Source organism: Mobula hypostoma, chromosome 10, assembly GCF_963921235.1.
Source record: "Mobula hypostoma chromosome 10, sMobHyp1.1, whole genome shotgun sequence".
Classification (NCBI taxonomy): Eukaryota; Metazoa; Chordata; class Chondrichthyes; order Myliobatiformes; family Myliobatidae; genus Mobula; species Mobula hypostoma.
This window is the reverse complement of record NC_086106.1, coordinates 116,760,244-116,971,350: the sequence shown is the minus strand read 5'-3', so window position 1 is coordinate 116,971,350 and position 211,107 is coordinate 116,760,244. Positions and strand designations below refer to the sequence as shown.

The window sequence follows — 211,107 nt, the reverse complement described above, 5'->3', positions numbered from 1 at the left end:
TTTAATTCAAGATTTGCACACATTTGCAGGTTAAAGAAGAAAGATGAAGGTTAGCTTTGTTTGCCACATGTACATCAAAACATACAGTGAAATGTGTCGTTTGCGTCAACAACCAACACATTCTGATTATGCTGGGACAGCCCGCAAGTGTTGCCACATTTGTGCACCAGCATTGTGTCCCCACAACTTACTAACCCAGATAAGTGAAGTTGTTCATTTTGGTAGGTCAAATATGATGGCAGAATTAATGTTAAGACTCTTGGCAGTGTGGAGGATCTTGGGGTCTGAGTCCATAAGACATTCAAAGCTGCTGCGCAGGTTGACTGGTTAAGAAGGCATATGGCGCATTGGCCTTCATCAATCATGAGATTGAGTTTAAGAGCCGAGAGGTAATGTTACAGTTATATAGGACCCTGGTCAGACCCCAGTTGGAGTACTGTGCTCAGTTCTGGTCGCCTCACCACAGGAAGGCTGTGGAAACTATAGAAAGGGTGCAGAGGAGATTTACAAGGATGTTGCCTGGATTGGAGAGCATGCCTTATGAGAATAGGTTGAGTGAACTTGGCCTTTTCTCCTTGAAACGATGGAACATGAGAGGCGACCTGATAGAGGTGTATAAGATGATGAGAGGCATTGATCGTGTGGATAGTCAGAGGCTTTTTCCCAGGGCTGAAATGGCGAGCACGAGAAGGGACAGTTTTAAGGTGCTTGGAAGTAGGCACAGAGGAAATGTCAGGGGTAAGTTTTTAACGAGAAAGTGGTGAGCGTGTGGAATGAGCTGCCAGCAACAGTGGTGGAGGTGGATACGATAGGGTCTTTTAAGAGGCTCCTGGATAGGTACATGGAGCTTAGAAAAATAATGGGCTATGTGTAACCCTAGGTAATTTCTAAGGTAAGGACATGTTCGGCATAGCTTTGTGGGCCAAAGGGCAGTGTATTGTGCTGTAGGTTTTCTATGTTTCTAACCCAAACCTGCACATCTTTGGAATGTGGAAGGAAACTCACACAATCATGGCAAGAACATACAAACTTCTTACAAATAGTGGAGTGCACTAACTGCCTCGCTGCCATGTTACCCACACTGAGTTCCAAGTCAATGCTGACTCGTTGATTGAAACATTTAACAGGATGGGCCTAGCAATCACATCTGCAGATCAGAGGTCTGCTACCAACTGACCCCTGCTGCACCCTCCAAAACAAGACTCTGAAGAATGTGGGCCACTTCCCATGTCTTGGGAGCCTCCTCTCAATGCAGATAGGCATTAATGAAGGCAATAGTGAATTTCTTAAAGATGTCACTTTTGGCCAACTGAGGAAAAAGGTGTTTGAAGGTCAGGTCCAGGGCAAAACGTGGTCTGTAGTGATCTTTGGTCTCCAGTATAACTGTGACTTAGATCATCTCATTGCACACATCTCAGGACACAGTCTGCAAAATCCTCCACATCCACTAGAGGGTTAAACGCACGAATGTTAACCCTCCAAGGCTAATATTCTCAACACAAAGACTCTGATAAGACTCAGTCAGCTCAATATAATCCTCATGCTTGACACTAGATTTCTTAAAAAGGCACCCTATTCCTTGCAGGTGGACAGAGGAAAAGGCCCAAGGAAATTGTTGAAGACTGTTGGAAAGAATGTAACATCTCCATTGACTTCAATGAATCCTTGGCCTGTGTTTACTCAATATGAAAATGATGAAAGGGATAGATAAGATAGAGGCGGGGAAGTTGTTTCCACTGGAAGGTGAGAGTACCTGAGACTAGAACTAGGGGACATAGCCTCAAGATTCAGAGAAGTAGATTTAGGATGGAGATGAGGAGGAACTGCTTTTCCCAGAGAGTGGTGAATCTGTGGAATTCTCTGCCCAATGAAGCCGTGGAGGCTACCTCAGTAAATATATTTAAGACAAGATTGGATAGATTTTTGCATAGTAGGGGAATTAAGGGTTATGGGGAAAAGGAGGTAGGTGGAGATGAGTCCATGGCCAGATCAGCCATGATCTTATTGAATGGTGGAGCAGGCTCGATGGGCCAGATGGCCAACTCCTGCTCCTATTTCTTATGTTCTTATGAATTTGCAGCTTTCAGGATGACACCTTCGTGGAACAGAAGCAGGCAGAAGCCCAGTTCAAATGGCAAGCGGGTCTTTCATCTTCTTCAACTGGGAAATGAAGATTTCATAGTGGCCTTATCAGTTGCCTCAGAACCCACAATACCAGAGCAGAAGCATCATCAATTCTAATGCTCAGCATAAAATAGCATGCCTTCTTATTCCTACTAGCAGGGAGGAGGTACAGGAGCCTGAAGACACATAACTTTTTAGGAACGGGATTTGGAAACAGCCCATAAACATTACCTTGCTATTTTGCTCCCTTTTAGCACTGTCCAGGCTGGTCCTGGACTTATTTCCTGGCATAATTTACATATTACTATTTAATTATTTATGGTTTTATTACTACTTAATTATTTATGGTGCAACTGTAACGAAAACCAATTTCCCCCGGGATCAATAAAGTATGACTATGACTATTTATTTATTTTAAGTTTCTTATTGTAACTTATGTAATGTTTTATGTATTACATTGTACTGTTGCTGAAAACAAATTTCATGACGCGCCAGTGACAATAAACCTGATTCGGATTCGGATTCTGGAGTTTAGGGAGAAGAGCTAGGAAGCGTTTGTGTATATATTGGCTCACCAGACCTTCCCCTTCTCAGTTTAATCTCCAAATGGATTTATAAAACTTGAAAAAAATAGGATATTTCTTCATTAAAAATGCATTTTTTTCTTTTCCTATACCTTCCAATGTCATCTTTAGCAGTAGTGTTCTTCCCTCCTGATTGCTTGAGAGTCACCACACGAGGTGTACTTCATTAGGAGTTGGAGGAGATTTGTATGCCGCCAAACAAAATTTGCAAATTTCTATCGATGTACCAGGGATACATCGATGACTGGTTACATCACCACCTAGTGTGGAGGCTCCAATGTGCAGGATCGAAAAAGGGTTTGTAAATAATTCCCCATGTAATACAGTTTTACAGGAGAACCTCTGACTGGGCGTTAATTGATATTTTCTTTCAGCTATTGATTGAGATACAATGTGGAACAGGCCCTTTGAGTCGTGCTGCCCAGCAAACCCTAGCCTCATCACGGGACAGTTTACAATGAACAATTAACCTACCAACCACTACATCTTTGGACCCAGAGGAGACTCACGTGGTCACGGGGAGAACATACAAACTCCTTACAGACAGTAGCGGGAATTGAACCTGGGTCATTGGTTCTGTAAAGCGTTGTGCAAACCACTATGCTAACATACCACCCTAACGCCTACAATGTGATCTCCTTGCCTTGATCATTGGTGCATTATAAGCTTGGATATGTCCCTTAATATAGTTTCAACTAAGTGTGATTTGCATAGCTAAAAAAAAACATTTTATATATTGAATGAAACATACAATGCCTAAACACAATATTATAAGGTTAGCTTGTCATATGTATATCAAAACACAGTGAAGTGCACTGTTCGCGTCACATCAAATCTGCGAGGGTTGTGCAAGTGTTGCAAGCCATACTTCCGGCAATATACATGCCCACAACTTACCAGCCCTTCCTCATACATCTTTGAGATGTGGGAGGAAACTGGAGCAACCGGAGAGAACGTACAAACTCATTAAAGACAGCAGTGGAAATCAAGCCCCGATTGACAATTACTGTAAGGTGACTGTGCTAACCGCTACTTTACCATGTCACCCCGATTCAAGCACATTTTCAATCATTTCTCTGGCTTGTTACAGTATGTTTCCAGTCTCAGTTTTGGTTCTGCTTTCATTTCCAACTTCCATCACCCCACATGACCCCCCCCCCCTCCCACCCCCTCCGGCCCTTTGCAACCAGACTGTAAATGAACCAGACAGCTGAGCAGATGGGAAGATGGAGAACTGGGCCGGGATTGTGCGCTGAAGGCTAGCAGGGCTGGAAGAGGGCGAGACCTTCAGGGATGGCTGGCGAGCAGATGGAGAGAACAAACAAAAAACAGAACAGCAGAAAATTGATTTCCTACACTGCCAGTTCTGCTCAGTTTTTGTGCAGTCTGTGCAAATAAGATTTCTCAGAGGTAGATTACTGCATCATTGGTATATTTTGGATTTTTTTTTATCTATAAAGGTCTCTCTGTAAGGTAATACAAGATGTTGTGGCAATCAATATTGCTGGACAATGCTTTTTCAAGTGTTCAGTTATTTCAGAATCTGAATCAGGTTTAATATCACTGATATATGTCATGACATTAATTGCTCTGCAGCAGCAGTACAGAGCAATACATAAAATACTATACATTACAATAAGAAATATATATAAATTCAATAAGTAATGCATAGTGAGGTTACTGTTCATGGGATGGATCATTGCCCATTCAGAAATCTGATGGCAGAGGGGAAGTCAGCTCAAGATGAACTGTCCCATGGACTACATTATTCTAGTGCAGAGTTGGCTGCCCAATTCCTGATAATGCCTAATCAATTCAGTTTTTTTAGAATTATGCATCATCAGTCTAACTAGTTATATCAGTTAAAGCTGTGATCTCAAAGTTCAAAGTAAATTTGTTATCGAAGTACATACACGTCACCAAATACTCCCCTGAGATTCATTTCCTTGCAGGCGTTCACAGTAGAGCAAAGAAATACAATCGAATCAATGAAAAACTACACTCAAAGACTTAAAAACAACTATTGTGCAAAAGAAGACGAACTGTACATAACTGAGAGTTCAACGTCCATTTATTGTCAAAATATGCATACATTATACAACCTTGAGGTTCGTCTCCTTACAGGCAGCCATGAAACAAAGAAACGCAAAAGAACCTATTAAAAAGAGACTGTCACACAACCAAGGTGCAGAGGGAAAATATAAATAAATAATACTGAGAATATGAGTTGTAGAGTCCTTGAAAATGAGTCCATCGGCTGTGGAATCAGTTTAGTGTAGAGGTGAGTGAAGCTATCCACTCTAGTTCAGAGGACACACAGTCCTCTTTTACTGTCATTTAATGCATGCATTAAGAAATGATACAATGTTTTTCCAGAATGATATCACAGAAACACATGACAAACTGACTTAAAAACTGACAAAAACCACATAATTATAACATATAGTTACAACAGTGCAAAGCAATGCCGTAATTTGATAAGAACAGACCATGGGCTCGGTAAAATGAGCCAGATGGTTGTAGGGTAATAACTGTTCCTGAACCTGGTGGTTCTTCCTTTGGCCTGATACAAAGTTAAGTGCTAATCCTCTGATCTGAGAAGAGATATGAGTATACAGTGTAATTATAGATAAAACGATGTGTTATTCTGAAAATAACAAAGTCAGTTTGCCGAGAGTTACTTGTGTGACCCTAAGCAATGTCAGTAAGTTTTTCAGCTGTGGGTTATGCCAGTCTGGGTCTGTTCTCATCTCATGCGCAGGTGTACATATTCTGCAGCAACGAACTGGGATGCAAACCCTGGACCATGTCCCTTCCCCCACTCCCGAAACTGCCTGGAGATAGTGAGGACGATTGTACTGCCAATCCCAAAACCCCAGGCCAGCTGCCTCCGTGCCAATCAGTGGAGCAGAGCACATGTTTCTGATTTCATCATTTCCTGATCAATCCTGCGATTATTTTCAGAAATTTTTAGCTGGACTTTCCCCAAAACTTGATGACCTTTCTTATTATTTGTTTTGCCCTGCGCGTTGGAAATTAAGGCATTTTCTATTCCCAAGCCTTCGCATATGATTTATCTTTGCAGCTGTTTGGACCAGCTGAAAAGATAAGGCATATGCTAAGACGTGGTGTTATGGAGTCAGGATTAGAGAAGACCTCTTGCTAAATATGATAGTTCCGAAGTTAGCTGATGTTGTTCCTCAGAATCAGTATGAAACATGTGGGTTCTAGTGTCCTCAATGGAGCCACTTTGATTCAGTACACATTGGGGTTTAGTTCTTGAAATGCTAGTAACACTGAGTCTTTTTTGTTCCCAATATATAGGATTGGTTTCTGCATTTCACATTGCCCCAGGATTGAGCGTTTTGCAACCTGTGCAGTCGAAGCCATCTTCACAATGAATGGTAGCTTTTTTGAGGAATTTTGGGTTACCTCGTACGCGGTTCCCCACTACGTCAGAGAGGCGTGGAGGGAAATCGTCCGCTAACCGGAAAAACTCTGGATGTGACGTACCTTTCCTTTTTTCTCTGCCTCAAAATTAAGTTGAGCTGAACAGAATTCCTACTGCTGAATTTTTTTCCCAGCTCCTTATATAGGAGAATAGCACCTCATCCATCGACCAGGCCTGTTAGAGTCTTCTACGTAAGTTCAACAGTTTCACAGAATCAACATTTTCTGTTTGTACCAATCCACAGGGTCCATGGTGAATTTCAGTTCCTGGGCCTACTTCTCTCATTTACGCCAGGTGCAGGCTGAAGTTTTGTTTCTCATCCCTATACTAAAGAGGATAGAATAATTCGCACAGAAACAGACCCTTCAGCCCTCAGTGTTGTGCCAGACCAATTAAATTAGTAATCAAATGGTCAACTAATCACTTTTAGAATATAGAACAAGTCCCCTTCCCTTTGAGCTTTTAAACTCTCCTGCAAACTCCTTAGTGCAGTTATCATGCACTCGAACAGAAAAGAGGGGCGTGGGGCAAATGTAAGCAAACAGAGCTAGCTTCGATGTGAATCTTGGTTGGTATGGGCCAGTGAACTGAAGGGCCTGTTTTGATGCTGTATGACTCATGACTTTCATCTGCCTTATGATATTTCACTCCTTTGTTCTCTCATACCCCTTCTCCACATATTAAAACTTGTCATCGCTAACTTTTGACAGCTCAAAGTTCAAAGTACATTTATTATCAAAGTGCCTACATGGCTCTATATACCACCTTGAGATCCTTCTCCTCACACGCGTTCACAGTCAAACTAGGAAACACAATAGAATCGAGCCTGTGCCCCTCAGCTATGTGGAGTACTTCGCCATGTATTCAACCTGAGCCTGAGGCTCCGGAGGGTTCCTGTATTGTGGAAGACGTTCTGCCTCGTCCCTGTGCCGAAGACGCCGCACCCCAGAGGCCTCAATGACTACAGACCGGTGGCATTGACCTCCCACATAATGAAGACCCTGGAGAGACTTGTTCTGGAGCTGCTCCAGCCTATGGTCAGGCCACACTTTGATCCCCTCCAGTTCACCTACCAGCCCCGACTAGGAGTTGAGGATGCCATCGTCTTCCTGCTGAACTGTGTCTACGCCCACCTGGACAAGCCAGCGAGCACTGTGAGGGTCATGTTTTTTGACTTCTCCAGTGCGTTCAACATCATTCGCCCTGCTCTGCTGGGGGAGAAGCTGACAGCGATGCAGGTGGATGCTCCCCTGGTGTCATGGATTCTTGATTACCTGACTGGCAGACCACAGTACGTGTGCTTGCAACATTGTGTGTCCGACAGAGTGATCAGCAGCACTGGGGCTCCACGGGGGACTGTCTTGTCTCCCTTTCTCTTCACCATTTACACCTCGGACTTCAACTACTGCAAAGAGTCTTGTCATCTTCAGAAATTTTCTGATGACTCTGCCATAGTTGGATGCATCAGCAAGGGAGATGAGGTTGAGTACAGGGCTATGGTAGGAAACTTTGTCACGTGGTGTGAGCAGAATTATCTGCAGCTTAATGTGAGAAAGACTAAGGAGCTGGTGGTAGACCTGAGGAGAACTAAGGTACCGGTGACCCCTGTTTCCATCCAGGGGGTCCATGTGGACATGGTGGAGGATTACAAATAGCTGAGGATACGAATTGACAATAAACTGGACTGGTCAAAGAACACTAAGGCTGTCTACAAGAAGGGTCAGAGCCGTCTCTATTTCCTGAGGAGACTGAGGTCCTTTAACATCTGCCGAATGATGCTGAGGATGTTCTACGAGTCTGTGGTGGCTAGTGCGATCATGTTAGCTGTTGTGTGCTGGGGCAGCAGGCTGAGGGTGACAGACACCAACAGAATCAACAATCTCATTCGTAAGGCCTGTGATGTTGTGGGGATGGAACTGGACTCTCTGACGGTGGTGTCTGAAAAGAGGATGCTGTCCAAGTTGCATGCCATCTTGGACAATGTCTCCCATCCACTACATAATGTACTGGGTGGGCACAGGAGTACATTCAGCCAGAGACTCATTCCACCGAGATGCAACACAGAGCGTCATAGGAACTCATTCCTGCCTGTGGCCATCAAACTTTACAACTCCTCCCTTGGAGGGTCAGACACCCTGAGCCAATAGGCTGGTCCTGGACTCATTTCATAATTTACTGGCATAATTTACATATTACTATTTAACTATTTATGGTTCTATTACTATTTATTATTTATGAAGCAACTGTAACGAAAACCAATTTCCCCCGGGATCAATAAAGTATGACTATGACTATGACTACTATTAGAAACTACACACAAAGATTGACAAACAATGTGGAAAAGAAGACAAACTGTAAAAATAAATAAATAGACAGATAAATAACGCCAAGAACGTGAGTTGTAGATTTCTTGAATGTTAGTCCATAGGTTGTGGAACCAGTTCAGAGTTGAGATGAGTGAAGTTATCCCTGCTGGTTCAAGAGCCTGATGGTTGAGGGCTAATAACTGTTCCTGAACCTCATGATGTGGGACCTAAGGCTCCTGTATTTCCATCTGATGGCAGCAGTGAGAAGAGAGCATGACCTGGAGGGTCCCTGAAGATGGATGAGAAGTTACTGACCTGAAAAGTTATCTTCCACAGATGCTACCTGACATGCTGAGTATTGTGAGCATTTTATTGTTAATTCAGGAATCCAGCCTGTAGTTTGCTGTTTAGCTTTGCATGTACTGTGACTGAGCTAAAGGAGGTGGTGTAGAACAAAAATGCCTTGCTATCATCACCATAAAACAGTGCATCTTGATGTAAGGTTATTAACCAAATCATTAATGCAGAATGAAAATCGTTTCTCATGATTCCAATTAATTTTATCTCTCCCTTCAGTTCTATCCGTTGAACTCTAGCTCTCCGTAATTAATCTTGCTACCAGCAAACAGTGCTCGTATTTGCATGTTACAGTTCCTCCACAGTAGAGTAGCAGTTAGTGCAATTGCTTCACAGCACCAGGTCACCACTGTCTGCAAGGACTTACATTCTCTGTGTGACCATGTCAGTTTCCTTCGGGTGCTCCGGTTCCCTCCCACGTTCCAAAGACGTACCGGGTAAGATTGGCACGTTGTGGGCGAGTTGATTTGACATAAATGAAGCATTTCACTGTATGTTTCACTGTTTTGATGTACAATCTGACAAATAGAGCTAATCTCACATCTCATAGTTGTGCTAGTTCTGCAAAAGCTATATATCATACCAGGTATTCTGGGTTTCTCCCTAATCCCAAAAGCCTGCGGGTTGGTAGGTTAATTGGGCACTGTAAGATGCCCCTTGCATGCAGACAAGTGGCAGAATTTGGAGGAGGGGTTGTTGATCGGAATGAAGGGAGAATAAAAATGGATTATGGGACGGACAGTGTGAACGGTTGCTGAGCGGACTTAGTGGGTCAAAGGGCCTCTTTATGTTCTTTGTCTCTCAATGATTCCGTTATTTCTACTGATCGCTGAAGGATTTATCACAACTGTTGTACGATTTGTCAAGAACTTCCTAATCCTGGATGTGTTTCATAGAACATAGAACACTACAGCACAGCAAAGGCTCTTTGGCCCATGGCGTTGTGCCAATCCTTTAAGCTACTCTGGGTTCAATCTAACCTGTATTTCTCACAAAGCCCTCCACTGTTCTTTCATCCATGTCCGTATCCAAGAGTCTCTGAAACGCCCCTAATGTATCTCTCTCTACCACCACCCCTAGCAGCATGTTCCACGTATCTACCACTCTGTGTTAAAAAAAACCTACCTGTGTAAACCCGCCCCCATACTTTCCCCCAATCACCTTAAAGTTATGCCCCCTCCTATTAAACATTTCTGCCCTGGGAAAGAGCCACTCGACCTATGCCTTTTACCATCTTGTACACTCTTTCAAGTCACCTCTCATCCTTTCACTCCAAAGAGAAAAGCCCTCGCTTGCTCAGCCTGTCCTCATAAGAAATGCTCTGTAATCCATGCAGCATCCTGGTAAGTCCCCTCTGCACCCTCTCTAAAGCTTCCGAATGGGGGAGTGGGGGCTACTGCACAGGACCGAAAGAAGCTGCAGAGGGTTGTAAATCTAGTCAGCTCCATCTTGGGTACTAGCCTACAGAGCACCTAGGACATCTTTAGGGAGCGGTGTCTCAGAAAGGCAGCGTCCATTATTAAGGACATCCAGTACCCAGGACATGCCCTTTTCTCACTGTTACCATCAGGTAGGAGGTACAGAAGCATGAAGGCACACACGCAGCGATTCAGGAACAGCTTCTTCCCCTCTGCCATCCAATTCCTAAATGGATATTGAACCCTTGGATACAACCTCACTTTTTTAATATACAGTATTTCTGTTTTTTGCAAGTTTTTAAAAATCTGTTCAATATATGTATACTGTAATCTATTGATTGATTTATTTATTTATTTATTTCCCCCCTATTCTATATTATGTGTTGCATTGAACTGCTGCTGCTAAGTTAACAAGTTTCACATCACATGCCGGTGATAATAAACCGGATTCTGATTCTGACATCCTCTCTATAATGAGGCAACCAGAGTTTGGTCTACCCAGAGTTTTATAGAGCTGCAAGATTACCTCAGTTTTTGAACTCATATCTTTCCTATAATGATGCAATATTTCAAGTGTGGTCTGAACAGGGGCTTATAGAGCTGCAACCTTGTTATTTTGGGCAACCTGGTTTCAGGTGGGAAAGTCAGCCGGTTGTCATGTCAATTTTGTTGTCAAAAGACAAAGACATTGTGCCACACTGTCATAGCCTCACAAGCCGTTTAACCACAGTCCATCTGCCGGAATCGGTCCAGTACCACAGGGATCTACTAGAGTCTATTCAGCTCATCTTCTGGAATCGGTCCAGTACCACAGGGATCTACCAGAGTCTATTCAGCTCATCTGCTGGAATTGATCCCAGTACCAGACAGTAGGGATCCACCACACTCATTTGCTACACTGCTATTTTGTTATGGTAAATCGTCAGTGAGCTTTTTAGATCACAAACTTACACCAGGTTGTATTCCTCTTGTTAACTTACCAATCAGAATGTTGATCACCATACACCTACAGAAATTTGCAGGAGTCTTTGGTGACATATAAAATCTCCTCACACATTCTTCCTCAGCAGGAATGGCTAAACAAGAGGGCATAATTTTAAGGTAATTGGAGGAAAGTATATCAAGGGATGTCAGAGGTAGGTTTTACATGGAGAGTGGTGAGGAGCATTTGATGGCTCGGAGCCTGTGCTTGCTAGAGTTTAGAAGAATGGGGTGGAGGGAATCTTACTGAAACCTATTAACTATTGGAAGGTCTATATAGAGTGGATGTAGAGGGGATGTTTTCTATAGCAGGGAAGTCCAGGACCTGAGGGCACAGTGTTAGAATACAAGGGTGCCTCTTTAGAACAAAGATGAGAAGGAATTTCTTTAGCCAAAGGGTATTGAATCCATGGAATTCTTTGCCACAACTGGCTGTAGAGGCCAAATTATTGGGTATATTTAAAGAGAGATTGGCAGGTTTTTGATTAGTAAGGGCCTTAAAGGTTACAGGGTGAAGGCAGGAGAATTAGATTGAGGGGGATAATAAATCAGGCATGATGGAATACTTAATGGGCTGAATGGCCTAATTCTGCTCCTACGTCTTATGGTCTTTCGGTGGACGCGCTGCTTGGGGTGGTTGTAGAGGCAGATACATTATAGATATCCCTTGGATGAAAGATAAATGCAGGGCTGTGTGGGAGGGAAGGGTCAGCACAGCATCATCAGCCAAAGGGCCTGCACTATGCTGGATGTTCCGTATTCTATCACAAGTTTTCAACGGGTTGCATTTCTCTTGTGAACCTACATATGCTGGTCACCAGTAAACAATGTTTGGATCTCGGGGAAGGAAGCAATGAGCTGGGGTATGATGTTTGTCACTATGCAATAGCGCAAAGCTCTCTCTGTGTCAGGTCAATGAGGAAAGGGGTGATGTTGACCAGAGTAAACTGCCATGGTTGCTGTGCCCGTCAATCTTTGGCCAGCAGAAAGGATAACGTAGAAGACAAAATTTAATGTACCTTTTAAGTTGTTAAGATTTCAAAATAAAATGCTAATTATAAATTTTTATTTCATAGCATTATGTCCAAGAGCCATCAGCTTGCTGTTGGGTCCTGGTCCAATAAAATCGTCCATCTGCATTGCAGATAAATTGTGCAATCAAACACAACGTCTCTCAGTGCCTGCTCTCCATGTTCGAAACATCTGTCACGTTTTCCAATGTAATGCAAATGGAGCTGCAAATACTTGAGTGTTGAAGTGCCAGGGGAACTCGGACTGCTCAAGCTGCATTTGTTGAAAGAGAAACCAGTTAAGTTCCAGGTTGAAGCAACTTCGTCAAGACCACCTTCAATGTGATTTTGGTAAGTCAGACATAGTGAGCGGCGCAGTGACATAGAGATAAGCATAACGTTACTACAGCACCAGAGACCCAGGTTCAATTCCCACTGCTGTCTGTAAGGAGCTTGTACGTTCTCCCTGTGACCGCATGGGTTTTCTCTGAGTGCTCTGGTTTCCCTCCACAGTCCAAGGGCGTTCAGGTTACTAGGTTAATTGGACGGACAAGTTACTAGGTTAATTGGACATACAGGTTACTAGGTTAATTGGACGGACAGGTTACTGGATTAATTGGACATACTGGTTACTGGGTTAATTGGACGTACAGGTTTCTAGGTTAATTGGATGGGACGGGCTTATTGGGCTGGACGGGCCTATTATTTTGCTGTACCTCTAAATAGATAAAAATGTGTCAATCTAAAGGGGAGGCCAAAATTACGGGTCATACATATGATATTTATAAATTCTAATAAGGAATTGTTAAAGAATCAACTTACCCAGTGTATGGTGAGTCTGAAATGCAGTATGAAAGACCCGTTGGGAGACTGGTACACCAGTTTGGATAAGTAGGCAGACTGAATGCACTCTGGGTGGTAGTCCACTGCCCTCTGCACAATCCATCCCATCTCCGCTCTGGGCATTCTTGCTGCATGTCCTTTCCACCAATGGCAGTTTATTCCAGCCAGCACGCTAACCATTGAAGATCGGCCATGCTGTGACCTGCTTCGCTATGCTGGTACCATTAGTACATCCTGTCATGTTACAGAGATCATCATTCACATTCCACTGAATAATCTCCATATTCTGTGGTTATTTCAGGTTTATTTGCTTGTGTTATATTCATTTATCTTTTACCATGAGGAAGTGATGTGTTCTGGCTAAGGTGTTTATTATACCTTATATACTTGCTGCTCACTGGACATTACAATCTGATCATAGCCCAACCATCACTGCTTTGCCTCTGATGTAACTGTCATTTGCCGGCAGTCCCTTTAGGTTCATAACTCTTTCCCATTTGCTCTTAACTTAATAACTTCATCAGCGTAAGTCAAATCCAGTGATCTTCAATTATAAAGTGCTCTCTACCGTTGGTAGTATCTACATGATGCACTACTTCAAAAAGGTATCGTCTATTCTCAAAGATGCACACCATCCTTTCATCTTTTCCTTTCTTATAGCTTTTTTAGTTGCCCTTTGTTGGATTTTAAAAGCTTCCCAATCATCTAACTTCCCATTCACTTTTGCTACCTTATATGCCCTTTCCTTGGCTTTAATGCAGTCCTTAACTTTCTTTGTTAGCCAAGGTTGCCTACCCCTGCCACTTGAAAGTTTCTTCCTTTGTGAGCCATATCTATCCTGCACCTTGTGAACTATTCCCAGAAATTTCAGCCATCTCTGCTCTGGCGTCATCCCCACCAATATCCTCCTCCACTCCACCTGGGCAAGCTCTTCTCTCATGCCTCTGTAATACCCTTTATTCCATTGTGATACTGATACATGTGAGTTCTGCTTCTTCCTCTCAAATTGCATTATGAATTAAACCATATTATGATCACTGCCTCCTAAGGGACCCTTTACATAAGCTCCCTAATAAGATCTGGGTTATTGCATAACACCCAATCTAGGATACCCTTTCCCCAAATAGGCACAAGCACAAGCTGCTCTAAAAAACCATCTCGTAGACATTCAACAAATTCCCTCTCTTGCGATCCAACACCAACCTGATTTTCCCAATCCCCTTGCATATTGAAGACAGACCCCCATTACAATTGTGTATTACACTTATTACGTGCCTGTTTCAGCTCCTTTTGAATCTTAACTTTATGAAACTTGTGTGATTGTGTAACTTGATGTTTGTCTTGTGAATACTGTGTATCTGGTGTTATAAATGCCTGTGATACTGGGGCAAGTAAATTTTTTCATTGCATTTGTGCATGTAATGGGCCTTATTTCGATATCAGAAGACTGCGGGCCTGGATCTGAGTATGATGTCCAGTACAGGGGGACAGCAATATCTCTTTGTGACCGATGAAGAAAAATGACCATGTGGGTGAGAACCATGAGAGTTGCTGCTTCCTATTGATAAAATCATGAATAACTATTAATAAAACCTGTTATTGAAAGGCTGAATAAGTTAGAACTTTATTCCTTGCAGTATAGGAGAATGAGGGAGATTCGATAGAGGTATACATAGGGTATGAATAGGGTAAATGCAAGCAGGTTTTTTCCACTGGGGTTGAGCGAGACTGCAGCTGGAGGTCATGGGTTAAAGGTGAAAGGTGAAATATTCAAGGGGGAACTTCTTCACTCAGAGGGTGGTGAGAGTGTGGAACGAGCTGTCAGTGGAGGTGGTGGATGTAGGTTCGTTGCACAATTAAGTTTGGATAAGAACAGGATGGGGGGTAATGGAGAGCTGTAGCCCAGGTGCGGGTCACTGGTACTAGGCAGAATAACAGTTTGGCAGGTCTAGATGGGCCAAAGGGCCTGTTTCAGTGCTCTAGGACCCCAGCCCTAATGACAACTTCAGTGAGAACTGGTTTATTAAGAACACTGCATTTATTAAGCATTTCCATCATATATGTTGCTTAAAATAAGATGACGCCACGTAAGTTATACTGTATGTTACCTCTGATTAATTCTGTTAGTTTCACATGGTAACCACCTCCTAGGCGATTGCTGCTATCTTTAGCATTTACTGCTTACTTGTTGTGAATTCAGATAGTTGCAGATAGTCATAGAACAGCTCAGAAACAGGCCCTTCAGCCCACACTAAACTATTAATCAGCCAGATCCCACTGAGCTGCCCCCAGACCTCCATACCCCTCCCATCCATACACCTATCCAAATTTCTCTCAAATGTTAAATCCAACCCGCATCCATCACTTCTGCTGGCAGCTCTTTCCACACTCTCATCACCTTACAAGTGAAGAAGGTCCCCTTCTTGTTCCCCTTAAATATTTCACCTTTCACCCTTAACCTATGACCTCTTGTTCTAGTCTCACCCAACCTCAGTGGAAAAAGCCTCCTTGCGTATACCCCTCATAATTTTATATACAGTAAATCTATCAAATCTGCCCTCATTCTGCTACGCTTTAGAGATTAAACCCCGAACCTCAAAGTTCAAAGAAAATTTATTGTCAAAGTACTTATATGACATCATATACAACCCTGAGTGTTTGCGCGTGGCCAAGTGGTTAAGGCGTTCGTCTAGTGATCTGAAGGTCGCCAGTTCGAGCCTTGGCTGAGGCAGCGTGCTGTGTCCTTGAGCAAGGCACTTAACCACACATTGCTCTGCGACGACACCGGTGCCAAGCTGTATGGGTCCTAGTGCCCTTCCCTTGGACAACATCGGTGGTGTGGAGAGGGGAGACTTGCAGCATGGGCAACTGCCGGTCTTCCATACAACCTTTCCCAGGCCTGCACCCTGGAAAACCTTCCAAGGCACAAATCCATGGTCTCACGAGACTAACGGATGCCTATAATACAACCCTGAGATTCATTTGTTTATTTAACCTTTCCCGTAACTCCAATGTATTTCTGGTATCAAATTTCCCTGGTGATGCGTGAAGTGCGTCCAGCGGCAGCTTCTAACAAACCACACTAAGGAGTTGGAGCTCCAGATGAACTTCAGATCTTTCGGAAGGCTGAGGGGGTGATAGATAGGACATACAGAGAGGTAGTTACACCCAAGGTGCAAGACACTGGAAACCGGTTGGCGGTCAGGAAGGGGAAAGGGGTGAAGGAGCCAGTGCAGAGTACAACTGTGTCCATCCCCCTCAACAACAGGTATATCACTGTGGATACCATCGGGAGGTTGACCTAACAGAGGAAAGACACTGTTGTCGGGTCTCTGGCACTGGGTCTGGCTTAGTGACTCAGAAAGGAAGGGGGAAGAGGAGACACGCTGTAGTGATAGGGGATTTGTTAGGGTAAGGGGCAGGAGGTATGTGGTCGACTATGAGATTTCTGGATGGTATATTGCCTCCTGGGTGCCAGGGTCCGGGATATCTCAGATCAAATCCCCACCATTCTTACGTGGAAGGGTGAACATGGGTAAGTACCATGTAGGTACCAATGACATGGGTAGGACAAGTGATGAACTTCTGCATAAGGCGTTCAGGGAGTTAGGTGCTAAATTAAAGGGCATGGCCTCCAGGGTTGTGATCTCAGGATTGCTGCCTATGCCATGTGCTAGTGAGGCTAGAACTAGGAAGATTATACAATTTAATACATGGCTAAGCAGTTGGTGTAGGAGGGAGGGCATAATATTTTTGGATCGTTGCGCTCTCTTCCAGGGAACATGGGACCTGTACAGAAGGGATGGTTTGTACCTGAACCAGAGGGGACTAACATCCTAGCGGGAAAGTTTGTTAATGCCGCACAGTGGGGTTTAAAGTAGAGTTGCGGGAGGATGGGAACCAGAATGCCAGAACAGATAGTGGAGAGGTTGTGGAGGCAGATGTTGGTAAGACCTCAGACAAAGTTATTAATCAAAAGGTTAAGCATAGTGCGACCAGTGTCCTGAGCTGTGTATATTTCAATGCAAGAAGTACTGTAGGAAAGGTGGGTAATAGCACTGAAGATGAGGGAGCTGGTTTACAAACAGAGGCAATGTATAGTGAGGAAGGGCTGTTGATAGGGCAAAATTGTAGTCGACAGGATGAATTGCAATATAAAAGGAGGACAAAATCGACAAGGGTAAATACAGGACTGAAGGTGTTGTATCTGAATGTGCAAAATATACGGAGTAAGACAGATAAACTTGCAACACAGATGCAGATTGGCAGGTACGATGTCGTGGGCATCACTGAGTCATGGCTGAAAGACGATTATAGCTGGGAGCTTAATGTCCAAGGATACAGATTGTATTCAAAGGACAGGCAGGAAGGCAGAGGAGGTGGCATTGCTCTGTTGTTAAAAAATAAAATCAATGATTGGAAAGAAGTGACAGGGGGTCGGAAGGTGTTGAATCATTGCAGATAGAGCTAAGGAAATGCAAGGGGGAAAAACCCTGAAAGGAGTTGTATACAGATCCCCAAACAGTAGTAAGTATACGATCTACAAGAACATAGAACTAAGAATAGTACAGCACAGTACAGGCCCTTCGGCCCACAATATTGTGCCGACCCTTAAACCCTGCCTCCCATATAATCCCCCACCTTAAATTCCTCCATATACCTGTCTAGTACTCTCTTAAATTTCACTAGTGTATCTGCCTCCACCACTGACTCAGATAGTGTATTCCACGCACCAACCACTCTCTGAGTAAAAAACCTTCCTCTAATATCCCCCTTGAACTTCCCACCCCTTACCTTAAAGCCAAGTCCTCTTGTATTGAGCAGTGGTGCCCTGGGGAAGAGGCGCTGGCTGTCCACTCTATCTATTCCTCTTAATATCTTGTACACCTCTATCATGTCTCCTCTCATCCTCCTTCTCTCCAAAGAGTAAAGCCCCAGCTCCCTTAATCTCTGATCATAATGCATACTCTCTAAACCAGGCAGCATCCTGGTAAATCTCCTCTGTACCCTTACCAATGCTGCCACATCCCTCCTATAGTGAGGTGACCAGAACTGGACACAGTACTCCAAGTGTGGCCTAACCAGAGTTTTATAGAGCTGCATCATTACCTCGCGACTCTTAAACACTATCCCTCGACTTATGAAGGTTAACACCCCATAAGCTTTCTTAACTATCCTATCTACCTGTGAGGCAACTTTCAGGAATCTGTGGACATGTACCCCGAGATCCCTCTGCTCCTCCACACTACCAAGTATCCTACCATTTACTTTGTACTCTGCCTTGGAGTTTGTCCTTCCAAAGTGTACCACTTCACACTTCTCCGGGTTGAACTCCATCTGCCACTTCTCAGCCCACTTCTGCATCCTATCAATGTCTCTCTGCAACCTTTGACAATCCTCTACACTATCCACACCACCACCAACCTTTGTGTCATCTGCAAACTTGCCAACCCACCCTTCTACCCCCACATCCAGGTTGTTAATAAAAATCACGAAAAGTAGAGGTCCCAGAACAGATCCTTGTGGGACACCATGAGTCACAACCCTCCAATCTGAATGTACTCCCTCCACCACGACCCTTTGCTTTCTGCAGGCAAGCCAATTCTGAATCCACCTGGCCAAACTTCCCTGGATCCCATGCCTTCTGACTTTCTGAATAAGCCTGCAGTGTGGAACCTTGTCAAATGCCTTACTAAAATCCATGTAGATCACATCCACTGCACTACCCTCACCTATATGCCTGGTCATCTCCTCAAAGAAATCTATCAGGCTTGTTAGACACGATCTGCCATTCACAAAGCCATGCTGACTGTCCCTGATCAGACCATGTTTCTCTAAGTGCCCATATATCCTATTTCTAAGAATCTTTTCCAACAGCTTTCCCACCACAGACATAAGGCTTACTGGTCTATAATTACCCAGACTATCCCTACTACCTTTTTTGAACAAGGGGACAACATTCCCCTCCCTCTAATCCTCCAGTACCATTCCCGTGGACAACGAGGACATAAAGATCCTAGCCAGAGGCTCAGCAATCTCTTCCCTCACCTTGTGGAGCAGCCTGGGGAATATTCCATCAGGGCCCGGGGACTTATCCATCCTAATGTATTTTAACAACTCCAACACCTCCTCTCCCTTAATATCAACATGCTCCAGAACATCAACCTCACTCACATTGTCCTCACCGTCATCAAGTTCCCTCTCATTGGTGAATACCGAAGAGAAGTATTCATTAAGGACCTCACTCACTTCCACAGCCTCCAGGCATATCTTCCCACCTTTATCTCTAATCGGTCCTACTTTCACTCCTGTCATCCTTTTGTTCTTCACATAATTGAAGAATGCCTTGGTGTTTTCCTTTACCCTACTCGCCAAGGCCTTCTCATGCCCCCTTCTTGCTCTCCTCAGCCCCTTCTTAAGGTCCTTTCTTGCTTCCCTATATTCCTCAATAGACCCATCTGATCCTTGCTTCCTGAACCTCATGTATGCTGCCTTCTTCCACCTGACTAGATTTTCCACCTCGCTAGTCACCCATGGTTCCTTCACCCTACCATTCTTTATCTTCCTCACCGGGACAAATTTATCCCTAACATCCTGCAAGAGATCCCTAAACATCGATCACATGTCCATAGTACATTTCCCCGCAAAAGCATCACCCAATTCACACCCGCAAGTTCTAGCATTATAGCCTCATAATTTGCCCTTCCCCAATTAAAAATTTTCCTGTCCTCTCTGACTCTGTCCTTTTCCACGATAATGCTAAAGGCCAGGGAGCGGTGGTCACTGTCCCCCAGATGCTCACCCACTGAGAGATCTGTGACCTGACCCGGTTTGTTACCTAATACTAGATCTAGTATAGCATTCCCTCTAGTTGGCCTGTCAACATACTGTGACAGGAATCCGTCCTGGACACACTTAACAAACTCTGCCCCGTCTAAACCGTTGGAACTAATCAGGTGTCAATCAATATTAGGGAAGTTAAAGTCACCCATGATAACAACCCTGTTATTTTTGCACCTTTCCAAAATCTGCCTCCCAATCTGCTCCTCGGTATCTCTGCTGCTACCAGGGGGCCTATAGAATACGCCCAATAGAGTAACAGCTCCCTTCCTGTTCCTGACTTCCACCCATACCGACTCAAAAGAGGATCCTGCTACATTACACACCCTTTCTGTAGCTGTAATAGTATCCCTGACCAGTAATGCCACCCCTCCTCCCCTTTTCCCCCCTCTCTATCCTTTTTAAAGCACTGAAATCCAGGAATATTGAGAATCCATTCCTGCCCTGGTGCCAGCCAAGTCTCTGTAATGGCCACTACATCATAATTCCATGTATGTATCCAAGCTCTCAGTTCATCACCTTTGTTCCTGATGCTTCTTGCATTGAAGTACACACATTTTAGCCCTTCTACCTTCCTACCTTTACACCCTTTATTCTGCTTCTCTTTCCTCAAAGCCTCTCTGTATGTTAGATCTGGCTTTACTCCATGCACTTCTTTCACTGCTCTATCACTCTGGGTCCCATCCCCCTTGCAAATTAGTTTAAACCCTCCCAAACCATCCTAGCATACCTACCTGCAAGGATATTGCTCTCCCTCGAGATCAGGTGCAACCCATCCAATCTGTACAGGTCCCACCTTCCCCAGAAGAGATCCTAATGATCCAAAAATCTAAAACCCTGCCTCCTGCACCAACTCCTCAGCCACGCATTCAACTGCCATCTCCTCTAATTCTTACCATCACTATCACGTAACACTGGCAGCAATCCTGAGAATGCCACCCTTGAGGTCCTGTTCTTCAGCCTTCTGCCTAGTTCCCGAAACTCACATTTCAGGACCTCATCTCTCTTCCTGCCTATGTCGTTGGTGCCAACATGTATCACGACTTCTGGTTGCTTTCCCTCTCGAACCAGGATGTTGTGCACCCGGTCAGAGACATCCCGGACCCTGGCACCCAGGAGGCGACAAGCCATGTGGGTGTCCTTCTCACATCCACAAAATCTCCTGTCTGCTCCTCTGACTTTAGAGTCCCCAGTGATGACAGCTCTCCTCTTCTCCATCCCACCTTTCTGTACCACAGGGTCAGACTCAGTGCTGGAGTCCCTGCCACCGTGGCTCACCCCTGGTCGGTCGTCCCCACCAACTGCATCCAGGACGGTAAATTTATTATTTGGGGGAATGGCTACAGGGGTGCTCTGCACTACCTGTCTGCTCACCTTCGCTTTCCCCCCTCTGACTGTCACCCAACGACCTGCTTCCGGCAGCCTAGGTGTGACTACCTCCCCGTAGCTCTCATCTATGACTGCCTCATTCTCCCTTATGAGTGGAAGGTCATCCAGCTGCTGCTCCAGATTCCTTATACGGTCTTCCAGATTGCCCAGCTGCATGCACTTCTGGCAGATGTGACTCTGCGGGAGAGGGGAGTTCCCCCAAGACTGCCACATCTCACATGAGAGGCACATCACCGTCTCAGGAGGCATTGTAAAGACTAACTGGGAACAAGCTCATCCTCTGCCTCTTCTCGTCGAAGCCTCTCGAGTCAAAGCCTCAAAGCTCCACTCCTTCACCGGCCCGCTCACTCACTGGCCGCTCCGCTTGAGCTATCCCTCTATTTATCTGTTTGAGCTTTTCAAAATGTTTGGTCACCTGAACTCGATTGCCCAATCAGCTGCTTTCTGCTGAGTCTGAGCTATTCAAATCTTGATTGACTTGATTGCACAGTCCAACTGCCAAAACTGCCAGAATCTCTCGAGTCAAAGCCTCAAAGCTCCACTCCTTCACTGGCCCAGTTACAACGAAAGATAGAAAAGGCAAGCCAGAAGGTCAATGTTACTATAGTCATGGGCAATTTCAATATGCAAATAGATTGGGAAATCAGGTTGGTGCGGGATTCCAGAAGGGGGACTTTCTAGGGTGCCTTCGAGATGGCTTTTTAGAGCAGTTCATGGTTGAGCCCACTAGAGGATCAGCTATTCGGGATTGGGTGTTTTGCAATGAATGAGAAATTATTTGAGACCTTAAGGCAAAGGAACAGTTAAGGGCAAGTGATAATAATATCATAAAAGTGACCACGCATGTTGGCACGTGGCCAAGTGGTTAAGGCATTGGTCTAGTGATCTGAAGGTCGCTAGTTCGAGCCTTGGCTGAGGCAGCGTGTTGTATCCTTCAGCAAGGCACTTAACCACACATTGCTCTGTGACGACACCGGTGCCAAGCTGTATGGGTCCTAGTGCCCTTCCCTTGGACAACATCGATGGTGTGGAGAGGGGAGACTTGCACCATGGGCAACTGCCAGTCTTCCATACAACCTTGTCCGGGCTTCAGTCAACATCGAAATTGATAGACAGCCGAAGAAAAAGATAATATGATTAAATTCAACCTGAAATTTGAGAAGGAGAAGCTAAAGTCAGATGTATCAGTATTACAGTGGAGTGAAGGGATTCCCTAATGGTTAATTTGCTGGTTGAGTCTGCGTTAGGAAGGACTAGAATATTAAACATATAAAATGTTGAAACCTTATAAAGCACTGGTGAGACCTCACTCGGGATATTGTGAGCAGCTTTGGGCCTCTTGGTAAAGATGTGCTGAAATTGGAGAGGGTTCAAAGGAGGTTCATGAAAATTGAATGGCTTGAATTATGAAGAGCATTTGATAGCTGTGGGCCTGTATTCACTAGAATTCAGAAGAATAAGGGGTGACCTCATTGAAGTCTATTGAATGGTGAAAGGCCTTGATAGAGTGGATGTAGAGAGGATGTTTCCTGTGGTGGGAGAGGCTAAGACCAGAGGACACAGTCTCGGAATAGAGAGGAGTAATTTTAGAATGGAAATGGGGAGGAATTTCTTTCACCAGAGTGGTGAATCTGTGGAATTCTGTGCCACAGGCAGCTGTGATGGCCAAGTCTTTACATATATTTAAGGCAGAGATGAATAGATTCTTGATTGATCAGGCATGAAGGGATATGGGAAGGAAGGCGGGAGAATGGTGCTGAGGAAAATTGGATCAGCCATAATGAAATGGCAGAGCAGACTTGACGGGCCAAATGGCTTAATTCTGCTCCTATATCTTATGGTCTTGTGCCTGTGGAAATTAACTTGATTCTTGATGATAAAACACACATTTTTAGATTTTTTTGAGGTTTCTTAAAAATGTGGTTTTATACATGAGGGAATGTGGAACATACTGAAATTTTAAAAATCAAGACCAAAGAAAAATGAGTTTGTTAGCAGTCTTTTCTCATAAAAATACCTACTTTGTGTTTTTTGATGTATTATCGTATCAACTTAAAGATTTGTCAAGAGATGAAAATAAATCATTATAGTGCTTTATTATTTCAGTATTTCTACCCCCAGTGCAGTTCACCAGAATGTATTCAACACATTTCATACATTTTGTCCTGTGGAAGTGCTGTTATACAATCCTGAGCCTTGGCTTGTGAAGCCCTGGGTTTAGTCATGGCATTACTGGAAACTGCCTCTTCAGGACCCTTGGTGTCCAGCTCTCGGAAGTTATCTCTTCAGTAACCTCAGTACCCAGCTCTGAGGCTTCTCGTTCCTCCTTTAAAAGTTCCTTAAAACTTTGCTCTCTGACCATGCCTTTGGTTATCAGTCCTAATGTCAGCTGTGTGCCAACTTCGTTTCATAATGCCATGGAGCCATTTTACAACATTAAAAGCACCATATACAGTAAATATACAGTGTTGGCACGTGGCCAAGTGGTTAAGGCATCAGTCTAGTGATCTGAAGGTCGCTAGTTTGAGCCTCACCTGAGGCAGCGTGTTGTGTCCTTGAGCAAGGCACTTAACCACACATTGCTCTGCGACGACATGGTGCCAAGCTGTATGGGTCCTAATGCCCTTCCCTTGGACATCGGTGGCGTGGAGAGGGGAGACTTGCAGCATGGGCAACTATGGGTCTTCCATACAACCTTGCCCAGGCCTGTGCCCTGGAAACCTTCCAAGGCGCAAATCCATGGTCTCACGAGACTAACAGATGCCTATTTATTTATACAGTAAATAACTTCCAACCTGATGGCATGAATATTGATTTCTCTGTCAGTATTTTCCTGCCCCCTTCACTCTTTTTCCATTCCCCATTCTCGATACCCTCTCACCCCTTCACTAACCATTACCTCTCTCTGGTTCTCTTCCTCCCTCCCTTCCTTCCATGGTCCACTGTTCTCTCCTAGTAGATTCTTCCTTCAGCCCTTTACCTCTTCCACCTATCCCCTCCCTGCTTCTCACTTCACCCCCTCTCCCCACCCACCCAGCTTCTCCCTCATCTGGTCTCATCTACCACCTGCCACCTGGTACCTCTTCCCCTCTGTCCCCACCTTCTTATTCTGGCTTCTACCCCCTTCCTTTCCATTCTTGATGAAGGGTCACAGACTGAAACATCAGCTGTTATTCCCCTCTATAAATGCTGTCTGACTTGCTGGATTACTCAAGCATTTTTTGTCTTGTTATTCATGATTTCTAGCATCTGCAGATCTCTTGAATATATAAATAGAACATAGAATAGTACAGCACAGTACAGGCCCTTCAGCCCACAATGTTGTGCCAACCTTCAAACCCTGCCTCCCATATAAGCCCCCAACTTAAATTCCTCCATATACCTGTCCAGTACTCTCTTAAACTTCACTAGTGTATCTGCCTCCACCACTGACTCAGGCAGTGTATTCCACACACCAACCACTCTCTGAGTGAAAAACCTTCCTCTAATATCCCCCTTGAACTTCCCACCCCTTACCTTAAAGCCATGTCCTCTTGTATTGAGCAGTGGTGCCCTGGGGAAGAGGCGCTGGCTATCCACTCTATCTATTCCTCTTATTATCTTGTACATCTCTATCATGTCTCCTCTCATCCTCCTTCTCTCCAAACAGTAAAGCCCCAACTCTCTTAAAGTTAAGTGGACATTGTTATTATTGATATCAGATCTTCCTAACTTTCGATCCATCCTACCTGTAACACCTACCTCTTAGTGTCGGTCTTGAATTCCTGATTGGGATGATTATTCCCCAAAATTTGATAAATCCATTGCTCTTTTTATTGGCCTCTGACCCCCTCAACCAAAACAGAACAGGCGGAGGTCTCACCTGTTCAAGTATATGTATGTTTCATGTCATCTGGCTCCTCCAGGATAAGGTGTTTTGACTTTCTACACTCCAGTAAGTTGCATTTAAGATTCCCTAATTAGTGCCAAATGTCTGCATGGACAACCTACTGAGCCATGTCCCTGTATAGACCCCCTAATACAGCCCTATTCCCTCTCCTCACCAAACGTGCCCAGCTCAGATTCAGATACATTTATCACATGTACATTGAAATATACAGTGAAATGCATTGTCCACGTTAACTACGAGCACACTATCACGACTGTTTCTGTGACCCTCTGACACACTGCTGTTCCTTATCGATTTATGAACGTACATAGGACATTACAGCACAGTACAGGCCCTTTGGCCCACTGTGCTGCGCCAGCTCTTTAGCCTGCTCCAAGATCAATCTAATGCCTCCCTCTCATATAGTCCATTATTTTTCCTTAATCCATTTGCCTGAATAAGTCTCTTAAATGTACCCAATGTACCAGCCTCTTCCACCACCCCAGCTAACGCCTTCCACAAACCTACCACTCTCTGTGTGCACAACCTTCCTCTGACATCCCCACTACATTTTCTTTGAAACATCTTAAAGTTTACACCCTCATGATAACCATTTCTGCTCTGGGGAAAAAGTCCCTGGTTGTCAGTTCTAACTCTCGTATAAAGGCAATGGAGGATTTCAGTATGCAGTTAGACTGGAAAAATCAGGTTGGTGCTGGATCCCAAGGGATGACATCTGTAGAATGCCTATGATGGCTTTTTAAAGCAGTTTGTGATCGAGTCCACTAGGGGAAAGGCAATTCTTGATTGGATATTGTGTAATGAACCAGATTTAATTAGGGAGCTTGAGGTAAAGGAACCCGTAGGAGACAGTGATCATAATATAACACAATTCACCCTGCAGTTTGAGAGGAAAGAGATAAAGTCAGATGTATCAGTATTACAGTGGAGTAAATGGAATTACAGAGGCGTGAGAGAGGAGCTGCCCAAAGTTGATGGAAGGGAACACTGGCAGGGATGATGGCAGAACAGCAACGGCTGGGGTTTCTGGGGGCAGTTTGGGAGGCACAGAATAGATACATCCTAAAGATGAAGAAGTATTCTAAAGGGAAGATGGGGCAACCATGGCTGGGAAGGAGGCCTTTGACAAGGTGCCACACATCAAGCTGCGTAACAAGAGCCCATGGTATTACAGGAGAGATACTAGCATGGAAAGAAGATTGGCCGACTGACAAGAGGCAAAGAGTGGGGGTGGGAATAAAGGGGACCTTTACTGGTTGGTTATGATTAATGATGTTCCACAGGGGTCAGTGTTGGGGCCATTCCTTTTCACTTTGTATGTCGATGATTTGGATGACAGAATTGATGACTTTATGGCCATGTTTGTGGATGATACGAAGATGGGCGGAGGAGCAGGTAGTGTTGAGGAAGCAGGGAGTCTGCAGAAGGCTTTAGACAATTTGGGAGAATGGGCAAAGAAATGGCTGATGGAATGAGTAGGGAAATGCATGGTGACTTTGGTAGAAGGAATAAAGGCATAGACTCTTTTCTAAATGAGGAAAAAAATTCAAAAATCAGAGGTGCAAAGGGATCTGGGAGTCCTTGTGCAGGATTCCCTAAAGGTTATCTTGCAGGTTGAGGCAGTGGTAAGGAAGGCAAATGCAATGTTAGCATTCATTTCGAGAGCACGAGAATATAGCAGCAAGGATGTGACACTGAGGCTTTATAAGGCATTGGTCAGACCACACTTGGGGTATTGTGAGCAGTTTTGGGCCCCTTATCTAAGAAAAGACGTGCTCGCACTGGCAAGGGTCCAGAGGAGGTCCACGAGAATGAGTCCAGGAATGAAAGGGTTAACATATGAGGAGTGTTTGATGGCTCTGGGCCTGTACTTGCTGAAGTTTAGAAGAATGATGAGGGATCTTATTAAAACCTATCAAATATTGAAAGGCCCAGATAAGTGGATGTTTCCCATAGTAGGCGAGCCTAGAACCAGAGACTACAGCCTCTGGATAGAGGGATGAATGCTTAGATCAGAGATGAGGAGGGTAGCGAATCTGTGGAATTCACTGTCTCAGATTGCTGTGGAGGCCAACTGATTGAGTATACTTAAAGTGGAGTTGACAGATGTTTGACTGGTCAGTACGTCGAAGGTATGGGGAGAAGGCAGGAGAATGGGGTTGAGAGGGATAATAAATCTGATATGATGGAATGATGGAGCAGGCTCAATGGGCTGAATAGCTGAATTTTGCTCCTGTGTCCTTTAGTCATATAATCTTACAGCCCTTTATCAAGTTGTTTTTCATTATCCTTCGCTTAAAAGAGAAAAGCCTTGGTTCACTCAACCTTTCTTCACAAGACATGCTCTTTAATCCTGGCAGCAACCTGGTAAATCTCCTCTGAACTCTCACTAACGCTTCCACAGAACTGAACACAGTACTCTAAGTGTGGTTTAACCAGTCTCGTCGAGCTGCAATATTACCTCACAGCTCTTGAACTCAAAACGTATCACAGTCCTGCAGAAACCCATATTGATGTCAGCGTTCCCCAATACTCTGTCGTGCGTCAGCCCCTGGAGTTGCCCACGTTGATCTCCCCACCAGCACATACTGAAGCACTCGCACCTTATGTCTTGACCCTTCCATATTCTGTGGCTAATGTGCTCACATAAGTGGCATTGGAAGGAGTGGGAGAGCGTGGTGATGGTGGTGCTGTTTGGATTCATGGAATAAGCAGAATGAAAATGTAGGGAATGGAGGGATGTGGATTGTGTATACGCCGAAGAAAATTGATTTAATTCTGCATTATGTTAGGCACTGATATACTGGGTCAAAGGGCCAGTATATGTGACAAATAAAGCTAATGTCCTGGGACCCCCACCACCCAGGCCATGGTCTCTTCTCGCTACTGCCTTCAGGAAGAAGGTACAGGAGCCTCAGGACTCACACCATCAGGTTCAGGAAGTTATGCCCCCCAAACCTCAGGCTCTTGAACCAAAGGGGTTAATTACACTTGACCCATAATTGGAATGTTGCCACAACCAATGGACTCACTTTCAAAGACTCTTCATCTCGTGTTCTTGATATTTATTGCGTATTTGTTTATTGTTAATATTTCTATAGTTTGTATTTGCAGAGTTTGTTGTCTTCTGCACACTGGCTGAACGCTCAAGTTGGGCACTCTCTCACTCATTCTGTTGTGGTTATTGTTCTATAGACTTATTGAGTATGCCTGCAAGAAAAAGAATCTCAGGGTTGTATATGGTGACATGGATGTAGTCTGATAATAAGTTTACTTTGAACTTTAATCTTTATCTTCTCTTCGAGAAACTACATTTCTTTATATGGTGAAATATTCTTGTGATGTCAATTATAATCCACACTAAATCTAATTTGTTTTAAAAGCAGACAGTCCATTTCACTGCAATTATGGTTGGTATCCAAATACTGACTTCCAGATCTTGGGCAACAAAGCCTCGCTGGTGGAGATGACTACTTAGATAGTAGTCATAGGTACATGGATGAGGAGGGTCCGAGTGCAGGTAGGTGGGACTAGGCAGATGACCGCAGCCTGCCTTTGGGCTGTGGTTCTTTACGACTGCATGGAGTCCAGACCTTACCAGAATGGCCCATTTGCCTCACTCTCTTCCAGTTTGGGGTTCTCTCGTCTCCTTCTCAGCCACTCCCCAGGCTTGGAGAGCATCTACCCAACCTCAGAGCCCAGACTTACCGATCTCTGTAGCAGACCCTGTGAACCAAACCAATCGCGTCCTTGGATTGAAGCAATAAACTGCAGTGCAACAGAGGATGTGTGGTGTAAAAAATGATGGTTACTGAAGTAAAACATTGCACAGACACATTTTAATGGCATGATTTGAATGCTTTTAAATAGTATAATCAGTGCTTATGTAGCTTTACCACTCCCATCAATGTCCACAGAGAAGGGAGTATGCCGAGTGATTTTTCAAAATTACCACAATTAATAGAGGTATTTGTCTTCTTCTACAGCACAAACACATTTTTTTTCAGTTGTCACCTCTTAAGCAGTCATCAAAGAAAATATTTTCTGTTCCCTGATTTGGCCACAAAAAGTGTGCACAGTATTGAGTCATCAGAAAACCATCGGATCTCTGTGGAGGTGGTGTTCAGTAAGCAGCCGGCCAAACTCCCACCAAGTCCCATTTGCTCCTCATCTCTGTTCTTGTAGATGTGCCTTCTCTCGGTTCAGGAACGTATCTATTAAATCACAAGAAGATGCAGACTCGGCACCTCATGTCTCAAGTCTATACTTCTCGCTGCCTCAGTAACACAGCCAGCGTAATCAAAGACCCCACCCAACCCAGACATATCTCTCCTCCCCTTTTCCACTGGGTAGAAGATACAAAAGCCTGAAAGCACATACCCCCAGGGTCAAGGATAGCTTCTATCCCGCCGTTAGAAAACTATGAAGTAGTTCCCTAGTAAGGTAAATTGGACTCTTGATCTCACAATCTACCTCGATATGATGATGTACCTTATTGTTTACCTGCACTGCACTTTCTCTGTAGCTGTTATGCTTTATTCTGTATTGTTATTGTTTCACCTTGTCCTACCTCAGTGCACCGTGTATGCACAAGACACTTTTCACTGTATCTCGGTACATGTGACAATACCAAACCAATTCCAATTCCAATTCTCCAGCCTCAGTTAATCTGATTTCCACTAATCTCGGCTGCTTGCTCAACTCTATCACTGTCTTCAGCTGCCAAGGATGTAAGCTAAGTCTGTCCCCTGCTCCATCTCTCTCTATTTCTTTAACAAACTCTTTCACCTCTTTCACCAAGTTTTTAGCAATCTACCCTACTGTGGCTTGGTATCAGATTTTGTCAGATAATATTCCTGTAGTTGCTTTAATAATGCCACAAAAGAGTTATTGCTAGAGAGTTCAGCTACTAATAACATAACTTTATTTTTTATGACTTTACCTCCTTGCTTCAAGGAAGATGCTTGATGTGTTTCAGTCGTGAAAAGGAAATTAAATTTCCTTAATTTCTCTCCTAAGCACAAGCATTTTGTTTCCTTTTAAGAACATTAGGACCATTCCTCCTGTGAATACTGACCCACGGAAAATCTGAGCCTTATCCTCTGTTTTCTAATGCTACCTTCGCACAAGGAATTAAGAGTTGGAAACCCGGATGATTTTCTCCGTTTAGTGCAAGCGTGCACGGCTTAAGTGCAATGCCCAGAGAGAGAGAGAGAGAGAGAGAGAGAGAAAGGGAGAGACCACATGGAAATCCGCTCAACAGAACAACCAAGCTCAGTCTGTGTGGCTCGTGCTGTGGTAAGGAGGAGAGATAATGGACTAATATTCTAGCACACCAACCTGGTGTACCACCAGTACGTAGTATGAAAATAAGCCTCTGTTAGTACACATCTACTTAATAACAGCAGCATTGTATCATTTACCTAGACACCAAGAATATACACAATATCTTTGTAAAGAGCAATGCAGATTAGTAAAAAGTAGGGATTTCAATGGGTTAAAAAAAGTCACAGGGAAAGTTAATACCATAAAGCTAAAAATATACTATCAATTATAAAGTACATACAGTATGTCTGCCTTTATCAGTAAATTAGCAACCTAGGAAAATAGGATGGAGCAGTTAACTCCTTAAGCTCGTTTCTTCATTGGATCAAGGGTTAAATGACACCGCCAATGGGCCTTGAATTTCCAAAATTGTTTCTTTGCTTTTTATTCACAGTAACCTTGAGTAATAAGTGAATTATTTTCCAACAAATAAAGATTAACATACCCTTAACAATAGGTAGCAGGATGATATGCTGATGGTTTTGTTTTTGTTTTGTACAGGTAAGTTCCTCTCGTAAAACTCACTGCAGCGAGAGCGGGTGGCGAGAGGAATCGCGCGGAGTCACATGGTGATCCGTGCGGCCGCTGCTCTTGTCATAGAGGTCTTCAGCGCGACCAAGTCTGTGCCGGTCACGGGAGGAAGGTCACAGATCTACGGCGTGTAAGGCGGCGGCTTTTCATCGGGTGGGAAGTATGCTGGGGAGTAGCGAGGAGGAGTGTTTGGTGGCCACATGTAACTTGAAGCAGACTGTGAAATGGACTGTGAATCATCAGACGGTGTCGAGGCTGAGAATATACTGGGATGCTGTTACAAAGAAAGCAATCAATCAACATTACTCAATGCAGCCCACTTACTGGATAATGATTTGTTGTTTTCACGATACTTAACATCAAATGTTCTCAAGTTATAAAAATCATGGGATTTTTCAGTTATTAGAATGTTGCCAAAACATGAACATTTATTATTACAGTACCTTTCGTTTATACAGGAATAGAGACATATTAATTAAAAAATACTTAAAGCCATATAACAACAGTCAGTCTAACAAAAATCCCAATAACAAACCTTATGAAAAGAAATTGAGAATGGAGCTATTTGTTGTTACCAAAAGCAATTTCTAACAGAACTGCTCCCAAGTTAGAAAGGCAACACCTCATATTCTGGCTGGTTAACTTCTAACCTGAAGGCATGAACATTGATTTCTCTAACTTCCAGTAATTTTCCCCCCCTCCCCTTTCTCTCTTTTCCCATTCCGGCTCTCCTCTCGCCTATCCTCTTCTCCTCACCTCCCTATGGTGTCCTGCTCCTTCCCTTTCTCTTACGGTCCACTCTCCTCTCCTATCAAATCCCTTCTTCACCCCTTTACCTTTTCCACCTATCACCTCTCAGCGTTTTTATTTCGCCTACCTTCTAGCTCCACCTATCACTAGCCAGCTTGTATTACTTCCCAACACCCCCACAACCTTATTCTGGCTTCTCCTCCCTTCCTTTCCAGCCCGGATGAAAGGTCTCAGTCCAAAACTTTGAGTGTTTATTCCTCTCCGTGGGTGCCTGACCTGCTGAATTCCTCCAGCATTTTGTGTGTCTCACTCTGAAATACCAGCATTTGCAGAATCTCTTCTTCCATGAATGCCTAACGGAAGTCTAGCTTATCAGCTCTAATAAAAATATTTAAAAACTCCTATAAATACATCCTAGTTGACACTAAACACCAAACTTTATCCATTTGATGCTCCCAGTGGCATGTGTCTCAAATAGCCTATGACAACCAAGTTGATAGGCCTTCACTTAGTGGAACTGCTTCTATAGACAGGAGAAGGGGCAAAGGCCTGGAAACCAGTTGCTTTGGGTATATGGGGCTCATCAACCATGGTTGGCAGCTCATCTCGGAGAAGGAAAACTCTGATCTCTAGCCTCCGCTGCTTTGCGGCTGTACCCACTCATGGGGAAGGCTTCGGGAGTAAACCCTGAGGAAAAATCTGGCTCTGGTGTCCCTAAGGCAATCCTATGTTAAGTTCAACACAGACTGACAACTTCTGCAATGCCGCTGGTACCAAACTGTATTGGTCTCTGCTGTTCCTTTGGGTTTATCAGCTACATGGAGAGGGGCAGCCTGCTGCATGGGCAATAACCTGCTCTCCATATGGTACTGCCCTGGTATGCGTATCATGTAATCAGCTAGGACGCCATATCCATGGCCAACTCCAGCTGACAGAGGGTCTCAGTTCATCAGATCCACTCACTATTCTCAATGATATCGTATTTGTTAAGTAGGGGCCGTGCACAATCCTAATTTGATGGAGACAGACGTGAGACGCACGGAGGAACATCTGGAGAAACTTCTGAAATGCCTGCTTCGCTGCCGCTGCTACTGTGCGATCGAGAATCTCCGGAGGGAAAGGCCCCAGATCCTCGGCTTTGCCTATTGCCTGTTGCCGGGGCCAGGGTCGAAGCACTCAGCGGAGATGGTGCTCGGTGTCGGAGGGCTGGTCAGAGGCTCGAAGTTTTCGGACGGACTCAAGAGTCGGCTGCGGTCGGGTGCTTCCAGGGTGCTGCATCAGCAAGTTTGCGGCGCTGGAGGTTCATGGCAGGAAGAGTTTTTCCCTTCTACCGTCTGCGTGAGATGATGGGACTTACGAGAGACTTTGAGACTTTTTTTTAACCGTGCCCATGGTCTGTTCTTATCAAATTACGGTATTGCTTTGCACTGTTGTAACTATATGTTACAATTATGTGGTTTTTGTCAGTTTTTTAGTCTTGGTTTGTCTTGTGTTTTTGTGATATCATACTGGAGGAACATTGTATCATTTCTTAATGCATGCACAACGAAATGACAATAAACGAGGACTGTGTGCCCTCATAATCTAATCTAATAATCTAACCACCCCATACACGATTATCTAGTGACCTCACAACTTCCCCTCGTGGTCTCCTATTGAATGTATGTTGCAGCCTTTGAAATTCATACCCACACGTAGCAAAACAGTTTCAGGAACAGCTTCAACCCCTCTGCCATCAGACTTCTGAACAGTCCATGAACCCAGATAAATGTGAGGTGTTGCACCTCGGTAGAGCAAATGCAAAAGGAGACAGTGCACTGTTAAGGACAGAGAGATCCCATGATCAAAATCATTAGCTCCTTGAAAGTAGCTACGCAGGTTGATAAGGTGGTTATGAAGTTTTATGGAATGCTTGCTTATATTAGTCAGGGCACTGAGTTCAAAAGTTAGGAGGTTATGTTGCAACTTTATAAAACTCAGGTTAGGCCACATCTAGAGTATTGGATACAGTTCTGGTCACCCCACTACAGGAAGGATGTTGAGGCTTTGGAGAGGGCGCAGAAGAGGTTTTCCGGGATGCTGTCTGGTTTAGAGGGCATGTGCTATCATGAGAGGCTGGACAAACTTGGGTTGTTTTCTCTGGAGCGTCGGAGACTGAGGGAAGATCTGATAGAGGTTTACGAGATTATGAGAGGCACAGATGGAGTGGACAGAGAGTATCTGTTTCCCAGGGTTGAAATGATTAATACCAGAGGGCATACATTGAAGGTGAGAGTGGGTAGGTTCAAGGGGGCTGTGAGGGTTAAGTTTTTTACTTAGAGAGTGGTGGATGCCTAGAATGTACTGCCTGATATGACGGTAGAGGCAAGTACATTAGAGGCTTTTAGGAGATGTCTGGAGAGGACATGGATATAAGGAAGGTGCTGCTAAGTTAACAAATTTCATGTTACATGCCAGTGATAATAAAACTGATTCTGATTCTGAGGGATATGGAATGGTACAGGCAGGAGGGATTAGTGTTTGGGTGTATTCAGTTTGCTTTGTAGCTGGGTCGGCACAACACTGTGGGCCGAATGGCCTGTTCCTGTACTGTACTCTTCTATGTTCTATGTTCTACTACCTCATGATTCCTCTTTTGCACTGTTAATTAATTTTTAATGTAACTTATAACAGTTCTTTTATGCTGGCAATGCACAGCTCCCACAAAACAACACATTTCACAACTAATATCAGTGATAATAAGCCTGACTTTGATTCTAAATCAACTGCACCCCTAGCTGTTCTTGTGGCTCAGACATCCCTCTATTCACTTTGCAAATTACCACATTTAAAATAGCAAGTACAGTGGATTCCAGTTAATTGGGTCATTGGTTAATCAGGGCAGTCGCTTATTTTGAACAACTCTTAAAAAACAAATACTAATTGAGAAAATAGCTGGGATTCCCTTCATTTATTTGGGACAGAAGACTGTTGCCGAGCAGCTTCTAAATAGGGTCTGTCGCTTGCACTTGAGTGACCTTTGGACACTACACCAAGCTCAGTGCGAACAGTTTTTAAATAGTGTCAGTTGTGTGTGTTTGTGTTCAAAATGCTGTGATTTTGGTCACTGATAGTTGACAAGGAATAAACAGTAAGACAATTCGGAACCGTTTTGCTCACTGGGGTTTCAAGCGTTCAGGCTGGAGATGCCGGAGACAGCCAGGAGTGAAAGTGAAACTATTTCACTACTTCAACAAGTTAGCACCGATGAAGAATTTGAAGGTATCGACAATCAGCTTGAATGTTACAATGAAAATGAAGATTTGGCAGATGCAATCGTTGAAAGCATTGTATGAATGCCTCAATGGCTATTGTACTATAGCACTTATATCCTCTGTGATGAAGTGTTTTGAGAAGCTGGTGATGAAACACATCAACTCCTGCCTGAGAAGTGACTTGGATCCACTCCAATTTGCCTACCAGTACAGCAGATACCACTTCATTGGCTCTTCACTCAACCCTGGAACATCCAGACAGCAAAGATGCATACATCAGGATGCTCTTTATCAACTACAGCTCTGCATTCAATACTATCATCCCCTCAAAACTTATCATAAGCTTCAAGTCTTAGGTCTCAATACTTCCTTGTGCACCCGGATCATCATTTTCACCATTTTGTTATGTGTCAACATTTTTTTTACTGCGAGCATCATTTTAAGCGCCTGGACAAGGCGGGTGGATTATGTCATTATTATGATTATGATTATGATTATGAGGACACGTGGTCCCCTTTTATTATCATTTAGCAATGCATGCATTAAGAAATGATACAATGTTTTTCCAGAATGATATCACAAAAATACATGACAAAATGACTTAAAAACTAACAAAAACCACATAATTATAACATATAGTTACAACAGTGCAAAGCAATACCGTAATTTGATAAGAACAGACCATGGGCACAGTAAAAGTCTCAAAGTCTCTCGAAAGTCCCATCATCTCACGCAGACGGTAAACCTCCAGCGCCGCCAACTTGCCGATGCAGCATCCTGGAAGCATCTGACCACAGTCCGACTCCGAGTCTGTCCGAAAACTTCGAGCCTCCGACCACCTCTCCGACATCGAGCACCGAGCACCATGTCTGCCGAGCGTTTCGACCCCAGCCCCGGCGACAGGCAATAGGCAAAGTCGAGGATTAGGGGCCTTCCCCTCCAGAGATTCTCGATCGCACAGTAGCAGCGGCAGTGAAGCAGGCATTTCAGAAGTTTCTCCAGATGTTCCTCCGTGCTTCTCACGGCTCCATCAAATCTGGATTGTGCACGGCCGCCTAGTTACACATAATCGATATTCATTTGGAACAGCCGCGCGCGTTGCGTCGCACCATCTTCTCCTCCCTATTATAAAAATGTGGACAAGTTTTCTGGGAAATTCGGCAGAGAAGGAACAGTGGACTGCGAGCTACCAGTGCTCGGTGCTCGGTGTCGAAGAGTTCGCTACAGCAGTGGGTGAGCCTAATACGTCACCATGTCCAGAAGATTGACAATCAGCGGCACACAGTGCCTATTGTATATGTGACTGTCACTTTGTAGGATCCATACTTGGATTTCTGGAGTATCCTGTGGCGACCACTTTTTGTTAATCTGTACCTGGATTCGAGTGTGTTACCACTTACGTTAAGAAATATTCCGTGACTGTCGCCTTGTGGTATCCCTACGGGAATTTTGGAACTTAGGCGTCACCTTGTTACCCCTGCATGGACTCTAGTATTTCAGTGACGACTACTCGACTTCTGGAATCTTCTGTGACTGTCACCTTGTATCATCCTAAGGTGGATTTATGAGCTCTCCCTCACAGACACCTGTACCTGTTCCCGTGGATTTCTGGAACCTTCTGGATTGCTATCCTCGGACTCTGTTTGAGTAAGACTTGGGAAGAACTGTTCCTAGGCCTCTGCAGATTGTAAGCTAATGCATAGCACTGTTAACTTTTGTTTAGGGGAGTAATTTGTTTAATTGTCTGTATTTAGGTAGATACTGAAAATATAGCTGTTTAACGTTAAAAACTGAGTCTGTGGTCTATTGCTGCTGGCACGTAACAATTTGCAGACCTCAGTCAGCTCAGATTGGCAACAGCTTCTCCACAATCTCCATCAACACAGGTGCACCATAAGACTGTGTTGCTTAGACCTCTGCTCTACTCACTTAAGACTGTGTGGCTAAGCACAGCTCCAAGGCCATATTTAATTTTGCTGACAACGACACCATTGTCGTTGGCCAAATCACATGTGGTGATGAATCAGCATATAGGAGGGAGATTGAAAATCTGGCTGGGTGGCGTCACAACAACAACCTCTCACTCAATGTCAGCAAGACCAAGGAGCTAATTATTGACTTCAGGAGGTGGAAACCTGAGGTCCATGAGCCTGTACTCATCAGGGGATCAAAAGTGGAGAGGAACAGCAACTTTAAATTCCTCAGTATTATAATTTCAGAAGATCTGTGCCTGGCCCAGCACACAAATGCAACTAGGGAGAAAGCACAGCAGCTCCTCTACTTTCTTAGGAGTTTGTGAAGGTTCAGCATGACTTCTAAAACTTTGACAAACTTTGATAGATGAGTGGTGGAGAGTATACTGACTGGTTGCATCACAGTCTGGTATGAAACCACCAAACCAATGCCCCTTAAATGGAAAATCCTACAGAAGTTAGTGGGTACGACTCAGTCTATTATGGGTTAAGCCCTTCCCAGCTTTGAGCATATCTAGACGGTTCGCTATCGCAGGGAAAGCAGCATCCATCATCAGCGACCCCCACCACCCAAGTCATGCTCTCTTTCTCGCTGCTGCCATCTGGAAGAAGGTACAGGAACCTCAGGACTCTCACCACCAGCTTCAAGAACAGTTATTACCCCCCAAACATCAGGCTCTTGACCAGTGGGGATAAAGTCACTCAAATTCCTTTTGAGTGGAATTATCCCCACTGACCCTTCATCTCATGTTTTTGATATTTATGGCTTTTTTTTTTGTTGTTATTATTTATTTTTTATTTTGTATTTGCACAGTTTGCTGTCTTTTGCACATTGGTTGTTTGTCCTGTTGGATGTGGTCTTTCATTAATTCCCTTATGATTCTTGGACTTACAGAGTATGCCCACAAGCAAACAAATCTCAGGGTTGATAATGCGCTGGTCTTACTCTGCTATCAGGTAGCAGAAATCAGCAGAGTAGCAAAGAATAAACACAGAGCTACCACCACAGTAACAAACACACTCACAACACGCTGCAGGAACTCAGCAGGTCGGGCAGCATCTGTGGAAACGATCAGTCAACGTTTCAGGCCGGAACCCTCCGTCAGGACTGAAGAGGGAGGGGGCAGAGGCCCTTGCTTGTTAATGCAAATATCTAATCAGCCAATCATGTGGCAATACTCAATGCATAAAAGCATGCAGACACGGTCAAGAGGTTCAGTTATTGTCTGGACTAAACATTGGAACGAGGAAGAAGTGTGATCTAATTGATTTTGACCGTGGAATGATTGTTGCTGCCAGATGGGGTGGTTTGAGTATCTCAGAAACTGTTGATCTGGGATTTTCATGCACAACTGTCTCTAGAGCTTATACAGAATGGTATGAGAAACAAAAAAAACACCCATTGAGTGGCAGTTCTGTGGGCGAAATTGCCTTGTTAACGAGAGAGGTCAGAAGAGAATGCCCAGTCTGGTTCAAGCTGACAGGAAGGTGACAGTAACTCAAATAACCATGTGTTACAACAGTGGTGTGCAGAAGAGCATCTCTGAACACACAACGCGTTGAACCTTGAAGTGGATGGGTGGCAGCAGTAGAGGACCACACTGGGTTCCACTCTTGTACCTAATAAAGTGGCTGCTGAATGCAGCGTTCACCAGTGACGTTGATAAGACAGTCTTACTATCTAAGTACCTCGATGGATAAGTACCTGTATATCGTACGGGCTGTAAGGTGGCAGATGCGGCGGCCCAGGGTAGAAGTTTGTGTAGGCCAACACCTGTTGTCCAGGATCGCACATTATTGGCGGAGGCGGTGGCTCAGGGGCGTAGGTAATACGAGAAGCAGTCGGTGTCTGCTGGAGTAACAGGAGAAGGAGAAGGGGCATAAACACTTGAGTCAAGCTCATCACTTTTGAACCCTCTCAATGACTGCAAATGACCTCGGATAAAACATCCCCAAACTGACGTTGATACGACAGGCTAGTGCATTTGAAAAAAAAATTAAAAGCATTAAAAAAAAATTAAAAGCATCGTGAATACTTCAGTTCTGAAACTTGGCTGACAGAAAGGCATTGCATCCGGAACCAGTAAATCCAAAAAAAACTGGAGGTGCTGGAGATCTCGAAGCAAAAGAAATGGAAAATGCTGGAGAGATGTAGTAGCTCAGGCAGCATCTGTGGAGAGAGAATTAACATTTTAAGTAAAAATTAAACCTTTGTTCAGTTCAGATCAGCTGTGCATTTTCTGTTGCTATATCTGTGAGCCTAATTAACTGTTAACCAGAGCTGGACAGAATGCTGGAAGCATCCACTAAATTTGGGGCACTGTCGTGAGAGAAATCACTTTACTTGGTAATAAAAGGTACAGATTTGCATGTGTGCTTGTAGCTTCAAACTATTTGTACAAAAGTAAATCCCCTTCTGGTTATCACGTAGCTTCTCTGAGGCAACGCCCGTTGAGCTCTTCTGCAAATGTTTCATCCACAGACCATGAAGATCAGTGAGATCTACATTTACTGATTAAAAGCTGGCATCTGGATCGTTTTTTCAGTGTTATTGAACTTATCTTCTGAATATCTTGACTCCTTATCCTTGATTCACCCAACACAGGATCTTTCTATCTTTCGAAACTCTCACTTAAACCAGCCTTTTAACTATTTGGCATTCCAGGAAATATGAGTTCAGCTGACTAGCTTCCCATAACTCTAATTCACTCAGCTGACCAATTCCTATTAGGAATACTAGCTCATACTTTGCTTGGTATGACAACTGCTCTTCCCATGACCACAAGAAACTGCAGAGAGTTGTGGACACAGCTCAGCACATCGCAGGAACCAGCCTCCCCTCTAAGGACTCCGTCTATACTCCTCACTGCCTCGATAAGGCAGCCAGCATATTCAAAAACCCCACCCACCCCAGACATTCTCTCTTCTCACCGTCCCATCAACCAGAAGATACAAAAACCTGAAAGCACATACCACCAGGCTCAAGGACAGCTGCAATCTCACTGTTACCCTGAATGAACCTCCTGTATGATAAGATGGACTCTTGGCCTCAAGATCTACCTCATTATGATCTTGCACTTTATCGTTTACCTTCTCTGCAACTTTTTGGTTTTTTTACTGTGACGAAAAATCAAGTTATCAGAAGATTCATCCAAATGAGAAAGATAAGTGAGACAATGGAGAAACAATTCAAAATGCTAATAAGACAGAAGAGAGAGATTAATGAGAAAGAAACACATTTCAGAATATTGACAGACCGGTTGCATTGAACCTGAACTGTTTGAAGTTTGATGGACAGGCGATACCCCAGCAGGGGGATAAAAAGAACAGGTTCGCTAAGGCACGACACACACCACGAGATCACAAGATAACGAGACCCTGGAAGAGCAAGTTGGTGGGAGTTGGAGGTCGGGTTCGAGGGAACCAAACATAGACTGACAGGGTGAAAAGGGACGATCGGTGGGAACCTGGTGTGTGTGTCCGCCCTTGCCTGGGTGCTGGGTTCACTGCGGAAGAACGATCGTATCCGGAACGGAGGGGTCACAGTCGGTGACCACAGAAGACATAAAAGGGTTCGCCTGAAAGCTAACTGCGAAGAACATTAAAGGTCTGTTTGAATCAAAATTTGCATTCTCTCTCTCTCTCCAACGGCACAACAGCGATTACTGCAAACTGTACTAAGCTGAACTGAACTCTGCGTCACTTGAGACTGATCATTTTACCCCTGGACTGCGATAGAGCTTGGTTGATTCCTATTACCCTAGTTCTGTGTACATGTGTGTTTCATCATTGCTAACCTGTTGCATTTATATCCTTACGATTAGAGTACTGTGTTACTTATTTCTTTAATAAAACTCTATTAGTTTCTGTTAAACCAGACTCCAACTAAGTGGTCCATTTCTGCTGGTTTGGCAACCCAGTTACGGGGTACGTAACATTACATTTTATTCTGCATTGTTATTGTTTTGCTTTATTCTACTCAATGCACTGTGTAATGATCTGATCCGTATGAACAGTATGCAAGACAAGCTTTTCACTGTGTCTTGGTACATGCTTATGTGAGAATGCTGTTCTTGGACTACAGTTCAGCAGTCAACATCATAATTCCATCCAGGCTCGACAGGAATATGAGAGACCTTGGCCTTGACCCTGCCTTGTGCAGCTGGAACCGGACTTCCAGTCAGATCACCGGCAGGTTGTAAGAGTGGACTCCCTCAACTCCTCCCCTCACACTCTCAACGCAGGAGCCCCTCAGGGCTGTGTACTAAGTCCCCTCCTTTACTTCCTGTATACCCATGACTGTGTCGCCACCGACAGCTCTAATCTGCTAATTAAATTTGCCCATGACACTAGATTGATTGGCTGAATCTCAAACAATAATGAGGTGGCCTACAGGGAAGAAATCATCTCCCCGACACAGTGGTGTCAAGAAAACAACCTCTCCCTCAATGTCACAAAAACAAAGGAGCTGGTTGTGGATTACAGGAGGAATGGAGACGGGCTAACCCCTATTGACATCAATAGATATGGGGTTGAGAGGGTAAACAGCTTTAAGTTCCTCGGCATCCACATCACCGAGGACCTCATGTGGTCTGTACACACCAGCTGTGTGGTGAAAAAGGGACAACAGTGCCTCTTTCACCTCAGACGGTTGAGGAAGTTTGTGAAGGGCCCCCAAATCCTAAGAACTTTCTACAGGAGCACAATTGAGAGCATCCTGACTGGCTGCATCACTGCCTGGTATGGGAAGTGTACCTCCCTTAATCACAGGACTCTGCAGAGAGTGGTGCGGACAGCCCAGTGCATCTGTAGTTGTGAACTTCCCATGATTCAGGACATTTACAAAGAATGGTGTGAAAAAAGGGCGCGTAGGATCATCGGGGACCCGAGTCACCCCAACTCGGCCTTTTCTCCTTGGAGCGACAGAGGATCAGAGGTGACCTGATAGAGGTGTATAAGATGATGAGAGACATTGATTGTGTGGATAGTCAGAGTCTTTCTTCCCAGGGCTGAAATGGCTAGCACGAGAGGGCATAGTTTTAAGGTGCTTGGAAGCAGGTACAGAGGAGATGTCAGGGTTAAGTTTTTTTTACGCAGAGAGTGGTGAGAACATGGAATGGGCTGCCGGCGACAGTGGTGGAGGTGGATACGATAGGGTCTTTTAAAAGATTCTTGGATAGGTACATGAAACTTAGAACAATAGAGGGCTACGCGTAACCCTAGGTAATTTCTAAAGTAAATACATGTTCGGCACAGCTTTGTGGGCTGAAGGGCCTAGTTCATGTTTCGATGTTCTATGTAAATAGAGCAGAAAATTAGTGGGAAGTTAGAGAACTGGGAAGCTTTTAAAAACCAACAGAAGGCAACTAAAAAGCCATAAGGAAAGAAAAGATAAAATACGAAAGTAAGTTAGCCAATAATATCAGAAGATACCATTTTTTCAGATATATGAAGAGTAAAAGAGAGGTGAGAGTGGATATTGGACCTCTGGAAAATGATGCTGGAGAGGTAGTAATGGAGAACAAATAAATGGTGGACAAACTTAATAAGAATTTTGCGTCATTCTTCACTGTGCAGTAAGTCAGAAATTCAAGGGTTGAGGGCAGAAGTAAGTCCAATTGCTAAAACTAGGGAGACAGTATTGGGAAGCTAAAACGTCTGAAGGTAGCTAAGGCACCTGGAACAGATGGAGTATATCCCAGCATTCTGAAAGAAGAAGCTGAAGAGATTGTGGGAGCTTTAGCAATGATGTTTCAAAAATCAAGAAATTGCAAGTGTCACTCCACTCTTCAAGGAGGGAAGGAGCTTAGGAGGAGACAATGGCATCTAACATAGAACATAGAATAGTACAGCACAGTACAGGCCCTTTGGCCCACAATGTTGTGCCGACCCTCAAACCCTGCCTCCCATATAAACCCCCACCTTAAATTCCTCCATATACCCTGTCTAGAAGTCGCTTAAACTTCACTAGTGTATCTGCCTCCACCACTGACTCAGGCAGTGCATTCCACGCACCAACCCTTTTTGAGTAAAAAACCTTCGTCTAATATCCCCTTTGAACTTCCCACCCCTTACCTTAAAGCCATGCCCTCTTGTATTGAGTAGTGGTGCCCTGGGGAAGAGGCGCTGACTGTCCACTCTATCTATTCCTCTTAATATCTTGTTTACCTCTATCATGTCTCCTCTCATCCTCCTTCTCTCCAAAGAGTAAAGCCCTAGCTCCCTTAATATCTGATCGTAATCCATACTCTCTAAACCAGACAGCATCCTGGTAAATCTCCTCTGTACCCTTTCCAATGCTTCCACATCCTTCCTATAGTGAGGCGACTAGAACTGGACACAATACTCCAAGTGTGGCCTAACCAGAGTTTTACAGAGCTGCATTATTACCCCGCGACTCTTAAACTCTATCCCTTGACTTATGAAAGCTAACACCCCATAAGCTTTCTTAACTACCCTCTCTACCTGTGAGGCAACTTTCAGGGATCTGTGGACATGTACCCCCAGATCCCTCTGCTCCTCCACACTACCAAGTATCCTGCCATTTACTTTGTACTCTGCCTTGGAGTTTGTCCTTCCAAAGTGTACCACCTCACACTTCTCTGGGTTGAACTCCATCTGCCACTTCTCAGCCTACTTCTGCATCCTATCAATGTCTCTCTGCAATCTTCAACAATCCTCTACACTGTCTACAACACCACCAACCTTTGTGTCGTCTGCAAACTTGCCAATCCACCCTTCTACCCCCACATCCAGGTCATTAATAAAAATCACGAAAAGTAGAGGTCCCAGAACCGATCCTTGTGGGACACCACTAGTCACAACCCTCCAATCCGAATGTACTCCCTCCACCACGACCGTCTACCTTCTGCAGGCAAGCCAATTCTGAATCCACCTGGCCAAACTTCCCTGGATCCCATGCCTTCTGACTTTCTGAATAAGCCTACCATGTGGAACCTTGTCAAATGCCTTACAAAAATCCATGTAGATCACATCCACTGCACTACCCTCATCTATATGCCTGGTCACCTCCTTAAAGAACTCTATCAGGCTTGTTAGACATGATCTGCCCTTCACAAAGCCATGCTGACTGTTCCTGATCAGACCATGATTCTCTAAATGCCCAGAGATCCTATCTCTAAGAATCTTTTCCAACAGCTTTCCCACCACAGACGTAAGGCTCACTGGTCTATAATTACCCGGACTATCCCTACTACCTTATTTGAACAAGGGGACAACATTTGCCTCCCTCCAATCCTCCAGTACCATTCCCATGGACAACGAGGGCATAAAGATCCTAGCCAGAGGCTCAGCAATCTCTTCCCTCGCCTCATGGAGCAGCCTGGGGAATATTCCTTCAGACCCCAGGGAATTATCCTTCCTAATGTATTTTAACAACTCCAACACCTCCTCTCCCTTAGTATCAACATGTTCCAGAACATCAACCTCACTCATATTGTCCTCACCATCATCAAGTTCCCTCTCATTGGTGAATACCGAAGAGAAGTATTTATTGAGGACCTCGCTCACTTCAACAGCCTCCAGGCATATCTTCCCACCGTTATCTCTAATCGGTCCTACCTTCACTCCTGTCATCCTTTTTTTCTTCACATAATTGAAGAATGCCTTGGGGTTTTCCTTTACCCTACTCGCCAAGGCCTTCTCATGCTCCCTTCTTGCTCTTCTCAGCCCCTTCTTAAGCTCCTTTCTTGCTTCCCTATATTCCTCAATAGACCCATCTGATCCTTGCTTCCTAAACCTCATGTATGCTGCCTTCTTCCTCCTGACTAGATTTTCCACCTCACTTGTCACCCATGGTTCCTTCACCCTACCATTCTTTATCTTCCTCACTGGGACAAATTTATCCCTAACATCCTGCAAGAGATCCCTAAACATCGACCACATAAATAAATTTGGAATGTACACAATACAAATTGAATGTGGGTTTTGTTTCCCCACAGAGTAAATGCTGGTTTAAGGGTCAGTAAGTCCACTCTCAGTCACCCATAGGAGTTTTCTCAAGAAGCTTACAGCTGGGGCTTCAAAGCTATAGCCACGCAGGCCCAATCCTCAGCTCCGACACAGTCTGTGAAGCTTGCACATTCTCCGAGTCACTGGGTGGATTTCCCTCAGGTGTGCTATTTCCCTCCCACATCCGAAAAATGTTTGGGTTGGTCAGCAAATAGAAACGTAGAAAACCTACAGCACAATGCAGGCCCTTCGGCCCCCAATGCTGTGCCGAACATGTCCTTACTTTAGAAATTACCTAGGGTTACCAATAGCCCTCTATTTTTCTAAGCTCCATGTACCAAATTGTCCAGTTTAAATTATCCAGATTGTTGTGAGTGATAGAGTGAACTGATGGGAATGTGGGTGAGGGTGATATTAATGGTTATTGTTTACTTAAAATTTTCAGAAGACCTTTGACAAGGTGTCACACATAAGGCTGCAAAACAAGATACAAGCCCATGGTCTTACAGGAAAGATACAAGCATGGATAGAAGATTGGCTGATTGGCAGGAGGTAAAGAATGGGAATAAAGGGATCCTTTTCTGGTGACTAGCAGTGTAATGAAGGAGTCTGTGTTGTGTACATTCACATTATATGTCAATGATCTGGGTGATGGAATTGATGGCTTTGCAGCCAAGTTTGTGGATTATACAAAGATAGGTGGAGGGGCAAGTGGTGTTGAGGAAGCTGGGAGTCTGCAGAAAGACTTGGGACAGATTTGCCAAATGGGCAAAGAAATGACAGATTACAATGTAGGGCAGTGTATGGTCATGCACTTTGTTAGAAGGAATAAATATGTAAACTGTTTTCTAAATGGGGAGCAAACTCAAAAATAGGAGGTGCAATGGTACTCAGGAGTCCTCGTGCAGGAATCCCTCCACAGGATTCTCTTCAATAGATGCTGCCTGACTTGCTGAGTTCCTCCAGCATTTTTGTGTGTGTTGCTCAAGATTTCCAGCATCGGCAGAATCTCTTGTGTTTAGTAGAACAATGCTGCATTCAAACAATGCCTTTCACAACTTAAGGACACACCAAAGCAACTAGCAACCAATGAGTTAAAAAGGAACTTGGCAACCAGTTTTGCAATAGCAAGCTCCCATAAAGTGGGACTTGATAGCACTCAGATATTCTCTTTAAATGATGTTGGTTGAAGAATACACATTTGTCAGAACACTTGGGAGAATTCCCTGGTCCTTTTTATTTTGAAATACTGTTATGGGATCTTTCCCTGCCCTCTGAGAGGGCATATGATTAGATTAGATTAGATTAGATTCAACTTTATTGTCATTGTGCTGAGTACAGATACAAAGCCAATGAAATGTATTTAGCATCTGACCAGAAATGCAAAGAATAGTGTTGTTTACAAAATAACTGCGAATAAAAAAAGTGTTACAGCACACAAATATAAAAGTACTGAGACAGTACAATACGGAAGCAATACTGCTTAGCGCTGTGATGAGAGGTTCAGCAGTGTCACAGCCTCAGGGAAGAAGCTCTTCCTGTGCCTGCTGGTGCGGGAGCGGAGGCTCCTGTAGCGCCTACCGGATGGGAGGAGAGTAAGAAGTCCATGGTTAGGGTGAGATGCATCCCTGATAATGCTTTTCGCCCTGCCAGGCAGCGTCTATGGTAGATATGAGGTATCGCTTTAACATATCATCTGAAAGGTAACTCCTCTGATAGTGTAGTGGTCTGTCAGCATTGTATAGGAACCTGGGCTCCACCGTTCCCTCAGGTGTCTCACATAGATTGAAGCTTGTATTTCTCCTACCTCTTCAGCAAAAAGGAAGAAGGCAAAGTTTCTCTTATCCCTACATCATGTGAAGAAGAGGCATGTCAGATTATTCAAATATAATTTGCTTCTGTGTCCAGGAAGGGACAACACCTCTGGCGAAGGGGCTTGTCGTGTCCATTCTGGGGCAGCTCACTCACCTTTGGTCCCCACCGGGCACTCAGCTCTCACCTGTGGCTCCAACTAGCTGTTTGCATGTGACAGCGGCCACAGCCCAGTACAAAGGCAGGCTAAGCCAGGTGAGTGTAGCTGGCAGGCCTCATACCCCAGTGAGATAGGGACATGCCCGCCTCAGCATGTGAAGTCAGCTCCAGTGGACTGGGAGGACGGGATCTACAGTGAGATCCAACAGCCTGCAAGACTCTCCAATGGAGAGTGAAGGCATGACAAGGCACCGCGTAGTCATCCACTGCAACCAAAGAAGACCCCAGATGTGACGACTACTCGTACCACTGGATGTGGACTTCTGAGGTCGAGAGAATGGAACTGCCCCAATGCAATGACTTTTCCACCTTAAAAACTCTCCCGCACACGTTTCCGTTCATCATCAGATACAATGGACAACCACCTCCAACTTGCTTTAGTAAAACAGAGAAAGTTTAGTACCATGTCTTTGAAGGAACCAAGGACCGCTGCGGTGATGATTCCAAGGAACAACCCCACGATATTGAGGATTGTCGACGACCATAGCAGGTGATACAGGTGAATAACTTCTTGGCAACTTCCCACATCATTGTATTCATAATAGCCACCCAGAGTGTCTCGACTGCAACGAAGGAATAGGAAAAAAAAATTAGAAAGTCTTTGGAGTTTTGCACATTAGGAGACTGGGCAAAGAGGCGGCAGATGGAATATGGTGTCAGGGTGTGTATGGTTAAGTATTTTGGTACGAGAAACAAAAGAGTAGGCTATTTTCTAAATGGAGTAAAACTCCAAAAAAATTGAGGTGCAAAACGACTTGGAAGTCCTTGTGCAGGATTCCCTGAAGGTTAGTTTGCAGGTTGAGCTGGTGGTGAGGAAGGCAAATGCAATGGTAGCATTCATTTTGAGAGGACTGGAATATAAAAGCAAGGATGTAATATTATAAGGCACTGGTGAGGCCTCACTTGGAATATTGTGAGCAGCTTTGGGCTCCATAATCTAAGAAAGGATGTGAAACTGATTCCGGGATTGAAAGGGTATCATACCAGGAGTGTTTATGGTTCTAGGTCTCTAGAGTTAGATATGGCCCTTGTGGCTACAGGGGTCAGGGGGTATGGAGGGAAGGCTGGGTTCTGAGTTGGATGATCAGCCATGATCATAATAAATGGCGGTGCAGGCTCGAAGGGCCGAATGGCCTACTCCTGCACCTATTTTCTATGTTTCTATGTTACTCACTGGAATTCAGAGGAATATGGGGGGAATCTAATTGAAGCCTATTGAATGCTGAAGGGCTTTGATAGAGTGGATGTGGAGAGGATGTTTCCTACGGTGGGAGAGTCCAAGACAAGAGGACACAGCCTCAGAATAGAGGGATGTCTGTTTAGAATGAAGATGAGGAGGAATTGCTTTAGTCAGGTAGTGGTAAATCTGTAGAATTCATTGCCACAGGCAGCCGTGGAGCCCAAGTCATTGGGTATACTTAAGGCAGAGGTTAATAGGTTTTTGATTAGTCAGGAAATGAAGGGTTACGGAGAGAAAGCAAGATATTGGGGCTGAGTGGGAAAATGGATCAGCCATGATGAAATGACAGAGTAGACTCAATGGGCCAAATGACCTAATTCTTCTCCTATATCTTATGGTCTTATGGATTTTTGCTTTCAGCCCTCCAGCCACAGATACACCTCTGTTCCAAACATGGGACAATCCCAGGGATAACGTCCCACCCTACAACTCAGCGTGATGTGCAACCACCCCATTAACTTCAGGCAGCTGGCTTGGCATGACAGAGGAAAATAAACAATTCCTGAATCACTGAGTGTGTGTCTTCAGGCTTCTGAACCTCCTTCCAGCAATGGGAAGAGGAATGTAATGGGTGATGGGGGTCCTTGATGATGGATGCTGCCTTTTTGAGGCACCGCTCCCAAAGATGTCCTGGATACTACAGAGGCCAGTACTCATGATGGAACTGACATTGGTTTTGATTATTTGCTCTGAATGAGCCATTGCACTGAAACATTGATTAGAATTGGAGTTTCTGAGAAAATGTATTCAGGAAAATAAGCAGATGAAGCAAATTTGATAGCGCAGTAGCTAAATGTTCAATAATCTACTTGTGTTAGAATAGAATGCATGAATTTCATTGATCAAATGGTTAACCAATATAAAATGTTAACAATCTTATATTTGCAGTTCTGACTGCTATTTCTTGTTAACATAATTAAACCACTTGGTATTCCTTGACATACATACTACTGCATTTATTTATAGTGTTTCTGGGGATTAGAGCAATTTCACATTAATTGAATTCCTACCTCTGTTTCCCACAGAGATTTATAAATCACAGAATCATTATCCCTCAAAGCCCGTCTGAACCAGGTGCAGGAACAGTCATTACCTTCGACCGTCAGGCTCCTGAACCAGCGTGGGTAATTTCACTCACCTCAACGCTGAACTGATTCCACAACCCATAGACTCACTTTCAAGGTCTCTACACCTCATGTTCTCAATATTATTTATTAATTATTATTGCTACTATTTGTTTTGTTTTGTATTTGCACAGTTTGTCTTTGCTGAGCACATCTAGCAAGAGCAGTATCCATCATCCAGGCCATGTTCCCTTCTCGCTGCTGCCATTGGGAAGGAGGTACAGGAGCCTTAGGTCCCACAGCACCAGGTTCAGGAATATTTATTACCATACAACCACCAGGCCCCTGAACCAGTGTGGATAACCTCACTTACCATGGCACTGAACTAATTCCACAATCTATGCACTAACTTTCAAGAACTCTAGAACTCGTTCTCAGTGTTATTATTATTAAAATTATGATCTTTCCTTTATTTTTTATTTGCAGTTTGTCTTCTTTGCACGTTGGCTGTTTGTCAGTCTTTGTGCGTAGTTTTTCATTGAGTCTATTGTACTTCTTTGTTCTACTGTGAATGTCTGCAAGAAAATGAATCTCAGGGTAGTATATGGTGACATACACGTACTTTGATAATAAATTTACTTTGAACTTTGAAGTGTGTTGGCCTTTTGTTTGAGCATTCCAGTCTTGCCTCCTTTTTGGCTCTTTCTCCAAGGAAATTGCGTGCATCAGTATTCTTTTGACAAACTATTCAAGGAAATGGAAAGTTCTCATTTTCTGTATTTCAAATCATAAAAAATCAGCACAATATGAAGTATAATCCAGTGAATTACAACAACCAAGCCACTTGACATAAACACACACACACACATATTCTACAAACGATTGATAGGAGATAAGGTGGCTGGAAAAAACTGTACTGCCTGGGAAGTGCAAAGTGGAGGGAGAAACTACAATGAGAAGGCTACAAAGTTCAAGTGGAATTAGCAAAAATCCAGGGGAACCCATGTGTCCGATGCTTCAACATAAAATATATTTTAAAATTCTCTGGTGGTAGGAATTGTTACTGTTTACTGCACCATAACTTGTAGCATAGATTTTAATTTCTTTTAAAACTATCTATTGCCCAGTTCAATCAACACAAGGTCCTTTGGAACTGCTATTTTTAAATTTTAACTCTATGTAAGAAGATAAGAGTTTCCCACATCACAATCAGTACAGGTGGGATAAGACCATAAGACATAGGAGCAGAATTGGGCCATTTGGCCGACCGCGTCTGCTTCACCATTCCATCGTGTCTGACTTATTTTCCCTCTCAACCCCATTCTTCAGCCTTCTCCCGGTAACCTTTGACACTCTGGCTAATCAAGAATCTATCAACCTATGCTTTAAATATATCCAATGACTTGGCCTTCAGAGCTGTCCTCGACAATGAATTCCACAGATTCACCAACCTCTGGCCAAAGAAATTCCTCCACATTTCTGTTCCAAAGGGATGTTCCTTCTGTTCTGAGGCTGTGCCCTCTGGTTGTAAACTCACCCACTATAGGAAACGTCCTCTCCATAGTCACTCTATCTAGGCCTTTCAATATTCAACAGGTTTTAATGAGCTCCCCCATCATTCTCATTAACTCCAGCGAGTACAAGCCCAGAGCACCTCATATGTTAACCCTTTCATTCCCAGAATCATTCTTGTGAACTTCCTATGGATCCTCTCCAATGCCAGCACATCTTTTCTTAGCTAAGGGGCTCAAAACTGCCCACCACACCCTAACTGCTGTCTGACCATTGCCTTATAAAACCTCAGCATTATATTCTTTATATTCATTATATTCTTATATTCTAATCCTCTCAAAATGAGTGCTAACATTACATTTGCCTTCCTTACCACTGATTCAACCTGCAAGTTTCCTTTGGGGATTCCAGCAGAAGGACTCCTAAATCCTTTGCACTTCCAATTTTTGAATTTTTTTCCCATTTAGAAAATACTCTATGCCTTTATACCAAAGTGCATGACCATCCACTCCCCTGCACTACATTTCATCTGCCATGTATTTGACCATTCTTCTGCAGACTCTCTGCTTCGTCAACACTATCAGCCCCTCCACCTTCCTTCATTTTGTCTGCAAACTTGGCAAAAAAAAAGCCATCAATTCTGTCATTCATATTGTTGACATATAGTGCAAAACGAAGTGGTCCCAATACTGACCCTGTGGACCACTAGTCACCGGCAATCAAACAGAATCAGCCCCTTCATTCCCACTCCTTACCTCCTGCCAGTCAGCCAATCTTCTACCAATGCCAGTATATTTCCTGTGATACAATGGGCTCTTATCTTGTTAAGCAGCTTCATGTGCAGCACCTTCTCAAAGACCTTCTCAAAAGTCCACGTAAACAACATCCACGGACTCTCCTTTGTCTATTTTGCCTGTATTTTCCTCAAAAAATTGCAACAGAATCGTCAGGCAAGATTTCCCCTTAAGGAAACAAGCTGACTTTGGCCTGCTTCATCATGTGCCTCCAAGTACCCAGAAATCTTATCCTTAATAACAGACTCTAACATCTTCCCAGCATCTGACCAGCCTATAATTTCCTTTCTTCTTTCTCCCTCCCTTTTTAAAGAGTGGAGTGACATTTGCCATTTTTCAGACATCTGGAAACATTCCATAATCTAATGATTCTTGAAAGATCATTAGAAATGCCTCCACTACCTTTTCAGTCACCTCTTTCAGAACACTGAGATGTATTCCATCTAGCCGAGGTGACTTATCTACCTTCAAAGTTCCAAAATTCAAAGTTCAAAGTAAATTTATTATCAAAGTACATACATGTCACCACATACAACCCTCAGATTCATTGTCTTGCAGGCACACTCAATAAATCTAATAACCATAATAGAATCAGTGAAAGACCATACCAGCAGGGTGGACAAAAAAGACAATAAACTGTGCGAATACAAAAAGAAAGAAAAAAGAAATAATATTAATAATAATAAATAACCAATAAATATTGACAACATGAGATGAAGAGTCCTTGAAAGTGGGTCCATAGATTGTGGAAACATTTCAGTTAACATAGAAACATAGAAAATAGGTGCAGGAGTAGGCCATTCGGCCCTTCGAGTCTGCACCGCCATTTATTATGATCATGGCTGATCATCCAACTCAGAACCCCGCCCCAGCCTTCCCTCCATACCCCCTGACCCCCATAGCCACAAGGGCCATATCTAACTCCCTCTTAAATACAGCCAATGAACTGGCCTCAACTGTTTCCTGTGGCAGAGAATTCCACAGATTCACCACTCTCTGTGTGAAGAAGTTTTTCCTAATCTCGGTCCTAAAAGGCTTCCCCTCTATCCTCAAACTGTGGCCCCTCGTTTTGGACTTCCCCAACATCGGGAACAATCTTCCTGCATCTAGCCTGTCCAATCCCTTTAGGATCTTATACATTTCAATCAGATCCCCCCTCAATCTTCTAAATTCCAACGAGTACAAGCCCAGTTCATCCAGTCTTTCTTCATATGAAAGTCCTGCCATCCCAGGAATCAATCTGGTGAACCTTCTTTGTACTCCCGCTATGGCAAAGATGTCTTTCCTCAGATTAGGGGACCAAAACTGCACACAATACTCCAGGTGTGGTCTCACCAAGGCCTTGTACAAAGCAGTCGTACCTCCCTGCTCCTGTACTCGAATCCTCTCGCTATAAATGCCAGCATACCATTCGCCTTTTTCACCGCCTGCTGTACCTGCATGCCCACTTTCAATGACTGGTGTATAATGACACCCAGGTCTCGTTGCACCTTCCCCTTTTTCTAATCGGCCACCATTCAGATAATAATCTGTTTTCCTATTTTTGCCACCAAAGTGGATAACTTCACATTTATCCACATTAAATTGCATCTGCCATGAATTTGCCCACTCACCCAACCTATCCAAGTCACCCTGCATCCTCTTAGCATCCTCCTCACAGCTAACACTGCCACCCAGCTTCGTGTCATCCGCAAACTTGGAGATGCTGCATTTAATTCCCTCATCCAAGTCATTAATATATATTGTAAACAACTGGGGTCCCAGCACTGAGCCTTGCGGTACCCCACTAGTCACCACCTGCCATTCTGAAAAGGTCCCGTTTATTCCCACTCTTTGCTTCCTGTCTGCTAACCAATTCTCTATCCACATCAATACATTACCCCCAATACCGTGTGCTTTAAGTTTGCACACTAATCTCCTGTGTGGGACCTTGTCAAAAGCCTTTTGAAAATCCAAATATACCACATCCACTGGTTCTCCCCTATCCACTCCACTAGTTACATCCTCAAAAAATTCTATGAGATTCGTCGGACATGATTTTCCTTTCACAAATCCATGCTGACTTTGTCTGATCATTTCACCGCTTTCCAAATGTGCTGTTATCACAGCTTTGATAACTGACTCCAGCAGTTTCCCCACCACCGACGTTAGGCTAACCGGTCTATAATTCCCCAGTTTCTCTCTCCCTCCTTTTTTAAAAAGTGGAGTTACATTAGCCACCCTCCAATCCTCAGGAACTAGTCCAGAATCTAACGAGTTTTGAAAAATTATCACTAATGCATCCACTATTTCTTGGGCTACTTCCTTAAGCACTCTAGGATGCAGACCATCTGGCCCTGGGGATTTATCTGCCTTCAATCCCTTCAATTTACCTAACACCACTTCCCTACTAACATGTATTTCGCTCAGTTCCTCCATCTCACTGGACCCTCTGTCCCCTACTATTTCTGGAAGATTATTTATGTCCTCCTTAGTGAAGACAGAACCAAAGTAATTATTCAATTGGTCTGCCATGTCCTTGCTCCCCATAATCAATTCACCTGTTTCTGTCTGCAGGGGACCTACATTTGTCTTTACCAGTCTTTTCCTTTTTACATATCTATAAAAGCTTTTACAGTCCGCTTTTATGTTCCCTGCCAGTTTTCTCTCATAATCTTTTTTCCCCTTCCTAATTAAGCCCTTTGTCCTCCTCTGCTGAACTCTGAATTTCTCCCAGTCCTCAGGTGAGCCACTTTCTCTGGCTAATTTGTATGCTTCTTCTTCGGAATTGATACTATCCCTAATTTCCCTTGTCAGCCACGGGTGCACTACCTTCCTTGATTTATTCTTTTGCCAAACTGGGATGAACAATTGTTGTAGTTCATCCATGCAACCTTTAAATGCTTGCCATTGCATATCCACCGTCAATCCTTTAAGTGTCATTTGCCAGTCTATCTTAGCTAATTCACGTCTCATACCTTCAAAGTTACCCCTCTTTAAGTTCAGAACCTTTGTTTCTGAATTAACTATGTCACTCTCCATCTTAATGAAGAATTCCACCATATTATGGTCACTCTTACCCAAGGGGCCTCTCACGACAAGATTGCTAATTAACCCTTCCTCATTGCTCAAAACCCAGTCCAGAATAGCCTGCTCTCTAGTTGGTTCCTCGACATGTTGGTTCAAAAAACCATCTCGCATACATTCCAAGAAATCCTCTTCCTCAGCACCTTTACCAATTTGGTTCACCCAATCTACATGTAGATTGAAGTCACCCATTATAACTGCTGTTCCTTTATTGCACACATTTCTAACTTGAGTTAGAAATTCAGTTGAGTGAAGTTATCCCCACTGATTCAAGAGTCTGATGGTTGAGGGGTAATAACTATTCCTGAACCTGGTGGTGTGGATCCTGAGGCTCCTGTACCTTCTTCCTGATGGCAGCAGTGAGAAGAGAGCATGACTTGAGAGGAAGGGGTCCCTGATGATGTATGCTGCTTTTCTTCAGTCCTTTCGGCTCCCCAAGACCTTCTACTTAGTAATAACAACTACACTCACTCTTGTCCTTGACCCTCTCTAGTTTCTGGCATACTGTTAATACCTTCCGCAGTGAAGTTTGATGCAAAATATTTATTAAGTTCATCTGCCATTTCTTTGTCCCCCATTCCTACCTATCCAGCTAAATTTTCCAGCAGTCCGATATCCACATCTAATCACACTTTTACTCTCTATATAGTTGACAAAAATTTTTGGTATCTTCTTTTATATTATTGCCCAGTTTACCTTCATTTTTCATCTTTTCTCTCCTTTCGGATTTTTTTGGTTGTCTTCTGTTGGTTTTTAAAAGCCTCCCAATCCACTAATTTCCCAGTAATTTTTGTTATATTACAAGCACACTCTTGATTTTATGCTGTCCTTGACTTCCCTTGTCAGTCACAGTTGCGTTATCCTCCTTCTATTTTAGAATGCTTCTTTTTTGGGATTTATCTGTCCTGCATTTTCCAAATTGGCCCCAGAAACTCCAGTCTCTGCTATTCTGCCATCATCGCTGATAGTGTCACCTTCCAATCAACTTTGGACAGCTCCTCTCTCATTTCTCTGTAATCTCCTTTACTCCAGTGTAATACTGATACATCTGACTTTATCTTCTCCCTCTCAAACTGCAGGGTGAATTCTATCATAATCACTGCCTCCTAAAGGTTCCTTTACCTTAAACTCCCCAATCAAATCTGGTTCATTACACAACACTCAATCCAGAATTGCCTTTCCCCTAGTGAGCCCGTTTGCTCCCAAGTTCCCAATCAGCCCCAGTCCAGCAGTTTAGCTGCTCAATCTCTTTGGGGCTTGTCCCTGTCTAAGGAACACCTCCCTGATTTCCTACTCCCTGCTGTTTGCACCAGACTGATAAACACAAGCGATTCTGCAGATGTTGGAACTCCAGAAACACACACACGAAATGCAGGAGGAATTCAGCAGGTTAGGCAGCATTTATTGGGGGCGGGGGAAGCCGATGTTTTGGGCTGAGACCCTTCATCGGGACTGGAAATGATGGGGGAGGGCTTTGGAGCGTATCAGCTAAAAGGAGAGATTAGGTAAACTTGGATTGTTTACTCTGTTGGAGGTTGAGAGACAGCCAGCAAGAGTTTCTGAGAGACAGGGTAGATGGTCAGAATCTTATCCCCCCACAGTGTACTGTACATCACTCTCCTTTACTATCAGATTGCTTCTTCTTCAGCCCTTTATGCAGTGGATGTGATCTATATGGATTTTAGTAAGGCATTTGAGAAGGTTCCACACGGTAGGCTTATTCAGAAAGTCAGAAGGCATGGGATCCAGGGAAGTTTGGCCAGGTGGATTCAGAATTGGTTTGCCTGCAGAAAGCAGAGGGTCGTGGTGGAGGGAGTACATTCAGATTGGAGGATTGTGACTAGCAGTGTCCCACAAGGATCAGTTCTGGGACCTCTACTTTTCGTGATTTTTAATAACGACCTGGATGTGGGGGTAGAAGGGTGGGTTGGCAAGTTTTCAGATGACACAAAGATTGGTGGTGTTGTAGATAGTGTAGAGGATTGTCAACGATTGCAGAGAGACATTGATAGGTTGCAGAAGTGGGCTGAGAAGTGGCAGATGGAGTTCAATCTGGAGAAGTGTGAGGTAGTACACTTTGGGAGGACAAACTCCAAACTCCAAATGTTCTTTACCTTTTCCATCTATCATCTCACAGCTTCTCACATCGTCTCCCTTCCCCCCACCCACTTACTTTCCCCCTCACCTGTCACCTCTCCCCTCCACTGGCTTCTTCCCTCTTCCTCACCAGTCCCGATGAGGGCTCTCGGCCCGAGGCATCGGCTGTTTATTCATTCCCACAGATGCTGCCTGAAAGCTGCTGAGCTCCTCCAGCATTCCGTGTGTGGTGCACTGGACTGGTAGCTTGGGCTTCTCTGAGAAAATCATGCAGTCTATCCAGGAATGCTCAATGTCAGCAGGTAAAGCGTTCAGTTCCCAGGACAAAACACCTCAGCTGATGGAGGAGTCGATTCATCCTGTGGGGGCAGGAGCCTCTCACTTGAACTCCCTAACACTGTGACTTTAGGGATAGGACAGGAGACTGGGTTTAGGGTCATTTTCAATATATAAAAAAGATGGTATCGTGGACAGTGCAGAAGGTTATCTAAGATTATGATGAAACTTTCATCAACTGGTAAGGAATGGCAGATGGAGATTAATTGACAAAAATGTGAGGCGTTGCATTCCGGTAAGACAAACCAGAGCAGGACTTACACAGAAGGGCCCTGGGGAAAGTTGTAGAACAGAGTGACACAGGTGCAGGACTCTGCAAACGTCTTAGGCACATATATATATATATATATATACCTAGGGTGCTGAAGACTTTTGCACAGTGCAGTATTTGTCAATGTGGAGCAGATATCGAGTTTGTAAATCTGGCAGGAGCAAAGGATGTTGGGAACGGTGAGGGTGGAGTGCCATGGGAAGGGTGTGGGACAGATGGCAGAGCAGTGCCAGGGGGCAGGATTTGCTCTTTTCTTCTTATTACTACCATCAGGGAGGAGTTACAGGAGCCCGAAGACATATACTCACCTTAGGAACAGCTTCTTCCCCTCTGCCATCAGATTTCTGAATGAACAATGAACCAACTCATGGACACTACCACACTATTTTGCTCTGTTTTTGCACTACTTAATTAATTTAAAAAATATATATATATACAGTGGATTCCAGTTAATTGGGGCAGTTGCTTATTTGGGACAACTCTTAAAAACAAAAGCTTATCGAGAAAATAGCTGGGATTCCTTTCATTTATTTGGGACAGGAAACTGTTGCTAAACCATTTCTAAAAAGCATCAGACACCTGCACTTGTGTGGCCATCAGACACTACAACGTGCTTAGAGCAAATAGTTTTTAAATAGCATCAATTACATGGGTTTGAGTTCAAAAAAGTCATTTCTGTCACAGACAGTTGGCAAGAAATAATCAGTATGACAACTCAGAATGGTTCTGCTCACTGTGGTTTCACGCATTCAGTCTTGGAGATGCCAGAAACAGCAGGGAGTGAAAATGAAACAACTGTACTATTCAGCAAATTCGGAACTACAATGAATTTGAAGGCATCGACAATCATCTTGAATGTTAAAATGAAAATGAAGATTTGGAGGATACAATCGTTCAAAGCATTGTATGAAAGCAGCAAACACGAGGAATTCTGCAGATGCTGGAAATTCAAGCAACACACATCAAAGTTGCTGGTGAACGCAGCAGGCCAGGCAGCATCTCTAGGAAGAGGTACAGTCGACATTTCAGGCTGAGACCCTTCGTCAGGACTAACTGAAGGAAGAGCTAGTACTCCCACTTTAAAATCTCTTACTAGCTCTTCCTTCAGTTAGTCCTGACGAAGGGTCTCGGCCTGAAATGTCGACTGTATCTCTTCCTAGAGATGCTGCCTAGCCTGCTGCGTTCACCAGCAATTTTGATGTGTGTTGTATGAAAGCAATCCATTATCTGCACGAGATGTCTGCGCTGATTTTGTTTATTTACCGTCAATCAAAAGAACACGGCAGTGTACACTGCATGAATTCCTCTGTCGATAACTATCACAAACTAATGCACAGTTTTATAGCACTGTAGTAATATTGGTGGTGTTCTAATTTGTTATTCAGTTAAATGCCAGTTCTTTTTTATACCTTTTTAATCATTTCCATGAAATGTCAGCAAATTGGGACATCTGCGTAACTGGGCCAAGATGTACTGGTTCCGATGTGTCCCAATTAACCGGAATCCACTGTATTTCTTATTGTACTTTAAGCATTTTTATGTATTTTGCAGTACTGTTGCCGCAAAGCATCAAATTTCATGACTTTGGTCAGTAAAAATAGACCTGATTCTGATTCTGAGGTCTCGGAGGATTTGAAGATAAGGATGATAGTGTTAAAATGGAGGCTGGGTGCCAATGAGCATAGGATTGACGGGCAAACAGGATTTGAGATAACCCTAATACAATTTACTGATAATAATTTTAGAATGGAAACAAAAATGAGCTCAACAGTGAACAGGCAACTTACGTTAAAGCAAACTTTATTTCAAGATGTAGACACGCAGAAATTCAAGGGAAACTCACCTGCCGCATTTATAAAGATCGCAACAGTAACAGGTATTGCTCTTTATTTTCAGTATGCAGGGAGCGCGTGACTGATTCGGGCATGTCACCTAATGGAAAAAATAAATCTAGTCACTAGGCAATAGCTCTTCCGTTCCGAAAGATTCTATTACTTACTCAGGTTTCTTTTTACATCAGGCATTAAATGACAAATGAGTATTATTTAGAATATAAAAGACAGAACAGAATTAGAATATAAAGTCAGAGTACTAAACCACAGAAACAGGCCCTTTGGCCCATTTAGTGCATGCCAATCTGGTCTTCTGCCTAGTCCCATCTACCTGCACCCAAACCATATCCCTCCAGACCCCCCACATCTATGTCCCTATCCAAACTTCCCTGAAATGTTACAAACGAAACCACATCCACCACTTCTGCTGGCAGCTCGGTTCACACTCACACCACCCTCTGAGTGAAGAAGTTTCCCCTCAGATTCCTCTTAAACCATAAGATAAACGAGCAGGATTACGGTATTTGGCACATCGCGTCTTCTCCGCCATTTTATCATGGCTGATCCGTTTCCCTCTCAACTCCATTCTCCTGCCTTCTCCCCATAACCTTTCATGCCCTGAATAATCAAGAAACTGTCGAATTCTAACTTAAGTACACCCAATGACCTGGCCCCCACAGTCACCTGCAACAACAAGAAATTTGTTCTAAATGGACCTCCCTCCATCCTGAGGTTGTGCCCTCCAATCCTAGGTTCCCCCACTACAGGAAACATCCTCTCCACATCCACTCTGTCTAGCTCTTTCAATATTCGATAGGTTTCAATGGGATCCCCTCTTATTCTTCTAAACTCCAGTGAGTACAGGCCCAGAGCCATCAAACGCTCTTCATACATTAACCATTTCATTCCTGGAATCATTATTCCAGTGAACCTCCTCTGGACCAACTCCAATACCAGCGCATCTTTTCTTAGACAAGGGCCAAAAACTGCTCACAATACTCCATGTGGTCTGGCCAATGCCTGATAAAGCCTTGTTGTTATATACTAGACCTTTCAAAATGAATGCTAACATTGCATCTGCCTTCCTCATCACCTGCTAGTTAACTTTTAGGTAATCCTGCATGAGGACTGCCAACTCTCTTTGCAACTCAGATTTCTGAATTTTCTGCCCATTTAGAATGTTTTTTATTCCTTCTACCAAAGTGCATAAGCATATGCTTACTGACATTGTATTCCATCTGTCACTTTTTTACCAATTCTTCTAATCAGTCTAAGTCCTTCTGCAGGCTCTCTGCTTCCTCAACACTACACGCCCCTCCAGCTTTCTTCATATCGTCCACAAACTCGGCAACAAAGCTGTCAATTCCATCACCCAAATCACTGATATACAACGTAAAAAGTAGCAGTTCCAACACAGACCCCGGCAGAACAGAACTAGTCACTGGCAGACAATCAGAAAAGCCTTCTTTTATTCCCACCCTTTGCCTCCTGCCAATCAGCCAATGCTCTAACCATGCTGGTAATGCCATGGGCTCTTGTTAAGCCTCATGTATGGTGCCTTGTTAAAGGCTTTCTGAAAATCCAAGTACACATCAACTTTGTCTATCCAGTTTTTATTTTGAATTGAATTGACTTTATTACTTACATCCTTTCAGGAGAAAAAATCTTTACGTTACGTCTCTGTCTAAATGTGCAATGTGCAACTTATTATAAATAGTATGTACAACAGGACAGTCAATATAACATAGAAATACTGTTGTATTTAATCAATCTGATAGCCTGGTGGAAGACGCTGTCCCGGAGCCTGTTGGCCCTGGCTTTTATGCTGTGGTACTGTTTCCCGGATGGTAGCAGCTGGAACAGTTTGTGGTTCGGGTAATTTGGGTCCCCAATGATCCTTCGGGCCCTTTCTACACACCTGTCTTTGTTAATGTCCTGGATCATGGGAAGTTCACAACTACAGATGTGCTGGGCTGCCCGCACCACTCTCTGCAGAGTGCTGCGGTTGAGGGAAGTACAGTTCCCATACCAGGCAGTGATGCAGCCAGTCAGGATGCTCTCAGTTGTGCCCCTATAGACAGTTTCCTCTAAGAGTTCCAAAAGATGTGGCAGGCAAGATTTTCCCTTGAGGAAACCATTCTGTCTTTGTCCTTTGTCATGTGCCTCCAAGTACCTTGAAACCTCATCCAACATCTTTTCAACCACTGAGGTCACGCTCACCAGCCTATCATTTCCTTTCTTTTGTGTCCCTCCCTTTGTGAAGAATGAGTGACATTTGCAATTTTCCAGTCCTCTAGAACCATGCCAGAATCTATTGATTCTCGAAAAATCATTCCTAATGCCTCCACAGTCTCTTCAACCACCTCTTTCAGAAGCCTAGGGTGCAGTCCATCTGGTCCAGGTGCCTTACCTACTTTCAGATCTTTCAGCTTCCCAAGCGCCTTCCACCTAATAACAGCAACTGCACTTACTTCTGCCCCCTGACACTCTCGAACCTCTGGCGTACTGCCAGTGTCTTCCACTGTGAAGACTGATGCAAAATATTTATTCAGTTCATCCGCCATTTCCTTGTCCCACATTAATACCTCCCCAGCATCATTTTCCAGCAATCCAATATCTACTCTCGCTTCCCTTTTACTCTTTATATATCTGATGAAACTTTTGGAATCCTCTTTAATACTATTGGCTAATTTACCTTCATATTTCATCTTATATCTCCTTATGGCTTTTTTAATTGCCTTCTGTTGGTTTTTAAAAGCTTCCCAATTCTCTAACTTCCCACTAATTTTTGCTCTCTTTTGCTTTTATGGTGGCTTTGGTTTCCTTTGTCAGCCACGGTTACGTCATCCTGTCTACAGAATTCTTCTTCTTTGGGATGTATCTATCCTGCACCTTCTAAATTGCTCCCAGAAACTCCAGCCACTGCTACTCTGCAGTCATCTCTGCTAGCGTCCCTTTTGAATCAATTTTGGCCAGCTCCTCTCTCATGCCTCTGTCATTCCATTCGCTCCACTGAAATACTGATACACTTGACTTTAGCTTCTCCCTCTCAAATTGCAGGATGAATTCTATCATATTAATACCACTGCCTCCTCCTAAGAGTTCCTTTACCTTAAGTTCCCAAATCAAATTGGTTCATTACACAACACTCAATCCAGAATAGCTGAAACATCAAGATCTTTTACATTTGCAATTCCTTAACTCTACCCACAATGATTCCACATCTTCCAATCCTATATCACCTCTTTCTAAGGATTTAATTTCATTTTTTACGAACAGAGCAACCCCACCCCACTTCTGCCTATCTACCAGTCCTTTCAATACAATGTGTATCCTTGGATGTTAAATTCCCAATGATAATCTTCTTTCAACAACGAATCGGTGATATCCACAATGCCATACCTGCCAATCTCTAACTGCGCTACAAGATCACCTACTTATTCCATATTCTGTATGTTTTCAATTATAACACATTCAGACCTTTTTGATTTTGTATTCATCACTCTTTTATACTGCAACTCATCCCACTGCCTGAAATTTTGCCTTATTATCTGCCTGTCCATAAGACCATAAGACATAGGAGCAGAATTAGGCCATTCAGCCCATCGAGTCTGCTCTGCCATTCCATCATGGCTGATCTCGGATCCCACTCGACCCCATTCACCTGCCTTCTCGGCATATCCTTTAATGCCCTGACCTTCCTTACAGTCTCATTACACACTGCCTCCGCTTGTATACCAATTGCCCCATCCTCAGCCCTATCACTCCAGCTCTTATTCCCCTGCCGTTAGTTTAAACAGTCCCTAACAGTTCTAGCAAACCTATACAAGGATATTAATCACCTTCGGGTTCAGGTGTATCCCGTCCCTTCTGCACAGGTCATGAAGAGATCCCAATTGTCCAGGAAACCGCAACTCTGCCCCCTGCACCAGTTCCTCAGCCACTCATTCATCCGCCAAATCATCCTATTCTTACCCTCACTGGCACAAGGCACAGGCAGCGACCTGCTGAGTTCATCCAGCGTACTGTAAGTTTTGCTTTGATCACAGCATCTGCAGATTATTTTGTGTTTACGATTCGTTACTCTGCTGCGAAGTCTCTTCGAGGTATGCCTACCCTGAAGAAGTTTAAATCCTCTCTTCGACAGGAGTTCAGTGAGACCTTCTCTCACTGCTCCCCCTCTGTGATCTCCGTCCTCCTTCATTCTTCAGTCCTGACGAAGGGTTCCGGCCCGAAACGTCGACTCATCGTTTCCACTGATGCTGCCCGACCTGCTGAGTTCATCCAGCGTACTGTAAGTTTTGCTTTGATCACAGCATCTGAAGATTATTTTGTGTTTACTAACCTGGAGGTCCTGCTTTTCAGCTTTCTACCTAGCTCCCTAAATTATCTCTTCAGGACCTCCTCCCTTTTCTTTCTTATGTCATTGGTGCCAATATGTATCAAGACTTCTGGCAGCTCACCCATCCCCTTTAGAATTCTGTGGACCCGCTCTGAGACGCCCCTGACCCTGGGACCTAGGATGCGACATACCATCTGGGTGTCTCTATCGCTTCCACACAATCTCATGTCTACTTCTCCTACCTTCCCTCCTGAGCCACATGACCAGACTCAGCGCCAGAGACCTGGTCGCTGTAGCTCCCCCCGCTAGGTCATACCCCCACCCCCCAACAGTATTCAAAACAGTGTACTTTACTGAGGGAATGGCTAAGGAGTACTCGGTACTGCCTACCCATTTCCTTTCCCTCTCCTGACGGTCACCCAGGTACCTCCCTCCTGCAACTTGGGGGTGCTACCTCCCCCTAACTCCTATCTATCACCTCCACAGTTTCCCATATGAGCCAAAGGTCACTGAGCGGCTGCTCCAGTTCTGTAACGCTGAGGAGATGCAGCTCGAAGCACCTGGTGTAGATGTGGTTATCCGGGAGGCTAGAGGTCTCCCAGAGTTCCCACATCTCACAAGGGACACAACACAGCCCCTGGGGCCATTCTCACTGCTCTACCTACGTAGCAACAGACAAAGAATGAAGAAGAAACTTACCAGGTACATGCCTCACCCAAGACTGTTGAGCCAAAGCCTCCCCACTCTAACAGTGGTCCACTCCAACAACGGATGCTCCACTTGTCCCTACCTTTTTTTATTTGCCCTTGTTAATGAATCACAATTCAATTGGACTGCCGGAAAATGCTGAAAGCCTGTAAACGTTCCTTATCTATTACTGTGCGCATGCGCCGGTCGTGCATGCAGCCTGGTACAGCCGTTCCGATCTATTCTTACTTTCTTCTTCTTACTTCTTAATTTACGTTATTTTTTGTATTTTTTTTCTCATGGTAACACGTCAAAGTTGCACCCTCTGTAACATGCTGGTAGAGAGAGTTTTGTTTGGGTTTTCTTTAGCACTGGAAATGGTTACATCCCGACACGCAGGACAGAAGCGAGGTCGCATTGTGTATTCCACAGACCAGCAAATGCCAGCCCGCTTAGTGAACAGAGTGGTGGACACCCCTGCTGAAATCCGGAGGAAAACACACAGAGGGGGATCACAAAGCCGAGGAAAGAGGACCGGGTCGAGACTACAGAGACTTTTGGAGAAGAGGAGTTCGGTGGGTAATACCGTTCCGGCTGACCAGAAGTGCACTGAGAGCGGTAAGCGTAAAGGAGTTCGGTGCTTACTGTTCTGGCTAACAACATAGTGCAATCCGGGGTATATTACGATTGAGGAACGTGTTTGCAGACTGGATATTGAACTTTTTACTGTTGGACTTCCACCACATTCCACCGAAATACAACACTGGGCGGCACGGGAGGTTGTTCCTGCCCGTGGCCATCGAACGTGCAGCTCCTCCCGTGGAGCGTCAGACACCCTGAGCCAATAGACTGGTCCTGGACTTATTTTCCATCTGGCATAGTTTGCATTTTGGTGCTTGATTGTTGGGGTTTTTTGTATTGCTATATTTACGCTCTATTCTTGGTTGATGTGGCTGTAACGAAACCAAATTTCCCTCGGGATTAATAAAGTATATATATCTATCTATCTATTTAAACGTCACTCATGAACCAGTGAGTCACCTCCTCTCTTGCTCCCGATTCGCCTTTCACCCTTTAGGTCTAGTCTCACCCAACTTCAGGGGAGAGGCCTGCATGCATTCACCCTATCTGTACCCCTCATAATTCTGTATACCTCTGTAAGATCTTCCCTCATTCTCTTATACTCCAGGGAATAAAGTCCAAACCGATTCAACCTTTCCCTGTAAATCAGCACAAGAGCAAGACATCGGGCTCACAGTGCCTGTGCCAAACACAATGCCAAATTAAATTCTTCCAGCAGTCCATGAACCTCATCATCCATTCCTGCATATTCATGTGTCTAACGGACTCTTATTGTATCTGCTCCCACCACTTCCCTTGGCAATCTATTTCAGACATCTACCACTCTCTATATAGTCCTGCACTCCTCTTTTAAACTTCCCCCACCCCTCTCACCTTAAATACATGTCCTCAAGTATTTGACATTTCTACCCTGGGAAAAAGATTCTGACTGTCTACCGTATCTATGTCCCTTATAATTTTGTTCTTCCCTTGGGTGAAACACATCCACTGCTGAGAGATGACCTCTTATCATGCCATGTGCACATTGAAGTGATATTAAAATCTCATAATACACTCTACAATATTTGAAGTGTAACATATTTCCTTTTCTGCCGCGGCTGAGTTAACATCTCAGGCCCTTGTGGGAAATCATTCCTTTCCAATGACTTGCAAGGCACACTGTTCCAAACTCTGTTTCTCTGGCGATAATCCAGATGAAAAGAGATTCGCCTGAGGCTGAAACAAATTGACAATCTCTTAAAAAAACAACTTTCTACATTTGGAAAAAGACATCTACTCAAACTTATTTCTGCAAGAAGAACCTTCTGAATCATAAACACAAGAAGTTCTGCAGATGGTGGAAATGCAACACACAAAATGGTGGAGGAACTCAGCAGGGCTGGCAGCATCTATGGAGATAAATAAACATTTCAGGCTGACACCTTTGTTCGGGACTGGAAAGGAAGGGGGTAGACACCAGAATAAAAAGGTGAGGAGAGAGGGAAAGAGGAAAGCTAGACGATGATTGGTGAGGCCAGGCAGGTGGGGAAGGTAAAGGGCTGGAGAGGATGGGATCTGATAGAGCATAAGAACATAAGAAATAGAAACAGGAGTTGGCCATCTGGCCCGTCGAGCCTGCTCCGCCATTCAATAAGATCATGGCTGATCTGGCCATGGACTCATCTCCACCTACCTGCCTTTTCCCCATAACCCTTAATTCCCCAATTATGCAAAAATCTATCTAACCTTGTCTTAAATATATCTACTAAGGTAGCCTCCACTGCTTCATTGGGCAGAGAATTCCAGATTCACCACCCTCTGGGAAAAGCAGTTCCTCCTTATCTCCGTCCTAAGTCTACTCTCCCGAATCTTGAGGCAATGTCCCCTTGTTCAAGTAGGAGAGGAAAGTGGGCCACAGAAGAAAGGGAAAGAGGAGATGCATCAGGGGAGGTGATAGGCCAGTGAGAAGAGGTAAGGGGCCAGGGTGGGGAATAGAAGAGGTGGGGAAGGGGAAGAGAATTTTTTTTACTGGAGGAGAAATCAATATTCATGCTATCAGGTCTGAGGCTACCAAGACAAAATATGAGGTGTTGCTTCTCCACCCTGAGGGTGGCCTCATCATAGCACAAGAGGAGGCCATGGACTGACATGTCAGAACGGGAATGGGAATCAGAATTAAAATATTTGGCCACCAGAAAGTTCTGCTTTTGGCGGATAGAGTGGAGGTGCTTGACGAAGCCGTCCCCCAATTTACGATGGGTCACACCGGCATAGAGGAGGCCGCATCGGGAGCACCGGACCCTAGCAGATTCGCAGGTGAAGTGTCGCCTCACCTGTTTGCGGCTCTGAGTGGAGGTGAATGGGCTGCTGTAACACTCTGGCCGCGAGCAGGGATACGTGCCAGGAGTGAGATTAGTGAGGAGGGGTGAATGAACAAGGGAATCATGGAGGGAGCAATCTAATGCTGAGTATGATCCATCCACCGACTCTGATATCCTTTCCTACAGCGATGTCTGGAACTTCATACAGCACTCAGGTATGGTGTTATCAAAGCAACGTGCAAAGTCTTGCTTCAGATCCAGGCCCCATACACACGGATGACCCAAAGATCTCTGTTTTAAGACAATGCGAATGTAACCGGATCTATTTATCAAAAGTGTAAATTTTTGTTGAGAATCCTGTTAACAGCTCCAAATGTGCTCTGTTTATCTGTAGTACCCCTCAACAGAGGGATTAAAAATTAAACATTAGCTTTATTTCTCACAAGTACAGTACATCGAAACATAGAGTGAAATGTGTCGTTTGCCTCAAATCAAATCAGTGAGGATGATGCTGGGCAGCCCACAACTATTGCTGTGCTTCCAGCGCTAACCTAGCATGCCCACAATTCGTTAACCTCACTGTGGGACGAATCCAGAACACTTGAAGGAAATCTATGCAGTCACGGGGAGAAGCTACAAACTTCACTGTTGTGAGTCGAACCCTGACCTTAAAGTGGACATTCGGGGTAAAGCTTTGGGCTAATCGCTACGCTACTGTCCTGCCTATGACGTACTGTGATGTGCTAAGGTTTTCCTATGATGTTCAGTGTGTGGCTGAAATCATCAATGCATTGAAACAATGCCTCTTCAAAATCAAAACCAAAAAAGCTTCAGCAGTGCATTCATTATGACTCTGAGTGCTAAACGTCAGGATTTGAAATACTATATTTCAAACCCTGCAACCACTTTCACTTTCATGTTGTACATTTGAGGGCATCGCATCCTTATGCAATACTTTATATGGACATTTACAAAAGTCAAAGTAAATTTATTACCAAAGTACATCAAAGTATGTTAGCACATAGTACCCTGTGACTCAATTTCTTGAGGCATTAATTGAAAAAACAGAAGTTATGAAAATCTATAAATCTATAAAGACTGACAAACAGCCAATGAGCAAGCAAACAAGACAAATTGTGCAAACAAAAAAAAGTACTGAGAACATGAAGCAACACACATAAAAGTTGCTGGTGAACGCAGCAGGCCAGGCAGCATCTCTAGGAAGAGGTATAGTCGACGTTTCGGGCTGAAACCCTTCGTCAGGACTAACTGAAAGAAGAGCGAGTAAGAGATTTGAAGGCTCTTCAAATCTTGAAAGCAAAGAGATTTGAAAGAGATTTACTAGCTCTCCTTTCAGTTGAGGTGAGTGAAGTTATCCACGCTGGATCAGGAACCAGGTGGTTGTAGGTTCCTGGACCTGGAGGTGTGGGTACTGAGGCTCCTGTACCTCCTGCCCGATAACAGCAGTAAGAACAGAGCATGGCCATGGACGGTGTGAGTCCTTGGTGATGGGTGCTGCTTTCTTGTAGTAGCTCTCCTTGTAGATGTGCTCTTCGGGTGGAGAGCTTTGCTTGTGATGGACTGGGCTGTATCTACCATGTTCTGTAGACTCTTCTGTTTCTGGGCGTTGGTGTTCCCATACCAGGCTGTGATGCAACCAGTCCCAATACTCTTCACTGTGCACCTACAGAATTTTGCCAAAGTTTTACATAGTGTGCTGAATCTATGCAAATTTTTAAGCTACTCTGCATCCAAATACATTATTGGTGGTTTGTTTTCTTTCTCTCGAATCTTCATGTTCAGTCTATCCTATCCCATCTTTTCCCATCAACAATCATGTCACTTCTTAATTCTTCCTTGCAGCTCCTTTGCTCCCCTTTTCAATTGTCCGGCCACAAGCCTGGCTTTGGATAGACCCGTTTTCCCCACTCCACTGAGTCCTGCCAAAGGGTCTCGGCCTGAAACGTCGACTGTACTTAGAGGCTACCTGGCCTGCTGAGATCCTCCAGCATTTTGTGTGTAATGCTTCCCACCCCGTTTCTGCATCTCTCAGCCTCTACGGAAGAGCTGTCCATGTTACCCTTCACTCCCTGCGAGCAGCAACGTAGCTGCCTCACTGGTCCCTGTCATCATTCTTCCCATTCAGAAACCACTGCCCACCTCCGCTGCGCCACACTGAACGTGGAGCCGCGAAAGGAGGGACTGAGCAGCCAAAGGACTCAAACACCAACCACAGTCACCACTTACTCTTGTGCACGCTGCAGTGGAATACGTAGATCCCAGATCAGCCTCTACAACCTCTTGAGAACCCACCAACAGACCACTCTTGAGGAGAACATCATACTCCCCTCACGTCGAGTATGATGAGGTAGTCGACGACTACCTTCCACTTCCGATTACCTCACTAGATTGACAGGACTATCACTGCCACTCTTCATACCTCTTTCTGCCACATGCTAACGGGATCACAAGGTGACCTAGCATCATAAGTTGTCAAATACGCGTGTGTGGATCAAAGAGTCAGATGAGAGGGCTTTGCCTTCGCAGGTAAAGCCCTCTCCACCATTGGACACATCTACAAGGAGCAGCAATCATCATCAAGGACCCCACCATCCAGGCCATGCTCTCTTCTCACTGCTGCCATCGAGAAGGAGGTACAGGAGCACTTGGGTCCCACACCACCAGGATCAGGAACAGCTATTACCCTCCAGCCATCAAGCTCCTGAACCAGCATGGATAACTTCACTCCCTTCAACTCTAAACTGATTGCACAACCTACAGGCTCAATTTCAAGGACACTGCAACTCATACTCTCAGAAATTAATTATTTACTTATTTATTTATCGTTATTATTGTTTTTGCACAGTTCATCATTTACACATTGGTTGTTTGTCAGACTTCTGTTTCTCTTTGATTGTTCTACTGTGAGTGTCTGAAAGAAAATGAATCTCAGGGCAGTACACGGTGACACATACATGTTGATAATAAATTTACTTTGACTTTGGATTGTGGTGAACAGAGGAGCTTCTAGGGAACTGGACGTGTCTTGAAATATTTTGGGGCTACGTGACAGCACAGCAGTTAATTAACGCTATTACGGTGCCAGTAACCTGGGTTCAATTCCGTCACAGTCCTGTGAGAAGTTTGTATGTTCTCCTTGTGACCATGTGTGTTTCTTCCAGGTCTGCCCATCTCCTTCCACATTCCATAACATACGTGTTAGTAGGTTTGTTGGTCACATGGGTGTAATTGTGTGGGGCAGGCCTGTTGGACCAAAAGGACTTCATATTGTGCTGTATTTCTAAATTATTAAAATAATAATTTCCTGGGAAGTATGGAGCAGGAGATGGGGTTGGAAGGTGGGTTCTGAAGTTGTGGATATCAAATCATGGAATTGTTTTTCTGTCAATCAGAGTAAAGGAGTAGAGGGGAGGTGACAGTATCAATGAAGCATCTACAAATAGAAAGTTGAATGTGGATAGGGAAAGGTCAGGGAGAGGGAGAGGTCAAAGATAAATTCAAGGACAGTACTTATTATCTACTGCAACACAAAAAAAACTTAGAGGAACTCAGTGGGTCAATCAGCAGCTATGGAGGGAAATGGACAGAAAATATTTCGGTTGATGCTCTTCATTCTAGACCAGGGGTTCCCAACCCGTGGTCCATGGATCCCTTGCTTAATGGTATTGGTCCGTGGCATAAAAAAGGTTGCCAACCCCTGATTTAGACTGTCCAGGTCGCGACCCAAAACATTGACTGTCCATTTCCCTCATTAGATGTTGCCTGACCAGATGTGTGCCTTCAGCTTTTTGTGTGTTGATCCAGATTGCATCTGCAGTCTCTTGTGCCTCTGTTCCTTTGTGCTCCTGAGATGAATTGTTTCTTAACTCAGCAGGTAGCTGGGAGTTGCCCACATTCAGTGGACTGTACTCACATCTGGACTGGGCTGGATAAGGATGACAGACTTCTATCCATGTCAGCGTTTTCGGTATCGGGGAGGTGACGGTTACTGCATCGGTTTGTGTCAGTAGCTGTGGAAGCAAAAGTGGTAGCAGGAGGACAAAGCTGCACACAGTTAAGAAATGACCAGAGCTGCATGCAATGATCAGCCTGGAGTCTCCCTTCCTCACTATCTGCCTTCACACCATTCTTTTCACTGATAGCAGGGTCCTCATGGAAGACAATCATCTCCACCGCTTTGTGTGCCAAAAAACATACCAGGAAATAAATAGAAATCAAAGCTGTCTGGATACATGATGGTGAATGCCCAGGTTTGCTGCGTGGGAACCGCAGGAAAGAACAAGCACAGCTGTACAAAATGATCGCAACCCTCAGTAATATTGCCAAGCCAGTACTGGAAAACATACCTCTGCATTATAATCGTCGGAAGGGTATGGAGTTCCACTGGAATAATACTGGCATCTCCCGGCATGGAAAGGTCTGATGTCCTGCAGTGGAAGACAGCATTACCGTGTCAAACTTTGAAGCACATCTCTGCACTTAAAACATACATAATAACTGACTCCATTTTTTTAAAAACAAATTAAATTTAAATATTCCACTGAACCTTGTGGTGTGTCACATCTATGCCAGGCCACAAGAGATTTTGCTCTCAAGCCAACCATATGCAGTTGGGAAAAGTGCCCAGAACTCTGGAGCACTTATGGTTTGTGCACGTACAGAAGATCAGTACAGAATTTCTTTATTCGGGGGGGGGGGGGGGGTGAATCGGTGGAACTCGTTGCCACAAAAGGCTGTGGAGGCCAAGTCACAGGGTATATTTAAAGCAGAGGTTGACAGGTGTGTGAATTGTAAGGGCGTCAATGGTTACGGAGAGAAGGCAGGAGAAAGGGGTTGCGAGGAACAATAAAGCAGCCAAGTTGCAATGGTATAGTAGACTTGATGGGCCAAATGGTCTAATTCTGCTCCTATATCTTATGGTCAGACTTGAGATTTCCTCTGTGCATTGATAGGCAGGGAGGAGAAATACATCAACATTGAGACTACTCTTATAGATGGATGTGTGTGATGCATCTGTTGGAAGCATAAAAGTTGTTTTACTTTCCCTTTTCATTGAGACTGCAATTACGCAGCATATAAACATTCTGGATGTCGGGGTGGAGATACGTCTCTGCCAAAGGAGGTGTAAGGTGCTCCTTCCCTCCGCTAATCTGCAAGTCACCCTTGGACAAGGTGTAGCACCTGCTTAGCCACCACCCCCACCAACGGATCAGGGTCACATGAAGCCATGGGTGCAGGTGGTGGATGGTCATACGAGCAGCTGGTGCATATCACAAGTCCTGGTTATGCGACCACTGATGCCAGGCAGATGATCTCTGAAGAGTATTGGTAATGGCTGGGGTCACCCAACTTGTAAAGACACTGCCCAGAGGAAGGCAATGGCAAACCACTTCTGTAGAAAAATTTGCCGAGAACAGTCATAGTCAGAAGACCATGATCGCCTACGTCATACGACACAGCACGTACTGGTGATAAACATTCAAAATGGCAAAGGTTTGGCAAGTGTGCGAGTACACCAAGTAACATTCTATAACTTTTACCTATGGTCACAACTGAACTGCAAGAACACTATTTAGCTATCGATCCAGTGTCAAGAGGCTACAAATCATCTGCTGTATTCACTGTTCCCTCTCAGCTGCGTGGGCGTGCGACTTGAAATGTTGCTACACACATACCCTTTGTTGCCACACAGCTGGAATTGGACACAGCTAGAAAAAGTTTATGAAACTCGAAAGATTTTCTTTGTTATACTCTTTCATTATACCCTTCAATTAATATATAATATCAAAAGTGTGTGATTCTTCAATTTTCATTCTAAGTATTCATAGTATGCATATTACAAAAAAGACTTTTAAAGAGCTGCGCAGTTTTCAAACCGTTAAAAATTTCCTGCTCAGGGCAATGGTTAGTTTACACAGCTCTAAAAAAAACTTAGAGGGAATGTTGGCTTTATTTCAAGGTACAATTATTAACAAAGTATGTATGCAGTATACAACTCTGAGATTCACCTTCTCCAGACAGCCACGAAACAAAGAAAACCAAGGAAGCCATTCCAAGAAAAACATCAACCTCCCACGTACAAAAAAAAATCAGATCAGCCAAATGGCAACAAGAACATCAAACCACCCCCCACGTGCAAAAATATTTGCGATCAAAAATTTTTTTATGGGTGACAGGAGTTTAAATAATTTAGTTACCAAAGGTAATTAATAAAATTGATCAATCGATCAATGATCCCCTTTTAGGGAAAGTGATACCTATATTAGTATAAATAATAAAGGCATCTGTTAGTCTTGCGAGACCATGGATCTGTGCCTGGAAAGTCTTCACTCTCCAGGGCACAGGCCTGGGTAAGGTTGTATGGAAGACCAGCAGTTGCCCATGCTGCAAGTCTCCCCTCTCCACGACACCGATGTTGTCTAAGGGAAGGGCATTAGGACCCATATGGCTTGGCACCAGTGTCATCGCAGAGCAATGTGTGGTTAAGTATCTTGCTCAAGGACACAACACGCTGCCTCAGCTGGGGCTCAAACTCACAACCCTCAGGTCACTAGTCAAATGCCTTAACCACTTGGCCACGTGCCCACATTAGTTGCCCATATTAGTATATATTAGCAAATACATGCAAGGTATTTGTGTATTTATTCATGCTTTATTCTTACTTTAATTTTATATAATTCTTTATAATTGTTGAATATTGTTTTTTGCTGCCGGTCGCATCAACACAGCCCAGGAAATTCATCACACATGTAAATATATACGTTGAATGATACTTAATTTTGATTCTTGAAACTAGGAATTCTACTCGAACAATAAGAAGCACAGCAGACTGCCTAAACAAAAAACTGAGAAGTTCAGAATGAAACATGCTTCAAAATCCCACAGAAAATAAACCAGCTGCTTGAAAGCTTGGATCTCCTTTGGGTTTTCAGAGTTATTTATCTTACAAGTTTACAGGCTGATAGAAAAACTACCATTTTCTCATGTTTGCACCAGTTTTTGAGCGATCTGGCATGTTGAATTTGCTGACACCATCTGCTTGCTATTTATAGCTGTTATCTAGTTAAGCCCATTACCCATACTGGGGCAAAGGCCGCAGACAGCAGCTCACCAGAGTCCCCTGACCTGGGTCAGTCTTTCAAGTTGAGCCCGGATATAACCCACCTTCAAAGTTCCTTCCTCTCCCAGGGATGATGTCTTTGGAGCTTCTGTTGCTGTGTCTATAGCTCTAGTTTTTAAGGGATGGGTTTGCTAGCCCCATGTCCAACTCTCCTCCTTTCACAGCCGGGTTTGTTAATTATAGGTTGGTATTTATAATTCCTATTTTTCCAACCTTGCAATCCCTTGTTAGCATGCCATGTGTATAGCTATCGTTGTATTACACGCCTGGTAGAAATATCTATGGTAGTGTAGAGAGGGAAGCATAGTAGTTAGCGTAATGTTCTTACACCACCAGTAACCCAGGTTCAATTTCCACCGCTGTCTGTAAGGAGTTTGTACGTTCTCCCTGTGACCATGTGGGTTTCCTCTGGGTGCTGCTGTTTCCTCCCACAGTCCAACGAGTTAGGAGGTTAATTGAACAGATGGCTGTATCTGGGTGATGTGGGCTTGTTGGGTTAGAAGGGCCTGCTACTTGCTGTACCTTTGAAAATAAAATTTTACAAATGAAGGAGCATGTAGACAGAAATGCGGACATATGACGAGAATGGAGGGGTATGGATCATGTGTAGGCAGATGGGTTAAACTTAGATTAGATCAGATTATGAGGACACGCAGTCCTCTTTTATTGTCATTTAGTAATGCATGCATTAAGAAATGATACAATGTTCCTCCAGTATGATATCACAGAAACACAGGACAGACCAAGACTGAAAAATGGACAAAAACCACATAATTATAACATATGCTTACAACAGTGCAAAGCAATACCGTAATTTGATGAAGAACAGACCATGGGCACGGTCAAAAAAAGTCTCAAAGTCTCTTGAAAGTCCCATCATCTCACGCAGATGGGAGAAGGAAGAAAAGCTCTCCCTGCCATGAGCTTCCAGTGCCACAAACTTGCCGATGCAGCACCCTGGAAGCACCCGACCACAATCCAACTCTGAGTCCGTCCGAAAACTTCAAGCCTCTGACCAGCCCTCTGACACCGAGCACCATCTCTGCCGAGCGCTTCGACCCCGGCCCCGGCTGCCAGCAACAGGCAAAGCCAAGGATTTGGGGCCTTCCCCTCCGGAGATTCTCCATCGCACAGCAGCAGCGGCAATGAACCGGGCATTTCAGATGTTGCTCCGTGCTTCTCATGTCTGTCTCCATCAAATCAGGATTGTGCACGGCACCCTACTCACAAATACGATATCATTCACCAGAGAGGCTGCGCACGCTGCGTCGTGCCACCATCTCCTCCCTCAATTTAATTTAATTTGGCATCGTGATCAGCACAGACATGACGGGCAGGAGGGCCTGGTCTGTGCTGTATGGTTCTACATTTAATGATCCACTTTCAGAGACAAACTCTCCAACAGCATCAGTACATCGATTCCAGACAGAATGCTAATTTAGTGTGATTTAGGACTGTAGAGTACTGTACAGAAGTCTTAGGCACATATACATAGCTCCGGTGCCTAACACTTTTACGCTGTACTGCATATTATGTCTTCTCAGTTACCAAATAATACTTAATACTACTGAGCTAATACAAAGCTAAGTGCACTTATTTGTTTCTCAACCATCTTCCTATCTTAACCACCATACAGTACTGTGCAAAAGTCTTCGGCATCCTAACTATGTAGCCTAAGACTTTTGCACAGTACTGTATTAAAATTGAGTAGTTTAACGTTGGTTCCTCAGTTCAATCCAATTTAGGGTCATGAACTTAAAATTGAAGGAAGGCTATTCAGTGGTGTCAGGAGGCATTTCTTCGCAAGTCTCACTCTCTCTCAAAATGAGATGCCGGAGTGTTAATTGAAAATTATTTGTGAGAAAGAGGTGTTAAGGATTATAGAACCTCGGCAGGTAAATTATACAAACATCAGCTACATTCTAATTGAATGACAGTTCTGATTCAAGGGTCTGGCAGGTAGACAGCTGTTCCTAAACCCACTGAACCAATCACTGATCACCCCACTACCTTTTCAGATAATATTGCAAGACTTTGGGCATTGTAACGGTTAGTGTAACGCTCGACAATGGCAATGATCACGGATTGGAGTTCAATTCCTGCCCATCTGTCAGGAGTTTGAACGCTCCCCCCGTGACCCCATGGGTTTCATCCGGGTCTTCTGGTTTCCTTCTACATTCCAAAGACATATGGGTTAGTGCTACACTGACAAAACGCTGGAGGAACTCAGCAGGCCAGGCAGCATCTATGGAAAACAGTTACAGTCAACTTTTCGGGCCGAGACCCTTCGGCAGGACTGGAGGAAAAAAGATGACGAGTAGTATTTCCATTCCAATATGTTGATCCATGGCCTCCTCTCTATTGTGAAGAGATCACACTCAGGTTGGAGGAACAACACCTTATATTCCGTTTGGGTAGCCTCCAACCTAATGGCATGAACGTTGATTTCTCGAATTTCTGGTATTGCCCCCCACCCTTCACCATTTCCCATCCCCTTTTCCCTCTCTCACCTTATTTCTTTCCACTGGTGCTCCTCCCCCTTTCCTTTCTTCCATAGCCTTCTGTCGTCTTCTATCAGACACTCCCTTCTCCAGCCCTGTATCTCTTTCACCCATCAACTTTCCAGCTCTCTAATTCACCCCTCCTCCTCCCAGTTTCACCTATCGCCTTGTGTTTCTCCCTCCCCTCCCACCACCTTTTAACTCTACTCCTCATCCTTCTTTTCTCCAGTCCTGCTGAAGGGTGTCGGCCCGAAACGTCAACCGTACTCATTTCCATAGGTGCTGTCTGACCTGCTGAGTTCCTCCATCTTTTTGTGCGTGTTGCTTGGGTTTCCAGCATCTGCAGATTTCCTCTTGTTTGTGATTGGGTTAGTGTCAGTAAGTTGTGGGGATGATATATTGGCGCCAGAAGCACGGCAGCACTTCCTCAGACTGTATTGGTCTTTGCACAAAGGGTGCATTTTACTGTACGTTATGTCTCATTGTACATGTGATGAATAAAGCTAATCTTTAATCTTAATCTTAAAATAGAACAACTGTCAATTGAGTCAGGGCTGAAAACATTCGAGGTACGGATGAGAAAGGTGCCAGTAAATCAACTAGCAATGTATTTTCAAACATGTGTCGCTCAGAATGAAATGCAGTTGCAGGAGAGCAGCATCCATCATCAGGGACTGCCACCACCCAGGTCATGCTCTCTTCTCACTGCTGCCATCAGGAGGAAGGTACACAGGAGCTTCAAGACTCACAGTTAACCATCAGGCTCTTGAACTAAAGAGGATAACTTTTCTGTCTCTCTTTTCCCTTTTCAACGTGGACGGGCTTCTGTCGAAGACCCTCACCTAGAGGCTACACTCAAACTTTGGTTCTCTGTGGCAGTGCGACCCATTCCCGGGGCTCATCGACTGGCCATTTTTCAATATCCCAAGGGCGCGGCCCAGAAGACAAGCACACGTTTGGGGTTCCGATGCTTTGCGGCCCCGGGGTCGGGTCGATTTTACGCCGGTGTCACCGAATGAAACGTCGTGAGAGAAAACGAAACATCGGGAACATCAGATCAGCAGTCGGGGGGCTCTGTACTCGGCGAATCGCACACTCTCTCTTTCCCTTGTTGGTGGAGGAGAGTTCATTGCTAATTCTTGAGTCGGAGAACTCAGAAAAAAAAACAACGTGGCAGAATTTTAACACCATAATCAATGAGTTATTTGTCTTTGTTTGTCTCCCCTCTTGCTGTAAAAGGGGATACCTCTCTGCCCCTCTATTAGGGAGAGAGAGAGCCTGTGGTACGTCAAATTGTTGTGTGTATGATTATTTTATGTTGTTCTGCAGATCATGTTCTTTCTTGGGGGTTTTGTTATTGTTTGGTGGGTGGAGGGTGCTGAAGTGGGGAAGGAGAGAGTCATTGCTGCTGCTTGTGTGTTGGAGAGGGAAGTAGGGGGTAGCTTTTGGTTTCTGATGGGTTTACTGTCACTCATTCTCTGGGGCACTGTTTTTGTGGATGTCTGCAAAGAACAAGAATTTCAGGTTGTATATTGCATATATTCCCTGATATTAAAGGAACTATTGAACTTCACTCTCTTTCAGTTTAAACCATTTCACAAAAAGGGTTGATAGCTATAATCTATAAACGGTTATTGAGTTTACGAATGATATCTAACGATAAAATTAAACACGCTTGGGAATTGGAACTTCAAGAATCATTTTCAGGTAATCAATGGAGTAAAATTTTTCATTTGGTTAATAACTCATCTATTTGTGCCCGTCATTTCTTGATACAGTTCAAGGTAGTGCATCGGGCCCATACGTCAAAGGATAAACTAGCGCGTATTTTCTCCAATATTAATCCTATTTGTGACAGATGTAATACTGAGCTGGCCACTTTAACTCATATGTATTGGTCTTGTATAAAGCTAGGTAACTTTTGTACAGATGTTTTTAAAACATTATCAAGAGTTTTGGATTTGGATCTACAACCTCACTTGCTTACGGCAATTTTTGGGATTATCCCATCGGAAGCAGGAAATATTCCTGTTTCCACTCAACGTATGATAGCCTTTTCGACCTTACTGGATAGGAGAGCCATTTTACTAAAGTGGAAGGATTCTAATCCACCTACGGTGTTTTATTGGCTCTCGGCGGAGATGGTGCTCAGTGCTTGGTGTCAGAGGGCTGGTCGGAGGCTCGAAGTTTTCAGACGGACTCAGAGTCGGCTGCGGTCGGGTGCTTCCAATGGTGCTGCATCGGCAAGTTTGCGGCGCTTGGAGGTTCATGGCAAGGAGACTTTCTCCCTTCTACCGTCTGCGTGAGATGATGAGCTATCGGAACTTTGAGACTTCTTTTTACCGTGCCCATGGTCTGCTCTTTATCAAATTACGGTATTGCTTTGCACTGTTGTAACTATATGTTATAATTATGTGGTTTTGTCAATTTTAGTCTTGGTTTGTCTTGTGTTTCTGTGATATCTTTCCGGAGGAACATTGTATCATTTTTTAATGCATGCATTTCTAAATGACAATAGATGAGGACTGAGTGTCCTCATAATCTAACTTAAATTCTCAAGTACAGTCTGTTGTTAGCAAGGATTGTTAGAAAAGATGGGGAGAGAAAAGGAAAGCAAAATGAGCAAAATATGAATAACTATTGTTTGAGGGTAATTGGATCATGCACTCATTGACTGGGATGTGAATAGAGGAAACAGAGAAATGAAAATCATAATCCTAATCCTAGGGAAGGCACAGTGGTGTAGTGGTTTAGAGTACCTTTAGAGTACCAGTGATCGGGTTCAATGTCTGTAAGGGGTTTGTACTTTTTCCCCGTGACCACAAGGGTTTCCTCCCACACATACCAGTTAGTAGGGGTTAATTGTAAATTGTCCTGTGATTAGGCTAGGGTTAAATTGGGGGTTGCTGGGGGCGGGGCTTGAAGGGCCTGAAGGACCTGCTCCACACTGTATCTCCATAAAATAAAATGAATCAGTTTGTAACTTGCTTTCTTCAAGCAATATATTCAAACATCTCTGGGAAAAAGTAGTGATTGACCTGGTTCTGGGTAACAAAACCTATTTGAGAATCCCTTTTCCAATATCAGCGTGCCTTAATGCATTTAACAGCCAATAACAAACTTCTGAAGTATTGATGGTTTTAATGTAGGGACATGAAAAGCCAATTTCCAGACAACTGTTACATACCTCATGGATATCTTGTGACTGTCTTGTGAGGATGATGTAATGGTCTTGCGGAGGTCACATGACGTAATTTTTCCGCCGATGTGAGGTCACATGATGACCTGTTCTCACCAGGTATATAAGCGTAGACCCCTGGTGATGCAGTTAGTTTTTTCCAGTTAGATGTCAGCCAGATACTCTGCTTCGCTGCTTATTAATCTCATGACGCAGTATAGTTTTAAAACGGAGTTTTATGTTCTATTGTAAGGTACAAAAGTGCTGGGCTGGCAATTTAACCAATAGCTGCCAGATTTGTTGATATATCTTTTCAGTAGTATTGGAGAGTGAAGACGGGAACCTGAAGGAGTCGTTCGACGGTTGAAAGGATCGACCATTATTGAATTCGTTCAAGAACGAGTGATCTGCATGAGATAGCCTCTGCTAAAAGTAGCAGAAAGGTTGTGCAGTATCTAGTATCCAGAGGGAAAGGTCAGTGCCTTTACACTGTTTTACTTCCATCGTCGTGAGTCCTGTGGACAAGACAGGTTCCGGCTTGGATTGGCAGTGACGTCATGTCTTCGAGGAGTTCTTTGCATCAGGAAAGTCTCTCCTAATTGACTGTATAAATCTCTTGGACTTTTGAATTTACCATTCTAAGAACTGTTTTTGAATTCACCACTTTAAGACTGTTTTCGCATTTACCGTTTTAAGAACTAGCACTGAGTGGCAGTTTGTAAAATGGCCGCATAGCAGTTTACTTCCGGTTAAGAATTTTGTTTGTTTTTTTTATATTGAGCAGAGTTTAATAAATGTTTGATTGTTTTTATAAAACCTGACTGAATTCTACATTCATTGTTGCTGATCACATGACACAACTAATGAAAAAATCATAACTAGATCACCTGCTATAGTGATCTTGTGGTGGAATATGAATTCAGGCTGGTGTATCTAAGTCCAGCTGAACTGCTGTTGGTTAATAAACTCATCTACCCCTCCAATCAACATTTTAATAATTGATCCTCCTGCAACTGTTGTTTTATCGTAAATATCTTGTATAACAGATATAAGCAGATCAACAATCATCGGGCGATGTGTATGAAAAGACATACCATATAGGAAGCCATAGAGGTAAACAAGTACAGATCAGATGATTCCTTTGACTGAGATTAGTTTAAGTAAAATAACAAAAATCATGAGTCTACATAATAGATGTATGAAAACAGTGTTTTGTTTGCCTTGAGAAAGAGCTCTATGCAGTATACAAGGACAAAATATAATGAGAGAAACAGAGAAAGAGAGAGAGGGGTCAGAGTGAGAAGGTAACAGGAAGAGAGGGAGGGAGGGAAGGAGAAAGAGTGAGAGAGAGAGAGCGACAGTGAGGGAGGGAGGGAGAGACAGAATGAGAGAGTGACAGCAGGAGAAGGAGGGTGAGGAAGAGAGGGAGAGGGAGAGAGGGAGGGGCCGGGTGGAGAGAGGGGAGAGAGGGGGAGGTGGGGAGAGAGGGACAGAGAGACACTAAAGTTACCAATGCACAAAACTGAGAACTTTTTCATCCAGTCACTTGGCAGGAACGTTGCCACATGGTTCTTGGAGTCAGGCTGCTTCATAAAACATGCAAATCCTAAAGTACATGAGAAACTGATTTATCCCAGTTGTTCTGTCTATGTGTTTGTATTCTTAAGAACCAAGTGTTTAAAAGGCACCATATTGTGAAATCACTTAATACATTGGGTTGTATGAGAACAGACAAAGCTAATTAACATCGAATCTCTTTGGCAAAAGAGCATCAATAGAAAAATTATACTCACAATATGTCTGGCAGCAAATACACCATCAACAATGGCACAACAGAAAGACGCCACTACACCAAAACTGATGAACACGATCGATGCCACCAGCTAAAGAAACAGAACACACATTCAATGCTAAAATACAGGTAGAGCAGAGAATACACTCACCAAAATTAACTTCCGATTTTTACCTTTATCTTGAGAGACGCATGATGAAATGGGTTGACGATATAATTCAAAAGATGCTTGAAAAGACCAATGTTAACCAGGTGTTAGTTAATCCAGAGGAGTACATAGTATGCCAGTACAAGGACATATTAAGCAAGGCAGTCCCAATGAAGGGTCTTAGCCCAAAATGTCGACTGTTCATTTTCCTCCAAAGGTGCTGCTTGACCTGCTGAATTCCTTCAACAGATCATGTGTGTTGCTAAGGGCAAAGATACGACTGGCAGACTGTTTGAGATGGAACATGCATTTCACTGTAAGCACGTTTATGGGCACAGGAGGACAAAACATAGGTGAGATTTTTATTTCATGTATGTTTTACATGTGGGGCCATCAAACTAGTGAAACCTCCCTAGTTTCCTTGGCTGTGTAAGTCTGGGGAAGACACACTCCCGTCCCGCCAAACCCGTGAGATTGAGACGGCTCTCCCACCCAAACCCCGGTTTGTGTGGACGCTGTGTAATTTGCTACCCTGTTACAGCTCAGTGCCAAGAAATAACAGCCAGCAGACTGCATACAACTAAAGGAATTATATTTATGAATCTTAACTAAAGGGTTAGTAAAGAAAGAAAAACATAAAGAGCCCAGTAAAATTAAAGTCAAATGTGCACAAGTTAGAGCTCAACTTTTCCAAAAGTAATATTCACCACTGCGGCACTTTCTGCATCGAATCACGGTCCCCCACCGGGTCGAATCCTACGACTGGTTATCTCCAGCATCTGTCCTCTTCGTCTCCCGCTGAACAAAGGACCCAGCTCACACTCCAAAGCACCTGTTATCTCTAACCATAACCCAAACACTGCTTCTACAGAAAGACCACTACATCAGCAGTGAAACCTTTCCCTGTGTGTAACACTAGAATTGTATAAACCAGGAAAATGGCCCGAGTGCCCCAAACAAACTCCCATCCATTCACTGGATGGGAACTTTTTAGTAACGTTACAGGCTGTGGTCATCACTGGCAAAGCTATCACTTGCTCCCCTACTTGTGAGCAGCTTCCTTGACCTGTTGCAATTTGTCTTTCGAAGGTACTTTCACTGTGGTGTAGGGTGGGGATTTCCAGGCAGTAAAGAGCAATGAAGAATCGATTATTTATGTTAATGTACCAGTTTACAGCACCAGCTTTAAGGTGGGGGTTCGATTCCTGCCACTGTCTATAAGGTGTTTGTACCTTCTCCCCATGACTGTGTGGGTTTCCACCCAGTGCTCTGGTTTCCTCCCACGTTCCAAAGACCTACGGATTAGGGATACTGAGTTTGTGGCCATGCCATATTGGTACCGGAAGTGAGCTGACACTTGCAAGCTGCCCAGCACAATCCTTGCTGACTTGATTTGACTCCAAGTTAAAGATGATGCCGGTGAACCACAGCAATGTGTTGCAGGCTGCTTACAAAACCTCTAAACATACATCTTCTAAGTTACTCTCACTGCAATCGGCAACCAGTAATTTCTGTTAAAGCAATGTACTTTCGACTTTTTGTATTTGTGGGTTTTTTTTGCATATTGGTTGTTGTCCATCCTGTTATGTGTGATCTCTCACTGATTCGTTTGAGTTTCTTGTCTATATTGTGATTGCCCGCAAGAAAATGAATCTTGGGGTTGTATATGGTGACATGTATGTTCTTTGATTTGGGTGGTAGGGTGGAAATATGTCTCTACCAAAGGTGGTGTAAGGTGCTCCTTCCCTCCGCTTGCCTGCAGGTCACCCTGGGGCAAGATGTAACACCTGCTTAGCCCCTCGATCAGGGTCACGTGAAGCCATGGGAGCAGGTGGCGGATGGTACGAGCAACTGGTGTGTATCAATGCGACCACGGACACCAGGCAGACAATCTGAAATGTAATGATAATGGCTGGTGGGGGGGGGGATGGGGGTCACCTGTCTTGTAAAGACACTGTCCAGAAGAAGGCAACGGCAAACCACTTCTGTAGGAAAATTTGCCAAGAACAATCACGGTCACGGAAAGACCATGATCGCCCACGTCATGCGAGACGGCACACAGTGATAATGACGATGTACCTTGATAATAAATTTACTTTCAACTTTGGAATGTTGCTGTATATGGCAATCAAAGGAGATCTTTATCTTTTTCTTTATAAAAGATCAGGATGGGGAGTGACTTGCAGGGATCCTGCGCAGGTTCCAGTTTGTCTGCTGACCTTGTCCTATTTGGTGTTGGTGGTAACAGATTTACGGGGTGCATTTGTAATAGCCGAGGTGAGTATCTTCAACGTTCAAAATACCCAGGATTTCCCAATGTTTCTATGCCCTACCTAATGTATTACAGCTTCTGTTTTTCTAAGATGGTAAAGCATCAATCATGCACACATAATTATAGGAATAAACATAATATAAATTATAGAGCAACACACACAACACGCTGGAGAGACTCAGCAAGTCAGGTGGCATTTATAGAAGGGAATAAACAGTAGATATTTTGGATGGAGACCCTTCATCGGGATGGAAGGGAAGGGGGAAGAGGCCAGAATAACAAGGTGGCAGGTGATAGGCGAAGGCAGGTGAGGGGAAAGTGGGTGGGTGAGGGAGTGTGGATGAAATGAGAAGCTGGAAGGTGACAGGTGGAAAAGGTAAAGGGCTGAAGAAGAAGCAATCTGATAGAGAGAGCTGCGGCTCGATGACCTACAGCTTATTAGAGGGAGTGAACAGGAGATAGAGAGAAGCTACAGGGAGTTAGTCACCCCGAGGCTGCAGGAGTCAGATAAGTGGGTGACTGTCAGGGAAGCGAGGGAAAGAGCTCAGATAGTACAGGACACCCCTGTGGCCATCCCGCCCTCCAGTAATCGTTATCTCGTTTTGGATGTGGTTGAGGGCGATGACCTGACCGAGGACGAACATGGCGATCGGGTCTCTGGCACTGAGCCTGGTTCCGTGGTGCAGAAGGGAAAGAGGAGGATGAGGAATGCGATAGTAATAGGGGATTCCATAGTGAGGGGAACAGACTGGAGGTTCCGTCAGCCTGATAGAGATACCCACATGGTGTGTTGCCTCCCAGGTGCTAGGGTATGGGATGTCTCGGATTGGGTGCAGAGTATTCTGAAGGGAGAGGGGGATTGAAGTCACCAGCCAGAAGTCTTGGTACACGTTGGTACCAATGATATAGGTAGAAAAAGGGAGAGGTCCTGAAGAGAGAATTCAGCAGATGGGTAGGATGCTGAAAGGCAGAACCTCTAGGGTAGTAATCTCAGGATTGTTGCCTGTGCCAAGTGCTAGCGAGTACAAGAATAGCATGATCAGGCATATTAATGTGTGGCTGAGAGTCTGGTGTAGGGGGCAGGGTTTCAGATTTCTGGATCACTGGGGCTCCTTCTGGGGGAGGTATGACCTGTACAAAAAGGATAGGTTACACCTGAACACAAAGGGGTCCAATATCCTAGCAGGCACATTTAATAGAGCTGTTAGGGAGGGTTTAAACTAATTTGGCAAGGGGATGGGAACCAGAGTGATAGGGCTGAGGAAGGGGAAAACAGAAATAAATCAAAGCCAGCGTGCAACAGAGATTATAGAAAGAACAGGCAGGAGATGAGGCTTAATCAAAGCCAGTGGCATGAGTTACAGGGCTATAGAGGCACGGTGCAGTTAAAACAGAAAGCATCAAAAACTGGACAGAGAGTGTTGTATTTGAATGCCCGCAGCATAAGGAATAAAATGGACGATCTTGAAATTCAGCTACAGATTGGCAAATATGATGTTGTGGCCATCTCGGAAACTTGGCTAATAGATGGCTGCCATTGGGAGCTGAACGTACAAGGTATACGATATATCGGAAAGATAGGTTAGTAGGCAGAGGGGGTGGTGTGGCTCTGTGTATAAGAAATAATATTAAATCATTGGAAAGGGATGACATAGGATCAGAAGGTGTGGAGTCTCTATGGGTGAGTTAAGAAATGGCAAGGGTAAAAGGACCCTAATGGCAGTTGTATACAGGCCTCCAAACAGCAGCTGGCATGTGGATTACAAATTACAGCAGGAGATGGAAAAGGCGTGTCAGAAATGCAATGTCATGATAATCGTTGGAGATTTTAACATGGAAGTGGATTGGGAAAACCAGGCCAGTACTGGAACTCAAGAGAGAATCTGCAGAATGTCTAAGGGATGACTTTTTAGAACAGCTCATTGTTGAGCCCACTAGGGGATCGGCTGTGCTGGATTGGGTGTGCAATGATCCGGAGGTGATAAGAGAGCTTAAGGTTAAGGAACCTTAGGGAACAGTGATCACAATATGATCAAGTTCATATTGAAATTTGAGAGGGAAAAAATAAAATCCAATGTGTCGGTATTTCAGTGGAATAAAGGAAATTACAATGGCATGAGAGGGGAACTGGCCGAAGTTGACTGGAAAGGGACATTTGCAGGAAGGACAGCAAAGCAGCAATGGCTGTAGTGTCTACGAAAAACGAGAGAAGTACAAAACAGATATATTCCAAATAAGAAGAAATTTTCAAAGGGAAGAAGGACACTACCATGGCTGACAAGTGAAGTCAGAGCCAGAGTAAAAGCGAAAGAGAGGGCATACAAGGAAGCCAGAGCTAGCGGGAAGATAGAGGATTGGGGAGCTTTTAAAAACTTGCAGAAGGAAACTAAGAAAGTCATTTGGAAGGAAAAGATGAATTATGAGAGGAAGTTGGCAACTAATATCAAAGATACTAAAAGCTTTAGAATGGCCTACTTCTGCTCCTATATCTTATGGTCTTATGGACCACAGGAGGAAGGGGAGGAGCAGGGGCATCACAGGAGCCGCTGGAAGGTGAGAAGAGAAGGGGACAGAAGGTAACCAGAATGGAGAATGGAAAAAGAGAGAAGAGAAAATTACCAGAAGTTAGAGAAATCGATGTTCATGTCATCAGGTTGGAGGCTACCCAGACTGAATACGAGGAGTTTCTCCTCCACCCTGAGATAGGCATGGACCCACATGTTGAAATGGGAAGTAGAACTAAAATTGCGATCAACGGGAAATCCCATCTGTTGTGGCGGGCAAAGGTGCTCAACAAAGCAGTCCCCTCAGTTGACATTGGGTCTCACCAACATAGAGGAGACAATATAAATTATAGAGCTGTGTAGTACAGAAGGTGGCTATTCTGCCAGTTCCATCCCTGCCAGCTGTTATGATGATACTCAAATCATTACATACCCTGTTATTTACTGTTCCGATACAAAGCACATGACCAATTGCACTTTCAAAGGTGAATTTGCTTGCAATGCCCTTTCAAGCTGCGCAATCTGGATCACCATCAACAACCTTCATCAGCTTTTTGGTTCTTTCCCAAATCACCTGGTTAAATGCTTCCATATTATGATAGGATTGGAAGTCATCCAGCTCTTGTGGACTCCCAGCTGAGCGATCCCATTGGTCCCATTCCCTCTCTCCTTATTTCCCTGGAGCCTGGAACTTAGTTGCTTTCCCACATGCCTGAATACTTAAACTTAATACTAAATTCTTAAGTAGTCTATTAACACACTGGCATGTTTGAGGTGTGGGAAGAAACCAGAGCACCCAGCAGTAACTCACATAGTCACAGGGGAAGCATGAAAACTCCACACAGGCAGTATCTAAGGTCAGGACTAAACCTGGATCCCTAGCAGTTGAGGTAACTGCTCTAAGGTGACATTTCCTTCTTTTTTTAATTAACAAAATAAACTTTATTCATAATAGTGTCAAAGAGACATAGAAAACTACAGCACCGAAACAGGCCCTTCAGCCCATCTAGTCCATGCTGATCTGTTATTCTGCTTAGTCCCATCGACCTGAACACAGACCATTGCCCTCCATACCCCTCCTATCCATATACTGTACCTATCCAGACTTTTCTTAAACGTTGAAATCAAAATCAGATCCATCACTTCTGCTGGCAGCTCATTTCACACTTTCACCTCTATCTGAGTGAAGATGTTCCCTCGCCTGTTCCCCTTCAACATTTCACCTTTCACCCTTAACCCATGACCTCTAGTTCTAGTCTCACTCAACCTCAGTGATAAAGGCCTGCTTGCATTTACCCTATCTATACCCCCCATAATTTTGCATACCTCTACCATCTTGCAGTTGTCTGTACTAAATTCAATCTGACATTTTTCAGCCCAGTTTTCCAGCTGGTCCAGATCCCACTGCAAGCCACGATAGCCTTCCTCTGTCCACTACATCCTCAATCTGGGTGTCTTCCGCAAACTTGCTGATCCAGTTAACCACATTATCGTCCAGAGCGTTGATACAGATGGCAAGCAACAATGCACCCAACACCGATCCTGTGGCACTGCACTAGTCACAGGCCTCCAGTTAGAGAGGCAACCATCTACTACCACTCTCTGGCTTCTCCCACAAAGCCAAAGTCTAATCCAATTTAACTACCTCATCTTGAAAGCCGAGTGACTGAACCTTCTTGACTAATCTCTCTTGCGGGACCTTGTCAAATGCCTTGCTAAAGTCCATGTAGACAACACCAACCTTCCTGGTGACTTCCTTAAAAAACTCTATAAGTTTGATTAAACACCAACCAATCGTACCACACACGAAGCCATGCTGACTATCCTTAATCAGTCCATGTCTACCCAAATGTTTCTACATCTGATCCCTCAGAGTAGCTTCCAATAACGTTCCCATTACTGATGTCATGCTCACCAGTCTCTTATACCCTGGTGTATTTTTAGAGCCTTTCTTGAACTGCGGAGTAACATTGGCCATCCTCCAATCCTTTGCTACCTCTCCTGTCACTAAGGATGATTTAAATATCTCTGCTAGGGCCCCAGCAAATTCTGCACATGCCTTCCGCAGGGTCCAAGAAACACCTTGTCACGCCTTAAAGATTTCTCCACCCTAATTTGCCTCAGGACAGCAAACACCACCTGCTCTGTCATCTGTATAAAATCCATGAAGTTGATGCACGCCACTTCTATCTGAGTAAATACAGATGCAAAAAATTCCATTTAAGGTCTCCCCCATGTCTTTTGGCTTCACGCATGGATTACCATTGTAATCTTCCAGAGGACCAATTTTGTCCCTTGCAATCCTTTTGCACTTAACATATCTGTAGAATCCCTTAGGATTCTCCTTCACCTTGTCTGCTAGGGCAGCATCATGCCTCCTTTTAGCCCTCCTGATTTCTTCCTTAAGTGTTTTCTTGCATTTCTTATACTCCATAAGCACCTCATTTGTTCCTACTGCCCATACCTGCAATGCACCTCCTTCTTTTGCTCAACCAGAACCTCAACATCTCTTGAAAACCAAGGCTCCCGACAGCTGTTATCTTTACCTTTTATTCTGACAGGCACGTACAAGCTTTGTACTCTCAGAATTTCATTTTTCAAAGCCTCCCACTTATCAAGTATACTTTTGCCAGAAACCAGCCTATCCCAATCCACACTTGCCAGACCATTTCTGATACCATCAACTTTTGTATTGCACACTGGTGGGAAGCCCAAGTTGGTGCGGTCTTTCATTGATACTATTATGGTTATTGTTCTATTATGGATGTATTGAATATGCCCTCAATAAAATGAATCTCAGCGTTGTATATGGTGACATAGATGTACTTTGCTAATAATTTTACTTTGAAATTTAACAGCCATGGTTATGAATTTGGGTGTTCTCCTAACAAAAACACCCAAACTTATATTATTATACTATAAATATAATATGATTTATATTACGTTTATCTGGGCCAGCATGGTAGTGTGGCATTTAGCATAATGCTATTAGCATGCCAGTGACCCAGGTTTAATTCTGCCATTGTCTGTAAGGGGTTTGTACGTTCTCTCCATGACTGTGTGGTTTTCCTCTGGGTGCTCCAGATCCCCCACACATTCCAAAGACGTATGGGTTAATAGGTTAATTGATTACGTGGGTATGATTGGGCGGCTGCGGGTCTTGTTGGGAAAGAAGGGTCTGTTTCCATGATGTATCTCTACGTAAAGTAACAAGAAATTAAAATTAAATGCAGGAGGAACTCAGGAGTTCAAGCAGAATCTGTGGAGCCATAAGACAGACAAGGTTTCAGGATAGGATCAGCTATCCATTTCCCTCCAGATGCCGTCTGACTCGCTGGGTTCCTCCAGCAGATTGTTTCTTTGGTTCAGACCTCAACCTCTGCAGTCCCTTGTTCTCCTGCGGGCACTTTCCCATCTGCCTTTAAAAGAGCAATGGCAATATGAATTTAACAATAATTTCTAATCAATCCTTCATGGCTTCCCACAGGGGAAACTGCTGGGTTCCTGACTAATCCAGGCAATTACTGGGGTCTGAGTCAAATCAGTTCCCTAACTACCACATTTGGGGATGTTATGATGTGCAACGAGAAACCAGTTGTGGAAACACAAACAGTTTTTCAGCAATTAATACGTACAATCAGTGGCCACTTTATTAGGTACAAGAAGTACCTAATAAAGTCTATGTTCGTGATCTTCTGCTGCTGTAGCCCATCCTCTTCAAGCTTCGACATGTTGTGTGTTCAGAGATGCTCTTCAGCACACCAGTGTTGTAACGTGTGGTTATTCGAGTTACAGTCGCCTTCCTGTCAGCTTGAACCATTCTAACCATTCCCTCCTGACCTCTCTCATTAACAAGGCGTTTTTTATCCACAGAACTGCCACTCATTGGATGTTTCTTTTTCGTTTTTCACACCACTGTCTGTAAATTCTAGAGACTGTTGTGCATGAAAATCCCAAGAGATCAGCAGTTTCTCAAACCACCCCATCTGGCACCCACAATCATTCACGGGCCAAAGTCACTTAGGTCACATTTCTGCCCCATTGATCATGGGGACATCTTGACCACGTCTGCATGCTTTTATGCATTGAGTTGCTGCCCCATGATTGACTGATTAGATATTTGCATTAAAGAGCAGGTGTACAGGTGTATCGAATAAAGTGGCCACTTTAAGTAATGCTAACCTGATCATTTAACTTCTAGATGCAAAGGGTCAAATGAGCCTGGTACAAAAACAAAGACTGAGATCATGTTACATAATCTATACTATTATTAATTGACCTCGAACTGAAGCTTAATGGTCTACCTACTGCCTCAGTTACTAGACACTGAGTCAAATCCATATCTTGCTCACTTCATTTTATCCATTAAGCTATAATGTACTCTTGGACATACTCCAGTCCTTGATTACATGACCTGCTCTGCTCAAATTAGCGTGTTAGTTCAGTAGAAACTTGTCACGTGTGTGTGGGGGGTGTTTTGCTGCGTTAACAGCACCAAATTATCAATGGTTTCTGCTGTTGAGTTTCACAGTGTGCTTGCAATGCACCTACGACTGGGAAGCATAACTTGGCAAGAGCTAAGCTAATCAAAGCGTAAATGGAACAATACCTTTGAACACAAATCCTGAGAATTTAGAGGTAAGCAGGGTGATTCAGGTCACTCTGTGAGCCAAATTTATAATGCTTCAACCACTAAGAATATCAAATAAATGCAAAAACAAATTAATCTCATTTGGCACCTTCTGTTAATCCTTTCCAAACACTATTAGTCTGTCATTACACAAGGATGTTGACAGGACTTGAGGACAGGACTTATAGGGAAACATGGAATAGATTTAGATTTTATTCCCTGGAGTGTGGGAGAATGAGGGGAGATCTGACAGAGGCATAAAAAGTTATGAGGGGTATAGATAGGGTAAATACAAGATAGCTTTTTCCACTGAGGTTGGGTGAGGCTAGAACTAGAGATCATAGGTTAAGGGTAAAAGGTGAAATGTTCAAGGGGAACATGAGGGGGAACTTCACTCAGAGGGGGGTAGAATGTGGAATGAGCTGCCAGGGGAAGAGGTAGAAGTGGGTTCAATTTCAACATTTACGAGAAGTTTGGATAAGTACATGGATGGGAGGGGTATGGAAAGCAATGGCTAAGGTGCAGGTTGATGGGACTATGCAGAATAATAGCTTGCATCGAATAGATGGGCCGAAGGGCCTGTTTCTGTACTGTAATTCTCTATGACTCTAGAACTCTAAGTGTGATGAGAGAAGTTCTACTAACTCAGTTTTAAACACAAGAGATTCTGCGCATGCTGGAGATCCAGAGGAACACACAGAAAATGCTGGATGAACCCAGTGGGTCAGGCTGCATCTAGGGAGAGGAATAACCAGTCGACGTTTCGGGCCGAGACGCATCTTCAGGAGTCCTGAGGAGAGAATTATCTGCTGACTTCCAGCAGAATGACTCCACTTCTCCCTTCCATGTCAGTTTATATACCCAGCAGTTAATTCTCTCACGTGCTCCTCAACGTTCCTCTAATTCCTTTGACACATGCCTACGTTTTTGGTTTGAGGGTATTAGCAATAAGCAGAGGTTGGACAAACTTGGATTGTTTTATCATGAGCGTCATCAGAGGCTGGGAGGTGGACTGCATGAAGAAGATCCTGACGAAGGGTCTTGGCCTGAAACGTTGATTGTTTTTTCCTCTCCACAGCTGCTGCCTGACATGCTAAGTTTCTCCAACATTTTGTGTGTGATAACATAGACAGTTTCTCTCCCAGGGTCAAATACTAGAAAGCATAGCTTTAAAGTGGGAGGGGGAAAGTTTAAAGATGTGCAAGTCAAGTTTATTTTTAAAAAGAGAACGTTAGGTGCTTGGGACGTGCTGCCTGGGTTGGTGCTGGAAGCAGAGACAATTGCACTGTTTAACAGGCTTTTAGATAGGCACATGAATATGCAGGGTTGGTGGGACCTGGATCATGAGCAGGCAGAAGGGGCCAGTTTAATTTGACCTCGAGGTCAGCAGAGACATTATGGGCCAAAGATAAAGTCAAGTACAAGTAGGCACTGTTGCAAAGAAAAACTTACTTGCAGCAGCTTCTCCGGCACAAAGCATCCTCTAAGCATCATGCACAGAAAAGCATAAATTATACACAAATTCTACAAAAAAAATCACAATTAGAACAAAATACTATCAGTTTTACTGGAAAATGTTCACAGTGTTGCTAAACTGTGGTGATTAGGGTTTTGCGAGTAGGTTCAAGAACCAAATGGTTGAAGGGAAGTGGCTGTTCTTGAGCCTGGTGGTGTGGGACTTCAGGTTTCTGTGCCTTCTATCAGATGGTAGCTGTGAGAAGATGGCATGGATCTTTGTTGATGGATGTTGGCTTCCTGAGGCAGTGCCTTTTACAGGTAATAACAATGGTGGGGAGAGTTGTACCTGTGATGCCTCTCTCCCGTGCAGTACTGTTCTACATTCTATGTGTGGTTGTAAAGCATTAGCTGTGAACAATCTTCTACACAAATGATGCTGCTCACCTCAAGGAAATCTTCAAAGGTGTCATCGTTATTGGAGTTCCCACCTCAATCTGGTCTGGAGCCTTTGAACGTTCCATTTAGAGAACTCGCGAAGGAAGTGAAAACACTAAACGCTGGAAATACTCTAAAGACCAGGCAGCGTCTGTGGAGAGAGAAACAGAGTTAATGTCTCAGGTCAATGACCTTTCCTCAAGATTTAGGCTTCCAGGTCATCAACCTGAAATGTTAACTCTGTTTTCCCGGCCGCCAATGCTGTTTCCATCATTTTCTGTTTTTATTTCATATTTCCAGCATCTGCATCTTCCTGTTTGATCATTAGATAGTTCAAGCTCAAGTTTAATTGTCATAGAGTCATAGTCATAGATGGCCTTTCAGCCTATCTAGTCCATGAGAAAAATATTTTAAATTCCTATTCCATCGGCCTGCACTGGGACCATTGCCCTCCATACCCTTACTGTCCTTGTACCTATCCAAACATTCTCATAAACATCGAAATCGAGCTTGCATTTCCCATCATGTCCTCCTTAAATTTTTCATCTTTCACCCTTAACCCATGAACTCCAGTCGTAGCCTCACCTAACCTCAGTGGAAAAAGCCTGCTTGCACTTACCCTATTTATACCCCTCCTAGTTTTGTATACCCTTATCAAATCTCCTCTCAATCTTCTATGTTCTAAGGGATAAAGTCCTAACCTATTCAATCTTTTCTTATAACTCAGGCCCTCCAGATCCAGCAATGACCTTGTAAAATTTCTCTGTACTCTTTCAACCTTATTTACATCTTTCCTGTAGATAGGTGACCAAAACTGCACACACTACTCCAAAGCAGGCCTCACCAACAGTCCTTATACAGCTTCAACATAACGTCCCTTCTCCTGTACTCCACACATTGACTTATGAAGGTCAATGTGCCAAAAACGTCCTTTACGACCCTATCTACCTGTGATTCAGCCACACGCGTGAAGACAGCCAAACGAAACAGTTCCTCCTGGGCCAGGAGGCAAAACACAGTACCACCACTCTGCAGGCGACATGGTACGCAGCAAGTCCAGTTCCACCGCTATCAGGCAACTCGCTGATGGGGTAGACCTACAGTACTTAATGTTCGTAATATCCAGCAGTGGCATCAGTATTGGAATGGAGCCAAGGTTCAGAAGTAAAGAGTACTTTATTGTGGGGAGTACTCAACAGCAATGACACAAAGATTCAAATGCACTCAGTGACCACTTTATTAGGTACACCTTTACACCTGGCTCACTAATGCAAATATCTAATCAGCCAATCATGTGGCAGCAACTCAATGCATAAGAGCATGCAGACATGGTCAAAAGGTTCAGTTGTTGTTCAGACCAAATATCAGAATGGGGAAAAAAATGTGATGTAAATGACTTTGACAATGGAATGATTGTTAGTGCCAGATGGGGCAGTTTGAGTCTATCAGAAACTGCTGATCTCCAGGGATTTTCATGCACACCAGGGTCTAGATTTCACTGAGAATGGTGCGGAAAAATAAAATAAAATCAAATGAATTCTATGGGCAAAAACACCTTGTTAATGGGAGAGGTCAGAGGAGAATGGCCAGACTGGTTCAAGCTGATGGGAAGGTGACAGTAACTCAAATGACCACAGGTTACAGCAGTGGTGTGCAGGAGAGCATCTTGGACACACAACATGTCGAACCTTGAAGTGGATGGGCTACAGCAGCAAAAGACAATGAACATACACACAGTGGCCACTTTATTAGGTACAGGAGGTATCTAATAAAGCAGCCACTGAGGGTACACCTAAGATGGCAATATCTGATCCAGTGGAAGGTGGACTATATTAGACCCTCGAACACTGGGCAGAAGGTACAAAAACCTGAAAGTGTGTACCATCGGGCTCAAGGACAGCTTCTTTCCCACTGTTATCAGACTCTTGTTGGACCTCTTCTATGATAAAATGGACTCTTGGCCTCACAATCTAACATATTATGATTTTGCACTTTATTGTTTATCTGCACTGCACTCTTTCTGTAGTGACTACACTTTGTTCGAAATTGTTACTGTTTTACCTTATTCAGGTCAATGTACTTAGTAATGCCTTGATCTGCATGAACAGAATGCAAGACGATTTTCACAGTATCTCGGTATGTGTGACCAATAAAAACCATAAGACCACAAGAAATAGGAGCAGAATTAGGCTATTTGGCCCATCGAGTCTGCTCCGCCATTTCATCATGGTTGATCCAATTTTCCTCAGCCCCAATCTCCTGCCTTCTCCCCGTATCCCTTCATGCCCTGGCCAATCAGGAGTCTATTAATTTCTACCTTAAATATGCACAAAGACTTGGCCTGTACAGCTACCTGTGGTAAAGAATTCCACAGATTCACCACTCTCTGGCTAAAGAAATTCCTCTTCTCCATTTTAAAAGGACGCCCCTCTATTCTGAGGCTATGTCCTCTGGTCTTAGACTCTCTCACCATAGGAAACATCCTCTCCACAAACACTCTATCAAGACCTTTCACCATTCAATAGGTTACAATGAGGTTACCCCTCATTCTTCTGAATTCCAGTGAACACAGGCCCGGAGCCTTCAAACACTCTTCATATGACAGGCCATTTTGCGAACCTGCTTTGAACCCTCTCCAGTTTCAGCACATCCTTTCTAAGATGAGCCCAAAACTGCTCATAATACTCCAAGTGAGGCCTCACCAGTGCACTATAAAGTCTCTACATTACATGCTTGTTTTTATATTCTAATCCTCTTGAAATGATTGCCTCACCACAGACAAAATGTGTAAATTAACCTGTCTCTCTCTCTCTTCGGTTGTCCATCGAGATCCGATGACGACGTCCACTCCTTTAACGGTGAGATCTTTGATGACTATACAGTCCTATCCTGGACCCACAAGCTCTATTGCAGGTGGGACATGTATATGTGGTAGTGGTGGCAACCATGGCTGCATTTCTCCTGGCTCTCTTCTGCTGTCTTCTGGTTGTTCTTTCCATCCCCAGAATACGAACCCCATCCCTACACAGCAGTCGCCAAGTGGTACGGTCAGCAGCAACCTCCTCCGGGTTCTCGGGTCTGATCTTGCACTTCCTTAAAGTATTCTTCATCTGATCCTTATGGCGCTTCTTCGGCCCTCCAGCTGAGCGTCGACCATGATGTAGCTGGCTGTATAACACTCTGCGGGGTAGCCGACATGAGGGCATCCTGATCATGTACCCCAGCCACTGCAGTTGGCGCGGGGTGATCATGGCCTCAATACTTCTGCAGTTGGTCTTTACAAGTATTTCAGTGTGAGGCATCCGCTCATGCCACGTAATTCCCAGGATGTGCTGGAGGCAGCTTATACAGAAGCGCTCCAAGGATTTGATGTGACAGCTGTAGGTTACCTTAGCTTCACAGCTAAAGGGTGGTGACACAAAGAATCCTACACAAGTGCTCCCAAGTCCCTTTGCACCTCTGATTTTTGTATTTTCTGTCCATTGAGAAAATAGTCAACCCTTTCATTTCTTTTACCAAAGTGCATGACCATATACTTCCCAACACTGTATTCCATCTGTCATTTCTTTGCCCATTCTCCTAATCTGTCTAAGGTCTTCTGTAACCTCTCTACTTCCTCAAAACTACCTGCCCCTCCGGCTATCTTCATATCATCTGCAAACTTTGCAACAAAGCCATCAATTCCATCATCCAAATCATTGATATATAATGTGAAAAGAATCGGTCCCAACACAGACACCTGTGGAACATCACTTGTCACTGGCAGCTAGCCAGAAAAGGCTCCCTTTATTCCCATTCCTTGCCTCCTGCCAATTAGCCACAGCTTTATCCATGCTAGAATCTTCATTGTAATACCATGGGCTCATAGCTTGTTAAGCAGCCTCATATGTGGCACCTTGTCAAAGGTCTTCTGAAAATCCAAATACACATCAACTGATTCTCCTGTGTTTGTTATTTCTTCAAAGAATTTTAACAGATTTTTCAGGCAAGATTCTCCCTTGAGGAAACAGCTTATTTTATCATGTGCTTCCAAGTACCCTGAGACCTCATCCATAATAATCGACTCCAACATCTTCCCAACCACTGAGGTCAGATTAACTGACCTCTAGTTTCCTTTCTTCTGCCTCTCTCCCTTCTTGAAGAGTGGATTGACATTTGAAAATTTCCAGTCTTCTAGAACCATTCTAGAATCTAGTGATTCTTGAAAGATCATTACCATCTCTTTCAGAACTCTGGGGTGTAAACCATCTGGTCCAGGTGACTTATCTACCATCAGACCTTTCAGTTTCCCAAGAACCTTCTCTCTAGTTATGGTAACTTCACACACCTCATGACCCGACACCTGGAACCACCTTACTGTTAGTGTCTTCCACCATAAAGACTGATGCAAAATATTTATTTAGTTCATCCGTCATTTTGTTGTCCGCCATTAATACTTCTCCAGCATTGTTTTCCAGCGGTCCAATATCCACTCTCGCCTCTCTTTTATGCTTTATGTGTCGAGAAAGCTCTTGGTACTGTGACAAGAATACACATAGATTAAGATGTAGCTGGCCTGGGCTGGTACCAGTGGAATCAGCAGTTGGTCTGCCACCTGTCTTCAGGAGAGAGAGAGATAAGGAAAACAATGGAGCAGCATTTGGAGATGTTAATGAAGGAAGGAGAGCTGTCTGGAGCGGCTTCCCCTTTGAACCCTGAACTGTTTGAAGTGATGGACAGGCGATACCCCAGCAGGGGGATAAAAAGGGACAGGTTCGCTAAGGCAGGACACACACACGACACCCGAGGTAACGAGACCCTGGAAGTGGTGCGTCTCTCACAAGTCGGTGGGAAGTTTTGAAAGGCACGATCGGCAGGAACCTGGTGTGTGTCCACCCTTGCCTGGGTGCCAGGTTCACCGCAGGGAAACAATTCGTATCTGGAAACAGAGGGGTCACGGTCGGTGACCTCAGATGACATCACAAAGGACTCGCCCGAAATCTGACTGCGAAGGTCTGTGTGGAAGTCATTTTGAATATTCATTCGTTTTGCTCTCTCTCTCCTTCCCCCCACACTGTCCATTGCCACGGCAGCAATTACTGTGAACTGAACTGAACTAAATTGAACTGAACTTTGCGTCACTTTGAAACTGGTCATTTACCCCTAGACAACGATAGAGCTTGATTGATCCTGTTATCTTAATTCTGTGTACATGTATGTTTATCATTGCTGAACTGTTGCATTCATTATCCTTTTGATTAGAGTACTGTGTTGCTTGTTTCTTTAATAAAACTTTCTTAGTTCTAGTAATCCAGACTCCAACTGAGTGATCCATTTCTGCTGGTTTGGCAACCCAGTTACGGGGTAAGTAACAGTACTTTCTTTAATATTATTGGCTAGATTAAAAAGAAGAGCTTTATTTGTCAAACGTACACCAGAACATTGAAACATACAGTGAAATGTATAATTTTACTTAAATCAATTCAGTGAAGACGCTGCTGGGCGCAGGGCACAAGTGACACCACTTTCCAGCACCAACAAAGTGTGCCCACAAGTCACTAATCCTAACTGTGTATCTTTGGACTCTGACAGGAAATCAGAATTTCTCATCCGGAGGAAATCCACACGGTTATGGGGAAAGCATACAAACTCGTTACAGTCAGCGGTGGGAATTGAACCCCAAACGGCAGTCACTGGCGTTGTAATAGCATGATGCTACCATGTCGCCCATGACATACCTGGGCAAATTTCCACATCGCTGGGTTGTAACTGTATTGGAGCAGTTGCCTAAAGCAGTAGCTAACACAGGAGTGCAAGGTTTCAGTACTACAACTGGAATAATGTCTGATCCAAGAGCTTTCATCCATTTCTTGACGTTGTGCTCATAATATCCTGCAGCACCAAACACATTGTATAACTGAAACATACACAGCATCTGCAGATTCTCTCTTGTTTGTGACATTGTATAACAGTATTTGTTGTAGTTACTAATTAGAGTTACAGTTTTGATGCAGGATCTCAACCCAAAAATGTCAACCGTCCCTTTGCCTCTAGAGATGCTACTGGATCTGCTAAGTTCTTCCAGCAGTTTACTTTTTGCTCCAGATTCCAGTAACTGTAGACTTTTATCTTTCCAGAGTTATAAGATGTTTGTATTCAGGTGTATGTGCTCTGTGTACTGCATAAAGAGCTTATTAAGAACTTGATGATCCAGAACAAGTAATATAATGGGACAACAAGGGAGATAATTGTGTTACTGCAACAATTATAGAACAGAGTACCCCTCAACACAAACGTCATAACAACATGAAGAAGTAATTTATTGAAATAATTATTGTCTGAAGTAGGCATTTCAGACGTGCTGAGTAGTAACATGTGGTGGATGAGAAAAAAAATTAATTTATAAACTAATCAACTTTAAACCTGTATAAAATGAACCAATGATTTATAGAATTATGTATAAGGCCATAAAACCATAAGACATAGCAGCAGAATCAGGCAATCTGGCCCATCATGTCTGCTCCACCATTGAATCATGGCTGATTTATTATCCCTCTCAACCCTATTCACTTATCTTCCACTCATAACCTTTGAAGCCCTTACTAATCAAGAATCTATCAACCTCCACTTTAAATATACTCAATGTCTTGGCCGCCACAGCTGTTTGTGCCAACAAATTCCACAGATTCACCACCCTGTGGCTAAAGAAATTCTTCCTCATCTCTGTTCCAAAGGGACATCCTTCTATTCTGAGGCCGTGCCCTCTGGTCCTAGACCGTTTCACTATAGGAAACGTCCTCTTCATATCCATTCTGGACCAGCGGTTCCCGAAATGAGCGCTATCACCCTCCTGGGGGCGGTGAGAGTTTCTAAGGGGTGATAAAGATAAAGAGGGTGGGAGAGGCTCAGTAGCAAAGGGTGCAACTGAGGGATTACAGGCTTAATTTCAGAAATGAGTTACGTATGAAATGCTTTTGATCCTCAGTGCCTCTTAATTGATCACAATGATCACATAATCACCTCATCTCTTGTTATCCCACCGTTCTCCTAGACTTTGCTTGAAGCGCGCTTTAGATGTTGAAAAGCAGTATGACACTTCTGTGTTTGGCATATCATGAGAAATCTGGACTGAGGAAATCATGTTCTTTCCAGGCCTGGCATTATTGCAGTTCACTGCTGTAGTACTGTGTTAGCTAGAACAATTCCCAGACTCTGATCACGCAGCAACGCAATTCCTGTGAATTGGAGCTTGGCGATTGATAGGGTACAGTTCAGAACCTGCCCTTTCGAACGGTGTTGACTGTCGGACGATGCCGAGGATGTTCTACAAGTCTGTGGTGGCCAGTGCGATCATGTTTGCTGTTGTGTGCTGGGGCAGCAGGCTGAGGGTAGCAGACAACAACAGAATCAACAAACTCATTCGTAAGGCCAGTGATGTTGTGGGGATGGAACTGGACTCTCTGACGGTGGTGTCTGAAAAGAGGATGCTGTCCAAGTTGCATGCCATCTTGGACAATGTCTCCCATCCACTACATAATGTACTGGGTGGGCACAGGAGTACATTCAGCCAGAGACTCATTCCACCGAGATGCAACACAGAGCGTCATAGGAAGTCATTCCTGCCTGTGGCCATCAAACTTTACAACTCCTCCCTTGGAGGGTCAGACACCCTGAGCCAATAGGCTGGTCCTGGACTTATTTCCTGGCATAATTAACATATTACTATTTAATTATTTATGGTGCAACTGTAACAAAAACCAATTTTCCCCGGGATCAATAAAGTATGACTATGACTATTCTCTAACCCATGGCCCATGAGATATCACTGTCCCGCTTTATGTACCTTCAGGCGGAGAGTCAGGTTTTGTCTGAACTATGATAATGTCATAACTTTCCCATTTATTAATCAGAGTGTTTGAGCATGGACTTAAACAAGAGACGATTGACTGTGATCGTTAATCCATAACGAGAATGGCAGAAGCAGACCAAACAGAAAGGAAGTGTAGACAGTATAGTGTGGAGTATCTGAAATATGGTTTTATATCAACAGCAAGCAACCACTGCAATCAACGTGCCTGCTGTATAATAGTGCTTTTTTTTCAAATGAGGCAATGAAACCATACAGGCACCTTGAACACTTGAAGGTTTACTAATGCTGCAAGGAGAGGTTTAAACTAGAGCTGGAGGGGATGGGAACCAGAGTGTCAGAACAGGTAGTGGAGAGGTTGTGGAGACAGATGTTGTTAGGAACACAAAAGGTTTATCATAGTGTGACTAATGATCTGAGCTGCGTATATTTCAATGCAAAAAGAATCGCAGGGCAGACGAGCTCAGGGCATGAGGATCAACACCTGGAATTATGGTATTGTAGCCATTAGTGCGACTTGGATGCAGGAGGGGCAGGACAGGCAGCTCAATATTCTGGGGTTCTGTTGTTTAAGATGCAACAGAGCAGGAGGGATTAAAGGTAACACACACACAATGCTGGAAGAACCCAGCAGGCCAGGCAGCATCTATGGAAAAGAGTACAGTCAATGTTTTTGGCCCACACCCTTCATCAGGACTGGAGGGAAAAAAGGGGTTGGTGGTAGAAATGGGAGATGTGGGGTGAGGGTTGGTAGCAGTGGATGGTAGATCCCCAGACTTAATGTCAGTAATGGTGTGGGAGACAATGGCCTGGCACTCCTTAGTGGGGTCCTGTTCGAGGCATGGGTAAGAGGAGATACCTGACAGTTGTCACCGTGGCTCAACAAGGTAGAGGTCAGTCCACCAGATTACTACAACACCCCCCTTATCTGCAGGTCTGATGGTGAGGTTAGGATTAGTGCGAAGACAGTGGAGAGCAGAGCATTCAGAAGGAGTGAAGTCAGAATTGGAGAGAGGAATGTTGAAGTTGGAGAGGGATGATGTCCCATCAGCAGTTAGCAAAGAAAAGATCCAGAGCAGGCAGAAGAGCAGAGCAGGGTGTTCAGGAAGAGGAGGAGGACTGGAGATGGGAGAAAGGGTCATCAGTGCGGGGTGGAGAGTCTTTGCCAAAGAAATAGGCATAGAGGCAGCGGAAGAAGAGCTCAGTGTCATGGCAAGCGCGAAACTCACTGAGATATGGACGCAGACGGACAAAGGTGAGGCCCCTACTAAGGACAGAACATTCTGCCTCAGAAAGGGGAATGTCGGAGGGGGTGGTGAAGACCCGGCACGGATGAGAGCTGGAATCAGATGGGGGAAGGGAGTTGGTAGTGTCAGAGGGAAAGGGAGGGTTGGGGTGTTCGGGGAAGGTGTGGTGAGAAGAAGATGGAGTTTCTGAGGACGCAAGAGCTGGCGGTGAGGCCTGAGAGACATGGGATTGCAAAGTGGTGGTGGAGGGGGGGGAGGAGGGGAGACGTGGGTTCCAGAGACAGTGTGTAAAGTCCCAGCCTGGAAATGCTGTTGGTCAAGGCTGGAGTTGGAGTTGGAGCTGGAGTTCGCGCAATCAACACTTTGGAGATGTCCGAGGTCACTGGAACCTGCATTGATGGCAATGGAGTCCGGGTTCTTAATCTGCTTGAGATCATCAGAACCGTTGAGGTTGGCAGCAGGGATCACGGTCTGGAGACGTCCGGGCCTGCCAGCATTGCAGATGGCAGGTTCTGTGGTCTGTGGACAGGCGATGTTCCGATCCTTGCAGGACGTGAGTAAGTCGAAGAACTGGCGATTGAAAGCGTGGATCTGGCAGAGGATAAAGTAGTGGATAGGTCCATTACAGGCAGTGGAGAGAGAATCCCCATGTTGTGGAAGTGACTGGGATAGGGACACCAGGCACCTTCTCATGGCAGGAAGCGTGGTGCATAGAACGCAGTGAGAGAAGCGATCAAATGTATGTGAGTAGCTGGGGACCTCAGGGGGTCTATATCAAGAGGGTTGAAAGCAGATCTGGAAGCTGCATGGTACAAGCTGGCAGCGAAGACAAGTTCCCAGGAAGGATACATGGCTGTGGTAGCGGGTCTGGGTGAGCACATAGTTGAAGAATCAGAGGGCAGCAGAGATCACAGAGGGGGAGCAGTCAGAGAGGGTTTCACTGAACTCCTGAAAATAAGATTTAAACTTCTTCAGTGTCGGAGAGATTTTGCAGTGTAGTAGTTCAATCATAAACAAAAGAAAACAGACTGATGAAAGGTCTCGGCCCAAAACGTCCACTGTTTACTCTTTTCCGGAGAAGCTGACTGGCCTGCTGAGTTCCTCCAGCATTTTGTGTGTGTTGCTTGGATTTTCAGCATCTGCAAATTTTCTCTTGTTAGGGATTAAAAGTGTGGGGACGGCATTTCTAGTCAGGGAAAATGTCACGGCAGTGCTCAGTCAGGACAGACTGGAGAACTCGTCCAGAGAGGCTTTATGGGTGGGACTGAGGAATAGGAAAGGTATGACCATGTTAGTGTGGCTATACATATAACGGACCACCCAAAAGTCTGTCAGATTTACAGGAACAAATTTGCAGAGAAACGGTAGACTGTTCCAAAAACATAAGGTTGTTATAGTATGTGATTTCCACCTATTGACTGGGACTCACATAGATGGGGTAGAGTTTGTCAAATATGTTCAGGAAAGTCTCCTTAATCACCACATAGAAGTCCCAACAAGAGAGAGTCCGATACTTGATCTGCTATTAGATGGGCAGGAGACAGAAGTTTGTGTAAGGGGGACACTTTGCGTCTGGTGATCATAATGCCATTAGTTTCAAAGCAAATATGCAAAAAGAAAGGTTTGGCCTACGGGTTGAGATTCTAGATTGGAGAAAGCCCAATTTTGATGGTATCAGAAAGGATATGGCAAGTGTGGACTGGAACAGGCTGCTTTCTGGCAAAGGAATTGGAAGCCCTTCAAAAGTGAAATTTTGAGAGCACAAAGCTTGTATGTGCCTGTCAGAATAAAAGGCAAAGATAACAGGTTTGGGGAACCTTGGTTTTCAAGAGATATTGAGACCCTGGTGAAGAAAAAAAAGAGGTGTATAGGAGGTATAGGCAAGTAGGAACAAATGAGGTGCTACTGGAGTATGAGAAATGCAGGAGAACACTTAAGAAGGAAATCAGGAGGGCTAAAGGAAGGCATTAGATTGCCTTAGCAGACGAAGACGGCACAGCAGTGTAGTGGTTAGCGAAACACCTTACGGCACAGGTGACGCAGGTTCAATTCCCACTGCCACCTGTAAGGAGTCCGTTCATTTTCCCCGTGACTACATGGGTTTCGCCCAACAGTCCAAAGAAATACCAGTGGGTAGGTTAATTGTTCATTGTAAATTGTCCTGTGATTAGGCTAGGGTTAAATCGGGGGATTGCTGGGCAGTGCAGCTTGGAAGGCTAGAAAGGTCTGTTTCAGCAATACATAAATAAAACAGAAAGGTAGCGGAGAATCCTAAGGGATTCTACAGATATGTGGAAGAGCAAAAGGATTGCAAGGGATAAAATTGGTCCTCCGGAAGATCAGAATGGTAATCTAAGCATGGAGCCAAAAGAGATGGGGGAGATCTTAAATGGATTTTTTTAAATCTGTATTTACTCAGGAGACAGACACCAAGTCTATAGATGTGAGGCAAGGCAGCATCGTGATCATGGACTCCACACAGATTACAGAGGAGGGCGTCTTTGCTGTCTTGAGGCAAATTAGGGTGGATAAATCCCCAGAGCCTGACGAGGTGTTCTCTTGGACCCTGTGGGAGGCAAGTGCAGAAATTGCAGGGGTCCAAGCAGAGAAATTTAAATCATCCTTAGTGACAGGTGAGGTACCGAAGGATTAGAGGATAGTTAATATTATTCCTCTGTTTAAGAGAGGCTCTAAAAATAAACCAGAAAATTATAGGCTGGTGAGCCTGACATCAATAGGAAAGTTACTGGAAAGTATTCTAAGGGAATGGATATACCATATGTGTACTCGGATAGACATGGACTAATCAGTCAGCATAGCTTTGTCTGTGGTATGTTGCGTCTAACCAATCTTAAAGAGTTTTTTAGTGAATATTATCTACATGGACTTTAGCAAGGCATTTGACAAGGTTCCACATGGGAGGCTGGTCAAGAAGGATCATAGAAACATAGAAAACCCATAGCACAATACAGGCCCTTCGGCCCACAAAGTTGTGCCGAACATGTCCCTACCTTAGAAATTACTAGACTTCCCCATAGCCCTCTATTTTTCTAAGCTCCAAGTACCTATCTAATAGTCTCTTAAAAGACCCTATCGTAACCGCCTCCACCACCATCGCCAGCAGCCCATTCCACTTGGTCACTCGGCATTCAGGATGAGGTAGTAAATCGGAATTGAGGGAGAGGCCAGAGAGTGGTATGAGATGGTTGCCTCTCTGACAGGAGGCTTGTGACTAGTAGAGTGCCACAGGGATTGGTGCTGGGTCCATTGTTGTTTGTCATCTATATCAATGATCTGGATGATAATGTGGTCAACTGGATCATCAGATTTAAAGATGACACCAAGATTGGGGGTGTAGTGGACAGCGAGGAAGTCTATCAGAGCTTGCAGTGGGATCTGGACCAGCTGGAAAAATGGGCTGAAATAGGAATTTAATGTAGAGAAATGCGAGGTGTTCCACTTAGGTAGGACCAACCAGGGTAGGACTTATACAGTGAATGGTGGGGCACTGAAATGTGTAATAGAACAAATGGATCTGGGAATACAGGTCCATAATTCCTTGGAAGTGGCAGCACAGGTAGACAGATAGGGTCGTAAAGAAAGCTTCTGGCATATTGGCCTTCATAAATCAATGCATTAAGTACAGAAGATGGGATGTTATGTTGAAGTTGTACAAGACATTGGTGAGGCTTAATTTGGAGTGTTGCGTGCAGTTTTGGTCACCTACCTACAGGAAAGGTGTAATTAACTTTGAAAGTGTACAGAGAAAATTTACAAGGATATTGTCGGGACTGGAGAACCCGAGTTAGAAGGAAAGATTGAATATGATAGGACTTAATTCCTTAGAATGTGGAAAATTGAGGGGAGATTTTACAGAGGTATACAAAATTATGAGGGGTACAGACAGGGTAACTGCAAGCTGGCTTTTTACCACTGTAGTTGGGTGGGACTATAACCAGAGGCCATGGTTTAAGGTTGAAAGGTGAAAAGTTTAAGGGAAACAGGAGGAGAAACTTCTTTACTCCAAAGGTTATGAGAGTATGGCATGGGCTGCCAGTGCAAATGGTGTATGTAAACTCAGTTTCAGTGTTTAGGAGAAGTTTGGATTGGTACATGGATGGAGGCCAATGATCCCAAGTGTAGCAGATTGGAATAGGCTGTTTAAATGGTTTGGCATGGGCTAGATGGCCCAAGGGGGTTGATTCTGTGCTGTACTTTTCAAAGACTCTATGACTACCAAAGGATGTACTGAGGGCAGCCTACAAGTGTTGTCACATATTCTGGCTCCAACACAGCATGCCACACACTCACATACAGAGAGAAACAGACCTCAGACCACACACTCACATACACACAGAGACAGACCTCAGACCACACACTCACATACAGAGAGAAACAGACCTCAGACCACACACTCACATACAGAGACAGACCTCAGACCACACACTCACATACACACAGAGACAGACCTCAGACCACACACTCACATACACACAGAGACAGACCTCAGACCACACACTCACATACAGAGAGAAACAGACCTCAGACCACACACTCACATACACACAGAGACAGACCTCAGACCACACACTCACATACAGAGAGAGACAGACCTCAGACCACACACTCACATACACAGAGAGACAGACCTCAGACCACACACTCACATACAGAGAGAAACAGACCTCAGACCACACACTCACATACACACAGAGACAGACCTCAGACCACACACTCACATACACAGAGAGAAACAGACCTCAGACCACACACTCACATACACACAGAGACAGACCTCAGACCACACACTCACATACAGAGAGAGACAGACCTCAGACCACACACTCACATACAGAGAGAAACAGACCTCAGACCACACACTCACATACACACAGAGACAGACCTCAGACCACACACTCACATACACAGAGAGAAACAGACCTCAGACCACACACTCACATACATACAGAGACAGACCTCAGACCACACACTCACATACACACAGAGACAGACCTCAGACCACACACTCACATACAGAGAGAAACAGACCTCAGACCACACACTCACATACACACAGAGACAGACCTCAGACCACACACTCACATACACACAGAGACAGACCTCAGACCACACACTCACATACACACAGAGACAGACCTCAGACCACACACTCACATACACACAGAGACAGACCTCAGACCACACACTCACATACACACAGAGACAGACCTCAGACCACACACTCACATACAGAGACAGACAGACCCTCCGTCCCCTCCTACAACCATTGATGAGAATCTGATCAAGCGATATTAATGATGGTACGTGGAAGGCAAAGATGTTTTCCACTGGCAATGTAGACATTGTCAAGGAATACCAGATGAACAGCAAACTACAGTGTTCCCCTCGCACTGCTACCGGGTACCAGATCCAAAGGGTTCCTGAACTGAGAAAGGGAAAATGACAAGAATGATTCTTCTCTGTGTATCAAACTCCCTGATTAGGAACTTCAGTCCAAGTTGTGATTGTTCTTCTACTGTAATTGAGGCACATGCATCAGTATTCTTCAACCATACAACACAGTGGCACTTTACTCTGGGCTGAATAGCCTAATTAAGCTCCTGCGTCTTTTATGGCCTTTCTGACAGCCAAACATTCAGAAAGCACAGCAGCTTTGCAGAACAAAAGGGGTAGAACAAGCCACTGTTCGTCCTTTCAACCAACAGGATTGAAGAAGAGTTCATTAAAAAAATGCAGAGATTAGACTAATAACTGCAAATCAAAAGATTTAAATCAATGTTAAGTCACATACAGAAAGCAGAAGAGAGAAAGGAAAGATAGGATTGGAGAAAAGTTGAAAGACTTCAGTAATAATTACAAGATGAAGGAATGAGACATTTCCCTTCCCCTTCTTAAATTCCCCACTTTGGCCTCTTACATATTCTCCTCACCTGCATAGCACCTCCCACTGGTGCCCCTCCTCCTTCCCTCTCTCCCATGGTCCACTCTCCTCTCAATTCAGATCCCTTCTCCTCCAGCCCTTTACTTTTACCACCTCTCACTTCCCAGCTTCTTACCACATCCCCCTCACTTCACCCACTTGGCTTCATCTGTCACCTCCATTGCTTGTCTTTCGACCCCTCCCCCCATCTTCTTATTCTGGTATCTACCCGCTTCCTTTCCAGTCCCAAAGAAGGGTCTTAGCCCAAAGCATCGACTGTTTATTTATTTCCATAGATGCTACCTGAGATGCTGAGTTTGTCCAGCATTTTATGTCTGCAGAATCTCTTGTGTTTAACAGTTATAAAATATTCATTTTTAGAATCAGAGAGGTTATTTGGCACTAATTAAGACAGGTTAAGTTTAAATATGGTCAAACTTTCTCTACTGAGTTTACTTGGCATCTGTAATGACAGTACAGGACGCTGTTCCAAGATTGGAATAGTGAGTCAGACTGCAATGAATTATCAAGCAACACACACAAATGCTGAAGAAATGTAGAAGGTCCTGCAGCATATATGAAAATAAATAAACAGTCGACGTTTTGGGCCAAGACCCTTCTTCAGGACTGGAAAGGAAGGGGGTAGATACCAGAATAAGAAGATGGGGGGAGGGATCAAAGACAAGCAATGAAGGTGACAGATGAAGCCAAGTGGGTGAAGTGAGGGGGATGTGGTAAGAAGCTGGGAGGTGAGAGGTGGTAAAAGTAAAGGGCTGGAGAAGAAGGGATCTGAATTGAGAGGAGAGTGGATCATGAGAGAGAGGGAAGGAGGAGGGGCACCAGAGGGAGGTGATATGCAGGACATTGTAAAAGTTGCTAAATGGGTTGGATCTGTCCAAAGAGTCTGGGGCTGACATTGATCAATGAATTCCAGCAGGCTGATGGGGACTGTCAATCCTCAGAGTGTGGAAAGCTGACTGCCACTCCATCAGAATAGATCTCTTAATGTTAGGGAGGGTAGCTAACCAACTGCGAAGAGGATACACTTCGCAATGCAACAGATTAGTATCACATCTTAACTCATCTTTTGGTTCCCGATCTCTCTATATTGCAACAGTCCTTGACTCAGGGCTCGCTGTAAACAATCAGGTTATGGAGCATCCTGCAGAAATAGCCCATTTCTCCAAAGTGGTGTGACTTTATTGGATTTCTCTCAAATGCACGATGCACATAATTCATTGAGCCATACACAGAGTCTACAGCGGAGTCTCAGGTCCTTCAGATCACCACGATTCTGACTGGCTGCATCACTAACTGCTACGGAGACTCCGAGGCACAGGATCAGAATAAGCTGCAGAGATCTGTAGACTCAGCCAACCCATCATGGGCACCAAACACCTCCCACACCACCATCAAATTTATTTTCAAAAGGCGATGCCCTCAAGAAAGCGGCATTCAAGATTAATGACCCTCGCCATCTAGGACATGCCCTCTTCTCATCACTACCATCAGGGACAAGGTACAGCAGCCTGAGGATGCACACTCAACATTTTAGGCACAGCTTCTTCCCCTCCACAATCAGATTTCTGAACAGTCCATGAATATTGCCTCACTATTTTTCTGTCGTTTATAATTTTTTTATATATTTAATGTAACTTTTTGTAATTTTTAATGGATTGCACTGTACTGCTGCTGCAAAACAGTAAATTTCACCACATATCAGCAATTATAAACCCAATTCTGAATTGAATTGAATTGACTTTATTTTTTACATCCTTCACATACATGAGGAGTAAAAATCTTTATGTTACATCTCCATCTAACTGTGCCATGTGCAATCATAGTAATTTATAATAAATAGAACAGTCAATGTAATATACAGTACACTCAAATCAGCAAGAGTTCATCAGTCTGATGGCCTGGTGGAAGAAGCTGTCCCGGAGCCTGTTGGTCCTGGCTTTTATGCTGTGGTACTGTTTCCCGGATGGTAGCAGCTGGAATAGATTGTGGTTGGGGTGACTCAGGTCCCCGATGATTCTATGGGTCCTTTTTATGCACCTGTCTTTGTAAATGTCCTGAATCATGGGAAGTTCACAACTACAGATGTGCTGGGCTGTCCGCACCACTCTCTGCAGAGTCCTGCGATTAAGGAAGGTACGTTTCCCATACCAGGCAGTGATGCAGCCAGTCAGCATGCTCTCAATTTTGCCCCTGTAGAAAGTTCTCAGGATCTGGGGGCCCATACCAAACTTCCTCAACCGTCTGAGGTGAAAGAGGTGCTGTTGTGTCTTTTTCACCACACAGCTGGTGTGTACAGACCACGTGAGGTCCTCGGTGATGTGGATGCCGAGGAACTTGAAGCTGTTTACCCTCTCAACCCCAGATCCACTGATGTCAATAGGGGTTAGCCCGTCTCCATTCCTCCTGTAATCTACAACCAGCTCCTTTGTTTTTTCGATATTGAGGGAGAGGTTGTTTTCTTGACACCACTGTGTCAGAGAGAGGACTTCTTCCCTGTAGGCCACCTCGTTATTGTTTCAGATTAGACCAATCAATGTAGTGTTGTCGGGCAAATTTAATTAGCAGATTGGAGCTGTGGGTGGCAATACAGTCATGGGTATACAGGAAGTAAAGGAGGGGACTCAGTACACAGCCCCAAGGGGCTCCTGTTTTGAGAGTCAGAGGGTTGGAGGTGAGGGAGCTCACTCTTACAACCTGCTGGCGAACTGACAGGAAGTCCAGGATCCACCTGCATAAGACAGGGTCAACACCAAGGTCTCTGAGCTTCTTGTCGAGCCAGCTATGGTATTGCCCAAGAACAGCATTCTCACATAAGCATCCCTCTTCTCCAGATGTGTAAGGTCGGTATGTAGAGCTGTGGCTATTGTGTCATCTGTCGATCAGTTGTGTCTGTAGGTGAATTGTAGGGGGTCCAGTGTGGGTGGTAGCAAGCTGCAGATGTAATCCTTGACCTGCCTCTCAAAGTATTTGCTTATTATTGAGTTGAGTACGACAGGACACCAGTCATTCAGGCATGTTACCTTGGTCTTTTTTGGTACAGATACCATGGTGCTGAAGCAGGAGGGCACTACACTGGGAGAGGGAGAGATTAAAAATGTCCATAAACACACCTGCCAGTTGTGCTGCACTCATCCTGAGTACTCGCCCTGGGATGCCGTCCAGTCCCGCAGCCTTGCGACTGTCCACTCTTTGGAAACATCTGCATACCTCAGCCTCAGAGATGACCAGGTTGCAGGTTGTAGCGGTGGCTTTCCTCGGAGGCTCAGAGTTAGTGACATCAAACTGAGCATGAAAGCAACTGAGCTCGTCTGGGAGAGAGGCCGCGATGTTGGCATCACCACAACATTTGGCTTTGAAGTCTGCGATGGTATGCAGCCCTCGCCACAAATCACGTGTGCTAGTCGTTGTGGATCTTGACTCAATCTTCTCCCTATATTGTCGTTTCGCAGCCTTGATAGCTTTGCGCAGATCATAGCTCTAGTTCTTGAGCTCTAGTTCTAGTTCTTGAGCTCTAGTTGATCGCCAGTGATGTAAGCTCGATGTTGCTCTGTAAGTGCTGCTCACACGGAACTATTGATCCAGGGTTTCTGGTTTGGGAAGACCCTAACTAACTTCTAATTGCTGAGAACACATCTATACCTATCAGAGTTTCCCTAATGCCAATAGCTTTCTTATCTTGCCAATTTGCAAATTCATCTAAATTCTTCCTCGGAGGCCGTCTACACATTCTGCCCCTTGCCTTAATCCTCTGTCTTCTGGTTTTATTCACTGCTTCCAAGGGAAATTGTTTCTTACAGTCCACCCTACTTATCTCTGTCCCTCATAATTTTGGTTACTTCCTCTACTCAGAGAAATGAAACTCCGCTTATCCAATCTCCCCTCGCAATTGCAATGTTCCATTGAACAGAGGACAATTACAGGAAGGTCACTGGCTTGAAACATTAACTCTGCTTCTTTCTCCACATGCGTTGCTTGATTCCCAGCACCTTCCATTTTTACTTCAGGATTACAGAATCTGCGGATTTTAAAATTTTAGGTCAGTGATTGTGACTTCTGTTCAGCAAGATGATCACTGAACTATGTTCTCAGTATTCCCAGGAGTTGGCTAATTAATCAGTTCAGTGTCCTTCCAGAGATTAGATTTCCTGAAATGTACACAATATAAATAGAGCTGCAGTCTCTCTAGATGTGCACTCTATTCCTCTGCTAATGTAACCCATTACTTGATGTACCATTTTTTGAAACAGTCACACATAATACTGACAGCTTCATGCATTCATCCATCAAAACCCCTGTGGGATGGGAATAACTTTTAATAATAATTTTAGTGAAAAAATCAATTTGAACTTTAGCACGATTCTATTTTCAGTAGAATCAATTTCATCCCATATGTCTTCTTATTCATCAGCACAGGAAATTGCTCCATTTAATATATCATATTCCCATTTTCCTACTTTGTTCCAAAACCAATTATCTTACATAATAAGTTGCATCAACCTTCTGTTGTCTAGTTTTCTAAAAGATGTAAATGTTTTGAAATGTGTGCATAATATTTTTGATTATTTAATCTACTTTATCATTTTGGTATCCAAGGCAAATTTCGAGACAGTTCATCATAACTTAGAAACTTTAAAACATCAAAATAATACTTATAGATCCCACGTATAAATATTTTCCCATTTATCTTGCTTCCAAGGATCAAGAAACAACTTTATTCACCATATACATGGGAGAGGGTATCTAGAATGGTTGATCAGCTTAACTGCCTAGGTGAAGAAACTTTTAAGGTGTCATTAAGTTTTTGTTTTAATACCCTACAATGCTTTCCAGAAGAGAGCTTTTGAAAAAGACAGTCTGCTGGGTGGGTCATGTCCAGAATGATGTTTCCTGTCTGCTTCTTTGTCCTGGATACATACAAATCCTGCAGTAATAGTCGACTGCAGTCAATAACCTTTTCTGCTGTCCTGACAGTTTGATGTTGTTTTTGCACATTGCGAGAGGATGCTGCACCAAGCCAGACAGTAATGGCTCCATTTCTTACTTCCAAGTCATTGCGTTTCCGAAGCCACTTCCTGTATTTTGTTCCCTGCCTCCTCTTCCCCCTCAGAAACCATTTTGGGCATTAACTGCAGTTCCCCACCCTTAACAACAGTAATGTCAAATTAGGACCTCCACTCAGTTGTTACCAGGACCAGGAGTTTGAGTTATAAGGAGTGACTGGATAGGCTAGGACTGTTTTCCTGGAATATAGGAAGCTAAGGGTGACTATACATATAGAGGCTTATAAGATCATGAGGGACATTGATAAGTGGATGGTCAGAGCCCATGTTCATAGATAAAGCGGGCAACACGACAGCGTAAGTAGCTAGCACAATCGATTTTAGGCGGGAGCAATCACTGATTAGGGCTTGATTCCCGCTGTTGTCCGTAGGGAGTTTGTACATTCTCCCAGTGACTGCAAAGCTTCCTCAGAGTGCTCTGCTCTCCTCCCACAGTCCACAGTGTATGGTTAGGGTTAGTAAGTTGTCGGCGTGCTTTGTTACTGTTGGAAACGTGGTGACACTTGTGGGCTGCCCCCAGCACAACCCTCATTGATTTGATTTGACACAAACACCACATTTCACTGCATGTTTCGATGTACACACAACAAATAATGCTAATCTTTATCTTTTTCCCCAAAAGGTTGGGGAGTGTGAGACCAAAGAGCAAGGGTTTAAGATGAGAGGGGAAAAATTTAAAGGGAACTTGAGGGGTTGTTTTTCCACACAGAAAAGTATATAGTGGTGGGTATATAGTATATATACTATAAGTATATATAGTATATAGTAAAAGTATATAGTAGTGGGTATATAGAATAAGCTGCCAAAGGAGGTGGTAGGGTGGGAACAATACCAAAGTACGAATGATATTTAGACAGGTACGGGGATTACAGCTTGGTTGCCATGGGGAAGTTGGGGAAAAGGGCCCATTGCCATGCTTTACCATTCAATGACTCTTTCAGGAACTTGTGCAGATCATTCTTTAGTAATTCATCCTTCTTCCAAAAGTTCATCAGGTTTCAAAATAATGAGTTTTTTATTCTAAAGAACTGTGTGTATGATAGAACATTGAATAAAGAATAATACAGCACAGGCCCTTCAACTGACTTTTAAACTTATCAAAGATCACTCCAACCCTTCCCTCCCACGCAACCCTCCATTTTTCTAACATACATGTGTCTATCTAAGAGTTTCTTAAATGTCCCTAATGTATCTGCCTCTACAACTACCACTGGCAATGTGTTCCATGCACTCACCATCCTCCGTGTAAAAACTTACCTCTGACATATATTTTCTTCCAATCACCTTAAAATTATGCCCTCTTGTATTAGCCATTTCCATCCTGGGTATAAAAGTCTCTGCCTGTCCACTCTATCTATGCCTCTTATCATTTTATACACCTTTATCAAGTCACCTCTCTTCCTTCTTCACTCCAAAGAGAAAAGCCCGAGCTCGCTCAACCTATCCTCATAAGCCAGGCAGTATCCAGGAAAATCTCTGCACCCTCTCTAAAGCTTCTACATCCTTCCTATAATGAGGAGACCAGAAATGAACACAATACTCCTAATGTGGTCTAACCATAGCTTTATGGAGCTGCAAGATTACTCAGAGCTCTTGAAATCAATCCCTTAACTTTGATCCTCACCACCTTCCCTAGATGAACATATTTAAGATGAAAATGCCTAGGGTCCCTGGAATTCTGAGAAATTCCTTCCAAAATTAATGAACTTGCAAAAACATCGATTAAAGCATTGTTAACCTCAACTCCACTTTTCTACTGATGTTCCTGGAATGTTTCAACCTTGACCATCTTTGTATGAAGCAAACAGGATCAGGTATAGAGCAATATGAAGACACAAGATTCTGCAGATGCTGGAAAACTTGAGCAAGTGCTAGAGAAACCCCTCAGTCAGACAGACAGCAACTGTTCATTCCCCCTCCACTGATGCTGCCTGCCCTGCTGAATTCCTCCAGCATTTTGCGTGGGCTGCTTTAGATCACGCGGAAGCTTGATCCCAAGTGTTGACATTGTTTCTCTTTCAATAAATGCCACCTCCTCTGCCGACTGCTTCCAGCCTGGTTTTATTTCATGTTACCAGCATCTACTGTGTTTTTTAAATTAATTATTTTCAGACTGGATTTTAATCATATTCACTTCATCCTATAACATTCTTCTTCAATACACCAGATTACAACTATCTAGGGCGGCACTATAGCGTAGTGGTTAGCGTAATGCTTTAAAGTGCCAGCTGTATATTCCCATCACAGTATGTTCTCCCCATGACCACATGGGTTTCCTCTGGGTGCTCTGGTTTCCTCCCACATTCCAAAGATGTAGGAGTTAAGGTTAGTAAGTTGTGGGCATACTTTGTTGGTACCAGAAGCAAGGTAACAGTTTATGGGCTGACCCCAGCACATCTTGTTCTGTGTTGGCCGTTGACCCAAGCAATACATTTCACTGGAGATTTCAGTGCACATGTGATAAAGCTAATCTTAATCTTTATATTAAAACCATTGGATATAGGCACAGAATTAGGCCACTCGGCCCATCTAGCCTGCTCTGCCATTCAATCATGGCTGATTTATTTTCCCTCTCAGCCCCAGTCACCTGCCTTCTCCCCATATCCCATCATGCCCTGACAAATCAAGAATCTATCAAGTTCTGCCTTAAATATACCCAAAGACTTGGTCTCCACAGCAACATATTTCATTGATTCACCGCTCTCTGGCTAAAGAGATTCCTCTTCAGCTCTGTTCTAAAAGGATACCCCTCTATTCTGAGGCTGTGTCCTTTAGTCTTAGATTCCCCCACTATAAGAAACATCCTCTCCACATCCACTCTATTGGGGCCTTTCAACATTCACAGGTTTCAATTAGGTCACCTCTCAGTCTTCTGAATTTCAGTAGGAGGCCCAGAGACATCAAACGCTCCTCATATGACAAGTGAACTTCCTTTAAACCCTCTGCAGTTTCAGCACATCCTTGCTAACATAAGGGGCCCAAAACTGCTCACTATACTTTAAATGAGGCCTCACCAGTGCTTTATAAAGCTTCAACATTACATCCTTGCTTTTATATTCTAGTCCTCTCGAGATCAATGCTAACACCGCATTTGCCTTCCTCACTACTGACTTATCTTGCATATTAACCTTTAGGGATCCCTGCACAAGGACTCCCAAGTCCCCTCACATCTCAGATTTTTTTTAATTTTTTCTCCGTTTAGATAATAGTCAACCATTTTATTTCTTCTACCAAAGTGTATGACCACATACTGTATTCCATCTGCCTCTTCTTTGCCCATTCTCCTACACTGTCTCAGAACTTCCATGTCTCTCTTCTTCCTCAAAATTACCTGCCGCTCTACCTACCTTTGTATGGTCCACAAATTCAGCCACAAAGCGCTCAATTCCATCATCCAAGTCATCAACAAATAACGTTAAAAGAATCGGTCCCAACACAGACCCCTGTGGAACCCCACTAGTCACCAGGAGTCAACCAGAAAAGGCCCTCTTTATTCTCACTCTTTGCCTCCTACCAATCAGCCAATGCTTTACCCATGCCAGAATCCTTCCTGTGACACCACGGGCTCGTTGCTTGTTCAGCAGCCTCCTTGAGAATATTGAGACCAAGATTCTTCTTTTTTATGTTATGAATGCCCAGCATCTCAAGGCCTGTCCATGAGCCTTAGACATTCTCCAGAACAATGATCAACACGCTGAACTGAAGGGAAAATTTTTAGCAGTAATGTTGGCCAAGATGCCACAAAGTCACAGTCTGCGCAGGAGGACCTAGAGAATACGATGAGTGTTCACTGCCTCCTTCAAACGATTACCCCCATTAGAAGACAAAATCCAAACAGCAGGCCTAAGTTTGAATCAAAATAGAGGCTCAGTGTTCCAACTCCAAAATGGGAATATTGTTACAAAAGATAAATGGAAATAAAATAACTCTTTCTGGACCACCGCTGATTGTTATTTTACCATTCATAGGACATTTACAGAATTTATGCCAACCCTTCAGTAACAGCCATTTACCAGAATAATCATTGTATTCCACTATAACAATAACTTACCCTTATATCTTCTTTCATAATAGCCTTGTTTAAAAATTCATCCGCCATCAATCCACCTTATGGACTCTTATATCTGCACTAGTGCCAAAAGGAATTTGTAAAATAACATTTAACCCTCATTAGTAAACTAAATAAATTTCTTAAGGGAAGAGGTGAAAGTATTAAGAGAATCATTGATTACGCCTACTGCTCCATCATACATTTGTTAAGACTTTTAAAAGCTTGTGAGTGGGAAATTAAAGGATATCACTTTAATAAACTCACGCATCTACTGTGATGATACACAAGGAGGCCATTTGGCCCATCATATTCGTGTTGGTTTCTAGAAGAGCAATCCCATCAGTCCCATTCCCTTGAACCTCTGAAACCATGGTACCTCACACATACCCATTAACTCCACTTTGATTCTTTTTGCTTTAATGATAAGAAGGAAATTTATAGTCACCAATTAACCCACCAGAGATGGCGGAGCAACATCTGGACAAAAACTATGCAGTCACAGAGAGAATGTGTAAGTTCCCCACATTGGTCAGTGTATGGAACGAGCTGCTAGGGGAAGTAGCTGAGGCCGGTACATTAAGAACATTTAAAAGGTACTTGGACAGGGACATAAATAGGAAAGGCTCAGAGGAGTATGGGGCAAATGGGAATCATCTTAGATAGGAACCTTGACTGGCCTGGACCGGTTGGGACAAACAGCCTGTTTCTATGCTGTGTGATTCTATGGTGATACAGGAAGTTATTTGTCTAAAGCAGGGGTTCCCAGCCTGAGGTCCTCAGTTGGTGGTAGGGGCTCAGGGCATAAAAAAAGTTGGGAACCCCTGATCTAAAGGGCTTTTTCTCCTCTGATGACTGCTTTGTGACGATTATGTGAATGGGTTTTAAACACGTTTCCAAACACAAAAGAGGATGTGAAGTCAGATTGTCAATGCCTTCTATTATGAGAGAGACTGAATTCAGGAGCTGCATGTACGGTGTTCATTTCCTTACCTAAAAAAGGATGTATTCCCCACTGAAGGCTCCAGAAATGGATTTAGAAGAATGAGAGGAGGTCTCATTGCAAGGATGATGTTTCTTCTGAGTGAGGAGTGAAGAAACATGGGTCACAGTATCGGAATAAGACCTTAAGACATAGGAGCAGAATTAAGCCATTTGGCCCATCGAGTCTGCTCTGCCATTCCATCACGTCTGATTTATAACAAGGGGCAAGTCATCTGGAATGAGAATTCTGAACCTGGGTGGAATTGGAGGCTTAGTCACTGGGGCAAACCAAAACAGAGGTTGATCTGTTTTTGGATATTAATGGGTCAAGGGATTGGGGCTGTGTGTTAGAGGACAATGCAGGAAGGTAGTGCAAGGAGGAAGATTAGCTATGACCTTGATGAACATCACAACAGGCGCTAGAGACAAAATAGCTCCTGTGTCTTACACTTTTATGTTCTTAGATCTAGAAACACTCATACTGAATTGAGAAATTGGCTCCAATTTACCTACCTAATACTATAAATATACTCTACTTTTCACGCTATTTGTTAATGACCAGATGACTGAACTGAAGGCTTTGTAGACAAGTTTGCAGATGATACAAAGATGGGTGGAGGGTCAGGTAGTATTGAGGAAGCAGGGAGTTTTCAGAAGAAATTGGACAGATAAGGAGATTGGGCAAAGGAGTGGCAAATGGAATATTGTGTCAAGAAGTACTTGGTCATGCACTTTAGCAAAAGGAATAAAGGCATAGACTATTTTCTAAATGAGGAGAAAATTCAGAAACCAGAGGTGCAAAGGGACTTGGAAGCCCTAATGCAGGATTCCTTAAATGCTAACTTGTAGGTCAATTCCGTAGTAAGGAAGGCAAATGGAATGTTAGCATTCATTACCAGAGGACTAGAATATAAAAGGATGCAACGCTGAGACCTTATAAGGCATTGATCAGACCACATTTGGTGTACAGCAGACAGGTTTGGGCCCCATATCTAGGAGTGGATGTGCTGGCAGTGGAGAGGGTCCAGAGGAGGTGTAAGAAAATTACTCCAGAAATGAAAGGGTTAATTATGAGGCGTGTTAATGGTTCTAGGCCTGTATTTATTGGAGTTTAGAAGAATGAGGTGGGGGATCTCACTGAAAGCTACAGAATATTGAGAAACCTCTACAGAATGGACATGGAGAGGATGTTTCCAATAGTGGGTGAGTTTAGCCTCAGAGTAGAAGGATGTACCTTTAGAACAGAGATGAGGAGAAATTCCTTTAGATAGAGGATGGAGATTCATTGCCACAGACAGCTGTGGAGGCAAGTCACCGGGTACATTTAAAATGGAGATTGAAAGGTTCTTGATTAGTAAGAGCATCAAATATTATGGGAAGAAGAGAGGTGAATGGGGTTGAGAGGGATAATAAATCAGCCATGATTGAATGGCTGAGCAGACTCAATGGGCTGAATGGTCTAATTCTGCTCCTATGTGTTATGGTCTAAAATGAACACTGAAGCCTATTGAAGAAGTGGTCTTACCCCCCGTCAATGCTTTGTCCCTTACTGCGGCATAAAGCCTTTGGAGGAATTAATTTGTCCTTCAGTGCTTGTACTGAAACTTATGTGAGCATCAGCTACCTTTTGTGCTCCCTGACATTCACCTGCACTGACTTCAGTCGGGCCAGATTTGCAGTAATTAGTACACCAGCTGTTGGCACGCTCGCACACTGCTGAGACAAATGTTCTCCCCTTCTTCGTGATGCTGCCAGTTTGTCTCAGGAGGAAATAAAAAGGAAAGACGTACACAGGAAGCCCTCAAACTGCTCTCTCACTCAACAGCAACACAGGTTAGAGGATATGTGACTACAGCTCAAGTGAACTAGGTGAAGATTTAAAAATACAGGTGGAGAATAAAGAAGAATTGCTCAATCTATGCTGAGTTTAAAGCTTAGGTAGAGTCGTAGAACACAACATCACGGAAACAGGCCCTTTGGCCCATCTAGTCCATGCCAAACTGTTATTCTGCCTGTTCCTATTGTCCCTCATCCTGATCATAGCCAGCCATATACTTATCCAAATTTCTCTTAAATGTTGAAATGGAACCCAAATCCACCAAAGCCACTGGCAGCTCACCATCCTCTTGAGTGAAGTTCCTCCCAGATTCCCTTTCAATATTGCACATTTAACCTATGACCTATCACTTACGCCTCTCACAGCCCAACGCCATGTCCCTGTTGTGAGAGGTGAAAGTGGGTAAGGTAGCCAACAGGGCTCTGGCGAAGCTGTATAGGACAATCCCCTGTACAGTGGATGCAGTGGACTACAGAAACATTGATGAACTCCAACCATACCACTGACCTCACAGGACGATGGAGATGGGGGCTCATTGATGGACTGGGAGCTAAGGGCCCAAGTAAAGTAACCTTATAATTTTGTATACTATTAATTCTCCACTCATCATCCTACTCTCCAGGGAGCAAAGTCCTAACCTGTCCATGTAGCTCAGTTTCTCAAGTCCCGGCAACATAACATCCTTGGAAATTTTCTCTGTACTAGAGGGGCGGAGCTACAATGGCTTTCGACAGTGATTCTTTCCAGTTCATCTGCAAAAACAGCTTAATTTCTGCCTTTACTGTCTCTCTTTTCTCTTTTCAGGCTGGTTGGAGTCCTGGCGAAGACTGTGACCTGGAGCTACATGCAAACTTTGGTTCTTCAGGGCGTTAGGACCCGCCCCCAGTGGCTCATAGCCGGCCATTTTTTGATATCCGAATGAAGCAGAATAGAAGACAAGCAGGCCTTCGGAGTTCCTAGCCTTCAGGGCCCTGGGAACGAGCCGATTCTAAGCTGGTGCCACTGACTGAACCATCATGGGAGAAGACAGAACATCGGGAGCAGCAGGTCAGCTGTGAGGGCTCTGTCCTCGGCGAATTGAATTCATTCATATTTTCATTCATATTCCCTCTCTCTCCCTCTCCCCCCCTCCTCTCCCTCTCTCATTCATTGGTGGGGGCTAGCTTGTTGCCAATTCTCGAGTTGCAGCACTCGGGGAAAAAAAGCAAAGCGGCAGACTTTAACACCATAATCAGTGAGTTGTTTGTCTTAGTTGATCTCCCCTCTCACTGCGAAAGGGGATACCTCCCTGTCCCTTTATTGGGGAGAGAGAGAGAGAGAGACTGTGGCATGTCGAATTGTTGGGTGAATGATTAGTTTTCGTTGTACTGCAGATCATGGTCCTTATTGCTTGCTTGGTGTGTAAGGGGTGCTGATGGTTTTTGTTTTGCTGAAGTAATTGCAGAGGAGGGGGTCATTGCTCTGCTGCTGCTTGTGGCTGGGAGGGAGGAGTGGGGGGGGCTTTGGGGTTCTAATGGTTTTACTGTCACTCATTCTTTGGGACACTCTCCTGTTCTTGTGGATGTCTGTGAAGAGCAAGAATTTCATGTTGCATAGTGTTTGCATTCCCTGATACTAAATGGAACTATTGGAAGACTAGGTCAAACAGCACAGAAACAGGCCCTTCGTCCCATCTATTCCATGCTGAAACTATTTAAACTGTCTACTCCCATTGACCTGCACCGGGACCATAGCCTTCCATATCCCTACCATCCATGTTCCTATCCAAACTTTGCTTAAATGTTGAAATCAAGCTCACGTGAACCATTTGTGCTGGCAGCTCGCTCCACACTCTCATGACCCTCTGAGAGTGTCTTTCAGTCTTTACTCTGTACTCTTTCAATCTTATCGATATCTTAACAGAACTATGCTCCTCTCCTTTCAATTCTGCCCCTTTTAGATGTGTAACCAATTCTCATGGGACAGCAATTGAAGAAATGTGCGTTAAAGGGCCAAATCCCCTGATAAATATTCACTCACGTTTACTTTACCGCGCTCTAATGTGGTTGTCAGAAACACATGTACTGGAGCAAATGTGTCTTAACACTATTTCAACAGGAAACCATAAACTCACCATCTGTCGTTTATTTTCAAGTAGATTTGACCCGATCAGTCCCAGAAATGATCCGAAACCAAGCTGTAAGTGATTTAACAGAAAATCCATGAGAAGAATGCTGTATGAAAAAAATAACAGTCAAAACTACAGCTTCAGTAATTCTTTCAGGCTAGAAGCTCTTTTGCTATGCATGTTTGCATTCCAAATCAATGACAAAACTAATAGCAAGCAGATAAAAATCTGATTCAGCGCAATTCCTAGTGGAAAAATTAGAGACATTCATGGTGCAAAGACAATCTGGATAAGTGTGAGGTGATACGTTTCTTTCGGCACAGCCTCAGATGGTGACAAAGTGGCGTACAGAAGTGAGACAGATGGGCTTGTTAAGTGGCAACAACAACCTTGCACTCAGCTTCAGGAAGACCAGGGAACTGATTGTGGACCAGGAGCAGGAAGCTGAAGGAGCTCTCAGTGAGGAGTCAGTATTGGAAAGGGTGAGGAGCTTCAAGTTCTGGTGTTTCAACATCTCTGGAGACCTACTGTATCCTGGGCCCAACACATTGATGCAAGAGGGCACAACCAACAGCTCTATTTCATTTGGGGTTTGAGGAGATTTGGTATGTCACCAAAGATTCCAGCAAACTTCTACAGGTAAATCACGGAGAGCATTCTAACTGATTGCATCGCTGCCTGGTCACTGCACAGGGTCAGAAAAACCTGCAGAGGGTTGAAAACTCAACCAGCTTCATCATGGCCACTAGCCTCCGCAGCACTGAGGACATCTTAAAAGGGCAGCATCCATCATTTAGGACCCCCACCTCCCAAGGCATGTTCTATTCTTATTACTACCGTTAGAGAGGAGGTACAGGAGCATGAAGACACACATTCAGTGTTTTAGGAAAGACTTCTTCCTCTCCACCATCAGATTTCTGAAGAGACAGTGAACCCATGTACAATTATAGGAGACAGAGTATATAATCAATGTTTATTTCTCAGGGTGGACATCACTCTCCTCTCCTATCAGATTCTTTCTTCTTCAGCCCTTTACCTTTCCCACCTATCAGCTTGTAGTTCTCACTTCACCTCCTCTCTCCCTCTCTCTCTCTCTCTCTCCCACCTTCACCCTCACCTGACTTCACCCATCATCTGCCAGCTTGTTCTCCTTCCCCTCTCTCCCACACCCTTCTCGTTCTGGCTTCGACCCACTTTCTTCCCAGTCCTGGCGGAGGCCCTCGGCCCAAAACGTCGACTCTTTGTTCCTCTCCTTAGATGCTGTCCGACCTCCTGAGCTCCCCCAGCATTCTGTGTGTGTTGCTCGAGATTTCCAGCATCTGCAGAATCTCTGTGTTTGCGTCAGATTAGGTTTAAGCTGAGAGACAGAAAGTTTAATCAGATTTGTGAGGCAAGTTTTATTTTTACACAGAGGGTGGTAGGTGCCTGGAGAGATGGTGGAAGCAAATACAATATTTAAGAGGCATTTAGACAGACACACGAACAGGCACAGGATGGAGGGAGATGGATCGAAGGGATTGGTTTAAGATGGGCTGGAGACCATTGGCTGAAGGGTCTGATCCCTTGTTGTACTGTTCTATGTTCTAAGAAGAGACTACATGGCCCATCATATCCGTGCTGGCCAACAATGAAACTACTGAAACCAATTGCACTTCCCAGTTCTTGCTCTGTGGGCATGCAGGTTACCGTAGGACAGCCTGGTACTTGTTCCATGTGATGAAGGTTCCTGCCTCATTTGCCATTTCAGCCCACGTTCCAGACTGCCAAGGCCATAGGCATTTTTTATCATCAGCTCTCTTCCTATCATAGAACCATAGAGCAGTACAGCATAAAAATAGGCCTTTCCGCCCATCTAGTCAGTGCTACCTGCACCCAGCCCACAGGCCTCCATACCCCTCTCATCCATGTACACTACCTATCCAAACATCCTCTAAATGTTACAATTGAACTTTCAGCCATCACTTCCACTGGCAGCTCATTCCATCCTCTGTGCCAAATTCCCTCTCAGATTCTCCTTCAATATTTTACCTTTCGCCCTAAAACTATGACCTTTAGTTCTAGTCTCACCGCAACCTGAGGTGAAAAAGCTTGCATGTGTTAACCCTATCTATACCCCTCATAATTTCATATACCTCGATAAAGTCACCTCTTAATTCCCTGTGGTCCAGGGAATTAGATCCTAAACCTGTTCCACCATTCCCTACGACTCAGGTCCTCAAGCCCTGGCAACATCCTTATAGATGTTCTCTACACTCTTTCAATCTTATTGATCTCTCTCCTGTAGAATTGCACACAATACTCCAAATAATGCCTTACTAACATCTTATACAACTTCAACATCACATGTCAACTCCTGTACTCAAAACCCTGATTGACGAAGGCCAGTGCCAAAAGCTCTGTTTATGATCCTATCTACCAGCGATTCTTCCAATTATTCTTATTTTGAATCAGTCAGCTCGTCTGGTAAAGGAAAAATGTAATCCCTAATTAGATGAAGGATCTTTTTAAGTAACTACATGGAACGGTTTAACAACCTTCTGCAAATTAAGTTTTCCTGCTTAAATGCACTCTGATGTCCTGCAGCTCTCTGAAGCAAATGAAAAGAGACATCCTCATATCTGGTTTTACTTATATTCCATGATTGCCTCACATTACAAATTCTCACAATTTTTCATTTAAAATTCCTGTGCCTTGGATGTCATTCCCACCTGCTACTCCTAGGGAAGAATTAACCCCCAGTCAGTCTCCGTTGTGGCCTGAATGAGACTCAAAGACAGTTCAACGTTAATACCTTCCACTCAGACACCTGGAACTAAAGAGGGGCTACACTTCTGAAAAATGTTTACAATGCAACGATGTCTTCCATAACATCATGTGATACATTTCAGTGACATACACCCATCTTCCACCTAAAGGTGAGCGTTAATGTTAATTAAAATGTGTAACTATTTCTGATTAGATGTTCCCTACTTATGTTGTAAAATACATCTTTTCGCCATTAAAGTAAGAAATGCAATCATTCTACGGGCTGAAGGGGAAAGATTACTAGAAATTTTAGGTAGTCCAAAGATAGCAGTAATAGGGTGAGGAGAGATATCTATATTTAATACCTTAGAAATAATATTGAAAATATCTCTCCAAAAAGTTTCCAAAGTAGGGCAAGACCAAAACATATGAGTTAAAGAGGCTATCTGCCCCGAACATCTATCACAGAAAGGATTAATATGCGAGTAAAAACGCGCTAACTTATCTTTGGACATATGTGCTCTATGCACCACTTTAAATTGAATTAGGGAATGTTTAGCACAAATAGAGGAAGTATTAACTAATTGTAAAATCTGCCCCCAATCATCCACAGAAATGGTAAGCCCCAATTCCTGTTCCCAATCTACCCTAATCTTATCAAATGGAGCTTTCCTGAGTTTCATAATAATATTATAAATCATAGCCGATGCACCTTTCTGACATGGATTAAGGTTAATTATCGAATCTAAAATATATATAGGAGGAAGCTTAATGCTCCAACTACCTTTTTTTGGTTTTCTCAGACGATTTTATGTTTGAATCTGGAGAAAATTAGAAGTAACCTTCATGATTCTTCATTTAAATTTGAACAGATTTGGGGACCTTTTATTCGATATTTTCATTTAATGTAATATTTACCCTTCTTGTTTTTTTTTCACTGTTTTAATGGAGGTCGGGATTGAGGACGTGATTTTAAGTTTAACTCTGTTTGGTTTCAAGTTAGCCCATTGCTTTGCTTTGCTTTTAGTTAGTTGCACGGTGGGTTTTTTTTTGGGGGTTTTTTTTTTCTTTTTTTTCCATTGATATATATAAAATCTAGTATACTATTATGTTATTTTGGTTTCTTATGCTTAAATTACATTGTTTGTAGTATTTTCTTTTTGGTATTGTTATCTTTTGGAATTTTATTATACTTTAACATTGTATTAATGTTTATATGGCTTACCTTTTTTGTATACTTACTCAATAAAAAGATTTAAAAAGAAAGAAAGATGTTCCCTACTTATACATTTTTTTAAGAAGTTGACAGCAATTGTTAAAGATTGGTTAAAATCTGGCCAATAATTGGTATCACTGATCTTTTCACCATAAGGACCATGAGACAGAGGAGCAGAATTAGGCCATTTGACCCATTGTTATTCCGTCATAGTCGACTTATTTCCCATCTCAACCCCATTCACCTGTCTTCCACCAATAACCATTGACACCCTTACTAATCAAGGATCTATCAACCTCCACTTTAAATACACCCAACTACTTGGCCTCCACAGCCGTCTGTGGCATTGAATTCCACAGATTCACTGGCTTGTGGTTAAAGAAATTCTTCCTCATCTCTGTTCTAAAGGGACATCCTTCTATTCCCTCTGGTCATAGACCCCCCCCCTCCCCCACTACAGGAATCATCCTCTCCACATACACTTTATCCAGGCCTTTACTGTCTAATTTTAATCACAGATTGAGACAGATATTATAGAAGTGAATTGACACAGTGCACGCTGCTTCCTCGCTCAGATCATATATCACATAAGCAGCAAAGGCTGCAATTTCTGCCTCCTCGCAGGACATCAGATGTTACTAGGTGTTGCCAGCCTTCGCAACGTACTGCCAAACAGGAACAGCACGGGGTCAGAAAATATCCTACACTCCCTCCCCCTTAATCTACAGTCTCAGTCCACATCTGTCATAGCAGTGGATGTTTCCAGCAGCTTCCTGACAAGAAAAAAAGAGAATGGAAGGAACGTCCTGCATCTTAACCCTTGTAGATTCAGATTCTAATTCAGAGTTATTTGTCACATGAACATCGTAACATACAGTGAAATGCGTCATTTGTATTAACAACGAACACAACCAAGGATGTGCTGGGGGCAGCCGCACATTCCGCCACCAACATAGCATGCCTACTATGTTCAGCAGAGCAACACAAGCCACAGCAACAGTAACAACAAGAGAACAGCAGCAAAACAACAACAACAACAGTAAAACAAGTCTCTTTCCTCTATCCCACTCAGACACACAGACAGGCTTCCAGCTCCAGGACAAGCCTTCAGTGCAAGTCTTGCTTCCCTACAAAACTACAAAAAACAGCTTTAAATTATTCTTATCTGAAAAGGAGGATGTGCTGGAACTGGAGACGATCCAGAGGAGGTTAGTAAGATTGACCCCAGGAATGAACGGGTTAACAGGAGTCTTTAATGGCTCTAGGCCTTTTTAGAAGAATATGGGGAGGAGGGATCTCTTTGCCAATCCATTGAATATTGAAAGGTCTAGATACAGTGGATGTGGAGAGGAAGTTTCCGTTAGTGGGGGAGTCTCAGACTAGAGGGCACAGCCTCAGAATAGAAGGATGTCCCTTTAGAAGAGATGAGGAGGAATTTCTATAAACAGGAGAAATTCTGCAGATGCTGGAAGTCCAAAGGAACACACACAAAATGCTGCAGGAACTCAGCAGGTCAGGCAGTTCCTATGAAAATGAGTATAACAGTCGATGTTTTGGGCCGAGACCCTTCTTCAGGTGTAATTTCTTTAGCCAGAGGGTGATCAATCTGTGGAATTCATTGCCACAGACAGCTGAGGTGGTCAAGTTATTGGGTATTTTTAAAGTGGAGTTAGATAGGTTCTTGATAGCAAAGGCGTCAAAGGTTACGGGGAGAAGGCAGGAGACTGGAGTTGAGGAGGATAAAAAAAATCAGACATGATTGAGTGGCAGAAGACTTGATGGGCCAAATGGCCCAATTCTGCTCATATGTCTTACAGTCACAGGCAGCCCAATGAACAGCCAAACCATCCATACTTGCTTCAGGGGTACAAGAGTGCACAGATTCTGATAAAGGGTTTTTGACCCTAAATGTCAACAATTCCTTTCCTCCCACAGACGCTGCCCGACCTGCTGAGTCTTCAGGCTGATAGTTTGCTGCTGCGGTGCTTTTCATCAGAACCCTGAAAGGCAGCTGCACCATACATATCCCGACTTAAACTGCGGGCTCACTTCTCTGCACTACACCCTCGTTTGCTTGCTTGCTTATTTATTAATTTAGCGTGTGTGCGCCTGCCTGTGTTCGTCCCTGCGTACGCGATGTTGGCGGACGATGTTTTTTTCATGCCTTTACAAGGTACGGAGCGAGAGAGAGACAGACTGCGTGGCTCACCACTCCTCACACAGACATTTCGCAGTATTTTCCCTTTATTTTACAGGGTCGAGTTGTGATCTCGACACTCAACCCGGCACGGATGGAAAGTGTACTCGGGAGCGGACCCGACTGGGTTTGAACCCGGGAACCTCCGTTCCAGAGTCCGGCGCTGATGTCATTCCGCCACCAGCCGGTCCACCCTTGCCTATTTATGAAATCATAGAGCACCATAGCTCAGGAGCAGGCTCTTTGCCCCACCTAGTCTGTGCCGAAATGTTAATCTGCCCCGTCCCAATGACCCGCATCTGAACAATAGCTCTACATACCTCTCCTATCTAGGTACTTAGCCACACGTCTCCTAAAACCCGCATCCACCACGTCTGCTGACAGCTCATTCCACACTCTCACCACCCTCTGAGAGAAGAAGTTCTCGTTCATGTTCCCCTTAAATGTTCCACCCAATTCTCTAATAAAAAAATAAGCATGCAAACTTAGAACATGGAACAGCACAGGAACAGGCCCTTCAGCTATAACGTTAATCAAAGTTCAAAGCAAATTTATTATTAAAGTACATAGGATTCTGGTTAGTTGGACCATCGGTTTAACAGGGCAGACACTTATCTGGAACAACTCTTGAAGAGCAAAAACCAATCGAGAAAATAGCCGGGATTCCCTTCATTTATTTGGGACACCACACCGTGTTTAGAGTGAACAGTTTTTAAATAAGAGTCAGCTGTGTGTACTTCTGTTCAAAAAGCAGGATTTTTTCACTGATAGGTGGCAAGAAATATGCATTAGAACAACTTGGAACTGATTTGCTCAGTGCGGTTTCCAGAATTTAGGCTTGGAGATATTAGAAATGGCCAGGAGTGAAAATGAAACAATTTCATTACTTCATCAGTTAGGAACTGCTAAAAACTTGAAGGTATCCACAATAACCTGGACTGTTACAATGAAAATGAAGATTTGGAGGATGCATCATTGAAAGCATTGTATGAAGGTAGTCCACTATCTGCACTAGGTGTCCGGGCTGATTTTGTTCATTTACAATCAATCAAAAGAACGCAGCAACGTACACTGAATTAATTCCTCTGGTGATAACTGTTAGGAAATAATAAACAGTTTTATTGTACTGTAGAGGTACTGGTAGTGTTCTAATTTGTTCTGTATTTTATTTAAATACATAATCTGTTGCTCAGTTAAACAGTAGTTTGTCTTTATCTCTTTTTAACTATTTCCATGAAACTTTGGTTAATTGGGGCAGCTGCTTAATTGGCTAAACTGTACTGTACTGATCCCAGTGTGTCCCAATTAATCAGAATCCACTGTATATATATATGTTACCATATACTACCTCGAGATTCACTTTCTTGCAGGCATTTACAGGAAAAATACAGAAATACAATGGAATTAATGTTAATACATAAAAAAGACTGGCGAACAAACAATGTGCAAAAGAAGACAAACTGTGCAAATAAAAAATAATGCTGGAAACATGTGTTGCACAGTAAGGACTCCATGAAAGTGAGTCTGTAGGTTGAAGAATTAGTTCAGAGGTGTGGTGAATTAAGTAATTCACACCGTATCAGAAGCCTGATGGTTGAAGGGTAATAACTGTTCCTGAACTTGGTGGTGTGGGACCCAAGGCTTCTGTATCTTACCCCACCCCCCAATGGTAGTAGCAAGAAAAGAGCATGGCCTGGATACTGATGGTCCTTAACGGTGGATGCACTGCATGTAAATTTACTCACTGGTGGGGAGCGTTTTGCCTGTGATGGACTGAGCTGTATCCACCACTTTCTGTAGTCTTTTCTGTTCCCGGGCATTGGTGATTCCATACCAGGCTGCAATGCAACCAGCCAAGATACTCTCCATTGTGCACCTATAGAGGTTCGTCGAAGTTTCTGGTGACATGCTAAACGAGTAAATGAGTAATTAAATGTGTAACTAAACTAATCCGTCTGCCTGCACGATGTCCATATCCCTCCATTCTCTGCCCACTCACATGCTTATCCAAAAACCTTTTAATCTCCACAACCACCCCTGACAGTGGATTCCAGGCACCCACCATACTGTGTAAAAATAAACTTCCCCTGCAATTCTCCTTACTCCCTCTCACCTTAAATGCATGCCCTCATTTCGACCCTGGGATAAAATTCAAGTTCAGTTTATTGTCATTCAACCATACAGTACTGTCTTCAGCGCCCTAGCACATACGTGCCTAAATCTTTTGCACAGTACTGCATTTGTCATCGTGGAGTGGACAATGAGTTTGTAAATCTGGAGGGAGCAAAGGATGTTAAGAATGGCAAGGGTGGAGTGCCATGGGAGGGGTGTGGGACAGGTGACAGAGAAGGGTACCAGTGGCGGGAGGTGCCGCAGGTGCAGATAAACAGGTCATGTTTTTTACGGAGACGTGGCTAAACAGTGATGTCCCAAACAACGTGGTGAAACTGGGAGTGCACACGGTTTTCAGGGCTGACAGAGCTGCAACAGCGACAGGTAAAAGTAGGGGAGGTGGTTTATTCATCTACGTGAATCCATCATGGTGTACTAACTCTACCATTGCTGACACCTTTTGCTCTGCTGATCTGGAATACCTGATTATTCCAGATTATACCTTGAGAGTTTACATGCATCATTGCTGTCGCAGTTTATGTACCACCGGATGCTAAGACTAAAGTAGCCATGAAAGACCTCAGTGTCGCTATTAGCAAGCTGCAGACATTGCATCCAGACGAAGCCTTTATTGTTGATGGGGACTTTAATCATTGTAATCTACGTACCGTGCTTTCAAGATTTTACCAAAATGTATCACGCACCACAGGGGGTAATAAAACCTTAGATCACGTGGCTAATGTGGCTGACACTTACAAAGCCACTACCCTCCCCCACCTGGGACAGTCTGACCATCTTTCATTGTTTCTGCTCCCCAAATATAGCCCGGTCATTAACCGTGTGAAACCCACAATGAAGGCTATGACAATCTGGCTGGAGGGTGCTGACTCTGCTCTTCAGCACCAATTCTAGCAGCTGTCCATGCCACCACAGACTCTCAGATTAACATTGATTTATATACCAACTCTGTCCTTGAGCACATCAACAAGTGTGTAGATAGAGTGACATCACAAAAACAAATAAAAGTTTTCCCCAATCAGAAACCATGGATGAACAGAGAGGTTCGCCTCCTGCTCAAAACCAGAGATTCAGCCTTCAGGTCTGGAGACCGGGAGGCTTACAGCTCAGCCAGGGCCAACCTGAGGAGGGGAATTTCTCAGGCTAAATACACATACAAACAGAGAATCGAGGAGCATTTCAACTCCTCGGACCCCTGGTGCATGTGGCACAGCACACAGGTCATTAGAGACTTCAAACCACCTAGTACTGTGCCCCCTTCCAGCTCTGCTTCCCTCCCTGATGAGCTCAATTACCTCTACACTCGCTTTGACCGAGAGAACAAGGAGGTCACCCTCAAAGCGGATCTCCCACCTGGTGAACTGCCTCTCTCACTTTCCACCTCCACTGTTTACGCCACCCTGAGCAGGGTGAATGTACGGAAGGCAGCTGGTCCAGATGGAATACCTGGCCGTGTGCTCAGAGTCTGTGCAGGGCAGTTGGCCGGGGTCTTCATGGACATTTTCAATTCGTCCCTGGCACAGGCAGTTGTCCCCACAAGCTTCAAGATCGCCACCATTGTGCCAGTGCTGAAGCATTCCACTGCCACAGGCCTGAATGACTTCTGTCCAGTTGCACTCACCCCCATCATTGCAAAGTGCTTTGAGAGACTGGTTCTATCACATCTGAAATCCTGTCTGCCCTCTGCCCTGGACCCCCATCAATTTGCCTATCGCACCAACAGGTCTACAGAGGACACCATCTCTATGGCACTTCACTCTGCCCTGACCCACCTGGATAGTCCCAACTCTTACGTCAGAATGCTGTTCATTGACTTTAGTTCGGCATTCAATACTGTGATCCCCTCCAAGCTGATCACCAAACTTCGCCAGCTTGGTATCAGTTCATCCCTCTGCAATTGGACCTTGGACTTTCTGACTAGCAGACCCCAATCAATTAAGTTAGACAACCTCTCCTCCTCCACTCTCACCCTGAATACCAGCGTGCCTCAAGGCTGTGTGCTGAGCCCTCTTCTGTACTCCCTTTTCACCTATGACTGAATTCCCGTACATGGTTCTAACTCCATAATCAAGTTTGCAGATGACACCACGGTGGTTGGCCTGATCAGAGGGGATGACGAGATGGCCTACAGGGACGAGCTCCAGCACCTGGCCACGTGGTGTGTCGATAACAACCTGGCCCTCAACACCCAGAAGACCAAGGAGATCATTGTGGACTTCAGGCATGCTAGGAGCCACGCTCACGTCCCCATCTACATCAACGGAGCTGTAGTGGAGCGTGTATCAAGCTTCAAATTCCTTGGTGTCCACATTTCCGAGGATCTCACCTGGTCCCTGAACTCCTCCATCCTGATCAAAAAGGTGCAACAGCGCCTTTATTTCCTGTGGAGCATCAAGAAAGCTCACCTCTGTCCCAGGATACTGTCGGACTTTTACCGCTGTACCATTGAGAGCATACTCACCAACTGCATCTCAGTGTGGTATGGCAATTGTCCCGTATCGGACCGCAAAGCACTCCAGCGTGTGGTGAAACTGCCCAGTGGATTATCGGCACCCGATTGCCCACCATTGAGAACATTTACCATAAACTCTGCCTGGGCAGGGCGAAAAGCATTATCAGGGATGCATCTCACCCTAACCGTGGACTTTTTACTCTCCTCCCATCCAGTAGGTGCTACAGGAGCCTCCGCCCCCACACCAGCAGGCACAGGAAGCGCTTCTTCCCTGAGGATGTGACCCTGCTGAACCTCACATCACAGCGCTAAGCAGTATTGCACCCATATTGTACTGTCTCAGTACTTTTATTTTTGTGTGCTGTAGCACTTACTTTTTATTCGCAGTTATTTTGTAAATAACACTATTCTTCGCATTTCTGGTCGGATGCTAACTGCATTTCATTGGCTTTGTATCTGTACTCTGCACAATGACAATAAAGTTGAATCTAATCTAATTTAATCTAATCTAAACCCAGCCTTGAGATGCCAGGCTAGGTCATTTGATTCAAACAATTGATTTATTGATCATTACAGAATGTCTCTCTGGTGCTTCCTGCTCCCTCCCCTCTCCCTTCCCCTTTTCCCAACCATGATTCCCCTCTCCCTGCCCCCTTCCCACTCTCAATCCACAATAGAGACCCATTTCAGAATCAGGTTTATCATCACTCACATATGTCATGAAATTTGTTTTTTTTTGTGGGAGCAATACAGTGCAATACATAAAATTACTACAGTACTGTGCTAATGTCTTGGGCACCCTAGCTATATATACTGTATGCATCTAAGACTTTTGCACAGTACCACCAAACGAAACAACTTTCCTCCAGACCAAGGTGCACAACACAGTACATATAACTCACACGGAAAACACATAAAGTGATACTATTACAAATAAATTAACAAATAATAAGGAGCAAGTTAACAGTATAATGCTACTGGTGATGAGCCTTGGGTGGTGACAGGGAGTTCAGTAGTCTTACAGCCTGGGGGAAGAAGCTATTTCCCATGCTGACAGATCTGTCCTATGTTACTCCCTGCCTGATCGTGTGGATCAAAGAGATTGACGGACGATGGGAGCAATCATTGACAATGGTAAGTGACCTACGATACTGACTATCTATGCCAAACTGCTGGAAAGACTAAGCACTTCGGGCAACATCTGCAGAGAGAAAGAAACAGAATTAACTGTTCAGGTCAATGACCCATTATCGTAAACGAAAAGACAGAAACCAAACACGCTGAGAGGGATGGCGAAAGGCTTGTTAATTACAACTCATCAGGTTGCACCCAAGGTAAAAAATGGAAATGAGTGAGAAAAGCCCAACAACCCTTCAACTTCTGACAGCTGGCACCACCGTCACCTAGGTCATTTGGTTTCTCTAGTTTGCTCCCCTCCACAAATGAAATCCTGTTTTGATTTCCTAGTTTTGAGTAAAATAATTGACCTGTTTTTCTCTCTCCTCAGTTGCTGCTTCACCTGCTGAGTTTCCAGCACTTCCTTTTTGTCACACTGCCGTTTTGCCTTTCAATGTCATAGTTACCTCACGGTCACCAACTAATTCTGCCTCTCGTAAACTGACCGCTATGCCACCTCCATCTGCCCTCCCTCAGCACGTTAACGTGAAATGTACAATACCTGTGGATTCTGAACAGCCTTGCCTGCCATGTCTAATCTTTGACATCATTGCTGGCTTACCTTCCCAATTACTCACCTACTGTGACTCCTTCTTCCACCACTTTCCAAATGCTGCCTGCTTATATGATCACAAACCACGTCCTTGTTAGGCTTGGTGAAAAAGGCACCGTACCTCTGCATGCATCAGACCTTCAACCATTGTCTCTTCACCATTAAAATGTCCGCTAAGAGGAGATGGTTGTCGACCCACCCACCAGTACAAGCCTGTCCCACTTTCTGTCAACCCAAGTGCGCTGTAACTGATTACATGGTGCTCTGGCGGAGTATCAATGAATTCATTCAGCCCAAAAGGTGCCAGGCATCATGAAATCTTCCAACAACCCTTCCATTCCTTCTCCTCATGGTCTGGTTCCCTTTGAACATTAGTGGTAGGAGATCCCACGTTCTAACCACAGAAAAGCAAGTTTCTCCTAAATTCCTTTAAGAATTAATAGTACACTATTTATTAGTTAGACATTTACCCAATTGTTAAAATAGGATTACTTAAGTCATAAGACCATTTGACATAGCAGCAGAATTAGGCCATTCAGTCCATCGAGTCTGCTCTGCCATTCCATCATGGCTGATTTATTATGTCTCTCAACCCCATTCTTCTGCTTTCTCTCTGTAACCTTTGACATCCTGGCTAATCAAGAATCTATCAGTCTCTGCTTTAAATATACTCAATGATTCAGCCTCCAGTGGCAAAGAATTCCACAGATTCACCACCCTCTGGCTAAAGAAATTCCTCCTCATCTCTATTCTAAAGGGATGTCCTTCTATTCTGGGGCTGAACAGACTGGTCCTAGACTCCCTCACTCTGGGAAACATCCTCTCCACATCCACTCTATCTAGACCTTTCAATATTCGATAGGTTTCAATAAGATCCCCTTCATTCTTCTAAACTTCAAAGAATATAGGCCCACGCCTCCTATGTCAACCCTTTCATTCCCTTGATCAAGATGATCTTATTAAAACAGAATGTTCTGATTGGATTGGTAGGATGGACGCTGAGAGTATGTCTCCTCTTCTGCAGCACCTAGAATAATATAAAGTTAGAGTAATATAGCACAGAAACAGGCCCTTCAGCGCAACTCATTCTTACCAACCACGATGTCCAACTAAACACAGAGATCCTGCAAGTGCTGGAAATCCAGAGCAACACACACAAAATGCTAGACGAACTCAGCAGGTCATGCAACATCCATGGAGAGGAATAAACAGTCGACAATTTGGGCCCAGAGCCTTCACCAGGACTCATGTCGACTGTTTATTCCTCTCCACAGACACTGCCTGAACCGCTGATGTCCACCTAAACTGGGCCATTTGTCCACACTTGTCAAGTATTGGTTTCTGCTGCCTTGAGAACCCCCTCCTGCCCCTGCCATTCTCTCTTATCCCCTCTCCCATCAAGCGGAACATACAAAAGCTCGATTCTGCTGTTAAAATAACTCTCATACACTAATAGGTGACCTCTTGATCTCCCAATCCACCTTGTCCTGACCCTACCACTTTACTTATCTGCAATGCACGATCTGTGTAACTGCAACCCTCCACTCTGCATAGAGAGGGAGCAGTCCTGAAGAAGGGTCTCAGCCCGAAACGTCGCCGTTTATTCGTTTCCACAGACGCCGTCAGAGCGGCTGAGCTCCAGTATTCTGTGTGTATTGCTTTATAGTCTGCATTGTTTGCTTATTACTGCCTCAAATGTAATTATGTACAGCATGACTGGTCTCAGTAGCACGCGCCACAAAAGACTGAGTACATGTGACAGTAATAATCCAACACCAATCCGTGTACAGTACCTGTCCAAATGTCTTTTAAATGCTATAATTCTACCTCCCTCAACCACTTCCTTTAGCAGTTCATACCATATACCACCACCCGGTGCGAAGACGTTGTCTCTCAAGCCCGATAGATCTTTCCTCTCTCACCTCAAACCGAGGTCCTGCAGTTTTTTTTAAAAATAAAATATTATTTCCCATCTGCACATTCACCGTATCTATCCCTCATCATCTCCGTGGCGTCGCCTCCTCAGCCTCCTGGGCTCGATGCAGTGAAGTCCCAGCCTGCCCAACTTCTCTCTCAGGTCCTAGAGTTCTGGCAACTTTCGTGTGACTTCTTTGCGCTCCTTCCAGCTCGATTTCTCATTCAACCCGAGTGCGCGTGTACCGGACATGAGGAGTTCAAGGCACGTCGTAAAACTTCCCCGCACTTTTAAGGCGTTCTAACAGTTAACCCACACTCATCATCTTAGTAACCGCGTCTTCTGCTCCGCCATCGGGTTTGTGAACGGTCCATGAACCCATGAACCCTACCTGACCATCCCTCCTCTGCACTATTTACAGTATTTATGTTTGTGGCTTATAATTATGTTATGTCTGCTGCCCCAAAGAGATGGACTGGAGGAGGTCGGGGCTGTGCTGTGTTCTATGTAGAAGCAAGTTTCACGGCGAATGTCAGTGATGATAAACCTGATTCTAAAGGAAAACGGAAAGATTGTACCTGTCGTGGCTGCGCTGGTCATCAGACTGAGCGATAACAACCCGCGCAATCGTAACAGTGAACGCCGAATACCGCCGATAATTCCACCCCCCCCCCCCAACAGCGGTCGCTCCTTAGTCCAGATCCAATACTTACAATAACCCCTGGGTAGTATCCTCCGACCGATACATTCAGGGTCCGTGTGGTGGCTGCCAAGCCCACAGTCAGAATTAACACCGAGGCGATGAGAAGGGCGCCGCTCACCAGCAGAGAGGCTCTCTTTCTTTTATTGAACAGCCCTGCAAAGAGACGGCACTCTTTAAAGCAGAAGCCAGGCAGCAGTGACAGCGGTTATATGCGCGGAATGCAAATTGCACTGGAGGGGGGCACTTGTCTGTTCCCGTGGAAGGGGGTGCAGTCGTGCACAGTGCCCGGGGCAGATCTCACCTTGCAGGCTGCCGTTCAACCTACCTACTGAGTCGTGCAGTGTTAATCCACTCGCTTGCTGAGTCAGAGACTGCTGCATACTGAAGCCCGCCGAACCCTGAGGGCTTACCCAGAGCCTCAGGCCGCCGGGAGCGCGCAGCGGGCATGCACGTCGCCTGCCCCCGCTGGATCAGCGCATCGGGCGAATGGGGACGGCAGACCGCACGGTCCGATTCCGCCCCGGTCACTGTTTACTCGCGCCCGCACTGCCGTGCTGGCCGCTGGCGTGCGCGCATGCGCCGGGAGCCCCGTGCGCCGGGGCACAGCGCGAGCTCCCGGGGCTGGGGCGCTTTGGGACTCACTTCAGGGCAAGATGCAAATGCAAAAGAGACACCTTCCCTTATTCCCGAGTCCCTGTACTGGCAAGAATAACCTTCTCCTGATTGCTTTGCTCATTGAAATTTCCTATGGCTTTGATAGGCCGGTTCAAAATGCCACATTCGCAATTGTAAATATGTTCATCCTAGCACACAGTACTCAGGAAACTAATGGGCTGCCGAATCTTCTATAAATTAAAATCTGAAATGGGAATTGCAATGATTGGCAGAATGGTTGCTACTCATTAAAGGAATAGTACAAATATTCCACAATGCGTTTACTTCAAGCAACTTTATTCAAAGCATCTTTAGTGCAGGGATGGATCCAGCCATTCAAGGGGTTTAAATATTGTTCTTAACTTGTGGTGTTGTTTTTCCGGCGCATCCTGAGCGGAGCCTCCTTTCATCCTGATGATGCTCGCACCACGTGCTAGCAAAGGGAATTCCAACTGAGCTGAGGAAACGTGACCTACGTCCAAGTCCGAGTACTTAGAGGGGAACTTGGAGGTTACAATGTCCCCACAACATTGCCGCTCCGGACCTTGTCTGTAGAAGCGGTCACGGCGCAGCGAAATGTTTTGGACGTAACGTTGGTGAGTTGCTGCAGCGTGTCCGATCACTGCAGTAAAGCATTTTAAATGCAACAGTGTTCGGGATACATCGCCTTGCAATGACTACTCGTGTCAGTCCATTAGAGATTGATACGATGCATTTGAACCCTATGCCAATACCTGACTGAAGCTGAGCGTGAATACCCAATCGATTGTCAATCAGTCTAACTGTGTCCTTTTTCGAGTGTCATTCGCAAATGCACAAGCCCGGGACCGGTGTCGATTGTTCCAACGTATTCTCGACGAACTTTGTTGATGCTGTTCGGGAGCTGTGCAAATTTTCGCAGAGTACCCAGTCTCCTCTTGGCTCTTGTCGGTCATCACCGCGAAGCGCGATGGCGTGGTAACCTTCAAGACGTTGACCGTGGAGAGCTCGGCTCTGCCGTCACGAGTCAGCAAATGATGCAGACTTTCTCACAGCGATGGTTACATTTCAAATAAAAATCAAAAAGGTCCTGAAGAGCTCAAGAACGGAAAAAAACCTACAGACCTACCAGTCTGTCACAGGAAGAAGTCTCCCCTCCACTGAACACATTACAAGCAGCGCTACATCCACCATCAAAGACACCCACCATCCAGGCCGTGTTCTCTTCTCACCGCTGTCATCGCGACACAGGGAGAGAGTCCTGAAGAAGAGTCTCGGCCCGAAACGTTGACTGTTTACCCTTTTACCGCAGATGCTGCCTGACCTGCTGAGTTCCTTCAGCATTCTGTGTGTGTTACAGCTCCGACACCACCAAGTTCAGGAACAGTTTTGATAACCTCCGACACACCAACACCGATCTACTTCCACAACCAATGGACTCCTTTCAAAGAATCTACAACTCATGCTCTCAGCGTTTATTTATTTATCTATTTGTTTGTATATATCTTGCTTTTTGTATATTACACAGCTTGTCTTCTTTTGCACATTGGTTACTTGTCAGTCTTTGTGTGTAGTTTTCCATTGGTTCGATTCTATTTCTTTGATCTACTACGAATGCCTGCAAGAAAGTAAATCTGAGGGTAGTAAATGGTGACATACACGTACTTCGATAATAAATTTACTTTCAACCTCGAACCAATCACACTCTACCTCTCCCGTCCTAAACAGCCCCTTTCCCGTTAACACCTCCTTGCATCAATGCAGTGGCTCCCAGCTTGTTCTTACAGAAACCTGGCTCCGGGACAACATCGCGTGCACCATCAATCTTCAGGCTCTGCTACTGAGGGATTGTGCTGATATTATTCTGTGGCTGTACGTGTTGTCATAACTCTACGTGCTGTGTGTGACTGTATGTACTGTGTCTTGTTCCTTGGCCCCGAGGAATGTGTTCCGTTCAGCTATATGCATGTACAGTATATGGTTCAATGACAATTAAGTTTAAACTTCTAATCCACGTTGATTTTTTTGTTCTAATTAAAACTTTATTCCAGATCGGGAGCAGCATCTGCAACACCATCAACTGAGCACGGGGCCCCCCAGGGCTGTGTGCTCAGTCCACTGCTGTTCACTCTGCTGACCCATGACTGTGCTGCAACACACAGCTCGAACCACATCACCAAGTTCGCCGATGATACGACCGTGGTGGGTCTCATCAGCAAGAACGATGAGTCAGCATACAGAGAGGAGGTGCAGCGGCTAATAGACTGATGCAGAGCCGACAACCTGAATCTGAACAAAACAAAAGAGATGGTTGTTGACTTCAGGAGGACACGGAACAACCACTCTCAGCTGAACATCGACGACTCCTCCGTAGAGATCGTCAAGAGCACTAAATTTCTTGGTGTTCACCTGGCGGAGAATCTCACCTGGTCCCTCAACACCAGCTCCATAGCAAAGAAAGCCCAGCAGCGTCTCTGCTTTCTGTGAAGGCTGAGAAAAGTCCATCTCCCCCCTCCCCTCCCCATCCTCACCACATTCTACAGAGGATGTATTGAGAGCATCCTGAGCAGCTGCATCACTGCCTGGTTCAGAAATTGCACCATCTCGGATCGCAAGACCCTGCAGTGGATAGTGAGGTCAGCTGAGAAGATCAACGGGATCTCTCTTCCCGCCATTACAGACGTTTACACCACACGCTGCATCCGCAAAGCAAACAGCATTATGAAGGACCCCACGTACCCCTCATACAAACTCTTCTCCCTCCTGCCATCTGGCAAAAGGCACCGAAGCATTCGGGCTCTCACGACCAGACTATGTAACAGTTTCTTCCCCCAAGCCATCAGACTCCTCAATACCCAGAGCCTGGACTGACACCAACCTACTGCCCTCTACTGTGCCTATTGTCTTGTTTATTATTTATTGTAATGCCTGCACTGTTTTTGTGCACTTCATGCAGTCCTGGGTAGGTCTGTAATCTAGTGTAGTTTTTGTGTTGTTTTACATAGTTCAATACAGTTTTTGTATTGTTCATGTAGCACCATGGTCCTGAAAAACATTGTCTCGTTTTTACTGTGTACTGTACCAGCAGTTATGGTCGAAATGACAATAAAAAGTGACTTGACTTGGCTTAATCTGCTGTTGATTATGTGTGCCCTTTTCAGAGTACTACGAGTGGCGGGGTGGAGATACGTCTCTACCAAAGGAGGTGTAAGGTGCTCCTTCCCTCTGCAGGTCACCCATGGCCAAGGTGTAGCTCCTGATTAGCCCCCCCCCCCCGCCCCGGGTCAGGGTCAAGTGAAACCATGGGAGGTGGTGGTGATGGTCGTATGAGCAGCTGATACATAGCACAGGTTCCGGTTATACGGCCATTGATAGCTGACGATCTCTGAAACGTATTGGTGATGACTGGGGTCACCCGTCTTGTAAAGACACCGCCCAGAAGAAGGTAATGGCCAATCACTTCCACAGAAAAATTCGCCAAGAACAATCATGTCGCCTACATCATACAGACACGGCACATAACGATAACGACGATGATTCAGAGTTCGCGCAACGCTAATGCGGCTCGAGATTCGGAGTTCAGAGTTCAATTCCGGTTCTGTTTGTAAGGAGCATGTCCAACCCTCCTCTGAACGCGTGGGTTTCCTCCGTGTGCTCCAGCTCCTCCCGCAGCCCGACCGTGTACCGGTTAGCAGGCTAACTGGTCATTGTAAATTGTCCCGTGATTAGGCTCGGGTTAGAGCAGGTGTGTTGCTGGGCAGTGTGGTTTGGACTGAAAGGGTCTGTTCCGTGCTGTATCTCGAAATAAAATAACATTAACTCTTAGAACCAAAAACATTCTCCACTTCCTGTTGTAGTGGAACCATTGTGGGTGCAACAAATTGCCATTAGGTCCAGTTGCCCAGCACTGAGTAACTATGAACTGCGAGGGAAGCACAGTAGTGAGCCCACACCTCTGGTGAGCCAGGTTCAATCCTCGTCTTGCTTCAGTCAGTGTGGAATTTCTACATTCTCCCTGTTATCACATGGGTTTCCTCCATGTGCTCGAGTTTCCTCCACGTGCTCGAGTTTCCTCCACGTGCTCGAGTTTCCTCCACGTGCCCAGGTTTCCTCCATGTGCTCGAGTTTCCTCCACGTGCCCGGGTTTAAAGATTCAAGATTCAAAAAAACTTTATTGTCATTCTAACCGTACATCAGCTCTGTGAGTGCAACACTAAATAATAAACATAACAATAAATAGTAAAACACAACAGCCACATGTCAGTTAAAATCAGTTATAAGAGTCCAGTGCAAATTAAAAGTGTCCAAAGCAGAGTCAGGTAGAGCAGCTATTTAGCAGTCTGACTGCCTGTGGGAGGAAGCTGTTTAGTAGCCTTGTGGTTTTAGTTTTGATGCTTCTGTAACGTTTGCTTGATGGCAGAAGAACAAACAGTTCATGGAGAGGGTGTGAGAGGTCTTTAATGATGTACTGTGTCTTCTGGAGGCATCGACTCAAAGAGGTCTTGGACAGAAGGTAGGGAGACCCCAATAACCTTCTCTGCTCCCCTAACCACCCTCTGCAAGGCTTTTTTGTCGACAGCACTGCAGCTGGAGTTCCTCCACGTGCTCAGGTTTCCTCCATGTGCCCGGGTTTCCTCCATGTGCTCGGGGTTTCCTCTACGTGCCCGGGTTTCCTCCATGTGCTAGAGCTTCCTCCCACATCCCATAAGAAATAGGAGCAGAATTAGGCTATTTGGCCCATCAAGTCTACTCCACCATTTCATCATGGCTGATCCAATTTCCCTCTCAGCCCCATTCTCCTGCCTTCTCCCCATATCCTGTCATGCCCTGACCAATCAAGGCTCTATCAACTTCTGCCTTAAATATACGTAAAGACTTGGCCTTCATATCTGTGTGTGGCAGAGAATTCCACAGATTCACCACTCTGGCTAAAGAAATTTCTCCTCATCTCTGTTCTAAAAGGACACCCCTCTATTCTGAGGCTGTGGCCTCTGGTCTAAGACTCTCCCACTATAGGAAACCTCTGCACAACCACTCTACAAGGCCTTTCACCTTGACAGGTTTCAATGAAGTCACCCCTCACTCTTCTAAATTCCAATGAATACAGCCCCAGAGCCATCAAACACTCTTCATATGATGAGCTGTTCAATCCTGGAATTATTTTCATGAACCTCCTTTGCATGGTCGCCAGTTTCAGCATATCCTTTTTAAGATAAGGAACCCAAAACTGCTCACAATACTCCAAGTGAGGCGTTTCCAGTGTTTTATAAAATCTCAATGTTACATCCTTGCTTTTATATTCTCATCCTCTTGAAATGAATCCCAAAAACAGTGCAGACCTAATGTACCGTGGAGAGCGTTCTAACTGGTTGTGTCCCCCTCTGGCATGGAGGGGCCACTCCACGGGGTCGGGGAAAGCTACGGAAAGTTGCAAACTCAGCCAGCTCCATCATGGGAACACACACAAAAAAATGCTGGTGAACGCAGCAGGTCAGGCAGCGTCTACAGGAAGGGGTACAGTTGACCATCATGGGCACCGGTCTCCCCAGCTTCAAAAGGCAGCATCCCATCACCTGGGACTTGCCCTCTTCTCATGGCTACCATCAGAGAGGAGGTACAGGAGCCACAGGAGCCTGACAACACACACTCGGTGTTTTAGGAACAGCTTCATCCCCTCTGCCATCAGATTTCTAAATGGACAATAAACCCACGTGTATTCACTACCTTATTTTTTTCCTCTTTTCCTCAGTTTTTGCACTACTTATTTAAATAAATTTATATATATTTCTTATTGTAATTTATCCTCCAAGAGGACCTCAAACTTGTGGTTTGGAGGCTTGCGTGCCTCAGTAACCCAGAGAACCACATTGACTAGAGTCAAGGCTTCATGCTTTGGCTTTTGATGGGGGTCAGCCATGCCAGACAGGTCAAAGGTTAGAGGCCAGACTAAGAGTGGCCCACCGGTCCTCCAGGTTCAGGGAGTTAGATCAGGGCTCACAACCCTGACTGGTAAAACAATATTGTTGCAGAGACAGCAATGAAGAGTCCTTTTACGTCTGAGTGTGATGGTATTCCCAAGTCTCCATCTGGGATTTGCTGACTGACTAGTGAAAACCGAAAGGGAATTATAGACATGATGAAGGAAGCCTTGAACACCGCCAGAGGTAGAGGACGTTCGTTGTTGCCCTAAACGCCAGTGGCATAATGGACAGTAAGTACTGTAATTTATAGGTTTTTTTTAAAAAAAATAATGTACTGCAATATAATGCTGCCACAAAACAACATATTTCAAAACTTATTTCAGTGATATTAATCAAACCTGATTCAAGTTGATAAGTCAATCAGCCAGTAGATGTGTGATAGAATCTTGGCGGTGGTGATGGGTGAGGCCGAGGATGGTTGATGAGGAATGGAGAAAATAAAATGGGTTAGGTTAGGATTTGTGTAAATGGAGAGCTGTATGTGGGTCCATAACAATGTACTCATTTCAGACAGAACTGAGGAAGTTTCTTCTCTCAGTGCTCATGAACATTTAGAATTCTGCAGTCTGTAGAGGTACGGAGGCAGTTACGGAGCGTGCAAAGCAGAACTTGGTGTTACACCAAGAAGGAGTCAAGTGGTCTGAAGATGTGTGAGAATGCAGTTTTGAGGCCAAGATTGGATCAGCCATGATCTTAATGAATTGGAGTTGGTTTATGAGAGAGAGAGAGGGAGAGAGAGAGAGAGAGAGAGAGAGAGGGGGGGAAGAGAGAGAGAGAGAGAGAGAGAGAGAGAGAGAGAGGGGGGGAGAGAGAGGGAGAGGGAGAGGGGGAGAGAGAGAGAGAGGGGGAGAGAGGGGAGAGGGGGAGGGAGAGGGAGAGGGAGAGGGGAGAGGGGGAGGGAGAGGGAGAGAGAGAGAGAGGGAGGGAGAGAGAGAGGAAGGGAGGGAGAGAGGGAGGAACAGAGGGAGAGAGGGAGGGAGGGAAGGAGAGAGGGAGAGAGAAATGCTTGTTTTGCATACTGTTCATTCAGATCATTGCAGAGTTCATTGAGGTAGAACAAGGTAAAACAATAACAGAGTAGGCTCAACAGATTGATTGTTTCTTATGTTCTGATTGAAACTCCAAAGAAAATTTCTTCTCAACGTCACAATTTTTCAACCTCTCATTTTGAGAGTCTGACTACTGGTGTCAAACATCCTAGCCAGGGACAGCACATTCCTGTGTCTAAGCTGCCAAACCAATAAAAATAATGTTTCAAAGAGATCACATCATTCTTCTAAACCTTAGGGAGCGCAGGTCCAGTCTGCTTAATTTTTCCTCATGCAACAAAACCTCGACACTAGAAATCAGGCAGGTGAACTTCCACTGCACTCTCTCTTGCATAGGTATATTGGGCAGCCTGTTCAAGTTTAATTGTCATTCAACCGTACATGAATACAGCCAAAAGAAGCACCATTAGCCGGGGTTGGTGGTAGAGGCAGATACATTAGGGACATTTAAGACAGTCTTAGATAGGCACAAGGATGAAAGAGAAATAGAGGCCATGTGGGAGGGAGGGATTAGACTGATCTTGGAGTAGGTTTAAAGGTTGGCAGAACATCATTGGCCAAAGAGTCTGTCCTGTGATGTACTGTTCTATGTTCTTGATCCTTCCGTGGATGGGGTGTACAGACCTACACACGATAGTAGATACAGTTGCACTTTCATCAGAACTGTATATAATTGGAGCAATACACCTCTACTCTTTTAATCAAATCCCCTTGCAATAAGGATCAATAAACTTCAAAGAACAGGGTTTCTCTTTCCCCACCGTTGATGCTGGCCTCAGCTGCATCTCCTCCATTTCCTGAACATCCATGCTCACCCCATCTTCCTGCCGCCTTAACGGCGATAGAGTTCCTCTAGTCCTTACCTACCACCCCACGAGCCTCCGCATCCAACACAACGTTCTCCGCAGCTTCCGCCACCTCCAAAGGGATCCTACCACCAAACATATATCTTTACCTCTTCCCCACACTTTGCTTTCTGCAGAGACGCTTCCTCCGTGATTCCCTTGTCCATTCGTCCCTCCCCACTAATCTCCCTCCCGGCACTTATCCCTGCAAGTGGTCAAAGTGCTACACCTGCCCCGTTCACCTCCATTCAGGGCCCAAACTGTCCTCCTAGATGAGGCAACACTTCACCAGCAAACCTGATGGGTTGTCTATTATGTCTGGTGATCCCAATGTGAACTTATCTATATTGGTGAGACTCCTTGTAAGCTGGGGGACCGCTTCATCGAGCACCCCCATTCCATCTGCCAAATGCAGAACTTCCAGGTGGCCAAACATTTTAATTCCCTTTCCTGTTTCGACATGTCAGTCCATGGCCTCCTCTTGAGCCACGATGAGGCTATCCTCGAGGTGGAGGAGCAACACCTTATATTCCACCTGGGTAGCCTCCAACCAAATGGCATGAATATTGACTTTTCCTTTTGGTAAAAAAAATTCCCTCCCCTTCCCCTCTTCTAATCCCCACTCTGGCCACTTACCTCTTTTCACCTGCCTATCAGCTCCCCCTGGGTCCTCTCCTCCTTCCCTTTCTCCTATGGTCCACACTTCTTTCCTATCAGATTCCTTCCTCTCCAGCCCTTTACCTTTCCCACCCAACAGGCTTCACCTATCACCCTCTCGCTATCTTCCTTCCTGCCCCCCCCATCCACCTTTTTATTCTGTCATCTTTCCTCCTTTCCAGTCCTGAAGAAGGGCCTCGGCCCAAACCATCGACTGTTTATTCATTTGCATAGATATTGCCTGACCTGCTGAGTTCCTCCAGCATTTTGTGTGAACTGCTTAAGATCAATAAACTGTTTTCTTTCCTAATTGCTTGCTAACCCCTCAGGCCGTTTTGAATACCAACACCTTCCAAAGTACCTTTTCTTTTTAAAAAACTATATCTTTTTGTCCATTCAAGTGAGGTCTTTTTGTGTAGGCGTCCGGTGCTCCTGATGTGGCCTTCTACGTATTGGCGAGACCCGACGCAGACTGGGAGATCGTTTTGCTGAACACCTACGCTCTGTCCGCCAGAGAAAGCAGGATCTCCCAGTAGCCACACATTTTAATTCCACGTCCCATTCCCATTCTGATATGTCTATCCACGGCCTCCTCTACTGTAAAGATGAAGCCACACTCAGGTTGGAGGAACAACACCTTATATTCCGTCTGGGTAGCCTCCAACCTGATGGCATGAACATTGACTTCTCAAACTTCCGCTAATGCCCCACCTCCCCCTCCTACCCCATCCATTATTTATTTATATACACACATTCTTTTTCTCCCTCTGTCCCCCTCACTATACCCCTCTTGCCCATCCTCTGGGTTCCCCCTCCCCTTTTCTTTCTCCCTAGGCCTCCTGTCCCATGATCCTCTCATATCCTCCTCCTGTCTTCTCCTATCATTTTGGATCTCCCCCTCCCACTTTCAAATCTCTTACTAGCTCTTCTTTCAGTTAGTCCTGGCAAAGGGTCTCGGCCCGAAACGTCAACTGTACCTCTTCCTAGAGATGCTGCCTGGCCTGCTGCATTCACCAGCAACTTTGATGTGTGTTGCTTGAATTTCCAGCATCTGCAGAATTCCTGTTGTTTGTGTTTTCTTGTGGAGGTTTTTTTTATTGTTCTTTACAACATGCTTTCTTACCGATCTTTGTGTCTTCCTCAGCCACACCTTTGTTGCTTTCATTCATGTTAATGATAGTTAAGGCCTCAGCACCAGTCCTTGTGGCACATCACTCATCTCATCTTGGCAACCAGTAGAAGATCCTTTTATACAAGAGTTTCTGCAGATGCTGGAAATCCAGAGCAACACGTACACAAAGTGGGGCAGCACAGTAGTGTAGTGGTTAGTAGATTAATTGGTCATTGTAAATTATCCCATAATTAGGCTAGGATTAAATCGGAGATTGGGAACACTCACAACATGCTGGAGGAACTCAGCAGGTCGGGCAGCATCCGTGGAAATGATCAGTCAACGTTTCGGGCTGGAACCCTTCGTCAGGACTGAAGAGGGAAGGGGCAGAGGCCCTATAAAGAAGGTGAGGGAGGGTGGGAAGGAGAAGGCTGGTAGGTTCCAGGTGAAAAACCAGGAAGGGGAAAGATCAAGGGGTGGGGGAGGGGAGGCAGGGAGGTGATAGGCAGGAAAGGTGAAGAAGGAATAGGGGAAAACAATGGGTAGTAGAAGGAGGCGGAACCATGAGGGAGGTGATAGGCAGCTGGGGGAGGGGGCAGAGTGAAATTGGGATGAGGGAAGGGAGGGGGAGGGAATTAACAGTAGTTGGAGAATTCTATGTTAATACCAAGGGGCTGGAAACTACCTAGACGGTATATGAGGTGTTGCTCCTCCAACCTGAGTTTGGCCTCATCATGGCAGTAGAGGAGGCCATGTATGGACATATCTGAATGGGAATGTGAAGCAGAGTTGAAGTGGGTGGCAACTGGGAGATCCTGTCTGTTGTGGCGGACGGAGCGGAGGTGCTCGACGAAGCGGTCCCCCAATCTGCGTTGGGTTTCACCGATGTAGAGGAGGCCGCACAGGGAGCACTGGATGCAACAGATGACCCCAACAGACTCACAAGTGAAGTATTGCCACACCTGGAAGGACTGTTTGGGGCCCTGAATAGTGGCAAGAGAGGATGTGTAGGGACAGGTGTAGCACTTACGCTTACAGGGATAAGTGCCGGGTGGGAGATCCGTGGGGAGGGATGTGTGGACCAGTGAGTCGCGGAGGGAATGATCCCTGCAGAAAGCAGAGAGGGGTGGAGGGGGAAAGATGTGCTTAGTGGTGGGGTCCTGTTGAAAGTGGTGGAAGTTGCGGAGGATAATGTGCTGGATCCGGAGGCTGGTGGGGTGATAAGTGAGGACAAGGGGAACTATGTTCCTGTTGTGGAGGCGGGAGGATGGGGTGAGGGCCGAATTGGGGGAAATGGAGGAGATGCGGGTGAGGGCATCATTGATGATGGCAGAAGGGAAAACACGATCCTTAAAGAAAGAGGGCATTTGAGATGTCCTGGAAATCGGAGATTGCTGTGTGGCAAGGTTCAAAGGGCTGGAAGGGCCTATTCCTCACTGTATCTCAACAAAAAAAATTGCTGAAGGAACTCAGCAGGTCAGGCAGCCTCTATGGAGATGAACAGAGTCGACGTTTTGGGCTGAGACCCTTCATCAGGACTGGAAAGGAATGGGGAAGATACCAGAATAAGAAGGTAGTGGAGGCAAAGGAGTACAAGTTAGAAGGTGATAGGTGAAGCCAGGTGAGGGGGAGGGGTACGGAATGAAATAAGAAACTGGGAGATGATAGGTGGAAAAAGCAAAGGTCTGGAGAAGAAGGAATCTGATTTGAAGGGAGAATGGATCATGGGAGAAAGGGAAGGAGGAGGGACACCAAGGGGAGGTGATAAGCCAGTGAAGAAGAGTTATTAGTGGGCCAGGATGAGAAACTGAAGAAAAGGGATAGCAGCCAAGTTGGAGAACTCGATTTTCATGCCATCAGGTTGGAGGCTACCTCAACAGATCCATTTACTCTTTGTATCCAATCCCCATCAATGTTAATTCTTACACAATTGAGCTCATATTTTTTGCATGATCTTTCATATGGCACTTTAGCAACTGTTTTCTGGAAGTCTACTGTAAGTACAGTGCAGTCCCTGCTTCAGCTTATCCAGAGCATGGATTCATTTAATGTTAAAAGGAAAGACAATGCTGAAGTTCTATGATGAATGAAAACAGTCTTTTTGTTTATATTACTTACTTACTTACTGCCTGTTACACCACTGGCATTTAGGGCAGCAATGAAGGTCCTCCATCTCTGGTGGTGTTCAGGGCTTCCTTCATCGTGTCCTCATGGTTTTCATTACTGTCAGTCATGAACGTCCTGGTTTGAGACTCAAGAATACCAACACACTTAGATGTAGAAGGATTCTTCATTGCTGTTTCTGTAACAATTTTGTTTTACCAGTCAGGATTGTTAGCCCTGAGCTGAGCCCCTGAATCTGGAGGACCAGTGGACCTCTCTTAGTCTGGCCTCTACCCTTTGACCTGTTTGCCAAGGGTGACCATACCATGAGCCAAAGCATAAAGTTCTCTGGGTCACTGAGGCATGCAAGCCTCCAAACCCTACGACAAGGTTGTGGTGCTCTTGGAGGTTTGGATTCTATTATTATTCATTAATAGCTGGACAAAGTTTAATTGATCTGCTGCTTTGAATTGAAAAGATATTCTTGTTTATGTAACCACATCTGCCATATCCCAAATAATGGTGTGGTTCTAATTCTCTTCATGTCCTTTTCTCTCTGTCCTTCATTGTTCTTCATGTGTGTTTTATGCTGTCCAACGACCAATTTTTATCCCGATTTACCTCTGCTTGACAGAACATAACCATTATGCTATGATAAATGGCAAGAGGTTTCAGTCTTCAGTTTGGCATATAGCTCTGTCCCATTTGCAAAGTATCAGTCACTCAGTCTACGATCAAGGTCCTCCTAAACCTTCAGTTCTCCCAGTTTGTGCATATCAAAATTTGCCTTTTTCAAACTTATTCAAAAATACTGAAAAATTGCACAATCATATAAATCCTACACACTGTACCTCCATCCTTTCAATGCCACTTTTGGAAACTCATCCCATTCAGTGTGAGAGCATCACTGCCTTGTGCCCCACTAAACCATCATTCACTATTCCTCCACTCCATCATCTGTTCCCTCCTCAATGATATCCAACATAGAATATAGCCTCCCCAGCATCGAGGGCAGCTACACAAAGCAATGCCTCAAAAAGGCGGCATCCATCATTAAGGACTCCCATCACCCAGGATCTGCTCTCTTCTCATTGTTACCATCAAAATGAGGTACAGGAGCCTGAGGCCACACACTCAATGTTTCAGGAGTAGGTTCTTGCCCACTACCATCAGATTTCTGAATGGACAATGAATCCATGAATACTACTTCACTGTTTTTTACTCTCTTTCTGCACTATTAATATAATTTATATATGGCATATATATTTCTTATTGTATAGTTTTTATAATATATTGCAATGTACTGCTGCCAGAAAACAAACATATTTCACGACATATGCCAGAGATATTAAACCTAATTCTGATTTAGTACAGCACAGGAACCCTCCAAGGGAACCACAGCCTTGTCGTAGGGTTTGGAGGCTTTCCGACCTCAATGGCCTGGAGAGCTACGTTGGCTGGAGTCAGGGCTTCATGCTTTGGCTCTTGGTAGGGTCACCCATGCCAAACAGGTCAAAGGTTAGAGGCCAGACTAACAGTGGTCCACCGGTCCTCCAGGTTCGTGGGGTCAGCACTGGGCCAACAACCTTGACTGGTAAAACAAAACTGTTACAGAAACGGCAACAAAGAAGTCTTCTACATCTGTGTGCCATGGTATTCCTGAGTCTCCACCCGAGACGTGCATGGCTGACAGTAGCGCAAAAAAAAAAATGAGAGGCAGCTATAGGCATGATGAAGGAAGCCCTGAACACTGCCAAGACCAAGAGCAAAACTGGTTAAGGACAGGCAGAGATGGAGGAGCTTCGTTGCTGCCCTAAACAGCAGTGGTGAAACAGGCAGTAAGTAAGCCCAAACACGGGAAAGTCTGCAGAAGCTGGAAATCCAAAGCCACACACACACACAAAATGCTGGAGGAACTCAGGAGGTCAGGCAGCATCCACGGAAATGAATTGATAGTCAACGTTTCGTGCCAAGACCTTCTTCAAGACCAAGAAGGAAGGGGGAAGATGCCAGAATAAAAAGGTGGAGGGAGGGGTAGGAGGCTAGCTGGAAGGTGACAGGTGAAGCCAGGTGTGTGGGAAAGGTCAAGGGCTGGAGAAGAAGGAATCTGATAGGAGAGGAGAGTAGACCATAGGAGAAAGGGGAGATGGGGAGGACCCAGAGGTCAGGTGAAAAGAAGTAAAAGATCAGAGTGGGGAACAGAGGGAGGTGGGGAAGTGGGGAATAGAAGAAGGTGAGGGTGGTGTGGTAAACCATGTATATATGTTGTAACTCGGTTACTTGTCTGGACACACCCCTCTGCTGACTGCCCCTGTGGCTCCTCCCACAGAGTCCTGTATAAAGGTGTTCGCCTTGCCCCTCCCCCCTCAGTCCGGGGTCAGACACTCACTGTGGAGGTCGTATTGTACAGCGAATAAAAGCCTTTCAGTATTTCACCAAACCTCAGTCTTTTGGAGTAATTGAAGGTGCTTCACGTGGGAATAGAGGAGATTTGTTTACCGGAAGGAGACATCACGGGGGGGGGGGGGGAGTGCCAAGCTCTTTGGGCCATGATGTCTGTGCTGAACACAATACCAAATTAAACTTAATCTCTTTTCTCTATCCTTCGATTCCGTTCAAATATTGTATCTGTTTCCACCACAACTCCTGGCAGCCTGTTCCAAACAGCTACCAGTCTCTGTGTTTTTTAAAAAAAGCTGTCCAGCACAATCTTCTTCAAACTTTCCTCCCTCATCTAAAAGGCCTGCCTTCCAGATTTGAAATACTTCAGTTTGTACTCTGGCCGCTTCTCTGGTTCCCTTCTCAGTGACTTCACACGTTCAAACCATTAATCACTAATTAACACTAAAAATGATGAATACTGTAATAGCAGGAGCAGTGGAATCTCTGTTCTCCGGACACAGCTCCTGGGGGAAAAAAAAATGAGAGGCAGCTATAGGCATGATGAAGGAAGCCCTGAACACTGCCAAGACCAAGAGCAAAACTGGTTAAGGACAGGCAGAGATGGAGGAGCTTCATTGCTGCCCTAAACAGCAGTGGTAGGATCAAGCGCAGGGGTAGGATACCGTCTTCATTTAAACAGGACAATATGGCCTTGACTAAAATTCTTCCATTCTTATTACAGGCCCTGAGAGTCATAGAGCACCGCAGCGCAAACGCAGATCCTTCGTGCCGATCGATGAATCTGCCTAGTCCCATAGATCTGCATCTGGACCATAGCCCAACATACACCCCCATCTATGTACTTAACCAAATTTTTCTTAAGCGATGACATTGAACCCACATACATCACTTCTGCTGACAGCTCGTCACTCTCGCCGCCTTCTAAGTGAAGAAATTCCCCCTCATGTTCCCCTTAAACATTTCACCTATCACCCTTAACCCATGACCTCCAGTTCTATTCTCACCCACTCTCAGAGGAAAAAAAAGACTGCTTACATTTACCCTATCTATACCCCCTAATAATTTATCAAATCCCCTCATTCTTCTACACTCCAGGGATTACAGTCCTAATCTATTCAACCTTTTCCTCCAACTCACGTCCTCAAGTCCCGGCCACGTCGCTGAAAAATTATCTCTGTACTCTCTCAATCTTATTGATATTAATGCGCCCATCCTCATTAATATTACATTTTTTATGGGGGAAAAACTTAAATTGTACAATCAGACTCGGATTGACTTTTTGAAACATCGATTACTGGAAAAAAAGACATGGTAACCGAACCAAACGATGAGTTTTTTTCTGGACGTGTGTGAGGATTTCAGTACGGAGATTTTCCAAGTACTCAGCAATTAGCTGTCGGACAAACTCCAGGTTTGCTGAAGAACAGTGTCACACAAGCTGTGCGAACAGTCTATCAACACGCAAACAAGCGAGGTTAGATTATACCAGGCGACAACAGCCTGCAGAATATAGCAAATATCACCAATAGGTTTCAATTAAACTGTCAGAAAGGTTTTTTTTCTCTATTGTTCTAACACTTGGTCGTGACTTCTTGATCAATAGAATCATTTTGCTTGGTTTCATTCCCTCTCTGGAAAGTTCATTGGTTTGAACAGCTCACTGCAAGTTTTAACATGAAAGCGGGATATTGAGGGGCATCTGTCATTGTTTACGTTGTATGCATTTGGCCCTTAGTAATTCGGGGTAAGTTTTGCTGAACTCTACTTCAAGGAAATTGACCCCATCTTACAGAACTCCGGAGCAGTGTGTTAAATATAGATCCTCAAGCCAGTTAGAATTTACCAGTGCTCTTAGGAACTGATTGACAGCAACACATTGACTAAAAAAGAATTGTCTTACACAGGAATCAGAAAGGAGTGTGTGTGTGTGTGTGTGTGTGTGTGTTTAAGTAATACATTGAAGAGCGTTTCCCACACGGAAAAAATGCGAATGTCATAAAGTTTGAGAAGTTTACATAATTCCAGATACCAGGAGAAAATTAAAGGGTAAAGGGATTCCATCTTGATCCAGAGGTGTTCCTGTTCCGACGTCAGCTTTCTGATGGGAGCTGGTTATTTTCCGACCCTTAAATTCAATCCCTCGGCACAAGGTCATCTTCACGACGCGGAACTGTCGTTCCACCGCCGCCCGGAAAACTAAGGTATTTTGGTTTGATTTTCAACGAGATTTACTTCCAGAACCCCACCTCTCGCCCAGAAAAAAAAAATCAATTTTTCTGGCGAGAGCCGGTGGAGTTTTAGTCATTTTCAGTTCTTTCTGCCCAGCCAATGTTTCCGTACACTTGGTTGAGAAAATGCCAATATATTTGCTTTTGGTCATTTTTTAAAAACATTCTTATTAAAGAGCCATGGCGACGAACTCGGTGACTGGAGGCGGAGAGGAACACCTGGGGAACGATGCTAAAACGCCGGTAAGTGACCTGTGGTGTTTTAGTACAGTCGTTTCAATACAATTTTTTTTGTCATCATTATGCTTAGGAAAGATTGATTTTCATATAACTAAACGTGCTTGAAGTAAAAATCATGAAGAAGGATACTGTTCAGTGATCTTGTAAACACAAATACATGTTTTCTCAGAACACGCGCTATTTTATAAATAAATAATATTTTAAACACTAGTTGCTTTTAAAATGAAAACATTGATTTAGTTTGTACTAACATATTTTGAAGAAAGTTTGAGGAAGTGGGTATTAGGATTAAAGAGACTCCGTTCATCCATCAGTCTTTTCGGTTAATTCACACACTAGCCACCACCTTCTCTTACAACGCTTCTGTATCCCATCCTGAAAGGGGGCGAGGTTTCCAGGAAGAGGCTGGCAGATAACGTTGGCGAGGGCAGGGAGACTGGGGGAGACAGACGTCACTAGATTGAGAAATAGTGCAATATTAAGATTCATGAGAGCTTAACGGTGCCTGCGTCTAAAGGCATGGCATATGAAAAATAAGATTAGTGGTGCACAAACCCAAATAGTCATCTAGGATCATGATATCAGGGTAATTAGAGTCTGCCTTACACTAGGAGAGAGTCGACTTAAAATATTTCCAGATCCAAAGCAATTGAGAAAGAGAGGGACGGGAGCAACAGACAAAGAGCTTGGGGTAATCAGTAGGCCAGGAGCATCTATGGAGGGGAGTAGGTGGTCAACTAACTGTTCATGTCCCTTCATGGGTTCTGCCTGATCTGCTGAGTTCCCCTGGCACCTTGCGTGTTGCTCTGGACTCCAGCACCTGCAGTCTCTTGTGCCTCAGCTAAAGAGAGGAAGTGGTGTAGGTTGTACTTGGTGGGGAGAGTTTTGCTGAGTGGTCATCATATTGATGATGGCCAGGATGGCTCTACTGGAAAGTGGATGTCCTGCAGGTTTTATGGACAGGATCTAATAGCTTGGAGATAATATTAGACTGCTCTGTGCAGTTTAAGTCAGTAAGATGGATGTAAAAGTCACAGTGCCAAAGGTTATGGGGAGAAGGCAGGAGACTGGGGTTGAGGGAGATAATAAATCAGCCATGATTAAATTGCAGAGTAGACTCAGTGGACCAACTGGCCCAAATCTGCTCCTAAATCTCATGGTCCGCACCGGTAAATCTGCAGAGAAATTTTAGAGAGAAATAAAATAATAACAAGCGAAAATGGCCAGTCAGTTTAACCTTAATGCTGGGAAGTATTTGAAAGTAATGATCTAGGTCAAAGTCATTGGATAAGCATGGAGTAATAACTGGAAGCCAGCACTGATGGGGAAAATAGCAAACCATGTTTAAATAACCTGTTCTTTGTGGGGATAAATGAAGATTGAGGAGGTGGTGTGATCCATAAAATGTTTGGTTAAGTGCCAAGTAAGAGGTTGTTTTGGTGACTGGAAGTTAGTGGCTATTGGTGATTAGTAAGGTCACAGATGACACAAAAATTACTGTTGATTGTGAAGATAATGTAGTCACGGGCTACAGATAGATGGTGATGGGCGCAGAGCAATGGCAGATGGAATTTAATCCTAATAAACGCAAGCTATTTGTCCATCACGAAGGACCCTTACCATCCCAGACGTGCTCTCTTTGCATTATTACCATCAGGGAGGAGGTAGAGGAGCTTGAAGACCCACACTCAACACTTTAGGAGCAGTCTGTTCCACTCTGTCGTCAGATTTCTGAACAGACCACAGCCCATGAACAAAAACTCACTTTATTTTAATATAATTCTTACTGAAACTTAGACTATTGCATCACTGCTGCTGCAAAACAACAAATCTCACCAGATAATAAACCTAATTCTGAGGTAATGCATCTTGGGCAGATTAATAAGGGTAATAATTAGTATTAGTAGATTAATAATTAGTATTGAGGTACCAAGGTTTACAAGTCCAATAACCCCTGAAGGTCACAACACAGGAGAATGAGGTGGTGAAGAAAACATATGGGATACTTGCCTTCAACCTTCCCTCGATTTTTTTTTTTTAACAGCCACATAAACCAACCACTGCTCTAAGTAGGAAATTTTTAAATGGCCTGAAAATTGCATGAGGCTTTAATAAAACATTTTATAAAAGAAAATTCCAACCACACGGCAACGAAGGCTATGTGCGTGGGGACATTTCAGTTACCGTGCAGTTTAAAGGTAACAATGCTTGCCTTCATTGGCAAGGATATAGAATATAAAGGCAGGTTATGCTACAATTGTATAAAGTATTGGTTAGGCCACAGTCAGAGACCGTCATGTAGGTCTGGTCACTACATGCTGAGAGGTATACGTTGCACTGGAGAGGATACAGAGGTCATTCAGATGTTGCAGGATTTAATGGTCCCATAATGAGGAGTGACTGGATAGGCTGCATTTTCTCTTCTTGGAGTGGAGGAGGTTGGCGGTGACCTGATGTATACAGAATTGAAAAGGTAGGAATCAGATTTTTCTCCAAAGCAGGAGTATTTAAAATGAGGGCATATATGTAAAGTTAAGATAGGAGGCTAGAGGGGTTTAGAAGAAGTATTTTTTTTTCCACCTGGACGGTGTTTAGAATATAGAATTCAATGGACTGTTGGAGATAGAGGCTCATATTTAACATGTATCTGGATGAGCTGATAAGAATTGGGCTTGTTATCATTGATATGTGTTGTGAAATCTATTGTTTTGCAAGAGCAATAGAGTGCAATATGTTACTATAAATTACAATAAGAAATATGTAAAAATAAATACTTAGTTTAAAAAGGGAAAATAGTGAGGTAGCATCCATGGACCCCATTCAGAGATCTGATGGCCTAGGGAGAGAACCTGTTCCTGGATCATTGAGGGTGTGTCTGCAGGTCCCTGTCCCTCCTCTCTGGTAGCAATGAGAAGAGGGCATGTCCTGAGTGGAGGAAGTCCCGAATGATAGATCCTGCCTTTCTGAGGCATCACCTTTTGAAGGTTTCCTTAACAGAGAGGAGGCAAATGGCTATGATAGAGCTGGTTGAGTGTACACTCTCTACAGCTTTCTCTGGCCCTGTGCATTTGCAGATGTAACCAGTTAAAATGTCCTCCACAGTACATCTGTAGAAATCTGTAGAAACATGAAGATCATCTTAATTGGTGAAGGTATATAAGATAATGGACCAAGGGGTCAGAGCAAGGAAACAGCCCTTCATCTTAACTCATCCATGCCAACCAAGTGCCATCTTGACCTAGTCTCATTTGCCCATATACCTTAAACCAGGGGTCCCCAAACTTTTTTATGCCATGGACTCCTACCGTTAACCGAGGGGTCCATGGACCCCAGATTGGAAACCCCTGCTCTAAACCTTTCCTATCCATGGACCCATCCAGATCTCCTTAAACCAGTGTAAGTGCTGGCATCTGGTACCGATCTGGTAGATAGGATTAGGATAGGTAGATCTGTGAAGTTTGGTATGGACATGATGGACTGTTGGACCAACTCTGTGCAAGGACATGAGATGAAGGTGCTCGTAATAACGAGGAGTCCAAACAGGTTAGCCAGTAATAAACTTTAGTCTTTGGCTGAAGGGTCAAGATTCAGAGGAAACAGACTCGCAGCAGCAGAAGATCCAAAGGTGACTTTCTCCACAAAGGTGGTTGGTTATTTAAATCTTATACTGATTTGGATTCTCACATCTTGTTTGACCTGAGCATGGAGGTTTACTGAGCACAGCAGCATAATGAAGGCAATGGAAACTTCAGGCAAAGACAAAACACTTTTACACCACTGTTTATGACTTGGGAGGAATTAAAGGTGCTTCCTTCCAACCTACTTGGTACTTTCTTCCACAACGTCAGGTCCCTGCCCATTCCAAGAATACCTTGCAATTTAATCCTGTCGAGGAATCAATGCCAGGTGTCAGGAATCTTGAACCCCTGGTTTATGGAACTGATCTCAATAAATTGGGAAACAGATTCCATGGGTTTGAGCTCTCTTATAGAATCACATGATCTAATTCCATGTTCCCACTTGATTACCCCTCAAGTGGTTGTTGAACCAGAGGAGATAACTTCATTCAACTTCACTCACCCTGTCACTGAACTGTTCCCACAGCCTATGGACTCACTTCCAAGGACTCGTCATCTCAGGTTCTCGATAGTTATTGTTTGTTTATTAGTATTATTATTATTTATTTCATTTTGTATTTGCACAGTTTGTTGTTTTTTGCTCACTGGTTGTCCTGTTGGTGCAATCTTTCATTGACTCAATTATGCTTATTGGATTTATTGAGTATGCCTGCAAGAAAATGAATCTCGGGGTTTTGGGTATATGGTGACCTATATGTACCTTGATAATAAATTAGCTTTGGACACTAAAGCAGCTGGTTCCTTACCCAATCCCGTTGTTGTGGCCGTTTCCAAAGACTCCCTGTTCATCTGGATTCCAAAAAGGAGCCTGAGGATTGGAATTAAGTGCTTAGAGCATATGGCCAGTAAAACCTCTTCTCTCCATATTCACACAACTCGCCTCTATACATTTCGGTGCACAGTCTAATAGTAGCAATGGAATGTCAAAGGTGAAACTGTGGTCAAATATTGCCCTAACAATGTGAGATAGCCCACTTTGGATCAGTCGGGTTTAATAAACGTCCATTAGATGCTACCATGGACAGAAAGACTGCAGGACCGGGAAGATAATTTTCTGAGCAGTTCAGGATTTGGGGTCAAAGAGTAGGAGGGAAGTATTGCAGTTTAGTATCAGAATAGGAATCTTGAATCAGGTTTACTGTCACTGGCATATTTCATTATATTTGTTATTTTTCAGCAGCAATACATTAAAAAAATACTGTAAGTTACAATAATAAATGGTGCAAAAGAGAAATAAGTTAGTGTTCATGGGTCATTCTGAAATTTGATGGCAGAGGGGAAGAAGCTGTTCCTAAAACATTATGTGTCAGTGTTCAGGCTCCTGTACTTTTACCTGATGGTAGTAATGAGAAGAGGACATGTCCCGGGTTCTGGGGTCCTTAATGGTTGATGTCACCTTGAGGGGCCACCTTTTGGCGGTGTCCTTGATGGTTTGGGAGGCTACTCCCTGTAATAGTAAGGACAAACTTTAAGCGAAAATGTGGGAAAATTCCAATGACAGTAAGAACACACTCAAATATCCAGAGGCTGTTTAATGGCTTCTCAGAAATAGATTTTTATTGCCTTGTGGCATCATCTTCATACTTTATAGTTATCATATTAAAGGGCTGAAATGTGGAAATAAAGGTTTGTTAGAGAGCAGATACGATATTAAAAAAGAACGTTTTGATCCTTGATATTGGTAATCAATGGCTGTTGAAAGGAAGAGAGTAAATACAGAGTGATTAAGAAAAAACTTATAGAATTGTGAGCTGAGTTGATTTTTCTCTTGATTAATTAAGGTGTCTAAAGTTATGAGTGGTCTAGACATATTTTCTTCGCAGAAAGATCAGTAACTCGGGGTATAGGTGTAATTACTGAAGGATTCGGGGAGGAGCAAGGACAGTTCATTTCATTCGCTGGGTACTGTGAGTAGCAAATGTTATCTGTATGGGCAATGAAATCCTCTCCACTTTTAAAAAAAGACTTGGATGAGCTCTTGAGGAGTCATCTGTAGGACTATGGATTAAGAGCATGAGTAACATCAAAATAGAAACATGAGTCGGCCAGTTGGTCCTCAATACCATTTCATCATTCTGTAAGGATCAATGCTAATCCACTCTTGGCTCTGTATAAATTTTCCTCTCTTTCACACTTGTAATTCAAATGTCTGTCAATCTCTGCCTCAAATTAATTCCCAATCAGAATTGGGTTTATTATCGGTGACATTATTGTGAAATTTTCTATTTCATGGCAGCAGTACAGTACAATACAAAAAAAAATACTATAAGTTCAATAAGAAATATATTAAAAAAAGAGCAAAAAGTGAGGTTGAGTTCATGGGTCATGGTCAATTCAGAAATTTGATGACAGAGGAGAAGCATTTTGTGTGTGTTGTTTCATCCCAGGAACCTTGTCCTATTGTGTCCTATGTAAACACTTCCTTCCTTAAATACTGAGACCAAGGTTACACCAGGACCCTGTACTGTTGATTCAAAACTTGCCTACTTTCTACTCAATGCGTCCTGGGCTTTATGGTTGGCATGGTAGTGCAGTGGTTAGCACAACGCTTTACATTTCAGGCAACTGGGGTTCAATTCCCACCACTGCCTGTAAGGAGTTTGTATGTTCTCCCCGTAACCACACGTGTTTCCTCTGGGTGCCCTGGTTTCTTCCCAAAGTCCAAAGGCCTACCAGTTGGTAGGTGAATTGGTCATTGTAAATTGTGCTGTGATTAGGCTAGGGTTGAACTGTTGGGTTGCTATGTGGTGTGGCTTAAAGAGCCACAAGAGCCTACTCTGTGCTATATCTCAATAATAATAATGACACTAAATCAGGATCATTGTGTTCCACAGAGTCGAGACTCCAAGTGCAATCATTTACATGTACAAGGTTCAGAGGGGAGTCAGACTAAATTATTTGGCGCAGCGAGTGGGATGTCTGGAACTCACTGCCCTAAAGGCTAATGAAGGCAGGAACTCTCGCTACATGTAAATCAAGAAAATAAATAGCAGCTGTGCCAGCATTGAAAACAAATTTCGCTGCCCGACCTGCTGAGTTCCTCCAGCGTGTTGTGAGTGTGGCTTTGACCCCAGCATCTGTAGATCATTTTGTGTTCACAACAGTCATGTTTTGGGATTGTAAAACGGGACAGGAACATTGGTGGCGGAGGTGGGGTTGGCGGTGAAGGGGTAAAGTTTAGGTTTGATGTGTCAGGGGAAGGTTTTCATGCTCTTGTTGCGTAGCTAAATACTTAGAAAAGCAAATCCGCATTTCAAGTTATGGCATTGCCTTTTTACATGTGCAGACAGAATGGGTCTTTAGTCCGATGTTTGGCTGTGAAATTAGGTTGTTGTGCACTCTTGTCAGGCTAAGTAGAAGCAGTGGAAAATATATTTGTAAACTTAAACTGGCAAATGGTTTTTGGACTGCGAAAGGCAGAGCACAACTGAGGAATAAAACATTCGCCGTGTCACTAAAACAACGAGTGTATGTTTTATCATTAGATATCCAGGTGCATTTGGGGACATGTAGGTAGATTTCTTATCTACAGTACTTCAAAATCACAGCATCCTATGAAGTGGAGAGAAAATTAATTAAAGCTATAGTGAGCTTTCTATGATGCAGAGAGCATTATCAAGTGTAAACCTTCCCTCGTGCACAAATTAGGCAGGTGAATCTAAAGCAGGGGTCCATAGACCCCTCGGTTAATGTTAGGGGTCCATGGCATAAAAAGATTGGGAACCCCTGATCTAAAGGCATAAAAATTTAGAATTTATAGAACATCACAGCACAGCATAGATCCTTCAGCCCTTGCTGTGCTGACCTTTTAACCCACTCTAAGATCAATCTACCCCTTCTCTCCCACATAGCCCTCCATTCTTCTATCATCCATTTGCCTACTTAAAAGTTCTGAACTCCCTGCTACCACCTAGTACACACTCACAACATGCTGGAGGAACTCAGCAGGTCGGGCAGCATCCATGGAAACGATGAGTCGACGTTTCGGGCCGAAACCCTTCGTCAGGACTGAAGAGGGAAGGGGCAGAGGCCCTATAAAGAAGGTGGGGGGAGGGTGGGAAGGAGAAGGCTGGTAGATTCCAGGTGAAAAACCAGTAAGGGGAAAGATAAAGGAGTGGGGGAAGGGAAGCAGGGAGGAGATAGGCAGGAAAGGTGAAGAAGGAATAGGGGAAAACACAATGGGTAGTAGAAGGAGGCAGAACCATGAGAGAGGTGATAGACAGCTGGGGGAGGGGGCAGAGTGACATAGGGATAGAGAAAGGGAGGGGGAGGGAATTACCGGAAGTTGGAGAATTCTATGTTCATACCAAGGGGCTGGAGACTACCTAGACGGTATATGAGGTGTTGCTCCTCCAACCTGAGTTTAGCCTCATCATGGCAGTAGAGGAGGCTATGTATGGACATATCCGAATGGGAATGTGAAGCAGAGTTGAAGTGGGTGGCAACCGGGAGATCCTGTCTGTTGTGGCGGATGGAGCAGAGGTGCTCGACGAAGCTGTCCCCCAATCTGCGTCGGGTTTCACGGATGTAGAGGAGGCCGCACCGGGAGCACCGAGTGCAATAGATGACCCCAACAGACTCACAAGTGTTTACGACCCAGTACACACTATTTGAGACAGCACCAAACAGCTGTATATTTAACTATATGTCCTATATACACTTTGTCAACTTGTACACCTACAGAATACGTTTTTATCTGTTAATATTGTTGAGGTAATATTTCATGTGTTGTTTGTGATATATGTACTGTGTTTTGCACCTTGGCTCCTGAGGAACATTGTTTCATTTTGCTGTGTACAGCTGAATGACATTAAACTTGAACTTAAATATCCCTAATGTATCTGCCTCTACCACCATACCTGACAGGGCATTCTACATACCCACCATTCTCTGTATATAAAAAAACTTACCTCTGATGTTCCCTGTATAGTATACTTTCTTCCAATCACCTTAAAATTATGCCTGCTTATATTAGCTATTTCTATCCTGGGGAAAAAAGTCCCTGGATATCCATATAACGTACAATATGCCGTTTATCGTCTTATACAACTCTATCAAGTCAGCTCTTGTCTTTCTTCGGCCCAAAGGGAAAAGCCCTAGCTCACTCGCTCTTCAATCCAGGCAGCATCCTGGTAAATCTCCTCTACCCCCTCTCTAATGTTCCTCATCCTTCCTATAATGAGGTGACTAGAACTGAACACAATACCCCAAATTGTTCACAGACGCGAGATTCTGCAGATGCTGGAAATCCAGAGTAACGCGCACAAAGTGCTGGAGGAACTCAGCAGGTCAGGCAGCATCTCTGGAGAGGAATAAAGAGTTGATGTTTCAGGTGAAGACCCTTCATCAGGACTGGAGAGAAAGGGGGAAAGAGCCAGAATAAGAAGGTGGGGGGGAGGGGAAGGCGTAAAAGCTGGGTGGTGATTGGTGAAACCAGGTGAGGGGGAAGGTGGGCTGACAGGGGAGGGGTGATAGATCGAAGAGATAAAAGGCTGAAGAAGGAGGAATCTGATAGGAGAGGAGAATGAAAGTCCATTTTAGTGCAAACCTTCTTAAGATTTTTTAAAATTTTGTTTTATTTATTTGGATACCTATGTACAGCACGGAACAGATCCTTCCAGCCCAACAAGCTGCACTTTCCAGAAACCCACCTACTTAACCCTCACCTAATCACAGGACAATTTACAACAACCAATTAACCTACTAACCAGTAAGCCTTTGGACTGTGTCTTTGGGAGGGAACCCCCACATTTACGGGGAGAAACATACAAACTCCTCACAGACACTTTCGGAATTGAACTCTGACACCCCAAGCTGTAATAGCTTTGCGCTAACCACTGCACAGCCGTAGTGCCCTCTGATAGTGTTAGTGACTTGGTTTTAGGAGCCTGGGATAATGTCACTTACTGTGGAAGAAATTGGAGAAGATGATCTTTGGCAAATTCTACTGTTAACACCAACTAAGGTTTGGTTTTATTTTTCACCAGCTTAAATGGGCAGTCACATCTTTGTTCAATATGTATCCATTTCCTGTATAGTATTGAAGGCCAAGTCTAGGAACGGGAACAAACAACACTGAACCTCTTTCAACATGGCTTACCTGATTTCAGCTGTGACACTGTCACATCTCTCCTCCTCAGGGGTTTGGATGAAATTGGTTTGCAAAGACACACAGAGCATGGCTGGGGGCAATGGCTTCCTTCTTAACAACAGAGTGGGTGATGTTCAGCAGTGTCAATAAAGTACAAAGTAAATTTATTATCAAAGGTTTGGATTATTGCTGATTGGTTTAGTTGAATGATTACACATTATTAATAGGTTTGGATGTGATAGGTTTGTAAAGACACACCGAGCAAAGCCAGGGGCAACGGCTTTCTTCTTAATATCAGGACATTCATATGTAAAGGAAGTGAAATGAGCTGTTTCATGGACTGTCTAGAAGATATCAACCGAGGGGGCCATCTTGACTCGCTGTACTCATGGGGTAGGCCTCTACGTTCAAGTGTTGTCTCTCTCTTTCGATGATGTCGGAGAATTGGACTATGGACTTTTTTCAGTCTTGTGGTTTTTATATTCTGTGTTTTCACCCGTTTTTTTTCTTGTCCTTTTGTGCGAGAGGAGGGGGATTTGAAGATCAATGTTCTTGTTGTACTTTGTGCAGGGAGAGAGGAGATTGGGGTCGATGTTCTTGTTTCATTTTGTTAGTTTTTTTGTGTGGGGGAGGAGGGTTGGGGTTGATGTGTTGCTGTTTATATTTTTGTGCGGGGGGGTTGGGTTTGCTGTTTCTCTTTGAATGACTTTCCATGGTTTTCTTAGCTTTGTGGCTATCTGGAGAAGAAGAATTTCAGAGTTGTATACTGCATACATACTTTGATAATAAATGAACCTTTGAACAGTGCCAATGAATTTGAAAGTAAATTTATCATTAAAGTACATATTTGTCACAATTTACTACCCTGAGATTCATTTTCTTGCAGGCATTCACGATAGATGCAAAGAAATACAATAGAATCAATGAAAAACTACACACAAAGACAGATAAGCAACCAATTTGCAAAAGAATGCAAAAATAGCTGAATTGTTGAGCTATATGGTGTTCAGAAGAGTGAAGTTATCCATGTCACCTCAATAATCAGTCACTATGACAACATTATTGTTAGCATGGGCATTTCAGACTCTTTTGAAATCAAAACAATGTTTGGTTCTGGAATTAATGTAGATTCATATGAATAAGTCTTCAATTTTTTGGTATTCAACATTACACAAAATAACAAGAACACACATATGTAAAGTGAAAACGCAAAATGTGAAGTTGAGGATGCTAACAGGTTTTTTTTATGCAATGTTCCCAATTAATCCTCATTGGCATAATGTTTAAACAGCCCCGAGGCCTAGGCCTCAGTGTAGATTTACTGTTTTCACAGCTGTTTTATCGAGTTATTTGCATTACCTACGGCCAAGTGTGACATTGAAAGAACACAAGATCTCTTTTACAGCGCCTGGCAGCAGAGAAATGAGAACAATATCTACAGGACACATTTGTTTTAGAAAGCAATATTTAGAAAGCAATGACATTGATTTGTATTTTGCACGGAAGAGATGGAGAGAATTCATCTGCAAGTTCTAAATAATCATTGAATTTTAGTGGATATCCTGACGCAGGGCTGTGTAGAAGTACAATGGATTCGAGTTAATCGGGCCGTTGGCTAATTAGGGTAGCTGCTTATTTGGAACAACACGTAAAGAACAACTCTTAATTGAGAAAATAGCTGGTATTTCCTTCACTGATCTGGGGCGCTATGCTGCCTAATTGGGGTAGGAGACTGTTGTCGAACAGTTTCTAACCTGCGTCAGACACGTGCACTTGTGTGGCCATTAGAGCAAACAGTTTTAAAATAGCTTCAGTTGTGTGCGCTTGTGTTCAAAAAGCAGTGATTTTTGTCACCAATAGTTGGCAAGAAATAAGCAGCTTGACAGTTCAGAACTGTTTTTCTCACTGCGGTTTCAAGCATTCAGGCTTGAAAATGCCAGAAACAGCTGGGAGTGAAAATTAAATGACTTCATTACTTCAACAAGTTCAGAAATACAAAGAATTTGAAGGTATCAACTATCACCTTGAATATCACAATGAAAATGAAGGTTTGAAGGATGCAGTAATTGAAAATTGTATGAAGGCAGTCCATTGTCTATACAAGACATCTACGTTGACTTGGTTCATTTACAGCAAATCGAAAGAACACGACTGTGTACACTGAGTGAATTCCTCTGTTGCTAACTATTAGAACTAATACACAGTTTTATAGGACTATAGTAGTATTGATGGTGTTCTAATTTGTTCTGTGTTTCATATACATACATAATTTGTTACTCAGTTAAATGACAGTTTGTCCTTTCTATATCTTTTTACCTGTTTCCATGAAAATTCCGCCATTTGGCACATCCACCTAATTACTAGTTGCGATGTGTCCCAGCTAACAGGAATCCACTGTATTGCATTCCTTCTTCCAAGATAGTGACCTTCCTTCAGGTGAGCTCTGGGTTTTGATGGAGAGGGGGCTGGAATTATTCTGTAGCTGCTGCTACTTAGCCCTTAGAAGTTTGCACAGGGTTGTCTTGCCATATAAAATTTTGACAAACTTCTAAAAATGCACAGTAGAGCCTTTCCGGGCTGGTTACATCACAGCCTGGTGGGGAAGCACCAATGTCCGAGAACAGAAAAGCCTACCAAAGGTAGTGGATACAGCCCAGTCCATCACAGGTAAAGTCCTCCCCACAATTGAGCAGATCTACAAGAAAGCAACATCCATCATTAAGGACCCCCACCATCCAGGCCATGCTCTCTTCTCGCTGCTGCTATTGGGATGGGTCTACAGGAGTCTTAGGTCCCACACCACTAGGTTTTGGAACAGTTATTATCCTTCAACTATCAGGCTCCTGAACCAGTTTTGCTGTGTACAGCTGAATGACAATAAACTTGAACTTAAATGTCCCTAATGTATCTTCACTCACCTCAACACTGAACTGATCCCACAACCTACAGACTCACTTTCAAGGACTCTACAATCATGTTCTCAATTTATCTATCTATCTCTTCTATTGCACATTGGCTGGTTGTTAGTCTTCGTTTGTGTGTAGTTCAGAGTCAGAATTCTGTTGTTTTTTTATTTGTTCTACTGTGAATTCCTGCAAGAAAATGAATTGACTTTATTTCTTACATCCTTAACATACATGAGGAGTAAAAATCTTTACGTTATGTCTCCATCTAAATGTGCAGTCGTAGTAATTTATAATAATTCATAATAAATAGAACAGTTAATGTAATGTAGAGTACACTCAAATCAGCGTGACTTCATCAGTCTGATGTCCTGGTGGAAAAAGCTGTCCCGGAGCCTGTTGGTCCTGGCTTTTATGCTGCAGTACTGTTTTCTGGATGATAGCAGCTGGAATAGATTGTGGTTGGGATGGTTTGGGTCCCCAGTGATCCTACGAACCCTTTTTACACCCTTGTCCTTGTAAATGTTGACTTATATATACTTGGATAATAAATTTATTTTGAACTTGGACCTATTTTGTCTGGGGTCACCACCAGCTCATAGCACTTTGGGCGGACACTGCTGCTGACATCAGATAGTTTTGGGGTCTGTGGGAGCCAGAGAATGGTGGGGGGTGTGGAGGATCTTATGGGGAATGCCTTGCAGTTAGAGTAGGATTCACCCCAGGAGGGGGAGTGGCTGCTTGTGAGACAGGAAGCTATGGGAGGAGAGGAGAATATAGAGGGGAAGTGTGGGGTAGAGAAAGAAAGAAAGATGAGCTTTATTTATCATATGTCCATCAAAGCATAGTCAAGTATGTCATTTTGCGTCCAACAGTGCACCGGGGGCAGTCCACAAGTGTCACTATGCTTCCGGCAACAGCTTAGCATGCCCACAACATGTATGGCTTTGGACTGTGGGAGGAAACCAGAGCATCCGGAGGAAACCTACACAGTCATGGGAAGAACATACAAACTCCTTATAGACAGCGGCATTACAGGAAACAGCAGGGAGTGGGGGGGGGTTGGGAATGGATAGGTGATGAGGGAAAGGAGTGGACAGGGAAATTGGAAGGGCAAGTGGGGAAGAGAGAGAGAGATACAGGACAATGAAGACTCCTGAACCAGTGCGAATAACTTCACTCACCTCAACACAGAACTGATTCCATGGCCTATGGACTCACTTCCAAGGACTCTACAACTCACGTTCTCAGTACTAATTTATTTATTTATTTTTGTATTTGCAGTCTGTCTTCTTTTGCACATTGGTTGTTTGTCAGTTTCTGTGTGTAGTTTTTCACTGATTCTATTGTATTTCTTTGTTCTACTGAAAATGGATCTCAGGGTAGTATATGGTGACATGTACATACTTTGATAATAAATTTACTTTGAAGTTTAACTCTGTCGTTGTGCCCCTGTTTTTGGATCGTGACTTAAAAAAAAAATTAAGTACCCCTGTCCTTGAGAAATGGGGAAGAACTCCAAAGTGAGTCATGGGCCCCACTGGAGAACTCAGTATCATCTCTCAACACCTTTGCCTGAATGCTGGAGACCTCTTCTTACAACGGTGTTTAAGTTGGCTTTTGCTGTTTGCAAATCAGCTGGTGTGTACTGTGCTGTTGACTCTCCAGTTTTGTTAAGTGTGAATGGCCGTCGTGCTTCTGAATTGAAAAAGCACTCTCCTCAGGTGGTGAGAACTATCTGCCAGGAGTGGCCTAATATATGGTCGAACTGATTTACAACACAGGAGGACGGAAAAAAAAGCAGTGGCGTATAAAACTCAATCTTCTGAATTTCCTCAATTCTGTTATTATTCTGGAGAAAATGGAAGGCGTTTTCCTTTGGATCCTGAAAATGCTACACAAAGATCACATGGTGTGAAGCAATGTTTCATTGCAGACATCCTACTGAAAATAATCTTTCCCAATTTTCTTTGTCTGTAAGCTCTTTTAGTTACTTCAGCTTTAACTACCTGTATATCAGTTCCCTTAACAAAATATTTTTGACCATTAAACGCCTAATCTGATCAGATGCCATCCAAGGATTAGCAAGAATTGATCAAATCTCCTATTTGCTACTGCCTCATAGCCCTGCTGTTAGACAAAAGAATTCATTGAAGCAAACTTGAAAAGAGAGTTGGAGGCTGTTAACTAAATAGAAAAAGTGTTGATAGCGTCAGTGATTTGAAACTGCAGCACATAGCGAGAATACTGTAGAAAGCTGTCTCTGCCATTGGTCACACCATTGCTGTCCATTTGTCAGGTCCTATTGCTCTTTATATAACTCAACAATAACTCAGTTTCTTTTTAAAGACATGAGATATCTCAGTGACTGTACTCCAAGATTAATCCCAGTGGCCTGTTTTTCTGAGAAGACTCAAAAGGGTTCTTTGAATGTGGCTATAAAAAGCCCTTACCCTGGTTTCACAACAGAGTACACTCTTTGGAGGGACAAATCTCTGTTAAGTCAGGTTCAGGGGCAGTTATTTGCCCACTAGGCTTAGCCAGCGGCTGGTGTGGTGGCATCTGCCCCAGACTTTCAGGTGAGTGGTCCAGAGCTATATAAAAACAAAATGAGCAAAGCTAAAGAAGTAGCAAGATTGCCACCCATGCCACAAGGTGCAGAGATTAACAACAAGCACCAGGCTCCTGAACCAATGGCGATAACATCACTCCTCTCAGCTCTGAATTGCTTCCACAACCTACAGGGCTCCCTTTCAAGGACTCTTTACAACTCTTGTTCTCAGTATTATTCTTTTTTTTCATTTGCCGAGTATGTCTTTTGCATATTGGTTGTTTGTCAGTCTTTGTGTAAATCTTTTTGTGAAATTCTGTTGCATTTCCTTTTCAGTAAATGTCTGCAAGAAAATGAATCTCAGGGTAGTACATGGTAACGTAATCTTACTTTGGTAATACTTTTACTTCAAGCTTTCCCCTAAAGCCGTGCCCCCTAGTTTTCAACTCCCCTGCCATGGGAAAGAAATTGTGACTATTTACCCAATCTATGACCTTCACGTCTTTATAAACACTTGAAGTCAAAATACATTAGTGACCCACGTAGAGTGACACCATAATGGGGGAATACAACTGCTCAGTGGGGTAAATGAGAGGTGGGGATGGAAGAGGGAGGGAATTCCAGAGTTGAGGGGCTTGTGCTGGCTTTGCAGAGGCTCCAAAGTAGAAACATAGAAAACCTACACACAATACAGGCCCTTCGGCCCACAAAGCTGTGCTGAACATGTCCCTACCTTAGAAATTACTAGGGTTATCCGTAGCCCTCTATCTTTCTAAGCTCCATGTACCTATCCAAAAGTCTCTTAAAAGACCCTATTGTATCCGCCTCCACCACCATTGCTGGCAGCCCATTCCACGTTCTCACCACTCTCTGTGTTTTATAAAAAAAAACAAACAAACTTACCCCTGACATCTCCTCTGTACCTACTCCACAGCACCTTAAACCTGTGTCTTCTTGTGGCAACCATTTCAGCCCTGGGAAAAAGCCTCTGACTATCCACGCGATCAATGCCTCTCATCATCTTGTACACCTAACTCATTCGTGAGAATGATCCCAGGAATGAAAGGGCCAATACTTTCTGGAGTTTAGAAGAATGGCGGCGGGGGGGGGGGGTGTGGAATTGCATTGAAACCAATTGAATATTGAAAGGCCTGGATCGAATGGATGTGGAGAAGATGTTTCCAATTGTCTAGGACCAGGGGGCACAGCCTCAGAAAAGAAGGATGCCCATTTACAACAGAGATGAGGGGGAATTTCTTTAGCCAAAGGTTGGTGAATTGATGGATTTATTGACATAGACGGCTGTGGAGGCCAGGTCATTGGATAACATAACACCAGCAGATGGAAGATAGGGGTTCAATTCCCGTTGCTGTCTGTAAGGAGTTTATACATTCTTCTTGTGACCACATGGGTTTCCTCCAGTGGCTCCAGTTTCCTCCCACAGTCCAAAAAGTCATATGGGTTAAGGGCTAGTAAGTGTGGGCATTTGCATTGATGCTGGAAGCATGGCAACGCTTGTAGGCTGCCCCCAGCACATCCTCGGACTACATGGGCTGTTGACATAAATGATACATTGCACCTCGTGTTCCAATGTTACGATGTATATGTGTCAAATAAAACTAATCTTTCAGTTTTAAAATTTGTTATAATAGATTATTGGGTGATGTTTTTTAGGTTGTAGTGATGTTGTAATAGATACAATTTTTGCCAATTTAATGTAGAACCGTGGGGTAATTCTGTTCAACCAAATCAAATTGTGTATTCCTTTAACTGGAAGAATTGTAAGTATTTCAGGGAGTCTTATTGGAGTGGAACCTATCAAAATTATTCCATGGAAGCAGATACAAATTTAAGTAGTGCCATGGTATTCCTTTGTATTGGGATTGGGAAAATCAATTTCCCTAAATCTGTTCGCTCATTTTTCATGCATGAAATGTAAATATCTATAGTAAAGTATGTTAATTTTCAATTGGCCTCATTGGACATCCCCACTGACCATCCAGTGTAGGTAGACCAGAGGAATAATTGATTTTTCCATTGTGTCAAGTACTAATTATTGATGTTAAGCATTAAAATCAATACATGTCTTAATTTTTGCAGAACAGTTCAGTAATTAAAGTTGCAGTTTGTGGAGTTTAACTTAATTTGCATGTTGGCATAATTGAGTTAATCAAGGCACATTTAATAACAAATACAGTTTTGTGTTCTGAAATCTGCATAACTCACAACGTTGAATCTGTGCAATATTACTAGTGTAAAGTGATCATCATTACTGTCCTTTGCAGTTCGTACAAAGATGTTAGATTGGGGTTGGTGAGTTGTGGGCATGCTGTGTTGGTGCCAGAGGAGGGGCAACAACTGAGGCTGCTCCCAACATGGTCCTCGCTGAAACAATGCATTTTGCTTTATGTTTCGATGTATATTTCAAAGATTCAAGATTCAAAGTGTATTTCTTATCGAAGTATGTATGCAGTGTACAACACTGAGATTTGTCTTCCCCACAGCCAGCCACGAAACAAGGAAAACAATGGAACCCAATTCAAAGAAAAAAACCTCAGCCCCCACCCCACGCACAAAAAAAAACAAATTGCGCAAACAGTAACAATAAAACGAGCGTGAAAACACAGAATATAAAATACAGAATCGAAAGAGTCTGGGTATATTCATTTCAGTTCAGAGTTTGTTATCTGCATGCCACCCTGATTCAAAGTCACCCAAAAGAGCAACAAAAGAAAAGGAGCAACCAGTAACAGATTGTAACGTGAACGACAGAGTCCAATCCACAAACCGCGTCAATTACACCTTACCCAAGACCCAGGGCTCCGACAGCATTGCGGGAGGTGGGGGGAGAGTGACAGACCATTCGAATGCAGGGACTTCCTCCAAGAGCGGTGATCGAGAGACTATCACACGCTGACACCTTCCTCCAACAGCAACGAGTGAGAGACAGGTCGATGGCACTCTTCTGCCCTCGCCTCAATGATTTCAGCATTCCTTGGTGCTTCAAGCAGCGAGAAATGGAGTCGATCTTGTGCTGGTGCCCCATCTCCAGGCTTCTTGGCCTCGAGACTGCACGCCTCACGGAACAAGTAAAGCTAATCTTTAATCTTTGAACAGAGCTGAAGAGGAATTTCTTTAGGCAGCGGAGGGTGAATCTGTGAAATTCATCACCACAGACAGCTTTGGAGGCCATCCAATATGTATATATTTAATATAGAGATTGATAGATTCTTTATAAGCAAGGGCATCAAAGGATTCGGGGAGAAGGCAGGAGAATGGAGTTAAGAGGGAAAATAAGTTAGCATCGTAGGATGGCAGAGCAAGTGGTTTTCTATTAAGAGCAGAATCGGGCCATACAACCCACCAATTTGCCTAATCTGTGGATGAAATAACAACTCCAGAGTTTTGTCATTTGCCAAAAAACACATGTTAGCTTATTTTTGCACATTTGTTCATAGGGAGTTTTGATTAATATAGATAACATCAGCATATTGCATTAACTTAGGCTGGCCTCTTGCTGCATCTCCTGGCTACTCTTCTCTGATTCAGTAGATTTCCAAAATGACAGAAATCATCTGTCATTCTAAGTGGTTTCTTTAACAGATTTGCAGTTCTGATACCTGATGGAAAATGTTCCATAAGCTACAAAATAATACAATATGACTTTACAAATTTTTTTTAGCTTTTATAATAAAATCCTTCTGAAATATAAAGCTATTAGTTTTGAGAGAATCAATTTGGAGAAAAATTAAAACATTCAACAGATAATCTTACTCAGTGCAACACTTCTAATCTCCATTATGTACTTTGCTGCCACAACAGAAGATTTGGCCATTCCTCATTCTTACCGCTGTTACAGACTGCTCGACTGTGGTTTTATTCAAGACTGAAGGTTACATGGAATGTTTTTGGGACATCTTAGTATGTCCAAAATGGTCTATATTTGGCACGTCCACTCAGTGGCCACTTTATTAGGTACAGGAGTGGAACCCTGTGTGGTGTTCTGCTTCAAAGTTTGGTGTGTTGTGCATTCAGAGATGCTCTTTTGCACACTACGGTTGTAACACATGGTTATTTGAGCTACTGTAGTCTCCTGTCAGCCTGAACCAGTCTGAGCATTCTCCTCTGACCTCTCTCATTAACAAATTGTTTTCACCCACAGAACTGCCACTCACTGGATTTTTTTTGTTTTTCAGATACTTTGTAATCACTAGAGACTATTGTGTGTAAGAATGCCAGGAGAACAGCAGTTTTTGAGATACTCAAACCACCCCATCTGGCACCAGCAAATATTCCTCTGTCAAAGTCAATGAGATCACACTTCTTCCCCATTCTGATGTTTGGTCTGAACAAGAACTGAACCTCTTAACAGTGTCTTCATGCTTTTATGCACTGAGTGGCTGCCACATGATTGGCTGATCAGATATTTGCATGACAAGCAGGTATACTAGTATACCTAATAAAGTGGCCACAGAGTGTATGTTAGTAAATTTGCCAATTTCACTGAATCCCTTTTGCGTACACATGGTCCATATCCCTCAATTCCCCGCTTTTTTATGGGTCTGTTCAAATGCTTCTTGAGCGTTGCAAATGAATTTGTTCCCAATACAACCACTCAATAGTGCGTTCCAGGTACCTACCAGTTTGTGTGTGTGTGTGTGTGTGTAAGTAAACAAATAAATAAAAATTTGCCTTTCAAATTTCCTTTAATGCTTCCCGCTCTCACCTGTGGTCTCTGGTACCTCATATTCCCACACCGGGAAGAAGACTCTGACTATCTACCCTATTCATGCCTCTCATAATTTTATACACTCTATTCCAGGTCACGCCCTCAGCCTCTGCTGCAGAGAAAGTAATCCACCTCTGCACAATCTCTCCTTTATAGGTAATACTCTCCAGTCCAGGCAACATCCTGGTGGCCCTTTTTCTGCACACTGCCCAAAGCCTCCACATCTGACCGCAACTGCACACACTGCTCCGACTGTGGTCTAGCTGAAGTTTATACAGCTGCCAAATGACTTCAAGATTAAAGATTAGCTTTATCTATCACATGCACATCAAGGCATACAGTGAAATGCATCATTTGTGTCAACGACCAACACAGATTGAGGATCTGCCCGCAAGAGTCACCATGCTTCAGGTGCCAACATACATGCCCACAGCTTACTAACCCCAACCTGTACATCTGGAATATGGGGAGAAACTGGAGCATCTGCGAGAAACCTGTACGGTCATTGGGAGAATGCACAAACTGCTTACAGACAGTAGTAGAATTGAACTGGGGTTGCTGGAGTTATGCTAACTGCAACACTACAATGCTACCCTCAGTATATACTTCATGAGGGACGGATCCTAAAACTATGTGCACGATGAAAGATGTGGTCAGTCAATTTTTTGTTTGCAGCAAGACTTTGTATTGTATTTTTCTTTCACCAGATGTGGGGGTTGCTGTCAAGAGTATCACATATTACTTGTTCTTAATTGTCCTTGAGAAAATGGTGGTAAGCTTTCTTCTTGAAGAGATACACTCAGGTCATAGTGCCATGAATTCCAAGACCTAAAAAATTCATCTTTTGTTTATTGGCATTAAAAGTGCATTGTGTATCATTTTTTTAAAAACTTTATAGGTCCCCAACTATTGCAACTTTCTAATGTAGTGCTTCTTATTAAAAGTGCCGGAATTGAACTCCGATCATTGATGCTAGTCTGTGTTACTCTAATTGCTACATTTTCGTGCTGCCCTACTTTTTAGACTTATCTACTTTTAAAGTGAATGCCCTGCCTGATGAAGGCAAGCACGACATGTGCCTTCTTTATCACCCCGTCCTCTCAGGGTGCCATGGATTTTCACCCTGAACATCTGTATTCTGTAAGTCAGCACTCCTAAGGACCTTATCATTTACTGTATACTCTTCCATTTGACCTTCCAAAATACACTGCCTCACATTTCTCTGGACTAAACTTCATCTGCCATTTCTCTGCCCAATTTCCATCTGATCCACACCCTGCCTTCCTCACTATCCATAATTCCACCAATTGCTGGGACCTCTGTTGTTTGTAATAAACTCTACATCTATCATTCAGTTGAAAATATGGGTGGTTCTGATTAGCAAGGTAACAGAAGACTGGAAAATTGCTGGCGTCGAGGAAGGCAGGGCACGAACCAGTTGGAAACTTGGGCGGAGAAATGGCACACCATCCAGATAATTGATGTATATTCCAAACAACAGAGCTTCCAGCAATCTTCCCAAGAGATGTGAATTGAGATCAATGGAAAGAGTTGTTAGTAATTTCAAGGCAAAGTACATTTGCCTGCCCATCTGCTGTGTGCCTGCTAATATGATGGACTGATAAGCAAGGCTTTGGGCCTAATCTGGGCTTCGAATCTAAGGACTCAATTTTGGTTCAGAATGCTGTTGTTCACTTCAATTGTTTGTTTAATTTGTTTTTTCTCCCCCTTTCTCTTGTGCATCAAGTTGGTCTTTTAATTTTTATTCTTTTTTTAAAATTGGGTTCATTCATGTTTCTTGCTTTATGGCTGTTTGTGAGCAAATAAATCTCAAGGTTGTGTAATGTATACATTCTTTGATAATAAATGTACCTGAATCTTGAATTTTTAAGTTTTTGGGGAGTTGAAGATCATGGGGATAATATAGGGAAGTTGGGTTGAAGCCAAAGACAAGATCAGTCAGGGCTATGTCTCCTATTTGATAAGATCTTATGTTTGAGCACACCTTTAGTCTTCCTGCATTAATGTAACAATTTTCTACCATTGTAAACTCAAACTAAACTTCCCACTGGTGTTGCGTCTCTCACTGATTCAGATAAACACACCTGGAGATAAGGGGGAAAGCAATGAAGAGAAGGCAGGAACCAACCTGGTGGCTAGCAAACAGGTCACGCTGGGCAAACACTGGAACGAAAGAATGCTCGAGTTCAAAGAATTTCTATGGAACCCTGCCAGGAAAGAATTCTTGGGAAGAACATTCAAGAGTTGGAGTGAGTAATGCATGTTTGGTGCTGGTTTTCATTTGGAGAGTTTCACAGAAGGTGAAGCCAATATAATCTTGGACTGAATCATAACTTGTGCTCTGTGTCATGTGTTCTTAGCACTTTAAGATCACTCTTCACGACACATGAATTTTGATTCAGAAGGTGACAACACTGATTTGGTTAAGGAAAGGTAAAATGAGGGTCAGATAACAAAGGATATTATTAGTTACGAGAAAAGTGCTGGCATTAAATGACTTGCCACTCTCTTCAGATTCAGATTAATTTTATTTATCCTTCCTTCGGCTGTCCATCGATTTCGATGTTGACTGAGGCCTGGGCAAGGTTGTATGGAAGACCGGCAGTTGCCCATGCTGCAAGTCTCCCTTCTCCACGCCACCGATGTTGTCCAAGGGAAGGGCATTAGGACCCATACAGCTTGGCACCGGTGTTGTCACAGAGCAGTGTGTGGTTAAGTGCCTTGCTCAAGGACACAACATGCTGCCTCAGCTGAGGCTCGAACTAGCAACCTTCAGATCACTAGACCGACGCCTTAACCACTTGGCCACGCGCCAACACATTCATTTATCATGCGTACGTCGGAACATGTAGTGAAACGCAACGTTTACGTCAACAACCGACACAACCTACAGATGCACAGGGGTGGCCTGGAGGCGTCACCAATTGAGCATGCCCACAATGCTTGGCAGAACAACACAGAACACAACAAAACAGGACAATCAAAAACAGTCAGAACCAGAGTCACTTTACTGTGAAATGTACCAGAATTGATAGTGGTTTGGTGACAAGCATAAAACACAGGGCAGTACTGTAACAGACATGCAATAGCACCCAACAATTTATAAAGCAATGACAATCAATAATTAGTGGAATGGTCACATGTACAAATATCAATAATCAAACTTAAATAAATATGAACAGTCTCAATAGTTTTAACAGAACAAGGAGAGCAGGAAAGACCATTTGAGGAATCACTGCTTAAAATAACATTTTGTTAACAAGACTGCACATAATACAGGTCAGATCACCAAAATATGAAGACTATGCAGTCAAGGGTCTTCATATGCATGCATTAATATAAAGAATTGTTTTCCTAATTCTACATAATTATCACAAAGCAAGAATATTAATTCTAAACTCCAACATCAGGTGGAAGCTTGTTTAGGAAATGATTATAACTATAATGAAAACCATAAGATATAGAGGCAGAATTAGGCCATTTGGCCCATTGAGTCTGCTCTGTCATTCCATCCTAGCTGACTTATTACCCTCCTCAACCCTATTCATCTGCCTTCTCTGCGTAACCTTTGACACCTCACTAACCAAGAATCCAGTAACCTCTGCTTTGAATATACCCAATGACATGGCCACCATTGCTGTCAGTGGCAATAAATGCCACAAATTCATCACCCTTTGGCTAGAGGAATTCCTCCTAATCTTTGTTCTAAATGCACATACCTCTATTCTGAGGCACTGCCTTCTGGTCCTAGACTTGCCCACTACAGGAAACATTCTCTCCACATCCACTCTATCTCAGCTTTTCAATATTCGATGGGTTTCAATGAAATCCCCACTCATTCTTCTAATCTCCAGTATAGGCTCAGAACCATCAAACACTCCTGATACGTTAACCTTTTCATTCCTGGGATCATTCTCGTGAACTTCCTCTACACCGTCTCCAATCCCTTTCTTGGATGAGGCCCAGAATTGCCCACAATACTCCAAGTATTGTCTGACCAATGCCTTATCAAGCTTTAGCATTTGTTGAATTCATAACATTTGATAAACATTTCGGTCATTAGGCGCTTAGTAATCTGCATTTTCATTATATAAATGTCCTTTTAGTGTGTGGTTGTAGAATTAGTTTGAAAAATTTATATGCACTCCAACATGTGAATGCTCTTGGTAAAAAATGGGTTATTTGTTTCAAAATTCCAAAGCAGAACTTACATTTTAACATGTATCAAGCAGCTTTCATTGAAATGATAGAACAATTTCACTGATATTTGGACTAGCAGAAAGTTTAGGCAGAAGCAAAGATGACATTTATAGTTGTGAGGATTCAGATTGACCTGTCAATAGCACAGAATTGCAATAATTGTATTAAAAAAGCACTAGGAACTGTCAAAATGTTAAAGGAAACTTGTATTCACTGTCAGCATAATGTTTTATGTTATAAGATCACCAGGGTCTCCCTCCCTCCCTATTTGTGATATTTACCAGGAGCATTGTGTACAAAAGGGCCTGGGACATTGTTGAGAATCTCTGCCACCAATCCACAATCTCTCTAACCCACTGCAGTAAGGAAGGAGGTATGGGAGCCTCAGGACCAGGTCTAACAGACTGGGTAAAGTTTCTTCCCTCAGGCACCAGCACCAAGGTCTCGTCATGAGGACAATGAGCTGTTTACTGTTTCGTGCTACACACTAAATGCCCTTGTTGTTATTCCTCGCCGTGCCTTGTGGTGCATCGGGCAGAAACCTTGCTGTTTCTTTAGCGTTTCGTCTGTTTTTTTATGAGGCCGAGTCACCAGCTCAACGTTCAACTCGGTACGGATGAAAGCACGTGGGCAGCTGGCCGGATTCGAACCCGGACCACTCGCCTCTAAGTTGGTGCTGATGTCACTGCACCACCAGCACTTTGAACTGTTTTTTATTAACTTATTTGTGGTAATATTTTATTTCATGTGCTGTGTGTGATATATGTTTTGTGGTGCACTGCAGTTTAGAGGAGCACTGTTTCGTTTGTTTGTATATATGTACGGTCAGATAAATATAAATTTCAACTTGATTGGCAAAGTTTAAATTTATTTTACAAAGTCTAACAGAGGCTTTAATAATGTTATAGTCTGCCATCAATATTGTACATATTCTAGCTGTTGGTGGGAAATGAACCAATAAGCCAAACATGAGATGCCGTCATTTGTAAGAAGCAGTTCTATTTCCAGTCCACCAAACGATTTGAAAGAATGAGTGGTGAAGAATTTGTGTGTTGATTCTCAAAACCTGCGTGTTGATGTCCTTTGGTATTACCAACAATTTATGCAAAGTGAGCTAAACGTGTTTCTTCACGTTCCCCTGTGGGATGTGTGTTGCTGGCAACGCTAGTATATATTGCCCATCCATAGTTGTTCTTGAATTGGACCATATTCAGGGATTTATCTTCGGATCTGAATGATTATGCTATGGCCGTCACCAACTTCATCAAAACCTGCATGGCTGAGTGTGCATCTTTGAGAACATACTGAGTTTCCCAGAAACCAGGGGCCTTGGATGAACCAGGAGATTTGAAGTCTGCTGAGGACTAGATGTGTGCTGTTCGAGATTGGTGATCCAGAATCCTACAAGACGAACAGGTACAGTGTATGGAAAGCCATTGTAAGAACAAAGAGGCAATTCTGTGTGAAATTCAAGACACTATCAGATGCACAACATCTGTGGCAGAGTTTGCATGCCATTACTCCCTATAAGGCAAAACCTAACAGCATAAATGGCAGTGGAGCTTCACTCTCTCGTAAGTTCAATGCTTTTGATGCATGCTTTGAAAAGGGAGAATGACATTATGTCAATGTGAATGCCCACAGCATCCAGTGACCCTGTGACTTCTGTCTTGGAGGCTGATGTTAGGACATCCTTCAGGAGAATGAACTTTGATGGTGTACCTGGCATTGTACTGAAAACCTGTGCCAAGCAGTTGGCTGGAGTGTTCAAGGAAAACCTTCAATATCTTCAATTGCTGCTTCAACGGGTTTGCAATCATCTTGGTGCCCCAGAAGAGCAGGGTGAAATGCCTCAACAATTATCAACCAGTAGCATCCACATCTGCTATAATGAAAACACCAATGCCCTTGAACGGAAAATCCTACAAAAATGTTCTTCAGGGACAAAGCTCTCTGCACCATGGAGCACATCTACATGAAGCGTTATCACAGGAAAGCAGCATCCATCATCCAGGTCATGGTCTCTTCTCAGGAAGAAGGTACAGGAGCCTCAGGACTCTCAGTACCAGCTGTTAGGTGCTCCAAAGTACAGTGGAGAGCCAGTGAGATTGCATCTACTGTAGACCTCTTGTGGGGTTAGGCAAATTGCAGTGGATCCAAGTTATTGTGCAGGCAAGAGTTATTTCTAGCCTTAACTGACTTCTTGAAGTGCTTCTTGCTTTCTTGAATTTAATGTGGTGCTGACATCTCCATTGAGACAATCAACCATCTGTTGCTTTAAAACCTTCGTGACCCACCTTCATAGAAAGCTCCTCTGACGTATCTTTTCTAACATTGCTCCACTGATAGGTACACCTGGTCTAGTTACAATGGAAAACCATTCACTGAGGACCTCTTCTGCATCTCATCTGGATCCATTCCTTCACACTTTCATTTTTGTGATGTTCCCTGTTGTGCCTCGCATAATGCCCATTCTTCTCACGGTTTGTCTTGTTGATGTGTCACGTGAGCAGTTGTAGATTTTGCCACTCCAGTTATCTGTCAGCTGACGATGAGGGGTGTCAGGTGATGGCTTTTAATTTGATCCAGTAAGGTAACTTTTTTGGCTAGTGTCAAATCATTTTATGGCCAGGGTCTCAAAGAAATTTAAAGTGAAAATTAAAAAAAAACAAAATTTTCAAAAATTTCTGCTTTTTGACTCTGCATTTATCAACCCAGATCTGTCGGCATAACACAAGCGCACACAACTGTTCACTCTAAGCATGATGTAGTCTAACGGCCACACAAGTGCACATGACTGACCATCTTCTGCCCTAATTAAACGGCATAGTGTCCCAAATAATCGAAGGGAATCCCGGCTATTTTCTCGATTAGTTTTTGTTCTTTAAGAGTTATCTCAAATAAGTGGCTGGCATGACTAGCTGAAGGCTCAGTTAACCGGAATCCACGGTATGCCCAATGACTTGGCCTCCACAGCTGTCCATAGCAATGAATTCCACAGAGTCACCACCCCTTAGCTAAAGATTTTGGGATGTAATTCATTCCATTCACAAAATCCCATGAAACTGTTCCTGTTGCACTAAAGTCTTTGCAGTATAGCAGGAATTCCATTTTGGATAGGACAATGGGATTTTCACTGCACTCCCAGTGATGAACCATCACTGAAAGGACAGCAGCTCCAAGGAGCCTCCATCTGAATTCCTTAAAGAAGGATATTAAAGTTTTAGCTCTATTTTAACAATGTTGACATACACTTAGTGGCTACTTTATTAGGTACACCTCGTTAATGCAATTATCTAATCAGCCAATCATGACAGTACTTCGATGCATAAAAACAGGCCGACGTGGTCAAGAGGTTCAATTGTTGTTTAGACCAAACATTAGAATGGGAGAAAATGTGATCTTGGTGACTTTGATTGTGGAATGATTGTTGGTGTTAGAGGGGGTGGCTGGAGTGTCTCAGAAACTCCTCATCTCCTGGGATTTTCATGCGCAAAAGTCTCTAGGGTTTAGAGTGGTGCGAAAAACAAAAAAACGTTGTGAGAGGCAGTTCTGTTGGTGAAAAGGCCTTCTTAATGAGAGAGGTTAGAGGAGAATGGCCAGACTGATTTGAGCTGACAGGACGGTGACAGTAACAGAAATAACCATGTGGTGTGCAGAGGAGCATCTCATTAACTGGGTGGAAATTGAACCTCCCAAATCCATGGGCCAAATATCTGAGGTTAAGCTTCTTACTTTAACATCTCCAAGGGGCTTCAAGAACATTATTGAGAGACAGCATGTTGCCACGTCAGTCTTGGGGTTTGACCTTCTGCTATGAGAACATTAAATGAGGGTAATGTCACCATAAAAGTAACAGACCCAGATCTTTTCTATACTCATGTTAACTCTTAGCCATTAATCTTTGACCAGCATTGTTTCAAGATCTTAATATCCAGACAACACATTGTTTTCAGTTAATTTTTATTACAGAACTGTTTTTATCTTGTTAACTTTTAGGAATACCTTTTTCAAGATTTAAGACTCATTAATTTATCGGGTGTATATTGAAGCATACAGCAAAATGCATTGTTTGCATTAACACCCAACATACACAAGGATCTCTTGAGGTCAGCCCACATTCCAGTGTGAACATAACATACCCATGGGGTTCGGCAGAACAACATAGAGCATTCCTCCCTCACACCTTCCCGCCCACACACATACTGTCCCCCACCCTCATGACAGGTTGCCATCATTCTCCGGCCTACAGCCTCAAGAATGCATCAACGATTGTTACTTGATGGCTGCAACCCCTATCGCCCATTTATGGAACTGGGGCAAAGAATTTCCTTTCTCGGTTTTGTAACAGGAAATTTCCTCAGGCTTGTAGTCCAGGCATTTGGAAATGATGTTGAGTATCGTGGGCTGGTTTGTCCCTGCAATGTCACTGCTTTGCAAGGGATACCTTCTCAATATCCTGTCAGAGGAATAAGCTGCTCTTTCAAACTAAATTACCCCAGCAGCCTCAGTCAATGCAAGAAAGAAGCCAATCTGTTGCTCATCTGATTTTCCTCTCTCTCTATTGGTGATTCTTCCAGCTGATGAACTTTGAACTAGAGGGCATAATTCCAGACTTGGGTATCAATCCTGTAGCAGTGGAGAAAAGATGGTTACTCACAGGTTTATCAGTTGTAAGATTCTTTAGACAATTCAGTATTGAACATATTCAAGTGGTATGTTTTGTCATACAGCTATTTTTCATTGGGAAATTAAGGGGTTGGGGCTATATTGCATTGCAGGTACCACTGACTGTGGGGGGGGGGAAGTAGAATAAATCAGGAGGAAGGATTAAATTAAATAGTCAAAAACTACAGCGATATACCAGGAGGATCACATTTTGAAGACCCTGAGAGAGAATGAATTTGAAAGTGGACACTAAGTACTTAATTCAATAAAATGAAAATGAAGGTTGCGGAGAAATTAAGGTGTGTTTAGCTTCAGACAGTTTTCAAGATTCAAGATTGCTTAATATTATTTCCAGTACACAAGTGTAAGGGAGAATGAAATAATTGTTACTCCACAACTGATGCAGCACAAAAAAGGCGCAATAAGATAAAGAACATCATAATCAAAACACAATAAACATAAATACTTTAGATCGTGTGTGTGTATGTGTGTGTATATATATATATATATATATATAGTTAGATAGTTTGTCCATAAACTGACACAAGGCAGAGGAGTGTCTGTACATAAGGTGACTGACAGGAAAAGATAAAGTGGTGGTGGAGGTGTGGATGGGTTTGTTGATCAGTCTTACTGCTGGGGGAAAGTAACAGTTTTTGAGTCTGCTGCTCCTGGCATTGATGCTAAGTAGCCCTCTCCCTGATGGGAGTGGGACAAACAGAACAGAAAATATTGGAAATACGCAGAAGATCGGGCAGCATCTCTGCTAAGTGAAATAGGATTAATGTCTCCTTTCTAGCGCCTGCAGCTTTGATTTTTTTTAAAGTTTTGAAGAATGCTGGCTATAATTCTACATGAGAGGAAGCTATATAATGATTTGTATCTGTGTGAATACAGATATATGAGCTTTATGGAGAGTTAAGGAAGATTTGGGATTATAGGTCTCCTGAGATTTTCTTAGTGGAATTGAAAGAAATGTAGTTTATAATGATATCAATTAATGTAAAACTTAATGTTTCCCTTGACGAAGGTGATCCATGTTTATTTATTTACTTGGAGATACAACATAGAATAGGCTCTTCTGGCCCTTCAGGCTACCCCTGATTTAACATTAGCCTGATCACGGGACAATTTGCAATTAACTTACTAATGGTACGTCTTTGGACTGTGGGAGGAAACCGGAGCACCTGGAGGAAACCCACGCATTCTATGTATAGATTCCTTACAGATGTCGTCGGAATTCAACTCTGAACTCCGACACCCCGAGCTGCCATAGCGCCGGGCTAACTGCTATGTTACCGTGACTTCCATGTCCTTTAACCCAATCAAGTCGGATTATGGTAGCTGGCACACCCTGATGTCAATTAGAGAGAAAAGGTTTGTCTGTAGATTGCAGCTATTTTTAAAACATTGACTCTTCACCAAGATTATTTTAAACTTCACTGGAATAATGACAACAATTTTTTTATTTGCCCTTCCAAGAATTGTTTTAGATTTCTATCGCTGTGTCAAATTTTGAATTAAAAACTGAAGGGATGGATATTCTCAACTGGTCAGACCATTTATGAGAGAGATTTTGAGAGAGAATTTGGCTTAATGAGCAGAATCAATCCCGCACTCATAGAACTGGACCAAGGTGGGTACCAGACCAGATCTTGACCCGAAACGTCAGCTGTCTATTTCTCTTCACAGATGCCGCCTGACCCGCCGAGTTCCTCCAGCCGATAAAAGATTAGATTAGCTTTTGTTTTGTCACATATACATTGAAACATACAGTGAAGCACCTCATTTGTGTCAAATCAGATCAGCAAGGATTGTGCTGGGCAGGACAGTCTGAGGATGATCTGGGGGTAGCTTGCATGTGTCACCACATTTCCAACACTAACAGAGCATATCCACAACTCACTATGCATAACCGTACGTCTCTGGAATGTGGGAGGAAACAGGAGCCTCCAGAGGAAACCCATGTGGTCACGGGGAGAATTGATTCCCAATGGGTGATTCTTGGTACTGTAAGGCGATGCGTTAAACACTACGGTACCATGCTGCCCGCTGTTAAGTTGATCAAGATTCCAGCATCTCAAGTCTGTGGTGCCTCTGAAATGATGTACAAGTTTTAGATAATATAGAGTGTGGAAAAGGGTATAAGAAGGGCAGGAATGGGAGATTATTTCTGATTTTCAGCATTAGTAATATCTACCTTTGTTAATCTTTTACTGAAATGTGATCAAGGACCACTATAATTTAACTTTGCTTGTTTAGTGATCATCTGTTCCACCCTGTTGTCGATTTTTGATGGTTAAATAGGCATTTATCCCTTTGGGGGGTCTAATAAATTTAAGATTTCAATCAATCTCAAGGAGAAAAACAAAACTAAGGTACAGTTCTTGATGTAGGATCTCGGTCTGAAACATTGACTGTGTATTCCTCTCCGTGGATACCGCCTGACCTGCTGAGTTCCTCCTGTATTTTGTGTGTGTTACACAGTTCTTTCTAGTGCAGGGGTTCCCAACCTGGGGCCCACGATTAATGGCCCCTTGCTTAATGGTATTGGTCTGTGGCATTAAAAAAAAGGTTGGGAAACCCTGTTCTAGTGTGTAAGGTGGCATTGGATGAAGAAATGTTGGCAGGGCCACCTAAAGGAATGAATGGCCTCTGTGAAAGCCACCAGATTGCAAAACAGCAGTGAATTATTAATCACACTGAAGCCGGTCAGAGTGCATACGATTAAGTAGTTATGGTGTTAATTAAGCCTGATGACCACATTGCTGTGTGACTAGAAATTGATTTTGTGCAAAAGCAAAATGCTGCAGATGCTCGAAGTTAAGCAAAAATAGTAAGTGCTGTTGTGCATTGTTTATAGTTAACTATCCTCCACTAACTGCATTTATTGGAAGAAGTTGCTGTGAATTTTTATCTCTGCCCATTAAATAGATAGTCGAGAAAATAAACTATTTTTGTTGTTCATACACCACTAGGAGTCATACCATTTACACTGCTCCCAAATCCTTGCCTGGCACCATCTTGCCAATAAATACTCTTATGTAATAAATGCAAACATCGATACACTGATATACCTGAGCAAAGGGAACTTCCATCCTTGCCACCCTATATGAAGGCAGTAAGATTAATGTTAGTTGTCACATGTACATCAAAACATACAGTGGGATGTGTCATTAGCCTCAATGACCAACACAGTCATTGGGTTGCCTGCAAGTGCCGCTGGAGTTCTGGTGCCTACAGAGCATGCCCAAGACTCTCTAACCCTGACCCATTAGTCTTTGGAATGTGGGAGGAAATGCACGTGGTCACGAGGTGTACGTACAGACAACGGTGGGAATTGAACCCTGATCGCTGGCACTGTAAAGCATTGCTTCTCTTGGTTGACCCTTAGCAGCCCCTGCAAACCACTCTGTTTGCAAGGAGATGGGCAATGAATGGTCAACCTTAGTACGGATGCTCACACGCCGAGCTTTTATAAGATGCGATTCGTTGTTCCTTTCCTTGTTCCAAGGCGGCATTCCTCGCTGTTTCTTTAGCATTTTTGTCTTGTTTTTTTTTTTAACGAGGCTGAGTTGCTAGCTCGATGCTCAACCCAGCACAGATGGAAAGCGTGCGAGGAACCAGCTGGATTTGAACCCAGGACCACTGGCCTCGAAGTCCAGTGCTGATGCCACTACGCCACCAGCTGGCTATAAGATGTAACTTATCTTCATCAAAATGTTCTGGGAAAAAAATTAAAAATCCAGACTTTAAGAAAGCACTATTTACATTACCGGTGTTCTTCCCTAGACTGTGGATGCAGTTTTGATTCCTCATTGTGTTGATATTCCTGTAACAAAATGATATTCAAAGACTAAACTACAGGTATTTTCTCACTAGGGAAGTTAACGCTGCTCTGCTCTTGCCTGCTGACAGAATGAAATTGGCATATTATTTGATTTTCCCCTCTCAGTTGGTGATTCTTCCAGCTGGTGAATTTGGAGCTAGAGGGCATAATTCGAGGATAAAGGATCAGTTATGTAGGAGTGGAGAAAAGATGGTTACTCACAGGTTTATCAATCATAAGATTCTTTAGACAATTCAGTATTGAGCATATTCAAATGGTATGTTTTGTCATACGGCTACTTTTCTTTGAGAAATTAAGGGGCTGAGGCTATATTGCACTGTAGGTACCACTGACTGTGGGGGAAACGAGTAGTCAGAATAAATCAGGACTTTGCTGTCTGTTACGCCCCTGGTGTTTAGGGCAGCAGTGAAGGTCTTCCATCTCTGTCCGTCAAGGGGTCAGGGACATCGTTTCAGTAGCTTCCTCTCAGTTTTCACCACGGTCAGTCATGCAAGTCCTGGGTGGAGACTCGGGAATACCGTCACACTCTGACGTAGAAGGATCGCTATTGTGGTTCTGTAACAGTTTTGTGTTACCAGTCGGGATTGTTAGCCCTGAGCTGAACCCTCAAAATGGAGGATCGGTGAACTACACTTTGTCTGGCCTCTACCTGCTTGGCATGGGTGACCCGAGCAAGAGCCAAGGCGTAAAGCCCTGACTCCAGCCAGGGCCACTGAGGCACACAAACCTCCAAACCAGGACAAGATTGTGATCCACTTGGAGGAATCAGGAGGAAAGGATCACAGCTATATAGTAGACCCTGAGAGAGAATGAACACTAATTATTTAATTCAATAAAATGAAGGGCTTAGGAAAATGCAGGAGAAAGTAACGGGGGTGTTGGTCAAAGCAAGGGCATAAATCCTAGGAGGAAAGAGAGAACTATAGTGAGAAATATCAGGGAATGAGACATTGCATCTTCAAACGGTAGAGTTTTGTGGAACTGCGTATATGTTTCTAACAAAGTTATCAATGTTTATTTTGCAGCTCTTATTCTAGTGTTTTATGTCTGTTTATATTCCTTCCTGGCTGGGATGTTTGCTCTCTGCTTGTATGGGATGCTATCAACATTGAGTCCATATACGCCAAGATATCGTGACCGTATCAACAATCCAGGTATTTAGACACGTTCTAAGTTCAATGTACACTTATTATCAAAGTATGTATACATTATACAACCTTGAGATTCGTCTCCTTACAGGCAGCCACAAAACAAAGAAATACAGGGGGGGAAAAAAACTGTCAAACACCCAGTGTGCAAAAACAAATGGTGTAAACAATAAACAGAAGCAAATCGTGTTCTGAATTGAAGTCCAGGGACAGAGAGAGAGACCATCTACAGACCCTTAGTTTAGTGCAGAGCGGAGCCGTGAGCTGAGCCAGCCTGACACCTTGACCTTCTCAATCTGGCCTGGCGCTTCGTTTGTTGTCCAAACATCAGATTCAGTTGCTTCAATACACTTTGGGGCCTGGACCCCGCTGCCTTGATTTGGCCTGTACCCAACCTTTACGATTCAGCCTGTCTCTTAAATCTCCGAGCCTAAGAGATTAAATTTAGAAAATGGAGATTACAAACAGCATTATCTTCATTATCCAATTATTGGCAGATCAAAACTATTCAAAAGCAATTATTTTCTTCTCTGTAATGAGACGACTTTAATTACATATACAGACTGAATCTTAAGTAATTGAATCCATAAGTAATTAAGAGCAACTTCTAACTTGTAGCTCGTTACGCCACTGGTGTAGGGCAGCAATGTAGGTCCTCCATTTCTGTCTGTCCTTGGCCATTTTCCCTATCGAGCCCCAGCTGTGGTTTAGGGTCCTTCTTTCTGCCTCTACAGTACGCAACAAGTTTTATGGTCTCCCGAGTTTGCTCCACCATTCGCTGGTCCAGTGAGGTGCTGTATTGATGATGCCATTGGCTTCCCTTCTCATCATGTGCCCAGTCCATCTCTAATGTTTTCCCCATGATGATTGTAGCCATGTTCTCTTGGTGATACTGAAGGAGTAGGGCGTGCAGCTGGTTTGCAATTCTGTGATGTCAGAAAAGGAGATAGGTGGGCTGTTGCTCTACAGCTACAGTGAGGCTACTCTCAGTTTGGAGGAGCAACACCTCATATTCTGTCTAGGTAGTGTCCAACATGATGGCATGAATATTGATTTCTCCAACCTCCGGTAGTTTCTCTCTTTCTCCATTCCCCATTCTGGCTCCTCTCTTCTGTCTGTCTGTATCTTGTTTTACGGCGGTTGGCATCCAGCTTAATGGTGCATTACCGCCACCCTCTGCTCCAGAATGTGCACTAGACATACATTCTAAATCCCTTCACCCAATCGCGCACGTGCACACACACACATATATACAAACCTACACTTCACCCTCCCATCTTTGACCATCCTAGTAACCTATTCCTGTTTATTCATCATATTCTATAAAAAACCCCTGTACCCCTTAAAAACGCTAAAAATACCCGGACTTGTGCTCTCTCACCCATGCCCAGCAACCCTTTTAATGTGAATTCCTGCATCCCCAACTCCCTTAATTTATTTCTCATCATCTCTCTCTGTATCCCATACTTCCTGCAACACAAAACTACATGTTCTACTGACTCCTCTTCCTGACATTCCTCACACAATCCTGTCTGGTGTTTCCCTATCATTTTCAATGTTTTGTTTAATGCACAATGCCCCAGCCTTAACCTAGTCCACACAATTTCCTCTCTTCTGTTTCCATTACCTACCCTAGTAACTGCAACACTCTTTTGTATTTGATATAAATGCCTCCCTTTCCCCTCCCTGTCCCATCTTTCTTGCCACATTCGGTTGACTTTTTCCCAGATTACACACTTAACCTCCTCTCTTATCCCCTCTCCTCTCCTCACCCACCCATCACCTCCCTCTGGTGCCCCTCCTGCTTCCCTCCTTTCTCCCATGGTCCACTCTCCTACCCTATCAGATTCCTTCTTCTTCAGCCCTTTACCTCTTCCACCAATCACCTCCCAGTTTCTCACTGCATCCCCCTCCCCCCTCACATGGTTTCACCTATCACCATCTAGCTTGTACTACTTCCCCCCCCCCACCCCCAGCTTCTTATTCTGGCTTCATCCCCATTCCTTTCCTGTCCTGATGAAGGGTCTTTGTCAGAAACATCGACTGTTGATTCCCCTCCATCGATACTGCCTGACCTACTGAGCTCCTCCAGCATCTCGTATGAGTCGCCCTAGGTTTACGATTAGCTGTTTGATTGTTGCTGTTGAAGGTTAGAACTGTCAATAAACTTTCCATTTTCACAGGGGTGATGATACGACCGGATGTTGGTGCATTTTCAATCGCGTTCAACCCAGCAGATGAGAGCACGTGGTCGCAGTACGTGCAAAACTTGCACCAGTTCCTTGCACGTAAGTTGTTCTGTTACTTCTCTGGGAGGGAATGCTGTAGGTTATCATTTGAAATTAAGAATGCCAATAATAATGGGGGCTGTGGTCAATGGATCATTTGAAAACAGGAAATAATGCTAAATTTGTAGAATTCCAATCCCAAACAGTAATCCTTTTGCTTACACTGTGTCATTATCTTAGTAAGTTCTCTGTAACTATCTAACCTATGTTTGAATTCTTTCCCCTTTGTCACCTAGTATTTTTCCTTCCCCAGAGCTTCCCCCTTTTCTCTCATCTACCAATAAAACATCACATTCCACACTTAAGTTCCAGTCCTGATGAGGGGTCTCAGCCCAAAACATCACCAGTTTATTCCTCTCCATAGATGCCGCCTGACCTGCTGAGTTCCTCCAATGTCTTGTGTGTGTTGCTTTGGATTTGCAGCATCTGCAGAATCTCTTGTGTCTATTACCTGTATTCTAAATGAACAGCACATTGCATCCAAAACTTTCTGCTCACCACACAGTTTTTCTGCCGAGCTAGTTTGCTGTCATCATCCTGGTGGTGATGTACGTTCCAATGTCAGGCAGGCACTGGAGGAGCTGAGCACCGTCATCAGCAGGCACGAAACCTTGCACCCTACCACCTTCCCTATCATTGCGGGAGATTTCAACCAGGCCAGCTTGAAGAAGTCTCTGAACAACTACAACCAACATGTCACCTGTGGAACCAGAGAAGCCAACACACTTGACCACTGTTCTACCACCATCAAGGGCGCTCACCATGCCATCCCACGCCCACACTTAGGAGAGTCCGATCATCTGGCTGTACTTCTATGTGTAGGCAGAGCCTGCAGCAATAAGAAGGTGAGGACTAAGAAGGTATGGTCAAGGGATGTGAAGGAGTGCTTACGGGACCGTTCTGAGTCAGCGGACTGGACAATATTCAGGGATTCATCTTCGAGTCTGAATGAATATGTCACCAACTTCATTAAGGCCTGGGTAGATGAGTGTGTGCCTTTGAAAACATTCCAGACGTACCTAAACCGAAAGTCATGGATGAACCAGGAGATTTGTAGTCTGCTGAGAGCTAGATCTGTGGCATTCAAGACTGTAACCCAGAAATATACAAAAAGTTCATGTACAACCTACAGAAGGCTATCTTAAGGGTGAAGAATCAATTTTGATTGAGGTTAGAGATGGAATTGGGTGCACAGCAGATCTGGCAGGATTTCCAGGTCATTATTTCCCGCAAAGCAAAACCTAACATCATGAATGGCAGTGATGCTTCCCTCCCAGGTGAGCTGGGCGTCATTTATGCACGCTCTGAAAGGGAAAATAAAACTACACCTGTGCGAAACCCCTGCAGTATCTGGTGACCCTGTGATCTCTGTCTCGGAGGCCAACGTCAAAACCCTCGCAAGGCATCAGGCCCTGCTGGTGCACCTGGTGGGACTTTGAAAACCTGTGCCTGCCAGCTGGCAGGAGTGTTCACTGACATCTTCAATCTCTCACTACTACAGTCCTACATTCCCACACGCTTCAAAGGGCAACAGTCATATCAGGGCCCAAGAAGAGCAGGGTGAGCTGCCTCAGTGTCTGTCACCCAATGGCATTCACGTCTACTGTGATGAAGTGCTTTGAGAGGTTGATCATGGGAAGTATCAATTCTTGCTTAAGCAAGGAGCAGGACCCGCTGCAATTTGCCTATTACCACAATAGGTCTACAGCAGATGCAGTCTCATTGGATCTTCACTCAGCCGTGCCTCTCCTGGACAACAGCAATACCTGTTTATTTGCCACAGCTCAGTGTTCAAAGACAATCGTACCCTCAGTTCTAATCAAAAAAGCTCCAAAAGCTGGGCCTCTGTACCTTGAGAAGATTGATACGTCACCAAAGACACTTGCAGATGTCTACAGGTGTACCGTGGGGAGCATTTTAGCTGTCACATCCCCATCTGGTACAGAGGGGCCACTGCACGGGATCGGAAAGAGCTGCAGAAAGTTGTAAACTGGCCCAGCTCCATCATGGGCACTAGTGTCCCAGCATCAAGGACACCTTCAAAAGGCAATGCCTCGAAAAGCAGCATCCATCACTAAGGATCTCCATCACCCAGGACATGCCCTCTTCTTATTGCTACCATCAGGGAGGAGGTACAGGAGCCTGAAGACACACACTCAATGATTCAGGAACAGCTTCTTCTCCTCTGCTATCAGATTTCTGAATGGACAATGAACTCACAAAAACTACCTCAGTATTTTTTCCTCTCTCTGTGCACTATTAATTTAATTTTGTATGTACTTATTATAATTGATAGTTTTTATTATTATGTATTGCAGTGTACTGCCACTGCAAAACAACAAATTTCATGCCAAATGCCTGAGAAATTAAACCGGATTATGGTTCTGTCTAAACTCGGTCAGGTTTATTGTCACATGCACAGGTGTAAATGCAAAACTTGCTTGCAGAAGCATCACAGGCACATCAAATACACAATTGGTCACAAGAAAATCATAAATTATACAAAAGAAATCATATTAGAACAACAAAAAAGAGAATAGCAGTTCAGAATGGTCATAGCTTTGCTACACTGTGATAGTGATTAGGGTTGTGCTGGTTGTTTCAAGCACCGAAAGGTTGAAGGGAAATAGCTGTTCTGAAATCAATGGTGTTGGATTCCAGACTTGTACACCTCTTACCCAATGGTAGCTGCAAGAAGATAATGGCCCAGATGGTGGGGTGTCTTTCATGATAGATGTTGTCTTGTGACAGCACTTCATATGGATCGGGGGGTCCACTGACCCCTTGCTCAAAAGCATCAGTCCATGTCATAGAAGAAGCACTGGGAGCTCCTGATGGATGCACCAGTGATGTATTGGGCTGAGTTCACTACTCTCTGCAGCTTTTTATGTTCCTACACATTTGTATTACTGTGCCAAACCATTATGTGGCCCATCAGGATACTTTCAGCAGTACCTCTGTAGGCAATTGTTAGAATGTTTGCTAACATGCTAAATTTCCTTAGCCGTCTAAGGTAGGTGTACTTTTCTTGTAACTACATCTCCGTGCTGGTGGCAGGACAGGTCATCTGAATCGTTAGTGCCCATGAATTTAAAGCCGTTGACCCTCAATCCTACAATGTAGACTGGTGCACGTTGGCCTTCCTTCCTCTTTCAGCTCTTCAGTTTTTCTGACTTTGACATGATGTTGTAGCAATACTTGGCACCAATTTAACTTACATTGGTGTGCACTATTCCAGTGACTCAGGATGCCAGCACAATCAGTAATCAGTGAGGCTGTCAAAAGACTTCTCAATCTATTTGCAAATATGACTTGCATTCCTCATGGGAACTAGAAAACAATTATTAAAATAATACCTTATAGAATATCAGAGCATAGAAATGGGTTATTGGGTTAATACGCTTTGAGTAAGCTGTCTCATCCATTCAAAATTTCCTATTTTTACATAATTTCTTTCACCATTCCTTTATCTTTCCGAAACATTTTATCATTTACATTCAGTGGCCACTTTGTTGGGCACTTTTGCTTATTAATGCAAATATCTACTCAGCCAATCATGTGGCAGCAACTCAATGCATAAAAGCATGTAGACATGGTCAAGAGATTCAGTTGTTGTTCAGACCAAACATCAGAATGGGGAAGAAATGTGATCTAAATAACTTTGACCATGGAATGTAGTACAGCATGTAATATCTGTATTATTCTATTATGGATATATTGAGTATACCGACAAGAAAATGAATGAATGTCACAGTTGTATATGGTGACATATATGTACTTAGATAATAAATTTACTTTGAACTTTGAACCGTGAATGATTGTTGGTGCCAAACAGGGTGGTTTGATTATCTCAGAAACTATTGATCTGGGATTTTCACACACAACAGTCTCTAGAGTTTACAGAGACTGGTTTGAAAAACAAAAAAAAAAAGAAACATCCAGTGAGCAGCAGTTCTGTTGGCGAAAATGTCTTGTTAATGAGAGAGGTCAGAAGAGAATGGTCAGACTGATTCAAGCCAGCAGGAAGGTGACAGTAACTGAAATAAACATACATTACAACAGTGGTGTGCTGGACAGCATCTCTGAATGCACAACACGTCAAACCTTGGAGTGCATGGGCTACAAACGAGAGAAGAGCATGCTGGATTCCACTCCTGAGTCTAATATAGTGACCACCGGGTGTAATAAAAGCAGAAAATGCTGGAAATGTTCAGCAGGTCAGGCAGCATCTGTGGAAGGAGAACCAGAAATAATAGTTTACATTTAAAACTTCAATTTTCAGTTCCCCTCTGTATATCCTGTGAGGGGATCCAGGAGTGCCCCTATTAACTGTTTGAAGAGAGACAGAGAGACATTTATCATTGATGGTTTGTTTGGAAAGGAGAGAGAGAGAGAGAGAGACAAAGATTGACGGTTGGACTGATACGGGAGTTAACTTTGGAGTTTTACTTCGGAGATAAAAGCTGAGCAGCTCGAAGGTTGCTATGGTGGCCAACAGGACATTATTGATGTTACTTCCAAGGACTTGTTGCCTGCTCGCACTCCTTTACAGACAAAGGAAGGAGGGACTCTTTGAATGACAGGTGATGCTCAGCCTGGTGAGATAAATAGGAGGTCAGATGGTACAGACCTCAGACACATGATTTGGACACTGAGTGAGCATTGTTGTGCCCACAGAGAAAGTGGGTTTCGGAGGATCGGTCAGGCGGACCGGTCCAATTGCTCTGCCAGTGAAAAATCAAAGGCAAGACCGGTGGGGAGTTGTCCATGTGTCCGACCCTGGCCTGGGTAGACAGCTCAACCACACCGACGTATGGTCCCCTTTGTTGTTAAAGTCACAGTCGGTGACTTGTGAAGGATTTCAGAGGACGACGAGGAAATCGACAACAGCAGCTCACCTGAAGACTCGACTCTCTCTCTCTCTCTCTCTCTCTCTCTCTCTCTCTCTCTCTCTCTCTCTCCCCCCCCCCGCTATTCAACTACATACCACGAACTGAACTTCACTCAACATCGTAAGACTGTATCTTTTTACCCCTAGACTTAAAGAAGCTTGGTTTTCATACATATTTCTCCACATTTACTGATTTACTTACTGATATATATAATTCTTGCTAACCTGTTTGATTTATCTTCACTTAGTTTACTCTATTGCATAGTTATTAATAAATATTAGTTGTTAGCAATACTGGACTCCAAAGTGGTTTCTATTTCTGCTGGTTCTTTATCCCCGCCACGGGGTACGTGACAATCTACATTCATGGACTTCTGTGGCAGAGAATTCTAATCACCTTTGTATCTTTCATGTGCTCCCTAACTGATTTTTTTTTTTACAATTAAAGTGTGGATGTCAGGTGAAATTAATCTGTTGTATAGTGTGTTCACAGTTTCCATGACTTCACTTTCTTTCTTCACAGCTTATAATGATAGTATCCAGGCAATTAACAACATTCCATGTACCCCTGGGGGATACTTCATGCAAAACGGCAATGAAAGTGAAGTAAGACGGGCTTGTCAATTTAATCGAACTATGCTGGAAAACTGTTCTGGAATTGAAGATGCGACTTTTGGATACTCCAGTGGAAAGCCCTGCATTCTTCTAAAGATGAACAAGGTAATGTTGGTGCTGTTGAGGGATACAGGGAGCTACCGTTCTTGCTTATCAACTGGTAACAAATGATAACAGTAGCAATGCAAAATGGGATTCTCTGCAAACTGTTTGCCCATTTTGTGCCTGATGTTAAAATCGCCCCATTTAATCCAAACTTTATCTTACAGAAGAAAAATATCTGAGTCACTGTTTTGTATGACTGATTTTCACTGTAGCAGATATTACAAAGGAGAAGTTTGTCTCTACTCAGTGGAGTTCACTTCTTGGCCATATTCTTGTTTGTATTTCATGCTGGCAACCAAAGATGAGATTGTGAGATACACAATTCTGAAACCAATTTAACCTTGCTAGAGTAAGTTCCAGTTATGGAAGTAAGGACTTGATGTCAGGAATACAGATCATTAATTCCTTGAAAGGGGCATTGTACGTAGATAGGGTCATAAAGAGAGCTTTTGGCACATTGGCATTGGTAAATCAGAGTATTGAGTACAGATGTTGGGATGTTGAAGATGTAGTGAGGCCATGTTTGGAGTCTTGTGTGCAGTTCTAGTCACCCACCTACAGGAAAGATATCAATAAATTGAGAGAGTATACAGAAAATTTGTATTTCCGGACTGGAGTACTGTATTCAGTTCTGGTCACCTCACTGCAGGAAGGATGTGGATACTACAGAGAGAGTGCAGAGGAAGTTTACAAGGATGTTGCCTGGATTGGAGGGTGTACAATATGAGAATAGGTTGAGTGAACTTGGCCTTTTCTCCTTGGAGCGACGGAGGATGAGAAATGACCTGATAGAGGTGTATAAGATGATGAGAGGCATTGATCGTGTGGATAGCCAGAGGCTTTTCCCCAGGGCTGAAATGGTTAGCACGAGGGGGCATAGTTTTAAGGTGCTTGGAAAGAGGTACCGAGGGGGTGTCAGGGGTAAGTTTTTCACACAGAGAGTGGTGGGTGTGTGGAATGCACTGCCAGCGGTGGTGGTGGAAGCGGATACAATAGGGTCTTTTAAGAGACTCTTAGATAGGTACATGGAGCTTAGAAAAATGGAGGGTTATGCGGTAGGGAAATTCTAGGCAGTTTTTAGAGTAGGTTACATGGTTGGCACAACATTGTGGGCTGAAGGGCCTGACATATGCTGTAGATTTCTATGTTCTATGACTTGAAGACCTGTTATAGGGAAAGGTTGTGCAGATTTGGACTTGATTCCCTGAGTGTCGGAGAATGAGGGGAGCTTTGATAGAGGCGTACACAATTACGACAGTGATAGACAGGAAAAGTGCAAGCAGGCTTTTCCCACTGATGTTGGGTGAGACTAGAACTAGAGGTCATGGGTTAAGGGTGAAAGGTGAAACATTTAAGGGGAAAATGAGGGGGAACTTCTTCACTCAGAGGGTGGTGAGAGTGTGGAGCAAGCTGCCAGCAGAAGTGGTGGATGTGGGTTTGATTGCAACATTTAAGAGGAATTTGGATAAGTACATAGATGGGAGGGGTATGAGGGGCTATGATCTAGGTGAAGGTCAATGGGACTAGGCAGATTAATAGTCTGTCATAGATGGGCCATAAGTCCTGTTTCTGTGCTGTAGTCAAGTCAAGTCAAGTCTATGTTGTAGTTTTACACATCTATTGTTGTCAGGGAAGTCTCCTTACCTCAATGAGTGTTAATCAAGTAGCATTTTCAGGGCAGGAAACTGAAATCAAGAGATGACAATACTACCCAACCTCCAATTTTATCTCTGTGGTACTGCATCCTCTGGGAGCTCCTGGGAACCTTAATGTTAGTGGCACCATGAAAGTTCACTGCCACTCTGGAAGAAGACCTTTGGCATTCTGCTTAATCTTAAACTCTGCTTCTGAGAACACAAGAAGAAAGAAAGATTACCTTTATTTGTCACATGTATAACGAAACAGCGGAACACAGTGAAATGCGTAATTTTGCATCAACAGCCTACACAGTCTGAGAAGGTGCTGAAGCAGCTCACAAGCATTGCCATGTTTTCAATGCCAAAGTAGCATGTCCACAACCTGCTACCTTCAACCCTAACCTGTACACCTCTGGAATGCGGGAGGGAAACCGGAGCACTCGGATGTAACCCACACGGTCACATGGGGAGAACGCACAAAATCCTTACAGACAGAAGCAGGAATTGAACCCTCAGCGGAGATCACTGGCGCTGTGAAGTGTTGCGATGACCACTATGCTACCATGCCACCCTTCGAGGATGCCTACTCTCACTGTTGCCCATGCCTTTGCCCAGCTTCATTCCACCTGCACCTTTATGGATCTACTCCTACCCTCCAGGGACCAATCTGTACTCTGAAACAAGTCCTGCTGGGTCATCAGCCCACCCTTTTAGAGTTATATTGGTTCACCAACATTTCTGATCTCCGTACGTACCCATCGATAAGACTGAATTAGGCCATTCAGCCCATCGAGTCTGCTTTGCCATTCAAAATGGCTGATTTAATTTCCTTCTCAACCCCATTCTCCTGCCTTCTCCCCATAATCTTCAGCGACCTTACTAATGAAGAACCTATCAAACTCCACTTTCTGTATACCCAGTGACTTGTCTCCTACAGATGTCTCTGGCAATGAATTCCACTGCGCTCTGGCTAAAGAAATCCCTCCTCATCTCTGTTCTAAACCCCACAGTCTTTTCTGAAGTCTCCAAGCTCATTGGTGGAAATACTTTCAGCCATCCAGGCTGTGTTTATATTCTCTCACTAAATTCCTTGCATCACTCTACCTTGGCCATTGTTTTCCTTTAACTCGCTGCAAAGCAGCATAATCTTTCAAGATGCATCACAATGGAAATTTTCAAGTATTTCTTCTGTGGTCAGTGTTTTCGTGGCTGGTTTCATGTTTTGTTGATATTTATCTTCATGTGTCAATTAGTCTGGGAGCATTAGTGGATGCCAGAATCTGCTAATGAAGTCGCGAAAGGTGATGTCTAACGCCTGCAACATACAGAACTTGTTGATTAAATCGAGACAGTGCACAATAGAGCGTCCTTAGAGTCATAGTGGACTACAGCACAGAAACAGGCCTTTCAGCCCATCTAGTCTGTGCCCAACTCTTATTCTGCCTAGTTCCATTGACCCGGAGCTGGAGCATTGCCCTCCGTAATCCTCCCATCCATGTAACTATCCAAACTTCTCTTAACTGTTGCAATCAAACCCATATCCACCACTTCCGTTTGCAGCTTGTTCCACACGGACAAACCTTCTAAGTGAAGAAGTTCTCCCTTAGGTTCCCCTTAAATATTTATCCATTCACACTTAAGGCATATCCTCTAGTTGTACTCTCATCCAGCCTCAGTAGGAAAAGCCTGCTTTGCATTTACCCTATCTTTACCCCTCATAATTTTGTATACCTCTGTCAAATCTCCCCTCATTCTCCTACACTCCAGTGAATGAAGTCCTTCAGATTTCCTGAAATGCCTGACAGACAAAATGTACCCAAATTATTCACATCAAGTTCCTACAGATGCAAAGAGAAACGAGTTATCAGTTAATTGTTTCTAGATATATTGGTTTTAAAGTAAATCTTTTCCAAGATATGGGCATCGTTGGCAAAGTCAATATTCATGGCTAAGTATTCCTGTAGGTAGTGTTGAGCTCTCTGTTTGAAGTACAATAGTCCACATCAGGAGAATGTCCTCATCATAGGACCATAAGATTTAGGAGCAGAAGTTGGCCATTCAGCCCATCGAGTCTTCTCTGCCATTCAATCATGGGCTAATCCACTTCATCCAGTCATCCCTACTCCCCTGCTTTCACCCCATACCCTTTGATGCCCTGGCTAATCAAGAACCTATCAATCTCTGCCTTAAATACACCCAATGACTTGGCCTCCACAGCTGCTTGTGGCAACAAATTCCACAGATTTACCACCATCTGACTAAAGTAATTTCTCCGCATCTCAGTTCTAAAAGGATGTCCTTCAATCCTGAAGTCGTGCCCTCTTGTCCTAGATGTGGTTTGTTGAGGGATTCCTGGCTTTCGATCTTATACCAAAGAATAAACACTAGTATGTACAAATTAGTATGTAGTGAGACCTTGAAGGGAACACAGATGGTGTTCCACAGTACTTTGGGTTGCTAGGTTGTGACAAGAATGACAAATATATTCAACAGGGTACCTAAGTGATCAATGTGTGCTTGTTACATTTTCCTCAGTAATACACTGAAGCAGCTGCCTACACAAGTTCTGAGGTAAGGCAGGAACCAATGACTTTCTTGTCAATCAGTGTCTCCAGTGTGCTAAAAGATGCTTTAACAATTAGCAAACTATTCCTGGAATTTGCTAAGTGAATACAATGTACTTCATGTAATGTTGAGATTTTATAAAGCATTGGTGAGGCCTCACTTGGAGTATTGTGAGCAGTTTTGAGCCCTTTATCTTAGAAAGGATGTGCTGAAATTGGAGAGGGTTCAAAAGAGGTTCACGAAAATGATTCCAGGATTGAATGGCTGGTCATATGAAGAGGGTTTGATGGCTCTGGGCCTGTACTCATTGAAACATCAAATGTTGAAAGGCCTTGATGGAGTGGATGTTTCCTATGGTGGGAGAGTCTAGGACCAGAGGGTTCTGTCAAGAGCAGGTCTGTCAGCATCGATGTAGGGGAATAAGCAGTTGACATTTCAGGCCAAGACCCTTCACCAGTTTATTCCTCTCCATAGATGCCGCCTGACCTGCTGAGTTCCGCCATTATTTTGTGTGTGTTGCTCTTGGTCTCCAGCATCTGCAGAATCTCTAGTGTTTCGTGTTTGTCTGGATGTTTCTCAAATTTTGCGAGAATATTTATCTCGAACACTTCCTCAGGTAGTACACAGGAGTCCCCCTGCTCTCGGTGTGAAAATTTTCTTCTCAGATGCCTTCATAATTTTGACTATTGCTCATGGTATTGGGACTTGATTGTGCTCTACAGATCCCACTGATTCTGTCCTGTCCTCCTCTTCCATTGGGTAGAAGATACAAAAGCCTGTGAGCACGTAGCACCCTGGATCAAGGACAGGACAGCTTCTACCCTGCTGTTATAAAACTATTAAAATAGTTTGTAGGGTTGTTCGCTGAGCCTGGCAGTTAGGTCACAAATGCTTCGTCACCAGTCACAGTGACGTCATCTGTGCATGGTTCAGTGTTGTTTCTGATGAGTGCTTGCATTTATATTGGTTCAACTCGTTGTTTGGATTAGTTAAAATAGTTCCATAAGACATAGGAGCAGAATTAGGCCATTTGGCCCATCAAGTCTTCACCACCATTTCATCATGGCTCATCTATAATCGCTCTCAACCCCACTCTCCCACCTTCTCCCCATAATCTTTGACACCCTTCCTAATTAAGAACCTATCAACTTCTGCTTTAAATATGTCCAAAGACTTGGCCTCCACAGTCATCCATACTATAATAAGTTGGACTCTTGATCTCACCTTTACCTCATTGTGATCTATTCTGCATTGTTATTGCAGACAAGTTAAGCATACAAATTAGCCAGAAAAAGCGGCTCACCTGAGGACTGGGAGAAATTCAGAGTCCAGCAGAGGAGGACAAAGGGCTTAATTAGGAAAGGGAAAAAAAATTATGAGAGAAAACTGGCAGGGAACATAAAAACTGACTGTAAAAGCTTTTATAGATATGTGAAAAGAAAAAGATTGTTTAAGACAAATGTAGATCCCTTACAGACAGAAACAGGTGAATTGATTATGGGGAACAAAGACATGGCAGACCAACTGAATAACTACTTTGGTTCTGTCTTCACTAAGGAGGACATAAATAATCTAACGGAAATAGTAGGGGATAGAGGATCTAGTGAGATGGAGGAACTGAGGGAAATACATGTTTGTAGGGAAGTGGTGTTAGGTAAATTGAAGGGATTAAAGGCAGATAAATCCCCAGGGCCAGATGGTCTGTATCCCAGAGTGCTTAAGGAAGTAGCCCAAGAAATAGTGGATGCATTAGTGATAATTTTTCAAAACTCTTTAGATTCTGGACTAGTTCCTGAGGATTGGAGGGTGGCTAATGTAACCCCGCTATTTTAAAAAAGGAGGGAGAGAGAAACCGGGGAATTACAGACCGGTTAGCCTAACATCGGTGGTGGGGAAAATGCTAGAGTCAGTTATCAAAGATGTGATAACAGCACATTTGGAAAGCGGTGAAATCATTGGACAAAGTCAGCATGGATTTGTGAAAGGAAAATCATGTCTGACGAATCTCATAGAATTTTTTGAGGATGTAACTAGTAGAGTGGATAGGGGAGAACCAGTGGATGTGGTATATTTGGATTTTCAAAAGGCTTTTGACAAGGTCCCACACAGGAGATTAGTGTGCAAACTTAAAGCACACGGTATTGGGGGTAATGTATTGATGTGGATAGAGAATTGGTTAGCAGACAGGAAGCAAAGAGTGGGAATAAACGGGACCTTTTCAGAATGGCAGGCAGTGACTAGTGGGGTACCGCAAGGCTCAGTGCTGGGACCCCAGTTGTTTACAATATATATTAATGACTTAGATGAGGGAATTAAATGCAGCATCTCCAAGTTTGCGGATGACACGAAGCTGGGCGACAGTGTTAGCTGTGAGGAGGATGCTAAGAGGATGCAGGGTGACTTGGATAGGTTAGGTGAGTGGACAAATTCACGGCAGATGCAATTTAATGTGGATAAATGTGAGGTTATCCACTCTGGTGGCAAAAACAGGAAAACAGATTATTATCTGAATGGCGGCCGATTAGGAAAAGGGGAGGTGCAATGAGACCTGGGTGTCATTATACACCAGTCATTGAAAGTGGGCATGCAGGTACAGCAGGCGGTGAAAAAGGTGAATGGTATGCTGGCATTCATAGCAAGAGGATTCGAGTACAGGAGCAGGGAGGTACTACTGCAGTTGTACAAGGCCTTGGTGAGACCACACCTGGAGTATTGTGTGCAGTTTTGGTCCCCTAATCTGAGGAAAGACATTCTTGCCATAGAGGGAGTACAAAGAAGGTTCACCAGATTGATTCCTGGGATGGCAGGACTTTCATATGATGAAAGACTGGATCGACTAGGCTTATACTCTCTGGAATTTAGAAGATTGAGGGGGGATCTTATTGAAATGTATAAAATCCTAAAGGGATTGGACAGGCTAGATGCAGGAAGATTGTTCCCGATGTTGGGGAAGTCCAGAACGAGGGGTCAGAGTTTGAGGATAAAGGGAAAGCCTTTTAGGACTGAGATGAGAAAAACTTCTTCACACAGAGAATGGTGAATCTGTGGAATTCTCTGCCACAGGAAACAGTTGAGGCCAGTTTATTGACTATATTTAAGAGGGAGTTAGATATGGCCCTTGTGACTAAAGGGATCAGGGGGTATGGAGAGAAGGCAGGTACAGGGTTCTGAGTTGGATGATCAGCCATGATCATACTGAATGGTGGTGCAGGCTCGAAGGGCCGAATGGCCTACTCCTGCACCTATTTTCTATGTTTTAGCTTGTTCTGTCTCAGTAACATTGTGCAATGATTTGATCTAGAAACATAGAAAACCTACAGCCCAATACAGGCCCTTCGGCCCACAAAGCTGTACCAAACATGTCCTTACGTGAGAAATTACCTAGGGTTACCCATAGCCCTCTATTTTTCTGAACTCCATGTACCTGTCCAGGAGTCTCTTAAAAGGCCCTATTGTATCCGCAGACCCTCTCGAAACAGAATACAAGACAAGCTTTTCACTGTAAATCAGTATATGTGACAATGATAAACCAGTTCCAATTTTGTTGATATTCAATTCTTATTTCAGATCATTGGATACTTGCCTGGCAAAGGAACCAAACCCTATGTGAGTTGTGAAATGATGGTGAGTGACATATCATAAACACCCATATTAAAGCTTGCATTGAGTCATTGCAGTAATGCTGGCGGTCATCAGCCAATCAAGTATACACCAATGTGTGGTTGTATTCGAGCGAAGTTTAAGCAGAATGCATGAGTATTAAAAAAAAATTAAAGATTAGTTTTATTTGTCACATGTACATTGAAACATGGAGCAAAATGCATCATTTTGTGTCAATGACCAACACAGTTGGAGGATGTGCTGGGGCAGCCTGCAACTCTCACCACGTTTCCAGTGCCACCATAGCACGTCCACAACATACTAACCCTAAAGCACCACTGCTCCATCCACCAAAGCAGAACTTCCCGGTGGCCATTTTAATTCCCATCGCCATTCCCCTTCCGACATGTCGGTCCGTGGCCTCTTTTGTGCCACAGTGAGGCCACTCACAGGATGGAGGAGCAACTCCTTATACTGCATTTGTGCAGTCTTCAACCCAATGGCACGAATATCAATTTCTCCTTCTGGAAACTTTTTCCCCCTCCCCCTCCCCCTCCCCCTCCCCTCCTCTTCTATTCTCCACTCTGGCCTTTTATCTCTTCTCACCTGCTTATAACTTCCTCCTAGATCACCTCCTCCTTTACTTTCTCCTATGGTCCACTCTCCTCTCCTATCAGATTCCTTCTTCTCCAGCCCTTGACTTTTCCCACTCACCTGGCTTCACCTTTCACCTTCCAGCTCTGCCCCCCCCACCCCCATCTTTTTACTCTGGCATCTTCCCCCTTCCATTTCCGTCCTGAAGCACGGACTTGGCCTGAAACGTCGACTGTTTATTCCTCTCCACAGATGCCGCCTGACCTGCTGAATTCCTCCAGCATTTTGTGTGAGTTGCTTGGATTTCCAGCATCTGCAGAATTTCTTGTGTTTATACTAACCCCAAACTGTACCCAGAGAAAACCCATGTGGTCTCCAGGAAACACACAAACTCCTTATAGACAGCAGCGGGCATTTTACCTGGGTCACTGTCACTGTAAAGAGTTGCACTATCTTGTATGCTGGTGTCACTTAATTAATACAATGGACAGCTTATAAAGGCTGGTTCATCTTAGGTGTATTAAAGTGCACATTATTGATGTTGTACAATGAATTCAACCACAGCCTACAGAATTTATTTCTCTCTCACTCTGCAACTTTTACAACATCGTCCATTCATGGAAAAACCCGACACTTAAAGTAACTGGTTCACAAAAGGAAACTGGCTTAGATCCCAGAGGAGCTGACTGCGGACTGAGGGGTCAGCAGTGGAAAGGGTGAGCAGACCCAAGCTCCTAGCTATCAACATCTCCGAAGGTTCATCCTGGGAGCAACATACTGATGCAATTATGAAGAAAGCAGGACAGCAGCAATATTTCATTGGGAGATTGAGGAGATTAGATATGTCATTAAGGCCTCTGGTAAATTTCTACAGACTGTTCTGACTGGTTGCATCATCATCTGTTTTGGAGGCACATATGCACAGGGTGCAGGGGGTTGTAAGCTCATTATGGACACTAACCTCCCCACCAGTGAGGAGATCTTCAAAAGGCAATGCCACAAGATGGCAGCATCCGTCATTAAAGACCCTCACCTCCTGGGACATGCCCGCATCTCATTACAATAAGGGAGAAGCCGGAAGAGACACACACAACATTTTAGAAACAATTTCATCCCCTTTGCGATCAGATTTCTGAACGGACCATGACTTCATGATTACTACCTCGCTATTTCTCGTTTACAATTATTTATATATTTTTACTGAAACTCATGTTAATTTGTTAGTTTTGACAGTACCATTAATAGAAAATAAATATATACTTGCTCTTTTCAGAAAGGAAACAACAATGTTACAATTCACTTCCATCCACGTGAGGGAACCTTTGATCTTATGTACTTTCCTTATTACGGCAAACTGACACATGTAAGTGGCTAATTCCTTTCTGTTTCACTCAGGAATACCATCGCCCTCCTGTAGAAGGATTCTTCATCACTGTTTCTGTAACAATTTTGTTTAACCAGTCAGGGTTGTTAGCCCTGAGCTGAACCCCTGAACCTGGAGGACCGGTGGACCACTCTTGGTCTGGCCTCTTGCCCTTTGACTTGTTAGCCATGGGTGACCCTACCAGGAGCCAAAGCACAAAGCTCCTGTCAGCGTAGATCTCTGGGTCACTGAGGCATGCAAGCCTCCATACCATGACAAGGTTGTGGTCCTTGTTGGCCAGAAATGCCAACTCTTTGTTCCTTTCCATAGATGCATCCTGGCCTGCTGAGTTCCTCCAGCATTGTGTGTGTGTGTGTGTGACGTTACTTTGCAAGTTCATTAGATTTGGTTATAACATTTTCCAATATGCCAGCCCTCTCCACGTTACAACAGGACCCCGTTCCTGTGAATGGTTTGTAATCTGGACAGTCTGCAACGTGGAAATGCGGCTGTGAACAGAATTCACATGTGGCAGAGAATTGCAGTAGTGGGCAAGTCCATCCTGCTGGTGTCTCAAACGTTGGTTCTATAAAGGATTGTGCACAACTTGGGTGTTTGTAACATGGGCAGGATCTGCATTCAATGTGCAAATAGTCGTGGCAAGGACACGCGTTACCTGTTTGAAGGAAATAAAACATTAATCCTATTTGAATTTTTAGGTAAATTACTCAACCCCTCTGGTGGCAATGCAATATGAACTGATGGAGAAAAACTCTAAAGTCAGAATTCAATGCAAGGTAAATGGGCGTGGCATCAAAAACAACATCGTTCAAGACAGATATTCTGGCAGAATTTTTTTCACCCTCAACGTCAAGGAATAACATGAGATGTGGGCTTGTATGAAAGATACAGAGAATGGTTCTGTGCCGATGACTTGGTTTCTTAGCCAAGTATCTGGAAGACGTGTTGATAGCATAACCATTCTATTGCTAAGGTACAGAAACTTAATAGACTGATCCCAACCCCCTGAATTTATTGGTAGAAGGTTTATTTGAATCTGCGTTAGTTTTGGTATGCAAATGGTAAACATATCTCTGTAAAGTCTCCACTATATTAAAATTATAATTGTTTACTTTGTCAAACTACACAAACTATGGATGAGTTAATTACTCTATTTCTCATTCAATAATTACTTGATTTTGAATTTGGTTGCAATTTCTACAGAGTGGCTCATAATTTTCTGACAGAAATAAATGTTTTATATTCAAATTAGTCATTTTGCAAGTGCTTGTGTACTGCACTGGGCACAGAGAACTGCCAATGATTTCAGTCTCGCGTTAGAACCCCATACTCCAAGTGAAGAACGATGAGTTAGGTTTGTGTTGTTCTTCAGTGAACTGCATGAGGAAACCGGTGCGGGAGAGTTTTTAAAGTGGAAAAACTGTTGCACTGCGTCAGTTCCACTCTCTCAACCTCAGAAGTCTGGGTGCGGTGGTCCGAGTAGTCATCAGGTCTGGGATCTTCCTTGGCTGCAGTGGATGACCATGACTTGTGTTTCGTCACACCCTTCGCTCTCCACAAAGCATTGTAGAACTGCCTTCACGGCCATTGGATCTCACAACTGATTTCATCGACCTGGTCTGCTGGAGCTGATTTCGCATGCTGGGACAGGCACGTCACGATTTCACTCAGGTATGCAGCCTACTGGCTGTCCTCACCTGGTTTAGCCTGCCCGTCAGAGCGGTGTGCTAGAATGCAGCAGCTGGCTGCTGGCACATGCAAACAGCTACTCGGTGGGGACCAAAGGCAAGTGAGCTGACCCAGGATAGACACAAACCCCTTCACCAGAGATCCTACCCCTACTTGGACACCCCTACACCCTGTACTCCAAACACAATGTGTGAAATATCTGGTTAAATTCCTCCAGCATTTCTAAAAATGCTCATGTGGCTCCACACAGCCCGTGATGTTAAATCATTCAGGGGCTGTCTGGCTTGTGGATGAATTTTCTGTAACTCTTAAGTGGAATCAAATTAGAGTCATACAGCACCGAAGCACGGCCTTCAGCCCATCTCCTTCATGCTACCCTTCAGGTCCTAATCTACACTAGCACCATTGTTTTCAGGCACTTGACCTGTAACCTTCCGTGGCTTGGTGATTCAAGATATCGTCTAGATACTAGTCTCTGCCTGCGTTCCAGACCCCAACCATCCCCTGGGTGCAAAAAGCACCCCCCTCGTATCCCCCTTAAAATATTTCAAAAGTTCTCAGTAAATTTATTATCAAAGTCACCATATGATACCTTGAGATTCATTTCCTTGCAGGCATTCATAGGAAAATAAAATAAAGCCGTACATAACAAAAACCAACAAACAAGCGGGGGTCTGTGCTGGGACCTCTGCTGTTTTGCGATGTATATAAATGTCCTGGATGGAAATGTAGATGGGTGGGTTAGTAAGTTTGCAGATGATATGAAGCTTGGTGGTGTTGTGGATAGTGTTGAAGACTGGCAAAGAATGGGACAAGATATAGATCAGTTGCAGATAGGGGCAGAGAAATGGCAGATGGAGTTTAACCTAGTTGAGTGTGAGGTGTTGCAACTTCATGAGGGCAAATGCAAGGAGACAGTACACAGTCAGGGGCAAGATGCTTAACAGTGCTGAGCAGAGAGATCTTGGGGTCAATGTTCATAGGTCATGGAAGTGGTTACACAGGTCAATAGGGTGGTTAAGAAAGCTTATGGAATGCTTGTTTTTATTAGTCGAGGCATTGAATTCAAAAGGCAGAGGTTATGTTGCAACTTTATAAAACTCTGGTGAGGCCATATCTGGAGTACTGCATACAGTTCTGGTCACCCCACTGCAGGAAGGATGTTGAGGCTTTGGAGAGGGCGCAGAAGAGGTTTACCAGCATGCTGCCTGGTTTAGAGAGCATGTGCTATCACAAGAGGCTGGACAAACATGGGTTTTGTCTGGAGTGGTGCAGGCTGAGGGGAGATCTGATAGAGAGGCACAGACAGAGCAGACAGGGAGTATCATTTCCCCAGCGTAGAAATGTCTAAAACCAGAGGGCATGCGTTGAAAGTGAGAGGGGGTAGGTTCAAGGTGGCTGTGAGGGGTAAGTATTTTACTCAGAGTGGTGGATGCCTGGGATGTCCTGCCTGGTACGGTGGTAGACACAAATACATTAGAGGCTTTTAAGCGTCACATGGATGTAAGGAAGATTAAGGAAAAAGGAAAATGCTGTAGGTAGGAGGGATTTGTTTATTTTTTATGGGGGAGGGTTTGATGTACTTTTTAGCTGGTTCTGCACAACATTGTGAGCCAAAGAGCCTATTCCATTCTATGTAACCAACGTGCACAAAAATGACGAACTCTGCAAAACAAAGATATTCCTAAAGAGTTGTAGAGTTCTTGAGAGCGAGTCAGTAGGTTGTACAATCAATTTAGAGTTGAGGTGAGTAAAATGTTCCATGCTGTTTCAGGTTGTATGGTGATAATTGTTCCCGAATCTGGAGTGGGACCTAAGGCTCCTGTACCTCCTTCCTGATGGTAGTAGCGAGAGGAGAACATGGCCTGGATGGTGGAGGTCCCTGATGATGGATGCTGCTTTCTTCTGGCAGCACACCTTGTAGATATGCACAGTGATGGACAGAGCTGATCCTGTGATGGACTGGGCCGTATCCATAACATTTTTGTGGACTTTTCTGTTCCTGGGCCTTGGTGTTTCCATACCAGGCCATGGTACAATCAGTCAGGATAGTCTTCACTGTGCAGCTATAGAAGTTTATCAAAGTCTCAGATGACATGGCAAAGTTATTTCCCATGGTAGGGAGTCTCGGACAAGAGGGCACAACTTCAGGATTAAAGGACGTCTATTTAGAACAGAGATGTGGAGAAATTACTTTAGTCAGAGGGTGGTAAATCTGTGGAACTTGTTGCCACGAGTGGCTGTGGAGGCCAAGTCATTGGGTGCAATTAAGGCAGAGATAGATAGGTTCTGGATTAGCCAGGGCATCAAAGGGTATGGGGAGAAGGCAGGGGAGTAGGGGATGACTGGAAGAATTGGATCAGCCCATGATTGATTGGCAGAGCAGACTCGATGGGCCGAATGGCCCAATTCTGCTCCTATATCTTATGGTCTTAAGTGCTGAATCTGTAAACTTCTAAGAAAGCAGATATACTGTCACACCTTCTTTGCAAAGGCACTTATGCGCTGGTCCCAGGACGGATCCCCGGAAATGGTAACGCCGTGGAATTTAAAGCTACTGATCCACCTCCACTTCCAGTCCCATAATGAGGACTAATTAAGTTAAATTTAACGTTAACCTAAACCTATGCCCTCAAACTTTTGGCACTTCTGCTATGGGAAATACTACACAGAGGTTCATTTCCTCACAGGTGTTTACAGGAAAATAAAGAAATATAATTCAATAGAATTTATGAGAAACAACCCCTGTGAAAAAGACGACAAGCTGTGCAAATATAAATAAATAAATAATGTTGAGGATATGAACTGTCCAGTCACTGAAAGTGGATCCGTTGGTGGTGGAATGAGTTCAGCGTTGAGGTGAGTGAAGTTATCCTCGCAGGATTTGTGCCTCATGATCGTGTACACTTTTATCAGCCTCCTTCAACAGACCCAGCCTGTCCCATGCTATATGCTAGTGATTTGCCTCTTCACCCTCTCTGGTGCAATCATGTCCTTCTGCTGGCATGGCAACCAGAAGCAGGCACAGCACTCCAGCAACATGCACAAAATGCTGGAGAAACTCAGCAAGTCAGGCAGCATCTGTGGAGAGAAATGAACAGTCGACACTTCCAGCTGGGACCCTTCGTCAGGATTGCTTCACAGCTGTGGCATAAACCAGTATTTTATGAAGTTGTACCATAAACTCTCCATTATTTATACTTCATTGTTGCCAAACAATTGATACTAGAACGTACAATCATCACAGCGATATTTGATTCTGCACTTCCCGCTCCATGGATTACAAATCGATAGTAAATATTA

The 211,107-nt window shown here is 43.8% G+C and overlaps 2 protein-coding genes across 6 annotated transcripts; one reads left to right on the top strand and one right to left on the bottom strand.

The window, feature by feature from the left end:
- Positions 1–29,027: 29,027 nt before the first annotated feature.
- On the bottom strand, positions 29,028–137,955 carry tmem255a (transmembrane protein 255A). Of its 4 annotated transcripts, XR_010019618.1 has the most exons (10): positions 137,713–137,782; positions 137,398–137,540; positions 122,307–122,369; positions 81,764–81,853; positions 71,518–71,598; positions 59,251–59,339; positions 47,431–47,590; positions 38,731–38,877; positions 30,963–31,322; positions 29,028–29,406 (listed from the first exon to the last, which is right to left on the bottom strand). XR_010019618.1 is itself a non-coding variant. In XM_063061448.1 (9 exons), exons 1-9 carry the CDS (start codon positions 137,832–137,834, stop codon positions 31,170–31,172), a joined length of 963 nt encoding a protein of 320 aa, XP_062917518.1. In that variant the 5' UTR covers positions 137,835–137,955; the 3' UTR covers positions 29,028–31,169. The 4 variants fall into 4 exon arrangements, 3 of the variants coding, with proteins under 3 accessions (XP_062917518.1, XP_062917516.1, XP_062917517.1); XM_063061448.1 differs by lacking the exon at positions 137,713–137,782 and adding an exon at positions 137,798–137,955 and having other exon boundaries at positions 29,028–31,322; XM_063061446.1 differs by having other exon boundaries at positions 29,028–31,322; positions 137,713–137,934.
- Positions 137,956–154,055: 16,100 nt separating this feature from the next.
- LOC134353414 (protein ATP1B4-like) lies at positions 154,056–207,366 on the top strand. 2 transcript variants are annotated; one of them, XM_063061444.1, is made up of 9 exons: positions 154,056–154,370; positions 154,574–154,640; positions 176,645–176,819; positions 188,314–188,442; positions 190,620–190,724; positions 196,139–196,335; positions 204,105–204,161; positions 206,005–206,094; positions 206,814–207,366. In XM_063061444.1, exons 2-9 carry the CDS (start codon positions 154,578–154,580, stop codon positions 206,973–206,975), a joined length of 978 nt encoding a protein of 325 aa, XP_062917514.1. In that variant the 5' UTR covers positions 154,056–154,370; positions 154,574–154,577; the 3' UTR covers positions 206,976–207,366. The 2 variants fall into 2 exon arrangements, with proteins under 2 accessions (XP_062917514.1, XP_062917515.1); XM_063061445.1 differs by lacking the exon at positions 154,574–154,640 and having other exon boundaries at positions 154,057–154,370.
- The last annotated feature ends 3,741 nt before the right edge of the window (positions 207,367–211,107 follow it).

Excerpts from the sequence above, each read along its gene's own strand:
- tmem255a (XM_063061446.1), bottom strand. The coding sequence starts at position 137,767 with ATGCAGCAGTCTCTGACTCAGCAAGCGAGTGGATTAACACTGCACGAC. Across the intron at positions 137,541-137,712 it reads AACACTGCACGACTCAGTAG|GGCTGTTCAATAAAAGAAAG; the intron begins GTAGGTTGAACG and ends GTCTCTTTGCAG. Across the intron at positions 71,599-81,763 it reads TATTTGCTGCCAGACATATT|GACATCAGACCTTTCCATGC; the intron begins GTGAGTATAATT and ends CTTCCACTGCAG.
- LOC134353414 (XM_063061444.1), top strand. The coding sequence starts at position 154,578 with ATGGCGACGAACTCGGTGACTGGAGGCGGAGAGGAACACCTGGGGAAC. Across the intron at positions 154,641-176,644 it reads GGAACGATGCTAAAACGCCG|ATAAACACACCTGGAGATAA; the intron begins GTAAGTGACCTG and ends TCACTGATTCAG. Across the intron at positions 188,443-190,619 it reads TGACCGTATCAACAATCCAG|GGGTGATGATACGACCGGAT; the intron begins GTATTTAGACAC and ends CCATTTTCACAG.